The sequence below is a fragment of the Urocitellus parryii genome, chromosome 6 (assembly GCF_045843805.1).
Source record: "Urocitellus parryii isolate mUroPar1 chromosome 6, mUroPar1.hap1, whole genome shotgun sequence".
Lineage (NCBI taxonomy): Eukaryota > Metazoa > Chordata > Mammalia > Rodentia > Sciuridae > Urocitellus > Urocitellus parryii.
Window position 1 is genome coordinate 131,839,668 of NC_135536.1, and position 275,172 is coordinate 132,114,839.

The following is a 275,172-nucleotide window of genomic DNA, read 5'->3' on the forward strand; positions in this document are numbered from 1 at the left end:
AAAATCTCTACCAAGATAAGACTTCTAGACAACTGGCTTATATTATCATTATTATTATTGAATTGATCTTGTTTTGTTTATACTTTGGCTGCTAGGAAACTCCAAGTTAAATGTAGTGCTCTTTTATAGTAATTTTGGGACTCTGTAGCAAGTTTAATCCTTGCATAAGCTTGTTTTCGGGTTTTTTTTTTTTGTGGGTCATTCTGTAGACTACAGAACATGTTAAAAGTAATATTTTTAATTTTCAATTTTCAAAAGATCCTTTAAGGGAAATGTAAGTCTCACTCATAAAATCACCCCTCATAGAAACATGTGAAAGGAAAATAATTGTTTTCTTCTAAAGTCATTTTTCTTTTGGAGGTTCCCTGCCACTTTGGGGCAATGATTTTAAACCAGGTTCATGGCCATATCACTTGATACATTGGGGATGATTTGAGCTAAACCATTCAGACAGACATTGATACCTTATTGAAGGCCAATCTTTCTGTCCAAGAAGGAAGATCATTTAAAAAAATATTTTTTTTATTTGTAGTTGGGCACAATACCTTTATTTTATTTATTTATTTTAATGTGGTGCTGAGGATGGAACCCAGGGCCTCGTACGTGCTAGGCGAGCACTCTACCACTGAGCTACAACCCTAGCCCAGGAAGATCATTTTTAATAAAGGCAAACCCTCAGATACATTGTTAAACCATCACTCTAATTTTTAGAAAACTGCACAACCCACTCCCCATTTGTGGAATTTGTACTCCAGTCTCCTTTCTTTCCTAGAGACCATAACCAACAGGAGAAGCCATCCTAATGGTCCTGTATTGTTCTCAGCCTCAGTGTTGTTCTTGGCTCCCCCACTAATGCTATTGCTTCCTGCTCGCCGAGTGTGCTTCCTCCCTTTCTAGATTAAATAGAACCTATCCCATGGGACAAGAATGGGGCTTTTCAGGTGGGGTTTGAGGCTTTGGTGAGTTGAGGGTTGGAGGAAACGGGAAGGGTGGCTTTTGAAAACACCTCTGTGCCAGGCTGTTTCTTTTGCAGAGAAGGCCTTGGGCAAGGTAGGCTTCCCATGTGGTGGTGTGTGCAGGCTCCAGATGCCAGGCCCCACTGGTCCCTGATGCCAGTGTTGCTGCTCTGCAGTCTCCTTTGAGCAGTGAGGATCAGAGGGCTTTGCTTTCTTGTATTTTCTTTGCATTTCTTTCATGACTCAAGCTCATTCAAGTAAAGTAAAAGGGTGTGTAACTACATACACATGATAGTTCTTAATGTTTTGAAATTTCCTCTTGGTATAGCAGGATGAGACAAATTGTTCAAAAGTTTATTCAGCTTCTTCCTGAGCTTGTTGTGAGCTGGTGGCTTTCATACTCCCTGTCCTCATTGTTTTTGCTCCCAATGGGGAAAAGGCTTCCTTGTGACTCAGAAGCCAGTTCTTCCACATCCAATTATTTCTTTGAAGAAAATGGGAGAGCAAAACTGCTTCCTACTTTTTTTTTTTTTTTTTTTTTTACCACCTTTCCTTCGGAAAGATTCGGCCCAAGTGAGGTAGGCATAAAAACCTTTGTCTTTTTCCAGGTTTGTAGCTTTTGCTTCTTTTTAAAATGTCACTACTCTGCCTCTCATTCATGAGGGACACACTAGCAGAGTTCACGCACTGTTGTCCTCCCCAAGGCAGCCCTCAGACGCCTCTGAGGGTGCTCATCCAGGAGGGGCTGCCATTGCCTTTTCCATTAAAACGTTGGGATGTCTGGGGGCCTCCATGGCTGCCATGTGCACCCTGGATATAGCACACCCTCTTTCCACTTCACTATTTCAAGGCTTGGGTCACGTTCGGGGGGGCTAAACACAGCACAGGTCTTCTAGAGTCCCAGCATCTATTTCCAAATGGGATCCTCTTCCTGGATGTCCACAAGCTCCACTCTCAGGTCCTAATCTGAACTGATTTTCTTCCTTTGAAAGTTGGATAGGTCTCTAGCATTGCCTTGTTATGTGACTCACCACTTTCTCAGTTACTCTGATTTTAAAACTTAGGACTTTTAAAAAAAATTTTTTTTGAGACAAGGTCTCTCTAATTTGCAGAGGTTGGCCTGGAACTTGTGATCCTTCTGCTCATACCTCTCAAATGTCTGGGATTATAGGCATGCACCACCATCTCACCAGGGACAAAGGCATCCCCAGTGAGCTACCTCCTCCGTCTACACCCTACCTGAGTATAGTTACCACCCAGTTAATCCAGTCAAGTAGATTAATGCACTGGTTAGGTTAAGGCTCTCATAACTCAATCATTTTACCTCTAAACTTTCTTGCCTTGTCTCACATATGAGCTTCTGGGGAACATCTCATATCTAAACCATAACAAAACGTAATCCCATGTGTTTGAGAAAAGCACAAAGCAGCAAATAAGTCACCGGAAATCTCAGCCTCTAGGAAAAAACAGTGTAAATAAGTGAATTTCCTTCCCATCTTTTTCCTGACCACTTATTTCTTTCCTCTCCATCCTGAGTCATTCAATATATGCTGTTCTACAGTGTGTTTTCACACTTTATATATGCTTATTTGTCAATTGTACATCTTCTTTGGTGAGGGCTCTGTTAAGGCCTTTTTTAATATTTATTTTTTAGTTTTAGTTGTACACAATATCTTTATTTTATTTTTTATGTGGTGCTGAGGATTGAACCCAGGGCCTTGGACATGCTAGGCGAGCACTCTACCCCTGAGCTATAACACTAGTCTCTTATAGTATTTTAAGGATTCTTTATGTATTTTAGATAGCAGTCCTTTTTCAGGTGTGTGTTTTGCCATTTTTCTTCCATTCTGTGCTTTTTCTTTTTAGTTTCTTGATATTATATTTCACAGAGTAGGAAGTTTTCAATAAAGTCCAGTTTGTCAGTTACTTATTTCATGGATTATGTCTTTGGTATTGCAACTAAAAAAATCATCGGCATACCCAAGGCCATCTAGTTTTTCTTTTATGTTAACTTCTAGTGTTTTATAGTTTCACATTTTATATTTAGGTCTATTATCCACTTGGAGTTAATTTTTGTGAAGGATGTGATGTCTGCATCTAGAGTCACTTTTCTGCATGTAGATGTCCAGCTGTTGCAGCCCCATTTGATTAAAAGACTTTTAAAACATTTTATTGGCACCTAACAATTATACAGAATAGTGGATCTCATTGTGGCATGTTTTTACATGCATTTAACATAATTTGATCAGTTCTGTTCCTCAGAATCTCCCCTTGCCTTTCCCTTTAATGCCCTTCCTGTGTCCTCCTAGTTTCCCCTCTTATTTTCATGGGCACCTTTTATCCTTTCCTTCTTTCTTTTCTTATTTTCCTTCTCTAGCTCTTTAGTTCCATCCATTTTCCTGAAAATGACACAATTTTGTTTTTCTTTATGGCTGAATAAAACTCTATTGTACATATATGACATATTTTCTTTATCCATTCATTTCCTGACAGATACCTAGTCTGGTTCCATAGCTTGGCTATTGCGAATTGTGCTTGCTATAAACATGGGTATGTATGTATTGCTATAGTATGCTGACTTAATTCTTTAGGATAAATACCAAGGAGTGGTATTTATATACCAGTTGGTCATATAGTGGTTGCATTCCTTGTCTTACGAGGAAGCTTCACACTGATTTCCATAGTGGTTACACTGTTATGGGCCAGGCTCTATGGGCAATGACCAAACAGACTCCATTTTGCCCTAAGACTCTACGTCATGTAAGAAATGCTTCTCCCATGGAAAGTCCCACTTCTGTACAACCATCAACAGTTGCTTAGCATAGCATGTTTGGCAACACAAAATGGCAATTCTTATACAATGTAAAAGTGTTCTCTTTTTGGTTCCTGTTTTTCTTGAACTATGTACCCTGTCAGAGATGGATTGTCTAGATGTTAGTAACCACTTGTACACAGCTAGGGACATTTTGGCCCATTCCCTTTTCTGCTTATGATTTTAGATCACATCTGTTTATGGTTTCAATCATAGCAACAACCATTTATGCTTTAATATGGTTTTGGACTATAAAAGATGTATTCAAATCCCAGAAGGGGGTTGAAGGGTGTAGACTTGCAGCCTACCCCTTGGTCTGCCAGCTAGCTGGTGGATCCAGACCACCGGCTGGTAAATGAAGGTTCCGTCTCCTGCTTTAAGATTGACTGGGTGATGTATTGCAATCTCACCTTGACAGCACTAATTTATAATCCCACTAACATTGTTTAAGAGTTCTTTTTCCCCCATATCCTCTCCAGCATTTATTATTTGTTGTCTTAATGATTACCATTCTAGCTCAGTGAGATGAAATCTCAGAGTAATTTTGATTTGCATTTCCCTGATTACTAAAGATCATTTGATTGTTGGCCATTTGTATTTCTTTCAAGACATGTGTTTAGTTCATTTGCCCATTTATTGATTTTTTAAAAACTGGTGTTTTTTTGAATTCTTTATGTATTCTGGATATTAATCTTCTGTCAGAAGAGTAGTTGGCAAAGATTTTCTCCCATTCTGTAGGCTCTCTCATCATGTTATTAATCATTTCCTTTGATGTGTGGAAGCTTTTAAATTTGATGTTGTCTCATTGGTTGATTCTTAGTATTATTTTTTTGAGCTATAGGAGTTCTACTGAGGAAGTTGTTGCCTGGATCTACATGATGGAGTATTTCTCTTGTTTTCTTCTAAATATTGCTAAGTTTCTGGTCTTATTACTGGGTATTTGATCCATTTTGAGTTGACTTTTGTGCAGGATGAGAAATAGGGCTCTAGTCTCATTCTTCCACTTATAAATACCCGGTTTTCCCAGAATCATTTGTTAATAAGACATCTTTTCTCCAATATGTTTTAGGTACCCTTGTCAAGGATCAGATGTGGGTTTGTTTTTATGTCTTCTATTCTGTTCCAGTGGTCTTCATGTCTTGTTTTTATGCCAATATCATGCTGTTTTTGTTATTATGGCTTTATACTATAATTTGAAATTGGATATTGTGATGCGCCAGTTTTGCTTTTTTGGCTTACAACTGGCAATTCTGGGTCTTGTTTTTCCATATGATTTTCAGGATTGTCTTTTCTAGTTCTGTGAAGAATGTCATTGGTATTTTAATGGGATTTTCACTATAAAGTAGATTACTTTATAGATTACTTTTGGTAATGTGGCCATTTTAACAATATAAGTCTACCTATCCACAAACAGGAAAGGTCTTAAAAAGATTATCTTTGCTCCATTGTATTGCTTTTGCTCCTTTGTTAAAGATCAGTAGATTGTATGAATGTGGGCTCTGTATTCTGTTTCATTAACACATTTTATCTCTTTTTTTTTTCATCAATACCACACCTTCTTGATTATAGTGAGTCTGAAGTCAAGTAATATCAGTTTTCCACTCCTGTTCCATTCTTTCAACTTTGTGTTGACTATTTTGGGTCTTTTTCTCCTCCAATAAAATGAGAATCAGTTCATCAATATCTACAAAATAACTTGCTGGGATTTTGATTGGGGCTGCATCAAATCTATGGATCAACTTAACACTGAGTCTTCCTACATGTGAACAAGGACTATCTGTCCATTTATTTAGTTCTTCTGTGATTCTTTCACCAGAATTTTGTAGTTTTCTTCATATAGGTCTTATATGTATTTATTTTAGGTTTATAACTAAGTATTTCATTTCTGGATAGTGGGGAACAATGCAAATGATATATTTTTTCTAGAATAAATTAATTTTATTGACTTTGTTATGAAATTTAAAACTGATAAACATTTTGGTACAATTGAGAAGGATTTGTAGGTTAGAATTTCTCAACCACAACCCTCTGAAGGATATGAAATGACTGCTATTACTATTATTTAAAAAATAATAGTAATTTCCAAGTTAAATGAATTAATGTGGGCTGGGGTTGTGGCTTAGTGAGGGACACTGGGTTTGATCCTCAGTACCACATAAATAAATAAAATAAAGGTGTTGTCCATCTACAGCTAAAAAAAAATTAAAAATTAAATGAGTTAATGTGAAACCAAATAATGTCAAAAGCAAAACTATAAAATTCTTTGCAAAAAAAATTTACAGTAACACCCTACACAAGGTAAGCTATAGATGCAGTTGAGCAGGTATGTGTGATAAGGTTGGGGCTCCCAAAAGTTTAAGGGATGGAGACCAATCAAGTTTTTTTTTTTTTTTAATAGCCCTGCCTTGCTCTTAGTTGGCTTATGCTCTGTGTTGAATGGATGGATAGATGGATGGACGTTTGGGTGGGTAGATGGATGGGAGTGTGGAGATTCTGAATCTCATGTCTTGAGCTAGACTTCTTTTCTGGAATGAATTTATCTCAGGGGCCTTCCCTCAGCCTTGGATGGGCAGCTCTATCCACCTATAGGTTTTCCTGCTGAATCCTTAGGTCAAAGATTAGAGAGTTGATCTTCTTTGTTACTACCTCCAAAGGATACAGGCCTCATACATAAATTGATCCACAGTCTCATCTCACTGCTTTGTGTGCCAGGATATCTCCATAAATGGTTACTATTTTTATTAAAAGTTTTTTGCAGTGTTGGGGAGATGATCATGTCATCTGTAAACAAAATTTTATTTTTTTTCCCTTTCCCAATCAATATATATATGTTTTTTTCTTTTTTTTTTTTTTTTTTTTGTACTGGGGCATTAAACCCAGGGGTGCTTTTCCACTGAACTACATCCCCAGTCCTTTTTAATTTTTATTTTGAAACAATGTCTTGCCCCCAAGAGGAGAGGGGCTTCACGATGGCAGCCGCAGAGGGGGCCCTGGCCGAGCGGGAGACTGGGGTGGCCTGGAGATTCTGAGACCAGAAATAAGATGAAACAGTGGAAGTCAAAGATGGAAATATCTGAAGAAAAAGATTCAGCAAGAGCTTCACCAGAAAGACTTCAAAGCTCATCTCCCAGGAATGTGAGTTAGTCAATACCAGTGAACCTGAGGACCAGATATTGAGGCACTGGATAAACCCCTTGGAAGATGCAGCGAGACATCTCCCATCCCAAGAGAGAGTTATCAGGGAAGTGAATCTCATCTCCAAGAAATCCATGGCAGGAGACCAACGCCAAGGATGTCATAGAGAAAAAATACTTTCTGTAGGAGAAAGATCCCATAAGATATGAGGTCTGTGGCCAAACCTTCAAACAGAACTCAAGACTGACTGAACATCAGGAAGTTCATACATAAACAAGACCTATGAATGTAAGGAATGTGGAAAAATCTTTAACCAGAGCTCAAACATGATCATACATCAGAGAATTCACATGGGGAAGAAACCATATGTATTTAATGAATGTGGAAAAGACTTTAATCAGAGTTCAAATCTTCTTATACATCAGAGAATCCATACCGGAAAGAAACCATACATATGCCATGAATGTGGAAAAGACTTCAACCAGAGCTCTAATCTGGTTAGACATAATATAAGAATTCACAATGGCAAAAATCGCTATGAATGTCAAGAGTGTGGAAAGGCCTTTAAGGGAAATTCAAACCTTCTCCTACACCTGAGAATCTCTGTATGTGCAGTGAATGTGGGAAAGCCTTCAATCAAAGCTCAGATCTTATACATCCCTATACATCACAGAATTCACACTGGTGAGAAACCCTATGAGTGTTACCACTGTGGACAAATGTTCAGTCAGAGTTCACACCTAGTTACACATCAGAGAATTCATACTGGAGAGAAACCCTTCAAGTGTAATGAATGTGAAAAATCCTTCAGGCAGCGTTCTCGCCTTACTGAACACGAGAGACTCCACAGTGGAGAAAAACTCTATGCATGTCAACAATGTAGGAGATCTTTCACTGGATGCAGAGCTTTTCTTAAACATCAGAGACTACATACTGGAAGGAAACTTGAATGTGAAAAACTTCCATTTCTGACTTGGAGATCAGGAGATCGCCCTGGAGCGCGAGGGCCTGGGCCCTCTCCGCCCGCGCTGCGCCGCAGCCACCTCAGCTGTGCCTGGGCCGGCTGGGGCCCCGGGAAACGTTTTTCTTAGGTGGTGGTCTTCCCCTCCTTACAATTGTTGGCCGAGAAAGAACTGGAAACAAGATGTAACTTGGTGGTGGCAGTGCTTAGCCATGAAGATGTACCCACATACAGTTAGAGTTATTCAATGTCCAGGAATCAGAAGACATGTATTTGCATCTCTGGTTTTGCCATTTCTTAGTTGACTTGACTTTCACTGAATATGTTTCTTCATCAGTAAAATTGAGATTGAAAAGATGAATGAGTATCCTAAAAAAAGAAAAAGGAAGACTTTACACCCTTCTCCTTATTCAGATTCCTCTGGAATAAGCAGAATTGCAAATGGATTCAATGGGATTTCATACTGGAGAGAAGCCCTATAAGTGCCCTGAATGTGGGAAAGCCTTCAGTCAGAATTCACACCTTATTAGTCATCAAAGAATTCACACTGGGGAGAGATGTCTTGAATGCAGCCACTGAGGGAAGGCCTTCAGTGGGCGTGCAGCTTTTCTGAAACATTAGAAACGTCATACTGGAAAGGAATTTGGGATCTTCAAATAGGACTTATTTGAAGAGTCTTCAAATAGGACTTATAACAGGTAGGAGAAATCTAATGAATGTAGGAAAAGTTTAGTGGGGGACTACACCTTAGCAAACAAAAGGAAGAAAAACCTTAGGAATGTACTGAATGTGGAAAAACTATAGATTTTTTTTTTAATTATTAGGAAAAAAATTCTGAAAGCAGAAAACAATTAGAAAATCCTCTTGTGTGAAAAACATAAAAGTGTAATCAAGTGGAAAAGCTAAAAGTTCTTGGGCATAATAGCCTTCTTCTGCCTCCGTGTTTACACTGGAGTATGGTCTGAGAGTGTTTTAGGGGATTTCCGTCATTAAAATCATTAGAAATCACTGTGGCAGCAACCCCAAAACTAAATTCTTTGTGGAAAGAGTTGTTTCAATCTCACCCAGTTCAGAGATAATATAAATCTGTTTTTTGTTTTTTTTTTTAAAGAGACATAATGTTTTGCTAAATTGCTAAAGCTAGCCTCGAACTTGCAATCCTTCTGCCTCAGCCTCCTAAGGCAGTTGAATTACAGGTGTGAGATGGAGTCTTGTTGCTCACACTGATATTGAACTCCTGGGCTAAAGAAGTCCTCCTGCCTCAGTCAGCCCCCCAAGAGCTGGGATTACAAGCACATGCTACTGTGCCTGGCTTCCAATCAGTTGTATCTTTTGTTTCCTTTTCTTGTCTTACTACTTAGCTAGGACTTCCTGAACAGGAATGGCAAGAAGAGATATCCTTATTTTCCTGCTCTTAGTGGGAAAGCTTCTAGTTTCTCACCATTAAATATGATATTATGCGGGCTGAGGATGTGGCTCAAGCAGTAGCACGCTCACCTGGCATGCGTGCAGCCCAGGTTCGATCCTCAGCACAACATACAAAGATGTTGTATCCACCGAAAACTGAAAAATAAATATTAAAATTCTCTCTCTCTCTCTCTCTTTAAAAAAATATATGATATTATGCTATCAGTTTGGGGTAGATATTTACCAAGCTGAAAGAGTTCCCCTTTTTCCTAGTTTACTGAGTTTTTTTTTTTTTATACCATGAATGGATAGTAGGTTCTGTCAAATGCTTTTTCTGCATACATCAATATAATTGTGTGAATTTTCCTTCTTAGTCTGTTTATGTGATAGATTGCATTAAATTTTGAATTTTAATCCATATGTATCTACATTTAAGGTGAATTTCTTGCAGACAACATACTGTTGTGTTTATTTTGATCCACTCTGACAATCTATCCTTTGATTGGTTCATTTGATGTTTGAAGTGATTATTCACAAAGGTTAATATCTCCCATGTTTCTTACTATTTTCTATTTGTTGCCTTTGTTCTTCATTTCTATTTTTGTTTTCACTCTTTTTAAAACTGACTTTGGTGGTTTTTACTGAGCATTTTATGATTCCATTTTTATTCCTTTCCAGAATATCAGTTAAACATGTTTCACTCTTTTTAGTACTTAGATTTTAAAATTTATATTCACAAATCTAGGCCCATTTTTAAGTACACTGTATGATTTTATGGATAGTGTATCTTATAATAAAATTATCCTAATTCCTCCTTCTTTTGCCATGTATCATTGCCACCACTTATTTCACATATATAGCCATACATATGATATATATTATATACACACAAACATCCATAATAGAATACATTGTTCTACTATTTTGAGCAAAATGTTCCTTTAGATTAATAATATCTTATTTACCTTCATTTATTCTTTCTTTGAATCTTTTTCCTCTCCCTCCTGTCCCTCTCCTCCTTCTCCTTTCCCCTCTCCTTTTTGTCTTCCTCCTCCTCCTTTTTCTTTGTACTGTGTATCAAACCCAGGTGTACTTTAACACTGAGCTATATTCCAAGCCCTAAAAGTTTGAAACAGGGTTTTGCTAAGTTGCTGAGGCTTCTCTGTATTGATGAGGCTGCCTTCAAATTTTGATTCTCTTAACTCAGCCTCCCAAATCACTGGGATTCCAGGTTTGTGCCATCATGCCCAGCCTGATAGTCTTTCCTTAGAAGACCCAGTTTTTGACCTATATTATATTCCTTCTCTGTAAAGAACTTCTTAAAACTTTGTGCAAAGCAGGTCTTTTGGCAACAAGTTTCTTCAGTTTTTATTTTTCTCTCTTTGTTTTATTTGTTCTAATTAGTTATATATGACAGTAGAATGCATTTGGATATATCATACATAGATGGAGTATGACTTTTCATTTGTCTGGTTGTTCATGGTATGGACATGTATGATTACACAGGTCATGTAATCATATATGCACATAGGGTAATAATGTATGATCCATTCCACTGTCATTCTTACCTCCATACCCACTTCCCTCCCTTCTATTTAGTCCTAAATACTACTATTCTCCACCCCTCCCCACCCATTGTGAATTAGCATCTGCATATCAGAGAAAACATTCAGCCTTTGGTTCTCTGGGACTGGCTTTTAAAAATTTTTTTAAATTTGTTTTAATTAGTTATACATGACAGTAGAATGCATTTATGCACTTTGATATATAATACATAGATGGATATAATTTCTCATTTTTCTGAGTGTACATGTTGCAGAATCATTGGTCATGCAGTCACATATATACATACAGTAAATCATGTCTGTTTCTTTTTTTAATATTTATTATTTTTTTAGTTATAGGTGTACACAGTAACTTTATTTTTATGTGGTGCTGAGGATCGAACCCAGTGCTCCACTGATGCTAGGTGTGCGCTGTACCTCTGAGCCACAACCCCAGCCCTATAATAGTCTGTTTCATTCTACTATCTTTCCTATCCCTATATCCCCTCCCCTCCTTTCCCATCACTTCTCTCTACCTAATCTAAGGTAATGCTATTTTTCCCTAGCTAATTGCTTTAGCTATTCTAGGTCTCTTATTTTTCCTTAATGTGAATTACATCCGCATATTAGAGAAAATATTTGGCCTTTGGTTTTGTGGGATTGGCTTATTTCACTTAGCATCATATTCTCCAACTCCAACCATTTACTGGCAAATTCCATAATTTTACTCTTCTTTAAAGCTGAATAATATTCCATTGAGTATATATACCACATTTTCTTTATCCATTCATCTATTGAGGGACACCTAGGTTGGTTCCATAGTTTAGCTATTGTGAATTGAGCTGCAATAAACATTGATGTGGCTGCTTCACTGTAGTATGCTGACTTTAAATCCTTTGGGTATAAATCAAGGGTTGGGAGAATTGGGTCAAATGGTGGTTCCATTCCCAGTTTTCCAAGGAATCTCCATACTGCTTTCCATAGTGGTTGCACCAATTTGCAGTCCCACCAGCAACATATAAATGTACCTTTTCCTCCAGATCCTTGCCAACATTTATTGTTGTGTATATTCTTGATGAGTACCATTCTGACTGGAATGAGATGGAATCTCAGCGTAGTTTTGATTTTCATTTCTCTAATTGCTAGAGATGTTGACCATTTTTTCATATATTTGTTGATTAATTGTATTTATTCTTCTGTGAAGTGTCTTTTAAGTGCCTTTGCCCATTTATTGACTGGGTTATTTGGTTTTCGATGTTAAATTGTTTTGAGTTCTTTATATATCTTGGAGAGATTAGTGCTTTAACTGAGATGCGTGTGGTAAAGATTTTCTCCCATTCTGTGGGTGCTCTCTTCATGTGAAGAAACTTAAAAGTTTGATTCCATCCCATTTATTGATTCTTGATTTTACTGAGTTTTGTAAAGGAAGTTAGATCCTAGGCTGACTATTGCTTTTTCTATTTCTATGAAGAATGTCATTGGGACTTTAATAGGAATTGCATTAAATCTGTATAATGCTTTTGGTAGTTTGGCCATTTTGACAATATTAATTCTGCCTATCCAGGAGCATGGGAGATCTTTCCATCTTCTGAGGTTTTCTTCAATTTCTTTCTGTAGTGTTCTGTAGTTTTCGTTGTAGAGGTCTTTCACCTCTTTTGTTAGATCGATTCCCAGATTTTGTTTTGTTTTGTTGAGGCTATTGTGAATGGATTAGTTAGTTTCTAATTTATCTTTCAGTGGGTTTATCACTGATGTATAGTAATGCATTTGATTTATGGGTGTTGATTTTATATCTTGCTACTTTGCTGAATTCACTTATTATTTCTAGATGTTTTCTGGTGGAATTTTTTTAGATCTTCTAGATATAGAATCATCATTAAATAGTGATAGTTTGAGTTCTTCTTCACCTATTTTTATCACTTTAATTTTTGTTTGTTTGTTTTCTACAATTGCTCTGGCTAGAGTTTCAAGGATGATGTTGAATAGAAGTGGTGAAAGAGGACATCCTTGTCTTGTTCAAGTTTTTTTTTTTTTAATTGGTCGTTCATAACATTACATAGTTCTTAATACATCATATTACACGGTTGATTCACGTGGATTATGAACTCCCGCTTTTACCCCGTATACAAATTGCTGTATCACATCAGTTTCCCTTCCATTGATTGACATATTGCCTTTCTAGTGTCTGATGTATTCTGCTGTCTGTCCTATTCTCTACTATCCCCCCTCCCCTCCCCTCCCCTCCCCTCCCCTCCCCTTTTCTCTCTCTACCCCTTCTACTGTAAATCATTACTTCCATTTGTATTATCTTGTCTTGCCCCTCCTTTCCTCTTATATGACATTTTGTATAACCCTGAGGATCGCCTTCCATTTCCATGCAATTTCCCTTCTCACTCCCTTTCCCTCCCACCTCTCATCCCTGTTTAATGTAAATCTTCTTCTCAAGCTCTTCGTCCCTACCCTGTCCTTGTTTACTCCCCTTATATCAAAGGAGTCATTTGGTATTTGTTTTTTAAAGATTGACTAGCTTCACTTAGCATAATCTGCTCTAATGCCATCCATTTCCCTCCAAATTCTATGATTTTGTCATTTTTTAATGCAGAGTAATACTCCATAGTATATAAATGCCACATTTTTTTTATCCATTCATCTATTGAAGGGCATCTAGGCTGGTTCCACAGTCTTGCTATCGTGAATTGAGCTGCTATGAACATCGATGTAGCAGTGTCCCTGTAGCATGCTCTTGTTAGGGCTTTAGGGAATAGACCGAGAAAGGGAATAGCTGGGTCAAATGGTGGTTCCATTCCCAGCTTTCCAAGAAATCTCCATACTGCTTTCCAAATTGGCTGCACCAATTTGCAGTCCCACCAGCAATGAACAAGAGTGCCCTTTTCCCCGCATCCTCTCCAGCACTTATTGTTGTTTGACTTCCTAATGGCTGCCAGTCTTACTGGAGTGAGATGGTATCTTAGGGTAGTTTTGATTTGCATTTCTCTGACTGCTAGCGATGGTGAGCATTTTTTCATGTACGTGTTGATTGATTGTATGTCCTCCTCTGAGAAGTGTCTGTTCAGGTCCTTGGCCCATTTATTGATTGGGTTATTTGTTATCTTATTGTCTAATTTTTTGAGTTCTTTGTATATTCTGGTTATTAGGGCTCTATCTGAAGTGTGTGGAGTAAAGATTTGTTCCCAGGATGTAGGCTCCCTGTTTATCTCTCTTATTGTTTCTTTTGCTGAGAAAAAACTTTTTAGTTTGAGTAAGTCCCATTTGTTGATTCTATTTGTTAACTCTAGCGCTATGGGTGTCCTGTTGAGGAATTTGGAGCCCGATCCCACAGCGTGTAGATCATAACCAACTTTTTCTTCTATCAGATGCCATGTCTCTGATTTAATATCAAGCTCCTTGATCCATTTTGAGTTAACTTTTGTGCACGGCGAGAGATAGGGATTCAGATTCATTTTGGTGCAAATGGATTTCCAGTTTTCCCAGCACCATTTGTTGAAGATGCTATCCTTCCTCCATTGCATGCTTTTAGCCCCTTTATCAAAAATAAGATAGTTGTAGTTTTGTAGATTGGTTACTGTGTCCTCTATTCTGTACCATTGGTCCACCCGCCTGTTTTGGTACCAGTACCATGCTGTTTTTGTTACTATTGCTCTGTAGTATAGTTTGAAGTCTGGTATCGCTATACCGCCTGATTCACACTTCCTGCTTAGTATTGTTTTTGCTATTCTGGGTCTTTTATTATTCCATATGAATTTCATGATTCTTTTATCGATTTCTACAAGATATGCTGTTGGGATTTTGATTGGCATTGCATTGAACTTATATAGGACTTTTGGTAATATCGCCATTTTGATGATGTTAGTTCTGCCTATCCATGAACAGGGTATATTTTTCCATCTTCTAAAGTCTTCTTCTATGTCTTTCTTTAGGGTTCTGTAATTTTCATTGTATAAATCTTTCACCTCTTTTGTTAGGTTGATTCCCAAGTATTTTATTTTTTGGGGGGATATTGTGAATGGAGTAGTTGTCCTCATTTCCGTTTCAGAGGATTTGTCGCTGATATACAGGAATGCCTTTGATTTATGCGTGTTGATCTTATATCCTGCCACTTTGCTGAATTCATTTATTAGCTCTAATAGCTTCTTTGTAGACCCTTTTGGGTCTGCTAGGTATAGAATCATATCATCTGCAAATAGTGATAATTTAAGTTCTTCTTTTCCTATTTTTATGCCTTTAATTTCTTTCGTCTCCCTAATTGCTCTGGCCAGTGTTTCGAGGACTATGTTGAACAGAAGTGGTGAGAGAGGGCATCCCTGTCTTGTACCAGATCTTAGAGGGAATGCCTTCAATTTTTCTCCATTCAGAATGATGCTGGCCTGTGGCTTATCATAGATTGCTTTTACAATGTTGAGGTATGATACAGTTATCCCTAATTTTTCTAGAGTTTTGAACATAAAGGGATGCTGTACTTTGTCGAAAGCTTTTTCTGCATCAATCGAGATGATCATATGGTTCTTATTTTTAAGTCTATTGATGTGGTGGATAACATTTATTGATTTCCGTATATTGAACCAACCTTGCATACCAGGGATGAATCCTACTTGATCATGGTGTATAATTTTTTTGATATGTATTTGAATCCGATTCGCCAGAATTTTATTGAGGATTTTTGCATCAAGGTTCATTAGAGATATTGGTCTGTAGTTTTCTTTCTTTGAAGCGTCTTTGTCTGGTTTCGGAATCAGGGTGATGTTGGCCTCCTAGAACGAATTTGGAAGTTCTCCCTCTTTTTCTATTTCCTGAAATAGCTTGAAAAGTATTGGTGTTAGTTCCTCTTTAAAGGTTTTGTAAAACTCTGCTGTATACCCATCCGGTCCTGGGCTTTTCTTCGTTGGTAGTCTTTTGATGGTTTCTTCTATTTCCTCTATTGTTATTGGTCTGTTTAGGTTGTCTATATCCTCCTGGCTCAATCTGGGCAGATCATAAGACTCAAGGAATTTATCTATGCCTTCACTATCTTCTATTTTATTGGAGTATAAGGATTCAAAGTAATTTCTGATTATCTTCTGTATTTCTGAAGTGTCTGTTGTGATATTGCCTTTTTCATCCCGTATGCTAGTAATTTGGGTTCTCTCTCTTCTTCTCTTCGTTAGCATGGCTAAGGGTCTGTCAATTTTATTTATTTTTTCAAAGAACCAGCTTTTAGTTTTGTCAATTTTTTCAATTGTTTCTTTTGTTTCAATTTCATTAATTTCAGCTCTGATTTTAATTATTTCTTGCCTTCTACTTCTTTTGCTGTTGTTTTGCTCTTCTTTTTCTAGGATTTTGAGATGAAGTATGAGATCATTTATTTGTTGGTTTTTTCTTTTTTTGAGGAATGAACTCCAAGCAATGAATTTTCCTCTTAGAACTGCTTTCAATGTGTCCCATAGATTCCGATATGTTGTGTCTGTGTTTTCATTTAACTCTAGGAATTTTTTAATTTCCTCCTTGATGTCTTCTAAAACCCATTGATCACTCAGCAACCTATTGTTCATTCTCCAGGTGATGTTTGATTTTTCCTTTCTTCTTTTATCATTGATTTTCAGTTTCATTCCATTATGATCAGACAAGATGCATGGTATTATCTCTACCTCTTTGTATTGTCTAAGAGTTGCCCTGTGACATAGTATATGGTCTATTTTTGAGAAGGTTCCATGTGCTGCTGAGAAAAAAGTGTAGCTACTTGATGTTGGGTGGTATAGTCTATATATGTCAATTAAGTCTAGGTTGTTAATTGTGTTATTGAGTTCTATAGTTTCCTTATTTAACTTTTGTTTGGAAGATCTGTCCAGTGGTGAGAGAGGTGTGTTGAAGTCTCCCATGATTATTGTATGGTGGTCTATTAGACTCTTGAACTTGAGAAGAGTTTGCTTGATGAACACAGCTGCACCATTATTTGGGGCATATATATTTATGATTGTTATGTCTTGTTGGTGTATGGTTCCCTTGAGCAGTATGAAGTGTCCTTCTTTGTCCCTTTTGATTAGCTTTGGCTTGAAATCTATTTTATTAGATATGAGTATGGACACTCCTGCTTGTTTCCGCGGTCCATATGAGTGATATGATTTTTCCCAACCTTTCACCTTCAGTCTATGTATATCTTTTCCTATCAAATGCGTCTCCTGTAGACAGCATATTGTTGGGTCTTGTTTTTTGATCCATTCTACTAGCCTGTGTCTCTTAATTGGTGAGTTTAAGCCATTAACATTTAGGGTTATTATTGAGATATGGTTTGTTCTTCTATCCATGTTTGTTTATTGATGTTACTAAACCTGATTTGTTATCCTCTTTGACTACTTTCCCCCCTTTACTGTCCTACCTCCCATTGTTGGTTTTCAATGTTATTTTCCATTTTCTCTTCCTGTAATGTTTTGCCAAGGATTTTTTGAAGAGATGGTTTTCTAGCTGCGAATTCTTTTAACTTTTGTTTATCGTGGAAGGTTTTAATTTCATCTTCTAACCTGAAGCTTAATTTCGCCGGATACAAGATTCTTGGTTGGAATCCATTTTCTTTAAGCGTTTGAAATATGTTATTCCAGGATCTTCTAGCTTTTAGAGTCTGTGTTGAGAGATCAGCTGTTATTCTGATTGGTTTACCCCTAAATGTAATCTGCTTCCTTTCCCTTGTAGCTTTTAAAATTCTCTCCTTATTCTGTATGTTGGACATCTTCATTATAATGTGTCTAGGTGTGGATCTCTTATGATTTTGCACATTCGGCGTCCTGTAGGCTTCTAGGATTTGGGATTCTGTCTCATTCTTCAAGTCTGGGAAGTTTTCTTGTATTATTTCACTGAATAGATTGCTTAATCCTTTGGTTTGGAGCTCTATGCCTTCCTGTATCCCAATGACTCTTAAGTTTGGTCTTTTGATATTATCCCATAGCTCTTGAATGTTCTGCTCATGGTTTCTTAGTAGACTTGTTGAGCTATCTATGTTCTTTTCAAGTTGAAATACTCTGTCTTCATTGTCTGATGTTCTATCTTCTAAGTGATCCACTCTGCTGGTAGTATTCTCAATTGAGTTTTTAAGTTGGTTTATTGTTTCCTGCATTTCTAGTATTTCTATTTGTTTGTTTTTTATTACCTCTATCTCCCTGTGAAATTGATCTTTTACTTCCTGGATTTGTTTGTCAATGTGATCTTTCATTGTCTGATTTTGCTGTCTCATGTCTTCCTTGAGACTCCAGATCATCTGAAGCATGTATGTCCTGAGCTCTCTATCTGACATTCCATCTGTTGCAGCTATTACCTCTTCTAAAGTTGAGTTGACCTGCATTGCCTGTGGTCCTTTCTTTCCTTGTCGTTTCATACTGCTGGCGTTTCTTTCTGCTTGGTGAAATTGTTGTGTCTTTGATATTTTCCCCCTCTATTTATTTATATTGCTCTTGTATAGTTGAAAAATCACCCTTGCAGGGCAGGTAGTGGCTGTGATCCTCCTCCAATTAGTGTGATCCGTCTACCATGCTGGCAGGCCCTAGGTCTGCTTTGCTGGTCGGTCAAAGGTCCACCTACCCAGCAGGCGCCAGGGGCACCTGTGTCACTCCATAGGTTGCTGGGCCTAACCTCCCGATGGGTTGCAGGTTGGCCTAGCTTGCAGGCACTGGGGGAGGGGCCGGTTCCGCCCCTCAGCAGGCTTTGGGCCCGCTCTGCTGGTGTTCACAGTCCCCCGCCTACCTGCAGACACTGGGGGAGGGGACGGGCCTAGCCCTCAGCTGTCCGCCGGACCTGTCCTAGTGGGTCCGGTCCGCGTTCCCCGCCGGCGCGTGTAGCTGCTGTCACTTGGCTGGTTGCTGGGCTTGACCCGCCCGCCCGTGGCTTGCAGGTTCGCCTTGCTTGCAGGCACTGGGGGAGGGGCCGGTTCCGCCCCTCAGCAGGCTTTGGGCCCGCTCTGCTGGTGTTCACAGTCCCCCTCCTACCTGCAGACACTGGGGGAGGGGACGGGCCTAGCCCTCAGCTGTCCCCCGGACCTGTCCTTGTGGGTCCGGTCTGCGTTCCCCGCCGGCGCGTGTAGCTGCTGTCACTTGGCTGGTTGCTGGTCCCCTTCAGGTATCTCTTTTCTCACTTCAATTCATCCCGACCTCCCCACCAGGCTGAAGGGCTTGCATATTTGATCTTTCTGGTTGAAGTTTAGAAGTCCAGATCTCTAGTCTCCATCCTTCCACATGCATGTGTCACAGAGCTGGAAATAAGCAGTTTATTCACCAAATGTTACTGGGCCTCTCGCGGGCCCTCCCCGCAGGTCCCCGAGGCCTTGTTCAAGTTTTTAGCAGGAATGCTTTTGATTTTTCTCCATTTAGAGTGATGTTGGCCTTGGTTTAGCATATATATCTTTTACAATGTCAAGGTATGTTCCTACTATCCCTAGTTTTTCTAGTGTTTTGAACATAAAGGTGTACGGTATTTTGTCAAATGCTTTTTCTGCATCTATAATCACATAATTCTTCTTTAAGACTATTAGTATGATGAATTATGTTTATTGATTTCCTTTTGTTGAACCAACCCTGCATCCCTGGGATGAATCCCACTTATCATGGTGCACTATCTTTTTAATATGTTTTTGTATGCAATTTGCCAGAATTTTATTGAGAATTTTTGCATTATGTTCATCAGGGATATTAGTTTGATATCCCTTGATGTGTGTTTGTCTGGTTTTAGTATCAGGGTGATATCAGCCTCATAGAATGAGTTTGGAAGGGTTCCCTCCTTTTATATTTTATGGAATACTTTGAGGAGTATTGGTGTTAATTCTTCTTTGAAAGTCTTATAGAACTCGCCTGAGAATCCATCTAGTCCTAGGCTTTTCTTGGTTGGTAGGCTTTTGATGGCATTTTCTATTTCATTACTTGAAATTGATCTGTTTAAAGCATGTATGACCTCCTCCTTCAGTTTGGGTAGGTCTTATGTCTCTAGAAATTTGTTGATGTCTTCAAAATTTTCTATTTTATTAGAGTATAAATTTTCAAAATAGTTTCTATATCTTCTGTATTTCAGACATGTCCATTGTGATATTTCCTTCTTCATCATGTATTTTAGTAATTTGAGTTTTCTCTTTTTCTCTTTGTTAGCATGGCTAGAGGTTTATTTGTTTTTATTTATTTTTTTCAAAGAACCAACTTTTTGTTTTGTCAATTGTTTCATTTGTTTTGATTTCATTAATTTCATCTCTGATTTTAACTATTTCCTGTCTCCTATTGCTTTTGGTGTTGATTTGTTCTTCTTTTTCTAGGGCTTTGAGATGTAGTGTTGTATTTATTTGTTGACATTTTATTCTTTTAATGAATGCACTCAATGCAATAAACTTTCCTCTTAGTACTCCCTTCATAGTGTCCCAGAGATTTTAATATGTTGTATCAGTGTTCTCATTTACCTTCTCTAAGAATTTTTTTATTTCACCCTTGATTTCTTTTACTATCCATTCATCATTCAATTATGTATTATTTAGTCTCCATTTGTTACAGTATCTTCTGTTTTTAATTTTATCAGTGATTTCTAATTTAATTCAGTTGTGGTCTGATAAAATGCAGGGTATTATCTCTGTTTTTTTGTATTACTGAGTTGCTTTGTGGCATAAGATATGGTCTATTTTAGAGAAAGACTCATGTGCTGCTGAAAAGAAAATATATTTGCTCATTGATGGATGAAATATTCTATATATATCTGTTAAGTCTAAATTATTGATTGTATTATTTAGTTCTGTAGATTCCTTATTTAGTTTTTTCCTTATTTAGTTTTTATTTGGAAGATCTGACCAGTAGTGAGAGAGGTGTGTTAAACTCACCCAGTATTATGGTATTGTGGTCTATTTGACTCTTGAAATTGAGAAGGGTTTGTTTTATATACATAGATGCTCCATTGTTTGGGGCATACATATTTATAATTGTTATGCCCTGCTTATATATACTTCCCTTAAGAAGTATGAAATATCCTTCTTTGTCTCTTCTCATTAACTTTGGTTTTAAGTCTACTTTATCCGAAATGGGAATGGAAACCCTGCTTGTTTAAGCAATTGCTGAGTGATGTTTTTTCCCCATCCTTTCACCTTTAGCCTGTGGATGTCTTTGCCCATGAGGTGAGTCTCTTGAGGACAGCATATTGTTGGGCCTTGCTTTTTAATCCAATCTGCCCGTCTCTGTCTTTTGATTGATAAGTTTATGCTGTTAACATTCAAGTTATTATTGAGATATTACTTGTATTCTCTGTCATTTTGATTTATTTCTGGTTTTTGATTTGTCGTAGTTTCTCATTTGGTTGAAGTCCCTCTAGTTGAAGATCCTCCCTTTGTTGGTTTTCACTTTTTTTTTCACTTTATCCTCATGGAATATTTTGTTGCGAATGCTCTGTAGTGTAGGCTTACTAGCTGTTTTAATTTCATCTTCAAATCTGAAACTTATTTTTTCTGGATATAAAATTCTTGGTTGACATCCATTTTTTTAGAGCTTGAAATATATTATTCTAGGACCTCTATCTCTGAGGTTCTGGGTTGAGAAATCAGTTGAGATCCAAATTGGTTTCCCCCTATATGTAGTTTGATTTTCTTTGTCTCTTACAGCCTTTAAGATTTTATCTTTATTCTGAGTGTTAGTCATTCTCATTGTTATGTGTCTTGGTGTGGGTCTGCTGTCCCTTTGTACATTTATGGTTCTTGTATTTGATTTCCCATTCCATTCTTTAGGCTTGGGAAATTTTCTGCTATGATATCACTGAAAAGATTGTGCATTTCTTTGGTTTGTATCTGCTCCTTCATCTGTTCCGATAACTCTTAAATTTGGTCTTTTCATGTTATCCCATAATTCTTGGATGCTCTGTTCAAGGTTTTTTACCATCTTCTCTGCATGTTCAACTCTACTTTCAAGGTTATATATTTTGTCTTCATTGTTTGAAGTTCTGTCTTCCAAGTGGTCTAATCTGTTGGTGATGCTTTCTATTTAATTTATAATTTTGGTTTACTGATTCCTTCATTTCGAGGATTCTGCTTTTTTCCCCCCACAATCTCTAACTCTTTATTGAAGTGGTCTTTCACTTCCTGTATAATTTCTTTGATTTCACTCCTTATACTATCCATTACTTCACATATCAATTTAACTATATACAATTGGAATTCCTTCGTGGACATTTCTTCTACTGTATTATCAGTGGCTTCTGTTGTTGGAAGTATCTTGGTTTGTTTGGGGTGCTTTATTCCCTTTTTTCTCATGTTGTTAGTGTGTTTTCCCATCTAAAAATATGGATCTAAGGCAGGATAAATTCTACCCTATAGTGTCCCTGAATGTTTCCAGTGCTTTGCCTTTACTGATGAGATCAATATCAACAGTACACAGTGTACATAATATATAGCCATAAATCTAATAGCTCCCACTGAGGCATCTACTGCTTTCTCACATTAAACCAAAATGATGACTTCAATAACTGTCTATAGTACAAAAAGAATATTTGTTAAAACAATTTACAATTTTAAATGGTGGATGAGAGAACAGAAGTAGTGCTATATGCAGTATTTTTGAGGAAGGAAGAGAGAAGCTAGAAGTAAAAATTCACAGGATGAGTGGAAGAGGAGCTGACAGAGATTGGCTGTTGGAGAAAAGTTGGAAAGAAAATAGACGACAGAGAGGAAGAATATGAACAAAGAGAAAAATGTAAAGACATAAGAATAAAACAAAAATGCAAAACACCATTCATATATCATTGTCCTCCACATACTGAAGGATAAAAACATCCTGTTCCAAATATGATAGATATATTAGAGAATCAAAAAATTGAAAAAATCTTGCTAGAAAGTTGAACTGTCTCTGTCAGTGTTCAACAGTTTCTCAGCTCTGTCTCTGATGTCTCTTGGGATCATCAAACCCAGATCAGCCCTCACAAACCCAGTCTCTATCCCACCAATCTGGGCTTCAGATACCTCAGGCTCGGCCATGCTGCAGTCCCAATATCTCAATGCTGCTCCTACTGCAGAGAGATCACCAATGATACACTCAAGCAAAGGTGCAACCCCGAGATGCAGCAGCAAGACAAGGGCCACCAGAACTCTCAGCAGGAAGATGCCAGGCTCCTCCAAACCTACAGGCACCCCTACACTGGACGTGTAGGTCCCACCTGGAGTCCCTAGACAGAGGCTCTTGTGATGGTAAACCTGCTGGCACCCAGGCCCCAGTCCCTTGGCTGTGTCCCAAAAAGGATGCTGCCATGTGCAACCAAACCTGGAGTCTTCCCTGAAGCAGTCCTCTAGGGGGTGGTAGCAGCCCTAGTGACTGTGGTTGTTGACAGCAGGCAACGGGTCAGCAGTAGCTGCAGCTGCAGTGGCAGTGTCACCAGGCGATCTCTGGGGGTCGGCAGCAGTGTTGGCTGCAGTTGCATCCAGGGCAGCAGTGTCTTCTGTGACAGCAGCACCCAGAAAGAAAACCTCCAGGCAACCTCAGGCTGGCAGCAGCAGAATCAGAGGCAGCAATGGTGATAGTGGTGCAGACAGCGGTTGACTGACAGGAGACTTCTGGTTCAGCAGCAGTGACCACCGTGGAAGCAGCAGGATTCCCAGAGGTAACAGAGGCCATGCCCAGAGAAGAGATCTCAGCGTCTGCTGCCTCTAACAATTCTTTGATTCCAGTTCAGGTTTTCCTGCCCCAGCTCTGGTTCTTATGGCTGTTATGTCTCTGTTCCAGAAAACCATGATTTCTTGTATTGCCTATTGGTCTTTCCTGTTTTTGAGATAGCCATTTGCTCTGTCCTTACTTCTTTTATACATTCAAGAAGTTTTTATGCTAGTCTACTCAGTTTTCCACTTGTTAGAACCTCTGAGCTCCTTACATGTGGGCAATGTAAAACAAGTGTCTCATTTTTTATAGTTGCATGGTATTCCATTGTATAGACATACCATAACTAATTTTCTTGCTTTTTGTGAATGATATACATTTAATCCTTTTTTCAATCTTTTACTTTTACAAATAATAACAGTAAACAATTTGGTAGACATCATTTCCCACATGTGTGAAAATATCTTCTTAAATTTTTTTTTTAGTTTTTGGTGTATATTCATTCATTCATTCATTCATTCATTTATTTATATGTGGTGCTGAGAATCAAACCCAGTGTCTCACCACATGCTAGGCAAGTACTCAACCACTAAGCCACAACCCCAGCCCTGTGAATATCTTTAGGCCAAAATTTTAGAAGTAGAATTGCTGCATCACTGTGCATGTACATTTGTAATTTAGAAAGGTTTGGCAGATCTGTCCTCCATGGAGGTTGAACTAACTTACACTTACCTGCCAGTATGAGAGCGCCTGTTTCCATACATATTAACATGCTATCTTTTCAATCTGAAAGCTGAAAAAATGTCAAATTGCTTCTAATTTGCTGTAGATTAATTTCAGCATGAACTTTAGTTTTAAGAACCTTTTATATATTTTCTATGAACTTTTTGTTATTTTCCATTTTTTTCCCCTACTGAATATCCATGGGTGGTGGCACATGTCTGCAATCTTAGCAATTTGGGATGCTGAGGCAAGAGGACTGACAGTTTGAGGCAAAATAGTGAGGCCCTGTCTCAAAATTTTAAAATGCTTTAAAGGGCTGGAGATGTAGCTCACTGGTAGAGTGTCCTGGGTTCAATCCCCTCAATCCCCAGAAGTAAGAGAAGAAAGTTTCTAAAAATCAATATTGTAAAAATAAGCTTTTTGTAAAATGAATTAGATGTTTTCCTATTGATATATAAAATATTTTAATTTTCAGGGTTTCAAAATATGGCTTCCATTTTTGTATACTAATCAGAAAGACTTTTCCTTTTTATTAATAACTTTTTTTTAATGTGGTGCTAGGCAAGGGCTCTACCACTGAGCCACAACCCCAGCCCTCAGACTTTCTATATTGAAAGACAAAATATTCTTATAGATGCTTATTACCAGACATGGTCTCCATATATTTTTAAAAACTTATGGAAGATTTCAGGATGTAGTAAAGTATAGCAATAAATACTCTCAAAAACCAATGTACTCACTGCCAGACTTAAAATCATTTTGCTTATATATATGCTTTAGTTTGGTTTTAGTTTAGGTTTTTTTGTTTTTTGTTTTTTTTCCATTGAAAAAAAATGTAGAGGTAGTTCTTTCTGAAGGTCTCCTCAGTACCGTACCCTCTCCAACAGCCAACGTCACTGCCATTGTGGAGTTGGAGTGTATGCTTTTGGTCTTGGTCAGAGACCTTATTAATTTTATGGGCCTGGGTGTGGCTCAGCAGGAGAGTGCTTGCCTGGCATGCACCAGGCCCTGTTGTATCCCCAGCACCATCAAAAAAAAAAAAAAAAAAAAAAAAAAAAAGGAAGGCAGTGTGAACATGGAGGCAGAGATTAGAATGTTGCATCTACCTGACAAGGAACATCAAGGATTGCTGACAGTTACCAAAAGCTAAAAATGAGTCTACCTTCTTTTCAGACTTCTGGCTGCAGGAAGAAGGAGAGAATAAATTTACATTGTTTTAAGACACCCAGTTGGTGATAATTTGTTAAAGTATCCCTTGGAAACTAAGATTTCCTTTTGTAGCCAAAAGTGGAAGTAGCATTCTATCACGTTTGCCATATCTTTGACTAGAAGGAAGTTGGTAAATACCAAGAGGCAGGGATCATTGGGAGCCATCTTAGGAACTGTCTACCACCCCATGCCCCTCTCTGAATACCCTATCACAATTTCTTTATCCATTCTTCTACTGAAGATATTTATACTGTCTCTATTTTTTCACCATGACAGAATTCTAGAGTAAAAATTCTTCAAGTGTTTTTCTTTTTTCTTCTTCTTTTTTAATATTTTAGGGTTGTCAATGAACCTTTATTTAATTAATTAATTTATTTGTGGTGCTGAGAATCGAACCCAGTGCCTCACACAAGCTAGGCAAGCGCTTTACCACTGAGCCACAACGCCAGCCCCTTCAATGTGTTTTCTAATGCATTTTTGTAAGGTCCTCTTGGATCAAAAAATGAAGTTGCTGATTGGGAACATTTAGCTTTTTCCAAATTGCTTTCCAAAGTGGTTGAACCAATCATTTGTTCCTACCATTAATATTTGAAAGTTCTCATTTTCCCATACTCCCATCAATACTTGGTATGATCAGACTTTAAAACTGTTGTTAATCTGAAGGGTGTAAAATAGTTTGGGTTTTGCCCATATTGACTTATAGGCATTTTAATATAAACTCTGGCTATGAATATTTTGCTAGTTGTAGAGGTCATCTCCAAATCTGTGGCATTTTTTTAAAGCTTGGTTTATATCTTTTTGTCATATAGAATTTTTATACTTTTTTTGCGGGATGGTTCCAGGGATTTAACTCAGGGACACTCAAACCATTGAGCCACATCCCCAGCACTATTTTGCATTTTATTTAGAGACAGTGTCTCACTGAGCTGCTTAGCACCTCACTTTTGCTGAAGATGGCTTTGAACTTGTGATCCTCCTGCCTCAGCCTTGAGAGCCACTGGGATTACAGGCATGCATCACCATATCTGACTGAATTTTTGTACTTCTTTTGTGCTAAATCTTTGTCATTTTAAGAGTGTTCTCCACATTTCAATGTCAAAAGGATTTTTTTTTAACAGAGAAATCGTTTCTCATCTTTTATTTGTACTTCTGCCATTATCTTTTGCAATTCATGCCTTTTCTTTATATCTGTCTTTAATTGGGTGCATTAATAACATTGTTTTTCTTTGGTTTCTTTTCAATGATCTCCATACCTTATTATTTTGATAATGTCCCTAAACTTAAAACAAATCTCTCTTGCCCTCCTAAACATTTAGCTTACCTGTTTTGTATACGTGCTTTCCTTTGTTCCTGCTTGTCCCTGGTAGTTTTTTCTCCAAAATACTGTGTTGTCCAACTGTTTACCAGTCTCTGCATGCTCACTTCTGCAACCTAGCTCTTTTTATGGGATTCATCTTATAGAAGTGCATCTCTTAGCAGTTCTCTACACAGCAGTCTGTGATGAACTGTCTATGTTTGAAATTATTTTACCTTCATCTTGAATTACAGTTTAGTTAGGTAAGTAATTTTAGGTTGATAATTTCCTTCAGTAATTTCAAAATGTTATTCTTTTGTCTTTTGTTTGTTACAGATGAAATGTCTGATGGCAGTCTACTTCCATTGTCAGAGATCTGTCTTAGTTTTTAAGTTCTACTTTTTGTGCTCAATGTTACCTGGTTTAACTGTGTTATGTGGATTTGTTTTATGTATTGAAACATATAAAGGACTCCAAAGGTCCATGTTGTAAAAACTTAGTCCCCAGTTTGGTGCTATTGGGAACAGATGGGTGTAGTCAGAAATCCTCTGGTCATTGAGAACTGCCCTTGAAGGGGACAGTGGGATCCCAGTCCCTCCTCTTCCTCTCCCTCAATTGCCTACCATGAGATGAGCAGCCTTGCTCTAGTATGATTGGCTGCCAAAGGTCCAAAGCAACAGGGCCAATAGGTCATGGTCTGAAACCTCCAAAAGTATAAGCAAAGTTGATCAGGTATTTGTCACAGTAATGGAAAGCTAACACATATCCTACTTGGAATTCATCACGAGGAACTCTCAGTCTTCCTCTGAGTAGTGCCTCTCCCCATTTATTCTCCTTTCTGGATCTGTTAAACATATTTTGAAGTATTTCATTCTACCCTCATATTTTAAGTTTTCTTTTGGTATCTTCCATTTTTATTTCTCTATACTACACTCTAAGCGAGTCCTTGACTTGTCTTCCAATTTACAAATTCTCTTTTTAGTCATATCTGGTTTCCCATTAAACCTATATACTGTTTGACTATATTATCCGTAGCTTGATAGTCTATATGGTTCTTTTCCAAATTTATCTATTCTGTTAAAAAATTCTCTTGGTTTATTGTAGTTAATTACTTCTTTTATCTCTTCAGACAAGTTAAGCATATGCAGCTTGGTGTCTCTTTCAGATTATTCAATTACTATTGGTTCTTTGTGGTGAAAATTCCATATATTATATGCACTGCTGTCTCCAACCTCATGATGGCTGAGTTGCTCATGTGGTTCATTTTCTTTTTGTTCTTGGCACCTGGAGGAGGAGGAGAGAGCTTTCTACCTAGCTCAGTACACAAAGATCAGACTGCCTTCATAAAGGAAAAAAGGATCCTTTGTTTCCCTAGACAAAGAGACCCCTTCAGGCTGGCCCTGTTGGCCCTCCACTGTTCTGACATCTCTTAATGGGTACCAGGTACCCAAAGACCCATCTTTGAGCAAAGTCTCTCTGTCATCCCTCTCATGTGCCCTAGGCTGTTGAATTAAAGTTAATTCCAATTATTTTCAAAATAATCATCTGGACTCATGTCACCTTGGAAAATCTTACTAATCTGATCTGTAAAATAAAGATGTATTTGGTGAGAAAAAGATTAACCCAAAGAAAGGGCAACAAATAATTTCTTAAAAACAAAAAGTTTAATTTCATTTTTATCTGGAAAAAACATACCAGCTTAAAATGAAACAACTAATGCTTTGACCTGTCATCAAGTGTCATTTTTTATGGCATTATGTTTATTCAAAATGTGAAGATACAGAACCCTTATAAATTTCTGGAATCAAAGATTCCCCACTGCAGATGAAAACTGGTTGGTTATAAAATGTCAATTCATTAAATATCCCATGTTTGTTTGCATTTTGTTTTTATAGGGAATATTTTTTAGAAACAGTACAAAATGAAGCAGACTTTTGGAAATTCAATTATGGAATTTTAAGAAAAAGTTGTAAGTCCTAATATTTCTTTACAAATCAAGAAGGGTGTAATTTTTCTTTGGGATGTCACTTGCAAAGCACATCAATCAGCCTGTTTAGAGCCTAGATTCTATATGATGAAAGGCGCCTTCTCCTTTAGTTCTCTACTATAAGTCCAAACCAAACCATTTTTTTTTCTAATAGTATCAATCAGAAAGGAGTTTAACATACACAAATATTTCTATAGTGAAGTAAAAACGTATCATTTTTAATTTGCATTATGAAAATGTTTGTACACCAAGTAATGCATAATGATACCAATCGTGTAAATTTGGTCATGGCGTGTGATGTTGGCTTTGGCTTTGAAGTGTTTTTAAACTCATAGAAAATATGAACTTCCAATAAAATAAATAAACATTTTTAATAATTGATTAATAATCAACTACAAAATTTCTCTTTTGTTTATTTGCTACTCAATTTTAAAAGAGAAGTCACTTTCAGTAGTGTTCCAAAGTAAGTGATTGCACCTTCTATGATGTGAAAAAAGTTGCTAAAGATCCGATTGCCACTAGCTATTCTGAAGTGCTGAACATATTTGAGAGCAACTGTTTGCAGCCAGACAGTCTGTCACTGGCAGGAAATCCATCAGTACCCCTCTGTAGGTATGACCGAGGCTTCATGTGAACAGGAGGCTGATGCAAACTGGTTCTCAAGTGCTTTTCTGAAGAGCCCCTGCAGCCCTTGCTAGTGGCCAAGGCTCACATTATGGCATCGGATGGTGGCTGCAGGTGGTTACTGATGTCACCATGTGTTTTACAGGCTTTGCAGATGAGGGAATGGTTCTGCTTAATACTGAAGGCCTAAGGAACTCTGGCTGCCCTCAGGAATTGCAAATGACTGGAGGCACAAGATTTCAGGGCCCATGAGGCCTCCTGTTCTACTCAGGAGGAGGTCGGAGGCTCCGAAGCTTCATTTCATCCAATCCTTTCCAGTATTTAAAGTTGTTGTCAAGATGCTGCATTAAGTCAGGAAGGTCCACAAAGGCTGGAGAGAAAGACAGGAATGCAATGTCCTTTTGTGACTTTGTTTAACAGATTTAGGCTTTTTTTTTTTTTTTTCCTAGACTGGGGATGGAACCCAGAACCCTGCACAATTCTAGGCAAGAGCTCACCACTGAGCCACACCTCAGCCCCCAGTTTTAGTGAGAGCATTTTAAGGAACAGAGACAGATGAGTACATAATGCCAAGGAGATGTGGGAAAACACACCCAGAAGCTGGAATGAAGTCAACTCCTGAACCAGCCCTAGCACTCTGGTCAGCTTCCCTGATCTGGCATTTATCTGTTGTGTAGTTCTCAGGGCACAAGGAGCCCAGGGAATATCAGTGGGATCTTTTTCTCTGATGATCTTTTATTTAATAGGCTTTTTACCCCCTCCTGCAGGTTGGGATATTAGTGAGAAAATGCACAAAGAACACCCATCCCTCAATGATGGTTCATTTCTTCTCATCCCCTCTTAAAAGTCTAAGCCCCAAAGTGTGTTCTGGGTTCAGATGCACTATTTGCTATTTAATATGCAGTTCCTTGTTTTTTTAAAGGAAGATATGCTATAAGATTTCTTACCGTCCCAAGCATCAAACATGTCTGTGATGAAGTAATCTATAAAAGAGATCTGGGATTTGGGGATGCTGCAGGTGTTTCTGTCAAAAACCGGCATTACCACAGGCAAGTTCTGCTGCTTCTCTTCATCAGTCTGCAAAGCAGAAAATGTCCAGGTCTCCAGGTCCATGTCTGGCTCCATCCCACTTCTGAGCAGCCCTCCCCTGACATCCCCCAGTAGCTTGTGGTGAGAAGCTGCACAGCGCTAATCAAGCTAACTAGATGCCCCGTTGTTCTGAGTGGGAAGGATTCCATGCCGAGGGGCGTGAGGATCCCCCAACTCAATCCAAAATCTAGAAGTCTTTTAGGTAAGAGTTTCAAATGGTATCTACAGTCAGCCAGCTGTCTATTGCCATCCTTCCATTGTGGGGAAGCCCCCCATAATTGGGCTCCAGAGTAAGAAACAGCCCCTTTCACAGAGAAGCACCTAGTGGCTGCTTCTTATCTACCACTGAATTATCTTACTTAAAAAGGTTCTGAATAGACCTCTAACTAGTAAGGAGATTGGATCAATAGCTAAAAATCCTTCATACAAAAGAAATTCTGGGTCAGATGGCTTCACTGGTGAATTCTATGAAACATTTTTAAAGAATTAAGGGGCTGGGGATGTAGCTCAGTGGTGGAGCATCTGCCTAGCAGGCATAAGGCCCTGAGTTCAATCCCCAGCACCACCAAAAACAAAACAAATATTTAAAGAATTAAGAGTCCTTCTCAAGCTCTTCCAAGAAGTTGGACAGGAAGAAACACTTTCTAACTCATTCTGAAATTGAGCAGCACTGTATCAACAAAGCCAGACAAAGACGCTACCAGAAAAACTATAGGCCAGAATACTTTATGAATGTTGATATAAAAATCCTCAACAAAATACTAGGATGAATTTTGTATATTAAAAGGACCATGACCGCAGAATTTTTTCCTGGAATGTAAGGATGGTTCAACACATGAAAATCAATGCATATACACTTCAATAAAAGAATAAAGAAAAAACCTACATGATCTAAACAGTAAATTTTATGTATATAAATTTTACCACAAAAAAGGAAAGAAATTTGTGTCCCAAAGTGCTTGCAGAATTTTATATACCTGTCACTGATAGCAGTCTAGTTACCTCACATTTTCACCAACATCTGGTCAATTTTTAAATTGTTAGCCATTCTGCTGGATATGTGGTAATATTAATTTCAATTTTCCTGATGAATAATGATGTGTAGTACTTTTTTATGTGCTTATTGGCCATTCATAGTATTTTTAAAATATTTACTTTTTAGGTGCAGATGGACACAACACAATGCCTTTATTTTAATGTGGTGCTAAGGATCGAACCTGGGTCCCACCAGTGCTAGGTGAGCGCTCTACCGCTGAGCCACAATCCCAGCCCCATTCATAGTATTTTCTTTTGTGAAATGTCTAGTAAAATAATTGCCCATTTTTTATTGGTGTTTATCTTTTACTATTATGTTGTAGTTCTTTAAATACCCTGGACAGAGTTCTTTGTCAGAAATGAAGTGTGAATACTTTCTTCCAGTGTGACTTGCCTACTCATTTTCTTGGCTGTGTTTGGATGAACAGGTTTTTTTTTTTTGGTGGTAGTGGTTAGGGGTTGAGGCTTGAACCCAGGACCCTGTGCATGCTAGGCAAGTGCTCTGCCAACTGAACTACATCCCCATCACTGGATAAGTATAATTTTTAGCAAAGTCCAATTTTCTTTTTATGGTTATTGCTTTCTGTACCTAAGACATCTTTGTCCATTTCCAAGTCACTGAGGACATTCTGCTGTGGTTTCTAAAAGTTTCATGGTTTTAGCTTTTGTATACAAATCTATGATTCACTGTGAACTGATAATTATGGCATGAGACAGGAGGAGTTGTGGTTCTTTTGTTTTCTTGGCACAGAGATATCCTCTCACTCTAACAACACTTACTGAAAAAAATTTGCTTTCCCTACCGTTTGTATAAATGTGATCTGTTTCTATTTCTTTCCTTAGATGTATCTGCTATCTTTACACTAGTACCACACTGTGTTGGTTACTGTATTGAAGCCAGATATTAAGTCTTCCAACTTTTTGTTTTTTAAGTTTGCTTTACTTATTCAAGATCCTTCACATTTCCATATACAATTCAGATTCCATGTTTTCAAATTCTCCAACTGGGATTGTATCAAATTGAGACATCAATCTGGGAGAAATCAAATCTTAGCATTTGTACCTTCTGATATATGAACATAGTATATACCTCCCCATTTATTCAGGTGTTCGTTAATTTCTCAGCAATGTTTTGTGGTTTTCATTGTTAAGGTCTAGTCATCTGTAAGTAATTTTTTGCTTTTTGCTATTATAAACAGGACTGTATTTTTAGTTTCATTTTCTGATTGCTGCTAGTACATAAAATACAATAGTTTCATTTTCTGATTGCTGCTAGTACATAAAACACAATTGACTGAGGTATATTGATATTGTTAAATCAAATTTACCTATTAATGCTAGTAATTTTTGCACCTTCCTTTGGAATTTTTACATAAAAAAGTGTCACCTGCAAATAGAACAAACATTTATACTATTTTCTGTTCTTTATGACTGTTTTTTTCCCCTTGTTTATTGTCATGGCAAGAATAGGCACCCTTGCCTTATATCCAATCTTGGGGATTCAATACTGCACCATTAAATATATAATGTTAGCTAAGTTTTTGTGATTTTTTTTTAAAAAGTAATTTCCATCTAGTTCAAGTTTGCTAATAGTTTCTATGATGAGTGAATGTTGAATTGACATTGTTTTTCTGTACCTATAATCTCGTGTTTTTTCTCCTTCATTTACTTAGTAAGATAATTTAAAATAATTTGTTTTTCTAGTAGTAAATTAACATTGCATTACTGGGAACAACCTGATTTGGTGATGACATATTATCCCCTCTACATATTAATTTGATTAAATGTCTGTATCCATGCTCATGAGAATAATAAACTGTGATTTTTTTTCTCCTGGTATTTTCTCTGTCAGTTTTAGGTAACAGGCCTCATAAAATGAGATTCTCTATTTCTTGTTACAATCTGTAAGAGGGACATTATTTCTTACTTAAAAGGTTGATATAAAGATTCCTCAGTTTTCTTTGTGGGAGAGTTTTTTAATAGGGTTTCTTTAAAAAGGATTTACATGGGTTAGTTTTGGTAGGTTTCAAGGAATCTGTCCTTTAAGTTGTCAAATGTTAGTATAAAGTTCACAATTATTTATTATCCTTCTAAAGTCTGAGATTTATTGTGACTATCCCCCTTTAATTTCTGATATTGGTTATTTGTGATCTCTCTTCCTCTTGATTAGTCTGGGTGTACTTACCAATTTCATTAATTAATCTTATTAAAGAACCAACTTTTGGCTTTAAATTTTTACTGTTTTCTAGTAGCTTGAGGTATTTCTTTTTCCCCAATAGTAAAGTAAAATTATAAATTTTCCTCTAAGCACTGTTTAAGCTGCATCCCAAAATTTTACTTTTATTATCATTTAATTCTAATTATTTTCTCATTTGCCTTATACTTGACCCATGAGTTATTCAGAAGTGTTTGACTTCTAAATGTTTGGTATTTTCCTAGATATCTTACTTTTAATTATTTCTGATTTAATTGCACTGTGGTCAGAGAACATATTCCATCTGATCCCCCCCCCCAGGCTAGCCTCAAACCTTTTTAAAATTTTTATTGGTTCTTTTTATTATACATGAGAGTAGAATTCATTTTGATATAATTATAGAAGCATGGAATATATCTTATTCTGAGTAGGACCCCATGCTTATGGATGTACACAATGCTGGGATTTACTATGGTGTGTTCATATATGTACATAGGAAAATTATTTCAGACCGGCCTCAACCTTGTGATCCTCCTGCCTTAGCCTCTCGAGTCACTTGGATTGCTGACAGGCACCCCCATGCCAGCTTCAGCCTCTGCTTTGAAACCTTGAGTGAAAAGCAAAAACCAACCAACCAACCAGACTCTTGAATGTTTAGTCCTAGCTTTTAGGATACCTATGTTCGGCACTTAAGGCCCTGAAAGCAACCTCACCCTATTGCTGGCTGTATCCTTAGCTCTACTGTTCTTCTTCAGAAAATCCAAAAGCCAATTATTTCACATAAAGGTGAGGGCCAGGACTGCAAGACCTTCTAAACAAGACCCAGCTCCTCTGCTGATGCATGTACATGTGGTCCTAAGGGGTGATCATAGGACTGCTGTAGTTAGGTACACAGTGAAGGAGGACCAGAGGGAGATTAGATCAGTGGTGAAGCTCATCACCGAAGACCACATGGAAATGAGAGCATGAATTAGGCAATGAGCCTCCATCCCCCATTTCTCTATGTCAGTTTTCCAGAAGTTTAATAATGGGAATTCAGAGGTCAAGGCTGTGCACTTTGAATGTGTCTTGGTTCATCTTCTGGGGAAGCCTCCCTCCTGGAACCCATCCCTAGCAACAAAGGGAAGAGGCGAGGGACCTGATTTCCCACCCTGTCTTCCAGTCTCTGCTCCTCCATCTGATTTTTTTTTTTTTTTTTTGCGGGAAGTGGGTACCAAGGAATGAACTCAGGGGCACTCAACAACTGAGCCACATCCCCAGCCCTATTTTGAATTTTATTTAGAGACAGGAACTCACTGAGTTGCTTAATGCCTCTCACTTTTGCTGAGGCTGGCTTTGAATTTTTTTTTTTAAGTAAAAAATAAGTTTTATTACAATTGCACCCATTTAGCTATATATCTACCAACTTCCCCATATATATTTTGTTCTTATATCCATTTTCCATGTATCTAGGTTTATACAAATAAAAGTTATTTCATTCATGTGCATATTCTGAATGCAAATGAAAAGCTTGCAGATTCATTCATTATATATATATATATTGCACCTTTAACAGAACAAAGCTAATCTTACTGAGATATAATGTTGTTTTTTTGTGTGCTGGCTTTGAATTTATGATCCTCCTGCCTCAGCCTCCCGAGCCTCTGGGATTATAGGAGTGCACCACCGTGCCTGGCCTCCATCTGATTTTAATCCTTTCTGAAGGCCCAGCCCATGCTCCATCTTGGTGTGTGCACCCTTTTAGTTAAAGGCTGTGTGTCCTGCAGACAGCCTCTGTGTTCTCTAAGTAGTAACTTAAGTCAGTTGGCAGACCTTATTTAGATCTCTTGTGTCTTCACTGATATTTTAATCTGGTTCTGTCAATAGATGAAAGGGGGTTTTAAAATCTGATTGTAGAATTGTCTATTTCTTTGATTCTGTCATTTTTGCTTCATTTATTTTGAAACTGATATTAGGTTTCTATACATTTATAATTTTTATGTGTTCTTACAGAACTGAACCTTTTATCATTATAAAGTCTCCCATTTTATCTCTGGAAATATCCTTTGTTTTGATGTCTATTTTGTCTGAAATTAATATGGCCAGTCCAGTCTTCTTATACTTATAATCTGCATGGTATATCTTCTTCCATCTATTTATTCTAAACCTATCTGTTCTTTATATTTAAGATATGTCCTCTAGACTCTGTATAGTTGGGTATTGTTTTGTTTTTTTAAACCAATCCTGAAGAATGTCCTTGTAAGGGAAGTGTTTTGTCCACTAACATTTTAATGGAAATGAATTTAATAGTATTGATATTGTTTGTCAGAGCTAGCATGCTACTGTTTTCTTTGTTCCCTTGTTTTTTTTCCTGTTTCTCCCTTGAAATATTCTATTTTAATATATTTTCAATTCCATTATAGTATGTCTATTAGTTTTTAGACTACAGTGATTGCTCTTGGGATTACAATATGTATCCTTCACATTGGACTCCACTGAGCTAATACTGTAACACTTTGTGTAAAATCTAGAAGCCTTGGACCTTTGTTAAGTCTATTTTCTTTCTTTCATTCTTAGTTTCAGTTGTCATATAGACCTTACAGCTATACATTATACATTCTATGATACAGTGTTAGAACTTTTGCTTAAAATGGTCCTATGTATTCAGAGAAATTTAGAGAACAAAAAAGTCACCCAGGTATTTACCTGTTTAGGTGCTTTTCATTCCTTCTTGAAGATCCAGGTTGGCACATCATTTCCTTTCAGCCTTAAGCACTTCCTTTAGCAATTCTTGTATTGTAGATTTACAGGTAATGTATTAGTTTTTCCTTATCTGAGAATTTTTTGAAATATTTTTCTTTGATTCTTGAAGGACATTTCACTGGATATAAAGTTCTGGGTTGACAATTTTCTTCTAATAGAAATTTAAAGATGTTTCAGTGTCTTCTGGCCTTCACGGTTTCTGACAGGAAGTCAGAAAACATGAGATCATTTTTCTTCTTATAAGTCAAGTATTATTTTTCTCTGGCCAATTTCAAGATTTTTTTCCTTTATCTTTGACTTGCCTATGACATGCCTCACAATTTAATCCTCAACAGGCTTTAAGAATCTGTATGCATGTCCTCTATCAAATCTGGAAAATTCTTAGATAATATATGTTCTGATTTTTTTTTCCCTAACCCAAGAGAATATGGAGGACAGATGACTCCCTTAAAGTGTTTTTAGGAGAAATCTGTCAACCTAGGATTCCATACCCAGTAAAAATTTCTGTAAGAATGAAGACAGAATAAACAAGTTCTCAGATAAATGAAAACAAAATTCATTATCAGTAAATATGCAATACAAGAAATGTTCTTCAGGGACAGGATTTCTTTAAGAATTCTATTTTCTAGTTTTAAGTCCTTTACCACTGATGATTTCCATCTGTGTGTGTGTCAAGGTACTTACGAGGCACCATCTTACCTGAGAAAAATATTCTTCTGAGATGCGTGCAGCCCACTCAATGCAGTGCTCCAGGGGCCGGCAGGGGTTGGACACATCAGCACATTTAATCAGCATTCGTTTGATCAGAGTGCGGTTCTCTGGAGCCCTGAGCATAGTGTTTACGGCTTCCTGGTCTTTTTCAGTTTCCTGAAACATGAGAAGAATTCAAAGTGATCAAAAATGGGTCCTTTGTGCCAAGCCCCCTCTTACTTGGTAGGGCCCCACTGTAAGCACAAAAACGCTTTGGCCAGGATCCATACAGTTAAGGGACTCACAAAACAGCTCAGCAGGACCAGGGGCTGGCGCACACACCCTTCCCCTTGCCTCTACCTTCTTTTCCTCTTACTCCTAAATCTTTCACAGTTGCCTTTTTCTTTCTGTTCCACTATTTCTCTTTCCCTCTTTTTTACTGAAGATCAGTTTTATTTTTTTATTATACTTACTAAAAAAAAGTATGAACTGGAAAAAAATAAAACAATTTCTCCATCCTCATAACAAAGGGGTTCTTGTGGTCCCTCAGGCTTCCTGCTTCCTACAACACAGGCCTCTGATAGGTGTGTTTGGGGAATTTTTAGCCTTCAGTATACCTAGATCATTCAGATATAGTGATATTCCATTATGCTGCTATAAAGTTTTTGATGTACAAAAGACTTAAGTCATTCTCTTTTAATTTCCACTCACAAGAAGACTTTATGGAGAACGTGGAAAATTTTACTATTAAATTTTATAAAAGAACACTGGGATCAGAGGTGAAGTAACCAATCCAGAGCTCCCCAGCTAAGCCAGGATAAGAACTTAAGTTCTACCTTTTGGTCCCACATCCTCCCACTCACATGCTGTCTCCTTCACGAGGAGCCCTGGTCCATAGTGTAACAGACCACCTGGCTGTAGGCACTCTGAAGAGAACTTGGGTTGGAAGAGTATTAGGGCAGTCAGCAATGACAGAGCGATCACTCCCTTTTGAGCAGTGTTCCCTTATTAACTGATTTAGACATGTGATTTCAATGTGCAACAGCAGTTGAAGGAGGCCCAACAGTACCATTTCAGCAGGGACAGATCTACCATCAAGGTGTTAGGTAATAACTAGTAACGAGCAGTGAAATACATGGCAAGGTCACAAGTGTTCTTTAAATTACTTTAGGGTGGTCTTTTAACTATTCTCAAAGTGGATGAAAAAGCAAATGGTGACAGTTAATCTGTTAAAAACATAAAAGCATAGGAGCTCATTGGAAGACACATTATGAATAAGAGGTTTAATGGAACTAACTCTTGCCAGGCAGGGTCCATTGAGGTTGGTGTGAAGCTAGAAATTATGGTCATACATGTCTCCATTTATCTGGAAGGAAGATTCCTTTAGTAGTTCAGGTGCACTAAGGTAATTTCTGACCAGCTACTAACCCCAATGCTCACATCAACACAGGATTGATAGTAGATGAAGCCCCTCTGAATAGGATGGCTATCATGACAGTTCTGAAGAGGATGAACTAAGGTCAAAAACTCCACTACCCAACGTGGAGGAGTTGAACACCTGACTGGCAAAGGTTGCTGAAGGAGGACCCAAATTTTCAAGTCAACCATAGAACAATAATAAATTTGGAGACAGCATTATCTCCTTTATTGTTCTCTGCTCAGAGATGGCCCTCTCTTGAGGGCCTCAGTTGCTGCTCTCACAGTGGATCTGATGTGATGATAGGTGTGATGCCCATCCATCTTATGCCTTAAGCTTCCCCGTCCCCACTGTATAGAAACGGAAATGGTACTGAAAACTAGGGCGAGCACTGAGCCATGCCTGTTTCCACAGCTAGGGTCTCCTGCCTGGCTAGATGTTTAATGTTATCGTTGCCAGGTAGTTGTGGATTTCATGCCTCAAATCCACAAATGAGGAGCAAAAATGTCGCCCTGTGACCCAAATTCAGGGTCCTTCCTGACCCCACCCTACTGTGAGGGGAGCTGTTGCTACCATGGAATGAATGTGCCTCAGTGGGGAGTGTCCGAGAAAAGGCTCCAACTGGCCCTAGAATGCCCAAGAAGAGAAGAGAGGAGATATTTATGAGAAAGGGAGCAGGAATGGTGAGTTTTCACTCAACTCTTTCTGCTAAGTTTTTATACTCAAATGATTTTTTACCAAATGAAAACCAATTCAGGGCTGGGGATGTAGTTCAGCTGTAGAATGCTGGCCTAGAACATGTGGGGCCCTTAGTCCACTCTCTCATACTGCAAAAACAAAAACCAATTCAGTGATCCCTCTAAGGAAGCCCCTCACATGGCTCAGGGACTTGTGATCCATGTTATGCACAACACATAGGCACAGGAGGCCCAGATATGGGTCCTCTTTAAATAAATTTCACTTACCTCATCTTGTTCTAGTGTTGCCAAGGGCTTGTTAACACTATTAACAAATTTGTTGACATGTTCAAAGTGCTTTGTCATTTCTGTGGCTAAGACCATGTCAATAATATTCTGGCGCAGTGTCCGATAGTCATTCCTGTTTCAGATGACAAATAAGAGGCTGCTATAGGTTATTTATCCAGACAGGTACTCCTGGAAACAATCTGTTATTCAGGATGCATCTCCACTATGGCTACAAGTACAATGCCACTGCAAGTCTCACTTTGAAAGAATGCAGAAATTATAGGTTAGTGCCTACATCATTAGCAAAGGGAACCCAAACAAAAGTTCATATCAGAAGCTTATGGGCAAGATTGTGGTGCTGCAATGTTCACCTTATTGTCCCCTGTAGTATAGTGCATATTAGTTCTCAGAACAAATAAGACATGTCATAGTCAGTGAACAAGACCTGTTCTTAAAATCACGGATCTCCATCTTCATTAAGAATGTACCCTATGGGACTGGGTTGTGGCTCAGTGGTAGAGCGCTTACCTGGCATGTGTGAAACCCTGGGTTTGATTCTCAGCACCGCATATAAATACACAAAGTAAAAAATCCATTGGCAACTAAAAAATATTAAAAAAACAAAACAAAACAAAAACAAATACAATGTACCCTGTGATCCAAAATGTTACTACCCAAAGAACTTCGAGGCTAGACCTTCTGAGAGCTGAGAAAATCACAGAGTACTTCACAACTCTTCCTGTAGCCTTTGTTTTTAATATTTTTAAATTTGTATTTTTTGAAGAAGCAATCCATATAATTCAAAATTCAAAAGGTATAAAAGAGTATAGAACAAAGTCTCTGTTCAACTTCTTTTCTGCAGTCATCTTGTTCCTTTACCTGGAAACTAAAGTTAGCAGGGTTTTACATATTTTTCCAAAGATGAATGAAATGATGTATCTACAGGTGAATGTGAATGAAACCCAAGTCCATCTCTAAATTCCTAGGATAGAGCAGGAGGTAGTTTTGGGAAATTGGCATATCCTTACAATCCCATATAAAACTTTCTTAAGGGCTGGGATTGTGGCTCAGCGGTAGAGCGCTTGCCTAGCATGGGCGAGACCCGGGTTCGATCCTTGGCACCACATAAAAATAAAGGCATTGTGTTGTGTCCATCTACACCTAAAAAATAAATATTTAAAAAAAAACTTTCTTAAAAACACAAACTAAAACATTTTCTTTCTTCAGCTGATATGTTCTATGTCCCTACTATGTACCAGGTGCTAACTGGACTACATAGGGAAGATACAGTGACATGACACCCAAGACCTTACAGAGCTTGAAAATCTGATCAAATATTATACAAGTAAACTTAAAAATTATTTAATAAAAATGTGATACATGCTATGAATGAAATTGGGATTGCATAATTAGAAGGCTTAACTGAGTGTGAGGGACCAGGGAAGGAAGATCACCTCTCCAAGGAAATGACACATAAATAGACAATGGTGAGGAGAACCACTGGGCACAGTGGGCACAGGAGTGGCTTCAGGTGAATGTGTAAGATGCCACTTTCTGAACTGCCAAGAGCTCAAGACATCAGCGTTATATTGTTTTCTTGAAATGTCAGAATACAAAGGGACCAAACCTTGAAGACCCTACATTAAGTGAGAGAAGACAGTCACAAAAGACCACTTACTACATATGATTCCATTTATAAAAAGTGTCCTGAACTGGGAAATTGATGTGGATGTCCAGGGGTAGGAGGCTGGGTGGGGAACTGGATGTCAAGGGATTGCTGTGGGTTTGAGGATTTTGTAAGGGATATGAAAAATGTTTTCAAGTGACTGGGGTGATGGTTTTACAGCTCTGTGACTACACTAAAGCCTACTGTACACTCCAGATGGGTGGATTTTCTTAATAACACTGTTTTTATAAAAAGACAGGGACTGGGGCTGGGGATGTGGCTCAAGCGGTAGCGCGCTCGCCTGGCATGCATGCGGCCCGGGTTCAATCCTCAGCACCACATACAAACAAAGATGTTGTGTCCGCCGAAAACTAAAAAAAATAAATATTAAAAAAAATCTCTCTCTCAAACAAACAAACAAACAAACAAACAAAAAACCAACCAACATGTCATTTTTCTTACCTCTCTACATTTTTGAAGATATTGCATTTGTCATCTCTAATAGTCAGCTGGAAGGCCAAGGCTGCGTGATGGCTCTCCAGCACAGCAGTGTCATTGTACAAAATGGCCAGCTCGCTCCCTGCATTGCACAAGAAGGAGTTGGTCCTCCCAGGGTGATCCACATCATGAATGGTGGCTGCGATGAGAGCAGCGACCTCATCAACTGGATCTAAACTTTCCTGAAAACAGAGATCTTTTTAAAACTGGGGTATGGCACTGTAGACATATATAGCTTTCTCTGTCCTGTTACTTGAAGGTAAGAATACCTCAGATTTCTGAGAAAAGCACATACATTTTCCTCTCTCCACTCTGAAACAGCAATCTCTCCACATATGTGTTTACTAGAGAACATTCTGATTCTCAGGATGAACAAGTTAAGGACTTAACCAAATGGAAGGTGTCCTCAACAGACAAAAACAAGTCACCTCCTCAGCCAGTCTTTCTCCAAACCTCACAAAAAAGATATTTAAAGATATTTACTTAAACTAACATATGCAAATATTATAAGAGAAAAATAACTTCAAAATATACATTACTTAAACATGGAAAAATTCTTCAAAGGGCCAAAGAACTTAACATAATGAAGACATTACGTTAAGTGAGTCAGGAGAAAGGCGGGTTTTGAAGAAATTGATAATTTAACATTTATTTCTGTGATACTGACCTAGGAAATTTAGAAGTTTATTGAGACATATGTTCTACTACGAGATCACATTTGAAAATATTCTACAGATACTTGAAAAGAAGATGTGCATCTAGTAAATCAGCCTTGTCAGTTAATTTGACTTAAATTAAAATTTAATAGTCTTAGCTTTAAATGGGTGAATTGTATGGTGTATGAATTATACTTCAATAAATGTTTTTAACTACGTTTGTAAATTTAAATTATCTCTGAATATATATTTATAGAGTAGTTCGAAAGCAATAAGTATAGTAAAAATGTGTGGTCTTTATATGCTAAGTCATACTGACGCAGACATCCCTTGACACTTGTTTTCATAATTTGTAAAATAGTTCTCTCTGGACTTTTGATCTACCTGTGGTCTTGATCTTTAAAATAACAGAATGAAGGGTAAGGGCAACTGAAAGATCCTGCTCTGAGGTCTGCCTTTCAGAGAGGAATTACCTTTTGCTCAAGCCCTCCACATGCCAGAACAACATCCTTCACCTTATTCAATTACACATACTAGTCTCGTGTTATGCAGGACAAAATGTGACCAGAAGGCAACAAGTCCTGTGGGACTGTGGCCATGCTTGGTCTTAGGCAGAAGCTTCAGACACTAAAGTGCTTTGGCAAGACCCAAATGTGGCCTGTGTGTCTGAAAGGAATCATCACTCCACCCATTTGGTGGAGTTTTAAACTTTAAATCCGGGCAGGAGATGGGAAGCTGCTGCTTCAGACACAATATCTGGCAGCAATGCAAGCAAGTTCTTGAGAAGGACAGTCAGGAATAAATGTCTAGATGAGAAATGATGGGGACAGGAGGAGGGAGAATGAATCTGATACCATTTAGATGCAGGATCAGATGTCGAGGGGGAGAGGGCTTGAGGAGCAGAAGAACCAAGGATGATTCTAGATTTCTGACTTGTTATCTGGATGAATGATGGACCCTAGACTAGGCAGATAACCTGGGGTGGGAGTAGTGCTGGAGCAAAGATGGCAGAATTGGGCTCTGACCCTCACTGACTAAGAGGTGCTATGCAACAGCTATTTGGCTGCATCTGCCTACAGACTCAGGGTGAGATCCCCACAAGAACCTGTCCTTCCTGGCTCTCTCTCCATGGACCAAATCCTGTTTCTTGTACTCCCACAGAATGGCTGGACGTAGGTTATAAATTCACATAGTAATTCCTCAGAAATACAAATGTTGCTTCCTGCCTGATTTCTCAAGTGAGCTCTCCATGTGTATGCCAGGCTGCACCTGAGTGGTCACTCTGCCTATCACTTGGTGGAGGCAGAAACCCTAGACTCTCCCCCACTGCTCCTGCCATTAAAAATGGAGTACAAGCATGGGCTCACCTTTATCCTCTGTTTGTACAGAAAATAGGCAGTGGCGTGAAGAACATCAGCAGCATGTGTAGAATTGTGGTAGGGGTTAGAAGAATGATAGTTTGCTTCAATAATTTGTAACCAGGATTTCAGTGTTGACTCCGAGCAGTTTAAGAATTCACAGATTCCAAAGTGAGCAAATATTTTGAGACCAAGATAAATCAAAGGTCTACAGATAAAAACATATACCAAATATAAACAAAGCAAAGAAACAGGCTAAGTGTTCTGAGCCCCAAATAGATTCAGATCTAATAAACAAATCCAAATCAGACTGCAGGGTGTGTAGGGCAGCCAATTGGAGTTGCCTCAGATGTGCTGTCCTCTTTCTGCAGCAGTTGACAACCCTGTGCAGCTTCTAGCTTCAGGGGGCCAAGATGGGTGAGAGCTAGCTGCTCACAATAGCCAACTTCTGGCCCAGCCTCCTTTGGAGGCTCCCCATCTGCTGGGGGGAGGTTGGCTACCTGCCCTTCCTTATTCAGATTTCTACTTGCACTACTGGGTTCCTCAAAATAATCCTTTGTCCAGGCTACTTTTATGCCACTTTGAACCCTATCCTCTCATTGGACTTGCTGGACCTATGTCAGATGTCCTGCCTAGAAGAAAATTCCTGAGAATTACATCTGAGTGGTCTTCTCTACTCCACTTGTCTTTGTTAGGGCCCAGGGAAGTAGAAAATATCAGAAGGTGAACTGATTTTGCATAAGCAAAGTGGAGGCCTCCTGGGGACAGTTTATCCAGACTGGGATGAGTACTGATGAATCATCCACAGCCCACCAGAGCACACCTCTCCTGAAATCCCTGCCAGCAGCCCTGGTGGCATCAACTATGTGAATGTCCCCCTTCTGCATGCCAAGCTCACCCCTTTGGTTAACACCTCTCAACCAGCAAGGTACAAAATAAAGCAAGATCCCATTCTTGCCCCTGCTCTGCAATCAAACCCAGATGAGGACAACTGGGGTTTTGAATGTTCCCCATGCCTGTCACCAACATGGTCAGCTCTTAAAAATGTGTGTGTGTGTTCCTAATCAATGTTGGTTCAAGACTCTGGGTGATGGTAGTGGGGTGTTGCTGCTATTGTCAATAATTACACTACAAAAGAAATCAGTATCCTATTTCACGGAAAAAACCCTCCACTATTTGGAGGCATGAAGTCACTTGCTCAGTTTTGTGCTTTGCACTAACCTGCCATCTATGTGGTATCCAGGCAAGGGCTCCCTCCAGAAAACTCCTTCCTCAGCTTTTCTCCCTAGACCAGGGCCTCATTCTTCATGCAACCCATGCTCCTTGGCAGGCCTCCTCCATGCAGGCCCCTGGAGCGCAGTTCTCCATCTGCAGAGTTCCCCACACTCACCTATTATGGGTGGCAGCCTCCAGTTCAAAAATATCAAAGTCCCAGTATTCCACATTTTCCAGGCCTCGAGCTATCCGCGATGGGACATCGTGAAGGGAAATGGGAGTGATTATACTATGTGAAACCTGTTGAAGGTCTGCAAAGTGATGTAATGTAGAGACCAAAATTAGTAGGTTAATAGCATTTGCTGTTTCTTAGGGAGGACAGAACTGCATCAAGGGATGGTTGCTTTGTTTCTGAGGCTTTATGATATACCAAGAAACCTCTTACTGATGAGAAAAATTATTTTCATCCCTTAAACCTTGACTTTTATTATAGGAAGTGATCCAAAAATTAAAAACAAAAAAACTTACTTTTTGTTGAAAGAACATATTCATTCCCTGATAATCTTCGCAAACCATCCTGATAAAAAACAAGGAAACAAGAAAAAGAAGTCATGGCTGTTCTTTCCTCTGTGAAAACTCTAGCTGGTCAGCCCCAGAGGATGGCTCAGGGCAGCCCTCCCCTTCCTGAACACCAGGGAGGTTAGCTCCAGACAGGCGTTGGAAGCCCAGCATTCCTGCCTCACTCTGGGGCTGCTCTGGTATCTTAGAGACAACTCCCCTCTGCCCTCAGTCTTTCCCCACCATTTTCTTGCTACTCTCTTCACCCTAAGGACACTGTATCTCTATGGAACACTGGATCTTTTCTTGCCTTCTAAGTGACTTCAGTTTCCCTTGGTGACTTTCCTGGGCTCCTCCCCACTGCTCCCAGAGCTTGGGGCCTGGTTTGTAGGCACCCATCTGCTTCAGTCCATGGTCCTTCTCATCTAACTTCCAGGGGACTTGCCCACCCTGCCCCCATCATTCTCATTTCTGGCCTACAGGCTGGAGAAGCCTTTGTCACAAGGCCACAGTTAGAGAGCCATTCTACCTCCAATAGTTTGCCTAAAATCCTATTTTTATGAAATCAAATGGTGAATTCCATTCCTAACCAAGAAAACAGCTGGCAGAGAAGAATGGATGAACTGTGTTCTTGTGAGAGCTCCACTCTAGACAAGCTACAGGAGGCGTCCAGGGTACCCCAGGAATTTACACACAAAACCCCCTTCTAGTGACATTCTTTTCCTATGGCCTTTTTTCCTCTGTAGTTATCCAAACTGGAATGCTTTGGAGGGGAAACTGCCCCACCCACTGGCACCTTTTTAGACACATATGTCAGGAAAAAGACAGTCTTCCTGTTTTGCAATTTGATATGCAACATTCAATATGTGTTTTTCTGTCCCAGTTTTCTAAGACTTTAATAAAAAGTTTTATTTAAATAAATTACTCATTAAAACCTCAGGAACACTGGAGACTGGGACTAGTAAACTGTCTAGAATATTGTCCATCCTTCCCTGCTCCAGACTGAGGTTCCCTAGGAGGTGAGCAGCAGGTGACAGCTGGGCAGGAGAACAGATGAACCCAGATATGGGGGAGTTTAGTCCTTGATGAGCCCCACACATGATGCCCTGTTTGCCTCTTTGTTTAAACAAATAATCTCTGAGAAAACAAGCTCTTAGCTAGTAGCCTGGTCAAATAAACTTACAGACATTAAGCCCCCGACGAGGTCACTGGCATGAGGATCATCATCCTTAGCACCGAACTGTGGTGAATATAACTCAGTGGTTCTCAAAATTTCTAACACACGGTCCAAGGCTTCTGTCACAGGCATGGGACTATTTTCCTGGGCAGCATTGATGATATTGATTACCTACATTATGGAAAGAAAAGACCAAAGTTTCCAACCTTAAAACAATTGGACAGAAATGGGGAGTCAAACTTGACAGTGCTTAACTATGCCACTACACTAACTTAAGACTAGGTAAAATGTTCTTGAAACATCCTCTTCAGCACCACACAACTCTAAGAGCCATCTGATTGTTGTGGGTCCCTGTCTTGTCAGGGTAACAATGCCCTGAGAGTACAAGGGTCTCTGCTCAGTGGAGACTGATCACCGCACTTCACCTTGGTGATGGGTGCCTCGATCGTCATGGAATGTATCCGGGCCAGGGAGGAGTGTCGTCTCTGGTTGTTAACTGTGGAGGAAGGATCAGAAATCAGGGTATGCACAGCCTTGTTCCCTGACAGCCCAGGGATCCCTGACCTCCCTCCCTCTCCAGTCCTCAGTGTGCTCAACTGTATTACGGGAGTGGAGGTGGGGCACAACTAGAGCTGCAGGGCTTCGGAGCTTCCTTCCTATCCTGACAACTTGCATTTTGGTACAGCCCACTCTGCTTCCTGCAGTTCTAGGCACTAGGATGCACACATGTCCCCATGGATTAACTACTGATGTCACAGCCATAGAGAAAACAACCTAGCAAGTCAAGGCCAAATAGCCCCTTTTTTGTATCTGTAACAATAGGCTTTATAATTTTTCTGACTGGTGCTCTCCAGGAGTAAAAATGTTCTGGAAGACAATGCCACACAGGCTCTTTGTTTTATATATGGCAGGAACAATATTAAATTCACCATTAACTGAAATAAATCACTTTCTGGATAAATTTTTATAAGTCTCTCTGATGTTCTATACTGTTAGGCTTAATCTAGGCTGATTAAGTAAACTGAACTGAAGCAAGTTGCAACTCTTAGGCTCAAAGTAAATTTGTGTTGCTCCTGTCAAGACATGGCTCCTTCGAGGTAGGAGAGGCCTGGGCAATGGATAGGCAGGAGAAACTGATTTAGAGTCCTCCATAGCTCTGAACACCCACTGTCAGGCCAGCTGCTGCTTCCCAGAGGCCATCTAGGTCAGAGCCTATTCCACAGCTGATGCATCAGTTTCAATGTACCAACAGAGAAGCTGAGGCCAAGGAGATACGCTGTTCAAAGTTAACCAGGCTGGTGTTCTCAAATGCTTTAAATTTTGGAGACCAACAAAACTTCTTAAATCTAATTTTAGTATATAGTTGTCTAATTTCCATTTTATACAAATCAGTCATTAAACCAAAAAACAACTCCTATTTTATCACTGTCAAAAAGGGACTTGTTCTAATTTAAAAATATAATAAGTCAGATGCAAGGCAAACACCTATAATCCCAGTCACTTGGAGGCTGAAGCAGGAGGATCACAAGTTCCAGGCCAGACTTAGCAACTTAGTGAGACCCTGTCTCAAAATTTTAAAAAACTTCAAAAATGGTTGTGGATGTAGCTCAATGGTAAAGCATCCTTGGTTTCAATCCATAGTACCAAAATAAACAAATACAATAAATAAAAAAATCAATAAGTTTATTAAGAAACAATAGAGATCTATTGTATGTTACTATTAAAGCAATAACAATGTCTTAATTATTTAAAACTGCTAAGAGTAGATTGTAATTGTTCCCATCACACACAAAAAAATAAGGATGAGAAGTAATATATGTATTAATTAGCTCCATTTAGTCATTCTCCAGTGTATAAACCTAGGTGAACCTCAAAAACATTAAAATGAGTGAAAGAAGTTTGACTGAAGAGAATAAGTATGATATGATTCCATTCCCATGAAGCACAAGAAGAGACCGAATTGATTTAGGGTGCTAGAGATCAGTGGTGAAGGGTGTGTGTAAACATAGATTTCCTGTTTCTATTTTGTGTGAAGGTTACATGAGCGAAACAGGTTGTCAAAATCCACTGAACTAAAATTTGATATCTGATTAAAAATGATTTCAAAAAGCAAATGATTAAAAAAAAACAGAAATGGGGCTGAGGTTGTGGTTCAGTGGTAGAGTGCTCGCCTAGCATGTGTGAGGCCCTGGGTTCAATCCTCAGCACCACATATAAATAAATAAAGATATTGAGTCCAACTACAACTAAAAAATAAATATAAAAAAACCCAGAGGGGCTGGGGATGTGGCTCAAGCGGTAGCGCCGGTGGCCCAGGTTCGATCCTCAGCACCACATACAAAACAAAGATGTTGTGTCTGCCGATAACTAAGAAATAAATATTAAAAAAAAAACCAGAAATGTACAAAGGCCCAACAGAAGTAATAGAGAATCATGGGAATGCCATGATGATAGCCACACTGAAGATGATGATGGTAGCTATCCTCAGACAGTCCCTGGGCAGTGCCATCATCCTTAGGATACAGATATGGCAGTGGAAGCACAGAAATCCACTCTCAAGATGAACCTGGGACTGAACCAAGGTCATTCTGATGCCAAAGCCCATTCTCCTTCCCATAGCACCACACTTTCCCAACTGGCCCCCAACCCTGCCCTTGCAGCAGAGATATAATCTGTACAGTCCTCCCAGTGCAAGCACCCACAGCATGTCATCTGAGCTGCACTACAAAACTGTGGAGGGCACCAGGGCAGATATAATTCTAGCTATCTCCTTGACTCTGTTTATCTTTTGAATGAGTAATAGCTAGCCTTGTGTCTTTCCTATTCATCTTTTGGCCAAAGAATGTACATAACTAGCAGTCATATTTGCCTCCTCGGTCTATGAACAATTTTTAGTACATTAAAAATGCCACATCATTTAGGCTATGCATCTCCATGACCTTCTTAAAAAAAAGTTCATGGGGCTGGGGTTGTGGCTCAGTGGCAGAACACTTGCCTAGCATGTGTGAGGCACCGGGTTTGAACCTCAGTACCACATATAAATAAATAAAAAATAAAAGTACATGAACAACTAAAAAATATTATATTCATTTAGAACTTAAATAATATTTGCTTAATGAGAATCTCACAATCTCCAAATCGGTTCACCCCTTCCCCAAAGGTAAGCTTCCATAGCAAACTGCAAGTTGTAAGGGAATCCCGGAGTTACCAGGTGTCATTATATAACTACAAGGGATCAAATGACATCTGCTGTTGTAGTTTAGAAAATCCACATAGAATATGTAGTAAATGTTTCTTTTCTTTTTCCTTATTCCCTGACTATTAAAAGCTTGAAATGGAGCCAACTGGAAAGGGTGTGGGAGGGGATGGACCCCTTCTGTGGAAGCCTAGTGTAAGGTGACCAGGACATAAGACTGGGAAGGTGGGTTGGGCATTATCCTATTTTCTTCTCCCATCTTTGTCACTCACCTTCACTTCGAGAGGCAACAGATTTAATGTCGAGTGAGCTTTTCCTCCTGTCTTTATGTTTGCCTGTCTGATTATCTGTGGAAACAATTTGATTATAAATCATCTTTTCAGAGATGTTAACAACATATTGGCAAAGGAAATAAAGCTGAATTTTTAACAACATCAAATTTAAGAACTAGAACACTGTTTAAGATGCCCCCCCAAATCAGCGCAGCATAGAGAAGAACGAAGAACCCAGTCTTGAGGGGGTGGACATTCATAAATAAGAGCTTCAACAGTCCCATGATACAAAATAACAACTGGCAGAAATGGTCTCAGGAGTATTTCTATTACATTTGCATATATTTGGAAAAAATGATTGAAAGTTTGATCCCCATTCACCCTTGCCCTAAAGGAGAAAAAAAAAATCTTCTCTATAACATAAGTAAAATGTCCCTGAGAATGTTGTTCTCATCATGGAAAATGCTGTTTGGGGTGTGTTTTGAAGGCCTTTCTCCTCTGACTCCCCGCTTTTTTTTTTTATAAGAGGCACTAGTGCTCTCCTAGGCTCCAAATGAGATTGTCTTTGACTCGTCTCCAGTGCTGACTCCTGCTAGTCCCCGACAAGGCAAGCTTTTCTATCCTTCCTGCCATTCCTCTGTGCATTTGCTGTGTACCCCATGAGGTATTGGAGCCTTCCTGCCTACCCTCGTTATCTCCATTTCACAGATGAGGAAATGGAGCCCAGCTGCAGATGTCCATATGGCTGGGCAGGAACTCTGGATGGGCTCTCCTCTCCTCATGCTCAAGGAGAGGCTTCTCTGTCTCACTTGGCATCTTCATCTCGACCCTTCCAATCCCCTACTCACAGACGAGACCCCAGTGCAGGCCCTTAGTCCTCCTTCTGTACCATCAAGAAATTTCTCACCTGCTCTTTGCGGAAGCCTGATTGTCTTCTCTATGGACACAGTGACTTGTCAAGATCACCAATGACCTATTTGTTACTCTGAAGACCACAATTCAGTTCTTAACCCTATCAGACACAACTGATCCCCTTAAGATTGTCCTGTTTTGTGAAATCCACACTCTCCTCGTTTTCCTTCTACCTCTTAACTGATTCTTCCTTTACTCCTTTTCTTGGCCCTCTGGTTACTTTCCAAAGGTTCTAGCTTTAGCCTTTCTTCTCTTCTCAGGCAACACAACTTCCGTGGAAGATGTTACTCCTTCCTACAGTTTTAATCAATTCCTGCATTATCTGTCTGTCTCTGGCCTCTCTCCTGAGGTCCAGACTTACGTCTTACAGATGCCAGTCAATTCCATTTGAAAACTCTTCAGGTACTGCAATGGACTCACTGACCTATTTTCTGAAGCTGCTCTTTATTCCAGGTCACGGAACTGCATCTAACTTTTGTTTAAGGTAGAGGCAAGTCATCCATGACTTCTTCCCTTCTCTCCCTCAAATGGTCAACCAAATCCATGGACTCCACCTCCTAAATACCTCTTTCTCTACCCATGCTCTGTCCCTATCCTAGTTCAGACATTCATCGTAATAACAAGTGTCCTCCAGGCCCCAACCTTGCCCATTCTCTACCAGCAGCATAACAAGCCTGGGCTCAATGGCTCACCAATATTTAGGAAAAGATTCAAACTCTTCAGTGTGGCACTCAGAGTCCCACAAGATCTGGAACTCCTCTCTAAAGCCATCATCTCACAAACATTGGTACCAACAGCTGCTTGGGAATGTACCTCCTTCCCAATTCTGATCCTCTGTGAAGAGGCAGTTCAGGAACCATAAGCTGTGGGAAATTTTCCCATACCATCCCAATAGAACAGGGAGATGTCTGGCTTTACTGTCTTCCTTGCCAACTGTGAACAACCTGAGATCAGGGACAGTCCTCCCTAGGTGACCAGCACTGCACTAGCACATACTAACAGATGCTCGATAAATATGCACCTGCTTTGCCAAACACCTACATATTCTGTGCACAAATGAAAGTGCTATTGAAGACAACCACTCTGATTCTGTGACTCCCCTACATGGAATCCTCCAGTACCTCAGAGATTAGAGAATGGTTTCAAGGCACAATCTGCCTGCAGAGACCTGCCTCTCCCTCACATTGGCCTTAACTATGTGTTGCATCAGCACAACTGCTTTGCCCCATCTCTGGAGCAGCCTTGACAATGGCTGCTCCTGTGGGATAAAAATGTACCCTCCCTAGATGCTCACTCCTTCAAAGGGCAGCTTCTCTCAACCAATGCTCTCAATGCTGTGCCACATCTCCTTTCTCTTGAGCTTCGTGATGACTTATGTCCACACTGCTGTCCACCAACACTGGGCTGTGAGCTTATCGTTTGTTCCTTGTTCTGTTCCCTTTTATCCATTCAACAAATATTCACTGGGCACCTACCCTGTGTCAGGCCCTAAGACTGGTATTATAATCTGGATTCTGAATGTCCCCCAAGGGCCCATGGGTTTAAAGCCTTGGTTCCCAGAGTGGCACTACTGGGAAGTGGTAGAAGCTTTAAGAACTAGGGCCTAGTGGGAGGGCTTCAGTCGCAAGTTAATTACCTGAGATATTTTGTTATAGTGAGAGAAAGCTAACACAACTAGCACTAGGGATGGAAGATGAATAAGATGTAGTCCATGTCCTCAAAAGGGGTGGCCTAATGGAGAGCAAGGGCAGATAAATCAAGAGTTAAAGCAACCATTCTGAAGGCAGGAGGAGTCAAGCAGTGTGTGTATCAGAGGTGGGCAAGAGTGGAAGAAACAGACACAAATTTAATTTTTCTTTTTCTTTCTTTTTTTTTTTGAGAGAGACAGAGAGAATTTTTAATATATATATATTTTTTTTTAGTTTTTAGCGGACACAACATGTGGTGCTGAGGATCGAACCTGGGCCGCATGAATGCCAGGCGAGTGCGCTACCGCTTGAGCCACATCCCCAGCCCCCGCAAATTTAATTTCTATTGAGACATTTTAAAGCTACTTTATGTAAATACTAGATCCTCTTGTTTCCAACAGCCCTGATAGGATTTTTGCTCCCTTCAGTCCCTGTAGCATGTTATAAATGCTTCTTAAGCAATTTTTACCCCGTGGGTGGAGATGGGCCATGCACACCTCAACCCTGTCTGCCCAGTGCCCAGTTCTCAGAAGTTGAATACCAGGGGATAAAAGAGGAAGTGTGACCTTTAATTCCTACAGACTGCAGCTCCTGAAGGGCCACATACTTAGTGAATGCTCAACAAATGCAGACCCGCCTCAAGTACCAGGCCTGTCAGTGGAGAGAACACAGAAGAGGACTCTGTAGCTGTGGCCTGGGCCCAGTACCACCCACTACTTCACCTTCCTGCTTTTGTTTTCCTCTTCTGTAAAATGAGATCCTTAACCAGCTAAGTCCCATCATCCCAGGTGTGGGACATGTATAAAAACTCAAACTGAGCAAAAAATATATACAATTCAGTAACTTTTGAAATAGATTTTTTTTTAAGTTCTATTCTTTTGAGAAAAGAATGATTAGGTCAATGATTAGAGCATTCATATATATGAAAAATATATAAAGGAAATATGAGCTGTAGATTATGATTTCCAACCCATTTTAATGTACCTCTGCCAATTTCATTGAAATATTTGCAGAATTGAAAATTTGGGACTTAATGGGTTAAATTCTGTCCTTTTTTTTTTTTTTTTAAGTACAGAAACATCAGCAGCATGTTTTTGGCCCCCTGGGTAAATCCAGGAAATGCTGGAGAAGCAGTGGGGGAAGGGAGAGATGGTAGCCAGTCACCACCCCTCACCTGCAGCAACTTCCTCCCAACTGCATTAACCCTGCAGCTTGGCAGTAGGAGTTTTAGTATGGAAATGGGAAGAGCTCAAGTCCCCAAGTCACTGTGCCAAGACCTCAGCCGACTGCTTGAGCCCTTGCATGGGCACTCTCTATAATGCAGGCACATGTGGAATGCTGCTCTGCATCACACTACCTGTGGACAGCCAGTTACACAGCTGTCTGCCACCTGTGCTCTCTAGCCTCTCTACTGGATGGTGAACACTGACTATCCACTCTTCCGGAGCAGGCTTACTTCCCCAGGTGCAGGATGAGGTTCCAAGTCTCCAGTGATCTGTGGGGCTTACAGCAATAGTTCCAACCCTGGCAACAATTGACAAGACCACAGCATGAAAAGCATGCTGCGGCCTGGCCACACTCCATGCCAACAGAGCCAGAGCTTGCCTTGTTACTAGCATGCCTTGCCCACCTCCCATGTGCTGCTTCATTTTTCTGCACAGAACTTAGTACCACCTGATATGCCATTTGCTTACTGTGGATCTCACCCCTCAGCTGCAATGCAGGTTCTTCCCAAGCACAGACAGTGCTGGCTGAGTGAATGAATTCTACATCTTGCTCCCTGCCCATCTCTTAAATGTCTATTGTTGCCAGGTGCCATTCCTAGGACTTTCTTCCTGCCTCACTTCCTCTCTTTAGGAGAGCTGGCCCAGAGCCCAGAGTTTTGCCTATCACTGAATGCCACCAAACAGCTACACTAGAATGTTACAGGACTTCATATGTAATAAATTCAAACCTAAACCTTCTATTTTCTCCTGTACAAATCTGCTATTTCTCTTTTTTTTTTTGAAAGAGTGAGAGAGGAGAGAGAGGGAGAGAGAGAGAGAGAGAGAGAGAGAGAGAGAGAGAGAGAGAGAGAGAAAGAATTTTTAATATTTATTTTTTAGTTCTCGGCGGACACAACATCTTTGTTGGTATGTGGTGCTGAGGATCGAACCCGGGCCGCACGCATGCCAGGCGAGCGCGCTACCACTTGAGCCACATCCCCAGCCCAATCTGCTATTTCTCATGACCATCTTATTTTCACTTATTATTTTAATCAGTGTTATCCACAGGTCAAGCTGGAAGTGTTGTTGTCATCTGCAAGTCTTTTCTCTCTCCTGCACAGTATGCCAGTTCCCCAACTACTCTAAGGAGCTCTTCAACACTGACACTCCACTGCCTTTGGTCTCTATACCATCACACTTTCTAAGATCTGACCCCTTCAACTCACCCATTTATGAAGACACGGCCTCCCCCACAGCTTCCCCAAACTGACTTACTTGCTTACCTGACTCCATGCCTTTGTGCATGTGGCTCCTTCCACTCTGTCCTGTGGCTGACCCCCACTTCTCTTCCAAACACCTGCTCAACCATCATCATCACTGGAAGTGTCCCCATTTCCCCCCAATGTGGTATTACAAGGTAAAGTGTGCTCAGACTATTTCCATCAGGCAGTGAATTCTGTGTTCAGCCAGGGTGGGGGCCTGACCCAGAACAAATCCAGGTTAAGAGAATGGACCACTGTCACTAGACCATCAGTGAGACACAGTGTCATGTGCAAGCAAGACACAGACCAGGGAAAGGGGGTGTGCTGGGGCTTTATTACTTCTCTGGACACCTGGACTCAGCCTTCTTTCTCAGTTTGGGGGTTCCAAGGCTCCCACCACAGAAGGGAGGAGCTGAAGGTTCCCTTGCTCCACACCAAGGAAGTTATGAAGAAGCAGGTGGCCCACGCCAGCCAAATGAGTGATTTCTCCCCAGCCTGCACTGGAGTGAGGTGAGCAAGGGAGTGAGGAAGCTATTTTGCCCATGATGGTGGCAGCAACACCTCTCCCACCCCCCACCAGAGCGAGTGGTGTGCAACCATGCTGCTTCTATGGTATTCCTAGGACAGTGGGGACATTTGCCCAGTTTCTCTTTTTCCCACCCCCTTTCCAAAACTAACTAAGCTTTCCTGTCCAATCTGAAAGCTACTCTATCTCCTTCCAAATAAACTCCATTTCTATTTAAGAATTAATTTTTGTTGCATCTTACTGAGGAGTTGAGATAGTCCATAAGAGCTTCACCTGCTCTGCCAAGGCCAGCCAGCTAGGCCCTTCGAACATATGTTGCCACGGGGGACTCAGATGGGGCAGGAGGGTGGCTCAACTGGGTGATGGGTAAGATTCCTAAGTGAGTGCTGTTCAGGTGAAATGACTAAATGACCCAGTAGAACAGCGCTGTTTGAGGGGTTCTTCCCTCGCCTAACATTTCTTACAACAGTCTCACTAACTCTCCTTTCCAGTGCCAGCTGTCGCTTCCTGACTGTCCAAGCCAGGCTGTCACTGAATTTTTCTGAGCCTCAGTTTCTTCTGTAATAAAGTGTTAATGACAGCCATGCCTACTTCATAGGGCTATTCCGAAGAATTTAAATAAAACAAACAAACAACAACAACAACAACAAAAAATCAAACAGGAGAAATGCCCTGTAAGCTTGCAGTGTAGGACTGTTGCATATAGGACCACACTGGTCATGTTTATTCTGATTATTCTGTCTCCTGCAATTTGGCTTCTGCACTTACTCTTCTCCTGAAACCACACTTATACTGGTCATGTGAGCTCCTGAACATGAAAGTCCGCATTGCTGGCTCTGCTCCATGCCATCCAGCCCTCACCATTCCTCCCTTCTCCCTGTTCTGGGCAGCAGTGACACCCTACACACTCCCTCCTCCACACCCCTAGGCATGGCTTCCTCATTCTCTGAGGCAGGTGGTCTCCAGGATGCTGCCTCACCCCTCTGCTCCTTTTCCTGTCATTCTCTTCCACAGTAACCTCAAAATTTCCACTCCCCTTTACCATTCCTGGACTCCACCTCATCTGTTCCGTGGCTGTTGCTTGCTAATGCTTTTGCTGGTCTGAAACATCTGCACCTCTAATCCTTATCTCTCTGCAAAGCACAGGAACCAGTGGCCAGCAGGTAGGTGCTCAAAGAAATGTGTACGGTGAGTAAACAGAGGAGTGAATAAACACAGCCACCTAGCTGCCCACTCACACGGAAAGCATTCTGCATTGACCTCCCCAGCCCTGTCACCACACTCTAAGTCTCCAGACTGAGCCAGGTCTTCTCAACTGCTCCCTGGTTCCACACCGGCCTCACATGTGGTCACTCCTCTCTTCCTACCCCCATCACATCATTATTCCTTGCCAATGCTTTCTCTCCTCTCAGCCACAGTACTTCTGTCCCTCCTTCCATGGGAACTGTGTTACAGGCACAATCTAAGGACTTCTAGAGCTCAAGTGTTTTCTCACACCCCTGCTTGAACATCCTCTGATTCCTGATGCCTATAAATGAAAAGCTAACTTCCTGCCTACCATTTAAGGATCATATTGATCCAAACTCCTTTCCCTCCATTACCCCTTTATACTGGTCTACATTTAGTACTTGGTTTTTCTAGAACACACCCTGTACTTTCCCTCTTCTGTGCCTGTTTTTATTGCTTTTCCCTTCCCCACCCCTATTCTTATTCAAATCTGCCTCTCTCTATCTGGAACATCCTCTCTTCTGTGAGCCATCATGGCTCCACTGGCCCCTCCCCATCCGTGCTGACCACTTCCCATCACTTGCCTGGTGTCTCTTCTTGTCAGATGAAAGCTCTGGTTGCTCTTGGGGCACCTATAAGAACTGTTTCTGCATGTGCTTCAGAAATTTGGAGTCAGCATTTCAAGATTCAAAATCAACCCCTGCCACATCCTTGGGCAAATTATTTAGCCTGTCTATTTTCTTACCTGTGAAAAGGGAACTTCATCTATCAATTACTACTTCCTTGGGCTACTCCAGGACCTCAGTTAAATAAACCACACGTAAAGCACAGTGTCATGGAACAGTGAGCGCTCAGAAAAACATAGTAAACACTCCTAGAATCCATGAATAAACTCTTGTGGTGGTGTAGAAAGCATGACACTAACAGCACAAAGGTATGGAAGGTGGTCTTCTCCCTGGAGGCCCTTATAGATTAGTTGCAACCAAAGCACAGTGCCTGGGCATGGCGGGGTGGTACAGTGTCCACACAAGCACCTGATGGAATGCCACTCACCACCCCCATCTGTGAGGACAGAGCAGGAAGGGGTTTGCTGACTCCATGAAATATCTGAAGGAAACAGGTGACTCCAGGCCAGGGAGAAGCATTTGTAGTAACACAGATTGGGGATGAACACGTGGTATCCCAGGAATGGATGGGAGACAGGAGATGAGGCAAGTCTGAAGGGCCCAGTGACCATCCTATGGGCTGGTGGGGACTGTGTCAGGGCAGGTGAAGATGTCCCCAAAGTTCTGGGTGTGACACCAATCCTGTCTGCTTCTTACAGCACAGATTGGGTTTAAAACATACATTCAATACATCTTGACATAAGTCCGGTGTTTAAGTTGACCGGGCAGCAGGCTGAGACTACCCTCAGCATCTATCTGTCAGCATGCCCACCAGTGCTTGGGTCCTTGAACTCCTAACCCACCATGGGGATGCTATGGTGCTAGCAAAATAGGGTCCACAGACTTGTCAAAGGAAGGTTCTGTTTTTATTTTTTCTCCTAAAGCTCAACAGAATATAAGGTACCATACCTGTATGAGTGTCAGACTGAACACCTTCTGGTATTTTCTCAGCCTAAAAAGAAATTTTAAAAGCCATTAATTCTGGCCAGGCATGCCTGTAATCCCAGTGGCTCAGGAGGCTGAGACAGGAGGATTGAGAGTTCAAAGCCAGCCTCAGCAAAAGCAAGGTGCTAAGCAGCTCAGTGAGAACCTGTCTCTAAATAAAATACAAAATAGGGCTGGGGATGTGGCTCAATGGTTAAATGCCCCTGAGTTCAATCCCCAGTAGCCCCCCCACCAAAAAAAAAAAGCCATTAGTTCTGAATGCCTGGAAATCTTGCTGCAGTGAGCTTGGGGTCCTAGGGCTCTTCTCACATACCTTATTGTTGCCACTGCATACTCTGATAATGGACACATAGTGTCTAATTTTTCTGCAAATACAAAACAATGCATTATTTCTCTCCTGACATTAATTTGATGGACATGTAGTTAATTTTTCATTATGAAAAGAGCTCCTCCTTTTCACAACACAAAATACTTTAAGAGCATTTCTATTTTTTGGTGGCCAAGGTCAATAATAAATGAACGAACGTTTACAAACATCCTCTGGTGTCTCTGGAGAAAAGAAGTGACTTCAGTAAAAACAAAATTTGTCCCCAGTCATGACAACAAACAGTAAAAAATAAATATTTTAAATGTATTGCATGTTGACCAACCAAGAGCCTTCAGTTTCCCAACATGCTATGGATCTCACTACCCTTTATATTGACGCCCTTTTTTGACTTCTGACAAACCATCTGTTCATAGTCACTCATGGAAACAGCCAGAGGCCAACACTGGGGCCAAGGTTCCCCCTGACCTTGGTTAACCAGACTCTAAAACAAAGCATTGAGAACTGAGCTCAGAAGCTGCTGACTCTTTCCCCCATTTATTTATTGTTCCTTCAGTTTTTTCACTTTTCCCCCCTTGATAATCAAATCCCTATGCACTTATCATTAAAAAAAATTGGAAAGGACATAAAAGGGCATAGAATCAGAACAGAGAACCCACACAGATCCAGTTCCCTGAGGCCATAGCCAACTGGCAGCACAGCCTGGTGACACAGAGCACGTGAGCTGTGCAGTCAGTGCTGAGGGCTGCGCCTGGCACTAGTACACGCGGAAGTCCACACTAGGGTTAGAAACTGAATCTCTCTAAGCCTCAGTTTCTTCATCTGTAAAATGAAAACAATCATGGTGGCAGCCTCACAGGGCTGCAGTTAGGATGAAGTGGCCCGTCTGGCAAACATGGGGAGCCGAGGATGGTGGGAGACCTGCAATTGCCAGAGCCAAGCTTCTCCTATTCGCCTCCTTTCTTATCTATGACTGATCACACACTAGGTCTGACTTCACATTTTACTTTTTGCATTTAACATGATATCATACACTTTCCCTGTATAATTAGTGTTCTATGATCATCGTTTTTAGTGGTTACATGTCTTCTATTGGGTGTTCCACAGTTCATATGCATAATTTTTCACTTTCCAAATTATTTCAATTAGGTTCTAAGATCAACCATCTGATTTTTTGTTTTGGTTCCTGATACATAATGATTTCCCATCTGTAGTCATATCTGTTTTACATAAGAATTTCCATAACTGATAGCATTTAAAATATTTTTAACAAATTTGATAGGCCTTTGCAGAAATGGTATATAGGTTATAATCAAATTAGATACAAATCTTTTAAATATTAGGGAGCATTCTTATCACACAGCTTTGAAAACTGACATTCTAGATGGATGTGGTGGTGCATGCCTATAATCTCAGCTACCCAGGAGCCTGCAGTAAGTTCCAGGTCAGCCCTGGTAACTTAGTGAGACCCTGTCTTGAAATTAAAAAGATTGGGGATTAGCTCAGTGGTAGAGCCCTAGGTTTAGTACCCATACCAAGAAAAAAAAAGCCAAAACCAACCAACCAAACAACAAGAAAACAAAAAACCAACCACACAAAAATAAAACACCTGACATGCTGATTTAAATACTTCGGACTGTCCCAAGTCTGGTGTCTCTGGGCTGCAGGTGGAGGATCAGCCTGCAGCTGTGAGAAAGTCATAAAGGAAACACTCACTACCCTGGGAGATCATTCTGGTTGATACCTGGCCTCATTACAAGGCTTTTAAGTTCTGCAAGCAGTTCTGAACTTAAGTATTGAAAGCAAATTTTGCAATAACCCCAAAAATTCTGGAATGCTAACTGAAGGACATTTTCCCCCCACTTACCCTCCCTGTCCAATGACAGGTATTATCTTCACATTTTGCTGTATACTATCTCCATTTTTCTTTTTGGTATAGTGAGTTCCTTGCCACTCCTATAAGTGGAATATAAGCATCATTACTCTCTGTGTTCAAAACATAAGCCCAAGAACATTTTCCACTTCAGTTCTGATTCATTTACCATTGCTAAAGCAATTAGGATAAAGAATGATCCAAACTCCAAACCCAATCTCAGGTAATCCAACAATTCTTCCTTAAACATCCAAAAATAACCTCCTGTCACACTGCTGATGAAAGTCAGTCACCTCAATCTAAGATGTCCTGTGTTTTCAGTGGTCATCTGCTGGCAAGAGGGGTCCTGGGCTCCAAATAAAGAGCACTACCTGCTCCTCAGAACTCCTACTACTATAGTAGAGGAGGGAGCTTGGCCCAGCCCTTGATTTTGGAGAAAAAAAGTTTCAGGATGGGGCATGGAAGGAGCCATTCTGTGGCTACTTCCATCATGGACTGCTTCCAGCTTCTTTCTCTGAATGACTCAAGGCCCCCATGGGATGTGGGAGGGTTTCAGTCCCTCTTGCAGACAGGGTGGGAAGAATGAAGGCAGCCAGGACTAAACTTGGGTACCAAACTTGGGTAGAACAAACAGGTAAAACTTCAAAACGCAGGGGTGCAACTATGTCTGTCATGCCCTCAAGGTCAGACAGGCCTGGTGATTCCCTCAGTAGGGAAGGGCAGTGCAGAAGCGGGGGCATGAGAAGGGCTGTGCTGTGGTACTTCCACTTCTTTTGAGGTTTTAAGGAAGGCAGGAAGGGAGCTGGGTCTTATCACTATCCTAAAAGATTCTGAATTCAATCAAGCACTTTAAAAATATATATTCAGTTTGAATCCATCCCATTTACTGATTCTTGGTTTTAATTCTTGCGCTATAGGAGTCTTATTAAGGAAGTTAGGGCCTTCTTCTTAGCAAAAGAAACAATCTGTGAGGTGAATAGAGAGCCTACATTTTGGGAGCAAATCTTTATCCCTCACACATCAGATAGAGCACTAATATCTAGGGTATATAAAGAACTCAAAAAGCTAAACATAAAAAAAAACAACAAATAACCCAATCAATAAATGGGCCAAAGACCTGAATAGACACTTCTCAGAAGAGGATATACAATTAATCAACAAATATATGAAAAAATGTTCATCATCTCTAGCAATTAGAGAAATGCAAATCAAAACTACTCTAAGATTTTTCATCTTACTCCAGTCAGAAGGGCAGCTATTATGAAGACAAACAACAATAAGTGTTGATAAGGATGTGGGGAAAAAGGCAAACTCATACATTACTGGTGGGACTGCAAATTGGTACAGCCAATATGGAAAGCAGTATGGAGATTCCTTGGAAAACTGGAAATGGAACCACCATTTGACCCAGCTATCCCTCTCCTCCGTCTATACTCAAAGGACTTAAAAACATCACACTACAGCGACACAGCCACATCAATGTTTATAGCAGCACAATTCACAATAGCTAAACTTTGGAACCAACCTAGATGCCCTTCAGTAGATGAATGGATAAAAAAAATGTGGCTTATATCCACAATGAAATATTACTCGGCAATAAAAGAGAATAAAATCATGGCATTTGCAGGTAAATGGATGGCATTGGAGAAGATAATGCTAAGTGAAGTTAGCCAGTCCCAAAAAAACAAATGCTGAAATGTTTTCTCTGATATAAGAAGGCTGATTCATAGTGGGGTAGGGAGGGGGAGCATGGAGGAACAGACGAACTCTAGATTGGGAAGAGGGGTGGGAGGGGAAGGGAGGGGGCAGGGGATTAGCAAGGATAGTGGAATGTGATGGACATCGTTATTCAAAGTACATGTATGAAGACATGAATTGGTGTGAACATACTTTATATAGAAACAGAGATGTGAAAAATTGTGCTGTATATGTGTAATAAGAATTGTAATGCATTCTGCTGTCAGTTTTTAAAAAATCAATTAAAAATTTAATATATATATATATATATTTTTAAATTCAGGATCTTCTTCTCTAATCCTTTCTGAATAATCATGCAGCTGACAGACCCCAAGCCAAGGTATAACAGGCTGTACCAGCCAAAACTCCATGGTCCCCAAAGGAGCAGGATGAATAGCCAATAATGTGGGTTAGGAGACAGAGTTCTAAGTGTTCTGGTTGCCAATGGAAACAAAAAATTTCCTTAGCATAAACCATATTTACTTATAAATATATAAAAATACTTTTTATGAATATCATGTAAGCTTTAATTCCTACAAATAACAGTACTACCTTAGAATGCTGTCAAAAAGATTTAGTTAATAATGCACACAGGCTCTTAGCCATGTCTTCACGCACCAGGAGCTTTCAGTAAGTAGCCTGCTGCAGATGCATGTGGTTCTGCACAGGCATCTATCTCCAGGAGAACCCTCTGCAGCACAGCAGTAAGGCCCATACCTCCCTTTTTTCCAGTACAAGCTAGTCACCAAGCTGGGCTTCTCTGGCTACTGATGCAGCCCTTCTTGGCACCCAGTGCCTTGAGAATTAAATCATCGTCACCCAGCTGTCCTACCACGGAGCCAGCACAGTGCTTGCACATGGTAAACAATCAAGGAACACTTGGGGCTTTGTTTACTGAGAGGCTGAGGTCAACAACAGAATCCTGGCCACCAGGCTAAGGAATCTGAGCACTACATTGAGGGAGTGATGTGACAAAATTATGATTTAATAAGACTATTCATACGACAATATAAGGTGGACTGAGTGGAGGTACCCAGTAGGAAAGGGGGAACTGAAAGGGAGAAAAGAGGAAGCATCACAGAAGTTAAGGAAGGTCAAAGTTTAAAACAGCCAAATGGCCCTGAATCTGCACACTTTATTAGAAAAAGGTAAATAAGCAGTCATTTATCCTGCATCTAGTATATACTTGAGGAAGAACAACAAAAGGGAAAAAAATTAAGGATTTCTAGAAGAGAAGAAGGCCGAGGTGTCTGAGAGGAGAGGAGACTATGGGTCCTAGAACCCTGACAGGGCAGTCTTGGGGAAAAGTAAAAAAAGAAAACTCTATCAAGGATATAAATGGAGGATGCAAGGAAGCATGTGTGGGGGCTAAAATCAAGGCGCCTTCTACTCCTTCCCTAGAGAGAGGCAGCTGGGAACAATGGGAAGAGGGCTATGAGAAGAGTGGCTAGTGTCTACAAAGTTCTCTGCTTGAGCAGCTCCAGAATCTTCCCTCTGCCCCCAACAGTATCCAACTTAGAAAACCAACACCTAGAATCTGAAATTCCAGGGTCCACAGCCATGGCCATCTGACTACTTGCTGAAAGTCTCCATTCTGCCATGCTAGTTAACCCTCAGTGGACATCTCTGGAGGGATCACAGCACTGTGGCTCCCTGAGGTTGCTGCCCTCTCAATGAGCCCTTCTCCTGGAGAGACTGAATTAGAAAAGCTGTCTATTCTTTTGCCTTTCACCTCAGGAACCTAAGAGGCTTGACGGGCTACTGCTGCCAGAAAACCAGCAGGTCACTGACAAAGGATAAAGAAAGGAATACCTTTTCACTCTCCCCAAGAACTCTGAAATATACAATGCAAACAGAAGATTCCTTTTAGAACAAAGCAGTACAGGGGCAGTAATACGATAATCTTTCCTAGTCTTTGTTCAGAGGTTAGAAAACAGGTCTCCTGCTAGTCAAGTCTGAGACCATCTATACCTGGTACCCAATAGTATGCATCCAGCAGACACCAGGTGCATCCCAGGGCTTACAGCTAATCCCCCAACATCCCTCCCTATCTCCACCTGCCCTCCTCAGCGAAAGGGACACAGGTGCATGTGGTCATCCTGGTCTCACATGCGACAAAACCACTGGTCGACCCAAAATTCCAGAATTGGGACAGCCACTGTAGAGCCCCCTTCACAGCTACTGTGGTCTGGGAGGACTGGTGCTCTGTGGCTTCTTTCTGAGGACATCTTTCTCAGTCACAGTAGGGACCACTCTATCTGACCTGCGCAGTGCACCTTAGCATCTCATCATACATTTACATTTCAACCTTTGTTTCTTTGTTTCTTTTTTTTTTTTTAGAATTTTTTAATATTTATTTTTCAGTTCTCGGCAGACACAACATCTTTGTATGTGGTGCTGAGGATCGAACCCGGGCCGCACGCATGCCAGGCGAGCGCGCTACCGCTTGAGCCACATCCCCAGCCCTCAACCTTTGTTTCTCTCTTCCCAGAAGACCCTCCACTCCTTCTAGTAAGAAAACTAACCTAGACAGAAAAGTTGAAGGCAAACAGGACTCACACAGCATCTGCTTTTGACACTATCCTGACAATGCCCCATTGGCCCTTCCTTGTTCTCAGGTTCAAGGCAACCTTGTGGGCTCAAGGGAAAGCCAAAGGAAAGAGGCCCAGGCCAAGGGCGGTAAGCTTGGCATGACACCTGCCATACTAGGCTACAAGGTTGTGCTGTGGAGCATGTACTGGCTAATGGCAACGGGGAGAGGGCATCACTTCTCCTGGCACCTCCACAGGTCACTCATTTTGCAAATGTTTCAAATAATCAGATTAATAGTCCCTACCCAACATTTAAAAGTGAAGAAAAGTCCAGCAGAAAGACTGAAAGCGACTGTGAGCAGCAGTAAACTCTTTTTCTCATCTCACCTTAAAGCCTCGTGACAGTGAGGCATGTCAGGGAAAGAAACATCTTTCAGACAGACTCTGCCCTTCTTCTGTCTATTATGTGACCACTCACATTATTATGTAATGATTCCTTCTATTTCCAACTCTGGAAAATGAGCCCTCTAAAGAAAGAATTCTCATTGTGTTATTCTTTTTACACCAGGATCTAATATAGTACCTGACATACAGCAGGCATTTAAAAAATTCTGAATGAATGACTGAGGCTGGAGAACTTCTGGGCTCAGATATGCTCTGAGAAAGTGCTGTTTTCACTGGCACCCCTAACCCAGAAAAATGTGACAACATCTATCATGAGAAAACCAATTATCAGGGGCTGGGGTTGTGGTTCTGTGGTAGAGTGCTTGCCTAGCACATGTGAGGCCCTGGGTTCAATCCTCAGCACCACATAAAAATAAATAAATAAAGGTATTGTGTCCAACTACAACTAAAATAAATATTTAAAAAAATAAAACCAATTATTAGAAAGATCAATTATTCACCTATCATAAAGGCGAGAACAATGATTTTAAGGGTTAATTCAAGTTATTCTGCTTATAGTCCAATCAAAACAAATACTTTCTTGACCTTGGATCTTCAGCTGCAAAATGGGAATAACAGGGACAACACTATCTATACTTCCTAGGACTACTCTTCCGAAAGACTGAGTACCTGGCACATGCAGTATTCAGGGAACATGCATACTCCTTCCCTCTTTATAACACAAAAGTGATAAAGGTACTGACTCCTACTTACCTTGCCTATCCTGATGCATGAATTTATAGTATCAAGCAATTCAGCTTTTTTTTCATTTATAGGCACTTCTGCTAACTCCTTCCCTATTAATTCACCTGATTGATAGCCCATTGTTGTTTCAAATGCAGGATTTGCATACTGGGGAGAGACAAAAGAAAAAAAACATCAAGTGAATTAAAAAAATATTTTGAAAAGAGGACAACCTAGGTCTTCTATCTGGGCATCCTGTATTTTCCCCAGAAAGGTCAGGAGCTAGGACCTAACCATGGTGGTTCTAGAGCCACAAAAGTACAACCCCAGAAGAATTCTGGAGCCCTGAGAAAAGTGGTATCTGGCTGGGCTTGTACATGTCAGCAAGGACCATGGGAGGCAGCTGCTCTGGGACAGTTCAGGGGCTGCCAAGATGGTGCTATGTGGAATAAAACACCAGGCTGGGACGTGTAGCATTAGGCTCCACTCTCCTCCACACACTGCTGGGCTTCTGCAAGTTACTTCACACAGCTGAATCTCTAGTTTCTCCTCTGGATAACAGGAAGGAAATCCTGATCTTGCTTCTCTCATATAATTCAAATAAATAATGTGTGTCGAAAGCAGGCCATGAACTAGGAAGGGTTTACAAATAAAATGCTTTATAGTTTAAGTTTCAAAAACAACTACAAGATGAGGAAAAATACTTAGCAAAGCTGTGATGTGTTGATAATGATGATAAAGACAGTAACGGATACTGTTTATCAAGATGTTTTCCTTGCTGGACACAACAATAAACACTTCATACACATTAACTCATTTAGTTCTCAAAACCACCTTCCCAAATGTAAGTGACTATTATTATTTATATCATCCTCTGCACAGAGAAGGCAGATTCAGCCAGATTAAGGGTCTTGTCCCAGGTTGCTCAGTTGAGGTGGATGGGAACTAAAGCCTGGGCCCCCAACCACTGGCCTACCTCATCCCTCGGGATACCAACTCCCAAAAGTCAGCACTAGCAAGAGAGTCACAAATTAGATTAAAGTGAGAGACTAGGGTGTGCCCAGATGTAAAATCAAAATGGGGCTGATTCTCCGACTAAATGAATGTTTCTTTGCCATAACTATCCTTTTTGCTGTTATCCAAAGTATGAGCTATGCTATCTTAAGTGACAAATAACCCACTGTGCTATTAGGGTCTTCATTCTGTAATTACTAGGTCTCTTGTTTGTGACATTTTTAGTTATTGCTAGTAAGCTTCTGTAAGTATGAACTATCTTCAAAACCAGTGAAAGGTGTAAGCACAGTGAGGAAGGCTTGCAGGCCTATGGTCAGAGCACTGCCCCTATTGTAGTAGTCCTGCCCACCCAAGTAACAATCCTCTTGAATAAAAGCCTCTCCTTGCCAGGCACAGTAGCACATGCCTGTAATTTTAGGAACTCAGGAGGCTGGTGAGGGAGACCGCAAGTTCAAAGCCAGCCTCAGCAACTGAGTGATAACCTGTCTTAAGATTAAAAAAAAAGTAAAAAGGGCTGGGGATGTGGCTCAATGGAGAGCGTCCCTGTTTCCATCCCCAGTACTTCTAAATAAAATAAAATTAAATTAAAATCCTCTCCCTACTAAAAACACACAGAGTCAGTCTCTCTCTCTCTCTCTCTCTCTCTCTCTCTCTCTCTCCCCCCCCTCCCCCATCCCCTCTTTCCAGTGAGAAATAATGAATGTAACTGTGGTATTCCTACAGATATTTTCTAGAACCATAAGTAATTATTAATATATTTTAATTAATATATTTTCTTATCTAGAAAGCTTATTTTAAATATTCATTTTGTTCTATAATCCCTTAAGGAAAATCTGGTCTCTTAAACTCCAAAAAGAAAAAAACAACCAAATTGTTGGAGAGGTTCAAAACTAATAATGAGAACAAGCAAAACAAGAAATCCAAAGGACAAATCTCCCAAATAACAAACCTGTATAATGTGGTCTTCACTTGTAATTTCAATTGCTTCTTGACTTTTCTCTAATGCAGTGAATATTGAGTTACAAGCCCTTTATGGATAGAAACAAAATAACTGATTAATATAAATACTACCAAATCAAATACAATCTTGGAGTATTATATTAGCTTATTTAAGTTGTGTTTTTGTCTGATGTATGAAGTTAATGTGTGCTCATTCAAGAAAAGGGAAGGGAAATACTAAAAGTATGAAGATGACACCCAGTGCTGCCCCAGCACTTCGGATCACCACTGCAGACACTGTGTCTTTCTTTCCCTTGTGAAGGGGCAGGGGGCCTAGATAGTCACACACCAGGGTCAGATCACAGCTCTCACAGCTGTAGGACCGAACCCAACAGAGTGTCTCTTCTCAGTATCAAGAGTCCTCGTCAGGAGAACTGAGCAAAAAATGCCACAGTCTGTCAGAGAAGAGACAATAAAACATTTGTAGCTATTATAGAATTATTTTAATTATTTTTCACAAAATTGGGGACATCTGGAACAACTAGCTTTGTTCCCTGATTTCTTCACTTTGGTTTATACTGTGAGCATTTTCTAATATCCAAGTAACAAATGTTTACTGATAAAAAATTTAAAATACAGATAAAAACAAATAAGATAGCATATCACTCCACTAGAATAATCAAAAAGACAGGTAATAGTAAGTGCTGTAAGGAATCCTCATACACTGCTGGTGGGCACATAAAATGGTGCAGTCTCATTTTGGGAAACATCTAGAAGTTATTCAAATAGCTAAACAAGGAACTATCATATGATTCAGCTATTACGATCATAGATATATAACCAAAAGAAATGAAAATATGCTTTACAAAAGTAAACACATATTTTCAGGGAAGTTCAGGGAAGTATTATTCATAATAGTAAAGAAGTATAAACAGTAAAAACAGTCCATCACTGAAGAATGAATAAAAATGTGGTATATCCATGTAATGGAATATTATACAGGCACAAAAAGAACTGAAGTCTTGATATAGACCATGACATGAATGAACCTTAAAAAAATCAGTGTTAGTGAAAGAAGCCAGTCACAGAGGACCCACATACTATATGATTCCATTTAATATGAAATGTCCAGAATAGGCAAATCTACAAATACAAAGTAGATATGGGGTTGAGGTTAATGAAAATGTTCTAAAATTGTGGTGATAGGTGTACAATTGTCTGAATACAATAAAAGCCATTAAATTATGCACTTAAAATAGGTGTACTGTATGGTATATAAATTATCTTAAAGTTGTTTATAAACAAAAGAAATCAAAACATCTGAAATCAATACCCAGACAATATCTTTTCAATCAATAATTACAGTTATTTGAGGGGGGGGGGTAGGTGGGTACTGGTGATAGAACCAGGGCTCACACAAATTAGGCAAGTGTTCTACCACTGAGCTACATCCCCAGCCCTTCTTATTTTGAAACGAGATCACACTAAGTTGCAGAAGCTAGCCTCAAACTGCCCCAGCATCTTGAGTCACTGGAATTATAGGTGTGTGCCACTGCACCTAGCTTATCACTTTAAATAACCATAGAATATTCTATTGCAGCATCATAGCATAAACGGCTAGAGATGTGGCTCAGTGGCAGAGTGCTTGCCTAACGTGTGAGGCACTGGGTTCAATTCTCAGCACTGTATATAAATAAGCAAAATAAAGATCCACTGACAACTAAAAAAAGCCATACCATAAGTAGTTCAACAAATCCCCTATGATCAGACATGTATGCTGCATCTGGATTTTTTTCTATATATATATTTTTTCTATATACATAAAATAAAATAAAGATGTTGTGTCCTCCTCCCAAATTAGGAGGCTCTCTTGCCTCAGATTGGGAGGGGGCTATTCCTGGCTAGTTGCTCATAAAGTACCGAGATATTAAGAAATAAATTATAAACTTTAAGATAAACAACAGACAGGCACAGTGGTACCTACCTGTAATCTCAGTTACTTAGAAGGCTGAGGTAGGAATACCCCAAATTTGAGGCCAGCTTGGGCAACTTAGCAAGACCCTGTCTCAAAATAAAATAAAAATGGCTGGGGATGTAGTTCAGTGGTAGCTAGTGGCAGAACCTAGGTTCAAACCCTCGTACTCAAAAAAAAAAAAAAAAAAAAACAAAGCTTTTACATTTTTTTTTCTGTATTTTATAAACTCTCTTTTTTTTGGGGGGGGGAGCGGGTACCAGGAATTAAACTCAGGGGCACTTGACCACTGAGCCACATCCCCAGCCCTATTTTGTATTTTATTTAGAGACAGGGTCTCACTGAGTTGTTTAGTGCCTTGCCATTGTTGAGGCTAGCTTTGAACTCATGATCCTCCTATCTCAGCCTCCCCAGCAGCTGGGACTATAGGCATGGGCCACCACCCAGCTGTATCACTAAACTCTGTTGTTAAATAAAATTAAACAGCTCAGCCAGTAAAAATTAGTTTTTGGAAATGTAAAAATCAAGAGACAGTATGTGAATTATACCTCAAAAAACTTAAAAACAGGGGCTGGGGATGTGGCTCAAGAGGTAACGTGCTTGCCTGGCATGCGCAGGGTGCGGGGTTGGATCCTCAGCACCACACAAAATAAAATAAAGATGTTGTGTCCACCGAAAAATAAATATTAAAAAAAATTCTCGTTGTGTCCGCCGAAAACTAAAAGAAATAAATAATAAAATTCTCTCTCTCTCTTTTAAAAAAAAAAAAAAGACTGCTTGTCTTAAAAAAAAAATTCTCTCTCAAAAAAAAAAAAAGAAAGAAAAGAAAGAAACTTAAAAAACAAGCTGGGCCTGGTGTACACACCTGTAATGCCAGTGGTTTGGGAAGCTGAGGCAGGAGGATCACTAGTTCAAAGCCAGTCTCAGCAATTTAGCAAGGCCCTAAGTAACTTAGAGACACCCTGCTCTAAATAAAATATTAAAAGGGTCTGGGGGCATTGGGGATATACCTCAGTTGGCAGAGTGCTTGCCTCGTATGTACAAGGCCCCAGCACCACAAAAAAGTGGGAGGAGGTGGCTCAGTGGTTAAGCACCCCTGGGTTCAATCCCCAGTACTAATAAATAAACAAACAATGAGAAGTTAGTTCTCATCTCTGATACAGCAATTGTAAGAGGGGATAGATGTGTGAGAAGTCCTACATGGTTTTATCATTCTTTTCTAACTTTTGCAGATCTGGTAAATTTTTTAAATGTTATATAATTTTCATTTGCTTTCTTTTATTAATAGTGTGGCTGAACATCTTTCCATGTTTATCATCTGCTTGTGCGTATTTAAAATTTTTTTCTACTGGAGTGTTTCAATTTTTAAATTCATTCATCAAAGCTCCTTATTTAAGACACTGGCCTAGTACCTGTCCTATATGAAAACAGTCATCACAGTGCCATTCACTGAAAAGTCCACCCTTTCCCACGTTGACTTGCAATGTTAATCATATACTAAATCCTTAAATATACTCAAGTCTATTTCTAGACATTATATTCTAGTTTATTAATCTAGCATTAATACGAAGTTGCTTGTTACAGCTTTCTGGTGACTGGGAGAACAAGTTCCTACTTTTCCCAAGTCCCTAACTCATATTTCCATTTCCCTTCCTATTTGTCTCTTTCCCTTTTTAATGGACATCTCCATTTGGTTGTCACCTGGAGCAGGGCATAATGGGAGATGTGAACAGTGATGTAAATGTTAGACAACTGTGGAGAGCGTTGGAAATGCATTTTGGAATCTGGAGTTTATTTTGAAGGCAGTGGAGAATTGCAGGATAGAAATAGATGGAGTTATGTGTTACTTGAATTTGAAGAATGAACAAGAGGGAGCCAAGGCTAGATATAAGGAGACAGACTGATGGATTCAATAATCCAAGTTAAAAAAAACAACAGAAACCATAATGACAAGATGAAGTTAAGTAGACAAAACCCAGAGATACTCAGAGGTAAGATCAATAGGACGTGGTAAGGGATGGGCCTTAGGTGTGGAGAAGGAGATACAGGGGTTTCAATATATGTCCATAGGTTGGTGAGGTGTGTTAACTAAGCTATTTAGAAAGGTTTGAGGTTAGTTAGATTTAGAAATGGGAAAAGACAACTGCAGAAAATGTGAACTATCTTTGCCATTTGCTACTTATAAAAATCTGAAATGTGAGTTAATGCATTTCCTTGGATTTCATTTTCTGCATCTTGATTGGATAAAATAAGGTCCAACGTCATTTACTGCTCCAAAATTAATTCTGTTCTCTTCTAAGAGAGGGTGGTAGCATAATGTGTGGCAGCATGCCCTGTTAGGCTGCGGATAGCTCAACAGGGAGAAGGCTCACAGGTCCAAGGGCATGGGGCTACCTCAAGTTTCTTTGAAAAGTCTGGCAACTAAAGGGGCTCTTCTAACTAGGCACAGTGGTGCACGCTGTAATCCCAGAGACCTGGGGAGTCTGAGGTAGGAGCATCACAAGTTCAAACCTCAGCAATTTAGTAAGGGCCTAAGCAACTTAGTGATACCCTGTCTCAAAAAATTAAAAAGGGCTGGGAATGCAACTCAGTGGTATAGCACCCCTGGGTTCAATCCCCAGTACCAAAAGATAAATAAAAGGGTCCTCCTGTACGTCAAACCAGCCTCTACACAACTGCTGCTCAGCAGCACTTCTCCACTACCTCACGCCCTGCCTGCTAGCCATTCACTTCACTTGATCTATGAAGTACTTTTTTTCCCTGTATGTAGAGCCCTGCACTGGTTCTTACTAATCTTAATATTCTAATTCTGATCCTTGTGTCTTGGGCATAAACAAACAGAATGATCTAATTCTCCTTGATCCCTGGTAAAGGAAAAGTTAAACAGTAGGACACCCAAGTAGTAAACTTAGAATGACAGAAAACTGCTGACTTTATGTCAAGCTGACATAATTTTACTAATTTTTCTGCTTTCCTTGCTCTACAAAGAGCTAAGCTTGAACTCATTTCACTTATTAAAAAAAAAAACCAACAAAACAAAAACCTGTTTATCAAGAGCAAATTATGTCTATTAAAGAAAAGTTAAAAATGTCACTACCAGAGATAACATTATTAACAGGTTGGGTATATGTAAAATACATATTTTTTTTCAAACACAAAGCAGAAAATTCAGCATGTGCAGTTTTGAATTCTACCTTTCCTCATTTTCTATTACTTTAAGGCCCCATATTTAAATGTGAGTCTCCATTCACTAACATGACCCTTTACTAGATATCCAAGCAGATACCAAAAAGCCTGGATAAGCAGTCACCACTGGATCACCCCACCTGGTCTTAGCAGGTCAGTTATAACCAAAAGATCTCCACTTGTAGCATCATCCTGCGTGGCCTGGAGGGCTTTCCAGAAGTGGTAGAATTACCTGAGTTTCAGTTGTGATCGCACCTCTCCAAATTCCAGCTGGAGCAGTTCATTGTAACAGGCCATGATACTGGGGTTTTCTATATACCTCTATAAACAGAAAGGGGAATTTTGTGGATAAAGAAAGAAGCATTTTAAAATAATTATGTATGCCAATAAAAAATAATTCTTCTAAACAAATTTCTCAATTTGGCAACTAAAATCTAAAAAATACTTTCAGTCATTAATAGTGAAAAGGAGGTGAGAGATGAAATTTGTAGAAATCAAATCAGCTTTTTAAAAAATAAGGTTTTCTTTGAGGGCCTTAAGAGCACTTTGGTTGTAGCATGTCACTGACAAAGCAGAGGCTAGAATACATTGAGGAGGAAATTTGTTAACAATATCATAGTTATGTTAGGTTTTCAGAGTAAATTCAGGAACAATATTTTGTCCTCTAGTCAGACAAGCTCATGGTGAGAAAAAGCATGCTACACTTCACAGAGGAAACTCCTCCTTAGGCAATACTTTCCTCCATGACTCTCCAAAGTGGCTGGTGATGACTATCCCCCACAGCAGGAGCCAGGGATTTGCCCAGTGTCTCTTACTGATGTGGACAGTAGCTTGTATAATAATCTCTACATGCTGGAAACATCCCAAGGCAAAGCACATAATTTTGAGAAGCTGGACCAAGTCCACCATCAAATTATGTAGTTCATGAGAATATCTTAGACATCACTGTGTTGTCATGTTATCCCTTAATATCCACAGGGAATTAGTTCCAAGACATGCCCCCCCAGTCCTCCAGGATTCCAGAATCCATAGATACTCAAATTCCTTATTTAAAAATGGCACAGTATTTACATATAACTACACCATTCTCCTGTTACTTTAAATCATCTCTAAAATACTTATAATCCCTAATGCAATGTAAATGCTATATAGACAGTTGTTATGCTGTATTGTTTAGATTTAGTGATGGAAAAGTCTATGTGCTCTGTACAGAAAAAAAAATTTTCCCCATATATTTTCAATCTGCAAATGGTGAAATCTGCTGATGCAGATAAGGGACTCATGGATAGTGAAGGCCAACTGTTGTTTTATGCAGATGTTAAAATATTTATGAACATTTACTACCTCCTATTTCTATAAGGGATTCTTCACCTTTACCCACACAATAAATGAACAATATCTAAGGAGGAAGCAGAGGCCTAGCAGGTGAAGCTCCAGAAGCCACTATCACCAGCCCCAGCCAGATCAATCTGGGCATATGGTTCCTCAAGGAGTTCCCTCTATTGCCCTAATGAAGGCAGTTGTCCTGTTCAACAGCAATCAGGGTCTTGTCTGGGTATCAAACAACTTAAATATTCAGCCAGTTCATGCCTTAAAAAGTTATGTGATCCTCAATTAAGCACTTAGTCTTCCTAAACATGCTTCCTCATCTGTAATAAAACAAGTAAGTAATACTGTTGCTGTGACCACAATGAGAAAAAATGCTGCCACCTATAAACTGCTGCATGAATGTACAGAATAGCGAGTGCAACCCCCAGGAGGAACATCAAAGACTGCTGGCCAGAGGCATGCTGGTTCCCAAGCCTGTAGGCCAAAACAGTCCTCCACACCCAAGAGATCTAGCGGAGATGACATGACACACCTTCCAGCTTCCAGAGAGTGCTGGACCTGCTGCCCATGTCAGGACTCCATGGGAACATCCAAGAATGCTGCCCGTCCACACTGGCACTCAATGCTGACCAGGCAAGGACAGGGAGGAGGAATCTCTGAGCACAAGGCTTGAACTGCTTAAGCAGACAAGGGATGGTGGTGAGCCCTTGGGATAGTTGGGGCACATGCATTTATCCACTTCAACAAAGGACCTCCCATGCAACCAGATGTTTCACTGGATACGAATATTAAATATCCAAACTTTTTTACCCAAAAGGCAAAAGTCAAAGTTTTAAAACCTGACATCTTGCTCCTTCTGTCTCTACTTCCTTTTTATTACCTTTGCTTTTACCTGTGTATCTAAATAACTCATCTTTACTGCCCTTCTCCAAGTTCCAATTCTGTCCCAAGGACCCCACAGGACAAAACAGGTGAAGAAGGTGCAGGGATCCCTCAGGAAGCGGGCTGCTATTCCCTCAACTTAAAGAGCAGCCAATTTCCTCTCTCCAGTTCCATCCCAGGAGAGATCTGGGGCTATAAATTCTGCAGGCTTCTTAATATGATTGGACCTCACTTTGTCAAGGCAGATCAGACAGCTGCTGGACCTAAGCCCCACCTTGGTAGGCCTCTCCCAGTCTCTCTCAACACTTGGCTGTATGTTAAAAGAACCCACAATTTGAAAAACAATATAGCATGCAATCTCCTCCCCAGACTCACCAGAGACACTCTTCAGGGACTTCTAATCAGCAATGAGAGGCACCAAATTCCAACCCTAGAGACTTTAGTCAGTAAATTCCCAATCACCAAGTCCACATGAGGGCAGAAAGGCATCCTCCATTTACTTTCCCATCCTAAGCCATGGCTAATGCACAAAACACCAAACACCAAACATCAAAGCTCATGGTGGTGTTGGTTTTCAGTTCAAGCTTCAGCACCACTGCCTCTAGGGCAGGAGACCTGGGAGAATCCCTTTCCCATTCTCTAGCTGTTCTCTGCATCCTATACACCCTTTTGTCACAAGGAGATTAGGGATTCTGGATGAGAAGATTAGTTAGTACTCATGGTCTCTGAGGAATGGCCACCCACCTGGATTCCTCATCTATAAAACTGTGGGCCTGACATTATCTCCTGGTCTCCCTAGTCAGAGAGATTTTGTGCTTTTGCATGGAATGGTCTCATGAGTGCATTCACCTAAAAGTGGTACAGATAAAGGCTTCAGGGAACACCCTGGCTAGTAGTACACAGGCAAGGGGACAGGAAGAGAGTATATGTGTGAGTTACTCATGAATTTTCAAGCTTGCTCCATTGTAACTCAATTTACTGAGAAATACAAGGACCATGGTTGACAGGACCTTCTACTGGGATGCTCCTTCCCATTCTCCTAGCTGTGCCGATGGACTTTCTATACAGAATTTTAAATACAGACTTTTGAACGCAGAAATTTCCAGCTCTGCATCTATATATTTTCAAAGAGACCTCATACAATACAAGGTTTAGTGGTCTCAGAAGGCTGCAGGGGAGCACATTAATTGTAAGGCAATGGGAATAATCTATCTCCTTAAGTTTCATTAGAAAATGGATGATTTTAAGGGCACTGGCAATAGCCAAGTTTGCAGCCTCAGGGTAATATAAAAAGATCTTCAAATTTACCTGGGAAAGCTTTTTATTTTTCTTTGTGTGAATGATTTTCTAAGAAAATCATTTCTAAGGGATGAACTGAAGATCCACAGGAAATAGGTAGTCAACAACTCCCAACCTGGGACTCCTTGTTTAAAGGAGTCACCTTTATGCTGGTGGACTAGGTTGTTCTCACACAATTTAATAAGGATTAATGGAGGTTAGAGGATGGGGCAGTGCTACATCAGGTTGCACGTTGTCAAAAAAAAGGGGGGGGGGACAAAACAGCCACAAAACTATGCAATGATAATTTAATGTATCATTTTACATAAAATTGTGTATACACATATAATATTCTGTGTTATCTGATATGATATTGATATTTCTGTGTTCTTTGGGTCTACTTTTACTTGCTACCTTGTTGATCTTTTATTATTAAGTTCCTTTTATCACTTTATGTGTTGTATAATTGTTCTTTTTTAACCCAATCTAATAGCCCATCTTTAAAGGGAAACGCCAGTCCACAGTTTCTATCTCACTTTATGTTTAAAACCCACTGTACATTGTTGGGTTTTTTCCTCCTTGTGTTTGCCGGTTTTATCAAGTTGCTATAAATTTCATATTTCCTTTGGTTAATTTAAAAGATTTATTAAGCTTTTCTGTTCTATTAATGATTACCTTCATTTTCACTGACCTCAAATGCAGACAGATTTGTTGACTATTATTTGGAAACCTGGTATCAACTACTCCCAAAGCAAAGTATCTCCCACAGAATGATACTCTACTCCACATATTTCCCACAAAGATGAAAAATTCAGAATATTCCCATGGCCCATCCTCATTCCATAACTCCTAGATAAGGCCATAAGAATATATTTATTCTCACCTGCCCACAAACTTGCAAACACCTGGGGTTGGCTATCGCAGTCTAAGGTTTGCATATTAGGCTATTATTAAATTTTCTCTTTGGGTATGTTTCTTCTATCAAAGAGTATTATATATTCCAGACTACATTTATTCTTTGGGGACTATTTTATACATAGACAGACATAAATTAAACAGATGTGTGTGTGTGTGTGTGTGTGTGTGTGTGTGTGTGTGTGTAGAGAAAGAGAGAGAGAGAGAGAGAGAGAGAGAGAAGGAGAGAGGGAGGGAAAGTCAGAGAGGGGAAGCAGGCACATGGCAGGGATTATTGCTCTCTACTACCTCTTGTCCTCTTCATTTTCCCTCATCTTGGTGTTTCTGTTCTAGTATTGTTACTTCATTTCTTGCACTGTTAGAATTCTTTACTCAATAATTTTCCTTTTCTCTCTATAACCTCTAATTGCATATGATTACTATTTTATGCATTAAATGTGTGTTTATATTTATCCCCATATTCACCATTTTCTTTGCTCTTTATTTCTTGCATTGCAGACCTTCCACCTGAGATTCACTTTCTTTCTGGATGAAGCACATCCTTTAGAATTTCCTTATGAAAATTTGCTAATTACAAACTCTCTCAGTTTCCATGTCTCTGAATATCTTTCTTTCACCTTCATTTTAAAAAGATATTTATGGTGGTTATAAAATTCTAGATTGGTAGTTAATTTCTTTTATCATATTGACAATATTATTCCACTAAATTCTGCTTTCCACTTGCTGCTGAGAAATTAGCTGTTAGTCTCTTGTTCTTCTAAAGGTCATCTTTTTTCTCTGGTTGATTTTAAAAATCTATTTTTCTCATTGGTTTTTTGCTGGGTTTTGTTGTTGTTGTTTGTTTGTTACAGTTTCACTATGACATGACCTCTTCTTTAAATTCACTTCAAGTTTGGATTTGTTGAAATTTTTAAATCTGTGGACTGGTTTTTCATCATGTGCTGGGAAATTCTCAGCCATTTACTCTTCAAATTTATCCTACTCCCCATTCTTCCTTTTCTTCCCCTGGAACTTAGTTTTATACACACTGAATGCTCACATTCTATCCTCCATATTTCTTAACCTCTCTGACTTACTACCTGTTGCATCTCTGTGCTACATGCTGAATAATTTTGTCTTGCCTTCTAAATTTAAGTTATTTCTCAAAAATTAATTTTGCAACCTCCCACAGATGAAGGTATCCTCTTCTGGGGAGGATCTATATTTAATTCTGTCAGTTCCCAGGAGCACCATCCATTTTAGACCACTTTAAAGTCATGCCTTGAAAAAAATAAAAAAATTTAAAAAATAAAGTCATGGCTTGAGATTTCTGAACTATCTGACTGATACAAACTAGGGCCAAAAATCAGCCTGAGGGTCAGCAGCACTTAAGTCTCCATCATAATTCCCAAGGCCTCATTTGTAATCAGTTGATCAAAATCCTCCACAACCTTTTGACTTAGGAGAAACCAACAGATTGAAGATAGGGGTAGAGGAAAAGGGAGTCATGGTTGGGTTTCCTAATTTCTGAATCTTTGACCTAGCTTTAAAAACTGCATGTATACATTGAAGTATCATAACAACACTTCTATGGTAGAATTTTTAATGAATATGCCATTATAGGAAGTTTAATTATGTTTATATGACTTAATAGGCATAGTTTTTCCCCTAAAATAAGAACCATTTATGTTTAAATTAGTTTGTTTGAAATAGGCAAGAAAATATTCTTTAAGTAAAATGAACCAACTGAAATTGATAAAGTGATTAGAACTTGTTAATGAATTACATTAACCAGAGACAACGGTGGTCAATTTGGCAAAACTTATTTTCAAAGAGATATTTTTTCAAGATGAACGAGAAAAAGAAAAAAAAATGGAGAATCCAATAAACCCCCAAATAAATTGTACCAATAAATGACTATAGATATTTCATTTAAAGTGCTCATGACTCATCTGAGTCACTTTAACTTTAAAATGTATTACACATATAGCATATTTACTGAATTCTTCTTTATTGAGGATTCTCCACAGTTTTGCTGGGCACTAAAAGTAGAAATAAAGTAATTTCTCCACAATAAACTATATGTGTATAAAAGTGGATACATACCCTTGTAAAGCCAGCAGAAATTAAGGGCATTACAGACAACTCTTCTCTGTCCACCCTTCAGAAGAATATCATAAAGTGTTAGACAAAAGTTTTTATCAATTACATCTCTCTTCTTTTACTATTCACTAATTTACATACTTTCACTGTCATTTAACAAGTACTTTTAGATGAATTAGGTTAATACACTAATGTAAAGTTGAAAATGATTTTCTGTTTCAATCTCATAGTTACCTTTTTGGCAGTATATATGCTACTATTTCCCCACTTTCTATGTTTCCCAGGCTGGTTTTGAAAATTCCTGATTCAAGTGATCCTCCAGGTTTAGCTGGGACTACAAGAAATGCACCACTGTGCCCAGCTAATATAATACTTGAAATATAACGAAATAGGAGTGACCAAAAATCTTCTTATTATACTAAAATTTTTAACAAAATTGAATTCTTTTAGATTTTCTTTTACTTCCAGTTTTTTAAAATATACCCTCCCTCCTATAGCTCAGAGAAAAAGATTAAAAGATACAGAAATATTTCTTCTATCTATAAAAATATACATTATAAATGACTATCTGAATATTTTTCCTCTTTATATACTTACCTTCTTTCCTTATTCCAATTTATTAAGATTCTCCCCATTTATATAGAATTCTTTTTTTTTTTAACCACTGGGGATTGAACCCAGGAGTACTTTACCTCTGAGCTATGTCCCTAGTACTTTTTATTTTTTATTTTGAGACAGGGTCACACTAAGTTCTCAAGGCTGGCCTTGAACTTGCAATCCTCCTGCCTTAGCCTCCCAAGTTGCACATGCCACCTCATAAGGCTCCCATTTATGTATAATTCAAATCCCCAGGGAGGTCTGGAGGTAGAGGACCTAGGAAAATACCCCAGAAACCTCCACACTTTTAGGAATGGAATTCTCTCAAGGGTTTGCCTACTGTTGAAGCAAAATCAGAATGACTAGCTTGAGAACAGAACTTGCTCCATAAAGTTAATTGGAGAAGTAAAATAAATACAAAAGAATAAATAAAAAGTTAAATTTCAAAGGGGTTTTCCAGTTACAGCATGGAGACCCTAACTTGACTATCTGAAAAGAGGAAGCATTACACTGATACCTGGGTTTCAACATTAAAAAAAAGTAATAAAACAACAAAAATTTACCTGCGTACTACACCAACAATAACTGTGTTTTCTGCGAGTTTTGATGATCTGATAGACCTTAAAAAAACAAAAAATTAAATATGAAAATAGTTCTCAAAAAACAAATAAATAAATTTGATAGAGCAATTAAAAGTTCAGGGTGAGGGATACAAGGGAAGAAAAGGTCGCTCCCTACTCTGGATTCACCTTCTTAGCTACTTGATCTTTTTCTTTTTCTCTTTGGGGACAAAGTCCTAATCAGTGAATAGCAATAACCATAAAATTATGGAATGACTGTTAACAGTAGAGATGAAGTTATATGCCGTCTACCCACTTTTGTTTTGCTAACTGGTTGTTTTGGATGGAGAATTTCCTCTATCCTCTGCTTATGTGAAAGGGACTACACAGTTGTAGTCCCTTTCTTCCTACTAAAGGGAAATGTAAGTTTATGTGTATTAAAGGCTGATGGCTGTGCAGACTATGGGGATGAAAGAGCTCAAAGGCCAGCTCTTCACTCTATTCTAAGCGATATTACCAAAAGTCCTCTATAGGTTTAATGCAATGCCAATCAAAATCCCAATGGCATTGCTTGTAGAAATGGATAAAGCAATCATGAAATTCATATGGAAAAATAAAAGACCCAGAATAGCAAAAGCAATTCTAAGCAGGAAGTGTGAATCAGGTGGTATAGCAATACCAGATTTCAAACTACACTACAGAGCAATAGTAACAAAAACAGCATGGTACTGGTACCAAAACAGGCGGGTGGACCAGTGGTACAGAATAGAGGATACAGAGACTAATCCACAAAGTTACAACTATCTTATATTTGATAAAGGGGCTAAAAGCATGCAATGGAGGAAGGACAGCATCTTCAACAAATGGTGTTGGGAAAACTGGAAATCCATATGCAACAAAATGAAACTGAATCCCCTCCTCTCACCATGCACAAAAGTTAGCTCAAAATGGATCAAGGACCTTGATATCAAATCAGAGACTGCGTATGATAGAAGAAAAAGTTGGCTATGATCTACATATTGTGGGGTCAGGCTCCAAATTCCTTAACAGGACACCCATAGCACAAGAGTTAATAGCAAGAATCAACAAATGGGACTTACTTAAACTAAAAAGTTTTTTCACAGCAAGAGAAACAATAAGAGAAGTAAATCGGGAGCCTACATCATGGGAACAAATTTTTACTCCACACACATCAGATAGAGCCTTAATATCCAGAGTATACAAAGAACTCAAAAAATTAGACAATAAGACAACAAATAACCCAATCAACAAATGGGCCAAGGACCTGAACAGACATTTCTCAGAGGAGGACATACAGTCAATCAACAAATACATGAAAAAATGCTCACCATCTCTGGCAGTCAGAGAAATGCAAATCAAAACTACCCTAAGATACCATCTCACTCCAGTAAGATTGGCAGCCATTATGAAGTCAAACAACAACAAGTGCTGGAGAGGATGTGGGGAAAAGGGTACTCTTGTACATTGCTAGTGGGACTGCAAATTGGTTCGGCCAATTTGGAAAGCAGTATGGAGATTCCTGGGAAAGCTGGGAATGGAACCACCATTTGACCCAGTTATTGCCCTTCTCGGACTATTCCCTGAAGACCTTAAAAGAGCGTACTACAGAGATACTGCCACATCAATGTTCACAGCAGCACAATTCACAATAGCTAGACTGTGGAACCAACCCAGATGCCCTTCAATGCATGAATGGATTAAAAATGTGGCATTTATATACCATGGAGTATTACGCAGCACTAAAAAATGACAAAATCATGGAATTTGCAGGGAAATGGATGGCACTAGAGCAGATTATGCTTAGTGAAGCTAGCCAATCCCTAAAAAACAAATACCAAATGTCTTCTTTGATATAATGAGAGCAACTAAGAATAGAGCAGGGAGGAAGAGCAGGAAGAAAAGATTGACATTAAACAGAGACACGAGATGGGAGGGAAAGAGAGAGAAAAGGGGAATTGCATCGAAATGGAAAGAGACCCTCATTGTTATAAAAAACTACATAAAAGAGGTTGTGAGGGGAATTGGAAGAAAAAACAAGGAGAGAAATGAATTACAGTAGATGGGATAGAAAGAGAAGATGGGGGGAGGGGGATAGTAGAGGATAGGAAAGGTAGCAGAATACAACAGTTACTAATAGGGCATTATGTAAAAATGTGAATGTGTAACCGATGTGATTCTGCAATCTGTATTTGGGGTAAAAATGGGAGTTCATAACCCACTTGAAACTAATGTTTGAAATATGATATGTCAAGAGCTCTGTAAGGTTTTGAACAACCAATAAAAAAAATATGAAAAAAAAAATTGAAGAGTTCCTGGGTAAAATGAAGGCAAAATTAACACCACCACAAATCCTAACAAGGAAATTCAAGATATTATTCTATGAAGAGCATCAACACCTGTGAGAAGAGGTTAATCATGGAGGCCTGGTGGAGAAAAGTAAAAGGCTGCTTCACTGAAGGTACTGAGAGAGTATGAGGCTCAGAGACTCTGGGGATAAGAATACAGCTTTAAAGATCAGAGGGGGGCGATGTAAATATGACACAGAGGAATAGGAGAAGGAAAAGGAAGAGCTCTGCTGGAGGCTTGCATCAGCTCCAAATACATCCTCCAGTGGAGCTGTCTGGAGAATGTCCAGGTGACCAAAGGAGGAAGGAACTCTGCCCAGACAGAGGAAGAGGACTCACATGGGGGACTTTAGAAGAAGAGGAATAGTAAGGACCATACCCAACTTGTGCTAGCCAAGGGAGAAGCTTGCTGGCCTCCTAGAGAATGTGTCCAGAGAGCTGAGGCTGGTAACAAAACTTCAAGATCTAGAACCATTTCTAAATTACAAAACACAAACTATTTGAATGACTATTTCTCAATTCTCCTAAAGACAGTACATAACATAAGCATTCTAGATGTGTCAGAGATTCTGCATATACATTGGAGGGCCTCAGTGTTGGCAAACTTTCTGTAAAGAGCCAGGAAGTAAATATTTTAGGTTTTGTGAGCCATATGGATCCATATGAACTCAGTCCCAACGACCTAACTCTGACATTGAATGCAGTCACAGGCTATACACAAATGAACGGGCAAGGCTGTATCTTAGAGCCTTCAGGATAAATTTCCTTAGGGGTCACAGGCTGAGAAAGGCTTGCTGTAATATAGATGCAGACTATCCTGTGGTAGGAGTGTTGCTCAGGAACAGGAAAGCAGCTCTAGGGACTAACTTTAGCTCCCACCTGCCTGTGCTCTCAAGCAGAGCCAACCTAACACACACTACATGGTTCAATAGGAAGAGACCATCCAAACAGGCCACTGCAGGGCTTGCAGACCAAGTGTCTAACCCTGGTTCAGGCCTAGAAGGGCTGCTGAGTGGCAGACACTCGAGAAGGCTAATGTCCATCCCAGCATTCATCTCAAAACAAGGAGCAAGAGAGACACAGTCACACAGTGGTTTTTTCATGACTTCAAGGAACACTGTACCTGTTCTTGTATTTATGTTTCTATCATATCACATAGATCTAGAGGGAGGAAAAAAAGATTTAAGTACCCAGCCAGCCATTTAAACCAGCTCTAGCTTTTTAGAAAAACAGATATCTGAATGATGGAATGGCACATAGGCAACCACACAGATGATCTCAGTAAGAAAGTTTGGGTGGCCTGCTCCTAACTGGAGATACAAGAACAAGGGGCTCTGGCTAAGGAAGAAGTGGAAGGGAGGACCATGTTTAATTGGAGCAAGCCCTTCAAAGGAGCTCTAAAAGTGAGAAGAAGGTAGAGGCGTACTCTTGACTTTTTCTAGTGCATATAGAGGAGGAACTGCTGGAAAAGGAACATCCTTTAGAATCATAAAAATTAGGAAAGAAATGACTCGGCTCAGTCAATAAGTACACCTGGACAATAGGAGGCAGATTTAAGAAGGAGCGCTATCCTGCAGAATGATATTCTGTGAGAGCAAAGCGTGATTCTCTGAAAACCATGTTATCTGGTGTACTGGTAGGAGTCAACTTGGCTACACATGATAGAAAGCCCCAAAGAAGAGTTACTTAACTATATGTACCCGTCTCACACATAAAAGATATACAGAGGAAAAGAGTCCAGGGCTGCCATAGCACTTTGAACAGCCAGGAACCTGGCCTCTCCCACTAGTTATTTTTCCAATATTGTCTATACATGGTTTATTCCTCATATTCCAAGAGTTGTTGAGTACTAGTCATAATGTCCACATTCCAGACAGCAGGAAAAAGGGTGTGCTCCCTCTCTTCAAGAAAACTTTCAAGAGACCTAAGTATGCAGGAATAGCACATAGGCAACTCACAGATGATCTCAGGATAGCTCCACTGGCCACCTTCAAGAAAAGCTAGCAAATGCAATATTGTTTCTCAGTGGCCATAGGCCCAGCTAAATATCAGAAATTCTGTTATTAGGAAAAGATCAGAAATGGATATGGGGAGCAACTAATTACAATCTCAAGTCACCTGGGCCGCCTACAAATAATTCTGTTGATGGTCTTGGCAAAACATTGGAAAAACAGCCACATGATGGAGGCTCACAATAAGAACATGGTAAAGCTCTTTATAGAGTTAAATTTTGCATAAGCACAACTCATTGTGCTTTTGCTACTGTTCTCTGCCACATGGAGTGAATTTCAGATAAAAAATAATGAAATTTCCAATGGTAAAAAGGATCTGCAGACCAAGGCAAATCAAGAAATTACATGAAAGCATCTGGAACTGAGTCAATCTTGCTTCTGCACTCAACTCAGATTTTAATTTTGTTAATGTGCTTTGGGTTTCCATGTAGTTCTTCTTCCATCTCCTTTTACAAAACCTTCCTTTTCATTACGGAGCCCTGCTCCTATAGCACAAAGGAATATTTCTTCACTTCTTCAAAGTACACTCAGCATATGTCTCCAAAAAGATTTTCAGTTTCTTATAAAAAAATGATGCTCTTAGTTATTAGGGCTATTCTTCCCTGAAGATATGCCAAGGCAGATCTTCATAGGTCCCCTGCTTCATCCTGTTCACTCACCACTGAACAGGAGCAGCACCTACCCAGGCTGAGAGTTTGTCAGAAGAGAGGGTCAAAGTTTCCTTAGCACCCCTGCACTGGACCCTAGGTGCCAGCAACTCCTTCTGAGCTCCGAGCTGCAGGTCAGGTGGACAGGTGCAGTCAGGCTTGGCAAGTACTGGCAGTGGATGGGTGCATCTACTACACAGTGTGACTCCTGGACTGCTCTCCTTGTTCTCAAACTAAATTTTAGAATTGATGTAGTTCTAAAACTGCAGTATGTGAAGGACTGTTTCAGTCTCCTTGTGCTTCTGTCCCTTTCTACGACACAACAGGAAAAACCATGGCTCTGTCCAATCCCATCTCAGGTTTCTAAACACACAGAATGTGAAGAACAAAGCGGCAACAGGGGTAGCAGTGGGGCCTCTGGCGAGCTCACAGAAGCCTTGCTGACCAGCTGGGGCTTGGCTGTCTGTTTCTTTAGTGCAACTCCTACATCCCAAACTTAGCAGATGCAGTGGGAGAGAATTAAAGCCTCTTCCCACTGCCTTCCTTTAGGGCCACCGGTATTTAAGCTTCAGAAACTGAAGTGTGTGGAGCACACTCTTACGATATTTCCTCAGTACAACAGATCAGAGTGGAAACCCCTGTCCTTTTCTGCTTCCCCAGCCTCTTCTATCTCTATTGTCTTATCTTTGCTTTTTTATTTCGTGATCTTCTCTCTTGCTATCTTTTGGATCTCCTGACAGGAAATACAGGTACTGCACAAAATGGCCTCCAGCAGCCCCACCACAGGCTCACCTGCCTCTACTCCTCCTGTCTTCCACACTATCCTCTACTTTGTACCAAGTGATCTTCCATCTTCTCCTGGAACTGCCCTGCACAGAATATGCTAGTATTTTAATTGCCCAAAGGGTAGAACTCAGAGCCTTTGGCTCAGCACACTGGGCCTCCAGACCTGGCTTGTCTCTGCTGCTTCAGTCTATTGAACCATGATCCTCATCTGACTGGCTGGCAGCCACCAGCACTGAGCAGAGGAGCCCAGACACCCTCATTTTCCTACCCAGTAGAAGCTCCCTCTACCAGAAAGTTTCTTTCAAAGTTTATATCCACCCTTCAGGACTCAACCCAAATATCCTCTGTGTAGCCCTCCTTGACACAGGTACCCAGAGCACTATGTGTAAACCTCTTCTGTGGGCACTTGTAACTCTGTATTGTAGTCACTCACTTGTCCTCTGTATGAGTTGATGTGTCTACTCCAAAACTGAGGTGGTATCAATGTGACAGCATTAAGAATGGGGTCTTTAAGAGGTGCATAGGCCATAAGGGTTCCTCTATCATGAATGGGATCAAGGCTCTTAAAAGAGGAACTGCATGCAGCCTTTGAGGATGCAGCACTCACCAGACAACCAAACCTGCAAGCCCCTTGATCTGAGATTTCCTAGCCTCCAGAACTAAGAGAAAAATTATTTTCTGTTCTTTATAGATTACCAGGTTTCTCAAGAACTTCTGATATACTATGCACAGTGAGGTGACTACAGGTAACAGTAATATACTGTACATTTCAAAAAGTTATAAGAAAGAATTCTGAAAGTTTTCACCATAAAGAAATGATGCATATTTGAGGAGATAAATATGTTTAACCTGATTTAAACATTACATAATGCATACATGTATTGAATATCATAAGGTACCACACATTAGTATGTACAATTTAATGTTAGTTTAAAAGCATAGTAAGAAATAAATTACCTAGTCTCAAGTATTTTGTTATAGCAGTACAAAGACATACTCCAGCTAGAAAATTAGTTCCTTGAAGGTGAGAATCATGTCTTATTCATCTATATGGCTCTAGTATCAAATGCAGACTGAGACTTGCAAAGCAGGGCCCCTAAATCATGAATGTGGAAATACAGCACAGAATATCTGACCTTCAGGAAGGCAACTCATAAGGAGTGTAAGGAATTCCAAATGCCCCCAGTTATTTGAACAAGTCAGCAACTGATGAAAAATCCTTCAAAGATCACAGATGTCAATTAGGCATCCTAAAAGGGAAGACAGAGGGAAAGACAATCCTCTCTCAAGGCTAAGGACTCATTGGTTGTGCAGGTCTCCTGGGAGAAACAGTAAGCCAATTAAGGAGCAGAGTCTGTAGAGAGTTCTTGAAGAAGCAGTCTATAGCAAGCAGGCATCCCTCTAGGGAGATGTACAAGGAGATGAACCTGGTAAGAGCCAGAATCAAGATGAAATTAACTTAGGATAATAAATTAAGGCCTGCTTCCGCATCTAGAAAATTCAATATGAATGGGAGGAAAGACCCAAACCCCACCCCAAACTCTTACCCAATAAGATGAAGATGCTGTGGTAGGAAAAAGCTAGCGAGAAAGACTTGAGATTCTTGGCCCAGGCGAGAATGCAGCCATCAGGAAAGGAATGTGACCAGAGTCTGCTTTTGTAAAGGTCTGCTCTCTGGTAGGGGAAGGGAGGGTACTGTTCTGTTTGTTCTTCACTGGTCCATCCAAACTTATTGTGAACTTTCAGTTCGGAGCCAGGTTTACAAGAGCTATTAATTGGAAGAGGGTCCTCAGATGGGGTGAGAATCTGAAACCACACTCTTGTGAGGGGCCATTAACAGCAATGAGGATGTGCTCAATTCAGCAAAGACATATCTTGAAGGAACACAATTTCTGTCTTCAAATGTTGGAGATTCATTCCGGGAAAGAGGAACAGATCTATCTGGCAACCAAATCCAGACAAGTTGGGCTCAACCTGAAGGAGAAATTCTGAAACTCAGGAGCTTTCCCTTGGGGAACTGGAGGACCCCAAAAGAGGTTGGATAAAAGGTGGTGGGTACTCTGTAGAAGTGAATATCATAGATGACATTCTGCATTTCTTAAGAACCATGTTAGGCAATTTAGTTCCTACTCTTTGTTTAAAAATTATATAAAATAGTCCTTTATATGATGAAAAAATTATTATAATATTTATGGAATTTGGTATTTGTATTTTTTCTCAGTAGTACGTAACATACTTTTTTCATTTAAATATTCCAACTTCACTAGTTCACAGGTTTGTAAAAGACAAGAGCTTAATTTTATTTACTTTTGGATAAACAAAATTCTCTTATACAGGGCTCTATAAAATTTTGTTAAATTAATTAACCCTATGTGTTTAGAATATTCCCAAAATATACAACAGTGTATTTTCTTCCCTTAAAAAGTGGGCTGGGGATGTGGCTCAAGTGGTAGCGCCCCCGCCTGGCATGCATGAGGCATTGGGTTCAATCCTCAGCACCACGTGAAAATTAAAAAAAAAAAAAAAAAAGTGGAGCAGAGGCCAGGCACAGAGGTGCATACCTAAAATCCTGACTAACTGGGAGCCTGAGGCAGGCGGGTAGCCAGTTGAGGGCCAGCCTGAGCAAGCCAGACCCTGTCTTGAAATTTAAAAAAAAAGGTGGTGGTGGGGTAGTGGCTTAGTTAGTGGTGGTTCATCCTCACTACCAAAAAAACAAAAAAGAAAAAAAGTGGAGTATGTTATGTATATTTTATCATGATTTAAAAAGTGGAGCATAACTAATATAACTTAGTTTTTCTTTCATAATACAGGATGATCCAGCAGTCACCTTTATGAATATAAATTTCCATTGTCCAGCACATACCAGTGGCTATGTTTGAGCCTGTAGAAGACAGGGAAAGAGGCTAAGTTTTCCTTAGCATTTCCTCCCATCCTCTGCCTCAGCTTTTCTAACTTGGCATCCCTTTGTCCTTCCTTAGATATCTCTCCTGCCTTGCAGCATTCCACCAACACACTCAGACATCACATAATTTATATATTTCCTGCCCTTCCTTTGAGTGATACCCATCGGATGTTAGAGAAAGAAGAGATCTTGGAAAATAAGTGTTCCAAATTTACAGCTGATGGCCCACAGCAGCCCACGCAGGATCCAGGCTCACAGTAGGTCTAGTCCACCCCTCCACCAGTGGGGCAGACACCCACCAGAGCCTAACCTCTGGCACAGGACTGCCTCTTCCGAACAGCAGACTACCTCAGAAGGTTGAGCCCAGCAGTCCAGATCCACCCACTCCAACTTGCACAGAACCTATTCTAGGATGCAGTAGCATTCATTGAGGAACACCAGAAGGGTCTGGAAGCCCAACATCAAGGTGAGATACAGACAATCTGCAGGGGTACTACAAGGATATAGGGAAGAAACTGTAATATCTCAGATCCACACTGCAAGAAAGGAAGACACATAGACAACATGAAAAAAACAAGGGAGGAAAGTGCCTCAAACAAACCAGGACTCTACAGTAACAGAACCCATGGACAGTGGAGTTGATGAAATGTCAGAGAAGGAGTTCAGAAGGTTCATAATTAAAATGATCTGTGAATTAAAGAATGACCTAAATGAGCAAATACAGGCAAAAATTGATCACTCCAACAATGAGGTAAGAGAGCAAATACAGGTAGCAAAAGATTACTTCAAGAAAGAGATAGAGACTCTGAAAAAAAAAAAACAGTCAGAAATCCTTGAAATCATTTTAAATCAAATAAAAAAACTCAATAGAAAGCATATCCAACAGACTAGATCACTTGGAAGAAAGGATGTCAGATAATGAAGACAAAATATACAATCTGGAAAATAAAGTTGATCACACAGTGACGATAGTAAGAAACCATGAACAGACATTCCAAGAATTATGGGACAGCATCAAAAGACCAAATCTAAGAGTTACTGGGATAGAGGAAGGCACAGATTTTTCAAACCAAAGGAATGCACAATCTCCTCAATGAGATAATATCAGAAAATTTCCCAAGCATGAAGAACAAATTGGAAAACCAAATACAAGAAGCTTACAGGACATCAAATGTACAAAATTACAACAGATCTACACCAAGGCACATTATAGTGAAAATGCCTAGCATACAGAATAAGGATCTTAAAAGCTGCAATAGAGAGAAATTAAATCACATATTGGGGAGACCAATTTGAATCTCAGAAGATTTTTCAACCCAGACCCTCAAAGTCAGGAGATCGTGGAACAACATATACCAAGCTCTGAAAGAAAATGAATGCCAACCAAGAATCTTATATCCAGCAAAACTAAGCTTTAGATTTGATGATGAAATAAAAACCTTCCATGATAAACAAAAATGAAAAAAATTTACAACTAGAAATCCTGTACTACAGAACATCCTCAGCAAAATATTCCAAGAAGAGAAAATGAAAAACAATGATGAAAATCAGCAGAAGGAGGTATTATACCAAAGAAAAATCTAATCAGAGAAGAAACCAAGTCACATTAAATATCAAAAATAAACAAAAATGGCTGGGAATACAAATCATGTTTCCATAATAACCCTGAAAGTTAATAGCCTAAACTCACCAACCAAAAGAAATAGTCTAGCAGATTGGATAAAAAAAAAAAAAAGACCCAACAATATGCAGCCAAGAGACTCATCTCATAGGAAAAGACATCCACAGACTGAAGGTGAAGGGTTGGGAAAAATCATACCACTCACATGGACTGTGGAAGCAAGCATCAGTTTCCATCCTCATATCAAATAAAGTAGATTTCAAACTAAAGTCAATCAAAAAGGATAAAGAAGGACATTACATACTGCTCAAGGGAACCATAAACCAACAAGACTTAAAAATTATAAATAAATATGCCCCAAACAATGAAGCATCTACATTCATCACACAAACTCTTCTCAAATTCAAGAGTCAAATAGACCACAACACAATAATTTTGGGTGAGTTTAACACACCTCTTTCATGACTAGATAGATCTTCCAAACAAAAGCTGAACAAAGAAACTATAGAACTCAATAATACAATCAATAACTTAGACTTAACGGACATGTATAGAATATCCCATCCTTTAACGAAAGAACATACTTTCTTCTCAACAGCACATGAGTCCTTCTCTAAAACAGACCATATACTATGCCACAAAGCAACCCTTAGCAAATATAAAAAAGTAGAGATACTACCCTGCATTCTATCAGATCATAATGAAATTAAATTAGAAATCAATGATAAAATAAGAAATAAAATCCATTCCAACACCTGAAGACAAAATAAAATCCATTCCAACACCTGGAGACCAAATAATATGCTACTAAATGAACAATGGGTTGCAGAAGACATCAAGGAGGAGATTAAAAAAATTTTAGAGGTGAATGAGACCGCAGATACAACATATTGAAATCTCTGGGACACTATGAAAACAGTTCTAAGAGAAAAGTTCATTGCATGGAGTTCATTCCTTAAAAGAAGAAAAAGTCAACAAATAAATGACTTAACATTATATCTCAAAGCCCTAGAAAAAGAAGAACAAATCAACACCAAAAGCAGAAGATAGGAAATAATTAAAATCAGAGCTGAAATCAATGAAATTGAAACAACTGACAGAAAAAAAATTTGGTTCTTTGAAAAAATAAATAAAATTGACAGACCTTAGCCATGCTAACGAAGAGAAGAAGAGAGAAAACTCAAATCATTAACATACTTGATGAAAAAGGAAATATCACAACAGACATTATAGAAGTACAGAAGATAATTAGAAATTATTTTGAAAACTTGTACCCCAATAAATAATAAAATATCAAAGGCATCGACAAATTTCTAGAGTCATATAATTTGCCCAAATTGAATCAGGATGATATACACAATTTAAACAGATCAATTCAAAGTGACAAAATAGCAGATATCATCAAGAGTCTACCAACCGAGAAAAGCCCAGGACTGGATGGATACACAGCCGAGTTCTACAAGACCTTTAAAGAAGAACTAATACCAATACTCTTCAATTCATTTCAGGAAATAGAAAAAGAGGCAGCACTTCCAAACTCATTGAATGAGGCCAGTATCACCTTGATTCCAAAACCAGGCAAAGATACATCAAAAAATGAAAACTTCAGACCAATATCTCCAATGAACATGGATGCAAAAAAAAATTCTCAACAAAATTCTGGCAAATTGAATACAAAAACATGATCAAGTGGGATTCATTCCAGGGATGCAAGATTGGTTCAACATACAGAAATCAATAAATGTAATTCATCACATCAACAGACTTAAAGATAAGAATCATATGATCATCTCAATAGGCACAGAAAAAGCATTTGACAAAATACAGCACCCCCTTTATGTTCAAAACGCTAGAAAAATTAGAGATAATAGGAACATACCTCAACATCATAGAGGCTATCTATGCTAAGCCCCAGGTCAACATCATTCTAAATGGAGGAAAAATTGAAGACATTCCCTCTAAAAACTGGAACAAGACAGGGATGCCCTCTTTCACCACTGCTATTTAACACAGTTCTTGAAATACTGGACAGAGCAATTAGACGAAACAAATTAAAGGATACATATAGGAAAAGAAGAACTCAAATTGGCACTATTTGCTGATGATATGATTCTATACCTAGAAGACCCTAAAAGTTCCACCAGAAAACTTCTAGAACCAGTAAATGAATTCAGCAAAGTAGCAGGATATAAAATCAACACCCATAAATCAATGGCATTTCTGTATCAGTGACAAATTCTCAGAAAGGGAAACGAGGAAAACTATCCCATTCTCAATAGCCTAAAAAATAAAATAAAATAAAATAAAATAAAATAAAATAAAAATAAAATACTTGGAAATCAACTTAACAAAAGAGGTGAAAGATCTATATAATGAAAATTATGGAATCCTAAAGAAAGAAGTCAAAGAAGACCTTAGAAGATAGAAAGATCTACCTTGCTCTTGGATAGGCAGAATTATCTAAATGACCATACTTCCAAAAGCACTATACAGATTTAATGCAATCCCGATCAAAATTCCAATGACATTCCTCATAGAAAGAGAAAAAGCAATCATGAAACTCATCTGGAAAAATAAGAGTCCCAGAATAGCTAAAGCAATCCTTAGCAGGAAGAGTGAAGCAGGTGGCATCACTACATGAGACCTTAAACTGTACTACAAGAGCAATAACAACAACAACAACAACAACAACAAAAAACCAGCATGGTACTGGCACCAAAACAGACTGGTAGACCAATGGTATAGAATAGAGGACACAGAGACTAACCCACAAAATTACAATTACCTTATATTAGACAAAGGTGTCAAAAACATGCATTGGAGAAAAGATAGCCTCTTCAACAAATGGTGCTGGGAAAACTGGAAATCCATGTGCAACAAAATGAAATTAAATCCCTATCTCTCACCATGCACAAAACTCAACTCAAAAATGGAACAAGGACTTAGGAATAAAACTAGAAACCTTGAGTCTAATAAAAGAAAAAGTAGGCCCTAATCTCCATCATGTGGGATTAGGCCCCAGCTTCCTTAATAAGAAGAACTAATACCAATACTCTTCAATTTATCCTGTGGCACAAGAATTAAAATCAAGAATCAATAAATGGGATGGACTCAAACTAAGTTTCTTCTCAGCAAAAGAAACAATCTGTGAGGTGAATAGAGAGCCTACATCTTGGGAGCAAATCTCTACCCCTCACACATCAGATAGAGCACTAATCTCTAGGGTATATAAAGAACTCAAAGGTAGCAGAATACAACAGTTACTAATATGGCATTATGTAAAAATGTGGATGTGTAACCGATGTGATTCTGCAATCTGTATTTGGGGTAAAAATGGGAGTTCATAACCCACTTGAATCTAATGTATGAAATATTATATGTCAAGAGCTTTGTAATGTTTTGAACAACCAATAAAAAAAATTAAAAAAAAAAAAAACACAAAAAGCTAAGCACCGGGGCTGGGGCTGGGGCTCAGCGGTGGAGCACTCGCCTAGCATGTGAGGTGAGCTGGGTTCAATCCTCAGCACCACACAAAAATAAATATTGTGTCCAACTACAACAACAACAAAAAGCTAAGCACCATAAAAACAAATAACCCAATCAATAAGTGGGCCAAGGATCTGAAGAGACACTTCTCAGAAAATGATATACAATCAATCAATATATGAAAAAATGTTCATCATCTCTAGCAATTAGAGAAATGCAAATCAAAACCACTCTAAGGTTTCATCTCACTCAGGTCAGAATGGCAGCTATTATGAAGACAACAATAAATGTTGGTGAGGATGTGGGGGGAAAAGTACATTCATACACTGCTGGTGGGACTGCGAATTGGTGCAGCCAATATGGAAAGCAGTATGGAGATTTCTTGGAAAATTGGGAATGAAACCACCATTTGACCCAACTATCTGTCTCCTCAGTCTATACTCAAAGGACTTAGAAACAGCATACTACCGGGACACAGCCACATCAATGTTTATAGCAGCACAATTCATAATAACTAAACTGTGAAATCAACCTAGATACCCTTCAATAGATGAATGTATGAAAAAGATGGAATATTACTCAGCAATAAAAGAGAATAAAATCATGGCATTTGCAGGTAAATTGATGGCACTGGAGGAGATAATGCTAAGTGCAGTTAGCCAATCCCAAAAAACAAATGCTGAATATTTTTTTGATATAAGGAGGCTGATTCATAGTGGGATAGGGAGAGGGAGCTTGGGAGGAATAGACAAACTCTAGATAGGGCAGAGGGGTTGGAGGGGAAGGAAGGTGACATGGGGTTATAAATGATGGTGGAATGTGATGATCATTATTATCCAAAGTACAGGTATGAAGACACAAATTGGTGTGAATATGCTTTGTATACAATCAGAGATATGAAAAATTGTGCTCTATATGTGTAATAAGAATTGTAAGGCATTCCACTTTTTTGTATTTTGTATTTCTTATTTTGTATAAATAACAACAACAAAAAAAAAGAATGCTGAAAAAAATAATTTACAGCTGAGATAAAACATCTCCAGAGAAGGCAGAGTTACCCAGCCCAGCAGGTGGACAGGGGAAAAGCTGAGCTAGGACGTTTACTTCTCTCTGCCCAGGCCAGAGCTTTCTCTATTTCCCTTGGTGACTGGCCATACAAGATGTCAAATAGTTCTGGACTATAGTGATAATGGCTTGCTGCAGAGTCAATTGGCAAGGAATATAGGCAGCACTTCAGCTACTAGATCAAGGTCAGAGAGGAAACTACAAATATAAACATGCTAGGGTGAAAGCCACCTGGTCTTACTATCAGAAATGTGGGTTCTTGCCACCAAGAAAGCAAGCACATGCAGAAATAACTAGGTACCCCCCACAAACAACCTTTTGATATGATGCTATTTGTCATGTCAATTTTTAACTCTTTATATTTGGCTTAAATCTTTTTTATCAAAAGTCAAGATTTTAAATATCCTAACTATGTTATATAATTAAATAAATATCCTATAACTATGGTATATAGTACATTATACTAAAGTCATGATTTGTCTTTCCCCTATTAAATAAAATGGGTAGTTTACTTCTTCACTTTGCATCTATCAGCAGCAAAAAAATTTTCTTTAATTTTAAAGAAGCACTTTTTTAGATTTATGCCTGCAACCCAAAGTTCTCTCATGATATTAATATTGTTGCATGCATTATAAATGAAGCACATTTCTCTAATATTAGAAAACAATTCTGAAATTTTTTAACTTAAAAAAAATCTGGAAAATTATTATAATTTTGTCACAGTAACATGCAGTTGATAACTATGCTTAATTAAACATTGAGTTTCATCTTAACCCTTAATGGTTCTCATTCACATTTTTTAAAACTTTTTTAAACAAAGCAAAGTCACACAAAACAAGAGAGATTAGTCTAAGAAATAATGAGGTTCTAATGTCTTGCTTACTTTCCATTGATTTGTTACAAATGCCAGTGGGATTATTTAGGCTTGAATCGTGCGCTTACCTGCACAATGCCTCTGCATCCAGCTGACGGGGATTTCTGTGGTCTATGATGATGATGTCATGATGTTTGTCCAGGAAACAGTCAAGGACTGCTTGTGCCTCCTTGGTTACTGTACACTTAAACCCTGCTTTTTCACATGCCCTGCAGAATCCCTTACACTGGTTATCTTCTTTGGTAAACACTAAAAGTACCTGAATCAAAAAGAGCACATACACATTTTTTTTCAGAGATGTTTTTAGAATTGTTATTTATTAACTATGATTTCCCAACTCTTTTCAGGCAAGGTCACACAAGAACATAATCATCAAATTCAAATCCTTCTTCTATCCATAACTCACAGCATTCTCATTCAGTTCCCCGAATCAGTGTTATTATCTATCTACTCTTAGTCTAGAAGTTCAAGTGCATGGCTCATATACTTATTTCTTTTGCTAATAAACCCACTGGCAGAACTCAACAAAGACTTAATAGAGCATTTTATATTGAAATTGAACCAATTAAAATACACAATATTTATTTAGTAAACAGAAACTTGATGGAGTATGCCTCTGATGACAAATGCTAATATTTCAGTGAAACTATAGAAACACTTAATTATTTCAATATTGTATTTAAAAGTTTTGACACCGAATTTTATATAGTTCCTTCAAGGTTAAAAAAAATCACTCTGATTGTAAAAGTAACAATAGGTAGACTGAAATAATACATTTCAAAGCCTACCACTTAAGTGACAAAGGAACAATACCAGGTGTGGTAGGCTACATCTGTGTGGATGATAGGACAAGAGCTGGCTATGCTAGCTCCAGCCCCAAATCTGGGAGGCCTGGATCTACTATCTCTTCCCTCTCCATCCAGGGCCCAACCAGAGCTGGCTCCTGAACCAGAACATGGCTCCATCTCTTCAGAGCCAGACTCATTAATGTGGTAACAGTAATGGGTCAGGTGGAGATGGAGCAGCCATTATAAATGTTCATCTCCCTAAAGATCTCCCTAGAGGGGATGCCTGACTGCTACGGACTGTTTCTTCAAAGACTTCAAAGCTAACAGAAACACTCTTCCCCATGGTTTACTTCCTTCAAGTATACCCACAGCACAAATACCACGAATGCAAGGAACTAAGAGCATATACTTCCACCAGCCCTTTCCATATTTCTAAAAACGTAACAGTGAACATGTGTTTGCATGTGTGCAGGGAGCCCCAAATAATCTGGTTAAATTTTAATGGAATACTTTGTTTCCTGCTTATGATTAAACAAATGATAGATATTGCTAAACCAACTTAATGTGGACTGCAGACACATCTGTATCCTTAAATATCTCAATGTGCATTTCTAAGGATGGTCTCTTATATAAGTATAGTATTGTTGTCAAGGCCAGGAAATTTAATATTGATCCAATATTGCTATCTAACAGAGAAAACTTTATATTTTATACTGTTCTTGTTTTATTTTTGTTTTGTACTAGGGATTGAATCCAGGGACACTTAACCACTTCCCCAGTCCTTTTTATATTTTTAAAATTTTGACACAGAATCTCACTAAGTTGCTTAGGGCCTTGCTAAATTGCTAAAACTGGCTTTGAACACATGATGTGCCTGCCTCAGCCTCCCAAATTGATGAGATTACAGATGTATACCACCACACCTGGCTATATTTTAAATATGTAACTTTATTTTTTAATGAAAGTCAACATGTGAAAATCACAGCATGGTTCATTAGTACCTGAAGTTGATCTTGATGAAATCTCATGGGGCCAAATTGTACATCAGCCACTGCTCCCTGTAAGAAAGAGATTTGCTGTTTAACAAGGGAGAATCTTGCTTAAATTTTCTGTTTAATCAGTGCTACAGATGAAAGTAAAATGTCTACTCTAGAAAACAATTACATAAAGTAGATAGACAAATGTTCATCTCCCTATAGATGAATTAAGAAAATTCCTAAGGATTTCCTTATAGCCCCCAGGAAAAACTGGAGCAGGAAAGGAGAAATAAAATTAATCTGATCTTGGTGCTACCTTTTACAATGTGCAACTTTAGGTGAATTACTCAACCATTCTCAGTCTTGATTTCTTGTTTGTAAAGATCAAATGACATTACAATATAAAGAGCCCCCCCACCCAAATAGTAGACACCAAATAAACCTGGTTCCCTCGATGCCTATTTCTGCCTTTCTTCTGATAGCAATGAAATCTTATATCCAAAAGGGCATATGAATAATGCAATCCAGCAGTCAAAACCACAGAATATCAAAGAAACCTCTGAGAAATAGTTGATGCTTTGTTTTACAGAGATGGGTAATAGCACTTGACAATAAGTGCTTATCCATATAAGAATTTATCATTAAAACATACCATGACATACCCAACCCCAGTGAGCAGCCATAAACCAAATCAGGGATTGCCTGTTCTAGTCACTGTGCTTAGGACTGAACATGTTATTTCACTAAATTATCTCAGCAACATGGTGATCCGAGGTTCCAAGTATTTTGCTTAGGACCATACAGCTAGAAAGTGGTATTGCTGGGATTCTAATCCAGGTCTATTTAGTTCCATACCCTGTGCTGCAAAGTTAGGGCTACCGGAAGGTTTGGGCAACTTGTTCTCTGCATAAAGGAGCCCAAGAGAGGGAAAAGGAAACCCAGTACCAGGTGATGAACTCTGGCACTGAGATTCTGACATAGGAGCAGTCACACTTTGCAATCTACATGTATTGAAGGGAACCTTATCCTAGTCCTCTGGTGATGGTAGGTTTCATACCCAGAGTAGCAACCAAAGAACTGGATCTATAAGAAACTTCCTACAAAACATTTCCTACTTGACTACCAACTCCTATCTCCCCCTGCAAACAGTAAGCTATAGTAAGCACATGTAACAAAACTCTGGGTGATAAAGGTAACCATGAGAAGCTGATGTTTACTAATCTCCTAATTATGGGCCCCTGGCTAATTTCTGATTTTTCCTTGTAATAATTTTGTCTTTCAAAAGGCATAAAAAAGGGGCTAGAGTTGTAGCTCAGTGGTAGAGTGCCTGCCTCACACATCTGAGGCACTGAGTTTGATCCTCAGCATCACATAAAAATAAATAAATAAATAAAAATATTGTGTTCATCCACAACTAAAAAAATGTTTTTTAAAAAAGGCATAAAAGGGGCTGGGAATGTGGCTCAAGCGGTAGCGCGCTCGCCTGGCATGCTTGCGGCCCGGGTTCGATCCTCAGCACCACATACCAACAAAGATGTTGTGTCCGCCAATAACTAAAATAAATAAATAAATATTTAAAAAAAAAAAAGGCATAAAAATGGGGCTGCGGTTGTGGCTCAGTGGTAGAGTGCTCACCTAGTATGCATAAGGCACTGGGTTCAATCCTCAGCACCACATAAATATAAAATAAAGATATTGTGTCAATCTAAAACAAAAAAAAAAGGCATAAAAAGAATGAGGGTCTCTGCTGTTTCAGATCTAAGACTAGGAGAAGATTCTTTGGAAAGGAGGCAGAGTAAAGAAAACAGACAGCTAGAGGCACTGCACATCCTCTTGGGCTATGGAACTACTAGCCAGGCTCACAAAATAGAATTTCTGAAAGAGGGATGGTCTAAGAGCCTGGAGGAGTCTAAAAAGAATTAGATAGAAGATGGAGGAATCTTCAATCTCTGTCCTGGTAGAATGTGTCTGTTTGGGAAACTCTTGGACTTGCAAATTCCATAAGAAGCTTAGATAGTAAATTGAGATTAATTTCAGGCAATGTTAGCTCTTAGTCCATTGCAGCGGCCCAGCCCAACCTACAGGAGGCAGCTGTATATGTGTTTCCAAAACAACCTGAACATATATAGCAAAAAGGACTCCATTCTGCAAATTTCAGAGATCTGGGCTCTGCTCACTGAATGCTGCTTCTCATCAGATACAGTGGCCAAGAAGTGGACAGTAACAAAAACAATGTTGAGGGGTTAACATACAGCTATAAGCATTTACAGTGAAAATCAAACAAGAAGGCTGGGGGTATGCCTAGCATGCTCAAATCCCTGGGCTCAATCCACAGTACCAAAAAATAATAAAATTAAAAATTAAAAACAATCAGTCAAGATCACAAATTATCAAATTAACTTTATAATTTAAGGAAATAGAAAAAGAACAAACTAAACCCAAATCTAGCAGGAGGATGGAAATAATAAATATTTACAGCAGAGATAAATGCAAAAGAGAATATACAAATAACAGAAAAATCAATGGAACCAAAAGTTCTTAGGAAAAAAACAATAAGTTAAAAAAACTTTTAACTAGGTGGAAATAAAGAGATTAGACTCGAATTTCTAAAAATCACAAATGAAAGTGGGGACACTGCTACCAATTCCATAGGAATAATATTTATAGGGGTCCTATGAACAACTGCATACCAACAAGTTGGATAACATGGATGAAATGGACAAATTACTAGAAATACAAAACTTGTCAAGATTAAATCACAAAAAAATAGAGAATCCGGATAGATCTAAAACTAGCAAAAAGAGTCAATCAGTAATATTAATAATAATAATAAACCCCATGACAGAAGAGCCCTGGATCTGATGGCTTCATGGGCAAGTTCTATTAAATATTTAATTCCAATCCTTCTCAAATTTTTTTCCAACAATTGAAGAGAAGGAAACACCTCCCTACTTATTTTATAAGTCCAGTGTTACTCTGATATCAAGACTAAACAAAGACACTAAGAAAACTATAGATCAATATCCTTTAAGAAAATGGATGCAAAAACTTTCAACAAATGCTAGCAAACTGAATTCAGCAGCACACTAAAAACATAACATATGACCAAATGATGATGGTCATGGTGTATAATGCAAGAATATTCAACAACCAAGGCCCAAGATAGGGAGGAGAGGCCCGTCCGCCACATGCAGCCCAGAGACTGGGAGGAGAGGCCTGTCCCGGGCCCAGAGACACATGGTGAGCCACCCCGCACTGGGGTTCCTTATTCACCAAAGCATGGCTCCACAGCCCAACAGCAGGGTACATATAGGCTTGAGGCTGCCACCACTACAAAACTGGGATATCACCACTTGTATCAAGGGACAACAATAAGGACCTGGTAAGACATCATCAAGGTTCCTGTGGCCTGGCTGCAACACGGGTATCCCTACTAGGGGTGCTAACAGTTATCCTATTGCTGAGGTAACAGGGAGTCTTGCATGGGGTTGCCTATCTCTTGTTTCTCCTACTAACAGACAACTTCTTATGATTACCCTCTCACTAGTCATATAATCTAATACCTCCATATTCTAACATCCTACCTCATACACATCTCAGCCAACCCCCTAGGCTGCCTCCTACTATTAGAAACTGTAAACAATTATGCAAACCTATTGACTATAAGGTAGAAGATAACTGAACTCATCATTTTTTATTTTAGTGACAAAACTGTAAATGTAAAAATAGAAGCTAACCAATATATGGCTGCACATTGGGTACAATGAGTGCTGGAATACTGATTCTCTCCCTTAAAAGGTATTGGTAATCTATAGTGACACTATAAGACAATAGGGCAGAAGCTGTCATACCTCAGATCTACACTGCACGAGAGAAAGACTCTTAGACATCATGAAAAAACAAGGGAGGAAAGTGCCCCAAACAAACCAAAATACTACAACAATAGTATTGGCCAGGCTCACAAGATAGAATTTCTGAAAGAGAAGATGGTCTAAGAGCCCTGGAGGAGTTTAAAAAGAACGAGGTAGAAGATGGAGGAATCTCCAATCTCTGTCCTAGTAGAATGGTCTAATTCAACTGTTAGATGGTCTAATTCAACTGTTTGGGGAACTCTGGGGTCTATTAAAGATTTGCAACTTCCAGAAGAAGCTTAGATAGTAAATTGAGATTAATTTCAGGCATATTCATAGATAGCAAAGCAGGTGAACTGTCAGAGAAGGAGTTCAGAGTATATATAATTAAAATGATTTGGGAATTAAAGAACAACCTAAGTGAGCAGATACAGGCAAAAATCGATCACTCCAACAAAGAGATAAGAGAGCAAGAGAGCAAATACGAGTTTCTAGAGACTTCAAGAAAGAGATAGAGATGCTGGGGGAAAAAAAACAAATAGAAATCCCTGAAATAAAAAAAAAATAAACCAATTAAAAAACTCAATAAATAGCATCCCCAACAGACTAGATCACTTGGAAGTCAGAACTTCAGACAATAAAGACAAAAATATACAATCTTGAAAATAAAGTTGACCACACAGTGAAGATAGTACGAAACCATAAAGAGAATATCCAAAAATTATAGAATACCATCAAAAGACCAAATTTAAAATTTTTTGGGATAGAGGAAGGTTCAGAGATTCAAACCAAAGGAATGCACAATCTTTTCAATGAAATAATAGCAGAAAATTTCTCAAGCATGAAGAATGAACTGGAAAATCAAATACAAGAGGCCTATAGGACACCAAATGTACAAAATTACAACAGAGTTACATCAAGACACATTATAATGAAAATGCCCCGCATAGAGAATAAGGATAGAATTTTAAAGGCCGCAAGAGAAAATGATCAGATTACCTATAATGGAAGACCAATTCAGATCTCAGTAAATTTTCCAACCCAAACTCTCAAAGCCAGGAAATCCAGGAACAACATATACCAAGCTCTAAAAGATAATGGATGCCAACCAAGAATCTTATATCCAGCAAAATTAAGCTTCACATTTGATGATGAACTAAAAAACCTTCCATGATAAACAAAAGCTAAAAAAATTTACAGCAAGAAAGCCTGCACTATAGAATATTCTTGGCAAAATATTCCACAAGAAGGAAATAAAAATCAATAATGAAAATCTGTAAAGAGAAGAACTACAATAAAGGAAAAGCCGACCAAAAGTTAAAAACCAAGTCAAGTTAAATATCAAAAATAAACAAAAATGACCTGTAATTCAATTCATGTCTCTCTAACTTTTTGATAAATTTTTGCACATAAAAAGTTTAACTACAATATCATCTAATTTTTCAGGTTTTTGTTTATTTCATATTTTTTGTTTTCCATTTATCTTCACAAAGTTATACAAATATGTTCTTAAAAAGTTTTAATATTTTATATGCTATATTTTAATATATAATTAATTTGGTATATGTATATACATTGCCTGTGATATGAGATGAGGTATATTTTACACTCTCTTATAATTTGAAATCCATTATTCAGGATTCAAGGATGAAAAAAGGTCAATCAGAGTAAAAATTGTTTAATAAGGTATTTATAAAGGTAAGGGCAAGGTTGAGGGAAACCAACAAATTTTGTGAAGCACCTTTCCTTCTGTAAACCTGGAGAGGTAGGAAGTGAAATAAAAGAGAGCCATCATGAAAAAAGGAGAAGGTGACCTAACTGAAGTTATTCCCACCAAAATCATGTGGAAACCAACTGACATTCTAATAGAGTCTTATAGGGAGGAGGAATAAAACACCTCACTGAACTCAACAAGAAACCACGTAACAAAGGGACTTATCATGCAGCCTACAGCATATGTCTCAACAAAAGGTGAAAGATGGAGAAAGGAGCCAATATAGCAGCCATTGGTTACATGAGGCCACTGAGTATCTGAAATGAGTCTAGTCTGAATTGAGGTGTGCTATGTGTTAAATAGATATTAGATTCCAAAGAATTACTAGGACAAAGAAAATGGACATGAAATATCTTGCTAACAATTATTTTCTTTGCAAATTATGTTGGTAATCCATTGGGTTAAATGAAAATATATTAAAATTAATTACTCTATTTGTTTAAAAAAAGAAGTAAAGAAGAACAAGGTAACATTCTGTATCTTGATGGTATATATCCACATATATGTTGTCATTTTTATATTTGTGTTATCAAAATTCATATAACTATAGGGGCTGGGGTTGTGGCTCAGTGGTAGAGCGCTCACCTAGCATGCACAAGGCACTGGGTTCGATCCTCAGCACTACATAAATGTAAAATAAAGATATTGTGTCCACCTAAAACTTAAGAATAAATATTTTTTTAAAAAATTCATGTAACTATAAAAATAAATAGGGTAAATTGTACCATACAGAAACCATATCTCAACAACAACAAAAAAAGTTCAAAGCCAGCCTCAGTAATGGTGAGGCACTAAGCAACTCAGTGAGACCCTGTCTCTAAATAAAATATGAAATAGGGCTGGGGATGTGGCTCAGTGGTTGAGTGCCCCCAAGTTCGATCCCTGGTATTCCCCCACCCAAAAAATTATTTCTTGATTGTAGGACTTTTTCAGTCTTTAATATTCCATTTGAGCTGGGCATGGTGGTGCGCACTTATAATTCCACCTATTCAGTGAGGTTGAGGGTGCTGGACTATAAGTTCAAAGCCAGCCTGAGTGATTTACTAAATTATGATTTACAAAAATTATGAAGCGCTATTCAATGGTAGAGTACCCCTGGGCTCCATTCCCAGTACCCCCCCCCAAAAAAAGAAAGAAGGTAACCTGATGTTAACCAATCAGTTGTTTGTGTGTTGTTTTGTCTCTCTGCCCCTTCCTTATAAAGAAAATATCTCTGAAATAAAAAAAATAGTTCAACAGATGAAAATCAATCAATGTAATACAGCACATTAACAGAATAAAGGGAGGCCCCACATGATCACTTTAATTAGTGTAGAAAAAGCATATGGCAAAACTCAATAGCCTTTCATGATCAAAAACACTCAACGAATTAGGAATAGAAGGAAAATATCTCAACAAAGTCATACATGAAAAACCCACAACTAACATCAAACTCAATGGTGAAACACTGAAAGCTTTTCCTCTAAGACAAAAACAAGGAAAGAAGACTGCTTTCACCACTTCTATTCAAAACATTACTGGAAAGTTCTAGCCAAAGCAATTAAGCAAGAAAAATACATGAGGCATCAAAATGGGAAAAAATGATTAAAACTATCTTTGTTCATAAATGATATAATCCCATATGTCGAAAATCCTAAAGGTTATACATAAAAAGCTGTCAGAACTAATAAATGAATTTAGTAAAACAGCAGATACAAAAATCAAATGCATTACTAGATACTAACAGTGAACAATCTGAAAAGGAAATTGCAAAAAAAAAATTCCATTGACAATAGTATCAAAAAGAATAAACTGCTTGACACAAATGAATGGCAGTATATCCCAATGTACATGGATTAGAAGATAATATTGCTAAGATATCAATATTACCTAAAGCAATCTACATATTTATACTCTCTATTAAAATCTCAATGATGACCATCACATTCCACAATCCTTGCTATTCCTCTTACCCTCCTCCCTTTCCTTCCTACCCCTTTTCACTATCTAGAAATAATGGTCATCATTACACAAAATACATGTATGAAGATTTGAATTTGGTATCAACATACCTTATATACAAACAGAGATATGAAAATTTGTGATATATATGTATTAAGAATTGTAATGCAAAAAAAGAGTACATGTATGTATAATGGCATAATTTGGTGTGAACTTACTTTATATACAGAGTTACGAAAAACTGTGCTGTATATAAGTAATAATGAGTATAATGCATTCCACTATTGTCATGTATTTAAAAAAATCTCAATGATGTTTTTTGTAGTAATAGATAAATCTATCATAGAATTCATATGGAATCACAAGGGATCCTAAACATCCAAAACAATCTTGAAAAAGAACAAAATAGACTCACAATTCCTGATTTCAAAACCTAGTATAGGGGCTGGTGTTGTGGCTCAGTGGTGGAGTGCTCGCCTAGCATGTACGAGGCACTGGGTTCGATCCTCAGCACCACATATTTGTGAAATGAAGATATTGTGTCCACCTAAAACTTAAGAATAAATATTTTAAAAACTAGTATAAGGCAAAGTGGTACTGGCACAAAAAGAGACATACAGGCCAGTGGGATTAAACAGAGTCCAAAAGTAAAATTATTGTATATGTGATAAATTAATCTTTAGCAAGGGTGCCAACAACATTCAGTGGAGGAAAGGACAATCTTTTCAACAAATGCTGCTAGAATACTATAGTGATCCATGTATATTGATGTTTTTTAAGTAGTGCAATTCACAATAGCAAAATTTGGGAAATAGCATTGGTATCTGCCCACAGATTTATGGTTAAAGAAAATGTAGTATATAGGGCTGGGGATGTAGCTCAGTGATAACACACTTACCTAGCATGCATGAGGATCTGGGTTTGATTCCCAGCACTGCACCAAGAAAGAAAATAAGTATATATACACACACACAAGTTTTACTCAGCCATTAAGATGAAATTATGCCATTTGTTAGTAAATAGAACTACAAAAGATCATGCTAAATGAAATAAGCCAGACTCAGAAACTCAAGGGTTATATGTTTTCTCTCATATGTAGAAGCTGGAGGGAGGGGTACAGAGAATAAAAAAGGAAAACTCATGAAAATTGAAGGGAAACCAGTAGAGTAGAAGGGAGTAAGGGAAAGAGAAGAAAGAAGAAAAGGGGGAGAAGAAAAAGGGTAAATAAAATCAACCAAATTATGCATGCATGAATATATCACAAACAAATCTCACTTCATGTACAATTATAACACATCATTTTAAAAATGGTGCTGAGAAAACCAGATATTCCCATTCAGAGAATGAAGCTGGACATTTACCTAACACCATATTAAAAAATTAACCAAAAATAGATCAAAGATCTCTCTGCTCCCTCGTTGCAATGTCCTAAGCTGCCATGCCATTCCTTCCACTATGATGTTCTGCTTCACTCTGGGCCCACAGCAATGGAGTCAACCACTTAAGGATTGACCTCTAAAACCATAAGCCAGAATAAAATGTTCTTCCTCTACACTGTTCTCGTCAGGTCTTTTGGTCACAGTAACAAAAGCTGACTGAAATAGAAACTGAATTATTAAGTTATTAAAAAACTGAATTCTTAGGGTATTGAAAATAGGAGTTGTTCCTATAACTAACCTGACCATGTGGTTTGGAATCATTTGAGAACTGGCTTGTGAGAGAAGTTTGGGAGTTTGGAGATGCAGGCTGAAAAAGCTTTAGGATGTTGTAATCAGAACTTAATAGGTGATTCTGGTGGGAGCTCAGAGACCAGAATGCTGACAAGACTGCAGACAGTAAAGACTGGGCTCATGAGTTTTCACAGGAGGAGGACCTATTAGGACTTGGACTAGAGGTTATTCAAGTTATGTTCTGGAAAATAAGTTTTCTACATTTTACTCATGTCCTAATACTCGTTGTGAGGCTGAATTTAAAGATGATGTACTAATTAATCTGGCAGAGGAAAGTTCAAGGCAGGATAGCATTCAGCAATAGCATGGATATTGCTAGCAGTATTTAGTCAAGTTTATTGTGATATCAGAATGAGAAAACACAGCAGAAAGTTTTGAAAAACTTGTACTTTGGCCAGAAAAGTGCAAGTAAAACTGGGACTAAGGTAGTTGTGGTTGTTAAAGAGATTAAAGTGACTAAAGAGATGCTAAGTACTTTACCCAGAGACAATAGAAAAGATGGCTCAAGGGCATCTCAGGAATTAGGACCACACTCATTACAGACTCAAGGATGTAAAAGTAAAATTTCCTTTGAGAAGAGACCATGGGGACATTCTCCTTGCACAGGAGGACCTAGGAAGCTTCTTCACCATGTTCAGTCACCCAGGCACTCAAAAACTGCCTCAGCCATGGCCCCAGAAGGCTTGGCTACTCTGCCAGATGGCAGCAGATCTTGATATTAACCACATGGTTCTGGTTCTGCAGGAATGCAGGATGCTGAAGTTAGAGGGTCCGAGAGGCTTTCACTAGATTTCAAAGGAAGGCCTGGGAGGTCAGGCAAAGTATAGCAAGGTTGGAGTTCCTGTGGGCTGACCCTAACAGGGTGATATATGAAGAAGTGAGAAGGAAGCTGAAGTTGCAGTATGAACCCTGTGATTAAGAGATGCCAGTAACAAGGGGCATCTGCAGAGGAAAGCTGCAGGAATCAAGCAGAAAAAAACCAAGAGAGAGGTCATGGGGGTTGCAACCAGTAAGGCCATAGGGACCAAGCTACAAAAGCCCTTTGGAAAGAAAATCACAATTCCACATGCCCCAGATGCTAGATGTGGAGAACTTGTTTGCCAGCTAGATTTTGGTCTGTCTTTAGTCCCTTTCCTTTTTTCTATACCCCTATCTCTCCCTTTTGGAATAGAAAGAGCATACAAGATATATGTTTAAAAAATCAAATACATAAATGTAAGACTTAAAATACAAAACTCTTAGTTTTTTTCTATGAGTTATTCCACTTTTTATATAGGTCAAATGTTTCATAATACTTGTTTTTGCAATAATTGCTTAGATGACACCAAAGGCACAGGGAGCAAAAGAAAAAATAGACAAACAACAAAATTAAAACTTTTGTGCATCAAAAGACAATGTCAACATAGTAAATAGGCAACCCACAGAATAGGAGAAAATATTTATAAATCATATATATGATAAGGGATCAATATAGAATATATGGAGAACTACCACTACTCAATAATAACCTGCTTCAAAAAGAGGCAAAGGATTTGAATAAACAGACATTTCTCCAAAGACAATATATAACAGCCAATAAGCACATGAAAGAATGTTCAACATCACTAATAATTAGGGAAATGCAAATCAAAGCCACATGAGACACCACTTCGACCCTATTAGGATGGCTACTGTTAAAACACACACACACACACACACACACACACACACACACAGGGAGAGAGAGGGTGTAAGGATACAGAGAAACTAGAAACCTTAGTATAGTTGGTAGAAATATAAAATGATATAGCTACTGCAGAAAATAGTATGGTAATTTGGCAAAAAAATAACAATAGGGGCTGGGGATATGGCTCAGCAGTAGAGCACTTGCCTAGCATGTACAAGGCTCTGGATTCAATCCCTAGGACAGCAAAAAACAAAAAACAAACAAAAAAAAAAACACCCCACAATAGAAATACCAAATGATTCAGCAATTCCATTTCTAGGTATAAGCCCCAAAGAACTGTAAGCAGATATTTGTACACCCAAGTTCATAGCATAATTATTCACAATAGCTGAAATGTGGAAGCAACCCAAGCAACCCTTTTGTCAACAGATGAATGGAAAAGATACATGAAAAGGTTCAAAATGAGGTACATACATGCAATGGAATATTATTCAGCTATAAATACTATATATATTTATATATATATAACCTTAAAGACATTATGCTAATGAAATAAGTCAGTCACAAAAATATAAATTCTAGATGATTACATTTAATCAGAGAAAGAAAGTAGAAGGGTAGATGCCTGGGTCTAGGCAAACAGGGGAATGGTAAATTATTGCTGGATAGATATAACAGAGTTTCTGCTTTACAAAATGAAAATTTTGGAGATAGATGCACATAATGAATTTACCTGTACACTTAAGTTCATAAATTGTGTTATGTGTATTTACCAAATTATTAAAAATCAGGGTGGGCATGGAGAGATCTGACCTATGTAATCATATTCTCACAGTGCAGTAAGAAGGCAAGAGGTACTGAGTTTTGCTTTTTTTTTTTTTCATACTTTGCAGAACCAGGAGTGCTCTTCACTGATCTACATCCCCAATCCTTTTTATTTTATTTTACTTTGAGATAGGTCTCACTAAGTTGCCCAGGCTGGCCTTGAACTTTGCAATCCTCCCCCTCCCAAGTAGCTGGGATTACAGGCATATGCCACACTGCACCTGGCTTTGTCAGTGGTTGTTTTATTTTAATATTTTTTTAGTTGTTGATAGACCTTTATTGTATTTATTTATATGTGGTGCTGAGAATCGAACCCAGTGCCTCACATATGCCAGGCAAGTGCACTACTTAGCCCCAGCCCTGTTAGTTGCTTTTTTTTTTTTTTAATGAACAAAACTTAAAGCAATGCATGAATGAAGGAATAAGGAAGGAAATAGGCCTATGTGTTGGAGACTACAGCAGAACTGCTCAGGAAGAAAGGAATAAAATGACAAAAAAAAAACCAAAAAAATAATTTTGCTGATTTTCTATGGGGTGCAGTACAGTTTCATAACAGAAAGAAGAAAAAAGAATTAAGAGGAGGAAAGCTGCTACTGCCCAAGATAAAGCAGTGGTTCGAGAGCACTTGAGTCCTTCACCTGAATTAGGGTTTTCAGCCTCTGACAGAAAACTAATTTGCTATGAAGGATCAAGTGAAAAAAAAAATAAAGCCTAAATGGAAAAAAGAGAAATTATTGAAGAATATTATAAAATAATATGATATACTAGGTCACAAAAAAACCCTTAAAAATATTCCCTTTTTAAAATTAGAACTTTATACATAGTATCTTTTACATAGTAACTGGGCTCATCTCAACATTTAACAAATTTCTAGATTAAAAATTGTAGTTCTTATTTCTCAATCACAATGCAATCAAACCAGAGATTAAAAAGAGAACTTTAAAATTTCCTATCTCTAGAAGTTTAAGAATATTAACTCACACAATTGCTGAATCAAAGAGGGAAATGTCAACTATAGTGACAGATTACTTGGAAAAAATACATGAGAATACCATGAAATAAAACTTGAAGACACTGCTAAATTATAGGGAGACACAAAATTCACAGTCTAAAACTTTTTATCATTAAACAAGAATCAAATAACTATACTAAGCTTTCAAATCATTAAGTTTGAGGAAGTCAAAAGTAAAAAGCAGTAGAAAAATAAACTTAAAGGCAATAATTAATTAATGGTTTAAATGCTAGTGATGAGAGTGAGAAAAAATACATCCATATATAAAATGTATAGTGTTGGTCACAAGCTGAGGGATAAAATAAAAATATGAGTAGTCCAGGGCAAAAAGATCATTCCTGCTGAGGAAACACCACCAAGAACACTGTCTACACTAAAAGTTGATGAGATAAAACTTTTACAAAGGAAAAAATAACTTTATGATCCCAGCTTATAAAAATGACTCACTATTGGATCTACTTTAAGAAAACAAAACCATTGGGCTGGGATTGTAGCTCAGTGGTAGAGAGCTCACCTAGCATGGTGTGAGGCCTGGGGTTCGATCCTCAGTACCACATCAAAATAAAATAAAGATATTGTGTTCAACTACAACAAAAAATAAATATTTTTTAAAAAGAAAACAAAACTAGAGATTCATTTTTATAAGATTTAAGACAACAAATTCTGCCATAGTATAATTTTAGCAATATCATTTTTAAATGTTCATGTTTCAGCAAGTCTATTTTATCATTGAACACTCACTTTATTTACTTAACTACATTGCATTTAGCCTCACATCCGGTCTACGGGAAATATCCGGCTCTCAGGACCTCTGTGGAACAGAGTCTCAGCACAGCCGGACAACTACTTACCACTGTCCCCCCAAAATAACCGCCACCAGGAAATCTGATGACATTACTCAGTGAGCAGACGTCAGCACTGGGCCCTCCAAAGAGTAAACAACTTCCCAACTGTTCTGGATAAGGGGATTGGAACCACTGGAATTCTAGCAACCATTGTGTATGAAATCAGAATCAAACTAACATATTGCTTTAGGCCATAGCCCTCTTAGTAGTAATTTATTGTTCATGCTAATATTTAGAAGGGAATAGTCATTTTCAAATCAATTTTAATAATGTGTCTCTGATATAATCTTACAGTATCAAAAGCAATTGATGTTTTCAGATAACACAAACTATAATATGTTCAAAGGATACTAGTAATGATACAAGTTGTTTAGACTTTGGGATTTTTAAATATTTATGTATTAAGATTTATTATTTTTAAAAGCTTATAAAATTAGACTATCAGATAATAAGGATATTGATTTGCAATTTAATACTTAAGTAATTTTTTTGTGACTATGGCTGAATAAAATATGAAACAAAGGATTATTAGAAGCTTTGATAAACCACTTTATTTTAATTCTGACTAATCTTATTTTTTTAGTTGTTGATAGACCTGCATTTTATTTATTTATATGTGGTGCTGAGAATTGAACCCAGTGCCTCACACATGCCAGGCAAGTATGTTAACACTGAGCCACAACCCCTGCCACAACCTTATTCTTTTTTAAATATACATTTTTTTAATATTTATTTTTTAGTTTTAGGTGGACACAATATCTTTGTTTTTATGTGGTGCTGAGAATAGAACCCAGTGCCTCACACATGCTAGGCAAGCCCGCTAACACTTCAGCCACATCCCCACATCCTCAGCCCTAAATACGCATGTTTTAATATTTATTTTTTAATTACAGTTGGACACAATACCTTTATTTTTAAATTTATTTATTTATATGTGGTGCTGAGGATCGAACCCAGGGCTTTGCACATGTTAGGCAAGTGCTCTACTGCTGAGCCACAACCCCAGGCCCCCCCCAACCTTATATTTTGAGAGGACACAAAAAGGCAAAGTTAGTACTACTGTGAGTCTTGACTGAAGATGGGAGGTGGGAAAGAGACATACTGTATAATTCCATCCTCTTTAAAAATTCCCATTTTCTTCAACCCTTCCTGTCCCCTTGCCTATTGTATTTTCTCTTCTTAGCTCTTACTCACCATTTAATAGAAGGTATATTTTATTATTATTTTCTTTATCATCCATTTCTCCCACTAGAATGTAAAGTTTGATTCTAGGACAATAGGAATTTATCTGCTTTATTTACTGTTGTCTTCCCATCACCCAAAACAGTGCCTGCTTAATATAAGAAGAAATAGAAATGGTCAAAAAATATATGAAAACAGGGCTGGGGATGTGGCTCAAGCGGTAGCACGCTCGCCTGGCATGCACGCAGAGCTGGGTTCGATCCTCAACACCACATACAAATAAAGATGTTGTGTCCGCTGAAAACTAAAAAATAAATATTAAAAAAATAAACATTATAAAAAAATATATGAAAACAATGTTCAACATCTCTAGCAATTAGAGAAATATAAATGAAAACTACACTGAGACTTTATCTTACTGCAGTCAGCATGGCAATTATCATTGTATTTTATCTTAAAAACAAGCAACAATAAATGTTGGTGAGGATGTGGGGGAAAAGGTATACTCATCCACTGCTTGTGGTACTGCAAATTGGTGCAACCACTATGGAAAGCAATATGGAGATTCCTCAGAAAACTGGGAATGGAACCACCATTTGATCCAGTTATACCACTCCTTGGTGTATACCCAAAGGACTTAAAAATCAGCATACTACAGTGATGCAGCCACATCAATTTTGCTGCTCAATTCACAATAGCAAAGCTATGGAACCAACCTAGGTGCCCTTCAACAGACGAATGGAAAAAGAAAATGTGATATTTACCACATACACACGATGGAATATTACTCATCCATGAAGAATGAAATTATGGCATTTGCTGGTAAGTGAATGAAAACTGGAGAGTATCATGCTAAGTGAAATAAGCCAGTCCCCAAAAACCAAAGGCTGAATGTTTTCTCTGATATATGAATGCTAACCTGCAACAAGGGAGGGTGGGGAGGGAAAGAACAGAAGAATGAAGGGATGGGAATAGAAAAAATAGTAGAATGAATTGGACATAACTATCCTTATATGTGAATACATGACCCATATAATTCCACATAATGTACAACCACAAAAACAGGATCCTAATTAGAATAAGTCATATTCCGTGTGTGTATAAATATATCAAAATATACTCTACTATCATGACTATCTAAATAGAACAAATTTTTTAAAACAGTGCCTAGCACATGGTAGGCATTCAAAAAATATTTTCAAATGAATGTTTACTCAACAGCTAATCTTTTTGAGCCAATCATGTATCTAGAAATTATACTAGCTTATTATACATTTGTGTATATGTAATACAGTATTTCTAGTTTTCAGAGTAATTTCATATATACTTTATTTAATTAGGAACAAAAAGGAAAGAATTTTATGACAACCTCAATAAGCAGAAACCACAAAGGAATTATGAAATTTTTTTCCAATGTTCCCTTTATTAGAAACAAAAAGTTTTGCTAGGATCAATTTAAGTCCAGTTCCAAATTTTTAATTCTCAAAACATAATAAATATTCAATTATTATTTCAAAGTTACCATAAGTGGTTTATTTGTTGCTCACTTTAAGCTCTTGTAGGTATTCCACATCTAAGACAATGGGAAAAATGGGTGAACAGTATATATAAATATAATTTTGGCCTGAGCCACACTGTCCCTTCAGGTTTTGCCTGTTAAGCCAGTGGTCATCTTGTCTGTCCATCTCTCAAAGGAGAAATAACTTAATCAGAGAGCCCAAGCCTGGATGAGTCAGGAGATAACAGTTCTTAGGTGTGTAAGAGTTGTCTAAATTAATGCAGACATTTGTAACTGCCTATTACTATGTGAGAAAATAAGCACATTGCTGGCTACTGGGGATACCTAGCCCTGTCCTTGAATAGTAGGATGGAAAAAATATATAATTAACAAGACAATGCAGAAAAAGTACCTACTATGTGCTAAATACTTTGTTTCTAACCATATTTAAATGCAATTTAGTTCTACTTTAAGCTTGTTAACTCCATTTTACTGTTTAAAAAAAAAACTGTAGCTCTGAACTGAATGGTTAAACAGCTCATACGCAGCAATGTGGAATGCGACTTGGTTCTGTCTGAATTTAATTCCTATGATCCTTTCATATTCTATTAGGAAAGATATAAAATGACCTGACTCTGACCTATATCTAGCTGAAATAAGATCAAGAAACTGGAAAGTAGCCTTCATCAATTTGACAAGTCTTTTACAAGCAGCCACAGTATGCCAAATGGTTTCCTAGGACAGAGAGGACCAATGAGAGTAACTGGGCTGTTATTTCAAAGAAAGAGTCAAAGAAGGCCTCTCTATGGCAGAGATTGGACCATGAGTTCTGAAAAACAAGAAGGAGCCAGCCAGGAGAAGAACACCAGGAGGAAGGAGAACTAGGAGAGAAACAGCTGCTCTAAGGGACTTAAACTGAAACAAGGGACACTAGAAGGAACAAAGGGAAAGAGGATCAGAAGATGAGGTCATGGCTAGGCAGGAGCCATATGAAATAGAGAGCTTTGTAAGACATGAAAAAATATTTGGATTTTATTCTACATTTCATCAATAGCTACAAGGTATTATACAAGAAGATAGTATGATCTGGTTTATTTATTTATTTAAAAGATTCCTTTAGAGTGGATCCAACATGGCGGCCGGCGAGGAAGCAGCATCGTCTCCACTTTAACGGGATAAGAAAGACCCACCTGAACAGACGCAGCCTACCTACGGAGGATCTTCTAGCATAATTCCCTTAAGAGGAGAGCAGCCGTGAACTGGTAGGTTTATTGGAAGTGACAGTTCGTCCCAGAGAAGTGGATCTTGGACAGCCTCTCGGGCACAGAGGTATAGTCCCCCAGCCATCAGCCGCTCGGCAAGCGGCTCCCCCGGGAGGCCTAGAGCTCGCTCTGGGAACAGCCACTTCACCTGCCCGGTTCCTAATCACGCGGCCACAGTTAACCGGCTCCACAGGTGGCCCAGCGGCGGGTGCAGAAGTCGAGTCCTGAGGCCAGCGGCCACTTTTGCAAGCGGCTGACACCCGAGGGGTTTGGCCCGCCCCGCCAGAAACGGCAGTCAGCCTCCGCCATCAGGGCTCCCCTGGGAGGCATAGAGCTCGCTCTGGGAGCAGCAGCCTCACCTGCCCGGCTCCTAACCACGCGACCACAGCTACCTGGCTCCACGGGTGGCCCCGCGGCGGGTGCAGAAGTCGAGTCCTGAAACCAGCGGCCTCTTTTGCAAGCGGCTGACACCCGAGCGGTTTAGCCCGCCCCGCCCGAACCGGCAATCAGCCTCCGCCATCAGGGCTCCCCTGGGAGGCCTAGAGCTCGCTCTGGGAGCAGCCACTTCACCTGCCCGGGTCCTAACCACGTGGCCACAGCTACCTGGCTCCACAGGTGGCCCCACGGAGGGTGCAGAAGTCGAGTCCTGAGGCCAGCGGCCACTTTTGCAAGCGGCTGACACCCGAGCGGTTTGGCCTACCCCACCCGAACCGGCAGTCAGCCTCCGCCATCAGGGCTCCTCTGGGAGGCACAACCTCATTTGGAGTAGGGGCTGTGCTGAGCTGCCATCTGAGCAAGCAGGGCAGGCAGACCTGCGGCCCACTGGAAAGACAGGCCAGGTAGCTTGCCAGCGTGGTGGACACGCAACACCGAGGCAGTCGCGTCACACTGGTTGGAGCGGGGTCGCCACCCGGGTCCGGAGGGGGCTCAGCGACCCGTTGGAGAGGTAGTCAGGTACCCCCATTGGGAGTGGGGGCTGTGCAGAACTGCGACCCACCGGCCTAGAGGCCTGCCAGCGCGGTAGACACGTCACACCAATTGGAGTGGGGACCCAGCAGAGCCGCCACCCACATCCAGACCAGGACCAACGACCCTAGGGCGTGGTAGTTACGTCACCACAATTGGAGTGGGGGCAGAGCAGAGCCACCACCCGTGCCCGCAGGGGGGGCAGACCTGCGACCGCTTAGCGGGGTAGACAGATCACCCTAATTAGAGGAGGAGCAGAGCCACTACCCGCCCTGCAAGGGAGACTTCCCAACTATACAAGAGCAATATAAATAAATAGGGGATAAAAATCAAAAACACAACAGTTGCACCAAGCAGAAAGAAACGCGAGCAGTATGAAAAGACAAGGAAAGAAAGGACCACAAGCAATGCAGGTCAACTCAACTTTAGAAGAGGTAATAGCTGCAACAGATGGAATGTCAGATAAAGAGTTGAGGATAGATATGCTTCAGATGATCTGGAGTCTCAAGGAAGACATGAGACAGCAAAATCAGACAATGAAAGATCACATCGACAAACAAATCCAGGAAGTAAAAGATCAATTTCACAGGGAGATAGAGGTAATAAAAAACAAACAAATAGAAATCCTAGAAATGCAGGAAACAGTAAACCAACTTAAAAACTCAGTTGAGAATACTACCAGCAGAGTAGATCACTTAGAAGAGAGAACATCAGACAATGAAGACAAAGTATTTCAACTGGAAAAGAACATAGACAGCTCAGCAAGACTGCTAAGAAACCATGAGCAGAACATCCAAGAATTATGGGACAATATCAAAAGACCAAATTTAAGAGTCATTGGGATACAGGAAGGCACAGAGCTCCATATCAAAGGAATAAACAGTCTATTCAGTGAAATAATACGAGAAAACTTCCCAGACTTGAAGAATGAGACAGAATCCCAAATCCTAGAAGCCTACAGGACGCCAAATGTGCAAAATCATAAGAGATCCACACCTAGACACATTATAATGAAGATGTGCAACATACAGAATAAGGAGAGAATTTTAAAAGCTGCAAGAGAAAGAAAGCAGATTACATTTAGGGGTAAACCAATCAGGATAACAGCTGATCTCTCAACACAGACTCTGAAAGCTAGAAGATCCTGGAATAACATATTTCAAACTCTGAAAGAAAATGGGTTCCAACCAAGAATCGTGTATCCGGCGAAATTAAGCTTCAGGATAGAAGATGAAATTAAAACCTTCCACGGTAAACAAAAGTTAAAAGAATTCACAGATAGAAAACCATCTCTTCAAAAAATCCTTGGCAAAACATTACAGGAAGAGAAAATGGAAAATAACATTGAAAACCAACAATGGGAGGTAGGACAGTAAAGGGGGGAAAGTAGTCAAAGTGGATAATAAATCAGGTTTAGTAACATCAATAAACAAATATGGCTAGAAGAACAAACCAGATCTCAATAATAACCTTAAATGTTAATGGCTTAAATTCACCAATCAAGAGACACAGGCTACTAGAATGGATCACAAAACAAGACCCAACAATATGCTGCCTACAGGAGACGCATCTGATAGGAAAAGATATTCATAGACTGAAGGTGAAAGGTTGGGAAAAATCATACCACTCATATGGACTGCGGAAACAAGCAGGAGTGGCCATACTCATATCTAATAAAATAGATTTCAAGACAAAGTTAATCAAAAGGGATAAAGAAGGACACTTCATATTGCTCAAGGGAACCATACACCAACAAGACATAACAATCATAAATATATATGCCCCAAATAATGGTGCAGCTTTGTTCATCAAGCAAACTCTTCTCAAGTTCAAGAGTCTAATAGACCACCATACAATAATCATGGGAGACTTCAACACACCTCTCTCACCACTGGACAGATCTTCCAAACAAAAGTTAAATAAGGAAACTATAGAACTCAATAACACAATTAACAACCTAGACCTAATTGACATATATAGACTATACCACCCAACATCAAGTAGTTACACTTTTTTCTCAGCAGCTCATGGAACCTTCTCAAAAATAGACCATATATTATGTCACAGGGCAACTCTTAGACAATATAAAGGGGTAGAGATAATACCATGCATCTTATCTGACCACAATGGAATGAAACTGAAAATCAATGATAAAGGAAGGAAGGAAAAATCAAGCATCACTTGGAGAATGAACAATAGGTTGCTGAATGATCAATGGGTTTTAGAAGACATCAAGGAGGAAATTAAAAACTTCCTAGAGTTAAATGAAAACACAGACACAACATATCGGAATCTATGGGACACATTGAAAGCAGTTCTAAGAGGAAAATTCATTGCTTGGAGTTCATTCCTCAAAAAAAGAAAAAACCAACAAATAAATGATCTCATACTTCATCTCAAAATCCTAGAAAAAGAAGAGCAAAACAACAGCAAAAGAAGTAGAAGGCAAGAAATAATTAAAATCAGAGCTGAAATTAATGAAATTGAAACAAAAGAAACAATTGAAAAAATTGACAAAACTAAAAGTTGGTTCTTTGAAAAAATAAATAAAATTGACAGACCCTTAGCCATGCTAACGAAGAGAAGAAGAGAGAGAACCCAAATTACTAGCATACGGGATGAAAAAGGCAATATCACAACAGACACTTCAGAAATACAGAAGATAATCAGAAATTATTTTGAATCATTATACTCCAATAAAATAGAAGATAGTGAAGGCATAGATAATTTTCTTAAGTCATATAATCTGCCCAGATTGAGGCAGGAGGATATAGACAATCTAAACAGACCAATAACAATAGAGGAAATAGAAGAAACCATCAAAAGATTACCAACTAAGAAAAGCCCAGGACCGGATGGGTATACAGCAGAGTTTTACAAAACCTTTAAAGAGGAACTAACACCAATACTTTTCAAGCTATTTCAGGAAATAGAAAAAGAGGGAGAACTTCCAAATTCATTCTACGAGGCCAACATCACCCTGATTCCGAAACCAGACAAAGACACTTCAAAGAAAGAAAACTACAGACCAATATCTCTAATGAACATTGACGCAAAAATCCTCAATAAAATTCTGGCGAATCAGATTCAAATACATATCAAAAAAATTATACACCATGATCAAGTAGGATTCATCCCTGGGATGCAAGGCTGGTTCAATATACGGAAATCAATAAATGTTATTCACCACATCAATAGACTTAAAAATAAGAACCATATGATCATCTCGATTGATGCAGAAAAAGCTTTCGACAAAGTACAGCATCCCTTTATGTTCAAAACTCTAGAAATATTAGGGATAACTGGATCATACCTCAACATTGTAAAAGCAATCTATGATAAGCCACAGGCCAGCATCATTCTGAATGGAGAAAAATTGAAGGCATTCCCTCTAAGATCTGGTACAAGACAGGGATGCCCTCTCTCACCACTTCTGTTCAACATAGTCCTCGAAACACTGGCCAGAGCAATTAGACAAACGAAAGAAATTAAAGGCATAAAAATAGGAAAAGAAGAACTTAAATTATCACTATTTGCAGATGATATGATTCTATACCTAGCAGACCCAAAAGGGTCTACAAAGAAGCTATTAGAGCTAATAAATGAATTCAGCAAAGTGGCAGGATATAAGATCAACACGCATAAATCAAAGGCATTCCTGTATATCAGCGACAAATCCTCTGAAAAGGAAATGAGGACAACTACTCCATTCACAATATCCCCCCCAAAAATAAAATACTTGGGAATCAACCTAACAAAAGAGGTGAAAGATTTATACAATGAAAATTACAGAACCCTAAAGAAAGATATAGAAGAAGACCTGAGAAGATGGAAAAATATACCCTGTTCATGGATAGGCAGAACTAACATCATCAAAATGGCGATATTACCAAAAGTTCTCTATAAGTTCAATGCAATGCCAATCAAAATCCCAACAGCATATCTTGTAGAAATTGATAAAAGAATCATGAAATTCATATGGAATAATAAAAGACCCAGAATAGCAAAAACTATGCTAAGCAGAAAGTGTGAATCAGGCGGTATAGCGATACCAGACTTCAAACTATACTACAGAGCAATAGTAACAAAAACAGCATGGTACTGGTACCAAAACAGGCGGGTGGACCAATGGTACAGAATAGAGGACACAGTAACCAATCCACAAAACTACAACTATCTTATTTTTGATAAAGGGGCTAAAAGCATGCAATGGAGGAAGGATAGCATCTTCAACAAATGGTGCTGGGAAAACTGGAAATCCATTTGCACCAAAATGAATCTGAATCCCTATCTCTCGCCATGCACAAAAGTTAACTCAAAATGGATCAAGGAGCTTGATATTAAATCAGAGACACGGTATCTGATAGAAGAAACAGTTGGTTATGATCTACATGCTGTGGGATTGGGCTCCAAATTCCTCAATAGGACACCCATAGCGCAAGAGTTAACAACTAGAATCAGCAAATGGGACTTACTCAAACTAAAAAGTTTTTTCTCAGCAAAAGATACAATAAGAGAGATAAACAGGGAGCCTACATCCTGGGAACAAATCTTTACTCCACACACTTAAGATAGAGCCCTAATAACCAGAATATACAAAGAACTCAAAAAATTAGACAATAAGATAACAAATAACCCAATCAATAAATGGGCCAAGGACCTGAACAGACACTTCTCAGAGGAGGACATACAATCAATCAATAAATACATGAAAAAATGCTCACCATCTCTAGCAGTCAGAGAAATGCAAATCAAAACCACCCTAAGATACCATCTCACTCCGGTAAGATTGGCAGCCATTAGGAAGTCAAACAACAATAAGTGCTGGCGAGGATGCGGGGAAAAGGGCACTCTTGTTCATTGCTAGTGGGACTGCAAACTGGTGCAGCCAATTTGGAAAACAGTATGGAGATTTCTTGGAAAGCTGGGAATGGAACCACCATTTGACCCAGCTATTCCCCTTCTCGGTCTATTCCCTAAAGACCTAATAAGAGCATGCTACAGGGACACTGCTACATCGATGTTCATAGCAGCTCAATTCACGATAGCAAGATTGTGGAATCAGCCTAGATGCCCTTCAATAGATGAATGGATAAAAAAATGTGGCATTTATACACTATGGAGTATTACTCTGCATTAAAAAATGACAAAATCATAGATTTTGGAGGGAAATGGATGGCATTAGAGCAGATTATGCTAAGTGAAGCTAGTCAATCTTTAAAAAACAAATACCAAATGACTCCTTTGATATAAGGGGAGTCAACAAGGACAGGGTAGGGACGAAGAGCTTGAGAAGAAGATTTACATTAAACAGGGATGAGAGGTGGGAGGGAAAGGGAGTGAGAAGGGGAATCGCATGGAAATGGAAGGCGATCCCCAGGGTTATACAAAATGACATATAAGAGGAAAGGAGGGGTAAGACAAGATAATACAAATGGAAGAAATGATTTACAGTAGAAGGGGTAGAGAGAGAAAAGGGGAGGGGAGGGGAGGGGAGGGGAGGGGGGATAATAGAAAATAGGACAGACAGCAGAATACATCAGACACTAGAAAGGCAATATGTCAATCAATGGAAGGGTAACTGATGTGATTCAGCAATCTGTATACGGGGTAAAATTGGGAGTTCATAACCCACTTGAACCAAACTGTGTAATATGATGTATTAAGAACTATGTAATATTTTGAAAGACCAATAATAAAAAAAAAATAAAATAAATTTAAAAAAAATTAAAAAAAATAAAAGATTCCTTTAGCTGTGAGAGAGTGAGAACAGAGAGCAGGAGATCAGAAAGGAAGCTTCTGCAGGGCTGGGGCTGCAACTCAGTGGTAGAGAACCTGCCTTGCAGGTGTAAGGCCCTGGGTTCAATCCTCAGCACCACATATAAATAAATGAATATATATATATATATATATATATATATATATATATATATATATATTTTTTTTTTTTTTTAAATCTGGAAGCTTCTGCAGTAGTCCAAGCAAAAAAGGGCAGTGGCCAAGGAGATGAGTGGATGGATTTGGGATGTGTTTTGGAGGCCGAGTGATCAAGACTTGCTGATGAACAAGAGACAATCTGACTGACCCATTGTTCCTAGACCAAAGTTCTGATACCGGCCCTGCAATTTGGTACTAGTGTTGTGTGGAAATGCTGGGCTCTGAGAGGCACCCTAGAGATGTTGAGAGTCTACTTGCTCCTTTCCAGATCCACCCACAAGATGGCACCAAGATCTACTCTGAGGCAAAGCTTTCCTGGGACCTCCCACTGATAGTCATACCCACAGTCCTAGTCTTTTTTTTTTTTCCTCTCCTCACCTATTTCTAATTTTCCCTTAGATAAATTTAAATAGCAAATATTTACTAAGAGCATTTTATGTTACCCCAACTGAATGCCAAAACTGAGTTGCCTGCTAGGGTGAAACCATTCAGATCCTTTTTTCCCTAGCCCATAGTGTTGGGCAAAAAACAGTATCTGGACAAAATGAGCTGTCAAGTGCTTGTACCTTACACTGAGCAAATGCCCAATAAATTTTCAATATCTACAGCAAAGATTTTTCTAATACTTTTGGCTATGAAACTATAATTTTATATGCATACACATTATCAGGCATTTTAAAAATTACTTTTCCCAGAAAGCCATTTCTTTCAGAATACTAAGGTAATAATCTCTAATTAGAGCCATTAACTTCATAACTTTAAATACTATACAAAGTAGGATCCAATTCTTAAATATCATATTACTATATTTGATACAGGGGACAAATATTTTCCTGAAATGCTAAAATAAAATTACCTTTGAAAGTGAAACTTACTACTAACAATCAACCCATAAAAAATGGGAATGACTCAACTATGGGATAACTCAATTCATGAGATTCTCAGGTATATTTACATTGATCTGTCATGTTTATGAAACACAAATCACATTCAGACCGCAGGGAGCTTTATTCAGAGGTTCTACAGCAGCCTGCCTGCCTCTCTGGTCATTTCTAGCATCCTGACTACAAAGACCAGCCTAGGTTTTTCTGGATTATCTAATAAACCTTAATGAGATCCAAAAGGGTTATACTGAGAATGACAATCCACACAACAGAATGATTTAAAATCATCAAGAGAGTTTCCATAACCAGCATTGCACAGGTTAGACCCCTCTTCCTGATAAACTGTGTAACATTAGGCAAATTTCTTCCCTTTGCTATAAGCCTCACCTGGAAAAGTGATTTAAAAGATTACATGATTTAACAGATATGCAGCTCCCAGCTCAGTGCTGAGCTCGAAGTACAATGCTCCATTATGAGAAGACACTATTAGTGGAAGGAGAGACATGACAATTCACAAAGTCCCTCCTCTGGCTCTAAAACAGGGAAGAAATCATTGACCAGGTATGTGGAGGCTAAACACTTTTATCTTCATCACAGCATTTAGTAGAAAGTAGGTTTTCAGACTGAGTACTATTTGAAAAAGTCTACCACAAACTGCTTGTTCCAATCTCCCTCCTGTTTTAAAGCATAAATGCAGTCCCCCACTTGTGGCTCTGCTATTGAACCCATCTCTCAATATTCTTTCATGAGAAATACATAAATATTCTCAGCAACTTGCCTATGCTATTTTTTAAAACAATGTTGGTTTCTTGTTTTTTTTTAACACTACTAGTTATGATCAAATTTCAAATCATCTTAGAAAGTCAAAGAGTTCTTCTTTGTGTCATAGGAAAATGAACATTGGATTTCAGAGGAGAAACTACAGGAAAAATATGAAAGTATATAGTAAAAGAAGTAACAGCAACAGAGAATATTAGAAGTCCTGGGGCATATGAAGGCCTTCTGTTCAAGAATGGGGGACTAAGGGCAAATGTAGAGGTAAGGCCATGGCCTTGGATAATCACTGCCAGCTCCTTACTTGCAGATAGCAGCAACAGTCTGTACTACAGGTTTAGGAAACCTACAACTCTCCCAAGGGAGACCTTTCTTCCTAAGGGTCTAAATCTTGACCAGAAGTTGTCTGGGTGTTTATGTGGGGAAAATGTATATTTACATCCTCAAAGAAAACCACTCAATACATTTTTAATAAAACAATGGGAGGGAAGTCTCAAATTATAACCCAGATATACTTGTTAAATGATCATAGTAGTCATAACTGCGTAAGCATTTTGAAAAGCACAGTGTCAAAGGAGACAGGCATCTCAGAAGTTCTATGTGGTGAAGAGAGGGACATCCGGCACCATCCTCGAAGGAATGACTCTGCCTACCTTTGGGAGTCAGGAAAGGGCAGGAAAACTGCTCTTAGTGGATTAACACAAACCAATGTGTTAATAATCATATTGTTTGGTGATAAAATGATATTTTTAAGCACTTAAAATCTTTTTTTAAAGAGAGAGAGAGAGAGAGAGAGAGAGAGAGAGAGAGAGAATTTTTTAATATTTATTTCCTTTAGTTTTCGGCAGACACAACATCTTTGTTTGTATGTGGTGCTGAGGATCAAACACGGGCCGCACGCATGCCAAGCAAGTGCGCTACCGCTTGAGCCACATCCCCAGCCCTAAGCACTTAAAATCTTAAAATGCTAAATGCTATTTTTGTATAACTTTTACTAAGTTTCAGTTATGCTTTAGGAAGTAGCTTCAGGGTTTTGAATTAACTTGTAATGAATTACAATTCTTCCTACTAAGAATAATAAGAAATGGGGGGCTGGGGTTGTAGCTCAGTGGTAGAGCACTCAGGTAGATGTGTGAAGCACTGGGTTCAATCCTCATTACCACATAAAGATAAATAAATAAATAAGTAAAGGTATTGTGTCCATCTACAAGTAAAAAAAAAAATTTTAATAAGAAGAAATGGCTACTAGTTGAAATTTTCACTTACAGAATGTGATGTTAAGGGACCAGTTATTGAGGTTAAATCAAAAATGCCTGCATTTGCCTTACCTTGTGACCCAGAAGTAGTAAGCCTGAGCCTAATCACAAAGATCCAGAAGGAGATGTGTGTAAAAATGTTTGTCTGGGGTTACGGGTGGCAGCAGGCAATTACAGGCATTTGGTGTATACTTAATTGGGAACAATAATATGATGGATTCTTAAAAACATATACTATGAGAATGAGGTCCGTGATATAATATCATTTATATAAATTAAAAATACAAAAGCAATTAAACAAAGGGGAATGAAGGGAAGAGAGGGGGCATGAGAATGGGAAAGACAGTGGAATGAATTTGACATAACTTTCCTATGTACATATATGAATACACCACAGTGAATCTCACCCATCACATATATCCACAAGACTGAGATCCTAATTAGAATAAGATATATTCCAAGCTTGTATAAATATATATAAAATGTATATATAAAATTGTATAAAATAGATTCTACTGTCATGTTAACTAAAAATAACATAAAAATTTTAAAAATACACAAGCACATAATATATACTTTATAAAAACACATAAAAACAAAATAATATACATTAAACATATTAGAACAGATGCCTATGGGAAGCAGGAGGGAAAAGGAGCAGAGAGGATCAGACAGAAATAAAACAATGAGAGAGGAAACTTAAGGCAAACATTTTTTTTAATATGTCATTTCTTTGTGGTAAGACCATTTAAAATCCTCTTTCAGTTCTTATGAAATATATATTACTGTTGACTATAGTCACCATAAAGTACCACAAATCACCAGAACTTATTCCTATTTACTAAATAGGAATAAGTTTGACTAATGGCTGGCCTTTTCTCATCTACCCCCACCTAGCCTCTGGGAACCACTATTCTGCTCTATTTTTATGAGTTCAACTCTTTTAGAGTCCACATACAAGTTAGATCATACAGCAGTTTTCTCTCTCTACCCTATTTCACTAAGCATAATGTCCTCTACGTGAATCCATGTTATCACAAGTGACAGAATTACTTGCTTTTTAAAGGCCAAATAATGTTCTATTATATGCACGTATATGTATGTGTGTATGTATATTTTTAATTCATTCATCTAATGATGGGCACTTCAGTTGTTCCCATATCTCAGCTATTGTAAATAATGCTGAAATGAACATTGGAGTGCAGCCATCTCTTCGAAATACTAATTTCAATTTCTTTGGATATATGCCCAGAAGTGAGACCACTGGATCCTGTGGTAATTCTATTTTTAGTTTTTGAGGAAACTCCATACTGTTTCCCAAAGTGGTTGTACTAATAATCCACAATACCACCAACAGCATACAATCCTTTTCCCTACATTCTTGCTGACATATGCTGTCTTTCATGTTTTTGGAAATAGGCAATTTAACCAGTATGATGTGATAGTTCATTGTGGTTTCAGTGTGCTCTTCTCTGATGATTCAAGATAATGAGGTTTTTGTTTTGTTTGTTAATTTATCTACTGGCCAGTATTTTCTTTTGAGAAATGTCTACTCAGGTCCTTTGCCCATTTTAATTTGATTACTTGTTTTCTTGTTATTGAGTAGCTTGAATTCCTTGTGTATTTTGGATATTAGCTCTTTATCTGATGTAGGATTTGCAAGTATTTTCTCCCAGTCTGCATGTTGTCTCTTCACTCTGTTTGTTTCCTTTACTATGTAGAAACTTTTAGTTTGATGCAATCCCATTTGTCTCATTTTTCCTTTCACTGCAGCAAAAATCTTCTTAACCAGACACAAAAAAGGACTAATCAGGGATGGGGATGTGGCTCAAGCAGTAGCGCGCTCGCCTGGCATGCGTGCAGCCCGGGTTCGATCCTCAGCACCACATACAAACAAAGATGTTGTGTCGGCTGAAAAGTAAATATTAAAAAATTCTCTCTCTCTCTGTCTCTCTCTTTTAAAAAAAGGACTAATCAAAAAGGAAAGGATAAGCTGGATTTTAAAGAATTCATATTCACTAAAAGATCCTAGTAAAAGTATGAAAAAGTTAGCCTCAAATTTGGAGAAGGCATCTACAAAATATTTAAGCAACAAAGGACTCATACCTACAATATACGAAGAATACCTGAAGATCAATAAGAAAAAATAAACAACTGATAGATAATCCCACTGAAGAGAGCCTTGCAGCAGATGATGCCAAGAACAGAGAAGGACAATTCAATCCTCTGCATCTGGATTCAATTTGAAAAAGAAAGCAAGCTCATAAAAATTTTTTATGCTTTACCAATTTTATAAGAATGTATGTAAGCTGGGAAGTTGAGCAGATATTTTAAATATTATAAAACATACAAACAAATGTCACTGGCTAAGGTCTCTTCTATTTTAAGAATTTTGGGAAAAGAAGCTACAATTTGTGTATCTACAGGGGGAAGAGGGTTACTCATGAAACTACTACACAGTAGAAAGCTTTGTTTCCATAGAGATTATGACATAACTGATTTAGGCCTTAAATTAGAATATTCTGATTTGAATTGAGAAATGATCTTTTTGTCTACATGAATAGTGTATTCAGTGTGAATAAAAGCTCTGCACATCTGCTGATATCATTTCCTCAACTTAGTAAGAATAATGAGAATACATCTATACAAATCCTTAAAAGGAATTTATACCCCCCAAATCTCATAAGTGCTGTAAATACTGGGAATGACACATTCCTACAGGATTTACAAAAATACTGACCATAAAAAGCCAATATAAAACATAGTGACATATTTCACGCCTATTACATTTAAGCATTCTCTTACAGTTTAAAGAGCAAGACAAGTCAATTCTGTTTGCCTTCATCACTATTATCTGATTTCAAAAGACAAGCTGTATACTTGGGAAGGAGGAGACATGCATAAATTTATTAATCCAAAGCACAAAAATATCTGAACTGTTAAATTTGAAAATAATTAAAACATATGATGCATAAATAAAGCATGGGTAAAATCCTTCAGGGGTACCATACTGCCCTGGCTAAAGCCAAGATGACCTGATATGGCATTCAGTGCTCATAGAGTCCTTGAAGCCTGAGTCTCAACTTCCCCAAACCACTTATAACCTGAAAGCTTATCTCTCACTATGGTACTATGGCCATGTGGCTCACTGAACCTGGCAAATTCCTGCTTTCTTCCTCTTTCCTAACTCCTCAATCTTTAAGAGTCAAGCATAGGGGAGCTGCTCCTATGCCTCTGGTCTCAACCTCTGCCTAGATGAGGGGCCATTTCTGTGTGTTCCCAAGGCACCCTGGGCTAGTTGTCATCACAGTGGGACTCTGAGCACATATTTTTCCCACCAGACTAAGCTTCTAGGTTCTACTAACTTGCATAAAGCTTTCTAGTAAAGTGCAGTGTTCCATAACTGCCAGCTGAATGAACCAATTACTGAATAACTGAAGTACCCACCATTTCCTCATATTTTGATAATGAACATTTCTAAAGGAAATTTCTAAGAAAAAAAGATAAGCAATCCCAGTTATTAGAGTAAAATGAAGACTAGCCAGATTTCCTGACAAGCTTATATTATAAATCATTCTGCTCTTTTCCTAATTTCACTTCGAAATCTTTCCCAATGAATGGATATTCTGTCTCATTCTCAAAAGTCTCCAAGGAAATGATGCAATCTTTAATTTTGTTACAGTTGAGCATATCCTCTGCTTAACCAAATATTCAAAGTTCTATTGATTAGATTTTTATCTTGTTGCTACTCTTGGGCATTTTAGCCCCCATATAAATTTTCAACTGTGTTTTGTTTAGATATCATAGAAAGTGTTTAACTCCTTTTGAAAAAAAAAAAGCTTCCCATTTAAATTATAAGTTATAATAAGTGAAAAACAGCACTGGTCTTGAGCATACATAACTAACTCTGAAAAGAAAGTACAATATGCACCATATAGTTTAAGTTGTCTGTTTCAATTAAAGGCACAAGCTTCATATAAAAAAATGTTAGGATATGACCACATGGTTTTGTAGAAAAATTTATACAACCAGAAATAAATAAAGCAAAAATACTTAAGTATACATATACATTAAAAATATCTTTACAAGGCTGGGGTTGTGGCTCAGTGGTAGAGCGCCTGCCTAGCATGTGTGAGGCACTGGGTTTGATTCTCAGCACTGCATATAAATTAAAAAAAAATAAAGGTCCATTAAAAACTAAAAAGTTAAAAAAATTAAAAATCTTTATATATCAAACTAAAGTGAAATTTAAATTTCATCATGAAGACTTAATAGTATAAATCACTAGAAAGGGGTTATTAGAAATGGAGAGAGGACTGAATATACATGGGGTGCCAAGTAATAAAAATGACACATGAAATTATAATTGCCCTAAGATAAAGAAATTATGGCACACGGCTTCTGTAGGGGACTGTTTTCACTTACTACATGCTAATTTTTCTGAAACAGTGTTCTACAAACAGGTGGCTGAAGGAAATGGGGAAGTTCACAGGTTCCCAGCACAGACCATTGACAGAAGAGAACAAGAAGTTTAAATGTGCAGTTTTGTTTTTATAACCTTTTAACTTTGTTCTGCTCTATGTACTCAACAGGCAGAGCAATCACTTGGCAGCATTTGAGCTGTGGTGGAATAAGGGCAGGATCGGGCCCCTTTAGGCATCACTGAACTTCCCCCACTTGGAGGTGAATGTGCTTCAGGACATTTGACTCACTTAGGGGGAAAAAAAAAGCTTGATAATGAAAGACAATGCATGAAATAAATTTGGGGTCAGTTTTACATTCATTGCTTCTTCCCTTTGGAGAGTGAACACTCAAGATCTAATATTCTGCGTTAACCAACAGTTTGCTTCCATATTAGTAGACTAGATAAATAAAGCTCTTGCAAGCTAACAACAACAAAAAAAAATTTAAGTCATTTCCCCACCACTTTAAACCTGCTCAATGGGTCTAGTGTTTCCTCTACTACTGAAACTTGAACAAATCTCATAACTTTTTTGCCCACTTTTTTTTTTTTCTGTTTATGTGTGTGTAGAACTAGGGATTGAACCTAGGGGTGCTCAACAACTGAGCTACATCCCCAGCCATTTTTATTTTTAGACAGCATCTCACTAAGTTGCCCACACTGGCCTCAAAAATGAGATCCTCCTACCTTGGCCTCTTGAGTAGCCAAGATTCCAGGCATGCACCACCACATCCCGCTACCCATTCTTTCTTAATACAACCTCCCAGAGATGCATTGTATTAGTTTCTAGGGCTGCTGCAACAAATTATAACAAACTGGGTGGCTTAAAACAAAAGGAAGTTATTCTCTCACTGTTGAGGAGACCTGAAGTCCAAAATCAAGGGATAGGTGGAGCTGGTTCCTTCTGGAATCTTGAGAAAGAAGCTGTGTCATGCATCTCTCCTAGTTCCTATTGTTTGCCAGAAATCCTTGGTATTCCTTGACTTGTGGCTGCATCACTCAAACCTCTGCCTATGTTATCACACTGCCTTTTTATGAGGATACCACTCACTGATTTAAGGTCTACCCTAACCCAGTTTGACTTCATCTTAACTAATTACATCTGCAAAGGCCCTATTTCCAAATAAGGTCACATTCTGAAGTTCTGGGGAAAATGAATTGGAAGAGAGAGATTATTTAATCCAGTACACACATTAAGTAACAGACACAGAATCATTCAGTATTTAAAAGTGATCAGTTAATTTAAGTTCAAACTGGGCAAAATTAATCTTAAGTATATTTTGTGAGGTGGGAGGGGTGACAGAGAGAATATAGGGTGTTTTATGGGGTCCTATAATATTCTATTTCTTGATCTTGGTAATGGTTGTATTTTTTGAAAATTATTAAGTTATACATTTACAATTTATGTATCAATTGCTTATTTCAAAATAGATTTTTTGGTTTTTGGTACTGGGGATTGAACCCAGAGGCATTCTACCACTGGCTACATCCAGAGGCGTTTGCATTTTCTAGTTTTAAACATGTCTCCATAAGTTGCCCAGGCTGGCCTTAAATTTGCAACCTTCCTGCCTCAGCCTCCTGAGTATCTGGGATTATAGTTCAGTATCTTAAGAGCTCTTCAACTTTCACTGGAAGAAAAAACCTCTCTCTCCATGGGCAAGGCCAGCTACCAGGACAGCCTGCCTTTGGGGAAGAAGGGGTAGGGGCTGCTTCCACTTCTTATTCCACCTGCCAGCTGCTGTTTCTGAAGCAGGAAGGGCAGGAAAGAGCCAAAGGAGTTTTTGACTAATATGAAGATTTGTCACTCTTGGGGACTGATGAATGTTTTAAAACGTGTTCTCTGATGGACCATTTTTGTGATTTCTCTGGAGATTCTCCTACTCTGTCCCTCCTATTACAGCTCCACTCAGGTATTCAGTGCCTCTCTTCTAGCTGGCTTTCCTCAATCCTTCCACATTTTCTACCAAAATATAGAATCCACAGCCCTTAGTACTGGGTTCCCATCAACCTGGTAGGTTAATAGGCAAGAACTCTTTCAGAATAACCCCATGTCAACAGTCTACCTAGGTCCAGCACATGCCGAAAGCCAAGTGTGCATGCTCACAGCCCTGCTCTGAGTGAGCACTAGTGTTCTGTGTGGTAGAAGGGAAGGCTAATATATCTAGGTTCAAGCCCATGGTCTGTAGAGTAAAGTGTTTCTGCCTGCCTGGCTTGAGTACTCTGTCCTTCAATGTTCATGGTCAACTATGGGGTGCTTCCTCTTATTCCACCATTTTTACTAGTGGGAGGCTATAAAAAGCATTCCCATTCACTGCTCCCTATATGCTGAGCTGAAACCTGAATGGATATAGCAAAAAGAACCAAAAGGAAGTGAAAAGAGCTTTTGTACTTTTGATTTACGCTGTAGTTTTTTGTTTGTTTGTATGTTTGTTTGTTTGTTTTTTAAAGAAAGGGAAAGCAAGCCTGACTGCTGTTAAAAGAAGCACCCACATAAGTAAAGGGATTTGGATAGCTACAACACTAACCAAGAGGCAGACCACAAGGAAGACAGTAAGTCTTCCTATTTTCTTTCAAGTTTGCAGGTGTGATAAGTCTGTCTAAAATGGGGGGTTTGCAATTCAATTCCATCAGCCCTCAATAGGTGCTTCCCTTAGGCCTATGCTTTTTGTATTATGAGTTTCCAACTTCAGATACAACATGATAACTTAGGAAGGTGATAGCTAGATGTTATTTAAACTAGAACATGTCTATTTATACCTACCTATACATAATACATACACCATTCCCATGAAACCAGGATTAGATAAGGACTTAGTTCTGAGGTTCATGAAACAAAGAACACAGTAGGCGATACTATACTGAACCACATATTATTGACACTTCAGGCAGATGGCCTGTTTATATTCCAAGAGCTTCTAAACCCCAAATATCATATTTTTCTGTTCCCCATAATAGTTTTGAGAAAAGACCTTCATTAAAACCTCCAACATAACTATTCAAAATAAATCATAGCTTAGTCTTTTCTAGTTTCATTCATTCATTTTTAGTCTTGAATTCTTCAAAGTAAGTGAAGCTAATCACCTTAATTCAAACACTAAGTATATTCACTTTAACTAGATGAATGAAAAGATCAGTTTAAAATGAACACTTGGAGATAAGATGGTGCTCTTGTTAACCTCAAAGCTTCTGAAACATTAGGTTTTGAGTTGCTCCTTCTGCCAAGGAACCACACTGAAGTAAACGTGAGTTGACTTCCTGATGACTTAGCTGGTGGATGGCATCCCATGACCCCCAACTCCCATTTATACTTTTGGATACAACCAATATTGGCTTTAGTTTTATCAATTACTTTTGTTACCCTTGGTAGAGACTGTTTTCATATATATTTTCAAATTTGGTTTCCATTTTTGTCTGGTAATTACTTTTCTTAATAACTATAAACTTTGATTTCATTATATATCTATTTAATCCTGTATGAAAAATGATGGAATCAAAACATTTTCCTCTCCTGCACCATCCCTTCAGTATTTTACTTTTCAATATGGTATATTTTACTGTTCAGTTTGGTTCTCTCTTAAATAAACCTACACCTCCATTAGTTTATCTGATAGCTTTAAATGGTACCTTGTGAACCCTCACTATTAAAGATGGCATCAGCAGCTCACATTAAGCTTTAAATGCTGTTCTACTGCACTGAGCTCCACATTTGTTTTGACCCACAGTTAAATAGAGTTAATGCTCATCATCATTCTTTTGCTATAATTTTTCTAGCTATCTCTTGCTGGACTCAAGTTTGTCTTTGAATAGATTCCTCAAGAAGGATTTCATGACTATGTAATGTTATGAACGACCAATAAAAAAAAATAAAATATCCTAAAAAAAAAAAAAGAAGGATTTCATGAGAATATTCTTTCTCAATTTCTTATGTTTAAAAACTCAATTTATTTTACTTTATTTTATACTTAAAAAAAAATATTTCACTGGGGGCTGGAGCTGTGGCTCAGTGGCAGGGCACTTGCCTGGCATGTGTGAGGCACAGGGTTCAATTCTCAGCAACACATATAAATAAATAAAATAAAGGCCTATCAACAACTAAAATATAAAAATTTAGAAACTATTTCACTGAATATAAAATCATTGAGTCACAAGGATTTTTGTCGCTGTTGCCTCAGAGTCCTCCCGTGTTGCCTGATAATACAGTGGGAATTTCCCCTTTTAGAATAGGGCCTTGGTCTTTCAGCCAGGACACCCAAATAGTTCTTTTCACTTGAAGTCCAGTAATTACTGAGCTACACTGCAAGACTGGCCATTCTGAACACATTGTGTCCTTTCAAAGTGTAGACTCATGCTTTCTCATCTATCTAGAAACTTTCCTGGTTTATAACTTAAAATTTTTGTGCTTCTCAACCATACCACTTACTTCATTCTTGTTTTCAATATGTTGTCTTATGTGTGTTACTTTAAATTTTGTCTTTGCTTCTTTAATGATTTTCTTTTCCCCTTCACTTTCTTCCCTGAACTCATGTTCCTTTTCCTCCTAGCTTAACATCTTGTCCCTGAGCTTTTGTATTTTTGATTTACACTCGATTTTTTTTTATTCTAATTTGTTCTATATGACAGCAGAATGTATTACAATTCATATTACACGTATAGAAAACAATTTTTCATATCTCTGGTTGTACACAAAGTATAGACACACCGTTTGTGTCTTTTATACATGTACTTAGGGTAACGATGTCTATCTCATTCTACCATCTTTTCTACCCCTATGCCCCCTCCCTTCCCCACCGACCCCTTTGCCCTATCTAGAGTTCATCTAATCCTCCCATACTCATTATGAATAAGCATCCTTATATCAAAGAAAACATTCGGCATTTGGTTTTTTGGGATTGGCTAACTTCACTTAGCATTATATTCTCTTGACTCCATCCATTTTACCTGCAAATGCCATGATTTTATTCTCTTTTAATGCTGAATAATATTCCACTGTGTATATATACCATAGTTTCTTTATCCATTCATCTACTGAAGGGCATCTAGATTGGTTCCACAGTTGAGCTATTATGAATTGTGTTGCTAAAAACATGGATGTGGCTGTGTCCCTGTAGTATACTGTTAGTCAATGGGTTAACACTTTTTTTTAACTCGTAAAGCATTTGGTTATGATTTTCATTTGTTCAGTGCCAACATCTTTTCTAGTACTGTTCTTGGGCATCTTTTTGTTTCTTATGTTCTTTTCTTTACAATTTTTCTTATGTCTGACTAGATCCTGAATTTGTATGCATTTTCTGATTACTCATTTTTGAAGACAGTTTTTCCTTGATCAATTCTTTGAAGAAGATTCACTTGGGAGAAGAGCCAGGGCCACCTTTTTTCAGACAGAACTGAGTCTGCGTGCATGTAGGGTGGGGAAGGTATTCCTGAGCTGCTCTCCCCAATCTAAAGCCACAGGGGGCCTTGAGGCTCATGTAGAAGTTTTTCTCCCTTCTTGCAACCACATGGTCAGATCACTTCCTGCAAATGCTACTTGTCTAAGTCCTCATTCAGTCCCGTCTCCAGTGCATTGTGGAGTCAAACTGGATCTAGGAAAGCTCCTGCCACCAACTTGTATACTTATTTCCTTTATTTTGAACGAAGGATCTTGATTTTGAATTCCATAGTATATCCCCCACCTTGGAAAATGCTATGTGCCAGTTTGTCTTTGTTTTTGCTTCTTTTTTCCTAAGATCTGTAGCTCCAAGTGTTTTTTGTTGTTGTTGTTTGTTTGTTGTTTGTTTTTGTCTATTTCCTCTTCTACTACTCCTGGTTTAATCTATCAAAAAACTTTCTGGGGCTGGGATTGTGGCACAGCGGTAGAGTGCTTGCCTAGCATGGGTTCGATTCTCAGCACCACATAAAAATAAAGGCATTGTGTTGTGTCCATCTACACCTAAAAATAAATATTAAAAAAAAAAAAAACTTTCTACTTATTTTCCGGCTTGGGGTTTTAGACATCTAATTGCTTCACAGATGAGAGTTTTTATTCATGTGTCTTTTTCTCCTAGGTACTTGGGGTAATTTCCCTAGGAAGGATAGAAAAAGACTGAATTTACCATGTTCAAATGTTTGTCTTTAAAATTATTTTGAATATAGGATAATACATGGTCACTTAAAATTCCACACAATACAGAGAAGAGGAAAAAATTAAAAGCTATTCCTTGAAACCTTATTACTCTAAAATAATCCTTGTAACATACAAACACATATCCCTTTTTTTTCAATGCACAGAAATCAAATTTATCCCCATGATTTTATTCTCAGTTAAAACTGGGTCTTTTCTTGGACATACAGATCTAAATTACAATTTTAATAGCTTCGTGATATTCAAGAGAACATCCTTTTAACCAAGAGTATCATAAGACACTGAAATGTTAAACTTTAAAATAAACAACCCCATAAACCAGAAGTCATGCCCCTTAAAGATCAAATTTTCCACATTTTAGTTTCCTTGTAAATCAGAGAAAATGAGGGGTTTATTCCACAGTCCTTTAGAAATAAAATAAGCAGACATAGGTCTTTAAAAGTTAGGTAACCAAGGGTTCTTTTTAAAAGTTACTGTTTCCATGACCTTTGTTCCCTCTATAATAAATATGCTGTATTTTCCTGGTTTCTCATTTACAAGATGGATAAAATCCAAACAAAATGGTCCCAGTCTCATACCGTTGGTGAACGGTCTCTACAGGTCATTAATCAGGGAGACAGTCAAGATAATTACAGACCACTCCTTTTCACATCAACAGGTGAGCTTGAGCTGTGATGTCAAGCAAGTGGACTTGTACGGACTGCCCGCAGTCTGAGTTTTCATTAGGCTGTCTTTTCTAATCCATTTCCTTAATTAGGAGAGACTTAGAGCTATACAAGCAAGGAACTGCAAAGCTGGTTGTAGCTGTGAAGTAAGGAGAAAAAACATTCTGTTCTTTCCCTCAGCAGACCTTAGAAACAACTTTTTCAAAGAAACATCCCCTACACAAATGAACAAACCTCCAGATGGCAAAGCACTAGCATATGCCAAGGAACAAAATTATAAGTAAATGTTATTTACAAAAATATTCTAACAAGTGTTTGAGGGTTGGGATATGTGCCTTACAAACTGGGTAACCCCTGATTCAGCAAACCAGCAATCAGGCACAAGACCTGGAATGAGACAGGGCCAGTAATCAGCCTCCATCAAGTCATCAAGCAAGTCACCACCAACAATGATAGCTCATGATGTCTGTTTGTTTACTGTATATCAATCCTGTAAAGTAGGAGCTGTTATTATTACTCCTAATCATAGATCTGGAAGCAGACTCTGAGAGGCTAACCTGTCACACTGTTAGTAGGCAGGGGTATGGAACTTGGACCCAGGCGTGGGTGCCCCACAAGGCTCACTCAGTCACTGTACTGCACAGCCTCATGTGTTAACCAGCTGTGGAAACCCAGAAGAGGTTGCAGGAGATTTTAATTGAGATGGTCAGAAAAGGCAGTAATCAGGTTGGGAACAGAATGCTAGACAGGACTCTGGCAAGCAGAGAGGCAGAGAAAGGTCCAGTAGAGTTTCAAAAGCACAGGAGAGAGGAAGGAAAAAAACAAGCCTTTGACAACCACACGCCATTTCTAATAACAAATCTCCCTCATCTAGCTAGTTAGATGGTGTTAACAACTGGAAGGTAAGGGATAAGAGATGAAGATCTGGAAGTCTGGTCCCAGCCCACCTCTCATTATCACGTGGCCTTAGGCTAGCTGCTAATCCAGGATAGGCCTCAGTCTACTGCCAAGTAAGAAAGTAATAGGCTATCAGGTTCAGTTTTAAATAACTGAATATTTTAATATATATTAACTTCCTATCTAAGGAGAATAAAAAGCTATTAAATCAGCAGATTCAGATGTGAAATTGTCATTCATTTCAACAAATACTTATAGTGTACCTTTTATGAAATAAGCCTACAGAGTATTAAATTATAGAAATAAAAATATGGATCCCCATCTTACAGAAGATAAATATAGAGAGATTAAAAGAATAAACAGACAATTACAACATTTTGTGAATGTTTAACAACAAAAATTTGTACAGTGTGAGACTGAGAGGTAACTAATTAACTTTGCCTAAAGGAAAGAATAAAAATCACAAAAATTTTCAGTAAAGTGATGTCTGTTGAGGTAAATTTTGAAGAAAAAACAGGGCTCTGCTAGGTATAAAGAACATTCTAGAAAGAGAAAACATTATGTGCAAAGGCATGGAGTTCGAGGGAAGCTCAGTTACAAGGCCAAGTGTGGTTGAGATGGAAGATTCCATATTAGATGAGGCTGCAAAGCGGGCGGGATCAGATGATAGAATGCTGCAGTCAGGTGAGCACTCAAGTGTCCAGGCACAAATGCAAGGTTAAAAAAATAAAGTTCATTTTGGATATTCCTAGCTAGCTCACAGGCAGAGCTGATCCTACACCCACCACTCTGATCATTGCCAGTGCTGAAAGTGAGTGACTAATTCTTGCCTGTCACAGGAGAGGAAAACCAGTGACTATGGCTAGGGATAGGGAGGCAAGAAAAACCAAAGCACAGGTTCAAAGAACTGAAGACACAGCAGGAGCCAAAACTCAGGCAGAGTCATAGGAGCTATTCTGAAACATCTGTAGGATATCACAAAGGAAAGAGCTCAAACAGATGTGAGCTCAGTATAGCTAGAGCTCACCTGTGGACTAACAGGAGAGGCTAGAGCCCCACATCAGGGAGAATCACACCCGTGACAGCCTCTAAAGGTCACTTAGCTACATTCTTTTCTTCACCCTCACCTTTGATAGTAGCAGAGACCACTAGATGCTTCTGCTCAGCCTTCTCTGCAGCAGAGCATCAGTGTGCAGAACCCCTGGGCAGTAGGACAGGAGGGAAGGGCTGCTGACAGGGAAAAGGTTTTATGAGATACTTCTTCTTCCCTGTTAAAAGTAAGAGTCTCCCTGCCTGCCTTTGACATTGCCATGTGAGTAAATGATGTTTGAAAACATGGCTACCACCTGATACCCAGAGAGAAGTTGTCCCAGGGACGCCCAAATCACCATTCTTAACTTCACTCCTCAAGAATTCTTGTAATGTAAGAAGAGTATGTAGCATCTTAGCAATAAATGCTTTTGGTTGTAGCTGAAGAGTCCTCACTGACAGTTCTAACCCTCAGAGATGAACAATGACAGAATATGCAGCTTCAAAATGCTCTGGCAACGGCTTGGCAGGACTGTCCAGTGGAGCCAGGCACCAAAAACGTTTCTATCTCCAGGTTTTATATGCTGCATTTTACTACTGTACCTTCTAATTTCACTCAGCACATCTCCCTCTCCCTTCCCCACCTCTCTCTCACAAACACAAACAAACAATTCAGTAGCACAAAAGCAGTAAATGGAAGTAAAATGCTATATATTTGGGAAGAAAATGAAGGATATAAGGCAAAACATAATGGATGTTATAAACACAGAAAACAGTCTCTGGTTAAAAAAAAAATGGGCAGGGGGGAAACTGCCCATTGTCTTTGTAAATTTTTGAATGATACTCTAAAGTTTTAAACAAAGTTATTTTAAACAAACAAACAAAGACTCATGAGAACAGAACAGACCTGAAGGATTTTCAAATAAATACAAGGTATGCAGGGAAGAGAATGGCAGTAAGAGAAATACAAGATTCTCACTAGAGCCAACACTAACATATTGGGAAAATGTCTTTTAATGGAAAGTTAGGACATTCGAAAAGAATCCTGGTTTGGGGAGAATCCTTCTACCTATGATTAAAACAAAAAAAAAATGACAAAATGTCAGCCACTGTTTACAAAGAGTTTGAAGGCTAGGTTGCCTAAATGAAATACCAGAATGATATCCTTTGCAGATTACCTTTGCATAGTCTTCAAAATTTAAAAAAAAAAAAATTTTAGTTGTAGATGGACACAATAACTTTATTTTATTTACTAATTTTTATGTGGTGCTGAGGATTGAATCCAGTGCCTCATACATGGTAGGCAACAGTTTTGACAGCAAGTATGTCTTCTCTAACAGACCTCAATCTCAATATTTTCTTTCAGTTTCCACACCAATTTCCTGGAAATTGTTTTACCACAAACACCACCTTCCTGGAAATTGTTTTACCACAAACACCACAGCAGGGTGCTGTCTATTATGGGTCATGATTCTGCTTCCAGATGCTTACAGAATTTTGGATTGCCTGCAAAAAGAAGTATGCCCTTCTTATTTCACATCTGTTTGCTATGCTTTTAGGAAACTGGCAAAGATTAGGCCAAAATTGAGGTACATTGTGACTGCTGGTCTGCACCCCAGCCTCTTCTGCAGTGCAAAGAATCTCCAAGTCTGGTCCAACAGAGCCTTGAAGACTTCCTAGTGGGCAAGGAAAATGGGTCCAAAAAAGAGAGGTCCTTCTTTTGTCCCAGCAAAAGTATCCAACCAATTCCTTAGGTTCTCATCTTTACACGTAAGAACAATCAATACCTATGATCTTTGCTACTAAGTGGTTTTTGGTTGTAACCAATTAATTAAAGTGACAAGAGATTAAACCAAATTAGCTATAGTTAAGCAATTAAAAAATTTTTTGTGGATAGTAAGAAAAACGGGAATATACAGACACACATTACAATTGAAATGCAAGTCTTATAATACTTATTCGTACTACACATGAAGCACTGTTATTTCATATTCTATCTTGTTTTAAAATAAAGTTAACAGTTTTCAAAACACCTGCAAATGTTTTGACCCTCCACCCATTGAAAGGTGGGAACCTATGTCCCTCCCCTGGAATATGGGTAAGCTCCTACTAATCAAGATCATGTGACTTCTTAAGCAAGGTTATTAAGTGTCATGTAAATATATACCTTGGGCTCTTGAAAAGCTAGCTCTCTAGAGGCTTCCTTGAAACCCAGCCACCAAGCTATTAGAAGCCCCAACAATGTGAAGAGGCTAACGACAGGCACTGGCCATCAGTCCCAGCTGATCTAATCAGCCTTCAAGGTTCCCCAGCACAGGCACCAGAAATATGTATCAAACAGTCTCCAAATGATTCCACAATACCCCCCCACACACACACACACATACACCCTGTTATCATGGTACAAGTAAACTATTCCCTATTATGCCTTGCCCAAATTCCTGACCCACAGAATCCATGAGTATAATAAAATAGCTATGGTTTAATGCCACTCAGTTTGGGGTGGTTTGTTTCATAGCAATAGTAACCAGAACAATAGTACTAGATATAACCTGCTAACCTAATGTCATGACTCATTAGTGGGCAGTTTGACAAACACTGGTTCAGAGGACTCTCAATTCAATATTTGGAGCCTGGCATTCCCACAAAGTCTGCACATATTCAGATAGGTTGGAATTTCTGCAGTTGGTAACAGATGGGAAGGGTGGAATGGGGCAAAGCAGACTGTGGGGTTCTGTGATACACACACACACACAAAAAAAAAAAAAAAAACACACACACACACACCAGCATCAGAAAGGTTTGAGACCCACTGGGGTCAAAGCCTGAAGCATGAAGGTAGGACATATTGTTCTGGCCTGAGTTTCTAGAAGTTCCCAGCTTTCTGAGGCTGATCTGATGCTCCTGCATACTATCTACCAAAATAGATACTTACAGTCCCCATGTTCTGCAAAGACTTTTTGGTCTAAACACAGCCTGTGAACCTTCAAGGCTGTCAGCCCCTCTTCAGTTTCAGACTTTTCTGTTAATGGATAACTTTCATCTAAATATAAACTCAGATTAACCTGCTAAAGGATTACCAGAGTCTAAAAAGGGAGGAGGAGGGGAGTAAGAAGCATTTCTGGTGGATGCAGAGTGCTCAGCAGACCAGACAAATTAAGTGAAATTGGTTCATGGGGTTTCTTTCTTTAAATGTCACTAATTATGCTACAATTATAGAACTGGCCCTGGAAAAGAAAAATGCATGGCTAGGACACGACCCCATGAACATATGGAAATGGTGGCTTTGAGGAACCCTGCTCCCGAAGGAGGAGGATATTCTTAAAGCAAGCTCCTCATGAAAGTAGGTCATCTCAGGGAACTGACTTCAGGGAGGGCCCCTCAAAACGGAAGGTCCAATTCAGAGGGGTAGTAGGAGGAGGGATGGGAAGAATCCTGCAACCAGAATTCATCTGTCTTCTAGGAGAAGAGATCTGATGCATAACTTACAGTGAAGAGCATTCTTACATTACCTTCTTGGTGACCACAAAAACAAGAACAAACAACTTTTGAGAAGATCAGCTAGGAAGGGGAACAGGAATCTACTGAAAATGCCCAAACTAACTTACCTGATTTACACACAGCATGTCTGCCCCAACTAATAAAGGGAAATGTTTTACTATTATTTTAGATAAACCTGAAATCTGGATATGCTGTTGTTCAGTGCTCTTTTTAATGTATAATGCATGCAGATCATTAAGTTTCTGGAAAACTGTATCTGGAGCAACTGGTAAACTAAAGTCACTTTTGAAAAGAGTGAATGACAAGCACAGAAGCAATAGCAGCCCCATCAAGACATTTAAGCCAACAGACTCCAGCATGGGATGGGACACAACAGAAGGAGAATACTAGACTGAGTCCTGATTTCTATGTGGCACTTAGATAACTCAGTAAGAATCAACAGGAGGATGAAACCCATGGACAAAGAGCTGAGAAACTGGGGCAACAGGGGAAGACTGAGTACAAAGTTTCTTTTGGCCCTTTCTACAGAGTAAAGAAAAATGCAGAAGAAAAGGAAGTCAACAAAACAAAACCCTAAGCAGGGTTGAACAGGTTGACTGTTCCATATGAATGTTTGTTGGTCACGGAGAAAGAAACTTCTCTGTTTATCTGCATGGAACTTGGCTAAAGCATAACTAAGAATGGAGCATGAGACTTCAGAAACTAAGACTGAAGATAAACTGACAAAGGAAAGTTGCCTATTAGGCAGAGGAATAACAAACTGGAACAAATTTACTTACTAAATGACAATTTCATACTATTTAGCCAAATATATGCAAAGAATGCAAAGGCAGGGAAGTTACAGTCTCAATGAGGCAAGAAGAGTGATGATGACAGAGTGTGCTTCCTGCTAAGTTAGAAGAAAGCATGAGGAATGATGGGGATAGAGAGACAGACCACAGGGGGCAAGAAAGATTTCCTGGAAAAGGTGATCTCACAGCTCATTCTTTAAGGGCTAGCTGGAGTGGGCCAGGTAGAGAAGGGAGGGAAAGGAAGACTGCTATAGGAAAAAGAAATGATATAACTACCCAATTACCAACTTTTGGCTATAGACAAAAGCCAGCTCCAGCAAGTCTCCAGATCCAATAATCCTTGATTCCTTGGCAGCCAAAATTCCACCTTTGTTGAAGGTTGTTTGTGCTATATGTATATAATATTCATTCTTATTTGACTCTCCTCCTTTTCTGAACACTTGGAACAATCATGCTCCTCCACCAATGCCCTGCCATCAACCTGGTGGTGTCACTGTCCAGCCAGCAATGTCAACAAGTTTCATCCCACCTCAGTAATCTTCAACTCCACCCCACTTCACTTGGAACCCTCACAACCCAAAAGTGTCCCACACTGGAAAACACCAACTTATCTATCCTGCTGACGATCCTGAACCCTATTCTTTCCCTATTAATTCTCTGATGGCCAATCCTTTCACTTGTGTTCTCTCCTCCCAGTCCAACTCCCCAATCTTTATAGACCTTGGAGTCTCAAACTATGATACCTTACTCAACCACCTCTCCCATACTCTTTTGTTCCACCTTCTGCTCTCCTGCTTCCACAATATGTGGCAAAGCAACAACCCTCAATCAACCTTCCTGTTCATTTCCTCTGCTTCTACACCCAGGCTGCTGAGCACTGCTGGAGAAAATCACGTGGCCTTATGGACCAAGGCCATGAAGAATTCATGGTCTCTGTTACCAGCTGCCTGGAAATCCTTTGATGAGCCCCAGACAATGTTCTTAGTCTTCATAACACTCTCCCTAACCAATGATGTCCTCCTGTTCTCCTTCACTCTAAGAATATGATCTCACTCCTATTTCACAAAGAAAAAAATGAGGAAACCACGCAGTAACTTCTTGCCTGTGTATCACCTACAAAAATAATGGCATTCAATTCTTTCTTTACAATGTCTCCTAAAATAAGCGTCCTCCTTCTAGCTCAAGAGTTAATCTTATCACCCAGGCTTACCTTTTCAGAGATCCCTCAAAATAACTCTATCTTGATCATTTGTTTTCCTCTAATGACTTTGCCCTTTAGTGTGTATTTCATATATTTTTCCATTCAACAAAATGAACAAATCTTCTCTTGACTCCTATATAGAATCCATGACATGCTACAATACTGAAGCCCCTTCTGAAAAAAGAAGCCTTGGCTAATTTATTCTACTTGATATGATCTGTGTCACAGATGTTATTTAAAAAAAACAACAACACACGTTTAGTATTACCATGTTCATTTTTGCTGGGCTCTCCTCTTTTCCTGAACACTTGAAAAACAAGTCACACCTCTCCACCAATGCCCTGCATTCAACTTGGCAGTGGACCAAAATTAGGAGTGAGCTAGAGGACAGCAGATGGGCAGAGGCAAACAGTGTCCAATCTATCAAGCAGGGGGTGAGACCTGAACTCAATTATTAAATCTTCTCTGAGAAGATGTAAGACAGATGAAGCAACCATGAGTCTGAACCACTGTTAAGACCTCGCTGCTCTTTTCCATAAAGCTGCTGTGTATCTCAACCATAAAAGACTTGAGACAGACCCCCATGTAGCTAAAAGACAAGCTGTCAAAAAGTGCTGCCCAGGAGTTAAAACTCACCATTTGGTAATCATCATGGTTTTGTTTCAGGCAAAAATCAATTAATACTAAAACTAGTTGTAGAAGTTTAAAAAATTAAGAGGTATTTACATAGTCTCAAATTATTCCCTCCCCCGAGATATTTATTCATTTCAGAAGGGAAAAACATGAGGAAACCTGAAAAAGACCATTCTAATCCAGTGACCGCAGGGAACATCATCAATAAAAGAACCAACAGACAGAAGGGACCTTCTGCTATGATGCATTGAGGTGACAGAATGTCACAGAGTGTACAAACTGAATCTATAGTGAGAAAACATCAGACAGAGCTAACATAAGAAAAACTATACAAAACACCTGGTCTGTGCTCTTCAAAAATGCCCAGATCTCAATGGATAAATACTGAGGAACTGTCTCAGACTAAAACCTAAAATGACACAACAATTAAATGCATAATCCTGGACTGGAAACTGGATCAGAAAATAATAATATTTTTCTTTTGCTATTATATTAGTTTGTGCTGCTTTAACAAAATACAGGCTGAGCATCCCTAAGCCAAGAATCTAAAATCCAAGTTGGGCCTAGTGGCATGTGCCTAAGGAAGCCACTAAGCCACTAAGGAAGCTGGAACAGGAGGATCACATGAACCCAGGAATTTGAGGCCATCAGAACATCATAACAGACCCTGTCTCAAAAAGAAAAAAAAAAATTCTTTCTTTTTTTTTTTTCTTTTAATTAAGGGTCTGGGCTGTAGCTCTGCAGTAGAGTACTTGCCTAGCATGCACAGAGCCCTAGGTTTGATCCTTAACACCATGTACATGCATACTCCCCACACATACAAATAGTAATAATAATAACAGCCCTCAAAAAGGTGAAGCCTATATAAATATTCCAAAATTTTTAAAAAATCCAAAATCTGAAAAACTTCTCTGGTCCTAAGTATTTTGAATAAGTGGTGCTCAACTTGTGTCTTAAAACTGATAATTTATAAACAATATAAATTTACTGCTCACAGTTCTGGAGAGTGGAAAAATCTAAGATCAAGATGTTAGCAGATTCAGAGTCTGGTAAGGTCTGTCTCTTCTGTAAGGGCACAAATCCCATCCTCATTTCCTAATCACCTCCTAAAAGCTGCACTTCTATTATACATATATAATTTATATATACATTACATATATAATAGAATTTATAAAATATATAATATATAAATGTATATATTTTATATATAAATATACTTTATATATGTATATTTTTTAGTTGTAGATGGATACAATATCTTCATTTTTATTTATTTTTAAGGAATGCTGAGGATCAAACCCAGGGCCTCACACATGTGAGGCAAGTGCTCTACCACTGAGCTATAACCGCAGTCCAAGGCTGCACTTCTTAATACAACTGCATTGGCCCAACATATAAATTTTACAGAGGAGACACAAATATTCAGACTTAGGAGCCATAAAGGAAATTAGTGAGACAAATGGCAAATTTGAATAAGGTCTGTGAATTAGAAAACAGTATTATAACAGTGTTAATTTCATGATTTTGACAGCTGTATGGATAACAGTATATCCTTGTTTTTAAGAAACATACACTTTCAGTGTATATTTCTCAGACTATAAAAGGACATCAGATATATTCATTTTCAAATGGTCCAAAATAATAATATGGATACAGATATAATAAAAGATAGTAAAATACCATTTCAGTAATATCAGTAAAGAGAATGCAGGAAGTATTTATACTGTATTTTTTCAAAACTCTTCTAATAAGCCTAAAATTAATTCAAAACTTTAAAAGGTTTTTTTTCTTTTTTGTTTTGTTTGTTTTTTCAACAGCCCCGAGCTGTGAATATTATAAGGAGAAATTTACTGAATCATAACTCTGGTAAATGCCTTGGAAGATGGGGTACAAAACATGGACTCAGGATCTAGAAGAGTAGAAAGCTGATTTAGTAGCAAGTTTATGTAGCTGGTATGCTTCAAAATTTGTACCTGTAGGAGAACATATCATTTGCATATGACCATGGACATTTTAAATAAGAAGGTAATAATAAGCCTCCTCCTTTGACTTCTTCCTGTCTTTTTTTAATTTATTTTTTAGTTTTAGGTGGACACAATATCTTAATTTTATTTTTATGTGGTGCTGAGAATCGAACCCAGTGCCTCATGCATGCTAGGCGAGTACGCTACCACTGAGCCATATCCCCAGCCCCTCTTCCTGTCTTTTATGGCTTTTTCTGGAAAGATCACACCATCTAAAGTGTACCAGTAAAAGGGCCAAGAAGACAACACTCGCCACAGAGAAGCCAAAGAAAACAGATACCCCCCCACCAAAAAAAAAAAAGCCCTCCAAAGAACTTAGAGTCTTTTTTAAATGAAAGTTTCCAAACACACATGAAAATAATAGTATTGAGAACCCTCATATATCTATCACCCAAATGGTGTGACAACTATCATAATTGTGACACATTTGCTACATAGATTTTTTTCCTGTAATATTTTCAAGAAAATTTCTGAAATTTTTTCCCAAAGAGCATAGACAAAATATATGGCAAAAATATAAATAATAATTATGAAAATATTTTACTATAATCAAATAAGTACATATTCAAATGATGACTTGCTATCCAAGCAAAGTTTCTTTTTAATTGGGATGGCAAAAATATGGCTCTGTAAGTGGATACAACCTCTCTAGAGAACAATTTGTCAATATGTTCCAAAATCCTTATTCTGTTTCCAGGAGTTCTAAAGAAATTATAAGATATACATACATAGTTGTATCAGTAAGAATTTCTTAGCAATATTATTTCTTTTTTCAACTCTTTTTTTTTAATATTTATTTTTAGGTGTAGATAGACACAACACAATGCCTTTATTTTTATGTGGTGCTGAGAATCGAACCCAGGTCCTGCTCATGCTAGGCGAGCACTCTACTGCTGAGACACAATCCCAGCCCAATATTATTTATTTCTAATACAGAAATAAAGATGATAGGGAGGCTAAACACATAAATGTCCAAAACTAAGAGAATGAGTAAATAATTCATGGCTTGTCCCTAAGATGGAAATACTAGACAATGGTGTTGCTGAAAGTGTGGCCCCTGAACTGGTGGGTTGTGGTCTACAATTAAATACAGAGTTTAAGCCAGAATGTGAATCAACAACAAAAAAAATTGTTAACAGCCAGACATTCTGGATGAAGACATCCGACATAGGCTCCTTACTTTGTCCTGAAACTTTATGAAACAGTTTGTCTACATGACCACAGACTACCTCCAGAACACATCCTCAGTTTGCTTACTCTTTCCACCAAACCAAGACTACCTCTTTGAACAGCTGCAAAAGCCCTTTAGCCTACTGCTATTTCTGTGCCCCCTATAATTCATTTTTCACTCAGTAGCTAAAGTGATTGTTCTGAAATACTCACGAAACCATGTTTATGTGGGATATGTTGCAAATAATATTTTAAATCTTAAGAACAACTGCCTGGAACCAAATTGAAATTTATAGAAGTAGAATAAACCCCAAACATGGAAGAAACTAAAAAGATTAAAGAATTAGCACCCACCACCACCACCACGGGGGGGGGGGGGGACTCTATTGGGCAGGGATTCTCAACACATCCATATCTGGTTATCTTCCTTCCTAAGCCCACAGGAAGATTACCCTTTCCCATCCCTTGCAGTTACTAGTTTCATCCAAGAGCCTGAGCTGTCACTGAAGCATTTAGCTGAGGATGTGCAAGTCTCTCCAGTATTTCCTGCTCTGACAAAATAAACACTTAAGTAAGTGTTCAGATGGCAATTCAGAGGTAATGCCTCTGAGCTTTGGTTAAACCTCTTTTTTTCTATGCATTTTAAAAATTAAAATTAGATAGTAATGGAATCCTACCATATTTCTTAAAACATATTTTTAGTTGTAGATGGGCACAATACCTTTATTTCACTTATTTTTTTAATGTGGTGCTGTGGATCAAACCTAGTGCCTCACACGTGCGAGGTGAGCACTCTACCACTGAGCCACAATCCCAGCCCTCTACCACATTTTTATTACCTCAATATACTAAATATTTTCCTTGTCATCAGTAGTTGATAATAACTATTGAAAATTCACCAACTACTGAGAAAATGTTACACTACAAAGTTGAGAGATGAATAACAGCAAAATACCATTCTTGAGTCTATCTCACCCAGTGCTTTAAAAAGAAGCAAAATGAATAAATAAACACTTTCTCCATATAATTTCCTTCCTTGTTCCTTTTATTCAGCATAAAAATCTGGTAAATTTTCATGGAGAAAAACTAGAATTTTCTTGACAAAATTAGAAACAAGACTGTTTTTACATCAAAATATTATCCTCTTGGGGCTACGGTGATAAGCTCAGTGATAAAGCACTAGGTTTGGTCCTCAGCACCACATAAAAAATAAATTAATAAAATAAAGGTATTACATTCATCTACAACTAAAAATATATTTTTAAAAATACTATCCTCTTTACTTTTTAACATGTATTGGAGATACTATCCAATGCAATTAGATAAGAGACTGCAATTAGTGATCTAAAAATTAGAAAAGAGGTAAGCTCAATTTACAACAATATGTCTGGGAACCCTAAAGAATTTATGAAAGAAGTACTACTATAAATCAGAGAATTTAGCAGGTTATACAATAAACATCAAAAATCAATAAGATTCATTTATTTTAGAAAAAGAAAATCAGTTAGAAAATCCAATGGAAGAGAAAATCCTACTTGTGAAAGAAAAAAAAATCTATGCATAAGCTTAATAAGGACAACTATGGTAAAAACACTCCCCTAAAACAACAGATCTAAACAAATGCAAAGATATACTATACTCTTAGACAAGAAGACACATCATCATCAAGATATTAGTTCTCCCTGTACTAATTTATACATTTAACATAATCCCAATAAAAATCTCAATTTTCTTTTTGGAGGTGGGCAAACATTAAAAAGTTCATCTGTTAAAAACAAACAAAAAGCATGCAATGAATGGCAGGAGAAACTGAAAAGGGAAATAAATGAGGGCTAGCCTTAACAGTTATTAAAACATATACAAATGCCTTATAATTACAACAATGTTGTAATGGTGTACACTAAACATATCTGACTCTTAGAAGAGAAGATCCAAATATGGACAGAATTATGTATGAAATTTATCATAAAGCATATTAAATTGGTAGGGGAAATAGTGCTGGGAAAAATTCCACAGCCATATCAATACACCAAGATAAATTTCAAAGGGATCAGAGAAGTAAATGTGAAAAATAAACTCATTGAGTGCAACAGTAAATATATTATAATGTGAGAGTAAGGAAAAGTTGCCTACTATGACTCAAAGTCCAGAAGCAATAAGGAAAACCTTATTAAAATTAATTACATAAAAAATTTAAATTTGCATGACAAGTTACCTTAAAGTAAAAATAAGAATGTAAGAAACTGAAAAATATATACTTGCAAATTCAGAAAGGGAAGTCAAAAAGGGAATGAAAACCCTTTAGAGAAATAATCTAGAAGAATACAAACAGATAATTCATAGAAAAAAGAATGCAAAAGGCTTTTAAACACATGAAAAGATGTTCAATTAATCTTGATTATGAAAAATATAAACTAAAATGTCAACTAAAACTACAGTGAGATATAATAAAATACCACTCTATCACAGACCAGTGAAGAATAGAATTTCTGAAATGCTCCTGGTAAAAATTCCAAATGGTACAAGCCCATAAAGAATTCAGCAAAATTTAGCAATATTACACATGAAAAATGAAAGAATAATGATGTAAAAAGTCATTTAATAACAAGTTTGGAAACAACTCAAATGTTCTCTAATGCGGGCTGACTGACTAGAGTACAGACAGATCAGTTCAGTGGAATACTCCTATACTCCTAATACTACTAAAAAGAAATGGGAGTTGTTTCTAACCACAGCATGGATGAACCTTGAAAACATCATATAAAGTGAAAACAGTCAGACACAAAGGTCAGAAATTAAATGATTCCATTTAAATGAATGTCTATTGGCAAATGAAATGTCCACTGGCAAATCCAAAGAGACAGAAGTAGATTAGTGGTTGCCAGGCCTGAGTAAAGGGCAGGAACAGGAGGCAATGGAGAGCAACTACAAATGGGTACACCGTTTCTTTGATAAAAAAACGTTTCTTTGATTAAAAAAACATTTTAGAATCAGTGGTAAAGGTTGTGCAATTCTGTGAATATGCTAAATACCATCAAATTACAAGGGTGTGTATAATGAATTATATCTTTTTTTTTTTTAATGTATGCCTCCACATCCGGCTATGGAGTGATCAAGAATATATTGTTAAATGAGAAAAAGTAAAAAATACAACATGTAGTGTTACCATTCATTATAAAGGGATATAAATACATAAATGTACCCATCAATATAGATAAATGCAATAGACTAAAACACTCAATATGTTAAAATCTTTTGATTTAATAATAATATCTTGGACTGGGGTTGTGGCTCAGAGGCAGACTGCTCACCTAGCATGTGTGAGGCACTGGGTTCGATCCTCAACACCACATGAAAATAAAATAAAGATACTGTGTCAACCTACAACCAAAAAATAAATATTTACCAAAAAAATTTTTTTAAATAAAATTTAGCTGGCCCTCTTTTAAGGATGCTAGCAAGCCAAATCATTATTCAAACAACTGGTAAATAAAGGGCAAGAAACAAGCATTTATCTTGCCTGTGCTATTCAAACTTTATCAAATAATTAGTGAGGGGAGTATTAAATGAAAAAAGAATGACAATATTAGAATATCATCAGTTGCCACCACATCATCACTAATGAACTACAGATGTGATGATTATCACAAGATTTTATATGGTCTCCACCCCCACTGAGTTATCGAGGTTTCTGCAACAAACAGAATATGGTGGAACTGATGATATCTAACATCCCAGACTACATCAGAAAGGGCATTGTAAGGATCGCCTTGACCTCTTGGACTGCTTTTTTGGGAGAAGCCAACAATCACACTGTGAGGACACTTGGGCAGCCCTGAGAAGATGACCCATCTTCATAACATCCTGCACTAACTTGGTCAATTATGTGAGTGAACTACCTTGGAAGTAAGTCCTAGTCAAGCCTAGGATGACTGTAGGCCCTGCCAACACCTGACTGCAACCTCACAGAGACTCTGAGCCAGACACTTTCAAATTCCTGATCCACAGAAACAGTGAGAAATCAATGACTATTACTGCTATAAGCCACTAAATTTTGGGTCATTGTTATACAACAAATATAATACTATTCTACTTTCATATATTATAATTCTCCACAAAGAAATGGTTCATAATACTAAACAAACTAACTGCAATTAATCCTTTTTATCTTCCTTTTTTTGGTATTGGGGATTGAACCCAAGAACACTCTACGGCTGAGCTATGTCACCAGCTCTTTTTTATTTTATTTTGAAACAGGGTCTTGCTAAGTTGCCTAGGTTGGCATCCTACCTGCAATCCTTCTGCAATCAGTCTATTGAACAGAATTCCTTTAATCTTGCCAGAGCATATATTTGGTTAAGTTGAAGTGGGAGGAAAAAAAGAGCTAATAAAAACTCACTCCTTTATATTTATCTCACTGTCTCATAGGAAAAGTATCATTATCACATTTTTTCAAAAACTCAATAAGGTAGAATTTATCATTTCTATTTTGTAAGTTAGGAAGGCAACACCCAGAGAAGTTAGTAACTTGTTCCAAGTGCACAGTGGCAGAGGCAGGATATCGAGAGTCTCTGTTCTTTCCACCACATCTCAAAGCCCTTATGACCTTATAATTTCCCCATCAAACCCTTTAGGACCAAAGTTGCTAAGGTCCAAATCTATACATTTTAATGTAATTACCATCTCCCATTCTTTGCAAAACATTTCTCAGCCTTTCCTTTTCTCAATAACTAATACAGGGTCATTTAGTGTAGCCCTTAAAACCAGAGCAAATAAAAACTGCTGGAGAAAGGAAAAATGAAGAACTCATGGCTCCAATTAACATTCCCAGCTTCCTGTGAAATTCTGGATGGGGCTGTTCTTCAGGAAACATTATTAAGAGGTGAAGTTTATCAGGTTCTCCAAAATTTTCACCCCCCACCCCACTCCACTCTTGTTTCTAAAACAAAATGGGGTGGGAAGAATTATACAAATCAATATAATGATATTATACTTCCTTCTTAATTCTCAAAGGTAAACTGTATAATTGGTATTGGGGATTGAACTGGTATACATAATTATATTGGGTATGCATAATCATTTTTAAGTTACCAAAATTAATTTCCAAATATATTCTTAAACAAAAAGGCCTAATCAACTTTTTAGAATCTTAATAGGTATTATAGATTTAAACCATTCTTTTTCTAATAATAAAGTTGAATCTTCCATTTTAGGGTACCTGCTATTTATTGAATGTTCCTAATATTTTAGGCAGACCATTTTTACATTCAAAAGTTAATTAAATCTTGACAACTACTCCCATTTTACAAATAAGAAAAAGCTGAGGTTATGAGACTTGCCAAAAGGCTAGGATTTGGACTGGTAGTGTCTGGCTCTAGACACGTCTCTTAACCACATTACACAAGAAGGAAAAAGCCCAACAAAAATCATCCAACAAATAAAGTCTAAATGTAAATGTATTTCTTAAATTTTTCTTCCTACTGGGTTAACTGGAGCATTGCTTTTACTAAAAGCTGTCACATTAGCATGGTAAATAAGAATGTGCCATTTTCCTATATCTAGTTGAAAAAGAACTTTCATTAAGGGAAAGAGCAAAATTGAGAATATTCATGGTACTCGCAAAGCTGTTCTGGGGCAGGAGATGAAGGGGATAGCCAATACTTCAATACAAAAGAAAGAAAAAGGAAATAAGGACTTTGGAACTGACTTCCAGGACATATTTCTCAGGCTTAAAATAAACTTGACCTTAGGATTGTCATGAGAAAAGCCAGGACAAATGAAGTCATAATACATAAACTACTCATTCTCAGGAACATGACTAGTGGACATAGAACTAGGTTAAGGGACACCAATGAGCCAACACTGCTTCTCTCTCTCAGCTGAGTTTTCCTACAGATCACCCTCTAAGGTTATTAAAGTTATGATAATCTCAAAAATGTTCCAGGCAACCTTCACAGGGCTTCAACTTCACAGCTCCTTCAAGCTCTCACTTTCCTGAACTAGAAGTCAAAGGACAAGGGAGGAATTGTTGCTCCCTCTGGAACTGGGCAATTTGGTGCATTCACCTGACAGTACCAATGAGTGTAGGCACAGTGGCAGTACCTGAAACACAGTGAGTGGTACTGTGGCCCAGCCTCCACTCTCCTGGAACTCACACACCAGAAGCAGATTAACTACTCACACGGGTGAAATCAGAGCTGTGCCACTAACAGCACATCAAATAGGCAAACTGGACCCAGCATGTGTGGAGAAGGGAGGGAAAGAACAGCTCAGGGAAGACTGCCCAAAGGATGGGTGACAAGGAGGAAGAGTTAGCACATGTCAAGTCCCTAAGGCCGGAAGGGACATACATACATCTCTAACTCAAGTATAGTACATACTGGGGTGGGGAGTGGGTAATAGATATATTTATTGAAGATTAATATAAGTGTATAGCCTGGTGAATCATCACAAAGTGAACTCACCTGTATTAAGTACCACCAGGTAATAAACCAGCACACTACCAGTATCCAGAGCCCTCACACCTTCTCCAAATCACTACCCATCCCTCTTTCCCAGAGGTCAGCATCTCCTGAATTAGGCACCATAGTTCTGCCTGAGCTTGAACTTCATAGAAACCAAATCATATAACACATAATCTTTTGATATGTGGCTTCTTTCGCTCAACACTTATGAAATTCATCCATGCTACTGCATCTAGCAATGGTACTTTCATTTCCATTCTTATAAAGTATTTCATTGTTTGCTTATACCACAACTTATTCTCCTTTTGATGGATTATGAGATTATTTCTAGTTGTTAGTTAGTATGAGTAAATAGTACAATGAACATTCTAGTACTACATGACTTTTGGTATAACTAGAATTGGTAGGTTAGAGAATATGCTTATTAAAATTTATTTACTAGTTCTAATCAGTTATACATGACAATAGAAAGCTCTTCAATTCATTGTACACAAATGGAGCAGAAATTTTCACTTCTCTGGTTGTGTATAGAGTCGAGTCACACAATTCGCGCAATCAAAACGTACCTAGGGTAATGAAGTCCCTCTGAGAATATGCTTATTTTCAACTTCAGTAAATATTATCAACAACTTTCCAATCCTTACTAATATACATTCTTAACAGCTTATAACATTTGTTTTGTGTATATTTGGCTTTTCTCCTAATAGACAAGATAACCTACCACAGTCTGAAGAAAATCTAAGCTTTTGATGAAAATTGGCCAAGAAAAAGTGACGGCCAGTTGTCCCTCTCTGAACTAAAATCCTTATGTGTATTCCTTTACATAAATTCCATCATTACCCTCCCCATAATTCCTAAATTTTACAAAGGGTAAGCTTTTAGGACCGCAAATTCCATTATAAAAATTGATTTATAACCTCATTATTCTCAGGTCATAGAAAATATGTGGGAATAGAATTTCACTGGTCTAATTATAAAACATTCTATATTACCTACAGACCCAATTTTTTAAAAAATATCTTTATTATTTATTTATTTATTTTTAATGTGGTGTTGAGGATCAAGCCCAGGGCCTCATGTGTGCAAGGCAAGCACTCTACCACTGAGCCACAACCCAGCCCCGCCAAATGGTTTTTTTTAAAAGTTTTTTAGTTGTAGATGAACTATACCCCAGCCCCTGAAAATGATTTTTTTGAAAAACCACTTTCAAAAGAAAAGAGGCCTAGATTTATAACACTTGTGCCATATTAATAGGTAGAAGAGCACCACACTTAGTCTATAGGTTGGCTCCTTCGACTATCTTTGCCTAGTCCCAAAATAAAAATTACTTTTTGACTCTCCTACCCTTCTCCACTTTAAATGTCCTCATTCCCTAACTAACATCATACAACATACACCCAGGAAGAATAAGGCAAAAGGGTAGAACTTACATAAGCAGTACTTCCTTTAGTTTTCTTTCTTTCTTTCTTTCTTTTTTAATAATGTTGCCCACTGTCAGAACAGGAGCCCTGAAGACAAAGGACAGGCTGACCTGGGAGCTGGGTGCCCAGGAAGCCTCTGAGGCTCATTAAGGTAGAGTCCCACCTGATTACTCAGAGGCAGGAGAGGCAGGAGAGGCAGGCTTCATCCCCCAGACAATGCTGGCAGACATGACTGCCTCAGGGAGAGTCAGGAAAATGCAATGGCTCAGCAGGCAGGGGTGGGGAAGGGTGAGGTGAAGGTGGTAGCAAAGAGTCAGAGGATGAAAGGAAGTCCTTGTCTTGTCAAGTGAGAGGATCTCATCCTAGGGGTAAGGGTCAGAAAAGGGTTTGGCCAAAAGCAAAGAAGACCCCAGCTGTGGGGCAATCATCAGGCAGTCCTGACAGGGTTTAAGAAACAAGGCCTGCACCTGGCGGCAGAATTTCAGATGAGAGTATAACTGCCACTAAGCCCAGGGGGTGGGATAAGAATGACTAACTTCCTCCAGCGTCACTGAAGTTACAGAGTATGGAAAAAGGATCTGGTGGGGAGAAATACCTAGTCAAGATTTCCAAGAAAAGGTAGAAACAGCGAGCCAGGCAGACCATTACAGGTATCAGAAGACTGAGAATAGAATTCTGAAAACACTGAAACAGATGTAATTAATTCATATTTCAATGACACAACAGCAAATATCTCCTGGCTTCTGACGCTTCTCTGGGCTACTAACTGCACAGGCACAGAGACTCCTGGAAAAGCCCTCGAACAGGACTCTGCAAAGGCCACAGCTACACTCCTCCAGACCACTCTACTACCACTCTCAAAGAAGCACTCCACTCCTAGGCCTCTGAGGCCCACAGCTATAAGGTGACATCACCCAGGAATGCCACCTTCACCACTTTCCCTTGATCTCTGGACCACTCACATTCACTAAGGACCTCAGTGCCCCAAGCTCCATCTTCTCCATCCCAAGTCTGACACCACCCCCTCACAGTTCCTTATCTTTTATTGTGACTATGACCTGCAGCCCAATCCCACTCTGGGGACCCCTGCCCCACCCCAGATATTGATTGGCAGAATGTCCAGGAGCAATCCGACCACAATCTCTCAATTCATCAGCTTTCCCTCAGACACTCTCATTTATAATAATAACCATTACTAACAAAAATCACTAATAATCACTAATACTCAGGGAGTATTTGTTGGACATGTATCAACTCATTTCATCCTCATATTTCAAATCATGTAAAATAATAATAATGTAAAATAATAATAATAATATGATTATTATTATTATTCTACATGATTTGAAATATGAGGGCAGAGAGGTAAAGTAAAATTTGCCCAAGGCCCCACAGCTATAAGGTGACAAGAGCTTGGATATGAAAACAAGTGGTCTGACATCCAAGTGTACATTTATTCTTTTTCTTTCCTTTTTTACACTTCATTAATATACACAGAAAATGTACACATATTTATGTACTTTTACTAGTAGATGCATCTTTGCAAATTGAACATACCTGTATAACCAGCACCCCATCAAGAAGCAGGGGCTGAGGTTGGGGCTCAGTGGTAGAGCGCTTGCCTAGTATGTGTGAGGCACTGGGTTTGATTCTCAGCACCATGTATAAATTAATAAATAAACAAAGGTCCATCAACAACTAAAATTTTTTTAAAAAAAAAGAAGCGAAATCACCAGCACACCAGGTACCCCCAGAATCCTTTTCCAGTACCAATATGCTGACTTCCAACAGCACGGATCAGCTTTGCGTATTTCTGCACTTTTGTGGCTGGCAGTCTTCACTACCATAGACTGAGTTAAAGGTGTTCAGCAATTCCACCTATTATGCACTATGCTAAGCCCATAACCTCCAGTCCCCTTTAAATGATGTTTCCTTGCCCTCATCTCCACCTGTTCTTCTAGTTCCCCAGGTTCCTCTAATGCCTGTTACTTCTGTTAAACCCAGCACCCTCATTCCTACTCTCTCATCCACCTTGTTAGTAGCTGCAAAATGCAAAACTCCAATTCTAGATCCATCCAATTGTTCACATTAGACCTCCACCACACTAAAGGGTGGCCAACCACTGCTGAAAAAAGAGATCACACAACTTTGTAAAACAGCACATAAATGCACAATGTCCCAAGATGGCTGGGCACCAAGTCCATGTTCCTGACCACTCCTCTCCTCCTCATGAACACACATTTATTAGAGAAACACTAGTAAGCACCCCATTTCTCAAAAAGGACCCAGGAGAGTAATCTCTTTGGGCCTCAGCTCAGAAACAACTGTTCCTGAGTCACTGCTAAATTCCCTCTTTGGTGAGACTATGGGAAACTCAGAGCCAAATGTGTGACAACCATGCATGTCCCTGTGGCAATGTCTACAAACTGCTGACTCTTGACTTCACTGATTAAACCCCCTTACATTCCCTTGACCCCAATTCCTTTTTCTATTTTCATCCTACTATAAGTATTCTGAAGTTACCTCAAAGCCTTTCTGAAAACAAAGTCAGTTCTACTGCTGAGGCTGTCACCTCTCTGCTGTTCTCTATGTTCTGAGGAATGAATCAGGCTGGTTTGTGGGGTATTTTGTTGTTGTTGTTGTTGTTGTTTGTTTGTTTATTTGTTTTTGCAGGGGGGGTGCAGTTTACCAGGAATTGAACTCAGGAGTACCCAACCACTGAGCCAGATCCCAGCCCCATTTTGTATTTTATTTAGAGACAGGGACTCACTGAGTTGCTTAGCCCTCACTTTTGCTAAGACTGGCTTTGAACTCGTGATCCTCTTGTCTCAGCCTTCTGAGCCATTAGGATTATAGGCATGCACCACCACAAGTGGCTCAGATTGGATCTTGATGCTGTACATTTGTTACCACAGGTGTATGAGGTGTCTTTGGTTGAGCCAGGGGCTTCTGGTTGTATACATGAGCTTCTTAAGCAACAGTCCATGCATACTTAGCAGGTTATTCAAACTGCCTTACTGAATACAACACGATTCTCCTAAAATGTTCTTTCAGGAACCCCATGGGACATTTTTTTCAAATTGAAGTTGCTACATAAAAATCAACAAATTTGACAAACTATTCAAAAGGGTTTGGCACATTCAACTCAAAAAATTACTAAAACAGAGATAATATACAGGTATAAATCAAATGCATTCTGTAATGTGTATGATATATCTATTATATACACCTGCTTGATGAAAAGACAAATTTTAGAGAATCTGCTAAAATATGGGAAAAGAAATCATGTGTCTATATTCCATTCATTTTAGTAGATGTGTCATAATTTATTCCTCAAAAGAACTATATATTATTCAAAGAGAAATCATTGTATAAGAGTTTTTTAAAAAAAGAATTTAAAAGAATAGAATGATCCCTGCTGTAATTCTAAGGATTTGAGAAATCAAGCTTTGATACCATCTAATCAGACCTTGCTTGGGAGTATTCAAATATTCAAGAAACACCACATAAATGTCAACAATGAAAGGAAAAGGAACTTAAGATCCTGGTTCTAACCTTTTTCTTTCCCTTCTCCCTTTCCATTTTATAAGTTGTATCAATCAGAATGCTTGTGGTTGCAAGCAGAAAAAAATTAACCTCAAATTATTATGCGATAAAGTGAATTTAATGGCTCCTATTGATGCAAAGTCCGCATCAGCTCTTGTGCACTTCAGGCAAGGTTCAAAAGGACTCCAACTCTGATTCTGCAATTCTCTAAGCTTGTTCTCCAAGAATTGGTTCTGCCATCAAGATGGAGTGGTGTTTCCCTCCACCATTTTACAGCAATTGGGACAGTTAGCTCATATGCTTGTCCCTGAACTATTAATCGGGACCAGAGGCTTTCCAAGCTCTGCCTAGTCTGGGCCTGGGTCATGTTTCTATTTTTGAACCAATAACTGGGGCAAGGAGAACTGGGGCAGGGAGTGGGCTCAATCCCACCCAAATGACACAACTGCCATGTATGGGAAAGGGGGAAAATAACAAAAGTTACCAAGAAGTGTGGAGACTGTCTAGCTATTCAAACCCAGTTCCTCTTCTTCCTGGACACTCAGCTAGACCACATTTCCCAGTCAGTGTGACCATGTGACCAACAGAATGTGAACAAACTGACATGGATCACTTCAGACCTGGTTCTGGAGCGTGTCCATACCAACAAGCACAGTGACCTTGGGACCCATGTGTTGAAGACAGCAGAGCCACAGATGATCCCCTGAAATATGCATTTTAAATTTTACATAATCAAGACTCTTCTATCAGCCTCTCTTAATAGGTTAAAATCCACAAGGTTAGATAACCCACCAAAGATATAATGAAGAATATATAGCTGAAGAATCAGAACACAGGATGCAGTGATCTTATCACTGGAATAAAAAAAAAGAATTATGAGCAAATAATAACTATGAAAGTACCAAGTACAAAAAGAAGTAATGGGGCTGGGATTGTGGCTCAGTGGTACAGCAGTCACCTAGCACATGTGAGGCCCTAGGTTCGATCTTCAGCACCACATAAAAATAAATAAGAAGTAATGAAGAGCAGAGTAATTAAATTGTAACTCCAGCCTCAATAATAATATACACAATAATACACAGAATAAGAGACAATGTCAAATAGGAAGCCCTTTCTATGTCAAACATTGATGAAATTTTCCCATGTGTTATCATTCATTATTCTCTTGGCAAAAAGAGTGAGTGAAAAGTTTCTGATAATTCAGAATGCAAGCTATCTCAGAGTCAGCATAAAGAATGACTGTCATTATATATAAAAGTAGCATTAATTCTTAAGCTAAGAAGCCTAGGCAGAATCCCAGTGTAAGGGCAGCTTTGTTCTCTCTGACCAACACCCTTCCTTCATCTGGGTAATCCTTCCCATTCCAAATGCCCAGCTTTGTGAAAGTTGTTGCCTATCATGGAGGCCACCCACAGGCCACTGAGACAGGCCAGTATTCCAGGCCAGGCCCATCTTAGCTCCTCCCCTGGACTTTTCAAGTTGGAATTAATGAAAAAACATCTCCATTTATAAGCTATAAAATGAAGCTAGTGGCATTGTTTCCTAGTGAATAGCAAAAAACAGCACAAGAAAAAGAAGATAACTGGTAAGAGGAAAAGATGGAACAAATCTTGGTTTCATTTGTCTCAGGGTTAGCAAACCCATGTCCTTCCCTTGGTTTGTTTATGTAAGCCAGGCTATGACAGTCCACAAATTCCTCTTCTGGCCTCAGAGTACACTGGACTTGCAGTCCAAAGAATCCTGACTAACATGCATTCAGCCTCCTCTGTATCTGTGAGCTCTGTGTCCACAAATTCAACCAACCATGGATAGAAAATAATCAGAAAAAAATACTGCATCTGTACTGAATGCGTACAGATTCTTGTCACTATTCCCTAAACAATAAGTAAAACAACTATTACACAGCGTGTACAGGTATTATAAGTAATCTAGACATGATTAATGACATGCTAATTATATGCAAACATTATATCATATACAGGACTTCAGCATACACAGATTATGCTATGGGTTGGGGGATCCTAGAATCAATTCCCCTGTGCATACTGAGAGACAACTGTAATTAGAAAAAGGGTCTCAAAAAACCCACCATAGTAAGAATGGAGAAGTTCTGGAAAGGTACCTTAGAAGCAGTTCTGGTAGAATTATCAGGAATTACTGATTCAAACTTTCTCTCAAAATGTGAAAATAAATGCAAGATTTTGGGAATTGACACTGAAAGGGCCATTCTACAATTGGATAGCTATGTTCTTTTCTGGGGAGTATGAAAATATTTTTAGAACTCACGTTATCTGAAGAAAATGTTGAAAATGCAGATGCAGAAGGCAATAATAAAATAGTGCTAAAATATAATACCATACAATGAAGAAGTTCAGCATGACAAGAACTCTTATGACAGAACAGAAGAAAGGAGAAGAAAACATAGGTGGGGCAGAATGGCTACAAATGAAGGATAATATTTCTCCTATAGACCCAACATGATTTGTAGCTTTCTACACGAAAATGAAGTTGAATTGTAACTCCAGCCTCAATAAACCTTTGGAGTTAGAAGAGCAAGAGATGTAAATGAACGATAGTTCAAACCTGATTTATGAACAGAAGAAACCACTGCACTTGGATATGGAGAAATTTTGTCCTCTTGTTGATATCCCTTCTTCTGAGATGGAAGGTTCTAAGTTTTTATGGAAACTCCAAGATGCTGCCTTAAAAATCACTCCTAGATGAAATGATTTTCCTAATAACTAACTAGTCATGAACTTTTTAAAAAAGACTTTTTATGCTAAATAATCAATTGTGTAGCTTTCAGTCAGTTCCATATATTTTATTGTTTTTCTTGGCCATATGTTTCCAGTTAGGGCACAACTTAATACACCAGATTCATTCAAGACCATATATGAATTAAATTTTTAAAATATGTAAAAAAAATTTAATGTGACATCTACTAAACTCAAAAATAAAATGAAAAATACAAACATACCAAAGTCAGAATTAAAGAAACATATTCAAGTTGAAATTAATAAGAAAGCATAGCTGGACATAAGAAGAAATAAGTACAGTTCCTGGCTAACAACTTCTTTTTGTTTTTTTTTTCTTTTTTTTTTATTGTTGGTTGTTCAAAACATTACATAGTTCTTGATATATCATATTTCACATTTTGATTCAAGTGGGTTATGAGCTCCCATTTTACCCTGTATACTGCTTGCAGAATCACATCAGTTACACTTCCATTGATTTACATATTGATATACTCATGTCTGTTGTATTCTGCTGCCTTTCCTATCCTCTACTATCCCCCCTCCCCTCCCCCCCTCCCCTCTTCTCTCTCTACCCCCACTACTGTAATTCATTCCTCCCCCTTGTATTATTTTTCCCTTTCCCCTCACTTCCTCTTGTATGTAATTTTGTATAACCCTGAGGGTCTCCTTCCATTTCCATGCAATTTCCCTTCTCTCTCCCTTTCCCTCCCACCTCTCATCCTTGTTTAATGTTGGTCTTCTTCTCGTGCTCTTCTTCCCTAGTCTGTTCTTAGTTACTCTCCTTATATCAAAGAAGACATTTGGCATTTGTTTTTTAGGACTTGGCTAGCTTCGCTTAGTATAATCTGCTCTAATGCCATCCATTTCCCACCAAATTCTATGATTTTGTCATTTTTTAATGCAGAGTAATACTCCATTGTGTATAAATGCCACATTTTTTTTATCCATTCGTCTATTGAAGGGCATCTAGGTTGGTTTTTTGTTACAATGCCTTTTGTCCTGAAACAACTCTGGAGCAACTCTAGAAAAATCAAGGTGTAAGAAGCATCCTTTGTTGTTCATCATAAGTCCCTTTCTTTTTAATTTTTTTTTAGTTGTAGTTGGACACAATACCTTTATTTTATTTATTTATTTTTATGTGATGCTGAGGATCGAACCCAGGGCCTCGCATGTGCTAGGTGAGTGCTCTACTGCTGAGCCACAACCCCAGCCCCATCACAAGTCCCTTTCAACTCAGTTGAGTTTATTAATGATTTATGAAAAGCTCTTGTATAACCAACCATAGGATAGGGGGCTAGTTGCCAGGGGAATCTACCAGGTGATTAGAGTGCTGAAATTATCAGGTCCCCCTGAAAAAAAAAGACAAGAGAGAAAAGTTGAGTTGATGACAATGGTTGAGGATTTAATCAATCATGTTATATAATGATGCTTCTGTAAATATCCACAAAGATGGGTCAAGGAGCTTCCAAGTTGTTGAAAGAAAACACACCATGTGTTAGGAGGGTGGCACACCTAAGTCTACAGGGACAGAAGCTGCTGTGCTTGGGACTTTTCCAAACCTTACCCTATATATTTCTCCATCTGCCTGTTCTGTGTATCCTTTAATATTTCCTATATAATCAACCACCAACCTAGTAAGAAAAGTGTTCTCCAAGATTCTGAGAGTCACTCTAGCAAATTATTGAACCAAAAAAGGGGCTAAATTATTGTTATATTATCTCAGTTCTAGCAGATTTCCAGGTTAGTGGTCTATGCTTTAATAAGTTGTCACAACTAGATAAATACAAGTGCCAGGCTTATCACAGAAAAGTCTGTTTGTCCCACATGCTCATGTAGTGATCTCATAACCCAACCCTTAGTAGTAGCCATCAACCCCAGAAGATCTCTGATTTATGATGACAGGAGAGCTTCTTCAGGTGCCCTACATAGTAGGCCACTGAAGCAGCCTTGGACTCTACCAGCAGTTCAGAGAGATGCCACTCACAACCTCCCCTGGTCCCTACAATATCCATCTGCTCTCTGGTGACCTTCTTCGGCTCTCTGGGCCATAGCCAAACAGCTGGGAGGGCCAAATACCATCCAAGAACAGCCCCCAGGCCCTCCCTATCCTGTGTATGCTTGACCTTGCCAGGCAAAACCCTCTATCCCATTTTAGTCTTGCTTTGTTTCTGTACTGAATTAGCACAAACACGAAATTCTGAGGAATTTGTTCCACACATAAAACCCTTCCTCTAACAGTTACCTACTTCTCTCTCAGAGCCCTACCTTCATCAAGGGTCTTCTGTCGTTGTGCTAAGTTAGGGAGAATTTCTCAGCAGAGCATTGGCAAGGAACTGAATGGTTGAAATGTCCAGAAGTCACTGAATATACGTACTTGAGGTGTTTAGCATGTACAGCACAGGATGAAGCAGGAGAGAGGGCAAGAGCCCAAGCAGGCTGGGCCCCAGAGGACAAAGACAGGAGTGAATGTGACAAGGTGGAGTCACAGAGGGCTTTAAGCAGGGCAATGGCACAACCATACTTGCTTTGTTTACTTTGCTCCTTTTCTGTATCAGGTTCTAGTTAGCTGAGAACTACAGAAACGAGATCTAAAAACATACTATTCAGAAAAACAGATAAAGTGTAATTGAGATTCCAGAAAATTTTCTCACGAAAGAGAAAAATAAGGCAAATTATTTTAGCAAACTGGCTCTACAGAAGTAGAAAAAGCTAAGAATGCTGGGGGCAGGAGCAAAGCCTTCACAGCCAGAAGCTGGTGGCTCCACACAGACCTGATAGGGAGAAGCCAGGCCCAGATGCAGTGCCACGACCAGAGGTCTGTCCAGGCCTGGGTATGGGAAAGGTACCCTACCCTGATGGCAAATGTCTGCACAAGGGAAGGACAGGTTCAACTCTTAGGAGCCTTGACCAGAAACCACTCCCAGCAGGAAATGAGGATAGTAAGCAAAAGCTAGCTCATAAACAACCCAACCTAAATCAAAACTGTGTGATGATCCAAGAGACTCACTATGCGATCTGAAGCTATACTACATTGTAGAAACATTCTTGGCCTCTTAAGACAAACACAAGTTTTTGGCACTGAAAATTGTTTTTTGGTTTACAGGCCAGAAAAGCAGTATACCCCTGTTTATTTTTCCATTATCAGAATATTCAGCAGCACTGAAAGAATTATAACAGAGCTTCCTTCTCCATTGACCCATTATTGAGAAAACAATTCTGGATAATAAGCAATGAGAATCAAGAAACGTCTATCATTCCTATGATGTGTAACAGCTTAGAAATTATGTTTCCATACATTCTCTCATAGTCATATTTTCCATACAAGGAACTGTATGCATTTACACAGTTAAGAAAAGCACCAAAGCTGGGCTGGGGTTGTGGCTCAGTGGTTAAGTGCTTGCCTAGCACTTTGAGACACTGGGTTCAATCCTCAGCTCCACATAAAAATTAATAAACAAAATAAAGGTATTGTGTCCATCTATAGCTAAAAAATATTTTTTAAAAAGTACCAAAGTCAAAATTCAAGCCTAGATCTTATGATTCCAATTCCCCTGCCCCCTGTGACAATATGACAATAACAGTGTGTTCATATTTTGAACAGGCACTGTAGAACCCAGGGGCAGGGGAGACGCATACAATTAGAGGCAAGCTCATCCTCCACTGAGCAGATCATCTAAAAAGGGAGGCCACATCTTACTCATCTTCATGTGGCCAGCAAATGACTAGTAAAGTTCCTGGCCCACAGTAAGCACTAAATGAATATATGCTGAATGACTGAGGAAATATTTTATTGTTCAATAAGGAATTAGTGACCTCCTTATCACAAACATTTACCAAACTAAAGTTCTCTGTGTAGATGGAGAATTGAAGAAAGAATGCCTACAATGGAATTCAAGAAGTGAGATTTAGGAGACCACTCAAACACTTCCTAACTCTCAGCCTCTGAAAACTAATCTCTAGAGATCACAGAGTCCCAAAGAGGTCTTCTGAGACTTCTGATAATCCTGCTGAACCGCAGGGCCACACTGGATGCCACACCTGCCTTCTTTATCTCAAGGCAAAGTTCTACTATAGCTCACCTTCCTTGGAATTTTTGGCTTTTCAAGATCCTATTTCTTAACTTTAGAAAAAACAGAAAAGACATGACATAATGAGTTAAAGGAGAAAAAGGAACCAAAACTTCCTACTTTTATAAAAATGTTAAAACAGTAAAAGAGCTGGTCAAATATCCAGTGAGTGATTATGTAAATGCTATATAGGTCTCACTGCATGCTAACTCCAACTCCATACACTCAGGATGCAAACTAAAAAGGAAAAACAAATATGTATAATGGTCTTTAAAGTAAAAACAGAGCCATTTTGCAATAATGAAGCAATTCCCTAATGGTATCCAAGCTTAGAAATTCCAGGTATTCAATTTCTTTATCGCCTCTGATACAGCAAAACCAAGGGACAAGAGTACATCTCACAAACCTGAATTAGGAGACCAATTTGGTTTGATGCCTGGATATCTCATGAAATGACTACAGAAAATAACTATCTCTAGCCTACTTTTCACAAATACAAACAGTACCAGGGAAATAAGGAGCAAGTGCTAACTTGGGGTTCTTGTCTTGGCTTTGCCAAAACTTGCAGTGTAATCTTGGATATGTTTCCCAAACGCCTGAGGCTTTCAAGTTCCTCCCCACAAAACAAGGAAGTTGGTTATAGTAAAGTCAAAGATCCTATTAGGAAATAAAACTATTCAGAAAATGAAAGATTTCAATAAGAAAATATAACTAATCTGAGTCAAATTTACACATAAATTCTTTGCAGAGTACCCCAAAATGTTGTAAAACCTAACCTAATAGAATTGTTTTCTAAACAAAGACTTAAAAGTAGATTCAACTTCTAAGAATAAATTCAAGAAAATGATCACACTTGTACATACTTTTGTAGGAAGATATACATGGCAGCATTAGCATCATATAAGTTGTTTTGAAGAAATTTTAATAACCTTTAAAATAGCTGCAATTTTTAATAAAATTTAGGAGTCAAGATATAAAATAATATGAGAAATTATTTTTTAAAAATTCATGATTAAGGGGCTGGGGTTGGGGCTCAGTGGTAGAGCACTTGCCTGGCATGTGTGAAGCACTGGGTTTGATCCTCAGCACCACATAAAAATAAAATAAAGGTACTGTGTTCATCTATAACTAAAATAAAAAATTTAAATAAAATTCATGATTAAAATTTTAAATTTAGGTATAATGTTGTAGCTCAGTGGTAGAGCATTAGACTAGCATGCCTGAGGCCCTGGGTTTGAGCTCCAACACAACAGAAAAAAAGTTTTTTTAATTTTAAATTCCTATGCATGTGCCAGGTATGATGGCACACACATGTAATTCCCGCAGAATTACATGTATGTATGTATGATGGCACACACATGTAATTACGCAGGTGAGGCAAAAGGATCACAAGTTCAAAGCCAGCCTCAGCAATTCAGCAAGGCCCTAGGTAACTTAGCAAGAACCTATCTTAAAACAAAGAATAAGAAGGGCTATGGAAGTGGCTCAGTGGTTAAGCCCTGCTGGGTTCAATCACTGGGACCAAAAAATAAATAAAATTTCAGATGGTGGAATGAACTGCCCAAACTATCCTTAGTACATGTATGTATATACCAGAGTGAATTTCACCTTTATGTGTGTCTATAATGTACTAATTTAAAAAAAAAAAAACTATAAATAGAAGAAAGACCAATAAGGGAAGGGAAGAGGTGGAGGGAAGTAGGAAGGGAAAAGGGAAGTACTGGGGACTGAATCAGAGTAAATTATATTCCATGTTTGTATAATTGTCAAAACAAACCCCAATATTATGTATAACTATAATACAATAATAAAAAGAAAAGAATTTTAAAAAGTATTCCTTCAGAAAGACCCAAAACGATCAGTCGGGTAATAACATAAACATCTATCCCAATAATCCCAAATATCATACACTTAGAATATGTATGTATTTCAAAAACAATCTGCTGAAAAACTATAAGAATGTTTAGAAAATAGTTTTTTCAACAATATCAAATATTTTATCTAACTAATGAGACAAGAGTTAATGAAAAACTACTCTGACCACATGAAAGCCTCCTAAAAAGATATCAAAATCATATGAAAATATATAAAAATAAGATAAATTAATAATAAATATCACATTACTGGACAGAAAAAATAAATATTATTGGTTTGACTATGGTGTGGATGTATCCCCCAAGGGTTCATGTGTTGGTAGCTTGATCCTCGATGTAGTAATACTGGGAAGTGGTAGAACCTTTAAAAGCGGGAGCCTATGGAAGGCAATTGGGTCACTGGGGTCATTGCCTTCAATACAGTTTCTGTGGGATCCTGTTAGTTCCTACAAGAAAGTTGTTATAAAAGAGCAAGTGTGGTCTTCACCTATTCCCTGGCTTCCTCTCTTATCATGTGATCTCTCCAACATACACTCCTGCCATGATTCCATCTACCATGAAATGACATAGTCAAGGAGGTCTTCAGAAGAAGCTGAATCAATGGAGCCACTTATCTCAAACTTTCAAGACTTAGAAAGTTCAGTTAGCTAAATAAATCTCTTTGCTTTATAAAGTACTCAGCCTCAAGTATTCTGTTTTGGCAATGGAAAATGGACTACTACAACAACTTTAAAGTTATCCATTCTTCCCAAATTACAGTGGATTTGACTACAATATGATCAGAATCTCCCCTCACCAACAACAAATTTGCAGGTAAAATAAAATTATTATAAAATTGGTAGGGGGTAAGTACAAGTGGTGGAGCACATTCTTGGCATGCACTAGGCCCTGAGTTTAATCTCTAGCACCAAATAATTAAAATTGGCATGGAAGAAGAATAAACGATAATTGAGTTAAGAAAAAAAATTTAAGTGAGGCATAAAGAAAGGAATTAACCTTACCAAACACTGAATTAAAACGTGATATAAAGTCATAAAAATGAAATCAGTGTAGTAACAGTATAGGAATAGATAATCCAAAGAAGTATAAATGTAAAAGTATAAACCAGCTGGGAAAAAAAGGAATAGCTCACATAAAAGTGGCTAAAGTAACTAGTTATTATCCTTACCTCACATTATGTGCTCAAATTTCAAATTTAAAAACTAAATGAAGAAATTAAATAAATAAAATAAAAACTGTAAAATATATGACTGAATACTTAACTATTATGTATCTGGATAGACAAGGACTTAAACTTAAAAGCAAAGGAAGACAAACCAAAGTTGGTGTAAGAGGAAAATGATACATTACAAAAAATCAAACATATTAAAATAAGCAACTGAACTATTAAACCTAAATTGAAACATAAATATGTATTTCTGGAGGGTCTTACTATATACATTTTCCAGATCTAGCCATTAAAATGACCCCCAAATAATACCACTTCTAGAGTAATGAGTATCCCTAGCTCCTAGACTGTAGTTTCTAACACCACTTCCCTGAGAGGAACCAGGGCACCTTGGAGAAAAAGTCCATTCTTGGCCTAGGACAAGGAAGATACAAGTTGAGGCTGAAACAACTGATTGTTTATGCTTTCAAAGATTAACAGACTGTAAGTTGGGTTATGGCTTAGTGGTGAAGCGCTTGCCTAGCATGCATGAGGCACTGGGTTCGATCCCCAGCACCACATAAAAAAACTAAACAAAGGTATTGTGTCCATCTACAACATTAAAAAAAAAAAAAAAGATTAATAGGATTGTGTCAAAAAACACAGAAGTCAATTTGAAGGAGCTCTGACTATCCAAAGGTAGTTTAATGCAATTTCGGTCTTAAAAAAAAAAATGCAAAACTGTAATAGATCTAAATACAGGCAACCAATACAAATTCGTGTCCACAATTAAGTTAAAAAGAAAAGTGAGGGCTGGGGTTGTGGCTCAATGGTAGAGCACTTGCCTAGCATGTGTGAGGCACTGTGTTTGATTCTCAGCACCACATAAAAATAAATGAATACAATAAAGGTTCATCAACATCTAAAAAAAATTATAAAAAAGTGAAACTCAGTAAAAAAAAACAACAGTACTCTTTACCATTTGAGGCAATAGCCCTTTTCTATTAAAATGTTAATTAAAGCAAAAAAAAATTATTAATCTTTCCTTTCCAATAGGTATAGTTTACTGTCATCAAACCACCCCAAATGATCAGGGGAACTTCTACTGTAAAAAAGAACACCAATTATTAAATATAGGAAAAAAAACTGGATGAGGAAACATTTCTGGTTAACTCTAATCAAAATCGTTGTTTTATATAGGATTGCCAACTGGTTCTTAAAAAAAAAAAAAGAATGAATGAATAAAAGAAAGAAACAAAGCCACCAGCCAGCCAGCCATAAGTGAAGAGCCAATGGTGAATTGAATATCTGTACAGTGACAAATGCCATATAGATCACTTTCAGGTCAAATGAAGGGAACTGTATTAGTCAACTTTCTGTCAATTTTACACCATCCTTGAGCTAAACTGCTTATAAGGAGGAAAGGTTTATTTTGGCTCCCAGTTTGAGAAATTTCAATCCATGATCAGTTGGCCCCTTTGCTTCTGGACTGGAGAAGAGGCAGTACATCACAGTGGGGTGCATGCACAGGAAGAGAAAACTGCTCACCTCATAACAGCCAGGAGGCAAAGAGAAAGCAAAAGGAGGGATCAGGGTCCCAATTTCTCCAAGGGCATGCCTCCAATGACCTAACTTCTTTCCATCAGTCCCCAACTCCTAAAGGATCCATCACATCCAACAGCACCACAAATTGGTGACAAGACTTTAACACCTGGGCCTTGTGGAGACACTTATCTAACCATAGAGGAACTTAACCCAACAACAGAGGGATCAGATTGTTATACTCACCTAGACAATCTGAACATGTTTTACTGTTGGCTTGTCTTCTGATGTCATTCATGAATGACCAATGATATATTTTAACCAAAATACTTACCATGAATCCATTTTAGATACAATTTCCAGTTTACAAGAAAGATGGCAGGTAGAAAGCTAAATGACAGCTCAAAGAAGCAAGCTGGGACCCAAGTGGCCAGGCCTCTTTAAAAAGGGTGTGTATAAAAAGAAATATAAAGATCGTAAGCAAATGAAATGTAGGACATTTCTGAGATCATAGGGAATACTGATAGGGTATGATATGAATATTAGATAAAAATTTTATAAATTACTGAAATGGAGCTAGGCATGGTGGCACATGTCTATTATATAGCCATTCAGGAGGCTGAGGCAAGAGGATTATAAATTTGAGGCCAGCCTCATCAACTTAGTGAGACCCTATCTTAAAATAAAAGTTAAAAAGGATTAGGAATGTAGCTCAGTGGTCGAGCACTCTAGGTTCAATTCCCAGTACCAAAAAATTATTATTATTATTATTATTATTGAAACACAAATGTACAATTAGCTGAAACATTACAAAATAGTATATATTTATGATAGATCCTCAAAAAATTAAAATCAGCAATTTTACTTCTGGATATATTTCCAAAAGAACTAAAAGCAGGGAATCCATGTTCACAGCAGCACTGTTCACAATAGCCAAAAGTTGGAGCAACCCCAGTGTCCATCAGTGATTGAAAAAACAATGTAGTGGGCTAGGGGTGTAGCTCAACAGTAGAGCACTTGGCCTAGCATGTATGAGGCACTGGGTTCGACCCCCAGCACCATATAAAAATAAATAAATAAAAATAAATGTATTGTGTTCATCTACAACTAAAAATATTTTTTAAAAAAACAATGTGGTACATACATACAATGGAATATTATTCAGTCTTCAAAAGGAACTGATTATAAAAATGGTATAATCATGAAGTCAAACATTAAAATAAGCAACTGGATTATTAAAATATGACCAGGGTATAACCCTTGACACCATTATGCTAAGTAAGATAAGCCATTCACAAAAGAACAACTGTAAGATTCCACTTATAGGAGGTCCCTGCAATAGTTGAGTTCACAGAGAATGGAGAATGGAGGTTGCCAGGGGCAGGAAAGAGAATTAGCAGTTATTGGTTAATGGATGTGCAATTTCAGTTTTTACAAGATGAAAAAGTTACAAAGATGGATGGTGGTGATGCTCGAATAAAAATGTGAATATATGGGGTGGTAGAGCGCTTGCCTCGTACATGTGAGACACTGAGTTCAAGCCTCAGCACCACATAAAAATAAATAAAATAAATATAAAGATATTGTTTCCATCTTTAAAAAAATCTAAAAAAATGTGAATATATTTTAGGTATACTAAACTGTATACCTAAAAATAGTTTAAGTAATATGCAGTATGCTTGAGGTTTTTCAAAACAAAATGTTTAAAATTCTAAAAACCACCTGCAGAGCCCTATGGCAGTCTTCGGAAGTATAGGAAATGTTCTGTCTTGATCTGAGTGATGGTTACCTGGGAGCATACATAGGTATAAATTCATCAAGCTATATTCTTAAGGATTTTGTATACTTTGCTGCCCACATTATACCATAATAAAAAATGTTTTAAATAAACAGCAATCAGAATAGGACTTTAAAGTGAGTATAATTAATATCCTCAAAGAGATAAGGGAGTATGTTGTAACCATAACACATGAATAAGCAATTATGAAAAAAAGAACAAACCATAAATCTTGAATACAAAACTAGTCAAATTTAAAAATTCAATGGGCTAAGGAGCTATGTAGGCCTTGAGGAATGGATTAGTGAACTAAAAGACTGAACCAAGACATCTTCCCAAAGACAGCATCAAGAGAGGAAGGAAAAGAAAGGCAGGAGGCATGCAGATCAAGCTGTGTCTAAATCCTCTCTTTTGGGAAGCTGCAGAATGAAGAAGAGAAATGAGAGAAAAGGGGGGAAATATTTGAGTAAATAATAGCTAAATATTTCCTAGAACTAAAGAACAAAACTGTTTTTAAAAGTTTTTAATTACAGTTATTTAAAGCAATAAACGTGAATGGAAGGAAACACGCCACCATTTTATGAGAGGCTGTCTCCTGACCATGCAATTCAAGTAACTTCTTAGTGATCCTTGTTGTTTCCTGTATGTTTCAAGTTTCAGCAATAAACATGGTGGAATGAGTGAAATGAGGAAAAGTAAATGCACTCCCTAAACTCTCTCTCCTCTGGCATTTACCCTATGCTATTAAAGTGAACCTGTTTCTGTAGTTGGTCACCACAAACTTGGCGAGTTTCTGCTTCTTTAGGTCTTAAACAGGGAAAATAAAATCCCTCCTTTCTACCTCACAGGGGATGAGATGATGTACAAAAATAGCATCTGGCAAACCATAAAGCACTGTACAAATTGTGGCCTGTTATCACAGTCCTTCTAAGCCCATAAACTCGAATCTCTGAGTCACTCTCCATTTCTTCACCCCTTCCCTGCACAAATCCAATCTGTCCCAGCCTCTGTTTCTCCTTTGCTCATTTCCTCCTTTCTCAAACCACCTGGTCATACCTCCTGCTTGAACCACTGCCACAGGACCTGGATGGTGCCCACCTCTAGCTTTTCTTCACTCACCACTGCAATTTCTGCCTAAAACTTCATCTTCATAAAACATGTTTTTCCTATAACCACCCTGCTGAAAATGAAAGGCCTTTGGGAGCTTTCTGAGGTTTACAAGATAGACTTCAAACTCTTCATCCTGGTTTTCAGGCCTTCCTTTCTATCCCAGAAGCCTCATGATCTCAAGCCACCATTTCCCTTGCCACCCTCTTCCCCCATTTTCCACTCACCCAAGTCCTCAGTCTTCTCAGCCCAGGTCAAAATCCCTCTCTGCACCTCATGACCAATTCAGACCAAGCTCTTGCCTCCTCCTTATACATCAATTCCATCCCTCAAGGCCCATCAGTCACTTTCAGGTCAGAGACCTATCAACTTCCCTAAAAAAATAAAAAAAAAAATGGCAGAGTCTGGCACATTCCTCTATATCCTCTATATTAGGCACTCAACCCATTAACCATTTAAATCCTTAAACTTTGTCTAACTAAAAAAAATTTTAACAAATTGTATACTTTATTTATTTATTTCTATGTGGTACTGAGAATCAAACCCAGTGCCTCGTATGTGCCAGGCAAGTGCTCTACCACTGAGCCATAACCCCAGCTCCCTGTCTAACTGAATTTTATAATAATTGTTTCTTTGATTTTCTTCATAGCTTTAACATCTCTGGGTGTGCATATATTCCTATATATTGCTTAGCTATTAAGTTTTAAATAAAAATATTTTTTTAAATAAAAAGAATTGTACTTTGCAAAATTCTTCCATAACTTGACCCTCTCTCAACATTAAGCTGAGATTGACCTATAGCTATACCTGAACCTATAATACATTTTACTGTGGTAAAGTATTCCTTTCTTTTTTTATATTATTTTTAAATATTTTTAATTGTAGACACAACACCTTTATTTTGTTTATTTATTTATTTTTTTATGTGGTGTTGAGGTTGGAACACAATGCCTCACACATGCTAGGCAAACGCTCTACAACTAAGCCACAACCCCAGCTCAAATATTCCTTCCTTAAAAGTGTATCACAACTTGTTTTATCCTTTATGTTGTTGATGGACATTCTGGTTTATGGAAAAGTTTCAGACTTAAAACTATGCTGCTATGCACATTCTAGTACACATTTCTAGTAAAGATGTGTAAGTGTTTCCGGGAGCAAAACTGGTAGGTCACAGAGTCACATGTTCACTTTCATTGTTGTTACTGAGTAACAACAATGGGTTTCCCTTAATGGTTGAAACAATTTACACCTCTAAGGACAGTGTCCAGGAATTTCTCAAAATACTGTCAGGCTTTTAATATTTGCCAATTTGGTAGATGTAAAACGTTATTTTGCTATGGTTTTAATTTGCATTTACCCCAATAACAATCTTTTCATAGAAGTATTAGGAATTTTGTTGCCTCTTTAGTGAAATGCCTCTCCAAGTCTGCATTCATTTTTCAACTGGCTGTCTTTTTCTTATTGACTTATAAGAGCTCCTTATTTACTAACTGATTCATTGATTTACTTTAGAACTAAAGACAGAACTCTACCACTGAGCTACATCCCCAGCCCTTTTTATTTTTTAAGACAGTGTCTAAATTGCTGAGGCTGACCTGGAACTTGAAATCCTCCTGCCTCAGCCTCCCAGAGTTGTTGGCATTACAATTGTTGGCCACTGTATCCAGAAGTTCCATATATATTTTAGATACTAATCCTTTATTGACATTAGGTACTAAAAATATGTTTCTTCCAGTCAGTGGCTCTCCTTTCCATTCTCTTTTGATGAAAAGTTAATATACTGAATTTATTGACACTTTCCTTTATGGTTAATCCCTTGTGTAACTTCCTCATTAATAAGTCCTTCCCTACCCAGAGATTATTATGTTTATATTTCATTTTGATTAAAAAGTGTTAAAAATATCAAAAGGAAAGTTACATAAATGATCAATAACCACATGAAAAAGTACTCAAAATCACCAACCACCAAGGAAATGCAAACAAAAACCACAAAAAAAGGATACTGAGAAAATGATCAATCCTTGCATGTGATAATGTCTTAGAATTCACAAAACACTTTCACAGAGATTATTTTAAGTAATCCTCATTACAATCCAGGTATTCTAACCTCATTTTACACTTGAGAAAACCCAAGATCAGAACTTACCAAATATCACATGGCCTAAACCTAAATCTCTGGCTCTTTTTCCTGTATTCTTAAACATCTCACTGGGGAACTGCTTCAAACTCCAAACATCCCAGGACAACATGGGAACTTTTGAGCTCTTCCACTAGCAGAGTGAGAGAGCAGCCATTCTGTAGTGACAGAGATGAACTCAACAGAGCAAAGGTGCATTTTTCAACCCATACAGAATAAAAGCACTGGCAAGCCCACCATCCCGGAGTTCCCTGAGATCATGCTCAAAGTTCAGGGAACTTTGCAATATCCTTCCGGTCTGTGTGGATGGTCAAACTGCACATCATGCCTGTAGCTAAGAAACTGCAGCACAAAACTTGTCAAAACAATGCTCTAGCATGATATTTCACCACTCTTCTTACCAAACAGAGCAGAACAAAAGTAGAACAGAAGGAGGGGACCTAGGAACACTGCTCAACCTGAACACTGCCAAAACTAGAGGCAAAAGTTTTTCTAATAACCCCAAAGATTAATCACTCGCTCAAGGATATTCTGGCTTTTTCTTAAAATACATACAACAATACCCTAACGATTTTTGTTAAATATAAACAAGGTATAGACCTGGAGAACATGAAGCCCTGACAGCCTCAAAGACTAATGTATTTATCCAAGTATTTGCTAAGTATGCCAAGCATTTAGGAACAGAAATGAAACCAGGGCATAGTCCTTACCCTTAAGTAGCCTACAATCTAGGAGAAGACCCCAAATAGAAATTCTAGGCTTACACAGGTTTCAGGAGAAGGTCAAGTTCCCAAGAACACAGAAAAGAGTGCAAGCCCAGCCAGGGGCTCAGGAAAATTTCCAGCTGGCCTTTAATAACTCTTGGAGATGCCAACATGCAGGCCTAGGGGAAAGGCACTCCTGGCAGAAGTCAGTGAGAAGAATCAGCTCCTGGCTAAGGAAGGCTGTCTGTAGCCTGAGCAGGAGGGAGAAGGGAAAGAATCCCAAGGGATTCCCCACCAACTGGTGTTTCAGACAACAAAGAGAAAAGACCAGAGAGTGTCACAAGATGGTTAATTTCAGAAGTTAACTGGAATAGGGCTGAAGATGTTACAACTTCCACAAACACAGGAGCCTAAGATAGGGCTATACCCAACTTTTTCACAAAGACTTAAAATCCTGGTAATGCAAATTCAGAATGACTGCTTTTTAAGCAGTCACCTGTAGCCTAAGAGAGGGCCAAAGAATGGAAGATGCAATGCAACCTAGGTAGTTATCGGCACAACCAAAGGATGAGGGCCAGGAACAATGGATTTAATCCCAGTTTAAATGTATGACCCTGGGAAAGTATCTAACCTAGTATCTGCCTCATCTGCAAAAGGGAAATGATGCCAGCCACCCACAGAGTTTCAAGGATTAAATGAGAACATCTGAGATACATCTAGCAGGATGCTTAAAACATAAAGGGTATCTAAGAAATGGTGATATTACTAATAAAATAGTTTGTACTCTAAGAACTTGAGGGTCCATTGCCTCCTACTGCCTCACTGTACTAAAAAACCAGGCTGAAGCCACAGACCTTGGGCAAAACTAAGGGCTTACTCATATCCTAAGTAACTTCTCTTTCTGTTTTGTTTAATTTATATATATATTTATATATATATATATATATATATATATATATATATATATATATTCTGTCCTTTAAGGCATTTTATTTTATTCTGAGACAGCTGTCTCGCTCTGTGGCCTCACATCTTGACCCTTCTCCTATTTAAGAACCCAGTCCAAATGGGCAAGCCATACAAAGGAAAACTAGTGTCACAAGCCACTTCAAAGGGAACACTGGTGCAAGAAGGGACCACAGGCCCCATCACCACCCTCACTTCAACAAAGAAAGAGTCCATCCAGGTTGTTCTGGGGTGGGTCTGAGGTGAAAGAATTATGACATAATGTACATCTTAAAAATCACACTTAAAGTTATGGTGGTAATGATAGTAAGCAATATATATATATATATATATATATATATATATATATATGAATGATATAAATACAAAACATTTTATGTATATACTGGAATTTTTAAAAATGTAAAAAAAAATCTTTGTAGTTAAGCATGTTGAGACAGTAAGATCCTATATACTAAAAGGCACCATGCAATGATAAAACTCACCACCATGAACTCCAGAGATACATTATAGTCATTTATGATAGGAGCGGAAAGTTAGGTCTCATTTTCTCAAATATACTTTCAGAAGAAACCTTCAATAATTCCATAGATCTATCAAAGGTCAAAAGATCTCTAGGTGGAGAAACAAAATAAGTCTCAGTCAGTCTCTCTCTCTCTCTCTCTCTCTCACACACACACACACACACACACACACACACACACACAATTAGTTTGGGTGAATATAAAAATGTGATTAATCTACTTATAAATTCAGAATAGGCAACCAGGTATGATGGTGTATGCCTACAATCTTAGCAATTGGAGAAGCTGAGGCAGGACGATCTGGGTAACTTAGTGAGACCCTGTCTCAAAATAAAATAAAATTTAAAAACCAGACAACAAACTGATTCAGTAGTTAAGAAATACTGAGAAATCACTGAACTTTGTTTCTAAAATGGCTAGTTTGGCCAGTTTTATGGAGGAAAGGGGGCTGGTAGGAAAAAGCAAGGAGGCAGACTGCAGAAAGAGAGGAAGAGATAATGAAAAAGAAAAGCTAATGGAGAAAAAGAATCAAAGAAGCAAAAGGGAGAATAGTCTGACAAGCTATGAGTGAGGATTCTCAGCGAGCCCTCAAAGATATGAACACTTGGTCAGAGGTCAGCATTGCTGCATCTTATCAGTCACCTGTGGTATACTGCCCACCCAGCTGCACTAATCCTTAGATCTTTATAGAGAATTGATGCTGCTCACTAGGGTGGAATAAAAGATTTTACTGAAGAGAGTTTTCTACAAAACAAATCCAAACTTTATAGGAAAACTGGTTTCTCTTTCTCCTTTAGATGAGCTAGGTAGATTTTCCATTGATTCACACAATCCTCTAATTCAAGGAATGTTTACAGAAGGCCTACTATGCTTCAGGCCTGGGGGACACAGCAAAACAATTGTGACTGCCACCTCATAAAGTTGATCAGTGAGACTCGGGCAGGGTGACTAACCATTTAGCAGTGCACTGAGGGTTTGTAAAAAGCAAGCCCAGGGTTTCCTCTAGCAGGCCTTCCCCCACACATGAACATTTCAAGGGCAATTTGAGTCCTAGCTAAGGAAAAGGGAAATGGAGTAAATCACAGACTAACAAGAAAATATTGAAATGTTACAGTTAAAGCTCACACTGATTAAAAATAAACAAAACTGTAAGTGTTCAAACTGAACACAGCACTCATTATCTGGAACCACACAGACTATAACTCCTGAAATGAATAAACAGTCAGAGAGTATTTTTAGTAATACTTAAAAAAGTTCATAGAGCCATCCCAGCCTAATGTACTACAAGATCCTATAGTACCTTTGGAATCATTAAGAAGTAAATTACATTTGTTGAGATTTACTGTTAAGTGTATTTCCTGTACTTTGAATACTGGTATCTCAAGTAAGCAATCAGGTCTTAACATGGGCCTACCCAAGATATACCTCAAGAAAAGTGCTCCATGATCACAACAAGTTGGGGAAATGCTGTACACACTAAACACCACTTGAGATTCATGGGCCATTTTAAGAAATTAAGTTCTCTGACAAGTCCTGTATGAAAAAAGTTAGCTAAACAGTTTGAGCCAGTATTTTCCAAACTGATTTGACCATGGAACTGGTTTGTGTGTGTGTGTGTGTGTGTGTGTGTGTGTGTGTGTAAGTAATACTGATTAACAGGTCACGAACTGCTCCACTGTGTATGAGATACTTTATAGTATAGGGCACATACTGTTTAATCTGAAGATGCATTTAATTATCAATCTCCTCACCACTAAGGAACTGCCATTTACTACATGCTACAGGAATAGAAAAACTTTTCCCACTGAATTTGTTGAAATCCACTCAAATATATACTGAAGTTTCAAGAAGAAACTTTTACTGAACTAAAAGTAGATCTTGGGGGCTGGGGTTGTAGCTCTGTGGTAGACCGCTTGCCTCGCATGCGTGAGGCCCTGGGTTCAGTCCCCAGCACCACACAAAAATAAACAAAAATAAATATATTGTGTCCATCTACAACTAAAAAAAAGATTTTAAAAAAACTGGATCTTGGGCTGGGGATGTGGCTCAAGCGGTAGCGCGCTCGCCTGGCATGCGTGCGACCCGGGTTCGATTCTCAGCACCACATACCAACAAAGATGTTGTGTCTGCCGAGAACTAAAAAAACTGGATCTTGGGGTGATAATATAAAGAAACTCAAAACAATTGTATAATAATTTGAGCTTGCTAGATTGCAAGAAGTTTATCTATTTCTCTAACATGTAATTCTCAATTTCCAGAGTATATGTATATCTTAATTTTAATTGAAAAAATACTGAACTTTGGGCTGGGGTTGTAGCTCAGTGATATTACACTTGCCTAGCACATGTGATCCTTGACACCACATAGAAAAAATTAATAAATAAAATAAAGGCATTTTGTTCATCTACAGTTTAAAATTTTTTTAAAAAAATACTGAACTTTAAAAAAGCTATTTACCTCTGCCATATTGCCTATTATACTCAAAAACAAATATCTGTAACTGAGAAATGGCATATGATGTACAACTCATGAATAACAAGTATGGGAGGGACGATTATGTCTGTGATTGTATTTTTGTTATTTATAATCTGACTTTTCCTCTGGAAATATCTTAATTTTTACCTTAGAGGCTTTATGGAATCAAATTACAGTAACTGAAAAAGTATAATCGTTCAGTGAACAATTTAAAAAGTACTAAACATTTGTTAAGCCCCTACTGTATGCATGCCACTGGATTAGGCATTGTAAGGACGAATTTATTTTCTGGGCCCCCAAAAAAGGTCTGCCAAGGTAGCAGAATATCTGAAATTAGAACTCTTAGAAACTCAGGGATCTACCAGCATATGGAATAAATTGCTGCACTGGAGAAGCTTACAAGATACCTAAGTGAATTTAAGGACATCCAGGCAGCCATTAAAAGACCTGTAAGAATCAAATCCTTCTTACTAAAAGGGTTACTCTGGTAATCTAAAAGTTCAATATCACTTAATGCAAAATAATCAATGTGAGATTTGGGTCAAAAGCTTGAAAGTTGTTAAAGTTTTCATGTTAAGCTTCACCTGTGTAATGCTTTTCTTTTCCTTTTTTTTTTTTTTAAGCTAGTTAGTCAAGTTTAATGCAAAAGTTTCCCACTGACAATTAAAAGCAGTGTGGCTTAATAATCTAATAATCACAGGTTTCTTCAAAGAATCTATTGAAGGAATTCAACTTCTGGTAATGAGAACAAAGTAGAATATTCACTTATAGTAAGGGAGAGGTGAGAAATCATTTCAGTTATGCAACACTGAAAAAAATTTTCCTTTTCATAAAGACAAAGCAGAAATTTCTACTAGAAATTGAAGACAAGGGGCTGGAGTTGTGGCTCAGTGACAGGCACTGGGTTTGATCCCCCGTACCATATAAACAAAACAAAAGTATTGTGTCCATCTACAACTAAAAATATATTTTAAAAAATAAAATAAAGGTTCATCAACAACTAAAAATATATATATATAAGCAGTGAGTTCATACATAACTAGAAAAAAAATTTAAAAAAAAAGAAATTGAAGACAATAAGTAAATCAAACTATATCCTTCCAATTTGGGAGATTTACCTGTTTTCGGTAATCAAGGAAATAAAAATTTCTCCAATGACTCTTAAAAATGGGTAATGATGAGACGGATGATATTCAACCATCTACAGCCAAGCCCACCAAAGTTTTCTGTTTTACTACTTTAATAATAAACCAGTGCATGAGTGCTAGCTCTAAAATTCCAAACCAGAGAACTGGAAAACAGCTGCTGGGTATGTTAATGAACTTTCTTCCCACCCCCCCACCCCCTCGCCCCTTTTATATTTCCTTTAGAAAACCTTAACTAAGTCTAGAAACTTTGACAAAGCGCAAGCCAAAGCAATACGTGCTGGAGAAGACATACAATATTTAAAAAAAAAAAAAAAAGGAAAAAAGAAAAAACTGTCACAAAAGGTCCCAGAGAGACTGCTCAATAAAAAATCAACTTCGTTCTACTGAATGTTTCAAAAATCGCATTTCGGATAGTATTTTCTAATTACATACACTTTAAATACAACATGTATGCTAATAAACGTGAACCTCAAATACATGTGCAATGAAGCAAAACTGATGTTGTTCCAGATTACATTTTAATAGTCCCAAAGAAAATGGAAAATTGCGTGTCCGAAGCTGACAGAGGGAAAACTCCGGATGACAGCGTTCTACGCCCTACCCAGGATCAGCCGCCCTTCCCTTCCTACCACCGGCACCTCAAGGGGCGCGCCAGAATTCCCTGAGTGTTCCCTCCAGGGGGAAACTGATTCTGGCGCCTCCGCTGGCCCTGCTGCTCCAGGAGTCGGATCTGACCCAGGAACCAACCCCGCGCTTCGGATGGCGTCCTAGGCGCAGCCCGGTAGATACGGGGCCAGGGACTGGTGGGTCCTCTAGGCGCTGCGGTCCGTCGAGGCCATCCAACGCCCGGCAGGGGCACCGCGGCGTGAGACGGCGCCCACCCACCCTTGGGGGAAGCTGCCGCTCGCCGCCCGAGTGTCACCGCGCACCGGCCCGCCGTCCCTTACCTGCGCGCGGGTGCCGTCGCGAGCCTCGTTCTCCGCGCGGTCGGCGCCGCGGGGCCTGGGCTGGGCGTCCCTCTTCGAGTAGTGAGGGAGGAGCGGCCGAACGGACGGCTGCCGCGGCGCCGCAGGGACCGGCGCGTCCTCAGCCTCCTTGCCGCCGGGATGTGCTGCCCGGCTCTCGGAAATGCGGATGCTCGGCGCGCAGCCCATACTGGCGGCGGCGTGGCGGACACGCTGGCGGCGGCGGCGGCCGCGGTCCGGTCAGCAAACGGCCCGCCAGGCGCCTCGGGGCCGCCGCGGGCGCCGTGTCATCGCCGCTTCGGCGGGCGGCGGCGAGCGGGGTCTCGCGTCAGGCAGAGCGGCCGCCCTTTTATCGCGGAGCGGGCGCGGCGGCGGCAGCGGCCGCGGGGAGGGGGCGCAGGGGCGGGCGGCGCTCCGCGGCCGCCCCTCCGAACATGCCCTTCCTGAGGCGGGGGCAGCCGCCTCCCTCACATCGCCGCGCTCGCTGCGCCGCGCCGCGCTTCCGGGGAATTTCGGGGAGGAGATCTGCGCTCTCCCAGCTCCAGCAGACAGCCCGCGCCGCGCTGGCAACGCCGCCCTCCGGAGCGCCGCGAGGCCCGCAGAGATGCTCTCCCGCCTTGCTGGTCACTGCGCCGCGCCGCAGCGGGGTTCGACCCCGCCTGTCGGTCCGCCGCCCCGCGAAAAGGGCCCCTGGGTCTAGCGACGGTGGGGGACCGCTGTTCACTTGCTCCTGCTGACAGGACTGAGGAGCCAGCGGTGGCGGCCGGACGGTGAACTAATCAGCTGTCTACGGCAGAGCCTGGGGCCGCGCCGTCGAGGATCTCAGAGCGGCTGCGCGCGGCGGGAGTTGCACGCGGCGGGGCTCGGGCTCCGGCTCCGGTTCAAGTTCCGGGCCGGGTCTTACAGACGGTACGCCGCGCCCAGCCCCCAGCGGTGACCTCCAGCGGCTGCTGGCGTCAATGCAAAGCTGCTGGGCGCCCGCCGCTTCTTGGGGCTCCGCCCGCAACTGAGCATGCGCAGCCAGCCCAGAGATGGGAAAGAGACTTGCCCAAGGATACACAGCCTTCTTTGACTCAGGGTCATTAGAACCTAGACCTGTAGGTTCCGTTCCCGCTTGTAACTTCAAGGCTGCGTGACGTTCGTGTCACTGAGCCTTGGAGCTGTCATCCGGCTTGCTGTTCCTGAATGCTACTCCGCTGCCCCGCACGCCCAGAACTGATCCCCACGCTCGGTGCTGCACCGGCGTGAGGCGGCCGCGGGACTGGGTACCTACTGTGCGTGACAGGCTGGAGCGCGGTCCTCTCTTAACCAAAGGACTAGGCCTGCCATAGGAGACCCCCAGGGCTCCTTTACTTGCAGAATCAGAATCTGGGGAGGGGCTCACGCTGTGCAAGACTGGGACGTCTGAGGACCCCTGGGGCATAGTCAGAACAACGCGCTACTACCAACTATCTGGGTGACCCTGGGCAAGTCACTTAACCTCTCTGTGACTGGGGTTCCTCCCCCGCCAGCTGGAGGGCGGCGCTGCTGGAAGTCCGTCATTGTATTTCAGAGCGAGTTACTTTGGAGCTTCCTCCCTTCCCTGCGCTCTGAGTCCACTGAGACACCCCCCCACCCCAACACCCCTGGCGCCGCCCCGGACCCTTGCTTCCCTTTCTTGTGTCCACCTCTTTTCCAGCGCCGCCGTGGGAGGCTGCGGTTCCTCCCAGACCCACTTTTGTAAAGACCCTGAGGCTGCCGAGCTGGAGTACAGCTACTGTGGGGGTGGCTGTCAGAGGACTCTGGTGCCCGATACCCCGCTGCAAACTTGACACCACTCGAGCCTGGTTCTTCCTGGCCTGGGGAGAGCACCGAATGGTTTCCCGACTGCGGCAGAGTAAAAAGGTCAGCCCGAGGGTAGCTCTGTGCAGTTCTCCCTCTTTACTGGCCAAACTGGCCCAAACCACCAGCACGTGGCTCCTTTTTCAAGTTAAACCACATTAAGCAATATTTATGCCTCCCTATCTTTTAAAATTACCATTGGCTTGATGAAGATGTCTTAAAAACAGGAAAAGATTTTTAATGTCACCCCGTTTCATTTTTTCACCTATATAGTAGAGTGTTTTCAGCCTTGACCAGTCATTTTAGAAAGTAATTTTTCCGTTTAGAGTCTAGATCTCTGTAAATAGTGATTCCTGCAGAAAATGCTTTGAGTCACCTAAGTTCATAGAAGTCCAACTCGCTCTCTCTTCCCCTAGAAGTCTGGCCTTGAGAACTCTGAGCGCTGACCTTGCAGCCTCTGAGGCTCCAGACAGCTCCAGCCCTCTTGGCCCTCCCCTCTCAGGCCAGACCTCCTTCCCTGCCTCCCCCAGAGCCTTATGCTAATGATGGGGGTAGGGTCTAGTGCAGCTTGTGCTCCGCCCCTCACCTCACTGACCACTTGGCTGCCTTCTTGTCCTCTTGAGCTGGTCATTGACCCTCTGTTCCCAAAAGCTGTGTTTACTGTTTCGTGCTCTGGAGTATGGATCCCAGGCAGTAAAGGTAGGAGTCATCTGCCTGCTTCTGGGCACACAAAAAAATGCAGAACCCTAGCCTGGGGAACTCCAGACATCACAGCTCCAACCACCTGAAAACAATCCAGCCCACTCTCTTTCCCCAGCTGTAAATTGCATCTGGAGGTCCCTGCACACTACCCTGTGAAAGGAGTTTCCACTGCCTTCAGTGACCTTTACCACAAAGAATCACACTGACAAAAGTAACCCAAGCCTCCCTGGATGTAGCACCACCCAGCTTCTCAGACTCCAGAGTAGTCAGAGGCCTCCCAGGCTGAGTAAAGAATCCTACCCCTCCATTTCTGTCAGTGGTAGCCTTGGGCTCCTGTAGCACCTAGAGCACAATCCACCAGCAGTCTCAATCCATTTCACTTGGGGACTCCAAACAGAGCAGCTGGACCCCCACAAATAAATTGAATATCTATTTCAGTTCTTACTCCAGGACTCATGCATGAGGTTAGTGGGGCTGGGAAGGGAGACAAACCACGGGGCCTAGGCCCAGTCTCCTTCCTGCCTAGCTAATGGCCACAGTTTTTTATGTTACAGGTCAGTCCATTCCCAGGAGACTCAGTGCTCAAGGCCCTCTTTGCCAGATCATTAGACATGTGAGAATGCTGGGTCCCAGACAGTCTTGGCTTCTACTTCCCTATGTTGCCACTTGTCCCCCGCACCCCACCCCACTGAACTGTACTGGAGGCCGCCCAAGGAGGAACTCTGGCACCAAGGTCTGAATCCCCACCCTGCCCCCTCCTAGACCTTGGGTTGCTAACTTCATCTCTCTGAGCTGCTTTTCTCCACCCTAAATCTAGGATTAATGGTATCTACCACCTGGAGATTAAGTGGGCTAACCAATGTCAAATGCCTAGAATAACTACTGAGTCCCCTGTGCCTCAGCTTCCCATCTCCCTTTGGGTACATTCAACATCACCTCCTTTGCCTTAGACTGCTAAAAAACAATGGAAGGAATAAAATTACCATGAGGATCAATATCCCCATGAATCTATGATTTCCAACTTCATCAGGTTCTTTTCCCTAACTTTCAAAATTTTATATAACATATTTTTTTTAAATGATCATCATTTTAAAGTGGGACATGGTGGTACACACCTGTAATCCCAGCTAGTGGAGAGACTAAAGGGGGAAGACCACAATTCCAGGGCAACTTAGACCCCGTTTAAATATTTTAAAAAATCATTGTTTTTAAATGACATAGCCTTCAATTTACACATGAATACATGATGGAACAAATAGTAAAACATTCAAACTAAGCAAAGGTAAAACTAAGGTAAAACTAAAGGTAAAACTAAAGGTAAAACTAAAGGTAAAACTAAAGGTAAAACTAAAGGTAAAACTAAGCAAAGTGTGCAGAAGCAAAGGAAACTCTCTCCCTTTTCCTTCTCCTCCCCCCACCCTCTTATAGAGATAATTATTGCTAACAGTTTGGACTATACACTTCCAGACCTGTCACAACATGAAATATGTTTTACATACACACACACATACACACACACACACACACCCCACCCATGCATACACATATGTACCTATTACAATATTACAAACCAGACTTCAGTGAACATCCTTGAATGTTGTTTTGTGGAATCTTTAAAGTGGAATTGCTTAATCTAAAGGTGTGTACCCCACCTCTGAGCTCCAGAAGGGATGAGGGGAAATAAAATCAAAGAGTGCCCTGCTGCAGCTGAGAGATTGCTTGTCCTCTCTGCCCCTAGAAAAGGGGGTCTAGCCAAACCCAGAGGCAAGCCTCTCTTGGTAATCTTCTTCAGATTCATTAGCCTCCTTATTTTTACTTCTTGATATCCCTCAAGGCTTTATAAAGTGTTTTATAATGTTCCAGCCTTTTTCAGGTAAAGAAAGGACTGGGAGGGCTGGAGTTGTGGCTCAGTGGTGGAGTGCTTGCCTGGCATGTGTGAGGCCCTGAGTTTGATCCTCAACACCGCATATAAATAACTAAAAGATCCATTGACAATTAAAAATTTTTTTTTAAAAAAAAGGAAGGACTGGGAGACCACTTTAGGCCAAACCATAAGTAAGGAGCAGTGCCCCCTGGGAGCCAGAATGGTGAGGGAGTGAGACCCCAGGAGAATGCATCATCTACCTCCAAAATTCTTGGGTGTATATGCAGTCCCCCCTCTATTTGGCTCCAGACCTTGGTTCTTAATAGTTTACCTAGAGCCATTGTGTCAACTCAGTGTGGGCTCCCTTTCTCAAAATGGCCTTATTAACTCCCACAGTCTCAGACTTCTCCACCTCCAGCAAAAGGCTCTGTCCCTAATGCCTGCCCACGGGCCATGCTCTGTGGCTCCATCTACTCTTTCCTACAAGGCAAGGGGGCCCAATTCTCCATGGGCTTAGGAGCCCCAGGCCTCCACCTGCACAGCCCCATGACTACACTATTGATTTCCACCCCAAAAAACAAGTTCCTTGTCCCAAGTGTTTGTTTTTTTTTTTAAGAGAGAGAGACTTTTTTAATATTTATTTTTTAGTTTTCGGTGGACACAACATCTTTTTAATTTTATTTTTATGTGGTGCTTAGGATCGAACCCAGCGCCCTGCGCATGACAGGCGAGTATGCTACCGCTTGAGCCACATCCCCAGCCCCTGTCCCAAGTTTTTTTTTTTTTAAAGAGAGAGAATTTTTTAATATTTATATTTCAGTTTTTGGTGGATACAACATCTTTATTTCATTTTTATATGGTGCTGAGGATCGAACCCAGCACCCCGCGCATGCCAGGTGAGCACGTTACCGCTTGAGCCACATCCCCAGCCCCCAAGTTCTTAATATGTAATGTTCCAGGACATGTCTATCACTGCCCCCCTGGAGCTGACTCCCATGCAGTCGGGAGCACTTAGAAGAACTTCTACTCTTGGTTTAATGTTTTGATGTTACCATCTTGGGAATGGATGGTAATTATTAATTATTATTAATTATTATCAATAATTATTATTGAATACAGAGGTTCCACATCTTCATTTTGCCCTGTACCCCACAAATTATGTAGCAGATCCTGCTTACCCGCCTCTCAAAAGTGCACTGCTCAGGTGGATATAGGAAAGAGAAGCAAGGTGGCAGTGTGTCGAGTTTCTGTGGTGGTTCAGAAGAACTTCATGGAGTCTGCTTAGGCAGGTCATGTTGGATCTAATATCAAGAATTCTCAGCCAGGCTTGGTGGTGCTAGGGAGGTTGAGGCAGTTATCCCAGTGGCTAGGGAGGCTGAGGCAGTAGGATTGCAAGTTCAAAGCCAACCTCAGGAACTTAGTAAGGCACTAAGAAACTCAACTCAGTGAGACCCTGTCTCTAAATGAAATACAAAACAGGGCTGGTAATGTGGCTCAGTGGTCGTGTGCCCCTGAGTTCAATCCCCAGTAACAAAAAAAGAAAAAAAAAAAAAAAGAACTCTCTCCTCACTCTGCACCAGGCCCAGTCCTTGCACCTCACTCAATTAACCCTGCTGTGTAGGCCAGGCCTCAGAGACCACCCTCGGGAAACATGCTACATGGGGGCCAGTGAGGCACTGAGGCCCCATAACTGGGTGGGCAGAGGCAGGACACCCATACTCCTCTAGCTCTTGGTCTTCCTCTTGGAGGAATCTCCTTCCCCACCTCTCCAGTCTCCTAACTGGCCAGCCTGAATCTTTCTACCAAATGCTACCTGAAAAGTTTGGGTTCTGGGGACTGGGTTCTCTGTTGGCCACTCCTCTGTGAAGGTATTAGTAGGGGCACAGGGTTTCCTGGCATGGAGGAGAAGTTAAGATAGCCCTAGTATGGGACATGGGACAGCAGTGACACCTGTCAGTGTGATAGTATTGGACTCCCTGCCAAGCATTTCACATGTGTTACCTCATTTCATTCTTCTTAACAGTCAGGTGATTGTTCTTATCTCTCCCACTCCTTCATTCCCCTTACCCTATTTTGTAGAGAAGGACACTGAGGTTTTATAGAACCAGGGATGATGAAGGTCTTTAATAAAATCTAATGTCCTTGGGCTGGGGTTGTGGCTCAGTGGTAGAGCACTTGCCTAGCATGTGTGAGGCATTGGGTTAAATTCTCAGCACTGCATATAAATAAATAAAGTCCATCAACAACTAAGAAAATATTTTTTAAAAAAATACAATGTCCACCCTTTATAAGGACTCTTAAAAACAGAAAGATGCTACTTGTCACAGTGGTGCAGGCCTGTAACCCCAGAAACTTGGAAAGCTAAAGCAGGGGGATTGAAAGTTCAAGGTCAGTCTGGGCAATTTAGCAAGACCGTATCTCAAAGTGAAAAGGGCTGGGGATCTAACTCAGTGATAGAGTACTTGCCTAGCATGCAGAATGCCCTGGGTTTGATCTCCAGGGAAGGAAGGAAGGAAGGAAGGAAGGAAGGAAGGAAGGAAGGAAGGAAGGAAGGGAGGGAGGGAGGGAGGGAGGGAGGAAGGAGCTCCTTTAATACTGAGAAGATAGCCAGTGGTGGTATTGCATGCCTATAATTCCAGTGACTCGGGAGACTGAGGCAGTAGGATCACAAATTCAAGGCCAGCCCCTGCAACTTAGGGAGACCCTGTCTGAAAATAAAAAATAAAAATGTTGGAAGGTTGGTGATGCAGCTCAGTGATAGAGTGCCCCTTGGTTCAATCTCCAATACAAAATAATAATAATAATAATACAATAATACAATGAGGACTACTTCCAGCTAAGAGCTTTTGAGATATTTATTAATAGGGAATCAGTAGACTGCCCCTCACAGCTAGAACTCAGCAGGACTACTTATGAAGAGTATTCCAAGCCCAAGAAACACTTCATTGGAGCATTTGGCTAATGGAATCAGGGATGAATAAAACAAAGGGCACTTGCTATCAAGTTCTATGTCAGCCTCTGTAACTTAGGGAGATCCCATCTCAAAATAAAAAAAATAAAATAAAATAAAGGCTAGTGAGTTAGGTCAATGGTAGGATGCCCCTGGGTTCAGTCCCCAGTACCAAAAAGTTTTTTAAATCACAGCAAGTGCCGGGTACTATGTGGACCACAATGTGGACTATTGTATGGAACCTAAGTTTCCTCAGGCCTCACCTGATGACATATAACCCATATTTTGTTAGCTTTTCCCCCATCTTCTAACCTAGGTCTCTGACCTCTTGCAAAACTTCAGCCAGTTATTTCTGGGTATGTCTGAGAAGAGGTAAGGTTTGTTATCTCCACCCCAGTGGCCTATGCCAGGTTAGTGGTTGGACCCCAGGCACTGACTCTGATGCTAGGAAATCTGAGGCTCTGTAGTCCTCAAGAACCTGAAGCTCTTCAGTGTCAGGCACCACTTAGACATAACACACTCACAGGGTGGCCAACTCTGTCTCCATTTTAATGTTGAAAGTCCTGCATTCAGGAAACCCCTCAGTCCCAGGCAAACCAGGATGGCTGCCCATCCTACACCTTCTTCACAGCCTTCCTCCCCTGTAGTCCTATGTGGAAGTCCCACAGTGTCTCCCAGGCTCTGCAGGTCTGGATCTTGTAGAATTTACATCTGGGCAAGTAGCCCTTCCAGTTCTGTCCACAGACTTCCTCTTGGGGACTCAGACTCACACCCACACCATGGCAGGACAGAGATACCAGAGCTGGGCTGGCTTCCCCATTCTCCTCCCTCATACAAGATACATGCTTCTTCTCACTCTTTCTGCCATCCCCCCATAGCACAGGCTGCATAGAAACCTCTAAACCTCTAAACCTCTAAATCTCCCCAAAGCCCTGCAAGCTTGACATTATTGTCCTCACTCCATTGGGGAGAGGTTCAGTAACTCAGTTACTCAGTAGATGTCAGAAGCAAGTTGCCCACTGCGGCCTATCTGATCTCAAAGCCCAGTGTGTCTACACTGTGCAAGAGCTTCTATGAAAATAAACTTTGGCAATGGTAAGTTAAATACGGGGAAACTGAGGAGCCAAACATCACTGAGGGTTGAGAAGCAGAAAGTGAAATATGATATACCCCAGAGCAACTGTGGGCAGCTTCATTCGCAGAATAAACGGGAGGCAAACTGCAAAGCAGCACACTGGTTACCAAAAGTATTTGGGCCTTTTAAAATGTCAGCCACAATGATCATGAATCACTCTTTTTAAAGTTCTTAATCCAGACTAACCTCCTTTTTCCCTCAGTTCCCTTCTGATTCACTGAGTCCCCTTGGCTGGACTGAATCACCCGTCCCAAGTTTCGGAACTCAGGCCGACCAGGTCCCATGGGGAAATTGTCTCTCAGGGGAGAGAATGGTTAAATGTCCCAAAGTCTGCTTGTAGAGGAGGGAAAACTTAATATCTAGGTGATGATGCAGTTGAAAACTCAAATAGGCTGGGCCTAGTCCCAACTAGGTTCCAAATTCATCCCTTCCTGTAGGTTCCAGGCCCAACACGAAGAATGCAATGATTACACAGCAGCCCCTGCCTGGGCTGGGGTAGAGTGCTCGCTGAGCGTGTGTGAGGCCCTGGGTTCCATTCACAACCACAAAGGAAAGAGAGAAAAAAGAAAGAGAGAGAGAGAGAGAGAGAGAGAGAGAGAGAGAGAGAGAGAGAGAGCCTGTCTTTTTGGAGCTCATATTCTGGTGTGGGAGGTGGGCATCATCCAAGTTCACAAGAATGTAATTACAAGCTGATGAGTGCCTGATGTACAAGCTCTGAATATGTATCACAGTAAGAAATGACTTCATCTTGGATAAAGAAGGAGCACCCAGCAGGCTTTTCCGGAGCAGAGACATGAGAAGACAGCAGTTTTTCATGCCCTGAACCCATTCATCCTTCTTATAATTGTCCCTGATGTCTTCTGGGAAACCACAGAAGTTATTTGGATGGGATGTTTAGTGCGGGTGGCCATAACAATTGGTTGAGATGGGCATCTGAGCCAAATCACAATCATCAGTTGAGTCCCTGATCAAGCCATACCTGAAGTTAGAATTATAGTTGGACTTTTCAGCTTTAATAAGCAATAACTTCTGTTCTTGTTTAAGTCACTTTGGGTCCATGTTTGGATTTCCTGCAACCAAAAACATCAACTCGGTACCAGGAAGATGATTCAGAAATATTGAGAAAATATTTTATTCACACACACACACACACACACACACACACACATTTAAAGAACATTCCAGGAAGAAGTAAGAGAAAGTACAAGGAACTGAAAGAGAACCTAGATGTCTGTCTAAAGAAAGCTTGGAGCCTGATAAAGTGGTGCTGTGCCTGTAATTCCAAAGACTTGATGGTAGCCTGAGGCAGAAGGATATTTGGAGCCCAGGGTTTGGGGTCAGACTGGGCAAGGAAGTGATACCTTGCCTCAGAAAAAGAAAGGAAGAAAGAAAGAGGAAGGGAGGGGGAGAGTAAGGAGAAAAGAAAAGAAAGCATGGCGGTAAGTGGCAAAAATGAGGTGGAGAGATGAGCAAGGGATAAAGTGGGAGCATACAGGACCTTGCCAGCCACTACCAGGTCTTCAGCCTGAGAACAATGGGAATCTACATATAAGCAGAAAGGTTGTCAGTCTGAAGGAGGTGGCCACAGGTCAGAGGAGAGTCACTCAAGGAATCCATTAGTCTCTAAAGAATTCAGCCAATTATGAGATCAGTCACCCGTGTGATGGAATCCATGTGAGCTTTTGTCATTTTATCTTTCCTTTCATGAGACTGAAAACATAACTGTTATGGTGGAAATTTGAGAACTTTTGGGAAATTCAAAGGGGGTCCTAGTAAAAGACCTGTGAAAGCCCCAACTGGCCCCCAGAAGAGTACTGTGGTCAGAAGCTTTGGGATGATTGAAGATGGCGGTGACGATGAAAGGGTTTTGTGATCATTCTAAGCTTCGGGATACTGTGCTAAAGTCCTTCAGAGTAATTTTCTTCTTGAGTTTTCTTTTTTTAATTTTTTTTTCTGAATATGAAGGCATTAAATTTCACTTCCCATGTAATATCCACTTATTTTATTTTGAATTTCCAGAATGGTGTGATGTTAATATCAATAAAACCACTTTTTTAGAGAGAGAGAGAGAGAGAGTTTTATTTATTTTTTAGTTTTTGGCGGACACAACATCTTTGTTTGTATGTGGTGCTGAGGATCAAACCCGGGCCGCACGCATACCAGGCGAGCATGTGCTACCGCTTGAGCCACATCCCCAGTCCTCTTCTTGAGTTTTCACAGTACCACTCTGAAATACATGTATTATCATTTCTATTTTACAAATAAATAAATTAAGACTTTATGGCTGGGTTAATGGCTTGTAGCAGTTTGGCAATGAGGTGTGTGGGCTCCTGGGATATATAGCTTCCTGATTTCTGGGTTACACCCTTGTCATGCTTTTGCTCCTCCAGCCCTTTCAACATCTCTGTGACCAATCTTCTTAACTACAACAGCTCTATGGAAAAATCTTCAGTGGTTTCCATTTTCCTGACTGGCCACTGATTGATACAATCTCACCAACAAGGTGCCTGTTAGGAGCTGCTACTCTCCACAGCAGAAATATCACTGCCTGTGTCTGCCAGGGAATTCTGCTCCTATCAGTCAACAGCAGATAAGGGAGGGGTAATATTTGAACTTGTTGTCTGCCTGAAAAAAATCTTCTTCCCACTGTATCATAGCAACTTCATACTAGTGTTCTGTTGGGCTTAGAGACATACAAGCTTCGGAGCTTGAGTCAGTTCTAAAAAATCATGTCCCTGTTGGGCACAGTGGCACATGCCTATAATCCGGGCAACTCAGGAGACTGAGGCAGGAGGATCAAAAGTTCAAGGCCAGCTTGGGCACCAAAGGGAAACCTGGTCTCAAAATAAAAAATAATAAGAACTGGGGATGTAGCTCAGTGGTACAGCACCCGTGGGTTCAATCCTTGGTAATTCTCTCAGACCATGACTTATGATTCTAAAAGGAAAAGTTTTCACAGAGAATCAGAGTTCTAGTTCTTGGCTTGAGCCCATTGAGGTCAGAAGCAACAGGTTATGATAAGTGGCTTATCCAAAAGTCAGAACTGAGTTCACTCCAACTGCCTGCCACCAATTCTTGTAGGACTTGATATGAGGAAATTTCTCTCAGGCTCATGTCCTCTTCTGTGAGAAGAAGAGCTGAGCTGGGGCACAGTTGATTTCCTACCCAACCAGTATCCAGTTGCCCACCTCCTGCCACCCCATTCTTCTCATTTTTCTTTCTGGGCTTCATGGAACCTTTCCCACACCCCAGGGGTGAAGGTTGACTGGTTTCACTTAACCATGGTCACTCTTTTCTCCACGTCCCATGTCAGGGATTGGTTTGGCCATGGGCATGTGACATAACCTGATAATGAGATACAGGGGGATGGCGGGGGGGGGGGATGGTGTGGAGAGAGGTTTCTGGCAAAGTTTTCCTTATGCTGAAAAAGGGAGGAAGGGAGGAAAAAGATGAAGAAGGAAAGGAGGAAGGAAGCTAACCATTTTCTTCCTCAAATGGCTTGGTGAAAAAGTGATACCTGGAGTTATTTCAGCTACCTGGCCATCAGGAGGCGCTGTTGACAACATCTGAGGGCAGAAAAGTGGAAAGATAACCAACTCTAGAACCACCCAACATCTGGATTTATTATGTGGTATATAATATATTTTTGTTGTTCAAGCTATTTTTGGTAGGATCCTGTTACCTGCTGCCAAAAGCATTCCACTTTACATATTAGGTCACCAGACAAATTTCTTGGTCCTTCTTACATCTGACATTTTGTGATTCAATTTATTCTCCTTTTCTCTCTCAAAATTTTTTCTAGTTTTATATTTTTTGGTGGTATCGATTTACTGGTTGAACCCAGAGGGATTCTACCTCTGCATTACATCCTCAGCTCTTTTTTATTTTATTTTGTCTTGAGACAGGGTCTCCTAAGTGACCCAGGCTGGCCTCAAACTTGAGATCCTCCTGCCTCAGCCTTCCAAGTTGCTGGAATTACAGAAATGTGCCACTGCTCCCAGCAATTTATTTTCTTTCAAAGAAAAAAAAATGAGACTTAGCAAGAGTGAAATTGTCAAATATCACACCTACACATGTGTGCAGAGCCAGGATCTCAACTCTGCTGCATTCTCTCCCACTCCACCCCTTTGCCCAAGCCCAAGGCAATGATGGAGAAGATTGCTAAATAAATCTTATTTCTAAGAAATGCTTAATTTTCCTACTGACCTGTTGCTTCTCTGGGTTTCAGAGAGTATAAGATTGAATGAACATAATCATTATATAATTTTCCACTCCACAGCTTGCCCCACTGCAAGTGTGCCATTGGGACCCAGAAGATGACACAAGTTTAGTAGGGGGCAGGATGATGATTTCCCCAGCACATAATGGCCATGCTTGGCAGTGATGATGCTCCAGCTTCTGTGGCCACTCAGCCACTCTGCTCCCAGCTGCAGCTGATCCAGAAGATCAGAAGTGTGAGTTCAAAAAGGTTCTTCTTTCTTCTGAAATGGAAAAGCATGCCAGTGCCCACATGCAGGCAACAGAGAGCTCGGTGAATCCTAATCTTCTAGTCTACTTTTGATAGGAGACCAGATTTGTATAAACTCAGCCCCTTCCTGGCTCATGGTCAGAACTTCTGAGATTCTTCTAGATGCTGGCCATCCAAGTGACAATGCCTGGGCATATCTGCTCGGATTTGCCCAACCCCCAGGTTTATCTGGGAATCCAAGGAAGGAGAGAAAGAGGAAGAAGGAGTCCATTGCTGTGGAGGAGCTCAGCCACAGATCCAGCTGGAGAAGCAAGCAGAACCAGTCATATCATTACTGCAAGCGTTTTTCTTGCTTTCTTTTTAATTTTAACTAACCATAGCTTTTTACTCATGTAAAAGCCAGGCTTCCTCTCCCTCACAGTGCTTGTTCTTCAGCTCTAGAAAACCAAGCCAGGTTTGTGAGGTTCAGAGTGAGAATGCCCACAACCCAGGATGATGGTCTGGGCTGCCTCTCTGGCCTCAGTCAGGGGCTTTGGTTGTTAGTCACAGAATCCAACACTGGTTACCTTAGCAAAAAAGAAACTTTGGACAAAAAAGAAATTTGAGGGAAGGAATACCTCTGGGCTATATGTAGCTCAATAACACCAGGATTTCTTAGACTATGTAGCAGACGTCGACTAGTGACTTCTATGCCAAATTTGGTTCAGCAGCTCCATGAGGTCACTATGGTAGCAGCCCTCAAGATAGCTAGGTCAGCTGGGTGTGGTGGCACATGTTGTTAATCCCAGCTACTCAGAAGCCTGGGGCAGGAAGATCACATATTCAAGGCCAGACTGGAAAATTTAGCGAGATCCTGTCTCAAAATAAAATATAAATAAAAGGACTGGGGATAGAGCTGGATTCAATCCCCAGTACCAGAAAGAAAGATAAGAAAGAAAGAAAGAAAGAAAGAAAGAAAGAAAGAAAGAAAGAAAGAAAGAAAGAAAGAAAGAAAGAAAGAGAGAGAGAGAAAAGGGTCAGAGATGCAGCTCAGTGGTACAGCACATGCCTAGCATGTGCAAGGCCCTGGGTTCCAAACCCAATACTGAATAAAAAGGGTCCTAAAAGACATTGATTGTGGCTTTTACCTTGTCACTCACTCTGCTAGCTGCTACATTATGAAGACACTCAAGCAGTCCAGGAAGAGGCCCATGTATAGAGGAACTGAGGCTTCCTGCCAAGAGCCTTGTGAGTAAGACGTGTTGGCAGTGGCCCTTCCAGCCCCAGACAGCTGCAGCCTTAGAGGAGACCCTGAACTGGAATGACCAACTGAGCCACATCCAACTAGGCATTGGACTGAGTTTTTACATTCTGGCCTCACGACATCTATGAAAGAAACTTTATTATTAATTACTCCATGCTGCAGAAGGGGAAACTGAGACAAGCAGAAAGTGGCTGAGATGGGACACAGCAAAGCCCTCTCTTGAAGGGTTGAGCTGGGACAACAAGCCCAGCTCTGCTTATCTAGATATACTTTCACAAATTCCTTTATCTATGCCTCTTGCCCTGGGTGCCAAGGCCCCCATTTATTCCTCAAGTATAAGGCTCTGCCTGGACCTTTCAAGGTACCTGACAGCAAAACCAGAGTGAAAGCCTGACTCCCAGGATCACTAAATTTCAGTCTGCCTTTTTTTTTCCAGCCTCTCAAATACATCTGCACATGCCCCTGCTGTGTACCCCTCATTCTGTGGACCAGTAGACCACACTCAGACTTATCCAGAGACCCATGTGATTCCTGGGTTGCCCAATGTGCCTGAAACCAGTATTTCCAGGAACAGCTATGTTTTGTTAGAAACAATGGTCACCTGGGGCATGATGCAACACTCCCAGGGGCTGGTAGGTTCCCTTCCCAAGGTGGCCCCCAGAGAAGTGTCCATAGCAGCAAGTCCCATACGGGACTTCTGCCAGCAACATCCTCTAGTATCAGGTCTCCTCGAAGGGGGAGGGTTAGGCTTATGCAACTTTTTCTAGGATTTAACTCTTTCTTTTTGGTCTTCATGTTCATAATTATGTCTGAATGAATTTTGTGCAGTTCATATGTACATGATCAAGCAGCGGCTTAAGTTGCTGGGAAGAAATGGTCAGAGTCCTCACCATCCCTTTTAGAACCTATGGCTTTCTAATTGCTTTTCAGGAAGGAACCATTTAGTCCAGTATTCAGCCACTCTAGCTGAAATGTTACCATAATGCTGGTCACTAACTCCTTTCAAGGTGTAGCCTCTGAGGCATCTCTATGAAAAACGTCTCACACTTTTAGGACCAAAATCCCTCCCCCAACATGCCCAACAAGCAGCATAACCAGGCATTCTGAACCCCTAGGAGTCAACAAAGCTTTAGTCCTGTTTCTGTATCACTTAGGATTAGGTGGAGCTGTTTGTGACAGAAACTCCAAAATAGCAGAAGCTTCAACAAGTTTATTTTTCTCTCAGATAAACAAAGCTTATAGGGAGTAATCAGAGATCAGGGCTCAGGGCCCCTCTCCATAGCGACCTAAAAGCAATGTGCCAGCACTTTTCCAGCAGCCCAATCTTTCAAAATCTATATTGTGTGGCTTCTCTATCATGGGCTCAAGGTGGCTTCTACCTCATAGGCCCAAGATGGCTTCCATCACACTCAAATTCTTGCCAGGAGGAAGGATCAGGGAATGAAGAAAGTGACTAATTGGTTTGCTCAGGCCTGAGGGATTTCTTGGATGGTCGGACTTTCAATGTTAAAACCAGCAAAGTCTGAGGCAAACTAGGATAAATTGGTTACCTTCTAGGAGGGCATGGCTCCACTGATTTGGAAACCCTTCGGTTTGTGGGAATGTGGGGAGGCACACAAACTCTATGCTCAAGGTCCACACTCCTGGAGTGTTCCGTACAACCATCCCCTCCAACCACTGCCTAAAATCAGTACATGGGACCTTTCCCACTTCTTCCAGCCCTAGTTAACTCTGCCCCTTTTCCTATTCTGGGTTAAAAATCTTTCCCTCTTCCTCCTTGCTGCTCTCAAAGGACTACCCTTTCTTCTTTCTGCCTCTAGGATAAAAAATATTAGGGCACAGTGGCTCATGCCTTAATCCCAGCAATTTGGGAGGCTGAAGCAGGACGATGGCAAGTTTGAGGCCAACCTGTACAACTTAGTTAGACTCTGCCTCAAAATAAAATAAAAAGGGATGTAGCTCGGTGGTAGAGTGTTCCTGCGTTCAATCCCCAGTTCCTTAAAAAGAAAAAAGAAAGAAGGAAAGAAGAAAGATTCAACAACAGAAGCTTTTAGGCTCTTACCACCCCAAATACCCAAGGAGCAAGGGAATACCAAGGGACTGACTGACTTTCTGCTTAAAAGAGCCTGTGGAGGAGGAAATATAAATCAAATGATGATGCAGTAACAATCTTAGAATCTCAGTGGTTTACAGTCATCAAGATTTATCTCTCACTCACAGTCTGGGTTGGCTAGGGGTTGTTGTGACTCTGTTCTGAGCCTTGTCTTCCAGGCTAAAAGAGTAGCTTCTTCATGAATCATTCTGGTCCCCTGGCAGACTCTTTGATGGTTCAGCACACAGCCTTGCACTCAGATAATCCTGTGCAAAAATCCCTGTATTATCAGAAATAACACTTACAACACTCCTAGGAGTTAGAAGTTAATATTTTTCTCACTTTACAGATGAGAAATCTGAGGCTCAGAAAGGTTATCTTGGCTAAAGACACACAAGAATGTGAAGAAGTGCAAGGGAAACTCACCCACAGATCTGTCTAGCTCCAAAGCCTATGTTCTTATTCCCTCTGCTATTCTGCAAGTTCAAGGCCACCCGGGGAAAGTTATAGCAAGACCCTCAACAACTTAGTGAGTCCCTGTTTCAAAATAAGAAATTCAAAATTTCAAAATAAAAAGGGCTGGGTATGTAGCTTAGTGGTAAAACAGCCCTGGGAGAGGAGGGAACCACATACCACAATCAATTGAACACATGCATTTAGCACTATTCTCTCAAAACCCCAATAAAAAAAGACTTACAAAAAATAAAAGATTTATAAGTCAAAATGGACAAAGAGAATGAGAGCAGCAACAATAAAGATAAAAGATAATAACAGGCTGGAGATATAGCTCAATTGGTAGAGTGCTTGCCTCGAATGCACAAGGCACTGGGTTCAATCCTCAGCAACACACACACACAAACACACACACACACACACACACACAAAAGATGATAACAAAAATTTTGGAAGATGACAAACAGGAGGAGGACTGGTGGCAGAGCTGAAAGAGCAGTACCTCAAAGCTCAGAATCAGAACATCTGTCACTGCAAAAGCTGGGGAGAAAGGTGAGGCTGAAACAGGGAGCTTGGTTGAGGGTCTCCCTATAGCCAGGTGGCTGCCTCTTCTCTGACAGGATACTGCAGTTTTATAGTAGGAGAGCTGGAACCAGGGCAGCAGGCATGGTGAAGGGAAGAGTTTCTGTATTCTTAAGTCAAGTGAGAACTTATAAGTTGAATGTTGGGCACCTCTTCCTACTCCTTGGTCCGCTCCTTCCTCAGAATCCTCTTCACTCTAAGTAAACCCCTAGGTAGCAGACTAGAAGATATTCCTCTGGAGAATCATGAGGGCCCCAGAAAAAGAGATCTATAGATACTGACATCTGGGAGACACCCCCAATGAAATGGTGGTGCTCCAGCTCAGTTACCCCATAATGAGACCCACCAGCCGAAAAACCCTATCCCTTGCTGCCCTCCACCCATATCCAACAACTCCAGTAAATAAACAGCTCTTTAGGGACTCATTATTATGTATGAACAAGAAGCAAAAGATCACTATACATTTGAGGAAAGCATCCAATATAGAAGACAGATTAAAACAAACAACAGGAAAGGGAATGGTAATAAGTTGGGGAGAGAAGGATAGAAGTTCATTGGATTAGACAAAGGGGAATGAAGAAAAGAGAGGGGGGATGGGAATAGAAAAGATAGTAGAATGAATCGAACATAACTTTCCTATGCTCACATATGAACACACGACCAGTGTAACTCCACATCATGTACAACCACAAGAATGGGAAGTTATACTCCATGTATGTATAATATCTCAAAACATACACTCTAGGGCTGGGGCTGAGTGGTGGAGTGCTTGCCTGGCGCATGTGGGGCACTGGGTTTGGTCCTCAGCACCATGTAAAAAATAAAATAAAAGGTATTGTGTCCATCTACAATTAAAAGTATATATTTAACAAATATACTCTACTGTCACGTATATCTAAAAAGAGCAAATTAAAAAAAAAAAAAAGGAATGGAGAGGCCCGAGGCAATGCAGATGGACAGAGAAAATGCCTTAAAACTATTATTATCCTCAGAGACAGGAAAATGATATTACACACAAAAAACAGGAAGAGGATATTAGAAACAAAGAAAATCTAACCAGAAGGAAAGAGCTTTTGAAAATTAAAATTATGATATCAGGAAAAAAGTTCAAAGAAAGTTGAGACAAGCTTAGAGACAATTTCCAGAAAAGCAAACAAAATCATAGGGAGTGGAGGAGACAACAGAAGAAAGGTAAAAATATTAGAAAATAAATCCAGGGGCTGGGGATGTGGCTCAAGCGGTAGCACGCTCGCCCGGCATGCGTGGGGCGCTGAGTTCCATCCTCAGAACCACATAAAAATAAATAAAAATAAAGATGTTGTGTCCACCGAAAACTAAAAAATAAATATTAAAAAATTCTCTCTCTCTCTCTCTATCAAAAAAGAAAAAAGGAAAGAAAGAAAGAAAGAAAGAAAGAAAGAAAGAAAGAAAGAAAGAAAGAAAGAAAGAAAGAAAGAAAGAAAGAAAGAAAGAAAGAAAGAAAGAAAAGAAAAGAAATCCAGTCGGGCATGGTGGCACACACCTGTAACCCCAGTAACTGGGGAGGCTGCGGCAGGAGGACTGCAAGTTTGAGGCCAGCCTGGGCAACTTAGTGAGATCCTGTCTCAAAATTTTAAAAAGGAGTTGGAGATGTACTTAGCAGCAAAGCACCCTTGGGTTATATCGTACTAATAAATAAATAGAGAAAAAAAGGGGGGCGGGGCGGGGGAGGAATAAGGAGGTAAGAATTAGAAGAGGAAGAGAATTGCTTAAAGTGTCTTTGTTGTTGCTGCTGTGATAAACCTCATGGTACTGTTTCACTTAAAAGTCATGTATAGGGCTGGGGATGTGGCTCAAGCGGTAGCGCGCTCGCCTGGCATGCGTGCGGCCCGGGTTCGATCCTCAGCACCACATACCAACAAAAGATGTTGTGTCTGCCAAGAACTAAAAAAATAAATATTAAAAAAAAAAAATTAAAAAAAAAAAAAAAAGTCATGTATATATTATAGTGCACACATACTTTGATTTTAATGGAACGGAAAAAGGATGTGGCGGAAGGATGCAGGAAATCGGAGGTTCTTCATGAATCTCAACCCTCAGTGAGGATGAAGAGAACTGGATGACACCCCAACCTGAGGTCCGATGGGAGGGGAAAATGAGCAGCACTGGGCGGGTCCATTGTAGTTAAAGCGAATCCCCTTGTAAAGGGAGGTTGGTGGGTGTGCGGTGGGAGGGCAGAGCCTGCCAGGGGAATTTTGTTTTCAGGTCCTCGCCTCCTTCAGAGGCACTGATCTCCTTAAAAGAAGGGGGAGGCTCATGGCAATAGTTATACCCAGCTCTTCTGGGGCTGTGCCCTCTACAGCCTTGGAGCTCAGGACCCAGGCTGGGGTGAGTCAGTCACCCTCCTGTTGAACCAGAGGAACTCATTCTTCCAAGGCCAAGGGGAGCCCAGAGGAGGCAACTGTTGGTGCATCCACCCCACCTGGTGGAGGAAGCGAGATTGCAGCACAGGGCAACCAGGATTTTTCCAATGGCTTCTGGGGTGTGAAGAATCATTGCTTTGCTACTCTATGGAGACAAGACAATCCTTGATTTCATCTTCTCATTCCAGGTGCTCCATGGCCAGGCATCTTTGATTCCTATCGTGGGGCTGTTCCAGTTATCTTTTGCTAAGTAATAAAGCATATTAAACTTTGTTGCTTAAAACAATCACTACCAATCACAAGGATTCAATGCTTCAGGAATTCATGTGGGGGCATCGTAGGATGGCTTGGTTGGTTGTTTGGTTGGTTGGTCGGTCCTGGGTATTGAATCCAGGGGTGCTCTACCACTGAACTACATTCTCAGCCCTTTTAATTTTTTTAGTTTGAGACAGGGTCTTGCTAAATTGAACAGAAAACTAGCAATCCTCCTGCCTCAGACTTCCAAGTCACTGGGATTATAGGCATGTACCACTGTGCATGGTTTGGATGACTTTTTTATGTTCCATGTCTGAGGCCTCAACTGGGAAGATTCAAGTGGCTGGGCCCTGGAATCACTTGGAAGTATGTTTACTCATGTTTAGCTCCTGGGCTGACATGATGGGAAGACTGGTTTTAGCTGGGAATGTTGACTCAGCATCTGCATATTACCCTTCCTTGAGGCTTGGGCCTCACAGTAAGGCAAGCTGGGGGTGGGGGTGGAGGGGTGTGGGGGGGTAGAGGGCTGAGATCTTTTATGGGGGGTAGATCAGAATGCAAGGAGCCACTGTCCCAGTAAATAAGACCAAACTTGTCCGCCCTTTTATGACCCAACCTCAGACATCACACAGGATTGTTCCGACTATACTATACCATTCAAAGCAGTAACAAACCAGCCCACATGAACAGGGAGGGTACATAGACCTAACTACTCAGTGTAAGAAGTATTAGAGAATTTGCACCCAAGATTAAAGCTACCATAGAAACCCAATATTATTAACCAGAATTAGAAAAATTTACTGTACTTTATACATATGTTTGTTCATTGGGTTGATTATGAAGAAGCCAATGTATTATGATGGCTAAATGCCTGGAATTAACGTCAAACAGAACTGGTTTCAAAGCCTGGCTCAGTCATTCAGCTGTGTGACCTTGAGCCAACCACCTCCTTTCTCTCAGTATTCAGCTTCCCCTAATGTTTGATTGGTTGGTTTTGAAGATTACTCAGAGAGCAACACGCAAAAAATTTGTCCCTCAGTAAGCATTTAGAAAATGTTAATTCATCTCTTTCCTAAGTGATTTCAGAAGCAACATTTCCATTATTTCTATTATCTCAGACTTTCAAAGATGTGTTACCATTATAATTCTTTACAGATAAATGGAAAGAATGGTTGCCTTTCTTCAGGGAACAACACCCCCATTCTTTGGGGGAACTGCTTCTTCTCCCTCCAACCCTGCTGCCCAAATAGAAGCTGCCAGCTGCTACTTCCCTGTTCACCAGTGATTGCCCCAGGGGAGGACAGAAGAGTCAGACTGAACTGATCTTCACATCCTATTTTCTAGGCCTTGTTGATTGGTCTGGAGGAAGGCACATGATCCTCATGCAACAATCTTGTTCCTGAAGGGTTGCTCAACTCACCCTCCTCAAGTAGCTGTTAGGAAAGCAGGCTCACATGTGAATCTCTGATTTTCTGGAAGACACAAACCCAATGCAAGCAGAGGCTGAGAGCTAGAGAGTACCAAAATCCTGAAGTCCCTGGGTCAGTTGCCTGTAGCTATCCTTATTCCCCATGGTGCCCATTCATTCCCCTCCTTCCAAACTATTTGATTTTTATTCTGTCATTTGCAATTAGAAGAATCCTGATTAATATACCACTCAAACATATATATATATATATATATATATATGTGTGTGTGTATATATATATATATATATATATATATATATATGTGTGTATTTACAAAAAGGTAAGTTGTTCATAAACTATAGTATTTGCACGGTTACAGGTAAACCAATTAATTATTGTAACACCCAGCAAGTGATCTAATAACAACCCCCTCCTCAGCACATTGAAAGCTGCTGACATGAGCTTCCTGAAATTCATCAGAACTTAAATAGTTGAAGATAATTCACTGAATTCAAAACTCTTCATGAGAAAGATTTTTTCTGCACTACCCAGCAGACTTTCCCACCTCTGGCTTCAGTTCCTACCCTGGGGCCATATTCTGGCTCAGCGCAGTGGGCATCAAAATAATGACATGCCCCAAGCACAAACAAATGAGAGGAGAGGAAATTAGAGATATTTGCCTTCTGGCCACTGCCCAAGGTAGGGAAAAATCCCTTGAAAGTGGTGTGCTTTGATACACTTTAATTCTCATCTAATAGAGGCTTTGAGGGAAAAAGAAAAGTTTAGTAAGAAAATAAACAAGGGCTTCCTCTAAAAGTAGAAGAGAATGTTGAAGGGATAAAAGAAACATTTCACTTACAAAGAGTTTCCCATCCCTAGATGACTTTCTTTTTTTTTTTTTCCTTGTATAAGAAAAACAAAGTTTTGCTGGGAGGAGGGTAGGTGATATGTCCTTTGTCAGGGGGAACTGAGTGGCAGAAGCAGCCCATGTAGAAGCTCTGCTAGCTTCACCACACTCAGTCATTTAGGCACTGGGAGTCATGGGATGTGAGATATTGACAGCCATTTAGGAGAATCTGCAGCATCCCCATGTGGCAGTTCTGGGAGCAGACTTGATCTGGGGGTGATTGCTTGTCTTATTCATACATGAGAAATAAGGAGTCCCACCTTGGAAAGATGTGAAAGGTGTCTATATGGCGAGAACTGAGTAGCACAACCTGTGTGGGAACATGAAACCTCTTTCAAAGAATCCTTGTAGGATTCTCTCTTCCTTGTGTTTGTTGCTCTGTACAATGCTTGGTGGGTAGGAGGGGAGCTGGTTAGTTTGCTGACAGTGACTTGTTCTTCTGGTCCTATCTTGCTGTTTTCTGGAGAGAACAAGAAGAGGGAACAGGGATCTGATTGTTATCCTGAGACTTGCTTACAAATGGATCAAGTTACAAGGGGATCAAGGTTCTACACATGGGATTGGACTCTTCCTCTTTCTGCTCCAGTGACCCTGAGGCTGCAAGTTGTCTTGACCTTATCCTGACCCTTCTTTATCTCTCTAGTACAATCCTGTTGTGAGCTGATTTGGAAAATTTTGCAGTTGGGCCCTGGGGCTCTTTCTCTGTTGCCCCTCAACGTGTATTCTATCCTTCCTTGCTGTGATCACAGGTGTACACCACCATGCCCAGCTTAGTCTATTTTTTAAAAAAAATTTTTTTTAGTTATAGATGGACACAATATCTTTATTTATTTATTTATTTTTATGTGTGCTGAGGATTGAACCCAGAGTCTCACACCTGCTAGGCAAGTGCTCTACCACTGAGCTACAGCCCCAGCCCTTAGTTTTTTTTTTGTTGTTGTTGTTGTTGTTGTTCTTTTTTATAGCAACCTTGAAATATAAAAGCAGCAGGGACCCAGGCTCCCTGTAACTTAAGGCTGCTCCATCTCCAGGATGTTGCCTTTATCTTTGTCTTCATGGTCCCAGATGGCTAACCTTTTCTTCCACATTCCAAATGGTATAGAGCAAAAATTTGAAATGGATCAGGGACACATAGGGATGAGCCTTTTACTTAACGCAGGGGTCAGCAAACTACAGCCAACATGGTAGCCACATGTTTTTATAAATGCAATTTTATTAGAACACACACACTTTTTTATATATTTAAGTATTTATTGTCTGTGGCTGCTTTCAAACTATAAGGGCAGAGCTGAATAGTTGTAATAGAGATAATGTGACCCATAAAACCAAAAATATGTATTATCTGGCCCTTTAAGAAAAAAAAAATCTGCCCACCTCTTTCACCCTATTGGCCAGAACTTAGTCACATGGTCACTGGATACAAGAAGTTTGGGAAATATAGTCTTCATCCTAAGAGGCCATGTGCCTAACAAGACAATTAGCTATTACTAAAGGAAAAGGGGGACAATGATTATTGGAAAACAAACAGCCTTTTTTTCTACGCTAGGTCAGTGTCCTTCAGCCAGTTTGTGGTGCCTGTTATTTTAAAATTCTGTACTTACGAGGAAGACTCTGATATTCATTTCTAGCCATGTTGGTTTATCTTATTTCCTTTTCTTCCTCATTGGAATATTTTGTCATAACAGTCAGGGTTCGATTTAACAGTTAACTTTCCTTTCAGAGGCTCTCTCTCTTTTTGTGGTACTGATACTGGGAAAGGAACCCAGGGCACTTTACCACTGAACTACATCCCAGCCTTTTGATTTTTTTTTTTTTTTTAATTTTGAGACAGTCTCACTAAGTTGCCAAGGCTACCCTTAAATTTGTGATCCTCCTGTCTCAGCCTTGTGAGTTCCTGGGATTACAGGTATGTGACACTGCACCTGGCTTCAGAGTCTCTCTTCTGATCGCCTTTATCCTCAAGTGTGGATTAAGTGCTTGGCTGTGTTGGCCTCCCTTTCACTTCCAGTCACAAAGTCTCTATTGATACAGTTACTCCTATATCACCATTTCACCTCTTTGTTCAAAGCAAGTTCAAGTTTCACCACTTGGTTCAAAGCAGCAATTCCCTACCAACTCTGGGACTGAGAAGCAACCTCCAGGTATGTTAGGAACTGGTTACAAGCCTGATGGTAGGCAAATAGGATGACCCAGTAGACAAGGCCCTACCTACCCCATTCCTGCTCTCTCCTGTCGCTGGTCCAATTTGTGATCTAGGCTAGAACTTCCTCTCATTCTCTCCCTTTATGGCAACCCATCCTCACGTTTCACCCTCGATATGCAAACCTTCAGGTTTGAGAATTCTAGAAGTAATCCTGTAGCTTCTTGACACTCTTCCTTCCTAATAACTCTGCCTCTTTTGAGTACCCTCCCAAGGCTACATCCAGTGTTTAGTCCCAACACATCATCTTGGTTACACCCATGAAATCATATTCACCACACTGTGTTCTGGCTTCATCTTGAACTTGCTCATGACTCATGTACTGTCTGTATACAAATGCAGAACAACTAAATTCAGATCTGGGGAACTTTTTGATACTCTGCTGTGTATTATGTCAGGAATAACTGAAAGAATTAAGGGTTCCTGGCTCAGAGAAGGGAAATCTGAATGGTCACCATCTTCAAAGAGTTGAAATCCTGTCATATAGAAAGGGACTAGAACATTCCTGCAAGATATCTGTAAGATTTAGAAAATAATGAGCAACTATTATTTTGGTATGTAAGAAAAAAGAACAGCAATGTTATATACATGAGATGAGACTCTTCTGAATGGCTCAGAATGGTAAAACTGGGATCAAAGTGAAGCACCTTTAATGAATATGAAATTGGTTGCACTGAGAAGTTATGAAGTTCTTGTCTTTGGTGGGATTTAAGCAAATGATAAATGGCCACTTGATTCCAAGCAGAAAAGGATCACCACACAGTATCCCCCAAAAAGCTCATGTGTGAGATAATGCAAGAATGTTCAGAGGTGAAATTATTAAATGATTAAATTATGGGAGTTGTAACCTAGTCAGTATATTAATCCACTGATATTAATCCAACTGAATGGCAACTATAAACTGGAAGAGGTAGGTCACTGAGGGTGTGCCTCGGGGGTTTATATTTTGATCCAGGTGAGCAGAGCTCTCTGTTTCCTGTTGCTATGGACTGAGCCACTTCCTTCTACCATGCCCTTCCACTATGATATTCTGCTCCACTTTGGGCCCAGAGATATGAAGCCAGGTGACCATGGACTGAACCTCTGAAACCATGAGCCAAAATAAACTTTTCCTTCTTTATGTTGTTCTTGTTAGGCCTTTTGGCCATAATGATGCAAAAGCTGACTAAAACGGGAGGAAAAGTTTAATTAAGTGGCTATCCTCGGCAATGTATTTGTGACTATGAAGAGGAACCTTCTCAAGTTAGTTCAGGTTAAAGGAAATTTCTGGAAAGAATTCAGCTCTCACATAATTCAAAGAAAAGCTGAACAACTAGGCTGCCACAAGGGTGGATATGAGATCAACTCTAAGACAGCCCCACCATGGTGACTCAGCTCCCAGCTCTCTGTTTCTGGGTTTTATAATTCATTATTATTTTTTGAGAGTCTGAAAGGCACTTGGCAAGAATATAGACTTGGCTTGCCCCGGGTCAGGCATTCAGTCCTGGTTGAATCAGTGAATTACTCTTAGAAGTAGAGTCTCATGATTCAAACATAAAAATGTGGTGACAGACACCATCCATGCAGTGGGTGTAAAAATTCTCAGAAAAGCTGGGGCGGAGGTGAGGGAGCACAGTCACCTTCAAAATGATGTTTAAAAGTCCTGTCCAAATGTAGGGCTCACTATTTCTGAGTCAAAAATAATTTCAAGCAGATGATATTCTTCATATGGTTTGGACAAAGATCAGGACTAATTAATATTCAGCTGAAGGCGGATACTTGAATTTAAAGTGAGGAGACAGCAGGGGTGAGAGCAGGGCCATGGGAAGAAGAGGCAGAAATGTAGCTCCCTGGTTAGGTCCTAGACTTCAGTGAGCTACCCGTTGGGATGTGCATAGCCTAGGACAGAGCTACCCTGGCACTGAATCAATAAGTCGTCCTCCACCTGTATCCAAGCAGGTTTAGATTTACAGAAAGGTTGCAAAAATAACACAGTTTTTGTGTATCCCACACCCAGTTTCCTCTATTATTAGTATCTTACATTATTATCATGTACTGCAGTGTGAATGTTTGTGTCCCTGCACAAAATCCTAACTCCCTAAGGTGATGGTATTTTAAAGTGGGGCTTTTGGGGAGTGATTTAGTCATGATAGCAGACCCCTTGTGAGGTCAGGTTTTTGCTGCTGCGACAAAATTACCTGACAAGAACGACTCAGAGAAGGAAAAGTTTATCTTGGGCTCAAGTTTCAGAAGTTCAGTCCACGATTGGCCGACTCCATTCCCAGCCTGAAGTGAAGTAAAGCATCATGACAGAAGGGTGTGGTGGGAAAGCACTGATCCAGTCAAGGCAGCCAGAAAGGGGGGAGGGGAGAGAGAGAGAGAGAGAGAAGCAGGGGACAAAATACAATCTCTAAGGGCATGTCCCCAGTGACCTACTTCCTATAGCCAAGCCTCATCTGCCTATAGTTTCTGAGAGCCATAGATAGCCAAGTAGGAATGACGCAGGGCATTTTTGGTTGAAAGGTGACCCCAGCAAGCCATTGAGATGATAATGTTAAGATCTGCATTCAATTGGAGATTAGACCCCTGCTGTCTGCCTAGACCTGCTACTTTGGAGCTCTCACGGGACTCCCATTGGAGAGTTCCCATTGGTTGGGGAAGTGTGGTAGGAGGGATTTCCGGAGGAGGGATTTCCTGTTGGTGTAGTGTGTCCCGGGAGAAGGCCGCATGCGTGGCATTGGCGGGAGGTTTGGAAATAAAGCTTGTTCCTGCTTGAGTGGCTCGTGATTTTGTGCCCAGCCAGACTGTGGCATATAGTTAACACCTGGTGTTCCATTGAATGGATTAACCCACTGATCAGGTCACATCTATCATAATCTAATCATTTCACCTGTGAACATTCCTGCATTATCTCACACATGAGCTTTGAGGAAACACCTCATATGTAAGCCATGGCAGAGCCTTTATACAGGGCACATTGGCACACACCTGTAATCCAAGCAACTCAGGAGGCTGAGATAGGAGGAATTCAAGTTCAAAGTCAGCATGAGTACCTTAGCAAAATCTGTCACAAAATAAAATACGGAAAGAGTTAGGGATATAACTCAGTGATCACCTTTGGGTTCAATCCCCAGTACCAAAATAAATAAATAAAATCTGAAGGAGCTCATTTGATCCTTCCACCATGTAAGAACATAGCAAAGCAGCCATCCATGAGGAATGGGCCCTTCTCAGACTCTGAATCTGCCAGCGCCTTGATCTGGAACTTCCTAGTCTCCAGAACTGTGAGAAATAAATTTTTTGTTGTTTATAAGCCATTTGTGGTATTTTGTTATAGCAACTGTGTTGGTCAGCTTTTCATTGCTGTGACAAAATACCTGAGAGAATCTACTTAAGGGAAGAAATATTTATTTTGGCTCACAGTTTCAAAGGCTTTTGACCATGGTCAGCTAGTTCCATTGTTTCTGGGCCCATGGTGAGGCAGTATATCATGGTGGAAACACATGGCAGAACAAAGCTGCTCACTTCATGGAAGACAAGAAGCAAGGTGGAGCGGACACAGGACATACCCTTCCAGCACATGCTCCTAGTGACCTATTTCTTCCAATTAGCCCACCTCCAAAATTTCTTCCTCCTATAGTTTCTATAAGAGCCCTCATGATCTACATTTGAACATGGCTAATACATTTGGAACCAAGCCTTTAAAAAAAGATACACACACACATACACACACACACATATATGTTGTCAATGGACCTTTATTTTATTTATAGGCAGTGCTGAGAATTGAACCCAGTGCCTCACACATGCTAGGCAAGCGCTGTACCACTGAGCCACAACCCCAGCCAAATAGAGATGTCTTTAGAGGACATTTAAGCAGTAGGAATAATGCTCCACCCACTGAGAGGGAATCATTTGCATAAATTATTTGGACTTCTTCCATTGTTAATACAATTTTGTATGCCTTATCTCATATGAAAGGCAAAGTTTCATGGGTTCTAACAAGCCTCCTATTGCCTTTTCCCATCTATCCTGAGAGAATTAGAAATGTGGGGCAAGCCTCTGAGCAGATAATTCTCTGCAGTTTTCATTAACAGAAGTACTATGAAGGCAGAACTATTCAAAATGTGGGCCATGGATCACCATGATCTACATCTGTTTATGGGTCTAGGAATAATGTAAGTACAGAAATTAAGAGCAACATTTAGGAGCTTTCATGGCAAAATAAATAGTAATTGTATTGACTCTAACAATAAATAATTGGGGCTTGTACAAGCTGCCCTCTGTATTTATGGGTTCTACATCCATAGATAACAGAAAATATTCTTTTAACAAATTCTGTCTGTACTGAACAAGAACAAACTTTACTTCTTATCATCATTCCTTCAACAATATAGCACAACACTATTTATGAAGCATTTCCAATTTTAATAAACACAGTCTAGCACCATTTATTTAGCACGAACATTTTCATTACTATAAAAAATACCTAAAATAATCAACTTTAAAGGAGGAAAGTCTTATTTGGGCTCATAAGTTCACGATCACCTCAACCTTTTACTTTGGGCCTAATGGTGTCACAGTACAAATAACCTAGAGAGGGTCTAAAGTGTAAGGGAGGATGAACTTAGGTTATATGTAAATACTACACCATTTTATATAAGGAACTTGAGCACCCATGATTTGGGTATCCGCCAGGGATCCTGAAACCAATCCCCAACAATGGATGACTGTACTTCATATGTCTTTACTATTTTTTCCAATGATTCATTTTAATTTTCTTTATAAAAGTATTGGCCTCAGACAGATTAGAGGGAAATGGCATTCAGTACCAAGAGTGGAGAAAGCCTACTGAAGGAAGTTGTATGGATCAGTCTGATTGATTTGTGTGCCTCATACAGACTAGAATTTTGGGCTCTCCTTTACCTTACCCACATCCATATGTCCTCCTTATTCTCTAGATGTGACAATGAGGCCTGGGCCCATCACCAATAGGCCAACATCCCAGTCTTACCCCACTGAGCTCCTGGCTCTCTCCTTAGAGCATGCTGTCCCTACCTTCCCCTGGCAGGCCCTGCACCATCTTGGAAGCAGGATAGTCCCTCTCTAGCTGCTCCGAGCCTGGCTACAGGCAGCTCCCTGGATGGCCACTGCCAGCCCTGCTGCATGGGTTCTGCTCTCATCATGCTTGGGGTATCCAGTCATTTCCATGAGCAAAGCCCATTCAGTTCTTTTGTTGGGGATCAAGACTATGCAGGGGACAACAGGAGGGGTCAGGAGCCTTCCACCCATGAGAGATGTCAATGTGGACTTTTGCTAATATCTCCAAATTAAGTCATTCATATGGTCACAGGTCTGAAAGGAATTCAACACATCACCCCACTAGAACTTAATTTAAAATAACAATTGAGGGGCTGGGGTTGTGGCTCAGCGGTAGAGTGCTCGCCTAGCATGCACGGGGTCCTGTGTTTGATCCTCAGCACCACATAAAAATAAATGAATGGAATAAAGGTATATAAAAAAAGAAGTTTACATTTAAAAAAATAAAAATTAAATAAAATAACAATTGAATCTTGTATGTTGATTATTGTTACACTAAATATAGAAGAACACAGCATCTACTTGTTTCTTTCTTTTTTTTTTTTTTGTAGTTGTAGATGAACAGCATGCCTTTATTTTGTTTATTTGTATGTGGTGCTAAAGATCAAACCCAGTGGCTGATATGTGCTAGACAGATGCTCTGCCACTGAGCTACAGCCCCAACCCTGAATCTACTTGTTTCAAGAAACATATTTATGTAAAATTGTGTGATCACATTGGCATTCTTGATATAAATAAAAATGGATTTTATTATTAATAATAAATTAAGTTTTATGTAAAAAAATCATTATCTTGTAGTTAGCCCAATATTGCAGTGTATTCTGTGTTAAAGTAGATAACACTATAAACCATAATTTGTATAATCCTACCCTGGCCTTATTTTTACTTTATAATATCTAATTAGTCTCAAAAATGCCATTAGCAGATCTACCAATGGAAACCTGAGAAGTCTTCCTAGAGATCATTTCCCTCCTCCCTCTTCTCAAGGTCTGCTTACTGCAAGAGGCTCTTAGGATTTCCTCTTCCAGTCCCTCTTCTCTAAGGAAGATTCCACTCCTTTAGCTCATTAGAGTTTGGTTCTCAGCTGTTCTCTCAGTTTTAGCTCAGAGTCTGGCACATAGTAGGACTTTATAGACTGTATTATATCCCCCCTTAATTGATATGTTGAAGCTCCAGCCCCCAGTGGGATGGGATTTGCAGGTGGGGCCTTTGGCAGATAATTAGGTTCTGATGACATCATGAGGGTGGGGGCTCTTAGTTCAGACTCTGTAACAAAATATCATCCACTGGGTGGTTCATAAACAAAATTCATTTCTCACAGATCTTGGGGCTGGGAGTCCAGGGTCAGCGTGCCAGCATGGTTGAATTCTGGCTTGCAGAGTGACAACTTCTCACTCTAACCTCACATGGTGGGTGAGGAAACTCTCCAGAGCCTTTATAAGGGCTCTAATCCCATTTGTGAGGGCTCCACCCTCGTGACCTAATCATATCCCAAAGGCCCCACCTCTTAATGCCATCATCATGAAATTACAATTTCAACATATGAATTTTGTAATAGTTTTAGAATAGAAGAATTACTTACACAACTTCCATTCTTTTTGGGAATCCCTCTGTTTCATACCTCTTTTAATTTCTACAGTCTTTTTACAAAACCTTCAATCCCTTTTATATATAAACTCAATGGTAGTTTGGGTCTATTTCATAGCACAGAGGTAGCAAATATTTATCTCCTGAAAAGGCACCTTGAACCACTTGTTAGTGGGCTTATCTAATGCTGAGCTGTTACAGAATCTGAAGTTTCTTCTAGAGGCAGTGAGAGGAGTTCTGTGATAGATTAGCAATGCCTGTCATGACTGTGGGAGGGGTTGGTGGAGGAATCTGTGTCAACCCTGACTTAGAAGCTGCTGCTTCTGTGCCTGGGTTGCAATTAAGCCTGGGCATCTGGTGTCAGCACTGGGGCCTCCTCGAAACTGTATGTATTTGCAGCCTCATCCTCACGGGGCTCCCAACTTCTGTGGGTGCAAGATAAGAAAGAAGGAGCATGGTGGGTGATGGAGAGGGTAGAAATCTACTGCTCTATGATGAAGGAGCTGTTAATCTTGCCTGTCCCCCAGATCACAACAGCAATCTGTCCTATACAGCATGTTCTACACACGGAGCCCCTTAGAGAAGTTGCAATTCAACTCTACAAACATTTATTCAGCACCTTTAATGAGTCCAGCACTGTGCTAGGCACTGGGGAGAAAACAGAAGTATTGTGAGCCTGGTGTCCCAGGGACTTATAGTCTTCCAGGGAATGCCACTGGCCATGTGAGGTGTGCAGGGATCTGGGGATGCTGCACAAGGGCATCCATGGACTATTCCAAGATCTGACTGGAGGGGCTGAAGCCATCAGATAGTAGGGAAGGGGCAGGTGGTGATCCTGAGAGATGGTTGTGTGGTCATCCTACCAACAGCCCAAGGGGAGCTGGAGCAGGGGCAGGGGCTGAGTAGGGGGCTGCGGAGAGCAAGGCAGGGACCATAGCCCTCAGGTGTGGGAGTAGGCCAAGCTCCGTTCTGCAGGGCTAAGGGAAGGACTTAGGCTTTGACTCAGTAAGCCTGTGGTGGTCAAGGGGCAGAGCCAGCACCCACTGACAGACAGATGCAGGACTTGGCCCACTGTGGCTGAACCTGGTAGCTGCCACCCAGAGCAGCTGAACTGGAAAGGAAGTGAGATGTAGTGAGTGAGGGTGAAGGTGCCAATTCCCAGTGACCACGGGGACAAGGTGCTTTGCAGTTCACTGAAGCCAAAGCTGCTGGGGAAAATGATCACTGAAATGGGAGCAGCACAGGCTGGAAGGAGATGGAGAGGATCCAGAAAAAGGTGACAACACCTGACCCCCCTGGAGCAGAGGGCTTGGATTGGAAGAAAAGTCAGGGGGAGGAGGTGAGGGCAAGATACCTAACAGAGTTCTTCCAACACTAGCAGTCAACAGAGGTGAACACCATGCAGTAGATTTGGATGCCCTGGGTATAAATCCTACCTGTCCTCCTTGCATCACTCTGGGCAAGTTACTTAACCTCTTGGGGACTCTGATTCCTCAACTTGGGCTGACAGTAGTATCAATCTCATAGGATTACTATAAGAATTGAATTAAAACATATAAAACACCAAGAACAGTGCCTGGCACAAAGGGCTTTGTAAACATTTACTAGTCAAGAAGGTAAAGTAGTTTGAGCATTAACCAATATTTCCCCAGATGTATTCCATGAAACTTCAAACAGGAGATGCTCTCATCAAAAAAGTTTTTATGTGCTGGGCACTGTACTGCATGCCTAAAGTCCCAGCTACTTGGGAGGCTGAGACAGGAGGATCACAAGTTCAAGGCTAGCCTCGGCAACCTGTCTCAAAACAGCAACAACAACAACAACAACAAAAAAGGCTGGGGTAAAGTACCCCTGGATTTAATCCCCAGTACCAAAAAAAAATTCTTATGATAAAATAAGTTTGGAAAACATATAATATCCCTATGAATTGGGGACAAGTCCACAGTAAAAACAAACAAACAAACAAACAAACAACAAAACCCCCAACCCTATCTAACTTTATTTCCAAACCTGGTGGATCCTGAAATCCTCTGACTGCCCCAAGGGACAATGTTCCACAGGACACCAATTTGGGAAATGCCATGGGGAAGGGAGTGTGGGATTCTGAAAGAAGAGGAAGGGTCTCCAGAAGACAACTTCTAGCAGAAGACGACACAAAGACAGTCCGGCACTCAGGGAGGGAAGAGGGGAGAGAAGGAGGCTTTGGGTGTGACACACTTGTGATAATACAAGGGAAGGTGTACACGAGAGACCCCAAGGAGAGAGCAATAGAGAGGTCCACAGTGCTGTTAGATGTAGGGGCGAGAGAGGAGAAAGCAGAGGCGACTCTGAAAACTCAAGTTTGGGAAGCTAGGAAACAGAGGAGTGGACAGGAGATCAGGAGTGGGAGGTATCCTCCATTTTCTTATGTCCCCACTCACTTGCCACTTGCTCTGTCACCCTCCCAATTGTGGGACAGAGGCAGGTCTAGCCCTGTGGCTTCCTAGAATGGGAAGGGTGAGGACTGATGCTTCCTGGGAAGAACGGCCCCAAAGATGTTTTGTCCCCGCTATGTGCAGATGGTGTGGTTGTAAAATCGACAGCAGTTGTCCAGCGCCACTGGGCTGAACTCCAGACTGGTGCTGAAAAGAAAACAAAGGTACAGTGTGAGCTCCAGGCCCACCTCTGCAGGCCAGGTTGTGCACCCTGGGAAAGTCACTCTGCGTCTCTGGTCCACACTTCCTCCCCAGATTTGGTCCTCGAGTTTTCCCTTCCTCCTCCCCATGCCACATCAGCTATAGCCAGGACATTTTCTATCCCACCTCCCCGTGCCAAAGGCATCCAGGCACTTGGGTGCTGTATGCTCCCTCACACTTTGCTCCTCCACTCCCCCCATGGCCCAGGATCTTACTTTTGGAAGGCCTTGAGGCAGCATTTGTACACCTCAAAACTGCTGCTGCTGAGGGTGCTATTCAGGAGGGACACACAGTCAACCTCAGCCCCCCTGGGCACATACAGGATTCCTGTGGAGGGAAAGCCACTGGTGGGCACAGCCCAGGGGCCAGCTAGAAGATGAGGGCTCCAGGTCCCAAGCCCACTGGCCTGAACTCACCTGCCACGCAGGCATTCACCAGGGACACGCAGGCTCCCGTGAAGAGCGCTCGGAGCACAACCTGAGAGAAGTCACTCTTCCGCTGGGGGACCAGGGAGGCTGCAAGGGGACAAGAGTGCTCAGGGCCAGGGATTCCATGTGCCTCTCCGACCACAGATTGTGGTATGGCTCATCTGCTGATTCTTCTCTTCTGCATGGTCAGAGGACAGATGTTGCCCCTGCCGGTCACCCGAGTTTAGGAGTCCTCTAAGGCCTGGCTCCCGCCCCCTAGGATATGATCCAGTCCTCCTCCACACATCATCAGTGGCAGATGCAGAAAAAGAATTTAACTATCAAATCTGGCAGACCTGGGACTAAATATAGGCTCAGACACTTGTTAGCTGAATGAATTGGGCTGTTATTTTACTCTCAGAGATCCAGTTTCCTGCTCTGTAAAACGGGTTGATGAGGGCTGGGGGTGTAGGCTTGTGGTAGAGTGCTTGCCTAGCACATACAAGGCTCTGGGTTTGATCCCCAGCACTATAGAAACAATCACACACACACACACACACACACACACACACACACACACACACACAGGCTGATTGCACCACAGGGTGGCTGCAAAAAGAGGATGTTATTGTTGAAGAGCTAAGAACAGCCAGCTGTGGTGGCACATGCCTGTAATCCCAACAACTCAAGAGGCTGAGGTGGGAGGATCAAAAGTTGGAGGCCAGCCTCAGCAACTTGTGTGTGTGTGTGTGTGTGTGTGTGAAAGAGAGAGAGTGTGGTGCTGGGGATTGCCCCCAGAGGCCTTGTGCACGTGAAGCAAGCATTCTACCAACTGAGCTATAGCCCCAGCCCTCAGCCTCAGCAACTTCAAAATAAAAAGGGCTGGGGGATGTGGCTCCGTGGTTCTAGTACAACACCCCCCCCCCCTTGCAAAAAGCTGAGAACAGTGTGGAAACTTCCTCTCTATTGTTGGGATGTGGAGGGGAAAAGGGAGAAAACACATTTGCGGAAGCACTCACATTGCCCCTGAGAACTCACATTTGGGGAAGTAGGAAATGGGAAACAGAAGGGGTGGGAAGTGTCCTTCCTTTATTTATGTCCCCAACTCACTCTCCGCTCGCTCACTTCATCACCCCTTTCAACTGTGGGACTCAGCCCTGAGGCTTCCTGAAGGAGGACCTGGAGAGGGGCCATCCCCTGCAGCAGAGAAATCATGGATCTCTAGGACTGGGCCGCTGAGCCCCACGGCCACCTTGTTCAGGCTCCTGCCTTAGACAAGTGGGACGACTGAGGCCTGAGTCCCCACTGAGTTCAGGTTCCTGACTCCCTCCGATGCTGGGGCGGGTGGGGTGGGGGTCCCCACAGGACTCACTCAGGCCTCCCAGCATGATCCCGATAGAGGTGAAGTTGGCGAATCCACAGAGGGCGTACGTGGTGAGAATTTCTGCTCTGTCCTGAAAATACAGACGGTGTGTGAGGACAAGAGCACTCCCACGCTGCCCAGGCTCTGGCTTTGTTTTTACCCACTTCCCATGTGCCCTTGACTTCTGAACCCTCTGTGCTGCCCCTTCCCCTGGCCTTGCTCTCCCACATCTAAGTCAGCTGGAATTCTGCCACTTCAACAACATAGCTGCCCTCGCTCCGCTCCTCTCATCTTCAACCCCCTGTTCTTAAATACCAGCCTTTTGGGGTGTGATTCAGCCTGGGTCAGTCTCTCACTCTGGCCAGAGGGGGCGCTTGGAGAAGGGCCCCGCTTCTGGTGCTCCGTAGTCTTTTGCTTCCGGTGGCTGTGAAAGCCCTGGGCTGAGAGACCTTGTGGGGAACTGTCAGGCTGAGAGGGGACAGTGGGCCCCACTGGAAAGAGTAAGGCACCGGGCGTCCAGCCTGGCTTCCAGGCTTGTCCCCACCCGTGGGCAGGTCAGCAGCTTCTTGAAGCTTCAGGACTGTGATAAGGATTATATTATGATATATGGGAAATACCAGGCATTGAGTGGGCAATTAAACAAGGTAGTGCTTCTGTTTTGTTCTGAAGTGTTTGTTTTGTTTGTTTGTTTTGTTTTTTTAATTTTCCAGAAAGAAGCATTAAGGCCCAAAATGGAACAATTTGGGGGAAAAAAATTGGTTTAGATCCATATCTCACATTGTATATAAAATTCCCTTCAGACCATAGAAGCAGACAAATATTTTAAATGTAGAATGATAGAAAATTTAGGATAATAATAATTATAGTTACAAGTTACAAGTATTACACTCATTTTGGAGAGGACCAAACTGAGACTCAGGTTCAGTAAGAAGTTCACACAGCAAGAAGGTGACTTTGTCAGAATTTGAACTCAGTTATAACTATAAAATTCATTGTCCTAATGACTTTCTTGCCTTGTTCCAGGGATTTAATAATTACCAGATATCATTTTAGCATATAAATTACAGAAATAATAAGAGAAATCACAAAGGAAAAGATTTGGTGTAAAAATCTATGTTGAGAAAACAAATCCCTATGTAGAAAATGAAGGGGAAAAGAAAGAAGAAACAAGGAAAAATATAGAGAGGAAATATGAAAAGAGTTAATTTCATTATAACATAACTAATGTATGCATCAAAACTAGATAAATAAAGGAGTGAAGGAAATAGAGTAGGGAGAATGGGGGAGGGACGAGGCGAGGGAAAAAGGGGAAATGGGGATTGAAATCAAATTCCTTGCATGTATTAATTTGTTAAAATGAACTCAAATACTATGTATAATTATAATGCTCTAATTTTAAAAGTTTATGCAAATATTAATTGAAAAAATATTAAGGTATCTTATCCCTGCTTGCTCACATACAATGGTGCTTTATAGACCAGCTAAACAACCTTCTTCTTCTTCTTTTTTTTAATACTGAGAGTGTGAACCAGTATTTTACCACTGAGCTACATCCCAGTCCTTTTTATTTTTATTTTGAGACAGGGTCTTGCTAAGTTACTGAGGCTGACCTTGAGTTTGTGATCCTCCTGCCTCAGCCTCCTGAATGGCTGGAAATTATAGGTATGCAACACCATGCCCAGCTCATATGACTTTCTTAAGATGTAAAAGGTCAAGTCTTCAGTGACTTCCTATACTCCCTGAGCCATACTCTCACAATATGCTCTAGCTGTACTACCCTCAGTTCTCTGAGCATATTATGTGCTTTCAATCTCAGGGCCTTTGCATATGCCTCTTCATTTGTCTAGAATATTCTTCCCTTCAAGTCTTGGCCTAAATGTTACACCTCAAGGAGACTTTTTCCAACCAGTTCAGCCAAGAGAACCCCCCTCCCTGTTTTTACTTGTTTTTCCTTTATAAAATTTACCACAAATTGTGGTAATCTTTCATTACTCTGCTTTACTGTGTTTTGCCTCAATAAGAGAGATATGAGACCAGGAGTCATGGTTGTTTAAATCCCCTTTTTATCCTTTTTGCCTAGCAGAGTGCCTCGAACCTAAATGATCTCCACAAATACTTGATGAAAGAATAAGATTCATTAAAAAGCTGAGCACAGGGCCAGGCACGGTGGTGCAAGCCTGTAATCCCAGTGGCTCAGGAGGCTGAGACAGGAAGATCCTAAATCCAGACCAGCCTCAGCAATTTATCGAGGCGCCAAGCAACTCAGTGAGACCCTGTCTCTAAATAAAAATACAAATAGGGCTGGGGATATGGCTCAGTGGTTGAGTGCACCTGAGTTCAATCCCTGGTACCTCCTACAAAATAAAAAAAAAAATCATGAAGAATCAGACACTTGATTACCTCTGAGGTGTGGTGAGATCAAAGTAAGGACAAGGAGTGAGGGGAAACATGCTGTTACTTCACACACTTAAAAAAAAAAAACTAAAAAACATATTCATTTACAACTTATTTTAAGTTGTAGTTGGAAGCTGGGCTACTGGAAGCATATGCCTATAATCTCAGCTACTCAGGAGGCTGGAGGATCACAAGTTCTAGGCCAGTTTGGGCAACTGAGTTGATACCCTGTCTCAAAACAAAATAAATAAATAAATAAAAATAAATAAAAAGGGCTGGGATGTAGTTCAGTGGTAGAGCACTCCTGGGTGTAGTCCCAAGTGTGGTGAGGGTAGGGTGGGGAGAGACTTAAAAATAATTGAAGTTAAGAAAAATTTCTTACTAAAATTTCTGTCACCCAAGAATGAAAAATAAAACAATGAGCTACTATTTGCCCATTAAAGTAGCAAAACTTGTTTCTAAGTAGAAACTCCCTAGTGCTATTCAGCATGTGGTGAGATAAATGCTCACCGGCATAGCTGGTGGCAATTTCAGTTGTTCCAACCCTTTGGGAAAATTACTGGGAGCAACCACAGGAGGACTCATGCCATGTGATTCAACCAGCCCACATCTGGGAAAGCTCCTGCGGAAATGACCCAAGAGGTGGGAACAGTACTATACACAAAGATTCACTTCCACACTGTATGGCATGTACAGCCAAGTAATGGAATTCATCTGAATGGCCCAAGAGCGGGAGATTGGTTAAATTCGTGAGGATACACGCATCAAAAATCATGTGGGGGCTGGGGCTGTGGCTCAGAGGTAGAGCGCTCACCTTGCACATGCAAGGCCCTGGGTTCAATCCTCAGCACCACATAAAAATAAATAAATAAAACAAATGTATTGTGTCCAACTACAATGTTGTAGTGTAGCTCAGTGGTAAAGCTCATGCTTAGCCTGTACTAGGTACTAGGTTCCTGGCACCACCACATTTTTTCTTTTTTTTTTTAAGAGAAAGAGAGAGAGAGATTTTTTTTTTTTTTTCAGTTTTCGGCGGGCACAACATCTTTGTATGTGGTGCTGAGGATCGACCCTGGGCCACACACATGCCAGGCGAGCGCGCTACTTGAGCCACATCCCCAGCCCGCACCACCACATTTTTAAGAAATGATGCTAATTTCATAATAGTAAGCAAAGAATAGAAGAAAGGGAGAAAGGAAGGAAGGAAAGAAGGAAGAAAGGAAGGAAGAAAATCCAATATATTAACAGGGACCATGGTGGGAGGTCACCCAGCACACTACAATATAGCATGGATGCTTTAGTAGAGATTATGTAAATTCTCTTTAAAAGAGTAGAATAAAATGGATAAACAATAACTATAGTTTTAGTATGGTGAGATTATAGGTAATTTTTGCATTCGTGTCTGTGTGTGTATGTGTGTGTTTGTGGTACTGGGGATTGAATAATCCAGGGGTGTTCTACCACTGAGCTACATTTCCAACCCTTTTTAATTTTTAATTTTGAGACAGGGTCTGGATAAGTTCCCCAGGCTGGCCTTGAACTTGCCATCCTCCTTTCTCAGCCTCCAAAATTGCTGGGATTACAAGTATGCACCACCACATCTGGCAATTTTTTCATTCTCAATGTTACTAGAGTTAGTGTTTTTTTTTTTTTTAGAAGGGTTAATTTTTATAGCATCTTATAGTTCTTAAAATAAAATTTCACAGAAAGAGCCAATCCCTAAACTGCATCCAGTGTATTAACAGGGACCATGGTGGGAGGTCACTGGGCACACTCATGTATGTAGCCCACTGGACATTCACATGTATTTCTTTGGGGTAGACAATGAGAGTATTAGACTCCTGTTTTCCAACAGAAGGCAGGCGGTGCAATGGCTAGCTGAATGCCACAGCCAATGGTGGCCCACCTGGAGCAGGAATACTTCAAACAATGCTCTTCTCCAGCACCGCAGCCTCCTGAGAGGTCTTGAGGAAGATGGCAATAAGCCTGATGCTGTCCTGTCTCCCAGGACAATAAATAACATGGGTGGTTAAACATCGCCACAGTGTGTCTCAGCCAGGTAGCCAGGAAAGTAGCTTTGTGTGTGTGTGGGGGTGGAGGGGTTGTCCCTCAGGAGCAACTGTGTGGGACCAAGATACTCACAGAGATCCACTGCTTCTTTGCACCAACCCACTCCTCGACCCCTGCCAGGCGGCGTTGCTTGTACTGGGACAGTTCCTGATATGCCACAAACTCATTCAGAAACAGCTTGATTCCTAGCAGCTCAGCCACCACTGGGCAGTCCTCCCAGGCAACACCCATCAAGAAGGCCACAGGCCTCAAGATGTAGGAGCAGATGAGCTGAGGGTACAAGAGCAAGAAGACTGAGGGCAAAGCCTGGGCTTTGCTGGGTCACCACCCACCACCCCCAACCCCAGGATCTTCCCCTCCACATCTGAAAACCCCACCTGGAAGCTGAGCCCTTGGATCTCCACCATGTCTCCCAGCCAGGAGAGGGCAGCATTGACAAAGGCCAGCACAGACAGAAAGGCAATCAGGTTGGAGGCGATGTTGGCAATCATCTTCACTGAGATGGCAGCCCCACTGCTGGCTGCTTCCACGAGGTTTTGGGCCTCTCTGTTATTGGGATGAAGAGTGATCATGATTGCCCACCAACGAGGGTCCCCATCCTAGAAGTTCCAGGAGGAACCTTGGACGGGGTGTTTCAGAATCAGAGAATCCTTACTTTCTCTGAGACCCAAAGGAAGGAGCCAGCACTGGGATAAGACCCACATTTCTAGCACTGCACTGTCCATGGCAGCAGCCATTAGCCTCATATGGCTTGTGACCACTTGAAAGGAAGCTGGTCCAAATTGAGTTCTGTTTTAAGTGTAAAATAGATAGATTTTTGAGGATTTCATATTTTAAAAAATGCAAAATATCCTTAGTACTTTTTACACTGAATATATGATGAAATGGCAATATTTTATATGCATTTGGCTAAGTAAAATATTTTATTAAAATCACCAGTTTCTTTTTACTGTTTTCAAGACAGTGACTAGAGAATGTAAAGCGATAGACCCCCATGGCTAGCAGTCTATTTCCGTAGGAGAGTGCTGCTATAGAGCTTCAAGGAAGTTTGAGGTTGGGCTACCCATTGTGTCCTCAAGCATATTAATCCAAAGTGGTACCCTTTCAATATCTTTATTTTATTTTTAATCTTATTTTATTGTTTGTTTATTTTTGGTACTGGGGACTGAACCCAGGGACCCTTTACCACTGATCTGCACCCCAAGTCCTTTTTATTTTGAGGCAAGGACTCGAACTCGGGATCCTCCCGCCTCAATCTCCCGAGTTGCGGGAATTACAGGCATGCACCATGGCGTCTGGATCTTTCCAATATTTTAAAAGGATTAATATGGGCTGGGGGTGTAGCTCAGGGGTGGAGCATTTGCTTAGCACTCAGGAGGTCCTCCGACACACCCCCTGCCCCCGCAGGCCCCCCCCCCATTAAAAGTTTTTAAGACCATGGTGATGACATGTTAGTAGTCACTGACATCAAGTTGGCTCTTATATATCAGTACGTGGTGCCACCTGGTGGTCAGAGCTCTGCACACAGGGAACTTGGCCCGGAGCCTTTCTATGGCCCTCCCACATCAGGCCACACCTCCGGGGACCGGGCCCCACCCCTAGGAGCCGGGCCCCACCCACAGGCTTTGACCAGTCTGTTGTAAGACGTGAGAACTGGAGTCTGTTTTAGCAAGTGAAGCCACCATCAGAGCAGTGACCGCAGAGGTGGTCCTAGCCCCAGGAAGCCAGTAATAGGCAGAGAGAACACGTGCTGTTGCCCTCCACCTCTGCTCTGGGTCCCGGGCACCACCAGGGGCCCTCTCTGCCAGCCCCCTTGCTGCTCTCACCCGTGGCTCAGTTTCACTCCTTCCTTACTCTTGAACTTGGACTCCTCCACCTCTGGGTACATCAGCTTGGAGAGGGCCAAGGCACAAGGGGCAGCCATCACAGAGGCAGCAACTAATGACGCAGGATCGATCTGCAAGATGAGAGAGAGGACAGTTAAAGGAAAGGGCCACTGCCAAGGAGAGTGACCCAGGGCAGCAGGGGAAATGTGTACTCCGTCCCACTGGTATATCCTCATTGTCATTAATGTCCTCATTGTCATTGTCATTGTACTAATAATTATACCTTTTATGTATAGAGGGTCACAGGCTACATGTAAAAGCCCACATATTTCCTCCCAGTACTTCTGTAAACTGGGCCTGGCAAGTATTGTTACCCCCCATTTATAGGTGGGGAAAGGGAAGGTTTGTTACCCACATTTTATAGTTAGGGAAACTGAGGGCAAACCATATTTAATCTTTTGGGGCCTCAGTTTCCCTACCTATAAAAGAATTAAAACTCATCATATCTTTTGGCTTCAGGTTCAAGATTCTTCCTTCCTTTCTAGACTGTCTCTCTTTAACCCCTCATGCCCATGAGTTGAGATTTCCATTAACTAAAGGGTTTATGATGGATCAAACAAAGCTCCAGAACCTGAGAGTTAAGACAGATCAAAGATGTCACCCAATTCAACCTTGTCATAGGTTATGTTCCGTGTGGGATTATAATCCCTGAATTGGATCCATCTTTGAATACTTACTATAATGGGGAACTCACCACTTCAGGGCGGCTCATCACACCCTCTCTTGCAGTTAGGGAACTGTTAGGAAATCTGCCTCCTCTAAGAGCCATCTGTGGTCCTGGGTCTGCCTCTGGGAGCCACCCTGTAAAAGCCCTCCTCAGCAAGATGGTGAAGCATCAGCTCCTAGAGTTTTCCCTTCCAGAAGCTTTATCCTCACTGTGGTCCCAAACCCTTTGCTTTCCCTGTTCTCTTCCACAGAGATAGATGAGGCACTTTCCCCCACCCCAACCTGTTGTTTACAAATGGTAAAACTAGAAGCGACTCAAACATCTAACATTGGAAGAATGGCTAAACACAGTCAGGCTGCCATCACAAACCACAGTTACAAGGTTTCCTGATGACACAGGGAAGTGCCCACAAAACTGCACATAGAGCAGAACCACAACCATGGGAGAAAGACAATTCCAAAACTATGCATAAAAAGAAGAGCAGATGTTGGTGACAAGGAGAATATGCAAGGGTGAAGGCAGGAGATAGATGGGAAATCTCTCTGTCTTGCTCTCAATTTTGTTGCTCTAAAAAAAATAGTCATTAAAAAAAAAAAAAAAGGTCAGAAATACTCCAAAATTGTCCCTGACTGGCAAGTGGGGCGAGGAGTTATTTTTCTCTTCTTGGTGCATTTTGACATCTTTACAATACCCAGAACAGCAAAACAGTCTTTTTCTCCTTTAAGTTTATATTAAGCCAATAGCATGTTTGTTTGTTTTTTAAAATCACTGTTGTTTTGGATTTTTTTTTTGCAGTGGGGTGGGTACTAGAGATTGAACCGAGGGCACTCGACCACTGAGTCACATCCCCAGCCCTATTTTGTATTTATTTATTTATTTATTTTTAGAGACAGGGTCTCATTGAGTTTAGTGCCTTGCTTTTGCTAGGCTGGCTTTGAACTCGTGATCCTCCTGACTCAGCCTCCCTCACTGCTGGGATTGCAGGCACGAGCCTCTGTGGACAGCTGTTGTTTTGGATTTTGTTTTTGTTTTTTGATACTAGGGATTGAACCCAGGGCACTTTACCACTGAGCTACATCTCTAGCCCTTTTTATATTTTATTTGGTCTTGAATTTGTGATTCTCATGTTTCAACCTCCCAAGTAGCTGCCAATCTCAGTTTTAAAATTTTTTAAAAAAGGAAAAGAAGTAGGGAGGTGAGTTGAAGACATATGCTCTGCTAATAAAAACAGAGTACAGAAGAAATGGTGGGACAGCTTATCATCATCTAAGGGAAGTACAGGAAGTGCAGATGAGGAACCAGGGCTGGAGACCATCTCAGGCTCTGATACACAGGCTGTGCCTTCTTTTTCTAAACCCCAGTGGTTTCTTTTCAATGAAGTGCAGACACCCCTTGAAACACAAACAAGAACCAGCAGCAGCCCTGACACCTCCTCAGGCCAGGTACTTGGAAACTCAGAGGATAAAGCCTACCTGGGGGCAGGGGACTTCACTTGCTTCCTCCTGGGCTGCCTGCCTCCAGGGGGACAGTGTTATATCTGTCATGGGCTTTCCCCTCTGCCAGACATGACATTGCCTTTTCCTCCAGTTTAGAGATTACTTCTGGCTTATAAACTTGATTCCCAGCAGGCACACACTCTGCCGTTGTCATATTGCTGGACTCTGTCCTTTAAGTGGGCTGGTTGTGACCACAGCTGGTCATTCCCTGCTCTTCGTAGAAAGGGCTGAGTCTTGTACAGACAGTCAACTTGGGTGCTGGCTCAGCCCATGTGTGGCCCTCCACTGCCAGCCACTCTGCAGGGTCATGCTGTCCCCCAGCCTTGCCTCCTAGGCACCAGCTCAGGAATCCATTTCCTCTTTCCCAGCATCCTAGGCCTTCCCCTGCCCAACGGCCTCCACTCTCTACCCACAAAGTCCCATGGAGAGAGAGAGAGAGAGAGGATAAGAACACTTGGCTTCAATTTTCGAAAGGATTTTTACTGAGAAAGGAAACAAACCCAGTACAAACCATAAAATGTGGGACAGATTTCTGACTCCAATATGTCAGGAAAAGAACTACTACTTCTTTAACACCATGCTCTTAAGCGTTTTCTGCCTATTATTGCCTTTAATCTTATCCTGCTGGGAGGTGGCCAGTAGGTCTGCTCTTTTGCGGATGTGGAAACTAAGCAGTAGCTCACAGACCCTGTCTCTGAGGCAGCCACTCTTGCACAACTCATTGAGGAACTTGAGTGGACAACTAATTCATGTCCCTGGCCAGCCTGTTTTCAGGGCTTGAGGTACACATCTGGTTCTCGCTCAGGGTGGCCTCTGAGCCAGAGTAGAGATGTGAGTTTCTAGGCGTCAGCACAGAAAGCTGGTGCCTACTCCAGAGGCTTGGGGAAAACAGTGAAGACGGAGCCATATGTGGAGGTCACAATTGAAATAATTCCATTGAGTGACCCCTTGGAGCTGGGGACCATGGGAGAAAGCCTAGACCAGCATTGTCCAATACAAATATAAAGGGAAGCACATCCATAATTTCACATTTTCTAGTAGCTACATTTTAAAAAGTAAAAAGAAATAGTTGAAATTCAATTTTAATAATGTTTTAATTAACACTATATATATATATATAATATATATATGTATATATATATAATATATATATGTATATATATATATATATATATATATATATATATATATACATATCCAAATATGTTCTTTCCACCATGTAATCAGCACCAACTTATTAGTAAAATATCTTATTTTTTTTTCTGTGATAAGTTTTGCAGCACATCTCATTTCGGATTAACCTTATTTCAGGTGCTCAATAGCCATGTGTGGCTAGTGGCCATTGTGTTGGACCCTGTGGGTCTGGAACTATCCAGATATGGGCCATAGGAAGGGTGAGGAAAAGGGAGTTAGAAGTTGAGCCATAAAGAGAAAGGTTTTAAGAAACTGGTAGCTTGGAGGAGAGAGCAAGAGGGATCTATCTGGAATTCAGGGGTTGAGGGAAGAACCAGAGATACCCCGAGGAGCTAGCCTGGAGAAGGAGTTGACAGGAGACCATGGGGAAAGAAGCCCAGGACTGGGCAAAGGAGGCCCAGAGCCAGGTGGGGGCAGAAGAGAGCTGCTCTAGAACCAGATTTGAAGTGGATCCAGTAGGAGGAGGGAAGGAGAAGGAAGGAGGAAGGAGTTAGGTGACCTTCTCCTCCTTAGGCCACTATGGCTGTAGCCAGGGGCTTCCAAACCCAGAAATCTGTGATCACATGGCTCATCCTGGGTGCCTCTGCACATTCTGTGGAGCTAAAGGAGGTGGGCACCGAGGCCCTGTCAGTTAGGAGGCCAGACTGCCCAGGACTGGTTAGACTCTGGAATAAGAAAGGGAAGAAGGGGGACTGAGTTTTAAGCCAGATTGTGTAAAAGAGAGGGAGTTCTTCCAGCACAGATCATTTTCAGCTTAACAACGTTTCAACTGACTGATTTTTAACTTTAAGAGTGTGAAAGTTATACACACTATAGACACTGTACTTTGAATTTTTTGGTTTTAATTTTTTTATAACCTTCACTTTATTTGCTTATTTTTATATGGTGCTGAGGATCAACCAGTGCCTCATGCATGCTAGGCAAGCACTCTGCCACTGAGCTGCAGCCCCAGCCTTGTACTTTGAATTTTGAAGTTTGATCTTTCCTGGGCTAGTCACATTCGGCAAGTGATATGCTAATAATATGCAAGATACTCATGCAATGCTGGTGGCAGCAGCTCTCAGGCAGCTGAGCCAATGGTCCAGTCCATGGAAACATCTCAATGCTCTGCATGCAGTGCACTATGTGGCTAAGTCAGAATGGTCCATAGGTTAAGTGAAGTATATGCATTTTCAACTCACCATGGTTTATCAGGATGTGGCCCCATTGTAAGTTTAGGAGCGCCCATAGTTAACTTTTAAGTAATGGTAGAAGTCTCGGCAATGCCCATGTGCTAAAAAGAATACCAGGCATGTTCTTATAACTGACTTTGGAGCCTGGAGAAATATAAAAACATTTAAAGGCCCTAAGTCCAAAAATATTATGTCATCCCCTTTCCCTAGTATTTCACCATGAAAAAGGTTTTAGGAACAAAGTTCTGAGTTCCCAATTTGAAATATCAAATCCCTTCCAAAAAACCATTGGTGGTGGGGTAGGCAGGGATGCATTTGGATCTTGGTAAGACAAGATGCAAATCAAATGATGGTTCTGGAATACTAAACAGGAGGGTGCCAGGCTGGAAGACAAAGCCACAGAGTGCAAGGGGCCTTCTTTAAAAGTCACACAACCACCAATTCTGCCCAGGTAGTTCATGGAAATATGGAGCTGACCTTACTGGTGTGGTCAAAGGTCCTGAGTGAAAGAGGGACTAAGGGGTAGGCTGGCTTGTCCTGTCATCCATCCCCACCAGCCACCTCAAGATCATAAATGGGATAGGTGGAATTTGGGACTGTGAATGGGACAGTGGGTCATTCTGTCCTTCCAGTGCCTATATACACATAGTACGGGGGGGGGGGGCAAGCAAAGATAGCTCAGTTGGTACCCACAACCTCCCTCACTCCAAGCACTGAGTGGCACACATTGGATATGGACTAACTCACTCACTCATCCAGCTTATTATTGGATTATTATTATTATTATTATCCCAACAATAAGTTGGACATTTAGGTTGTTTCCAAGTTTCTTGCTACTAGAACTAATGTCAAAATTTTGCATTTTAAAACATCTGTGAAAACATTTCTATATCATAATCTCCCTAGCTGGATCAAGGGGAAGAAACTTTTTTTTTTCTACTTGGTATTAAACCCATTAAACCAAAATTATTTTTAATTTTGAGACAGGATCTCGCTAATTTGCTTAGGGCTTCCCTAAGTTGCTGAGGCTGCCCTCAAACTTGTGGTCCTCCTGACTCAGCCTCCTGAATCACGGGAGTGTACCACTGTACTCAGCTGGGAAGGAACATTTTTAAATTGACTGATAGATAGATGTTCTCCACAGAGACTCCGGCAAATTTTATTCCTACAACAGGTGGATAAGCACCCCACATCCTTGCAATTCAGAGGTATGTAAAGTATTGTGACTCATTTAGAAAAAAACATGAAGTAAAATTGTTTTAATTTCTTTGAACATCTGCACACTTTTTATAATAACCATTTTCTCCAGATAATTTTTTAAATATAGATGTTCCCTACCTTCTGCGTGTAATGATTTTGTCCATACAGAATGTTTTCCATTTTTATTAGCTCTGTCAACCTTCTTTATACTTCTGTATTTTTGTGTCATGCTCAGAATATATAAGAAAAAAGCAAGTTGCAGAAAAGTATGGGTAGAAGTATCTCATCTTTTATAAAGAAATAAAGTGTGTGTGCATTCAGGTGTAGATAAATCACTATTTGCACAGAAGGATCTGGAATGACATATTTTAAGTCAGTGAGTCTCTAGCATCAGAGTCACTGGAAGACTTGCTCAGTAGATTTGCAGTAGGCCCAAGTATAGACATTTAAAAAAATTCTCAGATGATACTGGTCCATGAACCACACTTTGAGAACCATTGTTTTAAGCAATTAAAAGCAGTCACCATGGATTTGTTTTATAATGAGTCAGGGTTCTCAAGGTCTCACTATGTTGTGCAGGTTGGCCCTGAACTTCTGTTGCTGAAGCAGTTTCTCATGCCTCAGCCTCCCAGTAGCAGGGACTACAGCCATGTGCCACCAGTAAGGAAGAGAGAGGTTTTTTATTTTTTTATTTTATTTTATTTTATTTTATTTTATTTTATTTTATTTTATTTTATTTTATTTTATTTATTTATTTATTTTGAGTAGTGGGGATTTAACCCAAAAGCATGCTACCACTGAAATACCTCCCTTATCCTTTTAATTTTTTTTTTTATTTTGAGACAAGTTCTAAGTTACTGCAGCTCTCACTAAGTTGCCTAGGCTGTCCTCAAACTTGCAATCCTCCTGCCTTAACCTCCCCAGTTAGGATTATAGGCATGCACAAATGCATCTGGCAGGAAGAGAAACTTCTAAAAACTTTATTCACTTCCACAATAACCAAGAATTTCTTTGATTGTTAAAAAATAAGATTTTGACAATTTGTATATGAAAGCAAAAATAGGAACAAGGTATATTATAAATATATAACATTGTTACTCAGCAATTTGTAGGGAACACATTTGAAGATTCCTTTCTACCTACCAGAAAGTAGTACTGTGGTTGATTTAAGGGACCAATTCACACCACTGGAATTTAACCTATGAATGCACTGTGCTCTGTAAGTTGCACAGCAATAATTTAAGAGAAGAGGAAGGACCTGAGCTCAAAGATTATGGGGAGGCAATTGGTGGAGAGTAAAACAGACCTCCATGGACAGCCTAGGTGTGAGTTCTTAGAGAAATGAGCATGAATTTTGGAATCACATATATCTGGACTCAGATCCTAGCTTTAAGCATTACTTGTTCTCTGAGCCTCAATTTTCTCACTGTAAAATGGGGATACTAAAACGTCTAGCATATTGCCTGGCATGTAGTAGGTGCTCAGTAAAGTGAACCCTGGGAATCTTTGTCTCCAGTGATCATGTAAGAAGAATGAACAAATGGTCCAGCCCTTCAGGCCTGTGTCACTCAGGTGAGGTGTCTCCTCACACCAGCCCAGCAACTGAGCTTGAGGCCCAAGAGAGAACATCCCAGGGATGCCCTGGCCCAGATCTGCATGGGGTGCCCCCAAAGGTGGGTTTCTGGCCCTCAGTATAGCCAAGCAGAGGGAAAGTTGTCCCTACCCCAAAGGAGATGTAGACGCCCAGCAGGCTTCCCGCGATGGTGGCAAAGCCTCCAGTCATGACCACATGGACTTCAGAGAGCGTCATGTCTGCCAAGTAGGGCCGGATCAGTAGAGGAGCCTCAGTCTACAAATGGGAAACATGGCAGAGGGCTGAGCTGGGATGATTGGGTACTTTCCCCGCCCAGCCCCTGCCCTGAGAGCCAGGAGATCAGAGTAAGCATTGAGGAGTCCTTAGGGAAGAAACATGGGGGGTAAGGTCAGAACTGTGGTCTGTACTTGGCTGAGCCTCTCTGAACCTCCATGTTGGCCCACTTCTTTGGAAGGTCCCCCTTGCCTCCCTCTTGGTTTGATAATGCTCCCATGTGTGGACTGCTGCTATGTGACAGGCACCCCACTAAGCACCTCACTGTCATGACTTTCAACCTTCTGAGGCAGAACTGGGCATCCCATTTCCAGGAGAGCAAAGAGAGTTTCAGAGAGGTGCCGAGAATTACCTGTGTTCATGCAAAGGGGTGGGAAGCACAGGTTAACTCCAGGCCTGAGCTTCTCATAAAGCCATGAGGCTTGTTGTAAAGAAACGAGACAGGGCATACAAGGTGGGTTTATTTCAGAGCATATGGGGAAGCCTGGAGCCCCTCATTATCCATTCAGTAAATAGTTATGGAGCACCTAGGCACTGTTTTGTAGGATGGGGATACCATGGTAAATAGTTTATATCCTGGGAGCAGTGGAAGGTGGGAGAGGGGTTTTATGGAGGGAGAGAGGTTATGGATAATCAATAAGGAGCCAAGTAGATAAATAATGTAATTAGAGATAAAGAGATGGAATAAAAGCATGCTTAGAGGTATTTATTTATAGTAGTAGGGATTGAACCCAGGGTCTCATGCATGGTAAGTAAGCTCACTGCCACGGAGCTGCATCCCCAGCCACTTATTTAATTTTTATTTTGAGATAGGGTCTTGCTAAATTGCTGAAGCTGGCCTTGAACTTGTGATCCTCTTGCCTCAGGCTCTGAGTTGCTGGGATTACAAGTGTGCCACTGTACCTGGCCTTAGACATGGTTTTTTTTTTTTTTTTTTTTTTAAGAGAGAGAGAGGAGAGAGAGAGAGAGAGAGAGAGAGATGATTTTTTTAATATTTATTTTTCAGTTTTCAGTGGACACAACATCATTATTTTTTTTTTTATTTGTATGTGGTGCTGAGGATTGAACCTAGCGCCCCGTGCATGCCAGGCGAGTGCATTACTGCTTGAGTCACATCCTCAGCCCTTAGAGGTGTTTTTGATGGGTCACTCAGGCAGATATAAAAAAGTATGGATAGGAGAGGTGGGATGGAAGCAGGGAGAACAGGCAGGTGAAAGCACCATCCAGGTGAGAGACGGGGTGGCTAGTAGCAAGGAAGAAGGGCAGAGGGCAAGTGTGCATGTGACGTGGAGGCAGAGCTGCAGGACTTGCTGACAGCTGGGGGTGCATGGAGCAAGGGAAGCAGAGGAAGGAAGGATGGCTCTGAGTTCTGTCTGAACAACGTGGTGGAAGGTGACATAATTTACTGAGAGGGGAAAGTCTTAGACAGAGGCACAGCTGTGATGAGGGAGAAAGTCAAGCATCCTGTACTTACGATTTAGCCTACTGAATTTGAGATATCCAAGAGGAAGGATAAGAAACCAGTTGACACGTCAGTCAAGTTAAGGGGAGAATTCATGGCTCCAGAGTGGGATATGAGAGACATTTCAAGCATTTAAGGGCAGGCATGGTGGTGCACACCTGTAATCCCAGGTATACAGGAGAGTGAAGCTGGAGGATCAAATTTCAGCCCAGCTTGGGTAATGTAGCTCAAAAAATTAATTAATTAATTAAACATTTAAAGCAACGGGGCTGGTGCAAATCCCTAGGGAGGGAGTGGACCCAGGCCTGACACATTTACAGGTTGAAATGATGCCAGTAATTTTTGAAGGTTCCCCATCTACTCCCCTTGAAGGAAATGAGGCAGAAATCTAGGTCAACTTGACCAACCACTTGTGCAAAGTTAATTTACCTTGGGAGCTCTTTATGTTACCCAGTGACACATTCAATGCAATTTATATTTTATCAGTAGAAACAGATTGCATTCGCAGCCTCTCATATAAAGTAAATGCCTTTGCATATCAGTGTCTTCTTTCTTACTCTATTTATTTATTAATTTATTTAGTACTGAGGACTGAACCCAGGGCTTTGCACGTACTAGGTAAGTGCTCTGCCACTGAGCTACATCTCTAGCCTTATTTTGAACATTTTAAGGAATATTTGGGACACTCTGCCTGTCAGCACATCTGTCTTAGTTGGCTAAAAATAAACAAAAAGTATTTGAAATCAACACATACCACAGCAAAAAAAAAAAAAAGATGCAAATAGTTTCCAAAGTTTCAAAGTTTCATAAACTATTCAAATATGGCATCTTTTGACAAGTGTGTTCCTTGGGGACTCAAATGTTAGGTAGATGGGCCAGGATAGACCCTGAAAAGGCCTCCAGAGTCTTCCTCACTCAAGAGGGTTGGGCCTGAAGGGACTCGGGACTCATGGCACCTTCAGAGTCATGTTTACTTTGGAAAATCCACTTTCAGAAAGACGGTGGGGGTAAAAAAGACAAAATGGTGTAGCAGAAAGAACACTGGCGAGGAAGGAGAAAATCTGGATTCTAAGTCTTGGCTTATATTGTGGGCTATTGACCACACTGTCCCTATCCCAGGAGCCTCAGCTTTCTCATGTAGGATTTGTGGGTCTCTAAGCTAATGAAGTCGGCCTAGGGTTAGGGTGGCAGCAGGTGCCAGGCAGGTCCTCTCTGGCATGAGCTGGGCAAAGAGCATAGCCTCCATATGGAGGACCTTTGGGACAGCAGCCTTTGGTGACTTTGGGAGAAGGTTTAAATGGCTCTTCAGTGGACTGAATCAGAGCTCCATGGCTTCAGGGCCTCTACCCTCTTAGAGAAATTTATAGTACTCACCTGGCCCACAAAGATGTTTCCTGCCACACTCAGGGTCTCAGTGGCTGTGGTTCCCATGGTGACCTGCATCAGCCAGGCAATCTAAAAGCAAGCAGGCTGCTTTTTAGGAGCTGAATTATCAAGCTCCAGAATCAGAGAGTCTTGCAAGTCTTCTAACTCCCAGCCCAGCACAGGACATTGATATATTTTGATTGTCTTCCCCAAAACTCACATTGAAATTTCATTGCCGTTGTGACCTCTTTTTAAGTTTAATTTTATTATTCACTCATGCTTAAGCAAGCGCTTTAGCACTGAGCTATATCCCCAGCCCTTTTTATTGTAGTTTGAGATGGGGTCTTGCTAAATTGCCCAGTCTGGGCTGGAACTTGGGATCTTCCTGCCTCAGTCTCCCAAGTCACTGGGATTACAGGCACATGTCACTGCACCTAGCTTCAGTAATATTAATTAACATGCTAGGGAACTAGAGTTTTTGTGGAAAAGGTTCTAGAAAACACTGTATCAAAAAGATCTTCCTTTGTAGTCAAGATGAAATCTGCTTCCCTTGAAATTTCTCTCCACTGCTAGTACCTCCCTGGCTGCCCTTTCCAAAGTCTCTCTTCTGTAAGTATTTAAAGATGGCTTTCTTATCCCTAATTTCTTCTATTCCAGGCCTACTGTTCTGTGGAAGGCATGGTTTCAAGTCCTTTCACTCTCTTGATTAAAAATCTATTTGTACCAGCCCTGAGGTTGAATACATTCTCCAAATCTGGGGACAGTCACCTCCCTCACACCATGCAATGTGTGCTCTTAACATAAGCACAGGTTGTTTTTGCATCCTGGCAGCCACCTGATGGTGCTGATTTATGCTGAGCTTAATCAGCTAAAATTTCAGAATCTTTGCCAGGTCCAATGCTGTCTCCTGCATCCTGTTTTTATGCAGCAGATTTTATGAGCACAAGCACAGAATTTGACATATTTACATGTGAAGTCTGTTCACTGTGTCCCACTGTTACAGTCTCTCAAGGTTATTATTATTATTATTGTTATTATAATTATTAGTGCTGGGGATGGAACCAAGGCCTCATATATACCAGGCAAGCACTTTACCACTGAGCTACATTCCCAGCCCTCTCAAGATCTTCTGAGTATGTCATTTTTATTTTTTTTTCCCTAACAACTCAATATAGCCCGATGACTACAACCCTCTCTCCCATGGAAACCACATTGGATCTGGGTGCCATTTCTCTTAGTATCATAACCAGAGATCTTGTGAAAGATGTTTGGTTAGTGGTAGGTCCTAGAAGAATGTGGCATCATGGGAGCAGTGGATTCTGGGAAGGTATAGACCTCAGAAGCAAAGGATTTGGGGAGGGTGAGGGCCCAGGGGGGAGGGGATTTAGGGAAAGTATGAACCCTGGAATCAAAGGATTTGGGGAGGCTGTGGACCTTGGGAGCTGGTGACTGCAAAAGATCCCAGGCCTGGGTGCAGGGTACTTACCTTCAAGATTACCCACTGCATTAGGCCTAGATAGTAGAGAACTGACATGACACAGCTGAAGAAAATAATGATGGGCAAAACCTGCCAGGAAAGAGAACACAAGACTCCAGGTTAGAGGAAGGGAGGTGGCAGGAGGCCAGGCAGGGCCCTAACAGCCCACTCCATCCCAAGGCTTTGCTTCTCAGAGGCCTGACAGTCCAGTATTGTACAGAAGCTCTGGGTCCCCTATGGCTGGCAGACCTGGAGTGACCGAGTTCACCTGCACCATTGTCAATTAGGGAAGAAGCTCTATTTTTAGTGCAGAAAACCCCAGGTGCTATGCATGTGGGGCCTCTTTGGAGGCACTACTATTCTCTCCATTTCCTCTCAATAGCAACATCCACCAGGGCACACTCCCTCTCTCCTCCCCACATACAGGCCTGCATGTGCTGGGAGCAGGGGTGGAGTGTGCCACTTGCTCACTTGCTTCTTTTGTTTCCAGAATGGGATAAAATGCTCACTCCTCAGGGTTGTTTAGAAGATTAAAATTAGGAGCTCGCCTGGGACCTAGCACTTGCACCACATCCCCTCCTCCAGGAACTCAATGTCTGGCTTATAACTCTGCCCTTTATCGCCTTCCCATACTCTGGCCAATGCATTCTGGTGTTCCACTTCCACTCAGCGCCAACTAGCTCAGAATAGATTCATCCTGGACCTACAACCAGCACCTCATCCTGTCACCCCGCTTCCTACTACCATCCTTAACCTGCCTCTTCATTCATTCCAAGATTCATTACCTCTTCCTTCAAAATTTCCCTCACATCTATTCCTTCCTTTCCAGGCCCCTGGCCCCACCCCAGTGCTTTCTTATCGTGGTCTCATTTATAATTCAGACTGGCAAAAACTGACATATCTAAAAGACAGAGGACTAGTTTAATAACCTCTGGCATGAACACACAATGGTGCACTAAATCAGAACACAAGAATGAGGAAGCTTTCTATAGAAATTTTAGACCGATTTCCAAGTTAGTTTGTTAAGCGAAGAAAGAGAAGATATATGGGGGGGTGGGGTATTGGGGGGTGGGGGGTGTATGCCATGCTGTTACTGGGATAAAAAGTGAGAGAGCATTGTTGTGGTCTTGTGTGACATGGGACATCACTAGGACATGAGTGTGACCAGCGTCAGCAGGTGCCTTGGGGAGGAGAATTTTCTTTTTTACCTTTTTTTTTTAATTTTTATTTTTTTAAAGAGAGTGTGAGAGAGGAGAGAGAGGAGAGAGAGAGAGAGAATTTTTAATATTTATTTTTTAGTTCTCGGCGGACACAACATCTTTGTTGGTTTGTGGTGCTGAGGATGGAACCCGGGCCGCACGCATGCCAGGCGAGCGTGCTACCGCTTGAGCCACATCCCCAGCCTCTTTTTTACCTTTTGCCTTTTTGTATCTTTTGCCTTTTTTCTACTCATGTGTTATCTTCCAAACAATTGTTAACTAATCAATTTTGAAGTCATGCCGAGTTGGTACTAATCTGGGAACATTCTTGTGCTAAAATGTTAAGTGGGAAAATTGGAATATTAAAAATATAGAAAGGAACCTGGAAGGCAGTGCTCTCTGATAGTCAAAGGACTGGCTTCTGTGAGTGGGGGGCTGAAAGGAATTTTGTTTTCTTTTTTCCTCTATTTCTGAATTTCCCTGCCTTTCCTATAATTTTCTATAATAGGTGGACATTTCTCAAGGCAGAGGGGCAAAGGCAGAGGAGAGGTCTGGGGGAAGTTCACTTTGGACTTGATGGGTTTGAGATGCCCATGGAGCTTCCCAGTAGAGTATCCAGTGGGAAGCTAGATAAAAGGGTTAAGAGCTAAGGGGAAATCCGGGTCAGATCAAGTTGGAACTCATCCATAAAAAGTGAAGGGTGAGATGATGGGGTGTGATACACTGAGAAAACTGCCTGGGGTGAGCTGAGCAGGAGCAAAGGACGGGCCCTGGGGTCATCATCACAGAAGGATAAGAGGGGAAATAGCTAGAGGTTGGAGGACAACCAAAGAGGCATGTGACACAAACTGAGAGGGCATGCCCAGTTAGCTGAGGGTGCCTCAGAGCTCTGGTAAGATAAAGCCTGAGGCTAATTGTTGTCACTTAGCGATTCAGGAGTCTCGGGCAATCTAGGTGGCAGCAGTATCAGAGGAAGGGTGGGGATACCCAAGGAGGGGAGGAAATAAAAGGCACAGAGGCAATGAGTCCAGCTAGCCCTTTCAAGACCCTGGGCTGCACAGGAAGAGCAGCCTGGCTAGAAGCGGGTGAGGATCAAGGCCCTGTTGATTTTGATTTTGAAGAAGGAAGAGTCTAGAGCAATCAAATTTAGGTTCTCGTTCAAAACGAAAGGGAATGGGGCATCGTGGTACATGCCTATAATTCCAGTGAGTAGGTGGGCTGAGGCAGGAGGATCACAAGTTTGAGGCCAGCTTCAGCAATGTCTTAAAATTTAAAAAAGAAAAAAAAAACATAAAAAGAGCTGTGGATGTAGTTCTGTAGTAGAGCACCCCTGGGTTCAATCCCCAGTACTGCACAAAGAAAAAAAAAGGAGGGGGGAGGGGAATACAAAGAAGGTTCCTGGTGAGAGGGAGCTCCTGGGCTCTGGCTGGCTGGGCTGGAAATGAGAAGCAAGCCCTGCTGGCTGGGGTGGGGGACTATCCTCTCCTTTCCCAGAACTCCCCAGTTTTTATCTGGACTTGTTTCACATCTGTCACCAATTTCACTGCAGTTGCGGATGTCACCTGACAGGGATCACAGACGCTGGCTCCAGAAATCCATTTCCTGCCCTGTGACTCCTCCACTGCCTGGGGCTAGAAGCACCACCAGCGTGGAGCGGTGATATCATTCTGTTTTCCTGGGAGTGAGATGCACAGAAGATCACGTACTGTCTAGACTGCCCATCTAGTTGCTCATGTGAGGGACAGCAGGGCAGCTGGCAGGGCCACAGAGATGGACACAAGCCAGGAAGGAGGCACTCAGGGTGGCAGGACCCAAATCCAGATTTAGCACCAAGAGATATATTTTATCTGCATGATGGAGATTTTCGGTGGAAAGGAAGCTGGGTTTTGGATTAAGTGGTAACTTTCTAGGGTGTGAGAGGAAATGGAAGAGAAGCGATCCCCGATTTTCTAAGGTGGGGTATTTCATACTAAATAAGGTCCCTGTGTCTAATATGATCTCCCAGCCCAGAAACACCTCTGGGACCTGCAGTGCATGACATGATAGAAGAACAGGTAGCTCAGGGCAGTATTGTCATGGAAGGATGAGAAAAGTGCAAGCAAGTCCTACTATGTGCTTATTATAAAGTCCTACTATGTTCTAGGTAACCAAAGTGCGGTGACTTGTTGATCCTCAAAGCCACTAAGGTAGAAGTAATTGTCTCCACTTCACAGATAGGCACACTGAGGCTCTAAGGTGTGGGCTACCTGCCCAAAGTCACTTACATGAAAAGATACAGAGACCTCCTGGTCACCAGACAGGTTGCTTTGGTCCTCAGTGACCCAAAGGAGTTTGCCCAAGAAGGATCTTGTACTTCTGTCTTCAGGGGCAGCATGTGTCCCTGCTATAGACTGAATGTTGGTGTCTGTCCTCCACCTCTACAAATTTTTATGCTGAAACCTAATCCCCAGTGGTATTAGGAAGAGGGCTTTTGAGAAGTGATTAAGTCATGGGGGTGGAGCTCTCATGAATGGGATTAATATCCTTATAAAAGAGGTCCCAGAGGATTCTCTTGTCCTTCCACCATGTGAGGACACAGAGAGAAAACCATCTATGGCCAGGAAAAGGGCCCTCATAGGGACCCACCCATGCTGGCACTCTGATCTCATTTCCAGCTTCCAGAACTGTGAGGAATAAATTTCTGTTGTTCAATTGCCACACAATCTGGGTTTTTTTTTTTTTTTTTTTTTTTTTTTGTGATAGCATCCCAGGTAGACCATGACAATTCCCTTTGAGGAAGAGCCAAATAAGTCCTGACGATGGAACTCCTAGCTCTTCCAGGCCAGCAGTGGGTGCTCAGAGTGTGGTCATCTGAGGATTTGTTAGAAATGCACATTTTGAGCCCCTCCTCCAGAATTTCAGATTCAGTAAGTTTAGGGCAGGGTCTAATATTTGGGACTTTCTAGGACTCTTGGTACTACTGGTCTGGACACCATACCCTGAGAACCACTGTTCCAGAGTGCAGACCACACGCTCTGGGTGAACTTGGCCTGGAACAGGGCTAAGCCCAATGGGGATGTGGCCCAGCTCCCTCTTTTCCTTGAAGGGAGCTGAACCAAGGCTCTTGATGACTTCCTAAGGCTGTCTGGGCAAAGCTCCATGTCCCCAGACCCCACGACCTAATCACTTGTAGACAGTGCCATCACTAGTCCCAGGCCATGAGGAACCATAGAAACCCAAAGCTGGAAGGCCCCTCAGAGGCCATAGCAATGTTATAACACCAACATGACCCAAAAGCAGAATGGACTTGTTGGGCTGAACACTGGTCAGTTCCTAGGAAAGCTTGCAGTGAGATAAAAAGGATTCTGAAAGAATGTGATAACAGTGGAAATGGAGAAGAGGATCTGGTCACTTATTTCTAATCTTTAGATGAGTATCTAAACAGGATAACCCTGGTTGTAAAGTACTTAAGAAACATCTGAGGAAATTCATCTGTGCAGTGGTCATGCAACCTATCCTCTATATTTCCCTGGCTTGTAGGCCTGCCACGGCCCTCCATTGCATTCCAGCCTGACCCCCGAGGAGTGTGTAATAAAATGTCTATTGAGTTCTTCAAGTTCTTCCTTTGGGATCAGTAAACTGTATGCTTGGGGCATTTTCAACCTTGGAGTTGAATAATTGGCATGATTGGCCAGGATCCCAAAGAAGGCTACGTTGAGGTAACTCTGGAGTTGAGAAAGGGCATGAAGTCTGGGGGGGGTAGGAGGGGATCTCAGACTGGCTACCACCTTGATGTGGTTTGGGGTGCCTTCCCTATTGGAGGAGGGAGGACCACTATTCATAGGAACAGGAAAGACAGTGGAATGAATCGGACATAACTTTCCTATGTATATAAATGATTACACCACAGTGAATCTCCACATCATGTAAAACCATAAGACTGGGATCCTAATTAGAGTAAGATGTACTACATGTTTGTTTAAATATGTCAAAATATACTCTACTGTTAAGTAACTAAAAAGAACAAACAAAAAAATATTCATAGTAATAGCATTGGTGGACATGGGAGCTGAGTGTACATTGATTTACAGTAATCCTAATAAATTCTCAGCAAGTTAACTGCTATTGAAGGATATGGGGGGAAAACAGCAAGAGTTCAAGCCGTAATGTGGTCTCTGTGGTTTGGGCACCTGCCTTTTACCTCCTATCCAGTGTGTATAGCCCCCACACCTGAAAATATGAGGGCGATATCTTGTGCAGTAAATGCCTGTCGACTACTGCAGGGGAGTTCCATTTGCATTGCCATGAGATTAAGCACATGTCAGTTGTAAAGTCAATATTAAGGGGGCACGCTAAATACTCTCTGTTATTTTGCCTGAATGGTGCTGAATTGTTTCCACCAAACAATATCAGTGGCCATTAGGAGATAATGGAGACTATATATGAATTGGCTAAAGTAAATATGATTTTCCCAGCCCACAGACCTTTTTGACTCCCCTGTGTAGCTGATAAGAAAGCAGGATGGAACTTGGTACATGACAGTGGATTACAGAAAATTAAATAAGGTGACCCTTCCACTTTATGCAACTGTTCCCAACATAGCTGTTATTCTAGAAGAGCTACGTACTCAGCTGAGAACATCTTGCTGTGTGCTGGACTTTGCTAATGCCTTCTTTATCACAAATAAAGTTCTAGAGAGTCAAATCCCATTGGCCTTCAAGTGGGAAGGCCGATGGTGGATAATTACAGTGTTACCTCAAGGGTATCTCCATTGCCCCACCTGTGTCATGGTATAATAACAAACCTGATGCCGACCTTAGTTGAAAAAAATGTTTAACTAACGATCACACCCAATTCTTGTTAAGTGTTCACCAAGGCTACCCTCACACTTTTGACTCATTTCCAAGGAAAGGATGGACCATAAACCCTGACAAAGTGCAGGGCCGCAACTTGTCGGTGAAATTCTGGGTGTTGTTTGGGTAAGACGAAGGTTATACTTCAGGCTGTAATAAATAAAGTTCAGGAATTTTCCATTTCCCAACACAGTAAAACAAATACAAGAATGTGCGAGGCTACTGGGTCATTGGAGGGCTCTTATCCCTCATCTCACTCAATATTAAGACCCCTAGATAATTTGTGTAGGAGGGGTGCAGTGTGGGACTCGGCTGATTGGCATACCGAGGCTTCTACTCAGGCCAAATGGACAGTAAAACAGGCACAAGCTCTTGGGACCCTGGGCACACAAAACCTGCTAAGCTTACCATCTATGTCACTCTGGATGGTTTTGGATGGGGCTTATGGCAGCAGATGAAGGGACATAAGACCCCCATTGGATTTGGGTCACAGTTATGGAAGGGAGCAAAGGAATGTTAAAGCTTTTTTAAAAACAATTGTGTGCCACGAAGGCTGCCTTTCTTGCCAAGGAGCCCATCACCAAAGAAGCACCAGGCAAGGTTGTACAAAGCACCAGTTGGCAAAGATAAGATGGCTGGAGGAGGGCTGGGGTTGTGGCTCAGTGGTAGGACGTTTGATCTTCAACACCACATAAAAATAAGTAAATAAAGTTATGTTCATCTACAACTAAAAATATATTAAAAGAAAAACAAAAACAAAAACAGATCGCTGGAGGAAGCCCTAGCAAAAGAAACTTTCACTTGGCTACATGGTGGATTAAAGCACGCAGGTCAGAAGAGTATGTGGGCAGCTGTGACACTCTGGAGGCTGCCCCTAATGAGGTCCAATGTTGCTGCTGCGTGTCAGAACTGTGTTGCCTGCTCTCAGCGCTACCCATGATGATGACTAAATGCCACAGAGGGGCATATCAAACAAGGTGATTTCCCTCTTTAGTGATGGCAGATAGTTTGTACTGGTCCTCTCCCACTTTCAGAAGGGGCCAAATATGCATTGACTTGTGTGGACACAGTTACAGGCTTGATCTAAGTCTTTCTCAGCAAAAGAGCCAATCAAAGGACAACAATTAAGGAACTGATCCAGCTGAGTGCCAGGTATGGCACACCACAGCTAAATGAGAATGACCAAGGAACCCATTTCACAGGTCATAACATAAAACAGTGGCCTCAAGTCCAGGACATATTATGGATCTTCCACCTGCCATACAATCCAACAGGAGCTGGATTAGGTGAAAGAATGAATGACTTGCTGAAATAAGCCTTAAGGATTGAAAGTAACTCTATTCAGCTGTGGGCTGCTTGTCAGCCTGAGGCACAGAGGACACCAAATGAGAAACCCATACATCATCTCACCCATGGCTGCCAGCCTTATGGTTGCAGATAAAGGCTATTATACCTTAGGCTATAATAAATTGAGCATTTCTTAAACCAGTCAGGGGAAACAAGTAACAACTTACAACTGAGTCTTCTTGTCTTCCACATTGAAGACAAGAAGCCTTAGTTGACCATGGACTGTACAAGTCAGCCCCCAGTTTGCCTTACCAACCCCTGTGGGGAGGGAGAATGTCTGATTTTATAAGTAAATCCTACTGTGTTGGGAACCTGGCCCTCACAAGTACAGGTGATGTTACTCTTGGGTGTCATCACCCAAGGAATACTATGTATCAGTTTAAGACAATTATATATTCCCAAGGTGTCTTATTCTTTCTATATCCCTGAAGTGCAAACAAATTGATTGATATTATACCCAGGCAAGCCTACTGTTCAGGCTGCTTAACTAACACAAGATCATACAATAGCCTGAATATCAGCTCCTGTATATGGAGCTTATAAGTAAGTAATCTATTCCTGGACTGAGTATTGGAAGCTACACACACCAATCAGATTGACTGTTGGACCTGCTCAGAACTCCATGTGACTGCAACACAAGGACTTTCCTGGGTAGTCCAACTTACAAATGAGATGGATAGATCTGAACAAAACAGAACTGGACTAAAATACAATATTTCTCATGCTTTAACTCCAGTGTCAAAACAAATTAATCTTATCTTTATTACCCACGCATACTTGCTGACAGGTTCTTGCTCTTCGTACTGCTGTTATGGAATATGAGAGCAGTGTGCCTGTCCCAAGAGCTATCTGGAAGATATGGGACAGTCTGAGATTGTGAGGGACATTAAGGGGCTTCTAAGGCCTTAAATGGGTGGAGTATTGGGTTAAACACTAACCAGTTCCTAGGAAAGCTTACAGTGAGATAAGAAAAACTCTAAAGAAGGTGATAATGAAGAAATAGAGAGAGGGAGCTGGCCACTTTTCTCCAATCTTAAGAAGAGATAGAGTGACCCTAGTTGTAAAGTAAAGGAATACACTCATAAAACATATGAGGAAATCCACCTGCTCAATGGGCATGGGACCCATACTATCCCCTCACTTGTAGGCATGGTGCAACCCTTATATCCCAGCCTGCCACTATCAAGAAGTGAATAAATAATAAAGTACCCAAGACCTCCCTATTGAATCCTCCAAGTTCTTCCTTTGAGATGAGTAAACAGTATGCTTGGGGTGTTTACTGCCATGAAGTTGAAGGGTTCCAGGTCCAGGTAAAGTTGGTTACTGCTGTCCACTGGACATGTCTCCTGATTTCCTGTTTGTGCCCAGGATGACCTTTCCAATCTGCCCCCTCATGTCCTCTGCCTGCATGCCACATTCTCAATAGAGCTCTCTTGCCTCAGTGGTCCCATGTCCCTCCTTTCAGCTGTCCTGCTCCAGCCTCCGCTCACTTCCCACTCCTCTCTCTGAAAACCATGCTCACTAAGGTTGCCCACAACCCCTTAATCACAAATTCACCTTTCAATCCATATCTTATTTTATCTTTTGTGTGTGTGTTTGTGTACATTCTGACCACTAGGGATTATGGAGTCTGCCTCAGCAAACACAACAAAATTCTCAGGAGACAGAAACATCTTCCTTCACCCTAAGGGCTCCTCAGGGAGAGCACTGAACAGCACTGCTAAGCTCAGCAGATGGAAGCATGTCTTAGAAGCTGCAGGAGAGTGAGAGAATGAGTGGGTGTGTTCCTAGGTTGGTGAGGAATGAGAAGGATGCAGGGCCTGGGGTGGGTGGCATTGTGGATGGAAAGTCATTAGAAGGGAAGTGGAATTACTAATCAAGCTAATCTAGCCAAGAGCTGGCTGCCGTGTTGACAGTGCTGGACTCTAGGCCCGGAGTAGGTTGAAGGCAGAAGTCCCACAAAAAGACTCGCCTTTCTGGAGAAGACATCTGCTGGACCATGGCACTCTAGGAAATAGCTTAGATTCTGACAGTCTGAGTGAATTTAGGGACTCCCCCAGGCTGAAGTTTGCCATAGGCCTTGGCCTAGATCCACATGATTCACAAGAACAGATGGAAAATTCCTGAGTCTTCCATTCAACTCAGCACTCAACAGAGCCATCCCCACCTGAAGGCAAGTCCAAAGCATGAAAAGTATATGTATATGTGTGTGTGTGTGTGTGTGTGTGTGTGTGTTGTGAGAGAGAGAGAGAGAGAGAGAGAGAGAGAGAGAGAGAGAGATGGATAGAGTGTGTGAATGAAATTTTGTGATTAGTTATTGTGGTAGGAAAGAGAATTCTGTAGCCAGGAAGCATTTGTCTTAAGACCTCTCTCATGTGGCTTAGCATTGCTAAGGATGCCACTGACCAATACATTGGCCAGGAATTTATCTAGAGGTTATCATCTCCCAGGGTCCAGAAAATTCTTCATGTTCAACTGCAAAATACTGAGTCTGGTTAAAGATAAATCCACCACACTTATTATTTCTCTCTTATCTGAATATCAAATCTCAGTCTTTTGCTACCATGGATATGTTTTTCAAATGGTCATTTTTGCTATGAAGGGTACTTTTTATATATTTGGAGGAGAAACATGATCCTGCTGATTTCTACTCATAGTGTGAGGAAGGAGATGTCCCTTGATTGGAAGTGCAGTGATGGAGTCCTGCTCTGGCCCTGTCTTTCCTCAAGGGTGAGCACAAGACCCCTTTTGCTCCAACTGCAGTATCTCAAGGCTCTGTGGTTAGTGATTGGTCCAAGGATAGTCACATGATCTGAGTCAGACCAATCAGAATCTGTCCTAGGACTTGAGCTGGGAGAAAAGAGTTGCCCCCATCCTGGGGGCTGCACCTTGAGAATGAGCATATGGGGGCCAGGAGCATATCTTGTATGAGAGAATAGGGTTGACATCCACAGGTAAACAGAGATCTTGGCAAAACTGGGCCCTGAGTTCTGGCCTTCACCAGCTCTACCTTGCCCTTTCAGTTTGTGAGCCTTATAAGAGGCAGCCCTTCCCAATCCTGCCTTTAGAGTGAGTTGCAAATGGGTTTCTGTCACTTATAACTGAGTAGACCTAAGGAATATTATTTCCTATAAATTGGAGGAACCAATGAATGTTCCTCAGGTCAAGGAACCTTTGTTACCATTTACTAAAGAGCTCTGATATCAGGGCATTGAATCTAATAAGCAAGAGTGTTAGATCAGGGCTCCAATCTTGACTCCAGCCCTCACCAGTTTTGTGATCTTGTAGGAGCAAAAGTCACTCTGAACCTTCTCTGTAAAAGGGGAGTAATAGTATTTTCCCTGAAGGTTTGCTGTAAGGGTGAAATGAGTGGCAGAAATTCCCTTTCTGTAAGTGGGAACTGTTATTATGATTTCTTTAACCTTTGCTTTTTCCCTAAGCTTTTCTTCTCTGGTCCACCAGGATGTCAAGCATAGAGGAAGGCAAAATGGTTTATAATGGCTCTGAATTTACTTCCAATCCTCTGTGTATCTCTTGGCCCTAGAAGGCTGAAAAGTGCTGGCTCCCTCTGGGACAGGTGAAGAAAGATCTTAGCTCTGATACTGAAGCACAGGGAAGGCCACTCAAGGTCTTTCCACAAGGCAATGGTGGCCCAGCTTGGAGAGGTTGGCTGTATGGAATACAACTAGTAGCAGGGGACGCATGGAGCAAAGCTTCCCCAGAAGGTGCAGGAGGGCTTCCCAGGGCACATGAGAATCATCACTTAGTTCAGTCATTGAGTAAGGAGCAGAGCAGCTGGGTAGGGTTCAAGATTGGGCAAAGGACACAAAGATGAGTAAGATCCAAGCCTCTTCCTAAATAGCTAAATGCAACCACAACAGCTAAGCAATGAGCTCCACCCAGCTGTCTCTGTCCCCCATCCCGTGTCCCCTGGGTGACTTTTCTCCTGGATTACGAAACAACCTCCTTGCTTGCATACATATTCATTCTCTCTCTCTCTCTCCCCGCCCCCCACTCCCCACCTCAGTCCCTCTTTCTCTCTGCAGCATCATGGCTATAATCCTTTCTACCAACTATTGACATGTTAACCATCCAAAACTCCAATAAAATAATCTCCAATGGCTCCATCTTTACTGGAGACAAAACCCAGATGTCCCAGCCTGGCATTTAAGACCCTTCAAGATATAGCCCGACCAAACTTGCTGACATATGCTCCCTCAAAACAGCTTTCACACTGAACCCTGTGCCCTGGACATCCCAACATATTCTCACCTCCATGCTTTTGTCCAAGCCATTTACTCCTCCTGCTTCTAGCTCCACATGTCCCAGTCCTCCCTGTCCTGAAGCTCCATGTCAAATGCCACATCCTCAGGGAGTCTTCCTTGCTGATTCTAGTTACCAACAATCTCTCCCTACAGGGGGCTCCCAAAGCACTTTCTTTGCGCCTCTCTTGCAGTACTGAACCCAGCTGCCCTGGGTGGTGGAATTGCAGAGTGTGTGTGTTTTGAAATCTGAGAAACTGCTGGAGCTTCTGTGTTGTGGCCACAAGAAGTCACCCTGAAGCAGATCTTCACCGTTCTTCCTGCAAGCTTGGGTGGCCCCCTTCTTGATTATGCAGATAAGAAGGGAGCAGCCTATACTGCCTTAAGCCTATACTGGTGTTAGGGGACTTCTGGCGGGGGGGGGGGGGGGTTACCCATATATCTATCTTATACAGAACTGACCTCAGAAAACATGATAGGAAAATCTGTACAGGAGACAAGACTTCTGAGAAGATAAGAAATGTCCCCTCCCTTTCCTTTTATGGCTGGCATGATTAAAACTCCTTAGATGGGCTGGAGATTCCTCAGACAGTCTGCTGGCCCAACAGACACCAAGGGTCCAAGGGGGACCCACCAGAGGTCAGGGTCAGACCTGGGAAGGGGGATCTAGGCTCAATACCAGTGCAGAAGTCCAGGGCCAAGTCCAAGCCTTAGGCTGGAAGCTTCCTGGATCCAACACTCCCATAGGAGTTGGGAGGCTCTGGAAAAAGTGGCCAGAGTAATGATAAAAAGCAGAAACCTCTGGGACCTACACATGGGGGCCTGTACAGTCCCTCTGAGGGACAGTGGTCCAGGACATACCAGGTAGGCAGCAGCAATTTTCCTTCATGGTACTATGACATTAGTGGCAGAAAACTGGAGTCAGGTACTGAGTAAACAGGGCCCCAGGTCTGTCTGTCTGTCTCTCTCTCTCTCTCTCTCTCTCTCTCCCTGGCATTTAGAAATGGAGCTTAAGCCTGGAGTGAATCTGGGTGTCTCTAGAAAATTTGGGTGTGAGGTAGAAAAAGACAATACTAGAGTCCTCGATAAACAAGGTATTTAGGGGATTGAACAGGTAACTGAAGAAATACAACCATATTTCCACTCAGTACAGCAAAGTGGGTCACACCAGTAGCATCCTCATCACAGGCTGCCCTGTTTTAAATTAGGGCCAGTGTCTACTATTAGAAATTAAGTGCTTTGAAACAGAACAGTGTATTCAATCTCAATTTCCTCTATAATATTTTGTGTGGCGGTATGCTGGGCACAGTGGCCAGCATACTTAAAATCCCAGAGACTTGGAAGGTTGAGGCAAGATTATAAGTTTGAGGCCAGCCTGGGCAACTTGGCCGGACCTGTCTCAAAGTTAAAAAATGAAAAGGGCTAGAAATGTGGCTCAGTGGTAGAGCACCCCTGGGCTTAATTCCTAGTATAGGAAAAGAATTGTGTAACAGTAGATGCACGATAAATTTTTGTTGGAAAAAGAGAGAGTGGGAAGGAGAGAAGCCTGGGGAGGAGGGAGATATAGTTCGCTGCTGAACTAAAAAGAACAGCTTCCTGGCAGAGAGGTGGGTTGTGAGGGACCTTGAAGGAAGAGCACCATGAGAAGACTGTTTGAGCCTTTGGAAACTGTCCCTTATAGGCCCAGAGTCCCTGCAGCATGTTAGGGGCTAGTGTCTTAGCAGGAGCCATCCCCGTGCTCCCCACCTCCTCTTCTTGTCATAGCCTCCCAGCAATTCTGTCATATATTCATCTTGAGGGAAAAGCATACAGAATAACTGACTTTCCTAAATTTAATGCACTGCTAGGCCTCTCCCAGGACCCAGGAGCTAAAGCTTCATTAACTTTCCAAGAACCAGCCTGTGCCCACAAGAACCCTCCCTGCTGGGGGCCTTGCCCTCTCCTCTCAGCCTGGCCCCACCCAGCTGGCTCAGGCTCCCCACTAGCTGGAGACCTGGGCAGCAGTTGCCTTAGACCAAGAGTGAGGCCGACCTGAAAGGCAAAGACATTCTTGACCAGAGTCTCCCCAAACACGAAGCTGGAGCCGGCCTCAGTGTAGCTCAGGAAGGTCTGAAAGGAAAAAAAAAAAAAGTACACTCATACACACTAGAAAAACATGGGGTGAGTCTAGGAAGGAAGGAGAGAGGGAACTGTGGGCAGAGTCCCAGGCTGGGGTGAGCAGGGGCCTGGCCCGGATCCAGGGGGGAGAGAGGGATGCCAAAGCCACAGGCCTTCCCTGGCCCAGGCAGGTTGCCCTTGAAACACAGCTCCCCCCACCGGCCCCGTCCCTGTCAGGGTGGGGTACTGCCTAGGAACAGACACTAAAGTGACAATCATTGTTCTTTCAGAGCATGTTCTGCAGGAGAGATACTTTTTTGGTCAATTTAAAATTTTAAATACCCTGAGATGAGAGTTGTTAAAACATTAAAGAAGGGCTGGGGACATGGCTCAAGTAGTAGTGTGCTCGCCTAGCATGCGTGAGGCACTGGGTTCGATCCTCAGCACCACATAAAAATAAAAAATAAAGATATTGTGTCCACCTAAAGCTAAAAAATAAATATTTTAAAAAACATTAAAGAAGATATAATAAGGAAACAAGACCTTAAGCTGTGTTGAAGAGGGCTGTTAAAGGGGGTGTCTTTTGTGCCTGCTTCGTCCCCTGACAGCCAATGGTATACTATCTCCATGTCCTGTCGCCATCCCAGACTCGTAGCCTGGATGTGGGAGTCCACACTCACTTCTGCAGGAGATGTAGCATTGTGACTGCAGGAACAAGTCACTTCTCTTATCCAGGAGTCAATGTTCTCATCTATAAATTGAGGATATGCTACTAGGAAGGCTGAGCCTGGAGGATTGCAAGTTTGAGGCTAGTGTGGGCAACTCAGCAAGACCCTATCTCAAAATAAAAAATAAAAAGGACTGTGGATGTAGCTCAGTGGTATATTGCCCCTGGGTTCGATCCCCAGTTCCACAAGAAAACAAAATAAAATGGGGACATGACCAGAGCAGTAACTCTTAGTCTTTTCTTCTATAATACCTAGGCTTGTGCCAGCAGCAAAGCCAATAGGTGGGCACAGACCCCAGGAATGATCCTGGCTCTACCCCACACAGAGCACGTGGACATTTGAGCTGGTGAGAAGAGGGTGAATAGAGGTTCAACCTTGGGTCCTCAATCACTTATATTTGAAACAGTAAATTATGAGCTGTGGGTGTAGCTTGGTGGTAGAGCATTTGCTTAGAATGCAAAAAGCCTGAGGTTCATTCCCCAGCACTGGGGGAAAAAAGTAAAATCATGATGGTTGCTCAACAATGTGCATGAACTGAATGATGGTTAAAATGGTAAATTTTGTCTTATGTGTATTTCACCACAGGAAAAAAATGAAGTGAAATATTATAACCTCAGTAGGGTGCTATAATCCCAGGTACTTGGGAGGTTGAAGTAGGAGGATCACAAGTTTGAGGCCACTTAGTGAGGCCCTGTCTAAAAAAAAAAAGAGGTCTGGGGATGTAGCTCAGTGGTAGAATGCTTGCCTCTCATGTGTGAGGGCCTGGGCTCAATCCCCAGTACCACACACACAAAAATTATGATTTCAGTAGACATTTCTAAGAACACACACATAAACACACATAGAGCAAATTATTTGCAGGGTTTTGTTTTTAAGCAATTTTAACACTATAAGTCCTGAGTCACAGGTGACCTTGGCAGGCCACACTGCCGAGGGACTCTCTTCCATATCAGACTCTGCTCTGTCCCTCAGGTCAGAGTTCCTGGCTTGAGGGAAGCAGTACCTGGCCCTGCCAGCCCTCAGCAGTCCACCTGGCCTGGGCCCCAATCCATACCTACCCTCTAGTCCAAACTATCTCTATGCCTCCCCACCCACCTTCCCCCACAACCAAGTGGCTTCTCCCCCATTCCCTGATGACCTAAGGTGCTCTCAACAGTCAGGCCCCATGTACAAACCTGGATCTGATCGCCCAGCCACTGGAATGCTATAAATCCTGGTTCTGTTCTGATGACAAAGAGTCCGAGTACAAACTGCAGCCCAAGGCCCCAGGACACGGTCCGCCAAGACACCTGCCACCCAATAAAAAGGGCTTGGTGAGCTTCGCTCCTTGGGTGGTCCACAGAGAACAGCATGAGGGGTGAGGGTGGAGAGCACAGAACTGCGGGGGGTGATGGGAGCCTTGCCCTGCCTGGAGGTCAGAGCCCCGAGCCTGCTGCCAATAGTCACTCCCTCCCTAGGATTCAGAACAGGCCATGCTCTTAGCAGCCATGAGGTGGGCAGTGGGCCGGGGTGGCTCAAGATTCCTATCAAGGACCCTTGAGAAGCCAGCCCAGCTTTGAACATGCCAAGGCATTTAGTTTCTGAGTCATGGCCTCAGGACATGGACATGGGCCTGCCCAGCTCATTGTGTAACCTCCATCTGCCTGAACCCTCTCCATCTGTCCTCCATTGGCAGGATTCCCAAACCCCACTCCCTTGAGGCCCACCCTGTACAGGAGAGCTGTATTCCTTTGGGTTGCTATTCTCTCTCAGCACCTAAAGACTCCTTACCGAATCCTGAGCTCGGAAACTTGGCTATAGCCTAGGGAAAGTAGTAACAACACTATGAAGCAGGGAGGGGTCCTGATTCCAGAGGATGGGGGAGAGAAAAAGGAGGCAGAGGAAGAGAAAGTCCATCTGACCAATCCAGTAGGGCCAACCAGCTGTGCGTAGGCAGGGACCTCCCAAATAGGCAGATGGACACTTTGTTATGCATCAGAATTATCCAGAGGCCTTGTTGAAATGAAGATAGCTGAGCCTCACAGTGGAGAGCAGGGCTGTGTCTGAGCTGGCAGCTGCCTGTGTAAAGTGCAGGTCAAGATGCCCCAGTTGCTATGGTAACACTGGCCAGAGAGGGCTACTGTGAAGACTCATGGCTCTGGCTCTATCAGTTGAAGCCTTGAGTTCAGCACCAACTCCCAGGAATAGTGAATTCTGAGCAAAACAAGATGACCCTAATGTCTCACCAGTCCAGCGTGCGTCCTTCAGATTGCCTGTTTGCTGAAACTTTTCCACAGATAACTTTTTGATGAAACCTATATAATAAACTTGCTGAGCTGGCTCTAGAGTCACTCAAGCCTCAGCAGGGCTTGGCTGCCCACCTAGCTACAACTTTTACTCTCTATGTGTATCTGTCTTTTCTCTATCCCCTCATCACTCCTGAACATCTGGTATCTCCCTTGATTAATGGCCATGACCAAGAGAGATGAGAGGGTTGTGGTATCTCACCCCAGTTTCTGACTATGAAAATCAGCATTTCTTTTTTTTTTTTAAAGAGAGAGTGAGAGAGGAGAGAGAGAGATAGAGAGAATTTTTAATATTTTTTTTTTTAGTTCTCGGCGGACACAACATCTTTGTTGGTATGTGGTGCTGAGGATCGAACCCGGGCCGCACGCATGCCAGGCGAGTGCGCTACTGCTTGAGCCACATCCCCAGCCCCAAAAATCAGCATTTCTAAGCTGTGTGCAGTGGTATACACCTATAATCCCAGCTACTTGGGAGGCTGAGGCAGGAGGATCATGAGTTCAAGGCCAGCCTCAGACTTAGTGAGATCCCATCTCAAAATAAAAAATAAAAGGGTTGGGGGTGTAGCTCACAGGTAGTGCACCCTGTGTTCAATCCCCAGTACAGAGGAGGAAAAGGAAAAGAGGAGGAGGAGCACTGTTTTACACTAAAAATATCAAGAAACCTTTGGTTCTTCACACAGACTCTGGGTCTGATTCTGTGTCTTCCAGGGTAATGGGGATGATTTCTGAGACTACAAACTTGAGGACATGTCACCAAGGAAAGAAATGCCTCCAGTGGCCTCTTGGTTTGGAGAAATGCAGCCGATCTGTCTATCCAGTGTCCTTGCCCTCCTTGGGGAGCTTGAGGACTTCTGCTAAGAGAGGTGACTACCCACTTGGGGTCTCCAGTTCCAGGATGTCCCTCACCTGCTTCATAAGAAGCCTATCCTGATGTACAGTCATTCCCAGGCTCTGAGCCTTGGGTGTTCTCCCAACAGGAGCCTCTGCTCCCACCCAGTTCCCAGCCCCAGCCAAGGGGCAGAAGAAAGAACACACTGTCTTCCGGCCCCAGCTGTCCACTGAGCACTCACAGCGCCGTGATGTTTGGAGCAGGCAAAGAGGAGGATGATGAACACGCAGGTTCCTGCAAAGGACACCAGCTGCTCAGGCCTCTGGAAGGTGTCTAGAGCCAGCCACAAGACCAAGGCCAAGACAGCAGCAAGGGCTAGACCTCTGCAAGAGAGAGGGAGAAAGCCATCACCCTCAGCATCTTACACACACACACACACACACACACACACACACACCAAATAGTACCCAGGGCCCCAGAGGAAAGGTGAGCCAAGACACTTCTTAGTACTCTGTACAATGCCCTATGGATTGGTGGGTTTGCCCACAATCTGTCAGGAGTAGACACTCTTCCTGGCCCTCTGATTCCAAGCACAGTTCCCTCTCATCCTTGTGGGTAGTTCCTATATAGCCCAGGAAGTAGTTTCCTAATAGTAAACTATTAGGAGTAGTTTCCTCAGATATATTTGCTGATCAGAATTCAACTGGTCATTTCAGGGGGCTTTTGCAGATCTCTGGAATTGTCACTCTTTACAGCTTCTCTTCTTTGATGCTCTGCAATGTGCTGCTACTCCAGAGGCCACAGGCAATAAGCCTGGGCAGCATCCACCACCATGTGGTGTTTTCTGCAGACATGCAGAATACAAGGGCTATGGAAGTATGGTTTCCTCCACCTAGATTTCAAAGAATGCTATGAAGAGTCTGGAGGACCATGCTGAGACCTGCACAGGAGGGTGAGACTGCCTTTGAGACCCCTGAACAGTAGAGACACGTGTGGCATGTGATGCCAACCTGGGAGAGCTGAAGGCTGCATGCAAATCCAACCATGAGAGCAGCCATGTGGACTGAGTTCAGCGAAGCCATAGGGCAAGGTTGCCTAAGGTTTTAGACCCAACTAACCCAGTGTGTCTGGAAGGAAGCACACAGTGTGAAAATTTATTCTGGAATATATATATATATGTATATATTTAAATTTTGGTCAATAGTACTGGGGATTGAACCTAGGTTTGCTCTGCCACCGAACTACATCTTGAATTTGCAATCCTCCAGTCTTAACCTCCTGAGTCACTGGGATATGGATGTGCCACCACCCTGGGCTTATTCTGGCTTTTTTAAAATGTTATTTTATTGAAACCGTGGGTGCTCAACCACTGAACCACATTTTCGTCTCTTTGTTATATTTTATTTAGACATAGGGTCTTGCTCAGTTGTTGAGGCTGGCTTTGAACTCACGATCCTCCTGCCTCAGCCTCCTGAGCTATTGGAATTAAGGCGTGTAACACTGCCCCCAACTTATTCTGATATCTTAAGAGTTAAGGTCTTGCCTTCTTGGGTTTCAGACTAGCTTGGGACCTGTTGTTCCTTTCTTTCTACCTCTCTCTCCCTTTTGTGATTGTGAGTGTTTTCCCTTTGCCTATCCCAACCACTGAATTTTGGAAGTAGATAATTGGTCTTGATTTTATAGGCTTCCCCACAGCTGGAAGGATTTTGCCTTGTGTCTCAGATGAGACTGGACTTCAGAGTTTGAGTTGGTGTTGGATTAAGTTAAGACTTTGGGAACTATCAGGATGGAATGATTTTATTTTTTTAATGTGAGAAAGACATGAATTTTAGGGAGTCAGGATGAAATGCTATGACTTGGACGTGGTTGGTTCCCACCACAACTCATAATGAAATCAACTGCCACCGTGGCAGTGTTTGGGCGGTGGGGCCTTTAAGAAGTCATCAGGTTTTTTTCTATGAGGAATGGGTTAATACTTACAGGCCTGGATCAATTCTTGCTCTCACAGGACTGGATTAGTTACTGGGAGCACTGTGAGTGTGATTCATTTTAAATCAAGGCTGCTTTTTAAATTTTTTTTTTAATCAGGGATTGAAACCAGGGCACTTAACCACTGAACCACATCTCCAGCCCTTTTTTCTGTATTTTATTTAGAGACGGCTCTTATTGAGTTGCTTAGGGCCTTGATAAATTGCTGAGGCTGGCTTTGAACTCTCGACCCTCCTGCCTCAGCCCCCAGAGTCACTGGGATTACAGGCCTGTGCCACCACACCCAGCTGCTTCTACTTTGTCTCCTCTTTAGGCACCCCACTTGCTTTCCGCTATGAGCTGAAGCAGCACAAGGCCTCACCCGAAGCTAAGATGCTGCGCCCTGTTCTTGGACTCCCCAGCCTCCAGAACCAGGAGCCAAAATAAACTTCTATTCTTTATAAACCACCCAGTCTAGTGTTCAGTTACAGCAGTAGAAAATGACCAAGACAGGGGCTTGATGTTCTCTTCCCTAACCTACACTATGGCATCTCCATTGTTTCCAGAGCTCCAAGGAATCTTGTTTCAAAATCAAGAGATCCCACCCCAAACGTGTCCAGGGACATGAGTGACTACACCAGAATCATCTGGGGGATAATTAAAAATACTGGCACCTGGACCCCAATCTAGCCTGCTAAGCCAGACTCCAGGGGTGGTCCCTGGCAGCCATATGTCTCCCACTTGCCCCAGGGGATCCTATGGGAGGCACTGAGAAGGGCCCTCCCTGCTTGGATGGGCTGGGCTCTCGGAACCTAAGAAACTGTCCAGTCCTGTCTCAGCCATCACAGTCACCTATTGTAACTGAGGCTGAGAACTGGCAAAACACAACAGAGATGGCTGGTGCCTTTGAATCCACCCCGCAACTCCTGCCCCCAAGCCCAGAAGGCAAACAGGGTAGGGAGTGGTCTCCGTGACAATGGGAACCCTCCGGTAGGCCAGGGCTGAGGCTTCTGCCTCCTGCCCGCCCCAGGCTGCCAGCTCACTCACCTCTTAAACCACAGGATGAGGCGGGGATGGCCCTGGAGTTTCACACACCTCCTCAGTTTTGGCCCCAGTAACTTCTTCAGCAGCCTGCAGGCCAGGCAGACAAAGACCACACAGGCAAGGACAAACATCGCCAGGGCCCTCCGGAAATCCAGGAGGCAGGCAATGAGCAGGAAGGCAGCAAATGCTGGGGGACCGAACAGAGAAAGGATCAACCATCTTTCCAGGCCCTGAAGCCTCACACACTGACTCCATCTCACTCCATCCAAAGCACAGAGGGCAGGAAATTCACCCAGACTCCCTGGTTTCTCTTTCCTTATTTGGAAATGAGAACACTCATCCCTACCATGTCAGATTTTGTTACAAATTAGCTGGTAGAATGTGTGTGAACGGGCTTTGTAAACTGTGAAGTGCTGACCAAATGTGAGGAGATGTAAATAGAGCAGGTGAGACAAGACAGCATAAATCTCTGGGCATCAGTGGAGCGCCTGCTACCATCTAGAACCATGCTATGTCCCATGGAGGATGGAGCTGAATCAGTGACTCCATGAAGTAATCAATCATTGATGATTAATCAATGACCATTTTCTTCCTGAAGTTTCCTTTTTTTACTTTTTTGCCTTTCCTCTCCTGTGAGTAGCTGAGCCAGTCTGGGCTTGTTCCTCAACAAGCAGATACCACAGGGGAAATGTGTCTCCTTGGGATTTCAAATTTCAAAATCAAGGGCCCTTGCCAGGTGTGGTAGGACCTGCCTGTAATTCTAGCTTCTTGGGAGACTGAGACAGGAGGATAGCAAACTTAGCTAAGGATAGCAAACTAAGACCCTGTATCAAAATAAAAATAAAAATGAAAAGGAAGGGATGCAACTCAGGGGTAGAGAGCATCCCTGGGATCAATCCCCAATACAAATACACACACACAAAAAAATTTTTAATTAAAAAAAATGGCCTTAAAGGATTGGAAAGGACTTAGAGCCATGGATTAAAAATGTAGAATGAAACATCATGAGGAAATAGGTCCCACCTTGCCCCCTCGGCTATCAGACTAGTTAGAGAATAACAGAGCAAAGACACTGATGGGTCCCGGAGAGGCCTGAGCCTGGCAAGGTGGCCAGCACCCAGTGGGTTTGTGGCACAGCACGCAGAGGAGCCATGTGTGCCTTGCTTCCAGGGTGGAGCCCCAGGGAGACACTAAGACTTCAGAGAGCATCACTACGTGGTGTGGGGTCAGGCAGAGCCCCATAAAGCTTGTAAGTATGTACACTCTGTAGTCACTAAGTAGTGGAAGTGAGGAAGACGAGAGGTGGGAAACCAGGGTAGGGCTCCCTGCCAGCATGGAGGACCTAGGACCACCTGGAGAAGTGGGCCAATCAGAAGAAACCTGAGGAGTGATCGTGGCTAAGGCCTCCTGGGGTCTGCCAGGGAAAGGGGTGAAGGGAGTTTCCAAATAGACATAAATTAAGTTCCTGCCACTCCCTGTGATGATAAAATGAAAACGGAAAATAGATCGAGTTGTAGAAATAAAGCTCCCTTCCACACAGAAGCTTGTGGACTGGGATTCCTATTGTATGGGTGGCATTTAGAGGCACAGGTAGAGCCCTTCAGAGCCCAGCCTGAGATGCAGGTAGACTCTGGAAGTTAAGGGGAAGAGGACAGGTTGAGGTGCCATGGTCACCAAGCGCTGAGATCAACACTTTATATCCATTTCACAATGAATTCTCATGCCATCATACAAGGTCATTGCTGTGTTGATGCCCACTTAGATGGTGACGTAACAGGCCAGACAAGTTAAATGTCTTACACAGGGAGGATGTTAGGCCCTAATTAGGTCCATCGGCCTAGGTGCTAGTGCCTCAGAGGTGGGCTGTGGCAGGCCAGGGAGGAAGGAAGGGTCTGGAAAGGCCAAGACAGGGTGGAGCACTTGCCTAGCACCTGTGAGGTACTGGATTGATCCTCAGCACCACATAAAAAATAAGTGAATAAAATAAAGGTATCATGTCCATCTACAACTCATATATATACATATATATATATATATATATATATATATATATATAGAGAGAGAGAGAGAGAGAGAGAGAGAGAGAGAGAACGCACACATGACCAAAGCTGGATTAATCAAAGACCTCCCTTGGACTTTGGCTAGAATGATAGGCAAAGTCTTCTAAGACCAGGGACAATAAAGCCATCCATGTTAGTCCCTTCTCTACTAGAGTCTATGCAATCACTCCTTCCAGTGAAGCATATCTGAATCTGAGTAAAGCTAATAGCATAGAAAGGAGAGGAGACCTGGATTCAGACCCTGCCAAAGAATGACTTCACAGTCTTAGACACCATCTCTGAAGGAAACTATGGGCAACTTCTATGGTTTGAATGTGGTTTGAGTGTTTCCTCTAAAGGGCTCATGTGTTAGAAGTTCAATTCATGTGTGGTAATTTTGAGAGGTAGTGGAACCTTTAAGAGGTGGAGCTTAATGGAAGATAATTAGGTCATTGGGGATATGCCCTCAGAAGTGATGAACTTTTCTAGCTGATGTTAGTGCCATGTCCATGAGCATCCAAAACTATGAACTAAATAAATCTTTCCTTTATAAAGTACCTAGCTTCAGATATTTCATTATAGCAACAGAAAACTGACTAATATAGAAACCATGAATCCACCCCATCTCAGCAGATGATCTTGTTTTTAAGTACTTCAAGAGACTAGGGCCATTTCTGTCACCTCTCTCACTATCCTCTCCCCTCCCTAGCTACCTATTATGGTCTCTATATCCACATCCATCTTTCTCTCTTTACTTCTAACCTGACAGAGATAAGTCTCAGCCTACGAAGACCTGTCCCTCCACCTGGGCCTAGGTACCTTCTCTGGGGAATGTCCTTTTTCTACAAAGCCCCCACTTTAGCTCACAAACATGTTCCAAGTGTCTCCCATCACAAACACATGTCTATCATTGATCTTTTGTCACATCCTAACCATTAATATTTCCTCTCTGTTTTCATAAAAATTTATCCGAAGAGTTTCTATACTTGCTGTCTATACTGCCTCACCTCCCATTTACTCCAATTTAGTTTTTGCACTTATGCTCTAAGTCATTACCACCTCTTTGCCCCTAAATTAATGGACTTGACTCTGTCCTTGTTCTGTTTACCCTTTACCACATTCCATGTGGATGGTCCCAGGCTTCTGTCCTTGACCCACTTCTCAATTCATTCTCCAAGTAACTTCTCCAGGGGAAACTTTCTCTTGCCCTGGATGACCTGGTGGTGGTACCTCCAATAGACTGTCCAAATCACCTCCCTCCTTAGCAAGACCGTCTCTTCCACCTGTGTTCTATAGCTCTGCAGGAAGCTCCAAATCCACCCATCACCCATGCAGGAACCCAAGGCAGCCTTGATTCAAGATCTCCTTCATCCTGCACATCTGGTCACCTCCCAAGTTACACTGGCATTGCTTCTGTAGGATTTCTCAAATCTAGCCCTGTCCCTCTTCCATCACTTAATTCTCAAACATATCATGGCCCTCAATGTCTCCTTCTCCCTCTGTCTCCCCAGGATCCCAGAGTATGAATTCCACCTGGACATGTCTGTGTTTTCAATCTTTTGATTTGAGAGTAAAATCAAAATCCCTGAGAATCCTCCCCCATAACCCCACTTCCAATTCCAGACCCTTTCCTAGCCTTCCAACCTCACGCACTGGCATTCCTTATAAACTCTATCCTCCAGCCACACTAGACTTCATCAAAGTCCACACCATGATGGTTTTCATCTCTGCTCTGTGACTTCTCTCATTCCTTATTGTCCTTCCCTCACCTCCTATTCACCCCTCATGAGACTTGAAGTTCACTTCCTCCTGAAAGTCCCCCCTGACTCTCCCCAGCCCCATGCCTCCTTGGTGCTCCCAGATGGCTCACTGTATCATGTGGGCATCTTGGTGCCACTTCCTAGCTGCTGAGGGAGTGACTTCAGAATGAGATCTGGTCTGGTTTAACCGGTGCTTCAGTTCCTAGCCTGGGAGCCGGCCCTGAGTTGGTGCTCAGCAAACATTTGTTGACTGATTGGTAAAGTGAATGACCCTGTCCTGAGACATGAGGCTGGGGAGGCAGTGATTTCTGGGTAGGGCTTTGTCCCCAGCTCACCAGTACAGAACAGGCCTATATAGATCCATCGGAACAACTGTGCGTGCTTCCTGTAGAAGCTTCGTGCTCTCAGGACTGGCTGCAGGCTCCTCCTGGGGAGAGGACCAACAGTGTTCATGAGTGGCCCTTTTACTCCCTTAAAAGTAATCCCAGTATGGATCCTCAACACCTTTAGGTAGAAACCACTCAAGGATGTTCCTAGTACAATGGTGAAGGAGGGCAAGCCAGGCTCTGGCCTTGACATTCCACAGGGTTGCAAGGCAACCTCAGCCCAGAATAAACTGAGCCATGGTTCAGGCCTCACTGCCTCTAGGTCTACACAAGTTGGGCCTTTGGACTGGAGCAGTTCCAGCAGGCCCCATTACCCCAGGAATAAACCCTGTTTCCAAGCTGAGGGAATTGATAGGGAAGAACCTTATCAACATACAGAAATATACAAAGATGACAGCCTTCACATCCCTGATTTCCACCTGTCCATGGAGCAAGATACAGTAGCTTCCTGTTCTTCATTTGCTCCCTTTGGATCAGGACACTCATCATCTAAGTCAGCACTACCTATTCCAGAGGGAGGGAGTGTAGCACTACCGATTCCAGAGGGAGGCAGCCTGGCCCCTGCCCAAGTGTGACTACCTTCAGACCCAGTCCAAATGCTAATTCTTACCTGGTCATTTGGTCATCTGTTTGTCCCTGGAGGAACGATAGGTACCTCTAGTAGATGTGCACTCAGTGCTCATGGAATTCAACCACTAGAAGCAATTTTATCCTCCTGTCCCCTCTCTGGAGGGCAAGTGAGGCATCTTCCCGAGTCCCTCCCCCATTGCCACTCCAGATCCTTCATTCTGTGCTCAGTTCAGGATCCTGCCACCAAGGACACTCTGGGCTGGTCCTTTTCCTTCCATATAAAATGTGAACCTGGGTCAGTCCAAGAGTTTTAAACTGAGCTTCAGATTTCCCCTTAAGTTCCCTCAGAGGCAGGACCAGGTATAAGGGGGATGGGGGAGGTTAAAGGGGAACCCCTGACTGGTTCAGGGCCTCCTCCCCAACTTCCACCAGAGCAGCCCACTGTACATGTTGGGGTTTCTGGCTGCTTATGAGCAGGTAGGGCCTGTGGCCTGGCTTACCTCTGAGGGAGAGGACAGCATGGCTCATCTAGCTGCAAGAAATGGCTGAAGTGCCTTGGTTCCTCCTTCAACAAAGGTATCCAGCTCCCACATGTGCCAGGAGGCCAGGATCCCCAACCTATTTCCCTGACTAGTCTATCATCCTCGCAGAGATCACCTACCATCTAGAGAAGGACTTCGGGTCGGCTTTGCTCCAGCTGCCCTCGTGCTCTATGGGGCTGGAGTCACTGCCAGGGAGCCAGCCTTCCTCCTAAAGCCATCAGGGAGACATCAGGGCCAGCCTTCCCACCTGAGAGATAGAAGAGCTGAGGGGCCCAGAGAGGTGAGAGACCCAGACCACCCCAAGGTACCCACAGGCCCTCATCAGTAGACTGAGGTGAGAATGGGACTTTTGCACAAGAAATAATCAGAGGGCTACTTAATTAAATTCTGCAAAGCATACCATGAGCACCTACTATGTTCAGGGCTCTGTGTTAGACATATTCTGCCTTCAGGGAGCTTGCAATCTGCATCAAGGAGGAACACTTTGACGGGTTGGGGGCCAAGAGGAAGCCTCTAAGGAAAGTCCCAGGCAGGGTTACCTCATTGTATGTCTAAAGAATGCCATTTACCCCACAGTCCTTGGAGTTATTGGGTGGGGGACATTCTTGCAAGGTGACATTGTGAAAGCTGCCTCCTGGGGTACACAGGGCAGCATAGGGAAGGGGTCTGGTCACAGAAGGTTGGGAGAGGAAAGGGTGCCATGTTGTGCTCCAAAGACCAGGTTGTGATCCTCAACTTGGCTAGTGGAGAGGAAGGAGAAGATTGGGAGCTCCTGGAAGGCTGAGGCTTTCTCAGAGACTCACCCCATCATCTCGTTTCTCTTCTCACCTTTCAGATTGGAGCTTAAATGTTACTTCCACATTGGAAATTTCTCTGACCTTTCAGACTTGGATGGGTTATATTGGCACATAGTAGGTGCCCAATAAATGTTTCATGAGTGAAATAAAGGGGGCTGAGTTATACAGGGACTCCAGCTCATCAGAGTTGCCTTAACTATGCAAGCAAATAGCTGAGGAGGCCAAAGAAGATGGATGTATAAAAAGGTGGGCACAGACCCTCCCACTGTGGGTTAGGACTCAAACCCAAAGACTGAGGAGGCAGGGAGGTGGACAGACCAGGCTCTCCAAGAACTCAGCCTCCGTGTTCTCCAAGCCATGGGTCGCAGGTTTGAGAGAAACGAACTCTCCTCGTTTGGGTGTCTGCTTCTCCATGGGCCAGATCTTCCAGCTGAAAGACAAAGACAGAGAGGGCCCAAAGCTAAAGGGAGAGCCTGCAGGATCCAGGAGCGGGGATTGAGGAAGTGGGGAAGAGGGCAGGGTGGCAGGAGCAGAAGCCTGGAAGCACCAGGCCCTTGCCTGGGGGTTTCATAAGCCATCCCAGAGCTGGCTCCTCATTGTGCCTCGGACCTCCTCCTCCTGGGCCCCTCCAACACATGGAGGAGGTGGCCCTTCTTACATTCCCTTCTGAACCTGTCCTGTAAGCTCCAGGAGTTCCAGGCCAAAACAGCAAATCCTGCCCATTTCACAGGGAAGGAAAGGAAGGAAATGAGTGTGTATCTGATACAGGCATTTTTCTGAAGAGAGGCCCTGGCTTGCCTCACTCCACACAACAGGTTAAAATCACTTGCCATTAAGTGATAGGCTCACATGTTGATGGACACACAAAAAATAAACCATGGTAAAAAAATAACTCCTATACTGCCCTCAAAAAGGAATCTGCAATTAATGTCAGTCAAGATCCATCTTTGTGCCAGGCACGGTGGTGCATGACTGTAATCCTAATGGCTCGGGAGGCTGAGGCAGGAGGATTGCAAGTCAAAGCTAGCCTTAGCAAAAGCGAGGCACTAAGCGACTCAGTGAGACTCTATCTCTAAATAAAATACAAAGTAGGGCTGGGGATGTGGCTCAGTGGTTGAGTGCCCCTGAGTTCAATCCCTTGTATCAAAAAAATTCATCTTTGCAAAAAATCTGATTTCCACATTTAGCCAGTATAGCCAGCATATATTTCTGATCCATAATGCATGGATTCCTTCAAAGAAAAAGCAATCATTAAACAAACTTTTAAAATTTAAAAACAACACAGTTCTTATAAGGTAAATAATGTATTTAGCATGAGCATGAATTATTTTCATATAAATATAGAAAATAGAGAAAAGGCCATGCCTCTCATTTGTAAGCCCTTGGGATTAGAGGTTCTTTGTTTTCTCCTTTTTTCCTTTCTCTTTCTTTCCTTTTTTCTTTTTCTCCACTCCCCACCTCCCTGGGGTGGGGACAGGGAGGTAGTTTTGTTTTGTTTTTTTGAAGCACGTGTTTAAGGTTTAATCTTCTTCATGGAAAAATTATGACTGTTGGAGGACTTACTGTGCAATATAAAAATCTCCTCATGCTCTGGCAGGGCTTGGATGGTTCAACTCTATGCTGCCTGTCTGCACTCGGCCCCAACGCCCTCTGATTCTCTACTGAAGAGCATGTCCTTCTCTTTGATGCAATACTTCAAGGGAAAAAAGTAGTGATATGCTTATTGTATTATACTTTTCCACACTTGAAAAATGGAGACACAATATCCTGAAGACAACAATCTGGTCCCTAGATAACTACCCCTGGACTTTTTCATGCCAAGAGCCAATAGTTCCTTTTATTTTTTTCCCCCAACATTGGGGATTGAACCAAGGGGTGCTCTACCATTGAGTTATATCCCCAGTCATTTTTATATTTTTATTTTGAAACAGGGTCTAGCTAAATTATTGAGGCTGGCCTCAAACTTGCAATCCTCCTGCTTCAACCTCTGGAGTTACTAGGAGTGAGCCACTACATTCAGTCTATAGTTCCTTTTTTGCTGAAGCTCAATTCATAGGCTTCAGCTCATCTGTAAATAAAGTCCTAAGTGAGACCCTGTCTCCCTACTCCCATTCCTCCTCCTTTTTTCCCTTTGGGGATTACCGTACTCTATCCCAACAGCAGACTGTTAAGATAACACACCCAGACATACATACAAACAAGCAGGGACACACATTGAGTGCGTATGCACACACACACACACACACACACACACACAGCCTTGGAAGCCCTGATTCCAGCACACACACAGATACAGCTGCACAGAGAGGACAGGACCTTATTCCTACTCACATATTTGTGGTGACAGGTGGTTCTCAGGAAGAGATGGAAGCACAGGTTTCTCTAGGGATGAGCTGAGCCAGCCTGCTTGTGCTTTGGCCTGTCTTCACCTTTCAATGGAAATTCCTGGGCAAGGTCCAGAACTGCAGTAGGTTGGGCTTCCCCAGAGTCCAGCGACACAAGGCTGCCGCAGGATCCCAACCCTTATTGAGGGAAAAGAGGGTGCGAAAGGGAGCCTACAGAGGTCTGGCCCGGGGTAGCTTCTGCCCGACCTGGCTGCCTCCCACCAGAAATGCCCTCCCTCCACTCTCCCTGCTCCTGAACTGACCTCTTCCAAGGCCAGATCTGGTTCCTCTCCTCCAGGAAGCAACCTTTGGTATTCCTGCTCTCCCCCTTCCGGTTTCCATCTGTCATCCCCTGTATTTCACCTTCCATTTTGCATCTCACTCTCTCTTCCTCCCTGGATTAGTAATTATTATAACAACCTATTTTCCTAAGCTTGGAAGATAGGGAAGGTGTGTAGCTGTCACAAATAGGAAGCGTGTTGCAGGTCTAAGCATTGAAACAGTCACGAAAGCAAAACAAAATCCCACTGTTTCCCTCTTCGTTTCTTTCTTTTTTTCCCCCTTTAAACTAAATGCCTAAGCAACATTGTGCAAAGTCAAGGGACGAACAATTTAGTTTTTCAGTCTTCAAGCTAAGCATTAAGCTTATCTGACAAGATTAACAAACATTTCTTTAATAATTAATAGTACACACTAAGGACAAAATCCTTTATGGCACAAAACTACTTCCTGGTAACATAAGAGCAGAGCACCTGGTACAGGTACGCAAGTTGTTTTGGAAGTTTAGATGACGGATGGACGGAGGGACCCCTATTCTCTAAAAACTTCCTTTACTTTGCCCTTTTTTGTTTGTTTTGCGGTACTGAGGGTTGAACCCAGGAGCACTTTACCACTGAGTAAGATTCCTGGCACTTTTTATTTTTTATTTTGAGACAGGGTCTTACTAAATTGCTGAGGTTGGCCTCAACCCTGTGATTCTCCGGTTTCAGCCTCCTGAGTTGCTGGGCACATGCCACTGCACCTGGCTTCTTTTTCTCTTTCATTCTAATTACCAAAACATTAGCTGGGCTCAATGGTGCATACCTGTAACCCTAGCTATTGGGGACTGAGTGGTGGAGGTGGGTGGTTTTGAGGCAGGAAGATTGCAAGTTTGAGCTCGCCTGGGTAACTTTAGGGAGACCCTATCTTAAAATGAAATAAATTTTTTTTAAATTTTATTTATTTATTTATTTATTATTAGTTGTTCAAAACATTACATAGCTCTTGACATATCATATTTCATACATTTGACAAAATAAATTTTTAAAGGCATGTGTGTGGGGGTGGGGCTGGAGATACAACTCAGTGGAAAAGCACTTTGGGTTCAGTCTCCAATACAAAAAAAAAAAAAACCAATCTAATTACCAAAGTAATGACACATACATTTAAATCTTATAGAAAAATACAGAAAGCATTAAAATCCCCCTAATCTGAGCCCTCCACAGATAAGGATTATTGAGTATTTGGAATTTCCCGCCTATTTTCCCCCTAAGTGTATACAATTTTTCTGTTATTCATTTTCCAACAGAGATCCACAACATGTCCACTCACATTGGTGGGGCCACATGTCCCCTTGATTGTAGACCGAATGTTTACCTTGAGCAAGACACAGATGGACTCAAAGCTGCCTCAAAGGGGGCCTCCTTGAGTCCCAATGAAGGGCAAAGGACTATATTAATTAACTTCTCCACCTCTGCCCCTTCCAACTCCTCCTGTCGCCCCTTTCCTCCTGTCATCCTCCCCTCCCGTCCCCGCTTGGTGTCTGTCGGTGCTCAGAGGGAAGCCAGTGTATCCAGTGGCAACCAGGTTGGTTTCAAAACATTCATTGCAGCTTCATGGGCCTGATCTCTAGAACAAGAGTCCAACAGGCTGTGTGTTTGTGGGATGAACCTGGAGCACAGAGCCCTGAGTTCTATGTTCTAAGTGAGATTCACTCACTCCAGACTCTCCAAGTTAACTTGTTTCCTCATCTGTGAGCTGGTGAAGGTAGGTAAAGTACCTCGGAGAATTAAATGACAAGCTTGAGAGAGAGCCCAGCACCTGAGGCCTTCTTCTCCTTCTCCTTCTCCTTCTCCTTCTCCTTCTCCTTCTCCTTCTCCTTCTTCTTTGTGGTGCTGGGGATTGAAGCCAGGGCCTTGTGCATGCAAGGCAAGCACTCTACCACTGAGCTACACCTTCAGCCCCCTGAGGGCATCTTAACACATCGTAACTCTCCAAGTCAGGGGACCAGTGCCTATTCCCTGCTTCTCCCCTCATGGACTAGTGGCCGGCAGGGATCCCAGGCCTTGTGAAGCCAAATTCTTTTTAGGTAGCATTTGGCTGAAAACCCAGCGCCGGCAACTGGGAGACTGGAGAGGTGAGGACTGAGACTCCCCAGGAGAAGACCAAGAGCTGAAGTGGGTGTCCTGCTCCTACCCATCCAGCTGTGTGGCCTCAGTACCTCAATGACCCCCTATGTGGCATACTTCCCGAGAAGATGGCCTCTGATACCCAGTCGACCCAGAGGGACTAGTGAAGTACAGGACAGGGCCAGGATGAGGACAGGACCACATGAATACACATATATAGCCTCCCTGTCATCAAAACAGCACTTTGAGATTTAGCTTAGTAGCATGCACAAGGCCCTGGCTTCAAGCCCCAGCACAAAGAACAAAAATAAAAACAAACCAAAAACACAAATAAGTACCCCCAACACTTAGAAGGGTATATAGTGAAGGGCCTGTTCCTCTCCCATCCCTGTGCCTCTCTTCAGAGGCGACTGATTATCTGACCATCCCCTGTGTTAGGGAAATTCTTAGCCAAAGAATTGGAAAGGATCCTTTTACCTTACCAGGCTGCTTTAATAAACAGGATACATATTTTTTTATAAATAGTGAGTAAAACACTCAGCACCCTAAGAGGCAGACATCATCAGGATTGTTCAGCAATCTTTTGATTTTCTTCTCACGACTTTGCCTACGCTTATTTCTTGGCTTTTTGCCAGTGTCATCTCTTTCATTGTGTTGATTCAGGTGTCCTAACAGTGGACAAATAGACAGGCTCAAAGTTCATGAGTATAACCTTGCCATTCTTCTCTCCTTAAGCCTGGGAATATTGTCAGAATAAAAGCCTAGTACAATTTTGTTGTTCTCATTTTTAAAATGATGTCTGCCTCGACCTGGGGTTGTAGCTCAGTGGTAGAGCACTTGATTAGCACTTGTGAGGCACTGGGTTCAATCCCCAGCACCACATTAAAAATAAATGAATAAATAAATGAAATAAAGGTGTTGTGTCCATTTACAACTAAAATTTTTTTTAAAAAAAATGTCTGCCTCTTTCAGTTATGAAAGAGGCAGTTTCACTTACTAACTAGAAATTAGTATGTTTCACTTACTAATTAGAAAAATATCCTGTTCATTGTAGCAGAGCCTTATAACAAGAAGGGATCTATTTCAACTACAGTACATAGCAGAAATATTTAAAAAAAATATTAAGCTTTTGGGGGTTTGTGGTTTCAGAGGTTCTGTCCATGGTTGTCCAACTCCCTTGCTCTGGGTTGGAGGTAAGGCAGAACATCAGGGCAGAAAGGCAGGGTGGAGGAGAGTTGCTCAGCCCAGGGTAACTAGGAAGCAGAGAGAGTGTACAAAAGGAGCCAGGGACAAGATACAATCCCTCTATTCAAAAAAATTTTATGACATGAACAAAACACAAAGACTGAAGAAATAGATCAGGCTTTTATATTCTCTACTTGTAACTCAAAAATTTTCTTCAGGAATGGATTATTCCAAGTCTTACAGCATGATACTCTTTTAGCAACTATATAAGTGCAGGTGTTTGCAGGGAAAGAAGCATTCTAATAATACACATAAGGCAGACCCCCCACCCTCAGCCTGCTTGGTATGATTATCCCAGGGTTCCCAGATGTACTCTGCCCCTTGACCCTTTCTACTCATTGGGAACAGATGGACATTAATGGCCATAATACAACCCAAAATGAAAGGATGAGTCTGGGGCTCATCTACCTCAACAACAGTGGAGGGCTGGTAGAATAAGGACACCTGCATACCCATGACAATTCAAGGCCACCAATCAGGGAAATTTACCCAAGAAGTTCAGACATCACTATTTCCAAATATTTAGTTGGTTGCTGCTTTGTAAAGAATATTTCCCTTGTTCTTCTTGTTTTTACCTTCTATCCCTCCTGCCTCTCCATCTCATATTTGCTCTGTATCTACTGAATGTTAAGGTTAGATCTTTGATATTGCTCAGAAAGCTCATGTATTGGAAGCATGGTCCCTGATACAGTGAGGAACAGAGGTGAGTTTTTAGGCAATGGTGAGAGTGGTAACCTCATCAGTGGATTAATCCATTTGATGAATTAATAATTTGAATGGACTACTGGGTGATATTTATAGACAGGTGAGGCATGACTGGAGGAAGTAGGTCCCTGGGGATGTGCCCTTGAGATTTATATATTGTTCTTGGCATTCTGCACACTCTCTCTGCTTCCTTGATACCATGAGCTGAGCAGCTTTCATTTGCCACAAACTCTCACCACGATGTTCTGCCTCACTCTGGACTAGAGCAAGGGAGTTGGCCGACCATGGTCTTAACCTCTGAAACCATGAGCTCAAAATAGATTTTTCCTCCCCTAAGTTTTTGTTGTCAGGAATTTTGGTCATAGAGACAAAAATCTGACTGACAGAGCGAGACATTGAAATATTTATTTTTCAGTTTGATCCAGATTAAGATAACCTACAAACCCAGGTAGATCTTAATTTACAACATCTTGTTGGGTTCCAGGACAATGTCCCTGGCTTCTATGGGGTTTATACCAAAGGCATATCCTACTTCTGAGTGCATGATTTTCCTCTAGCCATTAGCAAGGGATATGGGGCTATTCATTTTTTTTTACCAAATTAATAAGACCAGTTCTCTTATTGGCTAAGAACTCAACATAGAGTCACTGTTGATAAGTTGATTTAGTTTATATAAGAAAAATTTCCTTGATTGTTCCATTTTTTTTCCCATCAGAGAAGTAATCTGATGTGACACTCAATGAGCCTTTAGTGCAAAACCAAGTATTTTACCAAGGTTGCCATAAACAGGACTTAGGCACCTGGGAAGAGCTAAGAAAATGAAGTTCCTAAAGCCAGCAGTGTTCGCACTGAATATATAGATGAGTGGGTATCACAAATTAAATACAATTGTTAGGAGGGACAAAAATGGATACCTTTGAGTGTCACATCTAACAGGCATTGTAACTGCTTTGTCAGTTTTTTCTTTGCTGCAACCAAAAGACCTGACAAGAATAATTTTAGATGATGAAGAGTTTATTTGAGGGTCTCATGGCTTCAGAGATCTCAGTCCATAAATAGCTGGCTCCATTCCTCAGGGCTCAAAGTGAGGCAGAACATCTTGACAGAAGGATGTGGCTCAGGACATCCCACCAGGAAGCAGAGAGAGAGAGAGAGACTAAGCCCAGCTCACAAAATATATATCCCAAAGGTGGGTTCCCAATGACCCACTTCCTTCAGCCACACCCTACTTGCCTACAGTCACCAGTTAATCCCTATAAGGGGACTAACACACTGATTGAGTTAAGCCTCTCATAACCCAATCATTTCACCTCTAAACTTTCTTGCATTGTCTCACACATGAGCTTTTGGGGGACACCCTAATATCCAAACCATAACAGGAACTTTCTAGGTATATCCTTTCTCCTTCCACCCTGGTGGAATTCCACCAATAATAATATGGCAAAGGATCAAAGGCACATCCACATCTCTTGTTCTATTTTACTCTCAGTAGTACCAACTGTTCTTCCTTAGGAACCTGCCAGTTAGATCTCGACTCATTTTGAAACATTCCTTCCCACTTCACCATGCTGTAGAAGCAAGTTTCATTATTCTAAAGACTGTGTGCATTTCCGTGAGTTCTGTGACTGTGGGGATTTATAGGAGAACTTGCCCCATCACAGGAGCAAACCATTGGCCAGCTCATGTGCCAGGAGCCTCCACTGCAGCAATTTCCTATTGGATCCCACCAGTCCTCCATTCCAAGGGCAGAGATGACTGTTTTCAAAAAGGACAGGAGCTGGGAGGTCAGTATTCAGGAGTTTGGGCAGAGATCTTTGCCAACCACCCACCTGCAGGGAATGGAGAAACAGCAGGGCTCCCAGCATGGAGGAGAAGAGCAGAATGTGAGTGGGCCCAGAGATGAATCCTGAAGTCCCAAGAGATGATGACACAACTGGCACATCTGAGAGCTGGGTAGATGACAGACTTTGTGCTAAAATCTTTACCTGAACTATCTCAATAAATCCTCACAATAGGTCAGTGAGGTAGGTATCAGCCACCCTTTTTCATACCTTCCCTCCATGAAAGTGTGTGATAAGGGAACCAGTACCTTAAAGAAGCAACTATTGAGAAATTGAACAGACTGAGGTAGAACTAGGAGCTGCCATGCTACATGCTGGTATTTGTAAGCTCTGAGCTGGCACTTGAGATGACTACCCTATGTAGCCATCTCAGGCTGCTTGGCTAGCTGGATTCTGGGCCAGTGTTTGGAATTGTGTTTTCTGGTCAAAATTCCTGTAGCTTGGGACAATGCCTGATTGACTTCTGCATAAGACCCAGTGTGAATGCTGCTGTAGCTGACTTACTGGACAGTCAGGCTAATATCCTAAATTAGGAATCCAACTGCTCCAAGAACATTTGCTTTGCCTTGATAACTGCAGTGAAAATTTTGTCCTCAAGAGTCAACATAGAAGGATATCTGATGGATCTGAGGCAGATTCCTCAGCCTGAGATGGGAAATCCTATTTAAGTGATATCTTAGGGGAGGGCCTTTGGCAGAGAGGGAGTGAGGGAGACAGAATAAGGAGAGGGTAAGAAGCAAGAGTTTGTTCTCTGCTATAGCCTGGCTTTCATCGTCTGATCCCACAGGGAAACTTTGCAGTGTAAACTTGCCATGGAGATAGTCCCTCCTTGAGGTGACACCAGGCCAGGCCAGCCTCTCATACTCTTTGCCAATCATGTACCAACAATGGGCGAAGGGTGGGAGTGAATTTTGCCTCCAAGTAAGGTAGTTTCCATTTGGTCCAGGGCAATGCTTCAGATAAGGGCAGCTGTGAGCTGTTACCTATTCTCTTGCAGCTCCTGGCAAATGAGTGTCTTCAATAATGGGTCTGGGAAGAGTGCCAGCAAGGGACTGTTGGCACTATTGGTAAGGACTGATTGCTGGAAGCAGGCACAGGCTTCTGTGGCATAGGCCCATGCCAAGGTAGGGTTCCTTCCCCATAGGATCTGCTTGCTTCAAGAGCCTCAGGGAGGGCCCAGGGAAGGCAGCCTGTTCCAAGAATCTGTCAGAGGTTTGGTGAAACCAAAGAGGCTTAGTGTGAAATGAGGGTATTTAATTTGGTCAGACCTGTCAGCTGATTGAATTCATGGGGATGTGTCCCAAACTGAGCCTGGAAATAGTACTGTAACCAATAAAAACCAGTGGTCAGAGTAATTGGCTAGACCACTACCTCAGCTTAGAAACCCATATATTCATGATCTGCTGTAACTTTACCATCCATGTCTGTCCTTTATCCCCCTGCGTGGTACATCCTGAGACTATGTGTACACAGTGGCTGAGACCCACCCTTTGGAAATAAGATAGAGACATCTCTGATAATCAGGGAGGTGAGATTCCAAGACCTCTACCAGTAGGGGGCGCCTCCCACTCAGAAGTCAGGGCAGCTGTACCCCAAGAGCCTCCTTAAGAGAGTCACTTGGTCTCAAAAATCTATTAGTCTCACACAATGGAACTCAAATTTGTCCCAGTTGAGTGGGATATGCCCCTTTGGGCAGTGCCTGGAGTAGGAGGAGGAGAATTTCCTCTCTAAGTCTTTCTGTTTCAAGTCTTGTCCAAATAAGCAAGCAGCAAAGGGAGTGATTTCTTTCTTTCTTTCTTTTTTTTTTTTTTTTTTTTTTTTTTGTGGTACTGGGAATTGAACTTAGGAGTGCTCTACCACTGAGACACACCTCCAGCCCTTTTATTTTTTATTTTGAGACAAGGTCTTGCTAAGTTGCCCCGGGTGGTCTCAGACTTGTGACTCCCCCTGCCTCCTGAGTTACCAATGTGCCTGCTGACCATTATCTTTCTGATCTTAGCTCAAATGTCAAGCCCGGGGAGGCTCCCAAGACCCCCCCAAATAGAATTAGATTCCACCCTGATTAGTTTCTTCTACTTTGTAGCACCTTATTCCTTCTGTATTTGCCATCATACATTTATTGGTGTATTTGTTAATGTTTGTCTCCTCCAGTAGACTGGGAGGATTATATATCTGTCCTGTTCACTGTTAGAAACACAGCAATACAATTATCACATATTATAGGCAGTCCATAAATATTAGTAAAAGTATTTTTTTTTAAATGAGGCAACTTAGTAAAACATCAGAAGCTTGATGGACTTGTTCTAAGCCCACCAAACCTGATAATTTGTCTCCTCTTCAGTTCAGAAGTAGCCAAGAATTTTGTTCCAGTCCACAGAATGGTTCTGTTTCTCATTGAAAATGAACAAAGTGAGTTTTAGTGCGCAGTTCCATTTTCTTGTAAGTTTAACCAGAATGAGGCAGTCTCCTTGTGTTTGATCAGCTCAAGGTACTGAGAGCATCAAGTTACAAAAGTGTGGCCCAGAGCCCGCCCTAGGATAGATTCGCCAGGTTAGTGACATGCATCAAAGCTGCTGGGGCCCAGTGTAAGGCCTCTCCGGGGCAACAACACTTGTGCTAAGAGCTGCCTGTCACATATTCAGCAGGTTCTATCTGGCACGCAGAATAATCCAGGACTCTCCTACTTTGTATTCTCTACAAACCATTTTTTAGAAGTATATGCCTCTTTTGGGGGATGAGAGGGGAGCAGAAATCACGCCTCCTGGGTCTCATGGCACTCCTGCTACCCTGGCCTCAGGAAGACATATGACCAGTGCTAAGCCTGTCTTTCTGGAGTGGAAACCATAGTCACACAAGGAGTCAGGTTTGAATTATGAGAAGGGAACATCTCTGGTGATGGCCTTCAAGGTCCTGAGGCCACAGTCCTTAGCTGACCTAGTTACCATCTTCCCTTAGCCTTGTTTTCCAGGGCTTCCTTCAGACCCGTGAGCTACTCTGGCACCTTTGGTTCTTGTGCAAGTCAGAGCTGGTTTCTGTTGCTGGCAGTCAGAGACCCAAACAGATGCAGATGTTCTCACTAGAGAAAATGATGAAGGATGGGCTCTCCCCTCCCCAAGAACTGAGGGTTTTCTTTTAAAAGTTGTTATGAAGGTGAGATTGGGGGAAGAGCATTGAAATGCCTGTGCTGGAATGGGAAAGTAGCAGTCTTTGTGCATCAGTGGACACCTTTTAAAGCTAGAGGAAGATATTTTAAATCTTCTTACCTCAGGGCATGGATGAACCTTTCTATTACTGTGTAGGAATC

At 40.8% G+C, this 275,172-nt stretch overlaps 2 protein-coding genes and 1 pseudogene across 2 annotated transcripts; 1 reads left to right on the plus strand and 2 right to left on the minus strand.

Moving 5' to 3' along the window:
- Positions 1-28,327: 28,327 nt before the first annotated feature.
- On the minus strand, positions 28,328-183,006 carry Pde8a (phosphodiesterase 8A). The gene is made up of 22 exons (XM_026388247.2): positions 182,760-183,006; positions 98,285-98,341; positions 96,564-96,754; positions 80,740-80,796; positions 79,583-79,637; positions 73,326-73,414; positions 67,946-68,024; positions 66,013-66,150; positions 60,581-60,669; positions 58,702-58,753; positions 58,353-58,395; positions 49,959-50,033; positions 46,916-46,986; positions 46,497-46,661; positions 45,284-45,332; positions 44,931-45,066; positions 43,550-43,748; positions 41,491-41,708; positions 39,363-39,495; positions 36,990-37,157; positions 30,178-30,307; positions 28,328-29,600 (listed from the first exon to the last, which is right to left on the minus strand). The coding sequence occupies exons 1-22, from the start codon at positions 182,964-182,966 to the stop codon at positions 29,494-29,496; spliced, it is 2,508 nt and encodes an 835-aa protein (XP_026244032.2). The 5' UTR covers positions 182,967-183,006; the 3' UTR covers positions 28,328-29,493.
- On the plus strand, positions 161,688-162,312 carry LOC113182268 (general transcription factor 3C polypeptide 6 pseudogene; annotated as a pseudogene).
- Positions 183,007-215,871: 32,865 nt separating the features above from the next.
- On the minus strand, positions 215,872-265,804 carry Slc28a1 (solute carrier family 28 member 1). The gene is made up of 18 exons (XM_026388249.2): positions 265,638-265,804; positions 263,625-263,736; positions 262,629-262,717; positions 261,347-261,438; positions 257,216-257,399; positions 254,442-254,583; positions 252,262-252,375; positions 250,293-250,370; positions 236,631-236,711; positions 235,154-235,234; positions 232,174-232,299; positions 224,662-224,792; positions 223,213-223,381; positions 222,908-223,105; positions 218,381-218,462; positions 217,018-217,116; positions 216,817-216,928; positions 215,872-216,547 (listed from the first exon to the last, which is right to left on the minus strand). Exons 2-18 carry the CDS (start codon positions 263,718-263,720, stop codon positions 216,475-216,477), a joined length of 1,947 nt encoding a protein of 648 aa, XP_026244034.2. The 5' UTR covers positions 263,721-263,736; positions 265,638-265,804; the 3' UTR covers positions 215,872-216,474.
- Between the last annotated feature and the right edge of the window lie 9,368 nt (positions 265,805-275,172).

What these genes read in the sequence shown, in the direction of transcription:
- Pde8a (XM_026388247.2), bottom strand. Translation starts at nt 182,966, where the DNA reads ATGGGCTGCGCGCCGAGCATCCGCATTTCCGAGAGCCGGGCAGCACAT. An exon ending in GTGAAGACCACATTATACAG is followed by an intron (nt 66,151 to 67,945) that starts GTTTGTTATTTG and finishes GTCTCTCCCCAG; the next exon opens with TATGCAAATCCTGCATTTGA. An exon ending in CAGAAGAATATTTTTCTCAG is followed by an intron (nt 30,308 to 36,989) that starts GTAAGATGGTGC and finishes TCTGCTTTGCAG; the next exon opens with ACTGATGAAGAGAAGCAGCA.
- Slc28a1 (XM_026388249.2), bottom strand. Translation starts at nt 263,720, where the DNA reads ATGGAGAAGCAGACACCCAAACGAGGAGAGTTCGTTTCTCTCAAACCT. An exon ending in CTGAGTTCTTGGAGAGCCTG is followed by an intron (nt 262,718 to 263,624) that starts GTCTGTCCACCT and finishes TGATGGCTTTAG; the next exon opens with GAGGAAGGCTGGCTCCCTGG. An exon ending in CTCATCCTGTGGTTTAAGAG is followed by an intron (nt 254,584 to 257,215) that starts GTGAGTGAGCTG and finishes TCTCTCTTGCAG; the next exon opens with AGGTCTAGCCCTTGCTGCTG.